At 25.7% G+C, this 288,358-nt stretch overlaps 16 protein-coding genes, 1 long non-coding RNA gene and 1 pseudogene across 26 annotated transcripts; 13 read left to right on the plus strand and 5 right to left on the minus strand.

The window, feature by feature from the left end:
• Positions 1-321: 321 nt before the first annotated feature.
• On the plus strand, positions 322-7,689 carry LOC132927392 (reticulocalbin-2-like). The gene is made up of 6 exons (XM_060991912.1): positions 322-701; positions 1,288-1,435; positions 2,663-2,786; positions 3,644-3,842; positions 3,937-4,060; positions 6,041-7,689. Exons 1-6 carry the CDS (start codon positions 518-520, stop codon positions 6,189-6,191), a joined length of 930 nt encoding a protein of 309 aa, XP_060847895.1. The 5' UTR covers positions 322-517; the 3' UTR covers positions 6,192-7,689.
• A 16,159-nt stretch (positions 7,690-23,848) lies between these two features.
• Positions 23,849-30,844, plus strand: LOC132926835 (putative defense protein Hdd11). The gene is made up of 4 exons (XM_060991242.1): positions 23,849-24,008; positions 25,531-25,916; positions 26,442-26,536; positions 30,559-30,844. Exons 2-4 carry the CDS (start codon positions 25,539-25,541, stop codon positions 30,656-30,658), a joined length of 573 nt encoding a protein of 190 aa, XP_060847225.1. The 5' UTR covers positions 23,849-24,008; positions 25,531-25,538; the 3' UTR covers positions 30,659-30,844.
• An 8,195-nt stretch (positions 30,845-39,039) lies between these two features.
• LOC132924305 (erbin-like) lies at positions 39,040-50,468 on the plus strand. Its single transcript, XM_060988536.1, has 11 exons — positions 39,040-39,146; positions 39,217-39,382; positions 41,278-41,413; positions 41,482-41,771; positions 42,855-42,929; positions 47,658-47,783; positions 47,850-48,069; positions 48,158-48,445; positions 48,517-48,683; positions 49,315-49,434; positions 49,515-50,468. Coding segments are annotated over exons 1-11 (1,701 nt in total). The 5' UTR covers positions 39,040-39,144; the 3' UTR covers positions 49,626-50,468.
• LOC132924306 (acidic fibroblast growth factor intracellular-binding protein) lies at positions 50,392-58,647 on the minus strand. The gene is made up of 9 exons (XM_060988537.1): positions 58,466-58,647; positions 54,423-54,523; positions 54,137-54,335; positions 53,739-53,858; positions 53,531-53,638; positions 53,219-53,446; positions 53,029-53,157; positions 52,822-52,947; positions 50,392-51,097 (listed from the first exon to the last, which is right to left on the minus strand). The coding sequence occupies exons 2-9, from the start codon at positions 54,514-54,516 to the stop codon at positions 51,025-51,027; spliced, it is 1,077 nt and encodes a 358-aa protein (XP_060844520.1). The 5' UTR covers positions 54,517-54,523; positions 58,466-58,647; the 3' UTR covers positions 50,392-51,024.
• Positions 58,648-58,718: 71 nt separating this feature from the next.
• On the plus strand, positions 58,719-63,961 carry LOC132924307 (E3 ubiquitin-protein ligase rnf8-B-like). Its single transcript, XM_060988538.1, has 5 exons — positions 58,719-59,291; positions 59,733-59,877; positions 59,952-60,192; positions 60,742-60,955; positions 61,029-63,961. The coding sequence occupies exons 1-5, from the start codon at positions 59,165-59,167 to the stop codon at positions 61,319-61,321; spliced, it is 1,020 nt and encodes a 339-aa protein (XP_060844521.1). The 5' UTR covers positions 58,719-59,164; the 3' UTR covers positions 61,322-63,961.
• Positions 63,962-64,619: 658 nt separating this feature from the next.
• LOC132923820 (AT-rich interactive domain-containing protein 4A-like) lies at positions 64,620-84,921 on the minus strand. Of its 5 annotated transcripts, none has more exons than XM_060987793.1 (22): positions 84,363-84,921; positions 83,144-83,232; positions 82,002-82,078; positions 80,929-81,042; positions 80,788-80,850; positions 80,613-80,706; positions 80,367-80,553; positions 80,072-80,266; positions 79,930-80,009; positions 79,743-79,864; positions 79,443-79,580; positions 77,132-77,250; positions 74,995-75,721; positions 74,220-74,449; positions 74,039-74,141; positions 73,374-73,550; positions 72,208-72,367; positions 68,163-70,704; positions 66,913-67,043; positions 66,738-66,845; positions 66,556-66,630; positions 64,620-66,428 (listed from the first exon to the last, which is right to left on the minus strand). In XM_060987793.1, the coding sequence occupies exons 3-22, from the start codon at positions 82,059-82,061 to the stop codon at positions 66,217-66,219; spliced, it is 5,637 nt and encodes a 1,878-aa protein (XP_060843776.1). In that variant the 5' UTR covers positions 82,062-82,078; positions 83,144-83,232; positions 84,363-84,921; the 3' UTR covers positions 64,620-66,216. The 5 variants fall into 5 exon arrangements, with proteins under 5 accessions (XP_060843776.1, XP_060843774.1, XP_060843779.1 ...); XM_060987791.1 differs by having other exon boundaries at positions 81,987-82,078; XM_060987796.1 differs by lacking the exon at positions 82,002-82,078.
• A 2,848-nt stretch (positions 84,922-87,769) lies between these two features.
• Positions 87,770-88,765, plus strand: LOC132924460 (uncharacterized). Its single transcript, XM_060988792.1, has 3 exons — positions 87,770-87,888; positions 88,333-88,430; positions 88,542-88,765. The coding sequence occupies exons 1-3, from the start codon at positions 87,770-87,772 to the stop codon at positions 88,763-88,765; spliced, it is 441 nt and encodes a 146-aa protein (XP_060844775.1).
• A 3,305-nt stretch (positions 88,766-92,070) lies between these two features.
• Positions 92,071-102,809, plus strand: LOC132926911 (protein FAN-like). The gene is made up of 18 exons (XM_060991329.1): positions 92,071-92,475; positions 93,042-93,236; positions 94,790-94,883; positions 94,942-95,055; positions 95,159-95,341; positions 95,662-95,733; positions 97,493-97,686; positions 97,890-98,052; positions 98,134-98,288; positions 100,046-100,224; positions 100,292-100,423; positions 100,535-100,708; positions 100,783-101,068; positions 101,143-101,373; positions 101,745-101,833; positions 101,903-102,044; positions 102,265-102,374; positions 102,566-102,809. Exons 1-18 carry the CDS (start codon positions 92,459-92,461, stop codon positions 102,664-102,666), a joined length of 2,631 nt encoding a protein of 876 aa, XP_060847312.1. The 5' UTR covers positions 92,071-92,458; the 3' UTR covers positions 102,667-102,809.
• A 1,372-nt stretch (positions 102,810-104,181) lies between these two features.
• Positions 104,182-126,839, plus strand: LOC132923797 (uncharacterized). 3 transcript variants are annotated; one of them, XR_009661259.1, is made up of 19 exons: positions 104,182-104,762; positions 106,295-108,682; positions 108,813-108,872; positions 109,476-109,592; positions 109,671-109,799; positions 110,951-111,146; positions 111,212-111,309; positions 111,371-111,593; positions 115,937-116,179; positions 116,259-116,380; positions 116,567-116,736; positions 118,951-119,005; positions 119,073-119,135; positions 119,214-119,312; positions 119,388-119,608; positions 120,091-122,258; positions 122,316-122,460; positions 123,781-123,896; positions 124,906-126,839. XR_009661259.1 is itself a non-coding variant. In XM_060987769.1 (18 exons), the coding sequence occupies exons 2-18, from the start codon at positions 106,317-106,319 to the stop codon at positions 124,944-124,946; spliced, it is 6,516 nt and encodes a 2,171-aa protein (XP_060843752.1). In that variant the 5' UTR covers positions 104,182-104,762; positions 106,295-106,316; the 3' UTR covers positions 124,947-126,839. The 3 variants fall into 3 exon arrangements, 1 of the variants encoding a protein (XP_060843752.1); XR_009661260.1 differs by having other exon boundaries at positions 122,316-122,454; XM_060987769.1 differs by lacking the exon at positions 123,781-123,896.
• Positions 126,840-130,072: 3,233 nt separating this feature from the next.
• LOC132926442 (ATP-dependent DNA helicase DDX11) lies at positions 130,073-137,349 on the plus strand. Its single transcript, XM_060990798.1, is given in 18 exon segments — positions 130,073-130,354; positions 130,458-130,632; positions 130,774-131,022; positions 131,329-131,381; positions 131,383-131,527; positions 132,204-132,367; positions 132,498-132,744; positions 132,804-132,956; positions 133,574-133,697; positions 133,764-133,918; positions 134,388-134,517; positions 134,636-134,840; positions 134,932-135,142; positions 135,220-135,369; positions 135,474-135,597; positions 135,693-135,823; positions 135,879-136,097; positions 136,971-137,349. Coding segments are annotated over 17 exon segments (2,664 nt in total). The 5' UTR covers positions 130,073-130,354; positions 130,458-130,461; the 3' UTR covers positions 137,004-137,349.
• A 748-nt stretch (positions 137,350-138,097) lies between these two features.
• LOC132926443 (cyclic nucleotide-gated cation channel beta-1) lies at positions 138,098-160,487 on the minus strand. 2 transcript variants are annotated; one of them, XM_060990799.1, is made up of 13 exons: positions 159,924-160,487; positions 152,796-152,950; positions 151,209-151,315; positions 148,811-148,960; positions 148,464-148,723; positions 146,867-146,965; positions 146,197-146,384; positions 145,437-145,578; positions 144,538-144,697; positions 143,136-143,317; positions 140,951-141,114; positions 139,204-139,305; positions 138,098-138,715 (listed from the first exon to the last, which is right to left on the minus strand). In XM_060990799.1, exons 2-13 carry the CDS (start codon positions 152,948-152,950, stop codon positions 138,610-138,612), a joined length of 1,815 nt encoding a protein of 604 aa, XP_060846782.1. In that variant the 5' UTR covers positions 159,924-160,487; the 3' UTR covers positions 138,098-138,609. The 2 variants fall into 2 exon arrangements, with proteins under 2 accessions (XP_060846782.1, XP_060846783.1); XM_060990800.1 differs by lacking the exons at positions 152,796-152,950; positions 159,924-160,487 and having other exon boundaries at positions 151,087-151,229.
• A 3,124-nt stretch (positions 160,488-163,611) lies between these two features.
• Positions 163,612-165,959, plus strand: LOC132926867 (uncharacterized). The gene is made up of 2 exons (XM_060991278.1): positions 163,612-163,729; positions 164,459-165,959. Exons 1-2 carry the CDS (start codon positions 163,709-163,711, stop codon positions 165,701-165,703), a joined length of 1,266 nt encoding a protein of 421 aa, XP_060847261.1. The 5' UTR covers positions 163,612-163,708; the 3' UTR covers positions 165,704-165,959.
• Positions 165,960-175,203: 9,244 nt separating this feature from the next.
• LOC132924813 (uncharacterized) lies at positions 175,204-178,882 on the plus strand (annotated as a pseudogene).
• A 2,495-nt stretch (positions 178,883-181,377) lies between these two features.
• LOC132926919 (insulin-like) lies at positions 181,378-200,138 on the plus strand. The gene is made up of 4 exons (XM_060991344.1): positions 181,378-181,444; positions 198,979-199,132; positions 199,286-199,472; positions 199,880-200,138. Exons 3-4 carry the CDS (start codon positions 199,292-199,294, stop codon positions 200,068-200,070), a joined length of 372 nt encoding a protein of 123 aa, XP_060847327.1. The 5' UTR covers positions 181,378-181,444; positions 198,979-199,132; positions 199,286-199,291; the 3' UTR covers positions 200,071-200,138.
• Positions 200,139-208,447: 8,309 nt separating this feature from the next.
• LOC132926946 (eIF-2-alpha kinase GCN2) lies at positions 208,448-217,499 on the plus strand. Its single transcript, XM_060991371.1, has 23 exons — positions 208,448-208,665; positions 208,765-208,931; positions 210,081-210,216; positions 210,313-210,432; positions 210,518-210,654; positions 210,955-211,012; positions 211,116-211,250; positions 211,501-211,695; positions 212,018-212,145; positions 212,252-212,407; positions 212,518-212,712; positions 212,777-212,909; positions 213,211-213,377; positions 213,469-213,643; positions 213,983-214,367; positions 214,425-214,612; positions 214,681-214,908; positions 214,978-215,135; positions 215,191-215,407; positions 216,546-216,649; positions 216,702-216,906; positions 217,022-217,176; positions 217,244-217,499. Exons 1-23 carry the CDS (start codon positions 208,615-208,617, stop codon positions 217,371-217,373), a joined length of 3,723 nt encoding a protein of 1,240 aa, XP_060847354.1. The 5' UTR covers positions 208,448-208,614; the 3' UTR covers positions 217,374-217,499.
• A 25,047-nt stretch (positions 217,500-242,546) lies between these two features.
• LOC132926327 (uncharacterized) lies at positions 242,547-253,831 on the plus strand. The gene is made up of 3 exons (XR_009661410.1): positions 242,547-242,961; positions 243,176-243,415; positions 252,944-253,831. It is a non-coding gene; the product is annotated as an uncharacterized LOC132926327 (long non-coding RNA).
• An 11,553-nt stretch (positions 253,832-265,384) lies between these two features.
• On the minus strand, positions 265,385-269,593 carry LOC132927100 (myotrophin-like). The gene is made up of 4 exons (XM_060991563.1): positions 269,460-269,593; positions 266,759-266,869; positions 266,127-266,210; positions 265,385-266,064 (listed from the first exon to the last, which is right to left on the minus strand). The coding sequence occupies exons 1-4, from the start codon at positions 269,583-269,585 to the stop codon at positions 265,963-265,965; spliced, it is 423 nt and encodes a 140-aa protein (XP_060847546.1). The 5' UTR covers positions 269,586-269,593; the 3' UTR covers positions 265,385-265,962.
• On the minus strand, positions 269,511-283,251 carry LOC132927099 (SET domain-containing protein SmydA-8-like). Of its 3 annotated transcripts, none has more exons than XM_060991561.1 (9): positions 280,815-283,251; positions 280,578-280,689; positions 279,008-279,564; positions 277,069-277,434; positions 276,700-276,994; positions 276,532-276,627; positions 275,002-275,084; positions 273,053-273,161; positions 269,511-269,599 (listed from the first exon to the last, which is right to left on the minus strand). In XM_060991561.1, the coding sequence occupies exons 3-8, from the start codon at positions 279,503-279,505 to the stop codon at positions 273,072-273,074; spliced, it is 1,428 nt and encodes a 475-aa protein (XP_060847544.1). In that variant the 5' UTR covers positions 279,506-279,564; positions 280,578-280,689; positions 280,815-283,251; the 3' UTR covers positions 269,511-269,599; positions 273,053-273,071. The 3 variants fall into 3 exon arrangements, with proteins under 3 accessions (XP_060847544.1, XP_060847543.1, XP_060847545.1); XM_060991560.1 differs by having other exon boundaries at positions 280,787-283,251; XM_060991562.1 differs by having other exon boundaries at positions 279,008-279,596; positions 280,787-283,251.
• Between the last annotated feature and the right edge of the window lie 5,107 nt (positions 283,252-288,358).

Below are 288,358 nucleotides of genomic sequence, written 5' to 3' on the forward strand. Positions count from 1 at the left end.
GTCTTTACGGTCATTCATTTTTGAATTATAACAAAATAAAGAAATCAATTTTGTCGACAACTGTGTAAAAATTTCCGTTTTTGCTTAATTGATTTTTTGTTTTCCCGGTTATTATGAAAAATACTAGAAATCGTTTACTTTTGTTTCCTCATCGTAGTACTGGTTACGTTCAATTTTCTACCAGAAAACACTCCCCAAATTTTACTATTTGACAATCAAAGGATGTTTAGTGCAGCAGTCTGCGTTGTCAGTTTGTCACTCGCTGCGTTATCATTCCCAGCGTTATCACCGCGAATTATTATCTGTCGTCTATTTACCGCCACCAGTAAGTTACGGACGACGACGGTCCATTGGCACAGTGTACCTGATAGCCGATAGTTACACATTAGGTACTTACCGCTTACTATTGTAGTTACTAGTTGCAACTGGTTGCTTCGCGCGGCGCTTGTTTCCTAGTCGGTGCTCGTTGTTGAACAGCTGTCATCAGGAACGATCGATTTTTTTTCCCGGCACAACGATGAATTACTTTCCCGTCACTTTCTTGTTGATGGTGGCTGCCGAGACACTGCTGGCAGCTGTTATGTCCGGCGTAAATCATCTGACCGACGGACAAGAAATCGAAGAAAACCTAATAATTTCAAGGCGCAGGGCGATCTCCGAACATGACCACCGCACAGATTCTGCTTACGCTGGCATCTTGAGTAAGTCGACTTGTTCTCTCCGATTCGTCAGTTGTATATTTTTTAAACATATTAATATAAAATATAAATTACAGCTAACAAACTAAAAACGAAAATCCTGATAGGCACTTACCTAAAATATTTGAACAAACACAGTAGTTTTATTATTCACTGACTTTATGATTCTGATCATGATTAACCATTTTAATAAGTAAAAAAACGTACATTGGGCATGTTTTTTCTTAAGATTTATGTTTAAAAATACTAGACTAGACCATGTTGTGCATAGAAACATGATATATTCTTCAAAATTCTAAACTTCCATAACCACCAGCCAAATAATTCAGACAGGACCTTAAATCCAGACACTATCTCCAGTGATGAATATAATCGTTGTAACTGTCAAATCACTATCAAATTCAATATCTTACTGACATTTTTCTTAACCATATATAATTATTTCAAATAACTATAATATGTAGTCTCAATATGGTCTTAAACTATCTCCAAAGATAATCTTAAATTAAATCAATAATTATTTTGATAACAGTATTATGTACATCAGTATTATGAAATTGAATTAATCTATTTTTGTATTTTCCTTTAGGTGATGAGGAAGATATAGAAGAAATGAAACATTTAGAACCATCTGAAATAAAACCACGTATGAACACTATACTTGAAAGTATGGATTTAAATAAGAATGGCTTTATCGAAAAAAAGGAACTGTTAGAAAAATTATTGGATTCTTATCGGTAATTATGAATGTACCTTACCTAATAAATTTTTTGTATAAAGATTAAAATTTGTTTGAATAAATATCATAAACACATCAATATTCATCGATAGTTATTTAGTTATAAATTAAAAGACGTGCTTTATTTTTTACTAAAATGTAATATAATACGAATGTAAGATTATATTATAAACTTTTTATGATACTTTAATTTAGCCTACCTAAACTATTAATAGTTTTGTATTTTTTTTTTTTTTAAGTAATTATTCACTAAATAATACTAAATGAATCTCAAAAAATTAATCAATTACTATTCAAAAATAATAGTTAAAATATTATTTTATTTGGAGTTTTTGACATTTTAATATGTTTATCTGATATTACCTATCTATTATGTTATTTACAAAGTTATGAGTTATACCAATTATTAGAGATATTTTACTAATTACTATTTGACACAAAAGTTTTTCAAACAATCATATATTAAAAATTTCCATATTATTTAAGCATATTAGGTTCCTTTTCATTAATATTTACGGGTATGAATGTTAAGTTTATAAATTATGTGTTGAATGCTGTTGTATTTTATTGTTCATGAATATATTTGTTATTTTACCAGAACTGGGTAATTTTCTAATTATATATAATTAAATAACATAAAAAGAGGAAAACAACATAGTTTATCTGTATGTTTTTTTTTACATGTTTTCACATTTATATGTTTGGGTTATTCATATTTTAATTTTATAATAAGTATTGAAAATATTCAACACTATGTCACAAATAATATTTTCATTTTTCAAATTGATTATATTTCAATGTTTGTATTACAAAACCAAAAAGTAATTGGCTATTATAGTATATGTATATAATTTATGATAGATGGGTAAAATAATTAAATCGTCACAACATTCTAAGTATAATATCCTCAATTATGAGATAATTATTAATATATTGATAAATATATTATTATTTATTTGTAATGCCTGTAAATACAAAGTTGAAGTGAAAAGATTTAATAAATGGTGAATAGATTAATTCTATTTTATTAATTTTTGTATAACATATATTATATTTCATAATTGTCTGTACATACATCTACTAAAATATTAATTTAAAGTAAAACATAAACAATTGACATCAATATTCTAGTTCCATTATACATTGTATTTAACGTAAATAGCAATATTCAAAACCAAAAGTAATAATAAAAAGTTAATTTCATCCAAAATATATTGCTTTTTAGAAAATTATCAGCTGAAGAATCTGATGCAGAATTTCTAACTAGTGATCTTGATGAAGACGGTTATGTTACATGGAATGAATATGTTGGTGACACTTATGGTTCAAGTGAACATTTTGATGATGAAGTAATTTTTTTACAAATTACTAAACTAAATTGACTATAAAAAACAAAAATTTTTCTAATTCTGAACAAAATTCAGAATTTATTAGCTCAATGTACATTATTACTTTAGCTAAGTAATAAAAACATAAAAATAAAATCAACTTTCTATTATGCAATTTCATACTTCAACTTTTATAAATATCTACAACTATAATATCAAAATTGATCAATTAATTTGAACCTTGCTCATTATTTATAAACCAAAGAATCAAATGTATAATAATTAAAACAAAAAATATAATATCACAATTTTTACATTTTTTTTTATAAAATAAATACTAGTATTTCTACTAGTACATGATTCTGTCTATACTTTATATTAAGAGGACATCTCACCCGCATGTGTTGTCTCCGTCTTACACACATACGACATAGTCCATTTTTGTTCACCAGTTTCAATAGTGTGCTTTTAGTTTTAATATTAGAGTGAATTAACCTATTATCAAACTTTTAGGTAAGAACATTATCTGTGTTCTCTCTTTGGCTTTTTATGATATTTTAATTTTTAAGTGAATTATGTTCATTTTAAAATATTTAATAATTTCATACTCATAACTCACCTAAAAATTCAAATATCGTAAAAAGCTAACGAGAGAACACAGGTTCTTACCTAAAAGTTTGATAATAGGTCAATTCACTCTAATATTAAAACTAAAAGCACACTATTGAAACTGATGAACGAAAATGTACTATGTTGTACATGTGTAAGACGGAGACAACACATGCAAATAAGACATCCTCTTAAACATGATTAAAAAACATAAACAATACTACTAGTATTACTTAAAAAAGCCTTATTTCTCCTGTGGATTTATTTAGATGACAGAAGATGAAAAACAATTATTTTTGGCCGCTGATGCCGATAAAGATAATCATTTAAATAAAGAAGAATTTCGCTATTTTTATACTCCTGAAGATTACCCACACATGCAAGCTATAGTATTGCTTGGTGTAATGAATCGATTTGACACTGATAAGGATGGGAAAATCACATTTGACGAGTTTATAGGGGATAGAAGTAAGAAACTTTATTTAACTTAATATTATTTATTTATTTTTTAATTGAATAATAATGAATATGTCTACCTTTCAATTATTTTAATACATTTTAGGAACAGAGCATACTGAAGAATGGCTTCAGGAAGAAAAAACAAAATTCATTGAAGAGCTTGATGCTAATAAAGATGGAGTTTTAGATGAAGACGAAGTGCATAGTTGGGCATCACCAAACAACAAGTAAGTTTTTTAATTAATATTATGGTTATTTATCTCAACCATACATATAGATATATGCTTTTATGTGCAACATTATTAGCAAATATTTTTGATTATTAATTATATATTTAATATAATATAAATTATCTAATTTTATACAGTATAATTGCGATAACTCAAAGTTGAAGGGAGATAAAAATTTGATTCAAGATATGTATTATTCGAGATATCTAACTCGAATTTATATTAATTTACATATAATTTATATTTATAGAAAAAAAAAAATAAGTGGTCAAGTTTTTCGAGTTATTGCGACTCGACTGATAATAATAACTTAATTGCATTTAAGAAAAACATTTTTTACATACATTATACAAATAAAAAATTATTTAAATGATTGTCTCCAAAAGTCTAGGCTTGTGGAGGAGACAACAGTTCTTATTTTAAGGCGTGTTTACAATTTTAAGACAACTACATTAATAATTCTTATCAAACTATTTAACTTAAGTTTATACAAATAAATAAGTAATAATTATACAATAAATTATAAGACAGGCACAATATTTAAGTACAGCACAAATGTATGGATGTGGGTTTTAATTTTATACTTAATATACTTTTTATAACATTCATAATCATTATCAAATAATAATTGTTTAATTAGTATATCGTACTTAATGCATAAAGAAATAAATTAAAAATGTACTTTAATGGATCTAAAATATAATCTACTATTTGTTTCAGTATATAGTTTGACAAATTACAACAATAAAAAGAGGTGCAGCTGAGAATATGTTTTTTAATTTCATCCTTAGTAATATATTGCTAAGGAAAATTAAATTTGTGTTAACTTTAATTTTGGATTTATGATTTAATAGCAGGGTTATGGGTTTTAAATTTCTCTGCAATATTTTCACCAACTGTAGCAAAAAATGTATTAAATTCATTAGCAATATCAGCATCATCAGTTATTATTTTATTTTTGGAATCAGTAACCGAAGAAATGTTTACATTTTTATTGTTGCTTGCTTTATTATACATAGCTTCACTTATTATATTTCAAAGTTGTATTACAAATTAAATTCAGAGCAGACTCATTACATACAATGTTAAAATTCAAAAAGCTACAGAAATTAATCTCACCAAAATGTATCGAATTAATTTTTATTGAGTTTTTAATGAATACTGTTATACCATCTGATTTATTCAATTTACTATAATAATTATAATTTTAAAAGCCATCAATGCGAAAGTATCTTTTTCCAACCATGTTTCAAACAAACATAATATTATATAAAATTTAATATCAGTAGTACTTAAAAAAATAATAAGTTCTTTTGAGTTTTTGACAATTTCATTTAAGCTATTTATATTCTAAATTACTATTTACATTAAAAAATGTAAAATCAAAATTTTGGAAATTAATCATACTATAAAAGATACAAATTACTATAAAAAATACCTTTGTTTATGTTAACTTATAAATTAAATTCCCATATTGCCATTATTTTTTTTTGACATCAATCTTCTGTAATGCTTCTAAATTTTGGATTTTAAAAATTTTTCCTCCATCTTGTTTTCTTACAAAATACTCCTGACATGTTAACCCATGTGTATTTATGATTATAATGTCTGCAACTTCTTTAGCCAGTCATAACAATTTTTTGTTGTTTTAAGTATGTTGATCGTTAATGAATACCTTAGAGTTACCGAAATTTATATGTACATCTTTTGCCATTAGCGGGTTTTTATATAACGATACAGAATACGATAACACACAAATCATAATATAATGATACACATCTCGGAATCTTGCTACGAGTGCTCAAATAGAACTATACATTTATATATATATATATATATCTTTGAAATAAAATATAATGTATAATTTTTAAATATTTAATTAGATTAGAACACCTTTTAAAATATGTAGTTATAAAATTGTAGTAATGTATGATAAATAAATCAAATGTAATACTTATTCTACTTTTGATTTTACAGTATGATTGCAGAAAGTGAAGCAGAAAATTTAATTTTGAAAGCAGACAAGAACCAAGATGGTGTATTAAGCTTTGATGAAATACTGGACAATTATTATACATTTATTTCTCCAGAAAGTGAAGGATATTACATATTTAGAGATGAGCTATAAAAATACCAATTTTTTAGGATTTTAGACATTTATTTTATGATGAAGTTCGTATTATTTGATTTGTGAAAGTGTGTTTAACAAATTTATTCTTATAATTTATATGTAAATTGATTAATTTACAATTATTAAATATAATCAAACAAAAACAAACTATTTAGTAACATCCAATATATGACTGTTGTTTTGAAACTCATCTTACAGGTCATTTGTATGGTACAAATATGTAATATATTATTTATACCACATATATTATATTATATACAAGGTAGTTTTCAAAAAAAGACATTCATATTTCAGTCAAATATTGTTTTTGTTGTATTGTAGGTAATCTCATTATTTAAATTAATTATTTTGTTTAAAAGTTGTTCGAATGTAACTTCTAAAAATTGATTATTGTTTATACTGTGTATTTTAAATAATAAAACATCATTTCTTTTTAATATCATTATTTAATATTTATAAACATAATGTTTAATAAAAATAATTTTGTTTACAATTAAAATATACATAATTTGACCAAGAATATGGATGTCTAAAATATTAAATTCAAATTATTTTTAATTAATTACAATAATTTACAAATAAATTATAAATTTCTAGATTAGATTTGTATAAATTGTATTAAATTATTTATACTATTCAGCCTGATATTATTATTGTATAAAAACCATAAAGTATTTTCTTCCTTATCTTTAATTTTTTTTTATGTGGTTCACTATTTATTTTGTATACTGATTTCCTAATTATCTGAATTATAAAATACATTTTGATGCCTTACTATTTATATCGTTCCTCTTAAAGAATTGAAAATGAGCATTTTAAAATGACTGATTAAATATTTTTAAATTAAAACAATTATTGATATTGGCTTATGGCAATTAACCAGTTAGCTTTGACTTTATAAGTTATGATATTATTTTTAGTAATATTTTGTTTAATGAAATTAATTGTAGTTATTCGTAAATTATATTTGTAAAATTAATGAATAGCTAAAATTATTAAATTCATAAATATAATATAACTTATATTTTATGTTCCTTATTTTGAAATTTAATTTAATCATTGCCTATTCTTAGTAATCAAGTCAAAATAGAGATAAGTTTATTGTTATTATTAATTTTTGTCTCTTAAACAATATAATATACCATATTAATAATCAAAATATTTTTAAATGTTATAACTTACAACCTTAGTAATGATTATTTATTTTTAATGGCTAATGACTAATTATCAAAACACTATTTAAGGCAGAAATTATTTTTTGTTGTGCTTAAAAAACTTTTAATCATTAGTCAGTATTATTAATTATTTGTTTTGCCTAAATGTTGCAATATTGTGTTCTGTTTTGCTTAAGACTATATGTTATTATTGTACTTTGAAAAATATACCAATTATTATACTTCTAATCTGTTAAAGTACACAAAACATGTATATAAATAAACAAAATGATTGTATTATTTTTTTTTTGTGTTTAAATATAAGTATTTTGTTCACTGTAGCTTGCGAATATTTTTAATTACCTACTAACTCGCTTTGAAGTTTGTTAAATGTAAAGTTTTATGTTATTTTTATTTTCAATAATTTTTAATTTAATTAATTACAATATTGTTTTCAATTAATAGCATAGCAACAATTATTTAACACAATTAATTATTATTTGATATATAACAAAATAACTAATAACTAACTAATGATTAAAGAAAAATCAAATTTGTGTCTAAAAAATCATTCATTTTTTCATCAAAGCGACTTTAACGTTTGACTAAAATGTAGGTTAAACTTATAAAGAAATATTCGATACAATAAATAAAATAATAATGTAGTTCCTATAACTAAGTGATTTGGTTTTACAATGTTATTTGAATTTATAAACCTATTAAACTTTGTATTAGACGTAGTATTATAAACTGCATTGAATATTTTGTTTATATTTTTACCAAAGTTAACCAATTTATAATGTTTCAAATATTAGTTTAAGATAAGTTTTTCAAATTAAAGATACTTAAAATTTAATCAATTTTTAAAATTTTAAGTGTACCAATTCATTCAAAGTATACTATTGCCAGTTTGCATAGACATCACTAAACATTTAATGAGTGAATTAATTATCCTTTTTAAAGATAATTTAGTGGCCCATGATTGTAGCTTTAAAATTTAATAACTATCAAATTAATACATTTTATGCATCAGATGGTATATGTTCATAAATTCAAACGTAATATTCACATTTTTTTAATTTAACCACTGCACTAGAGGAAGAAACTCTTCTTATCATACATCTGATGAGAATATAGATATTTTACATTTAAAAATGGATGTCAATATTTTATTATTTTAATATACTACTTTTTCTTTGTCTTTTGCTTCCAACAATAAGTGATCTAACACTTTGCTCATATTTAATAGTAATGAGTGAAATTTTGCTATATTTCATGCTCATTAAATTAATAAATACTAGTTGCTCTTTTTAGAAATATCAAATGTAGTATGAATAGAATCACTAAAAAATTGACTCACTTAACTGTCGATTTGCCGGATTTTACCAGTTGTACCGATAATGTTTAGAATTTTAGATAATCACTGTGACTGCTGTAACTATATATAATATAGGAATATGTATATATCGTAGCCACTTCGTGTTCGTGAAATCCATCTTTTCATGAAATGGTCACTCGTCACTCCAATTTAACATCGTGTAATTTTTTTCACAAAATAGTCGTTCACTTTGTATACTTACTGAAAACTGAAATACAACATTTAACGGAAACAATATTATAATTATTTTTTATAATAAATAGGTATATTATATTTACTATTTACTACTATTTATATTTATTACTTCTAAAACAAACACATATTTCGGTTTGACAAGCACTTTTACACGAACAACTTAGGAATCTCCGACCTCAACATACAACTTGGAATAAGCCCCAAAGGTGCAGGTCATTCGCTTTCGCTTTGTATACCTACTAAAATACGTTGTGGTGAATCAGTGATAGGTAATGCTGCAAAGGGTTCCTACACAAGAATAATACCAATAAAGTTTCAGATCATTTTTTAAATTTTAAGAGCATTTTTTAAAATTAATTGAGATCTAGGTAATATTTTCTTTTATTTCCATTTACACTCGTAACAGAAATGATATCGTAATTCAATATCGTCGTTTTTATGTATCATTATTTTTTTTTTGAATCTATGAAAAAAAAGACACAGAAAAAAATCCTCTAACAACATTCATCGGAAAAAAAAGCCCCGTACCAACTAAATACATTATTCGTTATTTTATTATGATTTACATAATTAAATATAATCATTAGTTATTACATTTATCTATATAACACTTCTTTATCATATCTATAAGCATATAGCTTCATTGCTGCAATTTGCATTTAACATTGTCGATAACATTGTCATTTGTACCTACATACCTAATTTTAAAAAAAAATTGAGGATAAAAATTTAAAATAATTGTTTATTATTTGTATTATAAAATTAAAAAATGATTATTAATAATAAATTATTTAAATTATATACAAATGACAATTATTTTGTATTTATTTTAATTTTTTATCCTTTAAAATTTTTAAATTATGTAGGTACAAATGACAAATGGTAATTATCGACAATGTTAAGTACCTACAGACTGCAGCTATACTATTAGATATGTTAAGGAAGTGTTACATAAATAAATTTAATAATTATAATTAATTATGTAAATCATAGTTAAATAATGAACAAAACCTAAAGTTCAAATGTTTACGAAATATGTCAAGATCGCGAAAATTTAAAAGGAAATTCAAACTTGAAAATTCATAACATTTTTGTAATTTATACCTCAAGTTATAAAACCCAACACAAGGGTTCTCCATAACTTTTTCTTCAAATAACTGTAAAAAAAATTCTAACGTCAATATAGAAAAAATTTATGAGCTACGAAATCGCGTAAAATAATGATATATTACAATTTAAATATAGGTAATAATATAATATATCCTACTAATTATCCTAGACTGACAAATCATCTCCGTTCAAATCGTTTTTCATATACAATGATACCTGTCATTGTATTCAAATTTAACACATTATAGTGATCTATATTCCCTATCTCTAATATATAGCAGAGCGATACCCACTTGCCCACCTTTTTTTTTTTTTTTATATGTATTATATTTTTTTATATTTTAGATTCAATTACAAATGCCCAGGTTTGTATAACAAGGCAGATTTTGTGATTTCTATTACGAACGCCGATAGTGAACAAATAATAAGAAATGTGTAAGTTATCTTTAACGGACAAACACACGGATCTCAATTATGATTTATTGAATGACCAAGTAAAATAATTATAATTTTATTGCGTTATAGTGATTATCGCATAAATTAAATTTACTCTTTTCTAGATACTGATAAACTATTGGAATATACATAACATTTACAAATGTATAATATATAGTTTGTATAAGCATAATTATTATTTGCTTTTTTTACATTAGGTATTTTTTTAATTTTTCATATCTCCATAAAACAATATAATATATAAAAAATATTCACTACAATCTCTAAATATACTTCATACTTCGTATAGTATAAATATTATTTTATGATCGTACACGTTGTAGTGTAGTGTGTTAATAGTGTGTACAATAAAAAGGAAAAAGAAGGAACTAATAAATTCACGAATATAGATACATATTATATAATAATAGAATTTATAGGGGATATTCTCATTCTGAAAAAACTAAAAATGTTTTTATATAGATACTCGAAAGGATGAAATAAATCTCTTGGTTTTTACAACTTACGATATACCTCACGTCTTCACCTTAAATAATATAATATTTAATTTATAATTTCCCATTAAGTAGGTATGCAACAAAATATGTAAATCAATTCAGTATTTATATTATCCATGGTGATTGGTGGCTATTGTACATACAAGTTTGTCTGTATTGCATGTATATAAGGAAAAACAAATCGATACACTTAACATAGGTAATTACCTAATAGATATGTTGTACTTAATTTCTTGGTGTCATATTGTCAACGCCATACATGGACCTGAAGTTTGATGCTAAAGCCGTACAAAATTGGCAAGGGTTTTGGTTCGGTCTCATCACGAATTCTATTTTTCAATATTGTTATATGTCTATTAGTTGAATTTCCAGTTGTCTATCCAGAAGTCAGCAAAAATATTTATGCATTGAGTGTATATTATATTTCTCAAATTGTCATAACGGTGTTTAATTTTAATTTTTTTGTTTTTACTCAAAAACGAATAACTAATTTTCGCTAAATATTTTTATTAGTATTTTTTATACATGACATAATTTTCAAAAAATGTCGAAACTCTTTGAGTCATATGTTGTGATTTAAAATTTTCATTTTTTGTTTTTAGATTTCCTTCTATAAACTTCGTTCAAAAATTGTTCGTTTGATAAAAAAGTTTTAGGTTTTAAGTTTCTTGTGAAGTTGTGAGTTTGTGACTTTATAAGTAGTTCTACTGAAATTCAAAAATCGTAAAAATGTATATAATCATTTTTTTTTTTATAGACATTTGAAATTCAAATTTGGATGAAATTAACTATAAATATTTAAACAAAAATAACAATTTTAGATATTTTGTTGTAATTAAAAATTATTATTTGTGGAAACTTGAAACTTTTGACGTATAAATATTATATTTTTTTTTCCATAAAAATCATACAATAACATTTTTAAATTTAATGTTTTCGTCAAAAATTAATCAACCTACCATATTAGTTACAAATAAAAATATAAATTTCTTTAATAGCAATATACTAATATACGTATATCATAAATATACTTAATATAGGCTAACTGATCGTATTCATTCTGAATAGTTTTTTGTATGCAATTATTTAATCAAATTTAGCACATATATCATATACCACAGCGATTTACTCATTGACAAATGACAATGTACATTCGGCACCTTCAGTAAAGCAGAGTGGATTACCACCTTTTTACATAATAAACAGTAAACATATCATAAATCAAATATTTCAGCATCCTTTAATACTATATATATTATAAGATTACATAAATACATAATATACTGTTTAGTAATTGCTTACGTGCAAAATAAATAATAATAATTATATTTTAAAATTGTTAGGATTTTAAAAAAATGATGGAAGAAAAAAACTTCAGTGGTTGGTTTTTCAAAGTGGCGTAACAAAACAGACATATTGAATACTTTTAAATGGATTGACGAACATATTGTGGGTATACATTTTGTAATCAACAACGTCGGAATAATAATGGATATCTAAAATGTTAGGTAAGATAATCATTACGACTTAACGAGAGAAAAAATTATTTTTTTGTTACATCCTAAATTCAATTATTTTTATTTCAAAATTTTTAATGAATCCACTGGATCAACGATCAGCTCTAAAAATGGTCATATTTACTTTATCCTTCGTTTAATAGCGTATTACCAATATTTCCTACATCCATCACAATTTATTTAAAATATAAAGCGTCAAGCAATGTTTTCATAAATTAATGTTTCTATATTTTAATTACACCATGAAAATTATTACTATATGTTTATATAAGTCCAAATTATAATATTTTTAGTAAATTTTCCACGCACAACTATATTTTATAGACGGTTTGACCAAACATTGGAAAGAATTAATCGACTGTAATGTAATAGCACCTACAATCTGTGCGAGGGAAGCTTATAATCATGGACATATTATAATACAAATCAACAGGTGGATAACATAAAATATACCTATTTTGAATACTTTATATTTACATGCTCTCTACGTGATAATTGTAAATTGATACCTATTGGCTATTGTTATTTTATATTAAATAATGTGTCCACGGACTCCGGCACGGAGTCTCAATGTAATTTGACACGTGGGTTGCAAAAGGAAATAATTCATTTGACTTCTACTTAATTATTGTCTTAACAAATCGTGTATCTAGTATCTTTAATCATAAATAGATACTAGATACAAGCAGTGGCGTAATAAAAAAATTTGGGCCCTCCCGCGAAAATAAAAAATGGGCCCCTAAAATATTGTTTAAGTAGGTGGTAGGTATATTAGCTTAAAATCATTGATCTGATATATCACATCAAAGTTTTCGTGAGTTTGTTCACTCGTGTGCAGTGGTATATACTTATAGATATAAACATTTGGATGAACTTGTAGAACTGGTCCAGCGCCCAGAGAGGGACTAGCCAGGGAGGCGAAGGGGCAATCACCTCGCGGGCCCTCAATCATGTTATATCAATAACTATTATATATAAAATATAGTAAAACACCATTAATTTACTTATAACTTATTAGATTATAAGAATGATAAGTAATTGACTATTGAGAATACAAGAATTATGTAATCATGTTGCCATAATTCTAAAAATTCTATAAATTGAATATTATGTGCAAGCAAATACACTCTAACCATAGACATAATATATATTTATATTATGTCCATGACTAACCAATAAGCAAACCGCTTGTAGTGCTCGTCATATACATTAATAGTAATTTTTATATTTTCATGAAATACGTTCGCGTAATCATGTTCTACATTACTACATGTCTACATAATACTTAAACTTACGTACATACAATTTAGTAGGTATCTAAACTTTACAGAATAATCTACTGTTCTCAAATTCTTAACTAAATATCTAAATCTAAGTATATTAATTATAATATGGTATTGGTATAATGTATAAAAATATAATGTAAAACTGTCAATATTAGTATTAGCCAATTTTAGTAATACATTACAATAATTATAATTTAAATAATTACACTTATGTTTTATTCTTGAAAATCCTATACATTATAACAGTAAGGCCAGTAAGGGTCAGTACCTATACATAATATATTAATTATTAACAAATAATTTACTTTTGTAAATAATTTAATTTTATATATTCATTATACTTAATTTGTAAAAAAAAATACAATAAAATTGCATTTGTTCCACTTATTGTATATATATTATGTGATATGTCAATCCGTATATTATTTAATATAACTTTGTGTGCATGGCGCTTTAAATTGATCATATTAATGTTTTACCAACCGGCAACCGGCGGGTAATCCCTATATTCCAACACCTCACAAGTCGCGGCCGATAATCGCCGTCCTCGTAAGAGCAGTCGCGGCACAACACGTACCTATACGATAATATAATTTTATGGAACAAATGCAGTTTAGTTCCTACACGATTTTTTCGATTCGATTTCTTCCCAAAATGTATATTTTAAACTTTTTAAAGCACTGAATACAAAAGTCAATAAGTTTCGTGAATAAATCCTTTATAATACCTATATATTATATTAATTTGTTTTATATATAAAACAAATTAATATAATATCACAACTCGATATCACAATATCCCAGTGGTAGTAACCCAACCTAACCTAACCGAAATATCAAGAAAATTTAAAAATTATTTTAATTTTTAATGGTCAATGAAAATAATCGCTACAAAAATCTTAAATTGTACTTTATAAAAATTAATCAGCCCTCCCCGAAAATATCCTGGCTACGCCACTGCAATATCCCTATAGGTATGTGACTACGCGTGTATCGGCGGCATCCGTCGCTACACTCCTCGGCGCCATCGCTCCGCTCCGCAAATCAAAAATAACCCTCGACTTGTTATGCAAAACCAACTCATGTAACTTACAGGGTAAAAAATAAAATATGTATTATTAATCATTAATATTAATACGAAAACGTTGGAAAGCAAAGTATACAGCATTTCGCGAATGCACGCGTAGGTAAATGCGTAAAATCGTAAATTTTGGAAAGAAAGAACTTCCAAAATAATGATTTGCGAGAATTTTTGAATAAGTTTTTTGTATTCAGTGTTTTAAAACGCACATCTTGGGAAGAAAAAAATCGAAAAAATCGATTGGGAACTAAACTGCATTTAATAGTAATAATTAAATAATGGGCGCCCGAAATATATAATAATAGTTAGCAAAAAATGATCCACCCGTAAGAGGGAGCTTATACAGTATAAAAAAGACAACTAAGACAAGACAAACGTTACCAATGACCACGACGACTGCGATTGTGACAAGACGACGGTATAGACGGTTTCGGGAGAATGCGGCTGAGCTGTTACCGCGGTCCTCCGCGCTGGTAATGCGACAGCGGCTCGAGACGACGCGCCTATAGTTATACCTACTAATCGCGTCTAGGGCGTAGGCGGACCGCGCGAATAAACGTCGTCGGTATCAGTGTCGTGCGCGAGTGAGGTAACATGCAGGTAACGCTGTTTTTCCTCACGACGACGGACCGCGAGCACTCGAAACCATGGTTAGGCTCGTACGACTTGTCGTCGGCGACAAACGTGTCGTTCGAACGGGGTGCCGAACTAGCAAAACAGCGATCACGGTGTACTGTCGCGAATGACGCGAAAAACGGTGAACCAAACGAAAACGTTCGTCGAGGCGCGACACTGGCACTCAAAACGGTCGCGTAAAAATGGCGCACTCACTGTGGCGCGACGACGGCGGACGAGCGAAAAAGGCTCCGCAAAGTCCGAACGCCGAAACTAACAAAACAGCGACGAGCAACCGCGGTCAGTTGTCGTGTCGGCTGCCACGGAGCGGCGGCGTTGACAACTTCGCGAAATTTCGTCTTATTACAGTGTCGCAACCCTTTAGAGTAACCGGTTGACCCGATAGCGCGAAGTGTATCCGCTTTCGAACAGTACACTCAAACTTAAAATACGTTTTCAAACGTAATAATAATAACTAATAGCTCGCTGCGTAATGTAATGAATAACGATGAATAGGACTTGTACGTATTCATAAATTTTGTATGGCGCTAAGAAAAATATTAATTTTGTAATTTGATTTTTAAATTAAGTTTGTGTCATAAATAGAGTATATATCGACTGTTTTTTTATATAATTGTATAAAGTGTAAAGGTGTAAAAAAATGATGAATTTATAATATTTATATAATTATTGTTTAAAAAGGTAAATAATCTCAAATATATAATATCAATATAGGTTCAATTCTAGACCCTATAATTACTGATTAACCACCACGATCCTTTAAAACCCAGCTCGCCCCTTAACTGACCAACATTCAACAAAAAAGCATTTCAGAAAAAAATACCAATACCAAAAGTTTTGTATACGTTAATTTATAATATGCATATGCAGTATACTAATGTGTAATATTTGTCATATAACTGTATTATAATTATTATATATACTATTATGTGGTGGTAGACGTAGTTCAGACGGTTCACTCATGATTAGGACAAAAAGAATAGTCAAATGTATCCGTCAACAACTCTATATCTATATAATTGTAATATGATTGACTAGAAAAAAGTTGGTATTCGATAGAAAATTAAATGGATTTATAACCAGGTTATACTGGTTATAGACATAACATATGAACTCCAAAAAAATGTCTGGTTATCAATTATAGGACTACTGGTGATATTTCAAATTTTGATAAATAACTATTATTATTTATTAAATACTTTCCTTTACTTCTGCAATAACATCTATAATAGATATGTTACCTATATTATCGTATTAATTTGCATAATCTTTAGGATTAATCGATGAAAACATGATAATTAATTGAATATGAATTTCTCGTCTATAATCTCGTATAAACGTATAATATTGCAGTAAATTGTAATAATGTTATGTTATATTACTCATATTATTATAGCCATATAAATCATATAATAGTCATATAGGCAACTGAAATAAATATTGTACCTGTGTCCTGTGAACTGCAATCGTGAAGTTAACAAATGAAGGTTACGTGTAGTAATAATAAACATACAAATACAGAAATAAAATACAGGTATATATTATGAATTCATTTGAACTGAAGATTAGAACGTTTTACTTCATCATAATAACTAAAAATATGTTTATATAGATACTCATATAAGTAATACACTAATAATAATATGTATTATTACTTATTAGTGTAATATTATATTTTTATTATTATTATTTACCAATATAATTATTTATATAAAATTATCTATACGTGATAAAATTGTATATTTTAATAGATATAGGTTATTGTTTACCATTAATAACTAATAAGTTTAATTTGTTTGAAAAATTAACTTGATTTAAAATTTTAAATGAATTATAAAATATCCTTGAAACTATAATAAATAATAATAATAAAAATAATAACTGTGGGACACTAAAATGTTAGCACCTATGTTGCGTCATAATATAATTAATAGCTAATACAATTTAAGAATTTAAAAACGTAAGTATAATATTCTCAACTAAAGTTATGTTGAAACCTACACGCCCTACGCCTAACATATAGGTAACTACATAAATTATTCTTTTTTGGCTTTTTATTTGATTATTTTATTTTATTAAAAACCGCTTTTAATCACTACAAATTGTCAACATTTATATTATTTATAATTATTTAATTTTGTGTATATACTTTATTATTTAAATAATTACTTGTTAAATAGTCATATATTCATTCAAATAAAAATAATGAACTAATTTCATGGAGTTTTTCAATAATAATATTACACAAATTACGGAAGATCTTATTACGAATGAGATATTATATTTATATTATTATAAATTAATAACCATAATTTATTTTCATCAATTAAAGTGATGATACTCCAATCAAGAAAAGGTTTATTTTGTTTAATATAATAATATGATAGTATATACTTATATAGTTATTATATGTATAGAGTTCAGAATTGATTGCATTGAAATTTCCTGAATTTGTATGCATGCAAATATGCATCTATACATTTTTTATTAGTATTAATTAATTCCGATCATTAAATTTGAAATTTTAACAATGCATAATTTTTATCAACAAGTTTTTACAACATAATTACTTGTATTTTGATTATATTACATTAAAAGTTTTTGGGTAGATATATTCTTAATGTGTAATTTATTGTTTTTGTTACTGTCACAATTTTATAAATATTTGTATACATATAAATTGGGACATTTAATTTAATATTAAACAGTCATAAAGCAAAACATTTTCATTAAATTCAAATAATAATAATAAAAAAAAACGAATATATTATGTCATATATAATTACTTGTAACTCCAACAATTTACATTTTTATTTAATTTGAACATGAACAAATATTTATTTTGAGCTATATTTCCTATATTTAATTATATCAGAATTGATAAAGTTAGAAAAATAAATAATTACATTTAACATTAGTTATTCTAATACCTATAGAATTAAGAATAATTATATACAACTATACCTACATTTAAAATTCGTGATCTGAGACGTTCGATAAAATTAAACGGTTTTTACATTTTTTCGTGGTTACGAAAATACAATGTTGTCCTTATCCTTAAGTATACTTTTATGTTGATCACTGAGTTTTTTCTAATACTATTATTATTTAGCAAATTTTGATGTGAAACATCTAATGGCGCGGTACGGTAGTGAGACCGTGTCATTAGATGTTTCACATCAATAATAATTATAATAATAATTTTCAACATTAGGTACCTATTACAAAAAGAAAATTGTTGATGTTTCACATTTGCCAGGCGTCCCGCGACGGCTCAGTTTTTTTTATTAGTGTACCTTCATACGCAGAATATAAAGATTAAGTTAAGCCAATTATTATATATTATCGAATTGTAAAATTATAGGTTATACTGATTAATTTGCATAACATGTTTATAAGTAGAGGTAATTCACGTATTAGATATTATGAAATCCTCAATGTTTTTATATAATAAATAAGTATAGATATAAAGTATTATATAGAAGGTATATTATAATATATTATAACATTTTTATAATACTAATATAATTATTTTAATATTTTGGTATTCATGTCGTACTTGTAATTTTAAATTTGCAATTAACATATTATAAAAAAAATCAGAATTTATTTTTATTAATAGTCTTATTTACAATATTATATTTGTGTATACTGTATAGTAGAGTTACTTATAAGTTTGTACATATTTTAAACGTACATATAGGTATAAATCGGTATAAATAAGCGTGTGTAATAATATGTTTGTGTATTTATAAATAGTGAAAAAATACTCTATCCAGAAATCTTTGTAAATAGGGTTAAAATCCTTCACTGCATATAGTAGCAGATATGCTACAACACATTTATGTGGATATTTAACATACATTTTATTAATTCTGCCAAAAGATTCCAAGTTACTATATTTTGTTTTCCGTGTTAAATGTATGATTAATATAGTTAATAATAATAATTAATAATATTATAATACACATACTGTTTGTATACATACAAATAATTATTTTTAAAAACATGATTTATAATATGAATATGATGAATAACTGAATATATTATATTAGTAGAAGGTACGTATTACTATATATACCACAGCGAAGCATTGATTAACTATATAGATACCTACTAGAATCTACTCGATATTTATATATTACAGTCGAGTCACGATAACTTGAAGTTATGTATAAGTATTCTATTTAAGTGATCATAATATATATATATATATAGAAATATATGTATTTAAAATATTTATAGAAAATCAAATAATTAAATTACTATAATATAGTAATGTAATAGATAATTGACGAAACTTCAAAGTTAATAATTACATGTTAGTTTAACAGTTTTAATTACTAAGTTTTTTATTAACAAGAATAATGTATTATTTTTATGAAATGTCTGCCATTTATTTTTTTTAATTGTATTTTTATAGTAAATTTTTGCAAATCAATATGAATATTAGTTTTTTGTAAACTAATTATTTATAAAAGTTAAGTTGACGGTGGGCAACATTTATGCTATATCTCAGAAAAAACGTTATCAGTGTTTATGTTTAAAGTGTAGAACATACATTAATTTTGATATGAATAAAAATAACTTATATTTTAATAAGTCTTAATTAGTTAATTTTATCTATATTTATTAAATACAATATTTGTCACGTACATAATATTATTTATACATTTTTATAAGTATATAGGTAGTTTATACTATATACATACTATATAGGTATATTAGGTACATCTACCTACTTAAGGTATATAATATAACATATTGACGTATAGTCGTGTAAATATAATTTAAAAATATTGTTTTATAGTTTTATACTATATTATTATTTTGAGTGTCAAACTCTAAATAACTATTTAATATAAATTAATAATGAAAGTTTTTTTCCTGGGAAATAAAAATTAATAAGATATAAATGTCATTCATTTAAATAATATATCATTTGTATACATTAAAATCTACTTAAATACAAAGACAATTATGACATTATAATTTATAATACCGTCTAACTAGCTATACGACGAGCATTATGCAGATTATATTAAGTAAAATTATTGTTGCTTACATTTAGTGAATTGTGATATTTAAATAATGGTTGTCTTAATTATTGCAATATATACTATAATAATATTATAATAAGAGCATAACGATTTTTTTCGTGTTTAAATTGGTAGATACTATAGGATATTAATGTAATCGTTTCCTATACTGAAAGTAAAAACAGTTAATATATAATTAAATAATACTATAATTGTATTTACGCGTTGAACAATAATTTTTACGTGTTAGTGGTTTGTTAAATCATTATTCGTTAAAATGTGATAAAATATAGTATAGTATATATCGTTTCTGTAATTCATTTCATATATTCTCGCGTAAGACATTTAAAAATCCAGTTTCTGTTAATAATTTTTTGGGTCACAATAGTGGATTTGTGTACATGACCTATTAAGAAATAAAATAATGATTACATTATTTAAGATTTATGTTTACAACTTACTGTCAGAAAATGCATTAAATTTAATTCGATATAAATTAATATACTAAATAATACAATTCTTAATTAATAGGTACAACGATTAAAAATAATCATGGAAAAAATATAGATATCTATAAAGAAATATATCTGAGATTGTTTTTACATATTTAACTATTTGCCATGAATCGAGCCTATTAGCCTAATAATTTGCAATACCAATGCATGTTTAATGGAAACAATCAAAATTGACACAAATCATGCGCTTTTTACTGTAAATTGTAATAGATGTTTTGAATTTGAATTTAATGATAGATAATTGCATAAAAAAAATAATTCTGAGAATCAAAGCCTGCATGTCAGTTTCCATTTCTAAAGAATACTCATAATTTAATACCATAACTATTAGAAAATTATTTTTCTAATAGTAGTATTATACTACCTAGTACGTTTATTTCAAATTTATAATATTTATAATTATTATACTAGTATATGTCATAATATATTATTATTGGTAATATAATAATATAAATATAACTTGAACTTAAAATTTCTAAAAAAAATGAATTGTGTCTGTTCGATACTTTTAAGTTGCTATAAGATTAACTTATGTACTTGTATTACATTTTTAAGATAAAAACTAGAAAAGACATTGATCAATATTTTTGTAAAAGTAAACAACTTCAAATATTTAAACCTAAATAGCTAAAAAAAAAAACAGCCAAGATATTTTAGAAATTATATTATAATTAGAAAATGTATGCTCTTATGATTATTATTTAATATTTTTTAAATTACAAAAAAAGAAAAATATAAGTTATGTCAAAAATTGATGTTTGTGTAAATATTTCTATCTTTCATAATATTATATTTCTAAACATTTTTCCGATTTTTTGAAAAGCACTGTGAATTTTTTATTTTTGACTTCCCAAAGTCTAGATTCAACCATCTATACCAGAAACCAATCTCAAAATTTAAAATCGAAGCATTTTTTTTGTACAAAAACGTTGATGACAAACAAAATAAAAACGTATAAATAAGTCATTATTATCACTCCGCTCAGAAACTAAAATTTAAAATTTAACAATACGACTTTTTTTTATTAGTGTTTTAGGTCTGAGTTAAAAAATTAATAAATAAAACACTTGAATATGAGGTACTTTATGAGGTTATTACTTATTATATATCATAATTGATAATAATAATATTATTATTTATAATTTGATTATTTTAAAAAATATAATAAATAATTTGAAAAATTCTTGGGCAATAGTAAAATGTACCTACAATATATGGATTAATATTATCAATTATGAATATTATTATTAAATAGGACATAGGTCTGCGTATATGTTAGATTATATAGGTACATGCGAGTTATGAAACTTGTGTATGTAATATGTTAATGTAAGTACCTATTAGGTTATTGTTTTTTTTTTATTACAAAGTTATTGACCCATACAGCTTGCTACCATACAAATAATATATTTATTATTATTATTATATTTGCATATAAACATTATTTAAAATAAATGTAGTTATTAAAAATGGAAAAATGTAGACAATTATATAAATTAATAATTACTTATGTATATTTACTTAGTAATTAATAGAAATCCTTCCAAATACCAACGCAATAATTATTCTAATAACTAAATATGATACATTGACATTGACATTAAAATAATGCAACTATTATACAATGTAAACTTACGTATAAGTACTTAATACCATTGAATTTAATTTGCTAGTAAATACTAAATTAGACTACATAAATTCCATTAGGTACCGTTTGTTCTAATCGCCAAAAAGACGAGTGTGTGAAACACGATAAATATGAATGTATAATAGTAATTATTGCAATCAAAAAATTGTTCTTAATTGTTAAATTCATTCAAAAATTATCATTTTTGTTAAAAATAAGGGTGTTTAAATGTTTAACAAATTTTTGACATTAATTTTCGATGAAAAACGCCTTTTATAAACCCTCGTGAAAATTAAATGGATCAATCTTAATTTCTAAATGGAATTCGTAAAAATGTAAACTAATTTTACTCCTTTAGAAAGCGTTTCATAAAAACTTATATAAAAATAAAATATTGAAATATCTTATATATCAATAATTTTCTCGAACCCATTATAATATTATTTACATGTACCTAGTACCTATATGATACGAGTACTATGATAATGAATTGTATAAAAAAATAGTAATTATTAAGTATCATATACAAATACTATGAATAAAATACAATTATAAATAGTATGATTATAATAAAAATAATTATTAAATATTTAAATTTAAAGTTGAATTTGTCCAATAGCCATATAATATGTAGTATGTACATCTATGTATATCTATATTATCGAAATGTATTGTTAGATGTGTGATATGTCATGTATATAAATGTGTAATTAGTAATTACACGTGAAACAACCTCTAGAATAAAGTAAGATTTTCTACAACGATCATAAGCTTTTCATATGTACCTACCTAGCTGCGTCCTATGACCTATACCAAATAATTACTAAATTATTTTAATTTGTTTACAAAATAAAAACGGTAGGTAATAATTATAAAATTTATAAAAATGTATCTATATAATAGTAGGTCACATATGCCATTGCAAATGATTTTTTTAAAAGTACAGCCGTTATTCATCCGAATCTGATATAATGACTAACAAAGGAGGTTAAAACGTAATATGAAGACGAATAATAATTTAGTGTCTGCACGAAGACCTTAGGTGGGAAACAGCAAAAAATAACGAGTTATTCTAGACATTCGTTTAAATATTACGTATAAGACAGGTATAAATCAATAATGTGTATATTATTATTAGACAATCTCCATGAAGGTTAAGTTCCCTTTCTTTCCGCAATTGTATCGTGTATTCTTTGTGTAGTAATAGTCTTTATATGTTGTACTGGACAAAGGTATCATCGACTACTGCAGTAATCAACTTGACATCGTGTGCTCTGCTCATACTTCCACATTTGACTCGTAATTCGATATATTCAACAAATAGGTAATACAATATATTAAATAATTAATTAAATTTAAATAGTTAAATTCAATTATTTACACAAATACTATATAAATTAAATTTTTATAATGTAATAAATTATTATATTGTTTATTTCTATGACATAGGTGATATGATATATAATATATATATGGTATATGATTTTTGTAAATTTGTTACGTTGTAATTGTCAGTAAGCTAAAAAAAAATCAGATTTAGCTATATGTACGGATTTATGTGAGATATTTCAATTTAAATAATTATATATTTAATAACTATAAAATATACATAATTTATATTTATATTCTTTTCTGAGTACCGTCGCTAGACGATAAAAAAATATTAGTAATTACTATATGAAATTGTGTGCTATATAACGTTTTTTTTAAATTTTAAGAGAACATTTTGAAATAAATAATGCTAATGCTAATGGAAGACCTTCTACTCTAACCACACAGCTATTAATTTCAGAAATCGATCTTTTAAACTTATTTTACTAAAAAATTACAGATTTTAGATTTACAAATTCCAATAAATATTTAAAAAAAATATTGTACATTATATATTATATTATTCATATTTTAGGATTATTCAACTATTTTCTATCAACAAATGTATTTAAGAAATTAAATAATGTATATGGTCATATTCGATGTATTTCGATCGATTTCACAAATAATTATTATTTTTTACAGTTTTACATTAGTATTGTTCTTTTTATTTATTAAATTACACGATATTAGCATTATTTATTTCAAAATGTTCTCTTAAAATTTAAAAAAAAACGTTATATAGCACACAATTTCATATAGTAATTACTAATATTTTTTTAGCGTCTTCATAATTTCTGTCAAAATTATGTGTAATATTATAGAAACAGTAATAAACTGTGGACATAATAATACGACTTTTAAAATAAATTAAAGTAAAATAATAAACAAATATAAACTATAAATTTTTTATCCATCTAAATACTGTCTGAAATATAGTATGTTTTAGGTCAAAATCGTCAATAAATAATGGCAAATAGTCAAAGAATTTAATTTTTATGAAATTTTACTATCCACCTACACATTTAGTTAAATGACATATTTTGTATTATTTAAAAAATTTAATCAGTCGGCGTTTTTATTTTAAAATATAATATCATTTTTATTATTTGCCTGACTTGAAACAACAGGTATTTATCTAAATGCTTAAGCAGATAGTAAAATTGCATACAATTTAAATTCTTTGACTATTCGCCAAGACATCTAGTAAAATGACTGATTTGACCATATGTCTATGACATATACACAATTTATTAAGAATTTGGTATATACCTACAACAGATGTATATATAATATTATTTATAATATGCGGAAGTCAGCAGATATTATACATGCTATCCGCACGTATTATTATTATTAGTATCTTAAGAATACACATTTTATACCTATCAAAACTATTTAATTAAATTTATTTATAGCTATGTGGATAGTTAAACATTAATTAGTACCCGGTGTTTTTTTCATTTCATAATCAGGATTCAAGATGATGGTAGTAAACGCAAAATTAGCTCTGCTGTTGGTGTCGGTAGCCGCATTTGGTTATCCGAAGACTGCCTTAGCTTATTCCCAAGGCGCACCTTTAGAAGTATGCAGTGACTTGATGCCCCAGCACGGAGCCCCCGGCCAAACCACAGACTCACCCTACACTTTAACACCCAACCGCAAGTCCGTGAAAGGTGGTGAATCCATAACGCTGACGCTCGCCTCCAAAGATTTTTCTAAATTCAAAGGCTTCATAGTCCAGGCTAGAGACGGTGATGACAAGCCCATCGGTTCGTTCACTCCCCTGCCCGCGTCCAAGAACAATACCGAGTTCAAGGGCAAATGGCAGCTTCTCAGTTGCCCCGACGGACCATCCAACGTGAGTGTACAACATAATATAAATTATGAAAAACGACATTAGAAATATTATAGGTATAGGTGTATATTTTTTTTATATATTCATGCTGCAGTTTTTACTAATTTAGCCCAACAAAGCTCGATGAAACCAATCATTTTGTAGTAAGAATATAACTATGTGTTTATATACGCTAAAAAATATGGTTTTCCAATAACTTTCGAACGTATTATTATTTTATAATTCAAACTTATATATCTTAGTGATAGGATAATTATATCATCTGGATTACCATTTATGTTGATGGATTATGTATTCAAATATTACCAAATTAGATTATGACGTACTACCTATAAACAGATGTTAATACTATATTTTTCATTTGTTTATATAAGGTATATAACAATATAATTTACAATAATAAACCAGTTGATTGATACAACTATTAAGTACATGTCATGACGTTATATAATTAATACAGCCATAGCCATTATACCTACTCATTCAATGAAACGTCTATAGCAAATTGTTTTTATAAATTTTTCATAGAATACTGCAACTCACGCAAACGCAGTCGAAAAATCAAGAGTAGTTCTTACATGGAACGCACCAAAAACAATTGACTTGCAGAGTTTCAAATTTAAGTAAGTATTATACATGTATACATTAAAGGATATTACAGTATAGTTCAAGTTTAATTGTTACATAATAAGCAATGGCTAATGTTTTTTTAGAATCAATAGTGACATAATATATTTATTAAAAGTAGTTGTAGTACAACGGGTTTTCGAAAAGAAATATATGACACACTGTAGGTATATAGAATTAAACCGGTATTTCTGAATAGTAAACTAGTCATAGGCACGATACATTATTATAATGTGACAAATGTCAAACATATTTGCTTTAATGCAGGTATGAAATATTTTTTCAAAAAGTATCGTTGACATACATTTTAATATCATTTGCATATAAATGTTATGTAATAGCTAGTACGTGTCCCTCACAGTAATCGTTTTAAGAGTTAAAACGTTTTTAATTAATTATACATAGCCATTGAAGTGATCAAACAAATAATTGAGTAAAATAAATTACGAAAGTGAATTCTTGAAGAGCTATTAATTTTAACTTATGTCAATGAAGTCATACGACATGTGCCTATAAGTAACATTATTTCAATGTTTATAAGAATTGTCATAATACAATTAATAATAAAAAATAAAGAGTATAATATTCTTAAAAAATCGTAAGAAAAATAAAAAATTACTCAGATAAAATATGGCTGAACTAATAATTAATGATACGACAATTATTTACAAACGCCACAATAAGGAAACGAAACAAATCTGTACATTGAACTTAATGAATGAAAACAATTGTCAACGATTTTATCCATTTAAGTGTCGTGTGGCAATTTTCAAGGCTGTCTAGATATTTTATCATTTTTTTTTTAACTTGTTAGATATTTAGAAAGTGCTTACATTAATTTAAGTTAGTTATTTTTATTTTTGGCTTACTAAAAACACTTGAGGCTTGAAATTAAATAATTTTATTAGTTTATATAAATTAAATTAAATTAATAAACAAGCTAATTATACACGCACAGAGGAGTGTGCACAAGTCACATATGACATATACGTAAATACATTGATTACATTTTAATTAATGATATAGATACTATTATGACATAATATCAGGATGTACATACATACCTATATTTTATTTCATTTAAAAAAATAATTTGTGATTATGTTTATATATTAGATTATAATAAGTTTATTATGTATTATTATAAATTATAATATGTTTATTTATCACAATAGTGCTCGACGAATAGTTAAATTATTAAAATAAAATAATATTTTTATTAGGCACAGATAAATAGTGTTTGGTAGTCAAATTAAAGAGACAGTTTTAATTAATAATATCTATAATCAATTTCATAAATCTTTATTATTTATTTTAAATGACTTTTATGTTGAGCAAAACAACGGGTACTAACCTAAATAGCTATATAACTTAAACAAATACCTATTTGAAGTTTTTGTAAACTTCGTAAATATAAACTTAATCCTGATTTCTAAATGCTAGAACACGTTACACATTAATAGTATATCAAATTATGTTCTATTAATTTTGATTTATTTTATTTCATTTTTATTTTGCATAAAGCATCGGCAAAAAATATCCTAACTTACAATACCAAGCAACAGATATAAAATATTAAATACATAAATAGGTAAATGAATAAATAGATAGCAGATATAAATATAAATATAAATAACTATAAACATTTTAACGATAAATAAATAAATAAATCAGGCTATACAAAATGTAAACCTTGCAATATCAAAATAACAACAATTATATCTAATGCCTTAAAAGGAATGATAGTCACTAAATGATGGGTTACTTAGATTATTATATAGAAGCGACTTCACAAACGTATCTCCAGGTTATTTATCCATGTTACTGCTTCTTCTCTGGTTATGTGCAGTCATGCTATGCCCCCGTTGAACTTAGAATTAGGACACACTTCATTGATGTGTTGTATGGCTTGTAAATAAAAAAAATGTACACAAGGATTTTCTTTATTGAAGAAAAAAATGTATAAAAAATATGCGCTTTACAAGCATTGACACTAAAAAGCTGTGAAGGGACATAGGCCAATCCGGCTCCCTCTTGCGGGTCCCCTTGTTATATATACCATAAATTTGTCTATTATATAATAGTTTATTTTTATTTGTAACAAACATGGCATAACATGGATATACATATCATACTTACTAATTAAAATGTAATTGAAATGAATAATTAGAAACACAATTTAAAACTCAGCACTGATATGTGGAAGGTTAAGACCGGTTTATTTCTCAACTTAATTTAAAAATACGTATCTCACTTGACTGGTTTAGAGATTTTTTAGAAATATAATTATAATATGCATTAATGCTGCACAAGTATTAATGTATTTATTAAATTTAAAAGTTAATATTAGTTAAAAGTATATTATATATAATATACCTTAAAGGGGAAAACGTAAAACGTATTTTGTAAAAATTTGCGGGATTTTCCAATTCAACTTAAATGCATATAAATTACTAAGGTACACTAACGTCACTAACAATCTACATAATATGCTAATTTGTTGTATACAACTATATTTCAAGGTTACTAATACACCTAAAGTACAATTTAAGAACCGATTTAGTAGTGAATGTAATGCAAGGAAGTTGAAAATACGTGTAAGCAAGTACCTACCTATATATACCTCTATCACCTACTACTATTGGCTACTTCCCCGTTCGAAACACCTTTCAGTCAACAACTAAATGCTGTAGATAAAATCAATTATATATTATTAAAATAATTTATAGTTAGATCGATACCTGGAATGTATAATATAAAAAAAAATACCTAGGATGAGGTACCTTATATTTATCTAATTTTAATAATATAATATGATATAGGAATAGGATTCTGTATCAATTCGTTCATCAAGGCCATTTTCTATTTAAGTGATACCTATAATAATTTTGACTGTTTGACTTATGGCATTGTGTTAGTATAATAATATTATAAAGTATAGACTGATGCTATACTATTGTCTAATCTTAAAATTTTTAATTCTTACATTTTTTTGCTGGAGTTGTAATTCATAGTATTGGTTTATATTTTACTAATTTGCTCAGTCGACACGCCACGTTTTCCGAATTTGTCACATCTCCGTAATAAAAATAAATTTGCCATTTATTGTTTACCTGATTTAATCTCAATATCTGAATATTGTGTATGAAATTTGTCAATTTGAATTAAAATTGCGTTTATGATTAAATCATCTATTTAACAAGTATCTATTATAAATGAAGCTAAATCTAAATTCTGTTTTCTCCGAGATTTAAATTCAAAATTCTAAACTATTAAATATTTATTAAAGTAATTGTCTATTGACGATTGCGATAATGTAAAATAATTTTTTCGTGTTAATAATATTTAATTAACATATTGCTATCAAATATTTTACCACTAATTAGTACTATACATACTTCACAAAATTTGTTAAAATATCATTAATATTTTTTAATGAATTTGATATGGGAAATTTTAATGACATTTTGAAAAAATGTTTAAAAATATATTTAAATATAAATTCAAAGCAGTTTAAATTAAAAATAATTAAAAGTGGTCTACTGATCTCATTTTAAAACCATTGTCAGTTATTACTTACAGCACATATTTATAATATCGTATAAAAAAACGGTTTTACGCAAAAAAGAAACGCTTCACCTAGTCATAATAATTAATAGATAAACAAAATTTATGCATGCTAATTATTTTATTTAAATTTATTATTTTTTATTATTAATAATAAAAATGTATTACTGTTTTAATAAAATCAGTTATTTTTATCTTTTTCAAATTTAAATAATTTTTTGTTTAATAATATAAAAAAATATAAAAACGCTAAAACAACAAATATTGTCTTTTACATTAAGTTTAAATTTGAATACTCAACAGTGAGTTATTATTAACTGTATAATATGTAAATATGTAATAACCTATTATATATTATTAAATACAATTTTCATGAATATATTTCTGAAATACAATTTGTTTTTATTATTGTATACAATAATTATAATTTATAATCTATATCATTTTCTAGGTACACAGTCGCCAAGAATGGTGGACAATACTGGGTTGGAAAGGAATCTGAAAATATTGCTGTGAGTCAATCAAATCCAGGTTCCACTAAGAGAAACTAATTTTATAAAAAAACCACTATACCTAAGTTATAAATAATCATAAAATGTATAATTTTTTAATGTTAGTACCAGTTCATTGTATTTTTTTTACGAGTAGTGAATATAGTGATGAAAATTGTCATATGGATCATACATTGTATTTATAATATTAGTTTTAAGGTATTTAAATAAATAAATTATAAACTATATTGACTTCAATGTTTACATGTGGCGATAGGTACATGAAAAATTATATATGTTTCCTTATCCTAAATTATTATTTTTAGGAGGGAGGCTATAATAATCCAATGTAAACTAACCCACAGGGGATTCATCCCCGCACCCCTTTCTATACACAAATATGCCATATTACCTTCGATTTTTAGGAGGGCTATGCCTCTAAGTCGTCGCCCCCCCCTCGATGACCATACACGAATTTCACGTCCGCGAGAACACGACGACCGGTCCGTCCGGCGAGCGACAACAGCCATCGCAATCTATCAGCTTTGACAGAGTCGCTTTTGCACAACGGACTGTTGTTCTTATTTTACAATAATAAAAGTGTTCGTCAGATTCCTATAACGAGCGATTTGTTATTTCAAACCATCCGAAACCTACACGTTTTAAAAAAATGCAATGTTTGAAAATTGTATTGACATAAAACTGTGTAATTTGATTCGGTGGTATTTGAAGTTGAACTACGAGCCACGAGCGATTTGATTAAAAAAATATCTAGTATCTTAGTATCTATAAAAATACCCGACGACAATTTATCCTATAATTATTATGTTAATAAACGTATGAATAATATGTCTCATATATTATATTATATGAATAATATATTAATATTATTATTGATTTTGACGTCCAAGTGAATATAGTAGGTATATAATGGTAAGCAGTCACTTTGTACGGGCCATTGTTTAAATTGCATAACGCGGACACTTTGTACTGTTATATACATAAAGTATATATTAATGTATATAGTTATATATAGGTACCTAAGACCTAAGTGTTATGTGTACATGGTGATTCTTTTATCATTTTACACACATTATTTCAAAAAGTATTCATGTTTTTGAAAACATTATTTTACATATAGTTTTAAGTTGTTAAAAACACAACGTCTGTATTAAAAAAATATATTTTTAAATATTTTTTTAAGTTTTTTACTTTTTTGAATGACAACATAGAGTTTTAATTTCATATTCCAAAGCAGAATAATTTTCTGAGTATTTTGATGCATAAAAATCGAATTTAGAACGTGTAGTTTATGAGTTATAACTTATTAGTATTTAAAGTTTAGACGCGCGGAGTGGAGTGGTTCGGGGTTACCCCGCAAAATGTTTGTCCACTACTCCGCTTGTCTAAACTTTAAATACGTGGATCTCAAGACTTAGTAGATGTGTAGATCGTAGATGGATTCGTGTTTATAGGTGCTTAGGAAGACGAAAGACTTTTAAAATATTCATTATTATTATATAATTAATGTATGTTAGTATTTTACCATATTTTAGTCTAATTATAATATAATGGATAAAAAACTATTTTGTACTTAATAGTTCACGTGGCTACGAATTAATTGCAAGTAGGTATATTTCAAGTAGGTATATACAGAATTTTTGTCAGGACTATTATAACTTTATAAGCTTAACTTATAAGCGAATTGTTTGTGATGAAGGTAACATAATTATTTAAATTATTTTACGCATTGTTATTGAGGATCCAAAATAATATACAATGCACTTCATTTCATGTTACCTACATAATTTGTGTGGCTATATTTATATTTTCTCACATTTTACCATATATGTGGTTAATTCTCGTTTCACCTCGTACGCATCTTTATCGTTAAGAAATATTCTCAAGCGTGGTAAAAATTATTCAAATTATTTCTATAACAATGATAATTAATTACGGTTTACTTACGTAATCACTTCAGTTTCATGCAATTCACTTTTTATTTTTCATATTTTCAAGGTAATTTTTGTTTCATGAATTTGATATTAGTATATTACCTATACGTAGGTACTTTTCTTATTGAAACAATCACTGTCGTCAGATAAGAGAAAATTTGTATTAATTTGTATTTTATTACTCTAAGTATTAAACATACCATTATTAGTAAATAATACAACATAGATGTACATAAATATAAAAAAAAGATTATTTTATTGAAGTATAATATTTGTATTACTAGAAAATAATAATAAATAATATATAATACTACGTATTATACTATATATTTTAGTACATATTAATTATATGATAAAAATATATTTGAATAGTTATAACTTATAACTTATAAGTATACTAATTGTATATTTTTTAAATGCATATTAATATACAATGTTTGGGTGCATTATAATATTTATAAATTATAATTTTATCACTTATTTAATTTAAATTATTAATTACCGATCTATCTTTCTCTTTACATATATATAAACATAAAATATACCTAGTCTTAACAGTTCGCACGAATTTTGAAGATTCAATGATTTTACATCATTTACTACATTACTATTACATTTATTTCTAAAATTTGAACATTTAGATACATTTAAATATTGAATGAAGATTGGATAGTAAACATATGCTTTAAATACTTCATAAACTACTGGTCCAAATTTCAATTTTTATATGTCGAAATACTGCAAAAAATATTCTGCTTTAAAATATGAAATTAAAAATATATGTTGTCATTTAAAAAAAGTATTAGAATTAAAAAAATATGTAACGATAAAAAAACATTAAGAAATTTATTAGTATTTTTTGAATCATGTAGAAAAATATTTTTAAAACCGTTAATAAATTGTGTATTAATAAGGCGTATTCAACGATAAAATATCAACCTATAGATATAATTTATAATATATTTTAATATATGTATATATAATTTACAGTGTATAGATAAAGACGTAATATGGGTATTTACCATAAATTATAATATATATCAAACTATTAATTTAATTAATTACTATTGTAAATATATTATAAATGTATAAAGGTACTTACGTCAATTAACTATTAAGTATATATAAATTTAACGAATAAATAAAAACATAATAAAAATAGTATACATTATATCCTAATTAGTATACCTAATTTCATTTAATTTCTTGTAAATCTTCGAGATTTTGATAAATTTTGTCAAAATTATAACTTTAAACATACTTATAAAAAAATCTTGTGACTATACATTTTTGATTTTTTTTAATCGTAAATTATCAACTTATGAGGAGCCTATTAAATTTTTAACAATTTTTACTCAGTGATAAATTGTTATAGTTATTTATAAAAAAAAAAAATAATGTGTCTAAATAGCTCAAAAAATATTCAAAATTGTTTGCATTCAATATACACACATACAAATTATTATTACTTACACACTTAATATATTTTATAAAATTCAAAATTATAACTGTTTTAATTACCTATATAACCTATATACGTAAATATAAAACATATTTGTAATATGTAAATATTATGACTTAAAAATATATTATTTATCAACGTACAAAATTATATTTTTAACTGTGTATTGTTTATTTTGTTAATCTATCTCACAAAAGATACTAAACTATAGTTTATGTATCTGTGCGGTATATTTATTCGACTCAATTTAAAATAAAATCATATGTTCGGTTTTAAAATATTTTAAGTTATAATTTATACTCGTAAGTACCTTGCTATTAAATAAAAATATTGAGCTAATTTATAAATAAGTGTCTATTATTTAACTTTAACTTAATACGTAAAGGAAAGGTACCCTATAAGATTTTTTTTTAATATTTATATAACAGTTGTACATGTACCTATTTATATAATTAACAACCTACTTGACCAACATTTAAAATTGTATACCTTATGATACCTTATGTATGTTTAGAAATTATTTTTAACTTCTATAATACATATAAACTTCCCTGATACCTATATAATCGGCGTAATATATAATAAAATAAAGATATTATATAAACTTGCTGAAATGATATCGTTTTTATCATCCTTAATCGCATATTGATTCATGGTCCAAATTTATTGAACTCCTTTTCCATTTTTATCAAATCTGTTTCTGAAGAAACTCGAAAAACATCTGATGTTGAATTTTGTCGTAGAAAAACATGTCCGTTAGAAGTCCAAGAATATCTAAAATTATATGACTTTTTGAAATCTCGTATTTTTTTAAATAAAACATTTAAATCTGCAGAAATATTTTCTTGAATATAAATAACATTATTTTCAGTAAATCCAATATCTTTTGCGAAAAACATTTTTCTACCTTTAACAGCATTTAATATTTTAATTTTATCAATTTTCCGTATAAATTTCACTACTATTTTCCCCGTTTTGTTGTTATCATGTATCGATTTAATTCGATAGCAATCATTAATTGTTGATTCGTTTAGAGGCACACCCAAGAAAATTGTTAAATTAATGACAATTTCCAAAATATTTTCATTGTCGGTGTTCGGAATACCATCGATAACAATATCGTTGTCAATAAGTTTGTGATTGGTTTCAAATAATTTTGATTCGAGAGACAACATATCATTCTTGAGCTTATCGTGTTCAATAAGTTTTTGTTCAGCAAAAAATAATTTAAATTCTAAGCATAATACTTTATCCTTCAATTTTTTGTTTTCTTTGACAAGTGATTCGCATTTTACTAAACGCGATTTTAGTTTTGAAAAATTCTGATTTACTATATATTTGTATAAATTGAAATTCTTCTTTAAGGAGTTCGTGGACTCATCCATTGTGGCTGGATTGCAAGACGTGTCGTTGGTCGATGAGATTATATCGTAATACGCTGCGAGATGAGTGAAGAAAGAATTCTTGTTTTTAAGAATTAATTGCACCACCAAGAGAAGTTGGTTGTTGATAAATATTCCTGGACATTTTTTATAACCCTAGCACATTTGATGTGCCAGACCATTTGTAAATGTCACACGTTATAGAGTTTTTAGGTCAAAAATAATAATCGAACAAAATACGCAATTATGAATTATGGATAAATAATAGTACGGATATAAAAAAAATAATTAGGTATATAATACACGTTGTATAATTATTATTAAATTATGATAAACTAATATTAAAATATATGTTAAATATGATGTTTGATGTTAGGTAGGTTCCTAATAAACTTGTAATCATTACATCCGTTCAACACAAATTCGAACACCAAACTGCAGTGTAGGTAGCATCTACTATAGCTATTGGAGAAAAAAACAAATATAAATACACTTAATATACAGATAATTTTCGACGACAATCATTTACCAATTAACAATACTTAAGAGTTGAGGAACCGAAAAAATATAGTTTTTATATTATCCAAGTCCATCATTATCTATATATAAGTATCTACACTATTACAATACCTAAGTATTGCCGTATTGGTATATAGAGATAAATGTACCTAATCGATTTGTATTTGTAATGAATTGCTATACAAAAATTAGACGTCCGACGTCCCTATAACTAAATTTCTTGAAAAAGAAATATAATTATATATTATTACCTCGTACATTATATACATATGTGTTATTTAAGTACAATTTAAAATTATGCATATTAAGTTTAATTAGGTCCAAAACTACAACTAAAGTAGACCCTTAAATTACAGGCTTAAGTTTATAATATAAGTACAAATAATAAATACGTCCTAAAAATATCCAAAAATTAAGTATAAATGTTTTCAGTGCTAATAAATTTAATGCAAATAAGGAATACGAATCAACAAATTACAATTTCCTTCAATTAAAAAAAAATCATTATTATTTCTTCAAATCGATATCTTTATAATAATGTATAACAGTTAATTTATTAACTTATGAAAATATGAAAATGCACTTTACTATTCCCCGATCATATATCTACCAAATTTTAATAGATTTATAATTTATTCATCTCCGGTATCGATGGTGTCTATAAATATTTCGATAAAATCACTATCATACAATAAAATAATTTATAAAGTTATAATACCTATTATTTCACTTTTACCGGCTTGTTAGCCAGTAACTATATTTAAATAATTTTTAAAATTTTTGATTTTAGTTAAATTATTCTTCACTTTATAACAATATATTATAAGTAGGTGTCATTGGTTTTGTATATCTAGTTGATTATTATATTATATTATTAAGTAGTAAGTACCTATTTTTAAGTTTAAATTCTTTCAAAATTAAAATTATCTGTTGTGTAAATACTAAAATACATACTTAGCTATCATTTATACTTTTTTCGAAATCTTCATGTCCTAGCTTTAGTGTTTCACTCAATTATAGATGTAGCCAATGTCTGAAATAAATAGATACCTACCTACAACCTACCAATAGATACAGGGCCAGATTTAGAGGAATGGATGCCTCGGGGCATCAAAGGAGTGGGGGCCCCTGGCCCCAAATTATTTTCCAAATAAAATGAACAATTTTTTTTCAAAGTAGATTCTTTTTCTTTTATTAGTATTTAACAAACATATATATAATTATAATCGGAAACAAGAAATTAAATTTAAGTGTTAACTTCCGAGCTTTTTTCGACGTAAAATCATTGATAAGTTCACTGAAATCTAGTTCCCGAAGTAAATCGCTTTCAATGCTCAGAAGAGAAAGTTTTGATAGACGGTTTTGTCCCATCGTGGTTCGAAGCCTATTTTTTATAATCTTCATTTTTGAAAATGACATAAAATTTCACGAAATTACCAATCGGCAATCAGTGTTAAATTAATTTTTATCCTATTGGCCACTTTCGACGGGACTGCGGAGTGACAGTGCATTTGTAATTTGAAAGATTTTTTTCCGAAGTCACTATAGTGGAGGCCCCTCTTTTGTGGAGGCCCCGATTGCCCTCCCCTAAATCGGACCCTGAATAGATAGGTTATAAACTTGCAAATAATAAATACAGTCACACACTCACACACATATATATATCTCCCATTGAAAGTTTAAGGTAATTTATTACTTTTTTATACAATTTACAACTAAATATAGGTATGATAAACTGATAAATTTTATATCATTGGTTATAAACTTATAAATACATAGTATATACTAATACTTATAATTATAATTAATGGTTACATGACTTACATGTTTTATATGTTACCTATAACTACTTATTGTGATGGTTTTACGTAGGATGGCGGTTGAGTATTTAAATATTTTAATAGTTTAATTTTGTATCTTATAGAAAATTACAGTTTAAATTTCTTCAATTAATAATTTTTGAATAGTAACAAAACAATCGTTATCGAGAAAAAATTGTTATTGCTTTTATAATATATTTGTAGATCCAATTTTAATAAAAACTGTAGGTACTTCAAACAGTTCAAATGTATGTAAATTATTGTTATACTTAAAATTATTTTTAAATTTTAATATTTATCATACTCATAATTTCCTTGTAAATTAAAATATGGTAAAAAAAAAAACAAACGTAAAAACACTAATTATGTTAATTGTTCTTGCCTGTAAATATGATAATAAATCAATTCAGTTAAATATTTAAGTTAAAAATACAAAATTGTTTCTGCTGAACGTAAGCTAAGTACCTATTATATGTTATGTATATTAGTACCACGGAGACAACACGGGTGGATACAACGTTCTGTCAAAACGTTAATAAAAAAAATTATGACTATCTACCCAATACCCATATATTTTTGATATTTTTTAATTGCTATATGAACATTGAACTTCTTTTGTTGAACCTTGAATTAAGTTTTCAAGTTTTTCGACTAGGTTAAAAAAATTACCTATTTGGTGAATATTTCAAGTAGATATCTGCGATTAATAATTGTTGAGTTCTAAAAACAGCATAATAAAATCGATATTTTCAAACTGTTATAATTGCGCAGGTACCTTGATAAATATTTTTAATTTTTAATTATTCCCGATTATTTTTAAAAGATGATTAAATTCTATTTTCTACCAAAAACCACCCTCAAAGTTAAGGTCGGGTATTGATGATTTTTTTTAATGTTCAAAAAGGAGATTACATAGGTAAGTGTAAGTACATAAACAAAATATTTTTCATACTCACACTATTATTTATTGTATAACCTGCAATACATTCATCAATCTTCTCGGAATCTAAAATTAGATAAGTGTTGCCTAGTGAATAGTACCTAAGAAATATGAATGCAAAATATGAATAACCATCACAAACCGAATTATTTAATAAATAATATAGCCATTGGCCAATACAGCACTAATATCCAACTAATCCAAGTGTAATTGTTATCACAACTGGAACATCTGGAGCCTCCTCCAATGCAGCTACTAGGTATGTAGATATATATTTTTATGGAGGCATGTGGTAATAGAACCAGACTAGAACGTTCGTAAACCAGTTTCCTCTTTTTTGTTTGTTTGCGTTCATATCATTTTCGGTTATCAAACATTCACATTTTTGAAACAGATTCCCACCAAGTTGTGTCCATCGAATTTTTTTGATTTCTCTAATTCTGTTTCGTGATCATGTTTAACCGATGAATGTAAGTATAAAACATCGCGTATAATATTGATTAACAATAACGTTAAAGATAATAATATTTTTATGTTCAGGAAAATCATGTCTCTTTTATCATGCTTTGGTCGAAAAAGTACTAACCACCAATATGAAGAATATATTGATTTTATTGATATGAACAACACGGATCTAGTTGATGTACCATTACATATATTTCTATATGAAAGAACCTTAGAAAAGTTATTGTTATCTTCCAATCATGTAAGAAAAATACAACATTTTTGTTAGTTTTAATAATAAATATAAATCTGCCTACCCAATTTCTGTTAAGTACTAAAAGAGTTAACTTTTTTAAATAATTTTTTTAAATTCTTTCATTGCTATAAACCTTTAGAAAACAGTCATATAGTGAGTACAATATTAAGGCATAATAAGAAGGTATATTTATATAATATTATGTTGTAAGAATTAGCTATTAGGTACCTACCTAAATACACAGTTAAGTTTTAAATATATACAATATGTATATACTTGGAAAATCAGTAACTGTAATTAAAAATATAATGTAGGTATTGTAGTGCAGTTTTTTTGCAATGTAATATCTGACTAATAGCCTATCATTTACAATAGTATAAAATAAAAAAAAGTTAATAACCATTTTTTTTTTTTTTTTTGAAAATTTGAAAATAGCTGTTTTTAGTTTGTTTTTTAAATAAATAATAATATTATAGTATAGATAAAAAAATAATTTTAAATTCAATTGAATTTTACCTAACCTCCATTTTGGTCTAAATTAAGTATAATTTTATTTGAAAAACGTTTAAATATGTTGTATTTAAATTATAATTGGCATAAAAATGTTTAAAAGCACCTAAATAACAATACTGATAATAATATTAATTATACTCTGGTGAGGTTGTTAATATAATGATATGTATCATTACTGTTACCTATTATGTTAAAATTCTATCAGTGCGACAGTGCATAATGCAGATGCGTTAATAACTTAATTTAACATTTGGTAAAATTAAATTTACTTTTCTTAAGTACGTAGAAATAGTATTTATATTTATTTATTATAAAAGTAAATAAAAAAAAATCTTACATAAAATATTAACGAGTTATATATTCTTTATAATTTATTGAATTCACAAATTAGTCCATCAAAGTGTGAAAACCATACAATTTTACCATAATATTATGTTGTATTTTTTACACTGTAATATCTGCATTAATTTTTGAATTACAGCTACTGACTTTCCAATTAATTTACGTAGTGTATATATATGAATTATGCATATTTACATACCTATACAGTTAAATAGTTAATATTATGAATGTATAATAGACTGTTTTCTGAAATATTATAAAGCATAATACAACTTACATATAATCTACTAATAGTATATCTTTATAAAATACAATGTTTTGGTATTTAAGATAACACTGCTAAAGTGCTAACTTTGTGTTGGAAAAAACTATGTATTTACTTTTTTATTTCTTAAACTTAATCTAATTATTATTCTTTATTTTTCTTCTATTCATCTGTTGTGATTGTATAAATTTAGAATGACGACCATTTTCATTTAAAGTAATATCAATAGATTTCTTAAAAGACTTGATGATGCTATAAATTTAAATTTGTCTCATAAAAATCTAATATTTATTTGTTCATTTAAATTATTGCCATTGGTTACTGATTATATTACTATTCTAATTTGCAGAAATATGGCATTTTAAAATATATTTAAAAAGATCATATATTTACTAACACAATTACAATAAGTACTTGTATGTTTGTAATTAGACTTGCTTTCTTAATTTTGGACATAGTTTTGATGTAAATGTATAAAGAAGAATATCACTCTTGAAAATATTGGATTTACGTTAACTTTTAAGCGTTCATTTAATCTGTATCCAGTTTTTTTGTATTAGTTAGTTAACATTAAAAATTAAAGTCAACATTATAAAATTATTCATAGTAATTGCAATATTTGTATTATTTATTTAAACTTGAAACAAAATGAAAAGCAATTGAGAAATAAATTGATTTCATTGTAATATAAAAATAATTAACTTATTTTGGTATCTGTTTAAATTTTTAAATTATTAAAAATGATTTTTATTGTATAGTTCATTATTATTATTATTTTTAGATCAAAGATTTACCTTCACCTTTATTTCATTGCTGTCAGCTAAAAGTATTACATATAAGTGACAATAGATTAGAACATCTTCCAAAAGCAATTGGATCATTGGTTAATCTTGTCGAGTTAGATGTGAGCAGAAATTGTAAGAGAAATGTATTAAAGTATTTTAAGCCTTTTTTTATAAATATTTTTGTAATTTGATATTTTTAGATTTATCAACAATTGACGAAAACATAAAGAATTGTAAAAAGCTTTCTATTTTAAACTTAAGTGCCAACCCTATTTCAATATTCCCAATACCTTTGACACAAGTATTGTCTTTAGAAGAACTCTGTTTAAATGACACACAATTAGAATTTATACCAGCAAACATTGGTAGACTAATTAATCTAAGAGTATTAGAATTAAGAGATAATAAAATAACTCAAATACCCAAGGCTGTTTCACGTTTGATGCAATTATATAGACTTGACATCGGACAAAATGACTTCATCGATTTTGTAAGTATAATTAAAAATACAGCGAAACCTCTAAATATCAAACACTCTAAGTTCCAAAATGTTGTCTGCTATTTAAAGGATAAGAGGTTCTACACATATTATGTGGATATGTATGTCCATTATCGTTTAGAAAAGCGTTTCTCAACCTTTTTAGTCTCGCGACACCCAAAAAAGGTATAAAATATGCACAATCACTTCGCAACCCTCCTCCTTATCTATAGTAAGTATAAATTTGTATCATATCGTTGGGAAAGCAAAATTTTGAACAAATGGTTTATTTTGTAAATCAGTGTTTTATTATTTTTAACCACCACGACCCCCAGCCAAGGCAATTGTGATCCCCAGGTTTAGACGGCGGCTAACTTCTGCACATGGGTGTGGTATTGTTATGTGTTTATATTACTGGTGGTTTATTAAATAAGGGAAACATGTGTGTGACCTGTATACCTCAGATAAAAACTGGTCGTTTCTAAACGTGAATGGAATGTATAATAATATGTATATTTGTAATTATATCCATGATTTGCGTTTTGCTATCACAAAACTTGTTTGCAAATGCACAAATATTCATATTTTGTTGGACTCTTGAACTTCAAAAATTTCAATTTATTTTTTTCAGTGTTTATAGTTTTCTTTTACTAATCATTCTGATTATAGCATACTACTATGTATATTTGTAAAACACACATTCACTTTCAAATAACTAACATAATTAAATTTGAATAGGACAACTTCATATAACATAAACAATATAAATATTTTGATAATATTTCAATGGATACACTTAATGTGACGACCATTGCCTACAATGGATAATATGAACTATAATAGTATTATAATGTGTAAAATGTACATTTTAATAAAATATACTTAAACAATTAAAATAAAAATTATCTAAATCTAGACATACAAAATTCTGTTATTTAGAGTGTCCTGTATTTAATGGTTTTCCTATAGATAAATACAGTAAAAATGTCTCCTTATACTTGAAAAAATTTCCTCTATTTAGAGGTACTAGTTAAGAGAAGTTTTACTGTATTTTCAAAATTTAAACTCGCTTGTTAATAAAATTATTTTTTTTAGCCTACTGCAATAAGTGATCTTTATGGATTACATGAGTTGTGGATTGACTCCAATGATATTGTGGACATTCCTTCTGTAAGTATAACAATTATTTGAAATTCTTGTTGTATGTGGTTTATTGTTCATAACACAGTATTGCATACGTTCTACTGCAGTGTGTGTATATTTATGTATTTACTGTTCGTGAATTGTAAATTTGTAACTAATAAAATTTATCAACATTTGATAAATTGAGTTCTACATATTTTGTTAGTTATCATGATAAATTATATTTGTGTCAAACTGTCTACCTCAAATTAAATATAGAAATTAAACAATTTTTTGGAACTTATGTTGCGATATTACAAAAACCACCTTAAAAAAAGAGAAAAAATGGGTGGTAAAAATATGATGTCCAAGTTTATTAAAATTAAATATATTATAAAAGAAAATATAATATTATGCTATTATGATAAATGATTGATTAAATGATAATGATTAATATTTGGATAAATGGCTTGTGTGTAAAATATTGAATATGATAAGAGATATTATGTATAAGTATTAAACATTTACAAAAAAATTTTGAATTTATCGAATGATATGTTATACGGTTATCAATAGAAAGGTGTTGGAATCACTTAGATCAGTGGTTTTCAACCTACTATCCACAAAGCTAATTAAAGTATTGAAAATAATTTATTAGTTTTTATTGCTTTTAATTTATTAATTTACTGCTAATCAATTTAAAAAAAATTGACTTGCGATGTCAAATCATATCTCAAATTTAGCTGCTGTAAAAAAGGTTTGAGAACCCTGAATTATATTATGATTCATAAAAAAAATGCATGGAACTTTATTTGGTTTACTACCATCACATCTTATAATACAGTAAATCCTCATTAATCGTCACATAATTTAACGTTATTTCGCTATTGCGTCATAGAAGTTTTAGTACTTATGTTTTGTTTAACACAGCAGCGGTTTATGTATAAGTAATTTAATTTCATCAACCTTTTTCAGATAATACAGTTATCGTTTTTATTGACATATCTATCATACGTAGATACTATTTTTATTTATCTTAAATACACATCTATAAATGTGTACTTCTTATTTGTTTTTTATTTTATTGCTAGTCAGTTGTTCAATGACACTTTTACTGTCTATTATATGCTGTTTGTACTATTACGTATTACTCTACTGTTACAAAGTATTTATTAGTTTTTTAATTAAAATGGCTACAAAATGCCCAGTTTCACTTAGGGTCAAAAATATTTAAAGAAATCGGAAAATTATGTATATAATACATACATTAGGGTGTCCCTTATTTTTTTTTTCGCAATTTTGTCAGTCTCACCCACTTAATTTGTGTAAATGCATAAAAAAATGAACTACAAAAAGTTTCAAGTCAATATATTAAGGTTAACCCGTGCCGACTTGAATTTGAAATTTGACTATTTTAATTCATTCATAATTTAATGATACATTTTACATTTTTATATATATCTCATTAACAATTAAGAAAATTAAAATTTGTTACATAATATGTTTTAAATATAACTATTTTATGTACTATTTTATCAAAATTATATTATGAATTTTTATAAATACACATTACACATTGCACACAATCACAGAAATCATCAGATTATTTGAACATTACAAACATCGTTATGTCAAATATTATCGTATTTTTTCTAGATAAGAATGATATGGATTACAATCCACGAGTCTAATAAATTTTTATTAATAATATTGTGCAGTCGTGTTCGTTACGGTGCGTGATTAGTTGAGTACCTCGTTTGTTGTTACGTTTTTTTTTTATTTTGCAAATATGTCAAGAAAATTACGAGCTGATGATCAAATATTTTTGATTGAGTCACCATCTACCCAAATATTAGGCTCAAAACTCCCGTAGATTGGACAAGTGCTTTCAGTATTTTTTTATAATGTGAGAACAGTAAAACTTAATACTAGAGAAAGTGCTTCGTTAGCCGTTCGTGAGTGCAATATTTTTTGGGAAAAAGCTCGAATTCCTGTCCGAGCAGTTCAACATTGCATTAATAAACATTTGAATGTGTACGAAGAATGGCGTGCTCTACAAAAAAATTCACAAAAAGTAGGTGATTCATTTAAATTAAAAGAAACAGAATTCATAAACAAACTGAACAATTTATTTGATATTGCACATGTTAATGCTTTAAATATAATAAAAATTGAAAATGACAAACAGTTTTTAATTAATCAAAGACTTCCTGGTCGAATTGGTTGTCTTGGTGGTATAGACAAAAAGTTACTTGAAAATGAAAACAAAGCAAAAAACCGTAAATGTAGTGAAATAGAAAAGCTAACAGATCGAAAACTTCAATTATTATCAAATTATAATGCAACTGAAATTCAAAATCAATTATCTGATATTATGTCTTTAAGTTCATCGTCGTCATAGTCAGATTCTGAATACACACAATGCACTAGTATACCGATGACACTATCAGAAAAAAAAAGGGGCCGCAAAAATTTTATTTCTCCAAAGCTTGTTGCTGCATTAGATCGATGTAAATTAAGTGTACGGGACTCAGTTTATATTATTCAAGCAACAGCTGAAGCATTGGGTAACAATGTTGATAATTTGGTTATAAATAAATCGTCTATACATCGATGCCGCGATGCTTTACGAGTTGAACGCGCCAATAAAATTAAAACCAATTTTCAAAGTTCTGTTCCTAGTTATATAACTGTACACTGGGATGGAAAAATACTACCGACGTTAAATGTTAGAGACTCGGGTATTGATAGATTACCAATTGTTTTAACCAGTAAGAATCAAGATTTGCTTATTGGTATCCCAAAGTTGGAAAAATCAACGGGAAAAGAACAAGCTAATGCTATATATTATGCATTAGAAAATTGGGGCGTAACAGATGTTGTTCAAGCTCTATGCTGTGATACCACCGCTTCAAATACAGGGCGTTTAAATGGTGCATGCGTTTTATTGGAGCAAAAATTAGGAAGAGACTTACTTTACCTACCATGTCGCCACCACATATACGAAATAATTTTACGTGGCGTTTTTGAAACTGTACTTCCTCATACAACGACAAGTCCTGATATCCCACTATTCAAAAAGTTTCGAAACAATTGGAATAAAATTGATATTACAAATATAACTTCTGGTATAAACGACCTTGAGTGTTGCACTGCTTTAGAAGATGTACGAAATGATATTCTCCACTTTTGTCGATCTATGTTGCAAAATAAATGTTACAGAGATGACTATAAAGAATTACTTGAGCTATCTATAATTTTTTTGAATGGTAATTTGGACAACAAATTTAAAATACGTCCACCTGGAGCAATGCATCAAGCTCGCTGGATGAGTAGAGCTATTTACTGTTTAAAAATATATATATTCCGAAATCAATACTCTTTATCATCTTCTGAAAAATACGCTATTCGTGATATTTGTGTTTTTATTGTTCGATTTTATTTGAAAGCTTGGTTCAGCTGTACCGCAGCAGCTAGAGCACCGGCAAACGATTTAAATTTTATAAAATGTTTAAAACTATATGAAAATGAACACGCCAAAATTTCAAAAGCCGCTATAGCAAAAATTAGTAATCATTTATGGTACTTAACAGAAGAGACAGCAGCATTAGCTTTCTTTGATGACACATTATCAAACGAAATCAAAAAATTAATGGTACAGTCACTTAACAATGATGGAATTCTCCAACCAACTAAGCGTCTTATTGTTTCATTTCAAGATCTTGGCGAAACTTTTTCAGGTATATTATACTATTTATATTATCGTTTTTGATATTTAATTACGTAAGTAATATTATTAATAGAAAAAAAATTATTTTTTTTTGTAGAAAAAACACTGGCCTCTTTTATATCAAAGAACAGTGTGCAATTTTTTTCTCGATTTAATATTAATACGGACTTTTTGAATGATGATCCGAGCACATGGGACACTCAAATTAGTTATTTACACGGGAAAGAAATTGCATGCTCACTAAATGTAGTAAATGATACAGCGGAAAGAGCAGTTAAACTTATGGAAGATTTTCATGGAAGTTTAACCAAAGATGATAAGAAGTCTGAGTTGCTATTACAATGTATACAAGAACACAGAAGACTATATCCTGATTGTAAAAAGGAAACATTGAAAAAACAATTTTAATTAATAAAAATTCATAATAATATTTTAAGAAAAAAAATACTTTCATACACAAAAGTCAATATAACTTGTAAATTATAATAAATAGAAGAAGTATGTAAGAACATAATTTATAGACAATTTTATTATATTTAAAACATATTATGTAATAAATTTTAATTTTCCTAATTGTAAATGAGTTATATATAGAAATATAAAATTTATCATTAAATTATGAATGAATTAATATACTCAAATTTAAAATTCAAGTCGGCACGGGTTAACCTTAATAGATTGACTCGAAACTTTTTGTAGTTCATTTTTATATGCATATACACAAATTAAGTGTGTGAGACTAACAAAAATGCAAAAAAAAAATTTTATAGTTAAATAAGGGACACCCTAACATACATACATACATACATACATTGTTATTTATTGACAGGAACCCATTATAAAAAAGTGTTTCACTTAACGTTTTTTCGTTTAACATCGTGTTTTCCCGAAACCTAACCTCGACATTAAATGAGGACTTACTGTAATAGGCAACTACCAAGAAAATTTATAATATGCATAAATTTAAATTTACTGGTTACACCATATACATCACCATAAAACTTTATTTAACAATTAATTTTTAATATTTACTTTTTTTTTTTTAGGAAGTTAGCAATTTACATGAATTATGGTATTTTGATGCTAGTTATAATAGAATATCTAAAATTGATCAAGATATTCAATATTGTTCAAAATTAAAAGACCTCCATTTATCATTTAACAATTTAAAAGTAAATTTACGTCCATTGTGTAAATTAGATACTATTTTTTAATATTTTATTGTAACTTTATTTCAGAGTTTACCAAATTCAATGAAGCATTTACATGATTTAGTCACATTAAAGGTAGATCATAATTGTTTGAAACAAATGAATGGTATTTTTGAAGGTTTACAATGTTTAGAAGAACTTGATGCTTCTTACAATTGTTTAGAAACTTTATCACCTACTGTTGGTTTAATGAGAAGATTAATTACTTTACGTTTGGATGCCAATCGATTAACCAGTTTACCAACTGGTAAATATTTTTACTGTACTTATTGTTAAAATATTACATATTTTTATAATAGAAATATAATAACATGTTTGCTTTTTTCTGGTTTTAGAAATTTGTAGTTGTAGAAGCTTAAGAGAACTTAGCCTACGATCTAATAATTTATCAAGTTTGCCTGACGGCATTGGAAGCTTACAAAATTTAGTTGTTTTAATGCTGACACAAAACAAGATTACAAATCTGCCCCTCTCAGTTCTTAAGTTAAAAAATCTAAATGCACTTTGGCTATCAGAAAATCAAAGCAAACCACTGACACCTTTACAAAACGACTTTGAAGATGAGACTGGAAAACATATTTTAACTTGTTATTTATTACCACAAAGGGAAGAGAGTTATATGGGTACATTTATATTTTTTAATTGTTATTTTTACACATAAATAAAATTTTATATATACTATATTTGTTTATAGAAATTAAAGATCGGAGTCATAAACCTCTTAAAACAAATACAAGAATCAGGTTTACTGAAGATTCTGGTTTAGAAGAACCAGGAAATTTAATGAGAGTTCCTACACCACATCCCAAAAAAATGAGAGCATTTGCAAAAATGTTATTGGAAAGGAAAAAGAAAAATAATGTAATATTATTTTAAATTATCTGTTTTTAAAAATGTTTTGATCTTAACAATAACAAATATAACAGTAGAATTAAAGTAGCCGCAAAGCACTAACACTATTCATAAGCTTTTCTTTTTGGCATTTAATTATATATTTTTAATTTAAAAGGTCACTACATGTATTGTCTTCATCATCTTACTACAAATGGCCAATATTCCAAATTTTCATTTGTGTCAATGTTTTCATTTTTCAATTGTGTATCATTTATTTAAAAAAATAATGAGTAAATTAACATATTATCAAACTTAAAGGTAAAAACTACCAATGTTAATCTCATTTGTTTTTCTATTTTTAAATATAAACGTTTTAAATACTTGCATATTATATAATAATTATAATAGTCTTAAAAATAAAAATATTGTAAAAGCCATGAGAATACACGTATAATTGTGATTATTTGATAATTTTTACCCTTAAATTAGATAACAATTGATTTAGATCAAGTTCACTCTACTATTTAAGCTATTTAACAAAAAATTGAAACTACTGAACTTACAATTTGTTATGTTATGTATTAATAAGTTGAAAACAACACATGCAGGTATCACATCTTCTTAAGAAATGAGAAAAAAATAATATATTCATTTTTAGGAACTATCAAATGAATTTGATAGACAACTTTCAACTGAAATTGATAATTGTACAATAATAGATCAAGAAGCGGAAAAAATGGAACAACTTTATCAAATGAAAAATTGTGTGATTGAACCAGTATGTACAAATATGATACTTAAATAGTTAAGACAAAATTAAATATTTTTTTTGTTATTATAATATGTTTTTCATTGTAGGAAAAAATATATGAACCAAAAGTAAACACACAAAGAGTTCCGCCACCTTACCATATTGCAGCAGCTTACTCAAAACAAGTATCATTTTTTAATAATGAAAATCTTAGCTGAGGTAAAAGTAGGTAATTAAATGAATAAATATGTTTGAGATAGACATAATTATTTTTATATGATCAAACTTTACTAAAACTTCCTAATCAAGAATGTGTTAATTGTAAAATATTTTTTTTTATAACTAATATTTGTTACATGATTTTTAACAAAACCTATTTTTAAATTGAGATTTATATTTGCTTTTATTTTATTTTATAATTTGAAAATGTACTAACCCAATTAAAGATAATTTTAACAGCCTAATTTTTATAAATCAAAAATACAGTTTTATTTGAAACCATTAATGTTAAAAGTAAGTGTAATTTAAAATAATTAATTTAACTGTAAAACATCTATCTTAGTGATGTTTAAATTTGTATGAATGGTTTCATGTATTTAATTTTTGGGCTTTAGTTATAAAGCTATAACTTAAAGATTAGAAATTAAAAATGTACCAGTACCACTATAGAATCAAATTTAGTTATAGTGTTTTCTCAGTAAATACTAACACAGTAATTTGTACTATTTATCTCATTTTTAAGTTCTATTGATGAATATGACATTTAGTGAGATTTTTGTATCTAGCTGTTAACAAAGTACAAATTAATACTTAACTCTTAGATTTTAATTTAAATATTTATTATACAACCCTATTGTAAACCAACAATTGTCAAAATGTATGTCAAAACTTACCAATGTAAAATTCTTTTATTTTCATTTTTTATTGTGATTTTTAATCATACTTTAACAATGTATGTGGCGTTGATTAAATTTTAACTCAATATTGTAATGTTTTGAATTGACTATGTATTTATTGAAATGACATAAAAATATATTTTATATACATTAAATATACATTAACTAAGTATAATGTTATTATGTTCAGATATAGATAAAATAATTAATAACTTCCTACCTAAAATCAAATAAATTGTTAACCATAACTCATTAGTACTTTTGATTTAAACATAATAATATATTGATTAAAAGTATAAGTCTTGAAACTAATTTATTACAAGTTTTAAAATTTACTATATAAAAACAATATCATACATATTTATAAATGTATTTAATTGAAGACTAGCACACAGGTTAATAGTTATAGTGAATCTATACAATAAAAGTATAACTACTAAATTTTATATAAAAGCTTTCAAAAAACAAAAGTTAAATCTCACTTCTAAGAATAACTGTAATACAATCAACATAAAACAAATATTTTGGCGTGTTGAGGCTTACATGCTTATAAAAATAGTTAACTTTTTCTAAAACATTATATAAAAAAATATAGTTACAACTGTTTATAAGGACACGTGTTACAAAACAACTGGCATAATATTAAAAATCACTACCTCAGCGGTCTATACTATAAAACAAACCATTTTTTAATTTTCTTAAAATGTATCACTCTTTCATTTTAGTAGAGTTGTTTGACACTGGTTGTTATTACATCCATATACCGTTCCCAAGCTTTCTTTACTTCTGCATCTCTATAAATGTTTAATTTTATTAATTATCATACTGTATCTAAACATGATTTAATTCATAGGTAAAAATAACCGTATTTAAATATCCCATTTAGTATCAAATAAATCTGTCAATAGTAGTATTTAAATAAACATATTGAATAATAAAATAAAAAAATTGACTACAAAAAAGATACCAACAAACAGGTTTAAACTGTATGAAAATAATAAGTATCTTATATGGAAATGTGTGGGTCAAAAGGTTGAAAACCTTAGATGAATATTCTTATCTTCAAGTTTGATAATGGATCAATTTTCTCTAATATTAAAGCTTATAACCAGGGCTCGGAAGTTATAGCACTAAAAAAATTAATTTTTAGCGCTTAAATATGCACATAAAAACATTAATATCAGCGCTATAAATAGCACTAAAAATTGGAAAATATGCAAAATAAAATGTTCAACAAATTTTTTTAAACATGAAATTTAAGATATATTTAATTTTACAGATTTTTAATGTTTTTCATAGAATATGTTGGTAGGTATCGACAGGAATACGACTGCAGCACGATAATACAACTAATCTAATGATAGTGCGATGTGACTGACACCATCTTAAAATATAACAATTTGTCTTCGTTCACATATTCGTAGGCAACTGTTTGGTAGGTTAAATAAATTTAGTTTTTAAAAATATGCCCATAAACAGCATTTATAACTCCAAATTAGCGAAATAGGTCCTATAATATGTATTTATATGAAAATATACCCAAAAATAGCACTAAAAACCTTAAATTAGCAAAAAAGCAGTAAAAACCGTAAATATGCAAAAAATAGCAAAATAAAATTTTGTGTATGACACCAGAGAAGTGTGAAACATATTTGTATCTTACTTTGGATGTTCTAGGACGAACCAAGAAAAATATGCATTTGCTAGAACTTCCGAGCCCTGCTTATAACATAAGTCTGATTTTACTTTAACCAAGGTTGCTAAGCCACATGTTAGTCAGAGATAAAGAATTGCATAATACAAATTCCCCCACCTCTTAAAGGAAAAAAGTTATTGAATAAGTATTTTCAAAACATTCACAACATAATTAATATTAAATTACAAATATTTTTTGTTTTGATATGTATAATTCTGTAAAAATCGAAATTGAATTTTGTTATTTTTTTATAAACTATAATAAATATAATTATGTTTGGAAATATTTTTAAAAGTTTTACTAGATACATTAAACACAAAAATCAAGAATAGAAAATACAATAAAATTATTACCTACTTTAATTGGTACTCCACCATAAAACATGCACGTATAAAATGTTTCGAATAATTGATAAGTTAAACAAGACATTAATCAACAATTAATAACATTTGAAGCTTTCACATTATCGTCAAAATATTAGGAAATTGTGTAAAGAAGATTAATTTATTAACTTTTATTATTTATTAATGCATAATTTTAATTTTAATATTTTTCACTATTTATTGAAATATTTTCAGTATTTTTTTGTTCCTGATGGTTTTTATTTCGATTACCGAAATAAAACTATTAATATGCTGACATCTTAACAAATATAAGATTCGATATTATATATTTTGGATAAAAAATATTAAAATATTGAAAAACATATCCCTTGCTAATAATTACATATATTAAAGCTACATTTTATATTTTAGTTGCAATTTCTTTTTCAGTACCTTTATAGACAAAATAATGAAGTAAAATTTACAGTATATTACTTACTGGAATATATCTAATTCTATGGCACAGTTAATGTATACTTTAAGGAAACTCATTACATCTGTTTTGTTCCAACCAAGTAATCTCCACGGATCAATAATTCGTTCTACTACTTCAAGGAAGAACCCTCTATAAAGTAAAATTAAAAAAATAATATGTAATAACTATTAGTAAATATTTAAGGTCAAAAAGTTTATAACTGAAAGTTACCTTAAGTCTCTATTGTGATGAAGATTATAGGCTATTCCTATTATTGCTCTACTCAACAAACGAAAATTAACTTCCAAACTATTATACGTTTTTTCTAGAAACTCTGGCTTTAATTTTTGACATACAATACTAAAAAAAAAGGTTAATAACTTAAATATATAACAAATTGTTTTTAGTAAATAATATTTACTGTTTGTGATCCTTTTCTTTATCCAATAATACTCTAACTTCTCTTAATTCGAGCAGAAATTCTCGATCCAAGTCAGTGTCTCCAAATTCTGGACTACTTTTAGGATAAGTCCACTTGTTCATAATACAAAGAGTTGGTTCATAAAAGTCAGGAAATGTTAACATTTGTAATTTACGTTTCGACGTTTCAAAACGCATACAAGCTATGAAAACAATTACTCCATACTTCCTGATAAAATATTAGCGTGGTTATTGATTACTCATTTGCAAAATGTTAAGTAGTAAGACATTAGCTTTTTATTTTTTTACATACTTTGCCAAATCTTCTGACAGTAGAAATATGCTGGAAATGTTTTGGATAACAGAACCTTGAAGTTCTTCAACAGCCTTGAATACTCTTTTGACATTATCAAATTGACGTCTACAATTATAATTTCTTATACATATTGTTGGTTTTTTTTTAATAAATATTTTTAGTTTTTATGCATTTATATTTTTGATAAATAATTAATAATACAAACCTGCAAGATTTTATAGCGATGCTTGTCTTTTCACTAACTTCATCTAAATCTTTACGATGTTTAGATGATAATTTTTTTCCAAGAAATTCTCGAATAACTATATCATCTATTTCATAATATCTAAATAAAATCATAATAAATTAATTTAAAGGTTCCAGTTACTAATTTTATATCTTAATTGTTAAAAAAAAACTATATTTATATATTATATTAACATTTGAGCATAGTTGTTTTAATTATTGTATTATGAAAAACTCAACTGGATATTTACTTATGTACTTAAAGAAACTAAAAATAACTAATTAAAATACAATTATCTGAGATAGCGAGAGACAAAAAGTATTCCTCGTATAACATTTTTTATCTAATATTTGCTACATAATTAAAATAATAATTACTTTTCTACTAATATGTGTTTTGTTTGTGGCTCAATTTGAAATGCCAGCTGTTGATCTAACTTTGTTGGATAATGTATTATTTTTTCCAGCAGACTATAAGTTCTATAATGGTCCAATATGTCGGATGCAACCAAGTCGAGTGTAGTGCCCATTTCTTCTAGAATACCATACTGTTTCAGAATGGACACTGCTTCCGATGCTTAAACAATTGCCGACAAAAACAATTCAATAATATTAAATCAATCATACATAATATTATAATATGTATCAAGTAGGCAATGTTTACCAGAATATCCATTCACCCATAGATGATATACGTCTGGATCGACGATCGTGTAGTTGCTAATAAATACGTCTACTTCCGGACTCGGTGCGTTCATTATGGACCTGTAATTTTTAACGACATGTTAAAGAATTAATTTCTTTCATATTTGCCAATGCAAAACGCTTTTAAGATATTTACAAGACTACAAAATATCACAAACAAAATATTATTATTATTATTTTTCGAGCTGGCTTATCAGTAATATCCGAGTTGTGATAATATTCCGATAACGGCGATTGGCGAGCCGCTTTGCCGCAATAATTTTAAAAAAGCATATTTATATTAATTTAGAAATAACTCCTATCACCTGTCGTTACAAATTATATGTAATAGAAAATTACGAAACCAAAATAAGGCATTGATAATAATCTTTCATTGAGTAGACGGGTATTTTATGTTAATAGAAGTACAACTCTTTCAAGCTGCAGTCCAGTAAACAATAGGTAACATGTTCACCTTATTACCCATATGATGTTGACATTGTAATATAAGCATACCCAAATTATTTTTGTCTCATATTATCTATAGATGTACCTTAGTTAACAATTGTTTCCAAATGAAAATTACTAGACTAAATTTTAAGATAATATTTATACACATTAGCGATCAGCCATCCATCTATATCGGACCGTGTATCCGGCTAGTCTGAATGCGATATTTTACCTTATAGGTATTGGTTATTATTATTTATTCGCTTAGGTCTATTACATATTATTATACATTTTATATTCATATTGAAATATTATATAAACTGTTTTTTGACACTGGCTGTCCGATGCGGGCCAATGATGTATCTATACACATATTAATATAATATATATAGCTGTAGAAGTGACGTAGCATCAAATTTAATGGTCTTAGAGCTCACCTATAGGAAATTAAAGGCTCTACAAACCACATGTATTCAATTTAATATTATTTACTTAAAATCAAACTTTTAAACCCTTCGTTTGATAAAAAAATAATTTCTCAGTGATTTTATTTAACACGCCATCACAAGCTGTAAATAATAAATAAACGAAAATGGCGTGACAACAATTTTGTACATTTTTATGCACCTACAGATTAATACTATTACTATAGTCTATAATCTGCATTCTACAGGCTCTCTTAACGACTTTTGATCGGTAATTTCTGTTTATGTCGATCTGTCAAAATATAACAATAATTGCCTATTTAAATAATGGTAATAATTAATAAACTGTTGTTCGGATATAATGTACCCTGTGTTTTAGTTTCCTACAAGATTTTATGGTTGCTCGTGGCAACTTTTGCGCAGCCGCACAGGCACAGCAACACCATAGTTAAATATTGAATATTGACGAGCTTTCTAAAATCAATAACTACGGCTATTCAGTTTAAATGCAATACAACAATTTAAACAAGTGTTACATGACTCAGATAGTCAGATATTTTGGTCTGTGTCTCAGTACATATTATATAATAAATACTGTGTAAAAGTGAAACAGTCCAATGGGGTAAATCAAGAAACCATATTTCGTAAATTAATATTACTGCATAGCTCTATACATATTAAGTATTTAGTTTCTGACGTTTCTGTTGTAATAGGTTATAAGAACTAAGTACTTACGCACATAATGAGCTGTAGAAACACTTTGTTGCTATTAAAAATAAAACATTTTAATCAAGTAGGTACCTACGACAGAAACATTGACTGTATGACTAGGTACTATTATCCTTATAATACCTATTTCGTCTTGGCGTTTTTAATAGATAAAAATAAAACACCATTACACCAATGATTTATGATTATGTTATTGTGACAATATTATTTTTAAGTACCCATGTTTATTGTTTATAGTCTTACTCGATATCTTAAATTTAAATACCTTGACATCAGTTTGATACCTATCAATTTGTATTACCTATATTGTCTTATTTTTGATTGTTTTCTTCTTCTTCTTCTTTTTTTATTCAATAATTGCAATTTGCACACATCTATATAGGTACATTATAAATTATAATTATATAATACATTAATCGCCTTAAAATTCAATCAGTTTTTAGTGTTTTTACCCTATTAATTAAAATACGTCAACACATGGCTTATTATCCTTAAAAATAAATTATGGTAGGTACCAGTTAAACCTTGTCCTGTGTATTCTGTGTAAATAACATAAAACATAAGAATTCAAAATGTATGGTCTAATTTACATATTAAACCTGAACGTTTTATGGTTAAGTGGACTAAGTGGTTAAGAGTAAAGCTCATATTTAATGGTATATTATTCCTATATTATGAAGTATTATACCTTGGACATATGTACTTAAATACCTAAACCTATAATGGCTTATAGTTACTTATTACTTATATTCGCCATTTTAATTTTAAAATATAGTTACTCAAAAATAACTTTCTCACGACTCAAAAATTATAATCATATATCGTATGTATTCAAAATTCTTTTTATAACTATATAAGTTAATACTTAGGTTTTTAATTCATATTACTTAATACCACGGTATTTTACAAGTTAGCATTTATTAGTTTGGAGGTATTCTAAAAATATTTTATCTTTAGTTGTGTTTAGAGGTATACGTAATATTATATACATATATTATGAATTTTTTTATAAATTTTGGTATGGGTTATATGTACACATTTTGTACAAATAGATACACTCCTGCATTCCTGCAGAATAATCGTTGGTATAGTCGTATAGTAGCTATAGTGTGAATCAACTATCTGTATTAATGACAATATAATACTATTTAACTAAACAATGTTAATCATATTTAATATTAGCCAGTAGGTATGATAAATTTCTTTATGTCCGTAGAAAATATTAAACCTAATACTGAATACGAATTTTAATTTTATTATTATTATTTTTTTTTATTGCTGAATATAAAATGTCTGGAGAAAAAAACATCACCTTTCGACTTTCGTTTTTAACTCAAACTGAAAGCGAGTGTAGTGTGAGTACCGTCATGCTGGTTATTGATCGAGGAAAAGAAAATATACTATACCTACACGTTATTTTGTTAACACCACCCACCGCCTACAACTGTATAGCTATACACAAAATTCGCTCGTCGTGTTACACATCCTAAATTCGGTATGCCGCAGAGTAGGTATCTATAGATATGTAATACAATTAATACAAGCTATAATATATCAAATAATGCTGTGTATTGTGTAACATGTAGGTATAGTATACCCAAATGTTTATTTTGAAGGAAATCCATCATGTAATATTGATGTAGGTAGTATTCGTGTCCCTTATTTAGTATAGTCATAAAATGTTGGATATTAATTATTTTTGTTTTTAGATTCAGAATAATTTAAGTGTACCTACCTATAATATAAATAACTAACATATGAAATTATGAACTATTTATGTTATGCACGCATTAATAATAATGGCCTGCAAGTGCCTATCATAATTTTTCACTCCTCCCTCTTATATTACAAGTAAAGTTTACAAAATTACACACACACACACACACAAATACACATACACACACACAAATTCTCTATAATATTGTTCAATACTATACTAACTATATATAATACATAGATATGTGTCTACAGTCTACACGATTACACGATTACCATTACAAATTTTATTCGTGTACGCGATAGACAGTACGCAACGACGAAACCCGGTTGGCAGACTTAAGTATTAGGTCGACCGGATGTATATAAATTGTTAAGTACCAAATCGCATATTACTTTAACAATTTTACACGAGGAAAATATCAGGTAGGCACGAGCTATGCGTACTATATATTGTTATAGGTAGGTACGCTGCACTTGCATGATTTCAATATCGAAAAGCACCGTACGAAACAGAACGTCGTACGACAGTTTCGCGTGCTCCGACATCGCTTCCGGTGTATGTACATTACATAATAAATCGCGGAAACTCGCGCAACGCGTCCAATACACCGATTGTTAAAATTTTTAATTTACAATAATATACACACTCGTGCAAATAGGTACTTATGTACCAACACGATATATATATATATATATATACCTATTGTATTAGTACAGCGGCGTCGACGATCACTTGAACGTTATTTTAAACGCACCTGTGGGTAGGTATACGTGCGTATTATAATATTATATATTATTACGGACTAAACGCGAATTCGTGCGATATTATGTAACGATGTATATGTTGCGGGGTGGTTCCGGATCCGGTGCCGATCGTTATGTCCGGCGCGCGTGCGCTTTTCGTCCGGCGCGAACGACGATCGATCGGCACGCCGCCTCCGCCGAACGGCATGACAGTCGCGACAACCCGTCGCACGCCGTCCCGTGTGCCGACAGCGCTGTCGCCCGTCGCCGGAAACTACCGAAAAGCGTCTGTGGGTTGACGACAGCGATGGTCGGAGGGGTAGTAGTGGCAATGGGTTTGAGAGTTTTAACGGCGGTAGAGAAGGGTTGCGCGGGAAAGACGGGGAGACGTCCCCTGTGTATCGGCGGCACTCGTCCGAACTCGGGACATTCATCAGGCGACGCCGGTAGAGCACAGGTACGCGCTTGAATATTCGCGCGCGCTCGTCGACATCATACTAAAAATATTATATAATATTGCAAGACGCATTACCGTACACAATCGACCATCGGCGACTCAGTCAGACTTCCGTATTTCGAATTACCGGACTATATATAGTATTATATAATTATCGTCTAAATACTATAATACTACTACATTACATCGACCGACATCATGTCTTCTGCAGGAGTCTGCATGTTTTACTTGCGCGGTGCTTGCCGGTTCGGCAACAAGTGTTGGAACTCACACGACGTGACGGGTTGTCGAACGCGCGAGTTTCAAGCTCTTGCGGCAGCTGCAAGTAAATATTATATATTATATTTTATTATTTATTTAGTTAATATTGAGCATTAGAAGACGTGATAAAAAAAACAAAGGTTAATACCCCTCATACGTGTGTGTGTGTACGCTATTGAGTGTAAACGGGTCAACAGCAGTGTCTACAATAAATTTATAATACATTTGGATATTTAGCCAATGAATTTATTTATTTTGAAAAACACACCATCCTAATAGACCTATATATATGATTATTATGTACTGTTATAAATGTTATAATGTAACATAATATAGTTTAGAGGAAACTTTGTTATGAGTAAAACTTTGTTAAGTAGCATACTATCAAGAATTATGTGTATGAAATAATTATTTTTATTAAAATTTTAATCTTATTTATTGAATAAATTTTGATACCAACTTATTAATAACGAGTATAAATTATTTTTAATTTGTTCCTCTTTAGCGGCAACTTATTACGAAGAACGTTATCCACAAACTACTCCAAGTACTAGTGCTACCGACATATCTACGCAGAAAGTGCAACCAGACATATCTACGCAAAAAGTACAACCACAAGGGCTTCAGCTTCTTCTTGAAGCATCAATGAAGTATGCTCTAAAAATCTTAGCTTATTTTTTGATTGATATTATTTTAATTATTCTTTAAATGTTATTAATTTTAGACCAAAATTAAAACAGCCTGACGAGTCTGACGTGGAATTGGAAAAGGCGGCTAATGAATTGTCTGTGGCAATGAAATCAGGGGATGGCAAAAGCGTAAAAGAGAGTGCAAGTAAATTACATACACTTCATCAACAAAAAATGAAAGACAATGAAAATAATCATTCAGCGTGGAGTGATTTTATACAGTGTGCCATTGACAGTGATCTACAGTGCAATATTTGTTTTGAACTCTTTATTAAGGTAGGTACCTACTGTACTACTGTTACAGAAATTATAGCTATCAGCAATCATATAATAAGTTTTATTTAATTTTACAATATTTATAACCAAAGAGATAGTGTAAGGTGTAAGCTGTATCAGCATTCAACAATGTACCTTAAGTTTAACTTTCTAAACACTATTTAAAATTGAACAATAAAAACAATGATATCATTAATAAGTAATAGCTTGGTTAGGTTTATGTATTTGGTATTTTGTTATTATGAAACTAAAAATAAAATAATATCTATAACATAGTAAATGCAAATAATAATTATTATTTGATAGGTACTTATAAACAAAAAGAAATATTTTCAAAATTTTGTATTTGAGATAGATATCTAATATAATTTAAAAATATGTATAAATGCTAAACATGTGTGTAGCGTATAGTGCTGCAGTTGAAGTTAGACAATATTTTTTATTTATAATATGAAGATACTTATGTCAATTATCAATATCACTAAATGACACTTTTCAATCTTAAAACTTTCCTTGGATCAATAATAATTTTTTTTTTTTTCATTTCAGCCGACAGTGCTTAACTGCTCACACACTTTTTGTGAAACATGTATACATGTTTGGACAAACCGATCAAGAAAATGTCCAATTTGTCGTGTGCAAATTAGATCAAAATCATATTGTTTGACTTTGGATAGCTTCATTGAGAAGATTGTTGAACATTTGCCAAAGGAATTTAAATACAAGCGCAGTTTAGCATTAAAAGAGCGCAGCAAGATAAAAAGTAAATACCTATCTAGCGGTATCTACCTAACTTGAGCATGTTTAATAATAAATGAATAATATTTATATTTCAGTCGATAAACCTCGAGTGAATCATAGATTACAAACTAGAGATCTTGCCACATTAATAAGTTTTGAAGAAATAATGGAGGCTGACACGCCTCTACAATACATCACGGTGGACCAACATGAAGATATCAGTCCAGATGTTATCATCGAAGAATCAGAAATGTTCAGAATGAATTTACACGATACAGTTGTAAGCACCGGAGGTATAAACCCTCTAATGAGTTATATTGTTGTTCCCGATGAACAACACTCAAATAGACCTATAACTCGGCCCAATAACTCTTCCATTCGTCACTAAATTCAACCACTTTGTAATTGTTTATTATTATTATTATTTAATCATAGAACATTATTACCTATCACTTTAATTTTTAAATTTATTATTATTTTTCTTAGTATTATAAAATGCTTATATAATTATGAAAAACTATTAAGTTACCTATACAGTTATATACTCTTCTATATACATGCATTTTTATAATATCTACCCAGTGGTGTACCCATATAAAACTTTTGTAGGAGAGAGTTCAGTGGTATAAATTTAAAAAGTATATTGTATTAACTATCCCGTAAAAAAGTTTAGTAGATATGTAGAAAAATTATTATATGTGAGATTCAAGCCACCCAAATTTAAAGTACACTTATGTTTATATGCATTTATATTATATAGTTAGATATATATAAACTATAAAGTATATTAAATCTCATATATAAATATATAATAAAATGTACTGGTAATTGGTACATATTTTAGACACCCACATGAAATAGGTATTCAGTAATATTATCATATACCTATAAACTAGTCTATGAATATTATCATTATATTGTTTTCATGGTGTTATTGTGATATTAACACATTTTTTTATTATAGTTCGGGCTGGTTTTAGTTGTACTTTATGTCTACTACATGATTTTAGCAAATTCGTACATTGCCATTTTAGACTTCTCTAAAAAATTAATTTCGTACAATTTGAAATCTCTGACTTCTATATCTCCTTGAATACGCCTCAGTTCTTAGTGTTCTTACATATAATGGTTATTGATTATATTACCTACTCATAGGTAGGTAATTTAAGAATAAAATAGATACCTCCTATCTATTTGTTGTTATTATTATTATTTTCTCATTGCTAATTGCTATTTGTGTTGTGTTTTTATACTGTCCCATTTTATTTATATTTATATGTTATACTGTTGAAGCACATTAATTGGGTTACACTTTAAAGATTATTGCATTTATATTGAGGAAACACAATATAATATCATTAGTTTGATGTCAAAGTGAATAAAACAAAATTGAAATTACTCTATAGGTACTAGGTAGTTAGTTAGAATAATAAATTTAAGTCATAAGCTGATTTCACAAGTACCTATTTGTTTTTTATCAAGTTATCAAAAACATTGGATGTTAATTTTATAATGTGTTTTTAACTTCTTTTTTTACACAAATTTAATTTGTTTCTATTTTATAACATACATACTAAAATAATAATAAATATAAACTGTAAGTCTTTAATTAAAATTGTAAGACAGCAATCTTGCAGTTATACTTAATATAGGAGTTTTTTTTTTAGAAAATCCATTTATTTCTTATTCTATTAACCTACTTAACATGCATATAATATGCAGTTATGTGTAAGTTCTGGTGTTATGGAAATGTTTCTGAAGAGTGAACAAGAAGATTTTGATTTTAATATATTTATGAGAGTAATTTTAAATTTTAGTATAATTTTGTGTTTTACTGTAATAATATGGTATTAGCTCTGTTAGCATTGGACATTTATCAAAATATATTTCATGATATTTAAAATCTAATAACCAGAAAAAATGTGTGATATTATAAAGTTGTTGTGTACCTATTGCAGTTTATTGTTGATAAATAAAAAAATAAAACAGTAATATATAAAAATTAATTTTACTTATATATTACTTATCTAAAATGCACAACAATTTAGGTGTAAAATTTGATTTGCTATTAATTATTATTTTATGAACATAATATTGCCAAATTAACAAATTTACGTATAGATTAAGTTAAAAAAAATTTTATTTTGTGTGTAAACCGCCTTTTCATAGTTCTTACTTCAGAAATCTGAGTTTATAGTTACTATTATGATTTATATATCAATAAATGTGAATTGTAAAACTATAAAAAATATAAAGAATAAAAGACTAATCAGTTCAAGATGTTTTTTAATAATCCATTTATTAATATTAAAATATTCAGATATTATAGGAAAGTTTTCAATTATACAAAATACTTAGCAATTGTATCAAATCAGTGAGTTAAAAATGAATTATAACAGTTGGTTTTGAAATAGGTACATTGTTAATTTATATTATATGTGTTTTCTTTAATAATGAGGATATATATTAATTACTTATTTATCATGTATTCCTTTCATTATATTATATATTGTATTATTAAGAAATATGTTAGCCAATTTTTATTTTTATTTTTTTCTATAAGATAAGTTTTAATTACTTATTGATTTAATTTTTATTAATTTATGATAGCACAAACTTAATAAATTGTTATTAACAAATTAAAATATTGGAGACATAAGTAAAAGTGGATTGTGGCATTTGAAGAACTAACAAATTAGCCATCTTAGCCCATTTGTTGTTTTAATCATAAATATAACAATAATGTTGTATCTATTATGCCTGCCAGTTGTCGAGACAAGCAGTATGTGTGATCAAAAAAAGAGTAGCTTATAACTAAAAGCAATGTCATTCTATACTTGATGTCTTCTGTGTGATAATTTTTCTAGCTAGTTAAAAATCTTTGGTTTGTTTCATTTAATTAATTATACAAGTTGTAATATTTATTTTATTTAATATGTTTAACGACTGGAAAATGTATTAGTTATTAAACTTATAATTATATACTTATTTACCTATATTTACTTTAATAATAAAAGTGTGTGTATTTTATCTTTTCATTGATTTACCATTTCAAAATTGTTCAAAATGATTATCCAATTACTTAAATTCAGTGTAAACATTCTTAATATTGATACCTAAATATTATTTCCTATATACCTAGTTAAATTATAAATTAAAGTTACCTATGCATGATCGATGCTTACTACTAACCTATAAAAAAAATAAAATAAAATATAACAAACTAATAATAATTAATAAATAATATTAGAGCATCTATTAAATTATTACAGTTTCAAACTTAATAATATCAAGTCTCTTTTTATACAGTGGGCAATTTCAAATACTAACTGGTCATTTAAATTTAAATTTCACTGACAAATCATTCGGAATATAAAGTATCTATTACTTATCAATAGCTCTGTTTACAATCTGTATGTAATTATCATAAGGTATACTTGTATAGTATTTTCAAAAATTGAACAGTACTTCTTACAACAGGTGCCAATGATAAATAATAAATTATGCATATCAAATATCGAAAATAATATTTGTATACCTATTTGGAAAAATGATTACATAGCGTTTTTGTGTTAATTCCATATTTTATCCACATATAAATATTTCAATAGTATTCACTAATTTTATTCTGATAATCACATAACTTAAAAATTGGGATAGGTTTAAAATATTAATCTCAACAATGATTGTATTTTGTATAATTATTATATTAGTTACATAAACAACATTTTAAGAACTATTGATATAAAAATAATACATTGAAGTTTAAATAACTTCATTATGTTCAGCAAATATAAAATTATGGAACATAATATAAAGTATATAATATACTTAATGATTTTCAAATAAATTAGGGTATAATGGCATACAAATATACATTTATACTACAACTAGAGTACAATCAAACATCTTATTGAATACAAAATAATTAATTAGTTTAATAATAGAGAAACACTTAATCTTAATAACAAAATAGGAAGTGTTTAAATACTATTTAGTATTTAGACACTGAATAAGATCTTCATAAGGCACGATTTTCCTTTGCACGCTCACAAATTATAAGCATAGTAAAAAAAAACACATTTGACTGCAAAAGAACTTTAATCGCATTTGAAAAACGTATTAAAACGAAAAATTGTATTTACTAAATGCTAAGTGCTAATGCACAAACCACTTAGTACTAAATACTAAATAGGTAACATTAAAATAGGGTCCATTGACTCCATTGCAAAAATTAGATAATTTGCAATATTTTCAAAAGAAACTATTTCATGGACAAAATATATTGGCTATAGAACTGATAGCTGATGAATTTGCTTACATTATGACGGAGGCCTGGCATGATGTTGTATGGAATACATAGGACATATAACATTATGTTCCATGCATTAGGGGCCCCATATCAAGAATCACCAATTGACATTTTTGGAGGGCTATTTAGGAACTCAGGAAGTTTTCGAGGTCCATCAAAATTTATCTAATATATATACATATTTATTAAAATAAAAGCAAAATGAAAACTTTCAGTTAAAATTGATGAAAACCTCATCATTTAATTCACCCTCAAAAGAAAATAATTTATAAATACACATTTGGTCTGTGGGGAGTTAAAATTAATCTACAGACCGCGTGAGCTGTTATTTGATAACTTCTTTTAGATATTGTGATGTTGTAACCATATTATTGAAAATCATACATAGATCAAGCATATAATGGAGAAAAGTGATAAAGAATAAATTTTCTTTTAAATATTTTCCCTTGAGCAAAGAAATTTAAATATTTCTTGGTTATATTCTGTTTTGATACAACTATTAAAAAATGCAATTGTTATTTTAGGAGTTGTAATAACAATTAGTTAACTTATCGACAGTCAATTTATTTAATGGTTCAATAAAATGTAACGACCAATCCATGTGCCATTATTTGCACATATACAATACCATTAATTCAGTATTGATTCATTACATGTTTAGCGATTGTTCATGAAACTCAGAAAAATAATTGTATTATGGTTGCCCGGAACAATTCTGAAAAGTGCAGTTATCTAGTTGTTGCAATGGACCCTTAAATTTAAAATTTAATATGTTATCATAAAAAACTTTTATTCTATAAAGTAAAAAATAAGTAACTAATAATAAGTTATCCTTCTGTGGAAGGTTTAAAAACAAATAAATATAATGAAGTATGTAATATTATTCGGTATCACATTTACAATGATATATTAAATAGTGAACATTTATATCAATATTAAAATTCTAATAGGTGGAATAAGTAAACTAAATTTTATTTAGACGTGCTAGCACCACCAGCTGCTTGTGCCTGTTTATTTTGATTTAAGGTAGTAGCTTTAGCCATTTCCCTTTTTCGTTTCTTAATTTTTTTCCTCCTTCGATCAACCACAGTTAAACGAGCTTTAACCATAGCATATTCTTTTCGCAGATCATTCATTCTGGCTATAATAACTGCTTGCCGTTGAGCTGAATCCATATCTGGAGCTAAAATGTTTTAAGTTTCATGTTAATGTAATGAAATTATTATTTAATATATATATTTAATAAATATCATTCAAAGTTTGTTCATTAATATAAATTATATAAAATGGAAAAACGTAATTCTACTCACTGAATACAACCAATGGTTTGCCATCTTTTAAAGGTATCTGTGTTTTTAGATCAGGTAGTTTTTCAACATGACTTACTAAAAAACATTTGTTTAAAAAAAAAAAAATTAGTTAATTAACACAGAAATGTTTTAATAAACTTAACTATAAATTATAATGAATAAATATTTTGAAAATTGACTACCTGAAGGTATAGGAGCAGTAGTAGTAGATGTTTTACTGCGTTTTGAAGATTGTTCATGACTGCTAATTCTACGCTTGGATTGTGGTTTTTCTAGTGGTTTTACAATTTCTGTGAGTACATTTAACAATAACATTATATAATTTTAAAAATACCTCGATATATATAAACTACTTACTCTCAACCACTGGTTCTGGTTCTATTTCAGGTGGTTCAGTGACTGAAGGTTCGTTAATATTTATACCAAGATTCCTACTAGAAATCTCAGCCAAAAACTGTAAATGTCTTTGATCTAGTATTGCTCCATCACTTTAATTTATAATAAAAATAAAATGTTAATAATGAAATAGCAATTAATTACAATTAATAAAATATGAAATAAAAGGAATAAAAATTATTTATTAATATTTTTTAACTGTTTAAATGTGTCTTAAATAATTAATTACTTAAAAAACAGTACCAAAATTTTCATTAAGCCGTTCCAATTTGGTGTTAGGTTAAACATTACACTGAATTGACCTGTTATTAAATTTGAAGAGTAACACTAACTGTGTTCTCATTAGTGTTTTTAAAATATTTTAATTTTCTAGGAAGTTTAGAGTATGTAAAGCCATAGTTTTGATGATGTGCTACAAGTGTTGGAACAGTTTAATTTTTTATAAATTTGGAAACAATTGAAAACTTTAATTTATGTGTTTAACTTTGAACAAGTATCATTATGCATCATGATTTAAATAAAATATTAATGATATAATAATGAATTGAATAAATTATTTAATATTTTATTTATCTATTTGTATTATAAAGCTTATTGGCAGTCTGTGATAAATTAATAAGGTAAAAATCTTATGTCTGTAATATAACTGAATGTCATACATCAATGAAACTTGGTGAGCTGTGATCATTTAAAAAAAGATAAAGATGTACTGCAAATTTTAGAAGGCTGAAAATGTAGTTATTAATATTTAAAAATGCTCATCACTAATAAATATAGGTAAACAAATCAATGAGAGAACACAAATAATTTTTATACTTCATTGTTAGATTAAAGCCAAATTTTGGATTACATAATTGGAACCATCAAATCTACTATTTGTTCATTTATGATATGAAACCAACATAATATGAGGTTGTGACAGTCCTATTTAAACTATAGTCTGTCTCACGAAAGAACGGTACCGTGTCTTGACGAAATTCAGTTTTTCTTGCGCATCCCCACTCCGCTAGTACCACAATCGTCGGCGTTTGGCAGCGGTCGTGGTAGGGAGTAAACACTTGACCAGATCGTGCCTCAGTCTACTTGCGTAAAACGGTACCGTTCTTTCGTGAGACAGACTATATATGATATTTTATTAACTAATAAATATTAAATCTAATTTTATCTAAAAAATATTATATATATTTTATTTATTAATAAAATAAAATTACTTTTGAAGAATATTAGTATATTCTTCCATTTCTTCTTCAGTAGCACCCATCAAAGTAATCATTGGTCTACGGAAAGATTGATTCATAGCGTACATGGCTGAAGCAGCTTCTCTTTCTTCATAGAGTGCTTGAAGAGCTTTTTTTCTTTCCTCTTGATCATATTGTTCTTCGGACGTACCAGTTGGACTGCCTGGTATAGTTTCTTCACAAAATAGTACACTATTTACATCAGATTCTGGGTTATAAAAACTTTTACTAGTACTAGGCAAAGAGTTTTCATAAAAACTGCTTTTGCTAGTACTTGGAATATTATGATCATAGAAATCTTTACTACTGCAACTCGGAATATTAGGATCAAATAAACTACTTTTGCTAGCGACGTTTGTATCAAAAGTAACACTTTTGACTGCTTGTCTAGCTTCAAAGAAATTATTTTTTGTGTCACTACTATTGTCAGTTTCATAGAAACAATCTTTACTAGTACTTGGTTGATGTATCGAATCAAAGAAACCTTTACTAGTACTAGGCTTATGAATGTCATATTCTGCCACTTTACGATTGTACTCTAAAGTATTATTAAGAGTATCTTCATCTACTATTTCTTCTCTACATTGTAATTCCGGTAGCACCGAAGTTTTTTCTTTTTCATACTTAACATTTTCGACATCAAAATCAAATTTTTTATGCTTATCATTATCCAAAGGTTCATTAATGGGAACCTTAGTTACAGATTCAATGATTTCTCTATTTTCAATTGTTGGTGATTTTGAATTTGAATCAAATTCAAAGCCAGATTTTGTATTGTCATCAATATTATCCATATAAAGTTGATTTTGACTTGAATGGTTTTCAAAATGAGAATATTTTTGAAAACTTTGAATTAGAGCATTCTGTATACATTCATTAAAGGATGTAGTACTTTCATCATCTGTATCTTTTGATATAGTGATATCTCTTTTTACTTGGTAAGAATTTTTGAACTCTAATTCAATATTAGGATGTATACTTGGCGGCAGTGGTGGCAAGGATTGTGCTTGTATATTGTCATTAATTTGTCCATTGGAAGAATTATGATCTTCACTAACAACTACCAAATCAGTATCCATTTGATAATCGTTTTCAATTTTATCATTTTCAGCTATCACTAATTTTGATTCATCGTCATCTTCATCATCATCTTCTTCTTCAACAATCATGTCATTTAGTTCATTTGGCTCTGGCATACTAAAAATATTATTAGGCGGTGATTCAGGTGGTTTCATGCATAGATCCAATACTTCGTCTTTTAAATCAGGTTCATTAACTTCAGGACATGTTTCATCCTGAGAATGTTCGATTTCTTTTACATATGAAGTATCTACTGTAACATCACTTATTATTAAATTTTGGGACTCATTAGATTCATTGTCAAGTTGATTATTAGAAATTGGATTTTCAATTTCATTTAAAACATTCAAATTTTCATTAACATTTATCTCGACATTATTTTCAAATGAATATGCGCTATTGCTGTTGGACACAAATGGTATCGTACATAGATTTTGTTCATTTACTTCTTCTTGTACTATAGATTCAATGACTTTCGGTAGTTCACTCGGTTTCTCTAAGTTAAATATTTTTGGTGAATCATGTCTAATAGGTCTACAAAATTTTTCTTCAGTGACTGAAGAAATAGTAGCAAAATTGCATGTTTCAGATTCTTTGAATTCGTAAACATCATCTGTGACTGATTCATTAATTTCTTCAATAGGTTCTTCAATTTCTATTTGTTTATCCAATATAAATGATTCTTTATTCTGAATTATATCATCATTATTACTATTAGATGAAGTTGGCACGAGTCCCTTCATTTCTGATCTTATTTTGTTAAGGTCAAAATCGGTGCCAGATATTTTAGATTCATCAGATTTATCATCTAATGAGGAAGAGATGATTTCGGTTACTTTTTTTAATTGATTTTGTTCTTCATCTTCAGAGGATGATGAATAATAGATTATGCTTGAAATTTCTGATTTTGTTGGGACGGTCAACGGCTCGGTTTTAATTTTGATTTCTTCATTTGCACTTTTTGAAGATTCAGATATATGTTCTAGATCATTTCTCTCAGATTTTTCTTTGGGTGATAAATAATGATTTGGAGCAACTTTTGGTTCAATTTTAATACTATCCTCAATTGTATTTTCATTTTGCATTTCTACATTTTCATTATCTTCATTTGGTTTTATTGTATCACCAGGTGGTGGCATTACAAAATTAAAATCAAACGGTGGTTTAAGAGTGACTTGTTCACAAACCTCAACTTCTTCAGACTTATTACTATGGACTTTGAACACACATGATTTTGGTTTTCTAGGTGCACTTCGCTGCATAAGCACTTCTTTACTAGGATATGTTTTTAGTAACGGAGTTTTTTTCTGATTTTCCGTGTCTAAAGGCTCTGTTTTTATAACAATACCGGGTTCAGTTTTGATGGCTTTTTTCTTGTTATATTGCTTGGATGTTCCTACACTTACTGTATATTCTCCTTCTGAATCTGAATTATCTATAATATAATTAAATAAATATAAATATTATACATTACATTACTGACTTATATTATTTATTATATATGACACACACACACGTCACATAGAAATGTAATTAAAGACTTGGGTGTTTTATTAGATTCAAAATTTTCATTAAATCATTATATTCATTATATTAGGAATAGAAATAAAGCATTTATAAAATTAGGATTTTAAAAACACACGTATAAAGATTTTAACGATGATTCAGCACTTAAAACTTTATACTTTCACTAGTACGGTCTCAATTTCACTATGCAGTCTTAATTTGGCACACTGATAATATTACACAGAAGTCTATCGTCTGTCAAAAACAATTTTCTAAAGGATTTATCATATAAATGCCATTTAGAAAGAGTTCCTAATTCAGGATATGATATTACCTATAGTTTTTTAGGATAATATACTTTGATAAAAGAATAAATTTGTTAAACTGTAAATTTCTTTATAAATTATTACATAATATTATCAACTGTCCTAAATTTCTTAAGCATTTGAATTTTAGAGTAATCCAATCATGTTTAAGAAATAAATCTTTATTTTATATTTTATCAATTAATAAAAAATATGTTATACATCCTGGCAAATGTTCTTATGACCACTGGAAATTCAATTCATAATGTAGATATATTTAATACTACTTTACTAAATTTGTTTAATACTTTATCTAGTTAAGTTTACTTTATCATAATCTATAATTCAATATATTAAGTCTTGCGTTCTTGTTTTTTTCCTTTTCTGTTTATATGATAATTTAAATGTTCAACGTAATTTAATACTTAATATTAATAGATTAATTCTCTCACCATGTTCACATAAGCTGTCACTTTACACTTTACACTATCAATTTATTATTTTGAAATTGGAAATTATTTTCCGTAAATAAAATTATTATTATGATTATCAGTTGACTGGAATTTGGTATTATAAAAAGTTTAGGTAAGTTTTAGGAGTGTGACTTCTAGTTAATGTTATGACTAGGATATAGATTTATTATTATTAATAATATGCACAACATTTTACTGAATATATTTAGATTTCTTAATTCTGGTTAAAAATGAGTATTTATTGGGTAAGACCATCGGGGATGGAGCTGTGAATATATGTTTAGTAATGTAAAGAAACAATTCAAGAAATTTATCCTACTAAAATATATTTATCAACATTATTTTGTAACGATAAATTATCATCAATTAAACCAATAATCCCTAATTTACATCATCTGCAAATTTAAGAAGATACCAGAGAGAATAGGCTTAGGTATATTAATATTATATATATGTATAGAATAACTGATAATAACTATTAACTTTATCTACATTAGGTACATAGTGCTAAACTACAAACTGATACAGGGCTGAATAAGGTGGGGTATAGACGAGGAGCTGTATAAGAATGTACAAGAATATCTAGATCATCAAGATGTATGTTACTTTTCTTTCAAGAAATGGACTATATGTGTTCTTATAAATATTCCTTACCAATATTAAATAATGGACGATCTGTTAAAGTACATGTTCTAGTAGGTCGAGCACTACTAAAAGGTGATTTTTTTATATTTGAATGTGATGTGAGTGGAGTAACTGATCTTCTAGTTCTACTTGTTGTTGAAGGTACCTTTTTTGGATCCACACTTTTTTGCTAAAAAAAAAATATTGATATTGTTAATTGTAGATAGGATTTATGCTATTTTTCTTACTAATATAAATAATATAACAATAACTAAGTGTAAAAATTCAAGTTTGAATTAGCCCGGTGTTAACTCAAAAAACTGAGTTAAAATTTTAAGCTAGTATGTCGCTCATATAGATATATTAGTAAAGTAATCATTATATATTTTTTTAAATTATTTATAAAATAAAAAAAACCATTGTACTTGGTTTAATTTTTATAATTATACTAGATTAAGAAATATTAATAACATTAATTATTTAACTCTGGAAAATTATTTTGAATACTTGACAAATAAGCAATATGTGCAAATTGTGCATACTATTTTATATATATATATATATAAAAAAAAAATTATAGCATTGGCAAATTGTTTGGTAGACAATTAATCAAAGAATATGGATTGTCTTGTAATAAAGTAATATGCATCAATAAAATAATATTTTTAAATGCATTTAATGACAATCATTTGTATTTATATAAATAAAAATTGTATAGTATTTTTTAATAATATCCATTGTATATATAATTAATTATAAATTATAATACAATGCTGATAGATTGTAATAAAAAGTATTATTCTATGACAGAATTCATATAGAATTTTTAACCAATTCTTCATTTGGACTTAATAGATTTGAATTATTTAAATATGGTATACATAACTTAAAAAAGCACAATAAAAATGCAGATACTTAAATAAAATATCATTTACATTAAATTATTTAATGGAAAATAATTTATAAATTTAACTACCATTTTGTTGTTCAATATAATTGTTCTAAAAAAAACATAATAAATCATACGTTTATGAATTTAAACATTTTATTCATAGTTACTTAATTGTTATTTTAAAAATAAAACCATCCTATAAAACTCTTAAATGTTAAAAACAAAATCTAAAAAACTTTAAGTAAAATAAAATTATTTTACATCAACCATTTTATATCCAATCTTTGACTACTATTATACATACTTCTGGAGGACTACTTTTTGTAGAGTCTGCATCATTATCAACACCAGGTTCTGGTTCCGGATCCTTAGTTTTATAAGCAATACGCATAACATCTATCCATTCATCATAACGTGAATTCCATCCTTTATAATGTACGTAATATTTCATTACTCCTTCAATATCACACACATTAATAACCTAAAAATGTATAGTAGTATGTATAGTATTATGTCATTTGATTATTTTAAATAATACAAACTTTAACATATTACATATCAAAATATTTATATAGTGAGATAATGAATACTAAAATTTAACATAAGGATAAAAAAAATTATTATTAAAGCTGGCGAGAGCATAAGACATAATATGATAAATTTAACAAAAATAGATAAATTTAAGATTATTAAAATGTATATTAGAAATTTATTTTTGATTAATTTTTTTTACAATAAGAACAATTTCAATCCATAAAATAATATACTCAAGAACTATTTTGTAATAATTGTTTAAAACATAAAAGCATTAATTTATTAATTCATAAATTATACGTTGATTTATTAAATAGTAACAAACAATTAATAGCTAATTAATTTAGTTACCTATGTAATTTTTTGCATAACACAGTATTATTATAATCAAACATATTTAAACTATATTTTTTTTTATATATTTTAATAACTTACTTTTGCATCATACGTTGTTGCATGTTTATCTCCATAATACACAACTAAATTATCTCCAACGATCACAGGCGAATCTTTATCAAATGGTACAATTTCAACATTACTAAATCAACAAATATATAAAACCAATATTTAATAATATTATTTACACAGATTTTAATTATATAGTTTATAAACATACACAGGTGCTGGAATTAAATCATTTGTCGCTTTCTCCTCTTTATCTTCCTTTTTCTTTCTAACAGTCTTTTTCTTTTCAGATCCATCCTCTTTTTTAATTTTAATTTGATTTTCTGCAAGAAGTCCGGTCTGAGGAAGTTGTACCACAGAAGCACTATCAGCAAGATCACTTAATACTGATACTCTCCTTGATTTAGTAGGTAAATCTTCTTTGGTTTTTGATCGCGTAAGCTTAAATAATAAAACGGAACATTAATTTTTGAAACACATTTCATAAATAATAATTAGCTATTTTTAATTCTCAATACTAAACTATATCAAAAATATCTATCAACTAATAAAATAAAATTAAATACATTTATACATTGAATATTATGTGACCGCCAGTGTCCGAACAGCATTAAAATATACATTATTTTTATGGATTTTAACGGCCACACCATATTATTATTTACACGCTACATAACTGCCAGCGACCATAAATGAATAAATTCAAATAATTTAAAATTGTTAACTTTTCAATGGCATTACAATAATATACCAAAAAAATAACAAGTTGTAAACAGTTTAATTTATATATAATGAGAAATGAGAAGATTTAACCTAATTCATTAAACATTTAATTTATTAATTAATAAAAGTCATCACCATTTAAAGTTAACCCAAATTTAAAATTTTACTGAATTTTCTTATTGCTGAAAACTTATTAGCCAATACAAATTTAAATTCCTGATTAATTTAAGTAATACAAAACATAAATATTAAACAAATTTTACCTTTGGAACTTCTTCATCAGATTTCCCTTTAGTTGGAGCATCTTGCTGGGTATTAGCTCCTCTCTTTGATTTTTTAAATGGAGTCATTACTTTAACAAAAGTTTTAATTTGTTCTTTAATAGCTCTCATTTTTCTCATACCCGGTAACCCAGTATCTGCAGATTTTACTTTTACAACTTTTTCTTTTTTAGTTGTTTTACGCACTGATTTTCCAAATAAATTTCTTGTATACTTTTTTTTTTCTACTTTTTTATCTTCGATGATTTGATCATCATCTAGTGTATCAGAATCTATCTCTTTTTTTATTTCTTTTTTTAATATTTCTTTCATTTCTTTTTTAGTTTTAGTAGAATTTTTAACAGGATCTTTTGTTTCTATTATATCTGGATCCCATTTAACTGATTGTTTAGTTCGTGATGTACTATTAGTATTATCATCTTTTTTTTTATCACCTTTTTTTGACATTTCTTCATTGTTCTTTAAAAGCTTTTCTTCGGCTTTAATAGTTTTGGCTGTTTTTTTGGTACCAGAAGAATCCTTACTTTTTTTATCATTTGATTCATTCTTTAAAGACTTATTTTTATCAGTTGTAGATGTGCTAGGTAGTGCTTTATCAACATCTCGTATGATACTACGACTAAATCTACTGCGTGATCTTACTCCTCTCGGATGACTCAACATTGTACATCCGAGTTTTCGATAAAAATCTTCAAAGCTATGTAAATATCTGTAATGCAATAGAATAAAATCATTAATTTTTTTGAAATAGCTAAACATATTAATTATTAATAAATAATTAGTTTCCATCCACAGTTCATAATTTGTTCAAACAAACTTTAAATGAAAACTATAATTTATTAAAATATATTATACTGTATTGCCTGTTATAGTTGTATTTATAAATATAATTTATAATACATTTCATGTATATAATAAGGATTAAAATGTATCATTTTATTTTCATTGTAAATAGAGTTTGGATGTCAATAACCAAAAATTAATTTAAATGAGCATTTGAAAATGGCAAAATATGCAATTAAATGATATCAATAAATTTAAGCAGGTACACAAATCCTTATTATTATATTATATTTTTAAATTTATTCTAGATATAAATATATATATATGTTACGGTTAATGTCATCATTCCCCGGTAAATAACATAATTTACATAAAAATTGATAAATATTGTAAATGTAGACATTCCCCAGTTATTGATGTCAATCCCCAGTTTAATTGGAGAATGATGTTCAATACATTTATGGAAAGAATTGTATGGAATTTTAAAAAATAGTTTTGACAAATAAATGTTGAGATTGACTAACGAAAAATTTTCAAAGCTCTAAGTCTTTACAACTGTTTGTGTCCCAATACCAGATGTTGATAGGGCTCGAGGTTCTCCGCGTAATTTACTTGCTGCTATTATTTTGTGTATGACATATATAAATTATGTAAGCCAATTTTAATTTGATAATATTTATTTAATTTTAAATAAAATAAGTACCCGGATGTTTGTACCAGGTACAGAATATGGTGTGTTGAAACATAAATATACAAGAGCTCAAATTTCCTTATGCAAAGAAAAATTTCTAGAACTAGATGAAGCTATGAAAAAAATTAAAGATAGGGAAATAACATTACGCGAGGCCACTGGACAATAAATAGCTGATCATCAAAAGGCTTCAATCAATGCAATTGCAAAACTGGTTGTGTTACTAAAAAATGCGCTTACAAGCAGCAGAAATGTTGTACAGTTCAAAATGTCATGGTAACCAAAACTGTACAAATAAATAATTTGTAATAATATGCACCTATTTTATTCATTTCAATTAACCTAACCTTTCATTAACTTCATTGAAATCAAAATTGATGAGATTCAAAAATGAATCACCCACTAATAATAAATCATTATTAAATAATATCTATATTAAAACAATTGGTGTATTATTTGTGATTTATCTTCATTTACTACAAGTTTCGGTAAATGACGTCAATGACCGGTAAAAGATGTATATTTGAGTTTAAAATATGTGTTTTTACAACATTGACCAGGGAATGACGACATTTACCAATTTTTGTCTTTCACCGTAACATATATATTATAATATGCTATAAACTAAATTTTAAATACACTTACTGTTGATAGCAATGTTTAACAGAAAAAAATGACTGTTGTTCATGACCAGCTTTATTTGCTACAAACTTCCATAGTTTACCTTTATTAACTTTGTTATATCCTCCACAATTATTAACAATCTAAAAAAAAAATTAAGTATTATAATTATTAATAGTTTTATAAGTGTTTAGAATTTTTTTGTTTGTTTTGCATAATTGTAAAATATAAAAATATGTAGTTCTTTTATAGTTATATTATAGTACATTTATAAATTATTTGTCAAAGAGATTATCAACAGTACAGTTTATAGTTACTAGGGCAATAACTAGTTAATATATGAAACAATTAGGTTTGAATAGATGTAAGATCTTAAATAGCTAATACAAGTATTGAATGAAAATGAAAATTTTTTAATAAACAAAAATAGTAAATTTTAACACCTAATTAATATGTTGTTGACAGAGCCGTAGAAACCATTGGTGCAGGTGGTGCATTGAACTGGGGTACTTGATCTTTAAAGGGCCCTATCGCCTGATAATGTAACCAAAAATATTTAATATATCAAAGAAAAAATAAAATAATGTGAATTATAATATTGTGAGATGATGAATAATATAGATCATCAATTGAATAATGTAGATGCGAAGACGGTAATAGTTACATATAGTGTCGTTAGCATGAGACGCGAGTTTGACCTAACCTAATACTATTAATATTAATACAGTGAAACCTCTCTTAACAGACACCTTAAAATAGTGAACACATTTATGGCATCTTAACTTTTGATTTTAATCATTTCTTTCGAAAATTTGTCGAATTAGAAAATGCATGAATATAAAACCAACATACGAAACTGATTTTTTTAACATGTTAGTTTTAATTTTTATATCAATTTTTTTTATCTTTTTACCTTCGCATTTTTAAAAAATACATAAAAATAAATTAAATTTATTATGTATCTAAGTATATGTATAAATAAATCAATTTTTTATTTCTCTAATAATATTATATTTCTTCCTCTAAATATCGGACACTAACAAATAGCTGACAAAATTTCAGCGACCAAGGGTGTCCGGTATTTGAAAGTTTCACTGTAATACTAATATCTGACTATAGACGTGTGCAGCAGGGATGCTGGGTATGCCATGGCATCCCCTGCAGGTCTGTGGAGCCAGCTTGTTTATAAACGTTTTTATTTATAAATAAACTATTGAAAGAAGATAAGAACTATAATAAAGTATTACATAAATTAAGTTCATATTAATATTAGTAATAAAATGCAAAGTTAAAATTATATTTGTACTTATATTGATTATTATTTTGAGGACTTTGTAGTTACATAATACATGTTTTAAAAAAAATTTCTGGTTTATGTATTTTGAAGGGAGATAAAAATTGAGTTATTTTCAAATATATTGGCATCCTCTGCGAAAAAAGTCTGAGCACGCCTATGTATCTGACTTATGACAAATACAAATTTGATAATTATTTATTATTATTTTTATTTTTTTTTTACAAAGCAAAATTTAAATTTGAGGTTTTTTTTATAAATATTATAGATATTTATTGATGTTATTTTTATATCAAATAGTATTAAAAATATATATTTGTAGTAGCCATCATACCTTCAATTATTAATAATGTGTATTTCAATTAAATTATTTTTTGAAATTTGTACAAAATAAAATTTAATTATATATTAGTTTACATAAGATAATAATATCATGTATTTTGCTTTAATTTTTTATGTGTGTATATGAATATAATATAATACAATCATTAATATTAGTGACTAGTAATTTTAAATAAAGAATACCTAATATAATCTTGTTATATTATTATAATGAACTTCATAAGGTTTTAAATGTTAACTTATTAAAATTCTTTGATAATACATTAAATTATATAAAACTTGTGTAAATTTGTTTGTCTCCATATATTTAATCTAATACATGTATTTGTAAATGATACACTATAAATGGCTATTTAACTAAGTAATTACAATTTACAGGTAAATTTTGATCATTTGATATCTACTTTTATACAAAATGGCATAAGTTTTATACCAAATACTAAAATTAACTAATACATTTTATGGGCAAAAGCGCAATTTTAAAAGCTAAAATTAAAATGTTTTTGGGAGCTTTGTATTGTCTAAGGAGCCTCGCTAATAGTGTTTAAATTTATAGGGCTCCTAGACCAATTTGCACCGGGGCACACAAATATCTAGCTACGGCACTGGTTGTTGAGTGTTACTACTAGCATTTATTCTCCCAATCATATTTCATAAAAAGCATATTATATTATTGTATCATATTAAATAATCATATACTTTGAATAGTTTGTATAAATCAACATCCTTTTCATTTATCACTGGACCTTGATTAAGAGGAGTTCCTCGATCATCCATAAATTTAAACAGCTGTGCAACAAAATGGTCTTTTTCTTCGATTGATTCTTCATCAGAATTCTTAAAAATAATTTAATAATTAAAATACATGAATAGAATACATTCTTAGAAAAACTATATTTTTCAAATAAATAATAATTTTTATTGTACTCTAAAAACTAGTAATAATAACCACATCAACATTAAATTTTAATCAATTTGTTCAATACAAAATATACTTACATCGCTATCAAATGCTTCACTATCTGTAGCAACACAAATTTTATCAACACCAAATAACAAATCTCGATCCCAGTGTGGTGGAAGTTCATCTTTGTCAAGAAAAAATAGGGCTTTTTCGACAGCTAAATAATAATAATAATAATAATAACTTAAATAAATAAGCCTATGTACAAAAACTAATATTTACCAGTTTTAAGTGTAGGATTTTCAACTCTAGCACCAATTTCTTTTGTAAATTCAGTTATTTCTTTTTTTGGTACTGTATAACTTTTTTTTAAAAACATGAAAGTTAATATTTATTCATACTGAAGAAACTCTAAATTGCTTACTATTTCCCATCCTTAAATGAACGAACTAGGTAGTCTTCTGAAACATTAGTTCTGACTGAGGATTGAGAAGTGGGTGCAACAATCAAACCAGGAAACCAATTGTCTCTTACTTTCTTTTTATCATTAGCTTCTACACAAACTACTTTTCCAATATCTTTTTCTTCCATTGTTGAAGTTTCTTCTTCTCCACTTTCCCTTTATTGTGGAAAAAAATGATTTAAAATTAAAATATGGAATTTAATAAAATAATAATTATCGAGTATACAATAAAATACTTTAATATGTATACAATTACCCAAAGCTTTTTTTATGCTTTCGACTTCTACGGCCTTGTACTATAGTGGTTCTTACAGGAGTAATACCGATATGTTCAGGGTGTGTTAGAGGAAGTTGATCAAGAGTAGCACTAGCAGCAAAGTGTTTTCCACTCTTCAGACATAATGCTGTTCTCTTTAAGCATGTTATATCTCCATCATCGAATACTAAAAAATATCATAAGTAAATAATATATAAATAAATAAAATTATAAAAAAATACATACCAACAGTGTATTGACTACAGTCTTGAATTTTTTGAATTGTTGCTTGAACTAATTCTTTTTTATCACTACATTTTACATCAACAGTAGCTCCCACCTTGATTTAATAAAAAGTATATTAATACATATACACAGTAAAGTATAATATTTTTATGTTATATAGATTATAATGTATAACCTTTAATTGTCCTTTCACTGCATCATCAGTGACAAATGCAGATATCCCATTAGAATATTGAACCTTAATAGAAAAATATACATTAATAAATAATTTCATTGTTTTAAAGAAAGAATATTTTATGACAGGGAATACACGCACTTTGCATTTTACAATTTTTGATATTTTTCTGATTTTTGCTTCACAAAATGCCCCTTTGTATTTGGCACTTACTTCTGTGCCAACAGCAAGAAAAGGTGGGTCATCCAAATTCACCTATATTTTACAGAAAAAAAAACATTATTCTTTTCTATTTATCAATAAAAATTCAGTTTTAAAGCACATTAATACAAGCACTCTAAGTAGGTAATGATAAAATTCAATAATTAAGTGCATGCATAGAACAATTATAAACTTATAAAACTAAAGAACCCATAAATTCCATGAAATATAAAATAGTAACTTTGTTGATACTATAACTAAATTATTTAACTTAAGTCAACTCCAATTACAAAATATTGTCCATACTATTTTATAATTATAATACAATTCATTTATTATTTGCATAAAGTTTAATTAATAATAAGACATAATTCGAAATATCCAAAATATCCTTGCAAGACATAAATAAATATTAATTAATTTAATGTTTACAGTTGAAATTTTATTAACCCTTTAACAAGAAGGCTGTTTCTTCAATCACCTTCAGTTAGTAGCGGAATTATATTCTATAAATTTCAAGCTCAATAATAACAAGAAAACATGTTTCATCCCGCTTGACCAACTGAAGTTCAAATTACATTTAACTAATATTAAATTACATAGTCAAAAATGTATAGCAATATGCATTATACATATTACCATGATATTGCACTTATAGTACCTAACTTATAAACTATACAATAAATCTTTAAATAGTTATTAAAATAAAATAAATGTTAAGTTTTTAAGAAAAGGTGCTATTCATTAAAATTAAGAACATAATTTAAGTACATATATCATATAGTATTTCTCAGAATTATTAATTCTAGTAATTTGAATATTATTACAAGGAATAATGATAAAGTAATATTAAATGTATGTTCTAAACCAATGGTTTTTAACACTTTTTAATAAATGTATTTTCAATTGAAACCATCCAGAACATATAATCCTGAGATCGCCTATATATTATAGGTAGATATATATCTAAGTAACATACATTTTAAGAATAAACATACGACCATACTACATACTGACTTCCATTTAAGTGTTAATGGAATAACAAGTAGGTACATGTAGTAGACCTCGTTCATATGTCATCTTTTTCATTCTGAAATCAACCCATGGATAAAAACAACTAGGTTCATTTGTTTACTTTAAAACAGTAAGTGCAATCATTACCAAGTTGAACAACCAACAACTGAATAGTTGCTACAGAATAAGTAAATATATTAAATATTAAACTAAAGTTGCCATAAATAAACCTTAAAATTCCTTCATTTAAAAATATTAAAATAATATTAACAATTGCCATATTAACCTACTTATCTCACTTAGTAATATAAAAATTGAAAGAAATGTATTGTTAATTTTGCTATATCATCTCAAAACATTGTAAGTAAAATTATAATGTTATGCTATAACAAATAATTAAATAATACATGATTCATATTAAAAACTCAATTTAATATATTTTATCTGTATAAAACATTTATTTAATTTACTATGCTAAATAAACAAATTTGTATTTTTAGTTTAATTGTTATTATAAAAAATATGATTTTAACAAAATTTTGAATGTAGAATAAAAATAAATATATTTAAGTATTAATAGAAAATACTTTTTCATATAATATATTAATAATCATTCAATAGCATTTAGCAGTATATACATTTAACATACATTTCTAAACAAGAGCATTATTAAATATTTATACATAAAAATAATCCTGCCTAAAATAGTTAACCTTTAAAAGTCAATGGCAACTCTAGCTCCTACAATACAATTCTAATTGGAAATTTAAGTCAAATGGACCAACATTAATTAAATATAACCTTTATGAATATAATGTGATATATTGCATATACTTATTTAGATATCTTTATCATATTAAACAAATTATTTTTAAATTAATAATTAAAAAGAGCTTTTAAATTATTTATCATTGTATTAAATGAGATGTATAAATAATAGTAAGAAAAATAAACTGCACAATTGTCTGAAACAAATGTTTTAAAATTACAAAAATCAATTTATGATTTATTACAATTAAATTTTTAATATTTACATTTAATGTAATTTTAGGATTTGACTTAAACTTCCAAAGTTCACTTTTTAAATCTTTTATGTCGTTTATAAATAAAAATTATGTATGCAAAATTAAATCATACGAACCATTGTAAATGCAGGATATTTTTCTTTTATATGTAAAAAATATTTGAATACTCCACTTAATTACATTATTTTATAATATAATTTTTTATCTAAAAAAAAAAACCAAATTAACATTAGTAGGTAGTAGATACATAATTCTAAACAAAAATATAGAAAACTGAAGATATTTGTAGTTTCTGTATCATATACTTAAACTTATAACAGGTATAAAGGTATAAGTAAGTCAGATCCAAAATCTAAATCATTAAAAAAAAATAAAAAATGTGTATCTTATGAAATTAATTATAAACTATTACTAACAATTTTATATTTTAGGTGTAGTTAAAAATGTATCGTAAGCTTTATTATATGACCTGTACGGTGCTAACATACAACTATTCATGTATAATAATAATGTAATATAATATCTATACGACCATACATCTTTAATAACCTATCTACCTTATACTCAAATAATAACAGAATTAAATATTGAGACAGAATTATTATTATTAAAATATAGTATTGGCATTGGGTACTGTTTAACGTACTTAAGTGTATAATCAACAAACCTACTTAATAAATTTGGTCATTTCGAATTTGTTTAAAGAAAAAACACCCCAAGCCAATGAACTATATCAATAATATGGTGCAAACTACAGCTTTGCTATTATTTTTACTCGAGTCTAGGTAAGTAAATTTTTTAATTATGTATTTATGACGAGGTATATGAATATATATTTTGAGTATATATTCATATACCTCGTCATATATGATGTTAAAACGGGACCTATTAAATCAATGGATATTTGTAATTTTACAAGTAAATAAAATCTACATGAACATAAACGGTATCACTATTCAATACAATTTACTCACAATTCTATACTTCAGCAAAAATGCATACAAAATGTTTGCTATTTTCATTAAATTTACAACAGAACTATGTATTTCGCAATTAATTTTTCTTACTACCACAATGCCGACAGTTACTTTGCTACTAAATGAAAACGGGATACCATAACTCCATTCAATCTATAAGCTGGTGTTTAGTGTGAGTAATACATTGAAATGTAAATTCTGGTTATACCTTATTATGATGTGGTTTATAAAACGTATTTTGAGAGGCCTAGGCGAGAACATAAACTGATCAGTCAAACAGATCTACGTTAATAACAACAATAATAATAATAGTAATAATAATAATGGACAAGCCAACTACTGCACTGTTTATAGTTACCGGCAATCTTTCTTTCATAGTGAAAGCGGATACGCAGAACGAGAATCCGTTGATCCGCGGCAAAACTCTCTGCTGTGCCGTTCGCAATCGACGATAGACGGGACAGACGAGCAGTGAACACTCGGAATTCGGATGCTCGAAAAGACGCCAAAGACGGGTGACTAGAACGCGCCAAGAACGTATGTTGTATCGAACGCTGAACGAACAGCGATCACTAGCGTTCTTTTCTAATACTAGTCAGACAGTTACTACCAAGCGTTAATGCGTTCATAAATTCGTATACAAGAAAATTACGATGATACTACAAAAATAACAATATTCTTCTGTTTATGATAAGAATATTTCAGTGGTTCCCAAAAGTCGCGTTGCTCACTTTCACAAGCCATGTCGATCAATGATTAACTACAACTGTATTATTACCGCGGCGCGCACATGATAATATAGAGCGAATATGTCCCGGGGAAGTCTTTTAATTATCGAGTGTATTGAAACAGAAATACGGAATGGCTAAACCGAACCGTCTGAACCTTACACTGTGGTCTGCGACTGTACTACTGTTGTAGTAGTTGCCTGTTGGAGTGTCCATTTTGTGCTTAGATCGTATACCCAGATGATAAATATGTAACAAGTAACTTTGCGCATGCGCGCATCGAGCACCTAATAAAGAGACCCGTCGCTCATATTGGCAAAAAAAAAAATACGCAGTGGCCTCCATCCACAGTATTATTATATATATATTATTATTATGAACTAAGATTTTATGACTTTATGGTGTTGAAAGTAAGACGAATTGCACAGTGGTACCGAAAAGAGAATAATATCAGTCGTCATCACAGAATACTGATTGTCATTTTTATTATCAGTTTTTTAAAATTTTACAAACACGATTTTAAATAATATAAATCAATATTACCAAATATATTGTAGGCAGTTTCAAAATAAAATACATTATAAAAAAAAATTGTATAATAGCTTATTATTTTTAATTGATATACCTATATTTGATAATAAATTATTAACAAATACAAGTACTACATTTGTAGTAATTAATTTACTTATATTAAATACAAACTTTTTTTGTTTATGGCAATTTACATTTACATAATAATGATGTTATCCATTTCCAAATGCATTAGATTTCTACTTGATGAAAAAATATGAATGAAAATGACCAGCGGTCATTAGTCATTACAATATTCCTAGTCAATTATGTAGTATTAATTTCACTGAAAACAACAGAATTCCTATTCAAAAATAATGTTATTATTGATGGTATTTTAATTATTTATTTTATAAGGAATGGCCATTATTTTTATCTGAATTTCTCTATTAGACTAAATTATTTTCTGACAATATTATGAATTCTGACCTACTAATGGAACAAATCAAGTCTCAAATTATTAATAATAAATCTACTCAAGATGTAGGATATAATCTAAAAGATTTAGTAGTTAATTTACACGTTGAAGGTGTGATTGATGAAGATTTAGAACTTTCAAACTTTGATTGGACATAATTTTTGCAGTATTATTCTTTAATAATTAATATGACTTTATGACATATTTTGGTGTTACACATTAGTAAGATTGAGATAACACAACAGTTATTGCATCCTCTTAATACTTAAAGAGTACAATTAAGTTTTTTGATTTATTTGTACGGGTGAATACTCTATATTATTTTTAAATATTTAATTTAAACAAGTAACAATTTTGAGATCAAATTGCTGTGTTAATAATGTAATAATATTGTCTTTTATTTTTCATAGTTGCTAATCGACATCAGAATGATGACTTATGAATACAATTTTGAAATCACTTGCGAACAATAGGTACTGCAATCTTTGTTAGTGATAAAAATGAATATAGTTTAACCATATAAAGTAACAAAAATCATGGCTAATATAAAAATTGGTTTAATGCAAATTCTTTGGGAATACATTTTAATAGAACACGCTATAATTCTTTTTCCTTTAAAAAAGTTAGAAGTTTTAATTTTCAAAAATCCATTGAAATGCATGATAAAAATATCAAGAAAAAAATTAACTTGTAACTGCATTTTATGTTAATGAGATGTAAACTCAGTTAGGTAACAATAGATAAATACTTAAAACATAATCATCATATTGGATTTAACTTAAAAAAAATGATGGGGCATGTTCTGTAAGTTTAAAACACTAAATAGTATTTTTAGCCCTAAGATAACACCCTTGGCAATTTAAATTTAGTATTTTAGTGTTAATATTAATTGTAGGTGGGTTGTATTCTGTATTTGGCCACTGATCATAAAGTAGTTCACCATGCCACTGTCATAACTTAAATTAGTTTTACTAATATTTACTGAATAAGGACTTGATTATAAATGTGGTTACATATTAGGTATATAATAATTTTCTTAACTTTGTTTTATATACATCTTCTAATGCATAATATCACTGTTTCCATTATAACAATACTTGACCTCATGTTTTAAAATTAAAACAAAGATTTTATATTGGTATATAAAATTGAATATTGATTTTATTGTATTATGTTACTGTTGTCTTTTAATATGAATGTTTAATCTTTTACCTTTTTTTTATTTGAAACTTAGTTCTCTTCAGTTAATTATTTTATAATAACATTCTTCAAGTTTTTTTTTTTTTAATTTAATGATAAATGCTCTCTAACTTGAACATATCATGGGGGTCCTAAGTACGCTACTGTCAGAATATATCTATTTTTTATTTCTTTCATTACTTTAACTTATCTATATTTTATTTCTACCCTTATACCTGGATCTTATTTCACTGATTGTTTTCAAAATTATTCATCCAAAATTTCATATAAGATCTTCAAAACTATGTTAATATTTTTAATTCAACACAATACAATTGTTTTTAAATTTTTAAATTAAATAGATGATGCAATTTATTTCAAAACTGTACACAGAGGAAGCTGTATAATTAAATTTGTTGTGTACATAATTTATTATCATAAAGATTAAAATATATTACATTTTTATTATTTTAAAAAAATGAGTAACTATAATAAAATAAATTATAATTTACATTTTTTTCCATATATACAATGTATTTGATTCTAATGACATTGCAATTTAAATTATAATTGTAAAATACATATTTTATTAGTTATTAAGTTATTTAGTTATACTATTATACATTATGTGGATCGATTAACAGTAATAACTTTTTTAGTTAATTCATGTACATAAATTTATAGAAAAAAGAATCAGCATATAACAATAGCAATCTGATAAGAAACAATGTAGAATATATAAAATGTTTAGTTGAATATTGTATTATGGCTTTAAGTAATTTATTTATTAACGTAACTAAGTTATTTAAGCTAATATTTATTATTTGTTAGATAATTAATTTTTATGTGAATGGTTATTGAAATATAAATATGAAAAATAAACTTTTTTTTGTAATAATGTTAATTCTGCCTTCTTTACACTACTCAATGGTTCGAATATTAAACCATGATCATTTATCAAATTTAAGATCTCAAACTTCTTCTATCATGTAAGTTCTAGAAAAATAAACACTAGTTAAGTTTTTCTATCAAAGTATGATTTTCTCCATAAATATAGGAATCAACTTTCTAAATCAAATACACCCATAAATAATAACTATTATTTACAAGCTGAATCACTCACAAAAGAAATGGGTAATTACATATTAATTAATATGGTGTTGAAAAATGTATAAACTAAATATTCATAAATGTAGTATGCCAATAATAAAATGTACTCAAAATATTTATCAATAACTTTACAGAAATGTTTAAAGATTATGTTGAAAACACTTTACTTAATATGACAGATAATAAAGAACAGAAATATTCAGGAGATTATATTTTGAATAATGATTTCGAATTTAAAAACAGCGATAAATCACAAGAACAGTAGACACAAAAAATTACTTTTAAAACATTATTCATAAATTATTTAAGCAATTTTTTTTCAGCAATGTAATGGTATTTTCTAGCACAAATTCTCCACTAAACCATAAAAATGAACCAAAACATGAATCTAAGTACAATGATTCCCAAACAGACAATTTAAGTAAATATGTTTATATTTGCTTTAATAAATGTAGATATTACAAATATGCCTCACACTTAATACTAAGAACTTAAATAACTTATTATTTTTCTGTAATATAAATGTATTTAGATAATATACTGGATTCAATAAAAAGAAGAATTACAAACATTACAAAAATAAAAAATAAAACAAGTACTATTTCACCAACTGAAAAACCCAAAGTAAAATTAAATAATCAATGTTTCCATCAAGGTGAGCTCTGTGCATATTGTAATTCTAATTATTGCAAATTCGACGAAGAAAACGCCAAACACTGGTGCTTTAAATATTGTAAAAGTTGTAAATGTTGTTAAATTATTTACAAACTTTGTAGTTAGGTCTGATTACTCTGATTTATATTGATTTTTTTTTTAAGTTGTTGTTTGTCTCTCATTTAAAGAATAAGAAAATACATTAAAAGGTTTTTTAAAACTTTAAAATCAATAATTAATTATTAAAATTTGGTCAATGTTACAATTATGAACAAAAATTATGCTAATTTTGTTATACCAATAAATAAATAGGTATCAAAAAAAGTTATAAATCATTAGAAACATTCTTATGATAGACATTTATCATATTTCAAAAGAGTATATTCAAATTATATAAAATATAACAATAACACCCATTTAAATATTTAAAAATCTACTTAAACATGATGAAAATTATTTTTGAAAAAAGGTTTAATAATAAAGAAACTGAAATAAAAAATAGAAAATAGGTGAAAATAGATTATACCAATGAAAGTTAATTTTGATTGTTATATTAAAATATATTTTTACATCTTTAAACAAAATGGCAAATATGCATAAAGTAAAAACCAATGTATTAATTTACCAAACCTATTTTCAATTTTCTTAAGTTCTTAAAGTCTTAGTAATGCCTACCTTTATCCATTTCTAAGTATCTGCGTGAACATTAAAATTTTATATAATTTATAACTTTGTTAGTACAGAGAGAAAATGTAAAATACATCTCTAATAATTTACCAGTTTGTGTTAAGTGAAACCATACTAAGCACATTAATTATCAATCTACTTAAATATTAAATAGTATATAACACGTATGTCTATACGTATAGTATTTTTTCATCTTGGTAGAATTATATCATTATTATTTTTTTTTTCGATCATTAACTCTTGTACAACTACATAGATAGGTATAATATATATCGTAGTATACCTATATTATCTATGTCCTATTTTACCTATATCTTATGACCTTATGTATTATTTTTATTCTTAGAATAAATGCAATTACCTAGCTTTTTAGTAGTTCTGTGAGTTTGTAGACAAATATATTATTTTAAGCTCACTAATAGACATATCTCCTATAATCATAGTTCAATTATTTCAAATTAGGTATTAATAAATTCAATTTTCAAACTTATTTTGTAAATTTTATTTATTAAGTGCATTTATGTCTCTTTTAGACTTTTTAAGTCATTATTTAATTTTTATTACTTATTATGCACATTTTGTCATTTTATAAACTATTTAATTTATTCAAATTTCGTTTAAAAAATATTCTGCACTCAAGTTTTACTAAATAATAATATCTTTAATTTAAAACATTTTACATTTAATAGATTTTTTATACTATATTTACATTATTTATAGTAAACTTGTTGAGACTAATATATTTTTTAACGTTTTTTAATACATAAAAATGCACAGCCCTAATTTTTATTTGTTACTATTTACTAACCAGTAACCACTGGTACAAATAATACTCAAGCTAAATGTGTAAGTCTATGTTAATGCTAGTAATGCTACTATGTCTACAAAACTTCAAAAATATTTCTATCGATATTAAAATATTCTAAATTTTTTTATAAAAAATATTTTAAAAGTTAAGTATCTTATCCTAAAATTATTCGACACAAAAATAATTTTATACGAAAATATTACATTAAAAAATGATGAAACTAAAAATAATGGTGCTATAAAAACTTTTATATTTTATCCGAAATACAAATATAATGTATTATTTATAATCGTTATTATTGCATAAAATATTTTTTTTTAACCTACCATACTTTCGGTGTATATATTATTCAGAAAAAAATACGGTTCAGCAAAAAACTTTTCTAACCTACAGGCTACAATGGTTTGGATGAAATATCTTTGAATTTTTTTCATTGGCGAGGAAACTGGACGGAAACGGTATGTTGTATGTATAATAATATTTTTTATTTTTTTCATAGTATTGTTAAAATCAAATTTCGTATTGAAAATATGTTTGTTTTAGTTATAAACTACATACTTTATTGACTCAAAAATGTTGTATAGCACTAAAGCAGCGTTGCGCCGTATTTGCTTCGTTAGTTCGTTAAACAATACGGCACCGCCGATATTGTTTCGAAACTTGTTGCAAGTTACTCGTTACGAGTTTACGACGCCACAATCGCGTGTGCTAGGCACCAGTGGAGGTACGATACCGATGAGCATGGAGGTCGTTTATTGTGTACAATTTGTTTACCAAATAAAGTGTACTAATAAACAAAAAATATACAGAACTACAGATTATTTTAATCTCATTTATATTAGATAGTACAAAAGTAAATCATTTTCAACACACTATAAAATTACGTACCAAATCGTGACAACTTTCATCGAATATTTTTATTTAAAATCTAAGTGTCTTAGGATTATTTTTATCACGTTATACCACATAATAATTTAACAGTAGGGTGTTCAAAGTACATTACCTACTTTTTTAAATATACTAAGACATAATTAATTATTTTAAAAGTATAATAAACTGTTAAATTATTATTTTTTAAATAAATTAAAGAATAATGGAAAAGTGGACAAATAATCTTCACTTCAATTGTTAGATCACTAAATGACCATATTATAGAATTAAATAGGTATGGGATAAGTAATTTCGATTTTAAATTAAATAAATAACTGTGTCGGTCTTACTTGTATTTTCTCATAAAAATAACAGTTTTTGAAGTTGTAAAAATTTGATTTTTCTATGGTTGTAGGGTGTAGGTTGTAGGTAAAAAATTGGATTCAATTGGTTCTTTGATCAGAAGTAAAAAAATTCCCAATAATTTTTAAAAGAATAAGAATACGAATAAACAACGAAAACGGGAATTTTTATTCTAAACCAGTTTTTGACCAAATACATATCGTGCATTGAGTGACATTTATGTTTTAAAAATGTCATCTATCCGGCGCTTTAATTCTACAATTTACACCAGTACAAAAATGAAAAACTTGTGTCTCGAGTTGATTCATCATTTTATACTCGAAGTAAAACCGTGCAGTAAACTGAAAAATACCTACAAAATGTAGGTAATTTAAAGTCGTTGCGCACTGAAATACTCGTGATTAAAATATAAACAACATTATTTAGTCACGAAAGTACCTTAAGTGCATAATGGTGGAAAACGCAATTATACACATTGCATATCAACAGTTAAAATTAATTTAAACATAAAGTTAATACATACATTTTTCTTAAATCACATACGCAGGTACAATGATTGTAATATAATGTTAATATGATTTTGTTTGTTATCCTTAGAGATAAGACATTGGAAAGTGATAAATATTATATTATCTTTTAAGAAAAAAACATTTTAATATATTTATGATGATCTTAGACCTTAGTTCGTAGTATTAAGTAATCGGCGTAACGGCATGACAAAATAGATATAATTTTTATTTATTTATTTTATCATGGTAATCGGTGTATACTATAATTAATATTAAATAATAATTATTAATATTAATTATTAGTATACTAGCATACATAATATGGTAGTGATTTTTGTGAATCGTGTTTCATAATGTCTGTGATAGATAGTTGAGGTACAATACTCATATTTGACTGAGAGTAAAAAATTATTTATAAGCAATTATTAACTTCCTAATTATGTTATAACTTATGTATCTCAAAATTACTAAAAAATAATAGTATACATTGTCAGATACTCAGATGTATATTATAATACATTAGAATACAACTTGTGTTTGGGTTTTCCACACTTTACCATGGAAAATAAGGAGAGGTAATTATTGAAAAATATGTATTACATAATTTAGAATAGCAAGGGAGGCAAGAATAATGGACAACGAACATTTAGATGTAAAAGATTCTAGGTTGCAGGAAAATAAACAATTAGTTGGAATTATATTAGTGGTTGATTTGTTTTAGGCTATAAAGGGCAGATAGTATTGTTCCAAACCCCATTAACTATTCTGTAACTTTTAATGACTTATCAGTTATAGAATTAAACGGTATTGAAACTTGTTCAATAAATTCTATACCGTGCCTTTAATCCCATTATAATGTCTCCTCTCATTCACCCACAGACCACAACTGTGTATTACTAAAATAAACAATCAAATTTTAATTAGAATTCATATAATGATTATAAATTTAAATTTAAGATTATAGATTTGTAAGTACTTTTAAGTACATTATATTCAATTAGCTAGATTATAAATTATTGATTCACATTACATTGTTAATATATCTTAAACACTTAATATTCATATTTTTTATATTAAAACCTGGAATAAATATATATTCTTTTTTTATCAAAATGAAATTAATTAATGAATATTTTAATAGATTTTCATTACTGCTATTGGAACCAGGAGAGTACTATTTTGAAGATTACATTGCTTCATTATCAATTACCAAGAATGATACATGGCTTAATGGACGACTTAAAGTGTGTTCATTATCATTAGTTTTTGATCCAAAAGATTATCATAAACCAATTTTAAAGATACCGTTTACACAATGTGGATCCATTACTAAGAGGTATGTGAGGGACTGATTACCTAGTTAAATAAATAATAAGTTTTATTAAAAATTATTTAGTATTTCGTACAACGTTAAAAGAGTGTGTTCATTCATAATTGTTTTAATAATACTAAAAGTAAAATAAATAATTGAACAAGCATAAATAAGTTATTGAGATTAAAACTGCTATCAAGAAAGTTAAAAATTACTTTGTACACAAGCTACCTTAGGCCAGTAGTAACCTACGGGTGTGAGACTTGATCTACGACAAAAGACAACAATAGCAAACTTGCTATATGGGAAAGAAAAATACTAAGAAATATAGGTACTTGTTTGTTATCGCCCCGCCAATTAAATAAAATAAACAAAATAATAAATAAATATAAAATATGTATGTATTTTTAATAATAAAAAATTTAAAAATAAATGAATAAATATATGTTTATAAATTTAAAAAATATGTATAAATGCATTAGTAAATAAATAATATAATTATAATTATAGTGGAGTCCAGAACTCGGATATATCTTTTAAAATGGTTTCAAATGCGTCTTGTTTTCCGAGACGTGTTCTCCACATAAATTATGCTAAATATGATTCCAAAAATTTTCTGTTTTCTATTTTTAACTATATTATTTTTTTGTAAAAATGTAATTGCAATATCATTGTTAAAAACAACTGTAAGTAATTCATTAAAATTCATTTTATTATATAAAATAAAAAAATTAAAAATTAATTTTTCGTATTGGTTTCAAACGAAGTCAAAGTTTAATAAAATAATGAAAGCCAGCAGCGTACTAATATGGTTTAATATAAAATGTACAATAGTTTTTCCATTTCCCAAAATAGATCATCCACCATGAGCTAAATACACTATATGGCGGGGCGATAACAAACAAGTACCGAAATATATTTAGACTGGCGTACAATGACAACCTAGGAATTTATGAAAAGAGATACAATGAAGAGCTATATATGATCTATATGAAAAACCAAATATGCTTACATATATAAGATGTAAACATCTAGAGTGGCTGGGTCATGTGTGGAGAGCTGATGGAGATTTATTAAACAATGTTCTGATAGGAAAAATAAATAAAAAACTTTCACTTGGAAGACCAAGAACAAAATGGAAAGACACCATAGTAAAGGATATGAAACATATCATATGAGATGAGAATGCAATGTTAGACTGGATTTTGGACAGAGAAAAATGATGAAGCTTACTAGTGGCTGTGCAGGTCCTTAATGGACCGTTAAGCTGTTAAAGAAGAAGAAGAAAATAAATAATTTATATTTAATATCATTAATCTCTAGGCGCGGATCCAGAATATATTTACGGGGGGGAGGGAGCAATACCAGGTGTGTATTATATTTTATTGGCTGCCAAAAATGGATACCCTAAAATTTACCTTTGTTAATGTCACTTTTAGAGTATTATTGTGTTAGATCTTAGATAAGTCATAAACTTATAAGGAAAACAACAATCCAAGTTAATTAATAATTATCTATTATAAATTTGTATATTTATATATGATATACATTTATAATTTTTTTTTTCATATAATTAGTTCAGATGAAGATTCAAATATATTAAATATTATATGCAAACAGTACATTGAAATGTTAGATCATAATGTGTTAGAACCTTACAAGTTTATTAACGTAAGTATTTATATGTTGGCATTGAGCATCTTTTATATTTAAACATTACATTTTCTAGGAATTATCATTATTCAGAATTGATTTAAAATATGCTCGAGTAGAGGATTGTTTATCCCTTATATTACAACTACACCGAGCTTCTTCTTTACAAACTGCAGAACATAGACATATGGTGAATAACCAATATTTAACAAATGATTAATGTTATTAAGTATTAAATTAATGAATTTATTATGTTATTTAATATTCAATTTGACTATATTGAATATTATTAGGCGGCGGCAATAGCATATGGTAGACAAACACTTATCAAGTTTGATCCAACATGGTTAGAATTGGGTGAAAATATAATAATGGAAGAAGTAGGTCAGAAAATAACACCTCTTAGTATAAATTCTGGAAGAATAGTATTGACTAGTTTACATGTGTATTTCCAACCTTTCAACAACAATGAAGTGGTAAGTTCAATTTTAAATGTTTTTTCTATTCATTATTTAAATGCATAGCTGGAGTTGCTTTATAGATTATGGAATATTTATTTTAGCATAATATTTATTAAAACTGATCTCTGATAAAATAATATTATTTTAGTGAATTATCTGCTTTATGTTTTAGTTTAGAGTACCGTATATTGAATACTATAAAAATATATAAAAATATTAAATACAATAAAAGTTAAATGTATTTTTTTTATATATAACTTTATACTTAAATTTAAACAAAATATTAATTTTATTATAATATATATATAAAATTATTAACATTTTTATGATTTTAGACTTTATATTTAAAAATTGAGTTGTCCGAAATAAAGCGAATCATTAAAAGAAGATTTCTGTTACAACAAGTTGTAAGTATCATTATATTTTAATTAATAAATAGTTATTTATAGTATAATAATAATATTTGTTTTTTTTGCAGCAGCTTGACTTAACATGGCATTATTTTATACTTACCAATCTAATTCTTAAGATAATACTTATGACTATAAGTCGTTTTACTATAAGACATTTTTTTTTATTAAGTCATTAACAATTATTTTGTTTAATTATAATAATTTTCTCTTTCTATTTATTTAATTTTATAACCAAGATATTTTATTGAAGGAAAATGTATTGCTGAAATCAAATCTTCACCATGAATCTTTTGATTAACAGCTGTATGTATCTTATGGTTTTCAGCCTAATCTTCATTGCATGGAAAATTTAATAATATATTAGTTAACTATTTCATGTATGTACACATATAAAACTTGAAAAAAATAAGTATCTTTATTCATATAATATATCCTAACTAACTAGGGATTAATTACATAATTATGAAGTATATTCTAATAAATAAAGTTTTTTTTAATAGTTAATAATAGTTCTATTTGCTAAATGTTTTATTTTATTGTAACTCATTTTCATCTATATTAATTTAAAATTTACTTAATCATTTTTAAATAATCTTAACTAAGTTGATTTTTAATTGTTTTATTATCCAAAAAAATATTTTTGTTTATTACAGTTTTTAGAAAAAGTTACTAGGAAAAAGCATTATACATTTTTATGAAGAATTTCATAAAAAAACTAATTTATCATAATAAATTACCATTAATGATATATAGAAATTTAAGTAAATCAAAGAACCCGTAGACATTAATAGATATGTACCTAAAAATTATAATAATAATATATTGAATTAGCTTTTAGTTATTAAAACAGTTATCATGGATTGTGGCCATTTCAATTTATGTTCATTCTAAAGGTACAATTTATTATATAGGTATATTATACATTTTAACAGTTTTTTAATTTCCAACTTATTTACACTGCTTCACTATGATTTAGTATTCAATACTTGGTATTCACTTTGATTGGTTAGTCTATGAATTATTTAGTTACTTTGATTAATTTAGTGATTGTTTGTTTCAGCATTAATTCTAGATTTAATATGTAAACTAACTGAATTGATAAAATATAATGTGATTATAATAATTATAAAAGAAACATTAACTTCATGTCATTAAGTTTATCATGCAAAATATATATTCGCTTAAAAGTAGTAAAAGTAGCATGTTTTTTTCTTATTATCTTTATTAATCATATTTATTTTAAAAATTATACATTTGCACTTAACTTTAAATTTAGATGGTCCCCAATTCTGAATTATGATAAAGTTTTGTTTACAGTGTAGATTTTAAAATACATATATAACATCTACATTAATTTTATAAAATAACTAATTATTAGTAATTATAAATAATTTAAAACAATTTTTTTTTTAAATTATGTTAAAACATTAATTTAAATTAAATTAAGTTGATGGTAATCGTTAGCTAAGTTGAAGTGTTCAAAATGTCTAAATTTGATTTTTAACATAATAAAAAAAAAAAAAAATTGTTTACCGAGTTAAAAAAAATTATTAACTTTCCCAGTCTTATTAATTACAAGAAAATGTATTATTTATTTATTATAGTTACAGTGTTACACAACTAATATTGTTTTATACATAGTGCTAATGTATATTTAATACAATTATAAATTCATAATTGCTTGTAGAATAACTATAATGGCATTAAGGTTTATATTGTCATGGAAATATTTACTTATAGCATTTTATTTCAGGGTCTAGAATTTGAATATGAACTCAATAAACAGCTGTACTTGACATTTAAAAATACTGAAATACGAGATAATCTTTATGATAATCTATTAAATCAGTCAAAAGTTAAAATGGAAAAGCGCGAAAGATGCATTATGACATTAAAATGGCAAAATGGTGCTTTGTCTAACTATGATTATTTACTATACTTAAACAGGTATTTATACATATATATTTTATAATTATGTATATATTATATTTATATTTTTACAAAATTATTGTATGAGTATATTAAAGTAAAATTTTGATTGCCTTATTTAACATTTTAAAATTATAATATTATGTACATTAAAAAAATATGTAATGTTAATAAACTTTATTTATGTTATGTACATTATACATAAATATGTTATATTTTAGTTTGGCTGATAGGACTGTTAATGATCTGACACAGTATCCTGTTTTTCCATGGGTTGTAGCAGATTATACATCATCTACCTTAGATTTAACTAACTCAAATACATTCCGTGATCTTACTAAACCCATTGGTGCCTTGAATCCAGAAAGATTATTAAAGCTCCAGGTCTTAAATAACAATTAACATAAAATTATATATATTATGATTTGTGCATTTATTTATTAACCAATGTACCTAATTTTATAGGATAGATACAATGAAATGAATGAACCAAAATTTTTGTATGGATCTCATTATTCAACTCCTGGATTTGTTTTGTTTTATTTAGTACGCAAATATCCTCAATATATGTTGTGTTTGCAAAACGGTAGATTTGATCATCCAGACCGAATGTTTAACAGGTATTTTACTTAATAGTTAATAATGAATAATTCTCTTTCTCTTAGTTAGGCATGTCAAACACGTGGCCCTCAGTTTATTTTTTTTGTGGCCCATAGCTACCAATATTAATGAACATAAAACAAATAATATTAAAATATTAATGTCGTATCACAACTATCTTAGATTCTCAGAGAACTGTTGAATGTTAATATTAATTTTTTTTAAAGCTTTTTTTAATTTAGCTATACCTGCTGAGTGCTGTGTTTGTAAAAGTAAAGAATAAAATTGAAAAATTTGTGTAAAATAATATTTTTTTTATTATTGAATTTTCATGTGGGTAGTAAACTATTCAATATTTTTAGCCCACTTGATGTTTTGAGTTTAACATACATGCTCTAAATACTTAATTGATTAAAAAATTAAAGTTATAAGTTAATGTTTATTATAATTAAACGGTAAATTTGTAAAATTTTTATTTATTGACACACAAATAATGGATAACAGATCCTTTAAAATCATATTCCTAGTAATTTAATTATTATTCTGCTTGCTAAAGTAAACTGTCATATAAATCAATGAATTAGTTTTGATAAAAATAGCATGTTCATAATTTTATTTTTCTAAAACCTTTATATCTGATATTCTATTTGATTAAGTATAAAATATATTAATTGTTTTTTCTCAAGAAAACCTATAGAATAATTTTTTTTTTATTGTTTATTATTGAAATAAAAGATGCTTTATATTATTACTTAAAAATGTAATCTATATATTTTTATATTCATCAATAACAAATTCCATAAGTAAATTTTACACGGCATTATTAATAAGTAATGATAATTTTTCTAAACTTTTATTAATTATTTGTTACATTAAAAACTGATTATATAATTTTATAACAAAATATAATAGGTAATTATAACTTTATTTATTGAAATTATGAGCATTAGAAATAATATTTTACAAATTATAAAAATTAAATTTATTACTTAGTTCAAACTTTTGTCACAATACTAACATCATTATATTTACTATTAAAATTAAAAAAATATGTTAAATATTTTAATACTCATGTATTTATCAACACTATTTCCTATTTTGTAGACGGACATGTCTTAATAGTTGTTTCGTTTTTCTACTATGTAAAAACAGGAATGTAACAAAGTTCATTCAATTTTTAAGGTGTAGTCATTATAAATATTTTTCATTAAATATCAAGCTGAATATTGCTCTTCAAAAATATATTTATCTCAAACAACTTTTATAGGTACAACATCTGTTAGTAAAACACAGTTTATTGATTTTCTAAGTTTTTATTGTTGTTTTAAATCGATACATTCATAAAAATAAAAATAATACCATTAATTATGCCTAAAATTGTCTATCTATTTTATTTTACTAGGAACTCATTACTATGTTGTAAATAGACTATTCTTGTGATTCCATATTCTTCAAGTTACAACTATAATGCATTCATGCTTGAAGTAGGGCAATATCAAAGTATCTTGGAATTATTTATTTTTAGCTATTTGTTTTTTTATATAATATAATACAAACATTATGAACAGTGGTGAAATATAACGTGTATCTAAAGCCGCATCCAAACTAATAATAAATGTTTCCGACATTGTCGCCAACCATGTTTTTGATTAAAATCAATGTTGGTGATATTTTTTGATAAATATCCTGGCCTGAACAGGGCTTAAAACAAACAATTTAATATAATCATAATTAGGAGATACAATTATATAACATATCATAAAATTTTTTCTTTAAGTATATCAGATGCTTGGAGAAATGTGTTAAACAATATGTCAGACTTTAAAGAGCTAGTTCCAGAATTTTATGACACTGATCAATGTGGTGATTTTTTAACTAATAAATTTGGTATTGATTTTGGAAGTAGACATGATGGTCGCAAAGTTGGCGATGTTGAACTTCCACAGTGGGCAAGTAGTAAGTTAAAGTTACATTTATATGCTTTTAATAATAATTAAAATAATGTATTTTTCATATCTATCAGGTCCTGTTGACTTTATTTCTAAATTAAGACAAGCTTTAGAAAGTGATTATGTATCCAATAATTTACATCATTGGATAGATCTTATTTTTGGTTATAAACAAAATGGAACAGAAGCAATCAAAGCAAATAATGGTAAAATTAATTTAAATTAAAAACATTAAATAATAACTTGTTCTAAACCGTTTAAGTGTCGCTTGAAATTAACATTAAATTATCAATCTTTTTTAATATTATTTTTTCTAGTTTTCTACTACTTATGTTATGAGGGAGCTATTGATTTAAACAATGTCCGAGACTGGAACCAAAGACATGCATTGGAGGTGCAAATTATGGAGTTTGGTCAAATACCAAAACAGATATTTGAAAAACCACATCCACCCAAAACATGTTTATTAATTAAAGATTTCCAACAGTTTGGTAATATTGTATTTTATTTGACTATTTCTTTTTATAACAATTTTTTCTATAATAGACGTACAATTTTTTATTAGGCTTATTACCAAATATAGAACAGTATTGGAATTGGAATAATTTGAGTATATCAAAATTATTTACTACAACTATACACAGAGATACAGCTACAAGTGTAAAAATTAGTGAAGATATGCAAACAGTTTGGTCAGTTGGACATGATGCTATGCTTAAAGTTCATTGTACATCAACTCAGAAACAAATTAGAAGTGTTGTTGTACAGGGCTTTCCAGTTAAATTTAATGATATTATTTTACCATCAATGTATACATCAACAGCACTAATTGCTACCATGCATGGATCTTTGTAATTATGATTATTTTTTATGGACAATTTTCTATGGTTTAATTAACTAATATATATATTTTTTTAATCAAAAGGATTGTTTATGATATTGACTGTTGTCGTATAACCGATGACTTTAGAGCTCATGAAGATTCTATATCTTGTTTAGCATGGTCTAAAAACGGATTTTTAATAACGGGTTCTTTAGATTGTACTGTGCGTATTTGGAAGACTCCACAAGTACCATGGACTAAAGTTGAGTTGATAACTTCTCTTAAAGCTGAATTGGAACATGAAAACAAAGTTACAAGCTTAGCTCTTTCTATGTGAGTGATAATCATCTTTAGATAAACAAAATTAGTAGATATTTAAGATTTTGTTTTGTGGAAAGTGGTTGTATTTAATCAGAATTCATTAATCTAAGAACTCTTGAATTTAATAAACTTAATAACATTATAAACACAAAATATGTTGTCAAGAATTATATGTAACCACTTGATAGGTTAAAATAATTATATTTTTATTAGAAAAAAAAATTTAATACCTATTACAAAACTGTGTAGCATTTTCATAATGTTACTTTATTATATTATTAATTTTACAAAATCATTGACATCTTTAACATGAAAACATGTTGCTCTATAGTTACAATAATTACATTTTTTATATTAAAATATTATTTAATAATATGTTACAGGGATAACAAATTGTTGACCACTGGAACTGATGTAGGTGAAATTTTTTTATGGTCTTTCCTTGACTATTCATTTATACAACAGATACCAGGTATAACTAAATTTCATCAATTATTAGTTATATTAGACTAATAAAAATCCACAATTAATTATATTTCAGGACATTCAGACAGTGTAAATAAATTGAGTTTTAGTCGTGATTGCTCAAAACTTATTTCATGTTCCGATGATTGCTGTTTCAAAGTGTTTGATTCTGATAGTGGGTTAGAACTTTATACCAATACTCTTCAATGCCCATTAAAGTAAGATTAGTTTTTTTGTAAACATACTAAAACTATACATTAGGGTTATTTAAAGTCTTAAAATATGTCAAATTAGTGATAAATATACATCATGTAAAACAATTATACATGTATGTACATTGTATATAAAATTTGATTTTTTCAAAATGTGCGTTTCTTTTAAAAATTCATAGATTTCAAAACTCGATTATAAAAATAAATCAAAAATTGTATTTTATAGAACATTAGCATGGGACGGATATCATGTTTTTGTTGGCGGTGAAGATGGAGTCATGTATTTGTGGGACTTGGAAAAATTTGAACTTATTAAAAAAGTCCCAACACATTCTGGTAAATAATTGTATATAAATTAAGAATAATTTAAGTAGTTGTGAAATAGGCTATAGCTAAAAAAAATAAGACAAATACATTTTATACTGCGTATAATTTAATTTATAACAATTATATTTATATTTAAATCATATTATAATCATATAAAAAAATATTTTAACTGTATTAATATATTATTTTTAATTTGTCAGGTGGATTGTTAAATATGGATGTTTCTGATGATGGGAGTATGATCGCTACTACTGGTAAAGATCGTTTGGTTTATGTGTGGAAAACATCTTTTAATATTTAGAAATTCTAATGTTAATATTATTACAAATTATAAACAATTAATATATATTTAATTTTTTTATATCTAGTTTGTATAGAAATACTTAAACCTGTTGATGTATGATTATATTTTTATATAAATAAATTAAAAATATTTTTAATAAAGATTGTTATAAATTATTAATACATTTGAAATATCGTTAAATAGATATTTACATTACATAAATCCAAAACAAAGAAACATTATTTCGATGTGTTCATAGTACTATATTTTTTAGTTTCTTATAATTACTAGCCTACTAAGAAAAACTGGTTTTTGCCAATACATTTATGCTAGTTTGTGCATAGTTAGATCCACTACATTATGGTAATATCAACTATAATATTTTTAACCATTACTGAAACAAAATTATTTTGTCACGGTGAAAGCCCCGTGAAACAATGTACCGCGGACGTTTCGCCCCGGAGCCCCCAAAACCTTACGCCGGCGCTTATTTATTTAAAATTCAACCAGCACGGTACATAATAATTAATATAATTACATAAATGATATTTCATCACCTGCAACGATAATATATCAATATAGTTAATTTAAGATGTCTATATTGATGTATGGAAAATATTTTTGTTTTGTACATACATCGACATGGACTTTGGCGCCACTACTAATAACTAATACAATACGAGTAATAGGTACGACACATGCATCGATGCATCATATGCAAATATAAAATGTGACATGTTTTTAAATTTTGCCTCCATCTCACCGGCACCTCTAGTCACCAGTACATATACATTATACAATATTAAATATTATGTTTATGATGAAAACTTTCAAGATGTTGTAATTACGCGTGATCGTATCGAATCGTATATTATGTTCGATATGGGTCGGCATCAAATACGAAGGTCTAAGATACACTATACACCCATAATATTACAGGTCTCGGACTCGGTTAGTATTTAGTATAATATTATTGTCTTAATTCATGGTCGGTACGTTTCGCCAATTCGCCAGTATACCGCACTGACAATAAATTCACGTTCAACTCCGATGACGACGCGTAGTCGTCACAGGACAATTACTTTTGTTCGTCATTTAAAATATCTGGCTGGTTGTGATCGATCATTTTACTTAGTATGATCGTTCAGTAATCGGTATAACTAATAGAACATTTAGAACAACAACAATAAACAGCTGGTTTCGATTTCCCGGCATTTTTATGCTTACAATTTGCCTGGTCTGTTCACGAGTGCAATATTATCAATATTTACGCGGCTGGTAGTGCGCCCCGACTTCTGAAATGTACGCGGACGTGAACGTGTTAAAGTTGGAATAAGAATTATTAGTGACGTTCGATAACGAACCGATGCGCGTCGATACACACCGATTTATTTGTTCCTCGAAAATCTAGAACATTATAATATTATATCGTAGTTGTTTGGTTACCAAGGCGGCGGCGGCGGCGGCGGTACGGCACTACGGCCGCGGGCCCTATGTAGACGATACGTCGATACGACATACCTCGGTACAGTTGTTGCAGCAGTCGTGTATTATGATGATGCGCTTACAGCGCGCATGCTCGCCGCGCACGCCAGCGCCACGATCGGTCCATTTCCTCACTACCGCCGTACGCATCTACCATTCAGGCATCGTTGCGATTGCATTAACCATTGCCCGTTGTACCGTCGGCGTCCGAGTGTTATCACTCCGTTAGCGTACGCACACACTCGGTCGTTTCGCTTCCGCGGCGCCAACACGGTGTAACGCGCAAAATATAACGTCGTCCCTTCTCAGTCCGCCACTGTCCCGCGTCTCTTCCTGTCGGTGCGTCGTCGTTGTTGTTGTTGTTTGGTTTATCCGGTCCCAACAACTCGACTGCCCCGGACACCGCCGGCACCACCACCGTTGCGTAGTGTCTCCCCGTGATCACCCGATCCCCGACCGCGCACTTTACACGACAGTCGGCGATTCCTCGATCACGCGCTTCACGGCGGGTCGGTGGCTCTTAGATCGCGGCGTCCCAACGTGACATTCGTGCGCCCACCGCGATGATCGTGACTTACGACCGGTGCACCGGCGGCGGTGCGTCATTCTCCGGACCCATCGGAATTCAGGTGATTATTAACTGTGCGATTAAGGTGTAGGTGTGTGGATCTCACTACTTGCGGTTACCCAGTAGCTGTCGCACTTGTGGCACATCGACGATCGTGTCATTATTTTGTTTACCGATCTGTTCTACTAACTGTTGTGTAGTCTGTGCTTGCCGTCAGCTTTGCTAGTTGGCCAATAAATGGTTACCGATGTCATGTGATGCACGGCGTTTGTCAAAGGCGAGACCGTTTTGAGGTGTCTATGGTAATGACTAATGTTGTTGTCTACTCATTAAACCTACTGCGTACTCCTCGATGTCGTTCTTGTCTTTGTCATCATCTACCTGTTTTACGATTTACCTATAGGGTGTATGACGTTATTGTTGGGTGTACGCAGATACTGTGCTGTTGCAACATATATTCCCTTACAAATTGCCATTATTTGGTCCTCCCGTAGTTTCTATTAGTTTGTCATTGTTGTGCAAATCTGTAGTCAGTTACCATTTGTAGAATAGCCTTTTACGTACCAAATATTTTCTAATATCTATAATAGTCTACTTAACAGACAAGATTTTGGCACTTCCGGTTCATCTTGACTACCCAAATATTTCCAAGACTACCTTGTATAATCATCCTGGTTATATCAACTACCTCGTACTAACCTCGTATAGGGAATCTGGTAACAAATAATAAAATTGTGAAACTATTTATAATTTTACATTCCCACCTTGTAATTTGTAACATCAATTTAATTTTTAATTCTTGCCATTAGATCATTAATCATTTATATCTGTATTTATTCCGATAGTCGTTTATTAGGTGCTGTTTGTCCATAGTAATTTTTTGCTATACCATTAAATAGTGCTTATATAACAAATATTTTTTTTGTGAACATGAATTATTTTAATTTTTTTGTCATCAGATAAGGAAGCTGTCTAACTTTTTCAAGAACACAAAGTGTTGCTAAGTGTATGAATTATAAATTATTTTTACTTGATTTTTTACTACCTAATACCCTAATACCTCTATAATAGCTTAATTGTAATTAAATGATAACAATATAATATGAATATCTATAAGTTTTTATTTAAATATTTCAGTAGTTAAGATAACTTGGTTATGCACCTAAGATAATCTTGGAAATATTTCGGTAGTCAAGATAACCCAGTTGTACACCTAAGGTAGTTGAGACAACCCGGAAGTACTTAGATTTTTAATAATTGTTAACATTTGATATTGTCAGCTCATTGTCAATGTTATAAAAATAGTTCTGTTTATAAACATAGATTTATCAATTTTTCCTTTTTTTTGAAGGAGGAGATGGGTGAGATGGTTGGGGCTATAGCCCCATTATAGATTTTTAGTGTGCATATTATATAACATTTCCTATCCTTTCCAGTCGTTGTCAACACTATATAGTAACAATTATTTAATTATCATTTTTTCGGTAACTTGTGTTTGTCATTGCTGCTAAGGATAAAAAAAACTAATTGTTGATTTATCAAATTATTACATGTTTAAGGATTACCTAAGTAATTTATTGTTATATGTTTTAGGACGATTTAAATATGAGCTAATATGGATGAATCTTGCACAGAAAATAATAGTTTAATGAGACAATTTAACAAACAAGTCGAAAAACCATCAAATAAAAGAAATTTATCTTCTGGTTTAGAATTAGTAGATGAAAATCATTCTAATATTGATTTAAAATCAAATCTACCAACTAGAAAACAAAGACTTAAAGAATATTTAACTACAACTCACATACCTGATAAAAACATTAATTCAACTTATAAATTACACAATTTTTCTACTGTTAATTTGATTAATTTTGTTCCAAAAATTGATGATTATAACAAACCAGTAAAAGTTAAATCACAATGGACTCGTACAAGTCAAATGGAATTAGCATTAGAAAATTCTGCATCCCTTCAAACTAATAATACTGAACCTGTAAATAATTTATCTAAGTATGAAAAACTAAATGAGGTATTTACAATGGCTGTTTCACCCACAAATGGTGTTATTAATCAAATTAATGAATTTCCTAATACAATTGACACTAGAAAAACCAATAAAAAAAGTGGTCCTATTATAGATTTTGAAAACAATTGTCGTGTTGTTGTACATAAATTTGATGATAATTTAGTACAAGTAAAAAGAAAAAGGGGTCGACCTAAGAAGTCTAGTAATAATATTAAAGATAACACATCAATCAATTCAAATATTGTTACTCAACAACCAATCATAACTAATTCAATTGCTGATATAGAACCTAAAACTACTAATGAACCAAAAGTTATTAAGAGAGGCCGCGGCAGGCCAAAAAAAAATGGAATCACATCAACCACTATTCAAATGCCACCAAGTGTATCAAATTCTATTGCAGTAAAAAAAAGAAAAACGCGAAGTTCCACTGCTGTAAAGAAGCGAACAAAATTGATAAGAAAAAGTGATCAATTTGAAAATGAAGACCCAAACGATTCAGAATTGCCTAAATTAGATCTAATACAGCCAACAGATTTGTATACTAGTGAAGCAATAAATTCTATAAATAATGAAAAGTCTTTAAGTTTAGATACACCAGAAATAAATGTTAATTCTTCAAGTTCAGATGAATCGGAAGTAAGTGAAAACACATCAATTCTAATATTTCCAGACGATGGTGTTGAATTGAAGTGTATAAGTTTATCACGAATTGATAAACCAGAAAGCACATCATTGATTACTTTGGGAAGTTGTGATAGATCATATTTACAAGAAAAAACGGAAAGTATGATTTTAAAAAATGTTAATGGGTTAAATACACAAGAAAAAACTACATATTGTGTTAATTTTTTAGAAGGATGTGATGATTCTAATGCACATGAAAACACAAAATGTACTCATTTTTTAGATGAATGTGATAATTTAAATGAACAAGAAAATACTACAAGTGTTCATTTTATAGAAGGATGTGATAATTTAAATGTACAAGAAAACACTACATGTGGTAATTTTCTAGAAATATGTGATACAAGAACAGTTAACATTGATGAATTTTCAGTTAAAAGTAAACAAGATGTGTTCTGTGAACTTAAAAATGTTGATTGGAATCCAGTACCTAAACGGGTTAGATCGAACAGTGTAAGTGAAGGAATTAAAATACCAAGTCGGAGAAATTCTCTTTCTTATAATTTTGTGTACAATTCCTCAAAAAAATCAAAAGTTGTTAATGAAGATATCATGTTACTGAGATCTTGGAAAAGTCTTTCTTACTTAGAAGGTGGACCAAATATACAGGTTGAACGAATCATACGAGATGAACTGGTTAAAAAATTTAGATCAAAATTGAAACGTAGCAGAAGTTTTCCAAACTGCTTGTTTTTAGATACAGTTATCTGGAGATTTCTAGTTTATCAACAAGAATATAATTCAGAAGAAGGTTATGAAGTGATACCAGGTTTAGATTCAAATTCGGATACGGATTCAGAATCAGATATGAGTTTAATAAATGAAATTCCAGCTGTTAGATGTGACCACCATTACCGTTCCAATAGTATGCCAAAAGACCAATATAAACCAAAAGAAAAAACTAGCCATATGTCTCGAAGTTTAGAAAATTTAAATATTTTGGGTTCTACTAATGATCCACCATTTTTCCAAACGCCCTCAAATTTAAGTGATTTGATAAACACTGAAAGTGATCCAGAGGAAACTGAAGGCAAGATAAGACGATCTAAGCGATTAAATACCAAAATGAAAAATAGTGATATGTTGGAGGAAGAATATTTATTATCGTCTGAAAATTCAAAAACTGACTCTTTATTATTGGCTGATGAAATTCGAAAAGAAAATGAAAGAAATTTAGCAGAAGCTAGAGCAATTGATTCAGAGTTGGATAAAAAATTAAAAAAATTGAACTTCATTTTAATAACTAATAATTTGTTCAGGCCTCATAGGTAAGAATTTTACATATTTTTTTAAACATTAATGGCCATATAATATTTTATTTAGTATCCATAATTTTAAATTAATTTTAAATATTCCATCAATATATATTTCAATATTAAGAATTAAATATTATTTTAGGAAAAAAATGAGTGAGTATACACCAGCAGAAGCACAAGAGTTACGGAGACTAAAACCAAGGTAATTAAAATATTAATAAAAAATTCTAATAGTAATTGGAATTTGGTTGTATATTAACATATTGTGCAGGATTATTATTAAGAGGATGCCACACACTCGTATGTGTTGTCTCTGTCTTACAAACGTATAACATGGCAAATTTTTGTTTAATCGTGGGATCAATTTTATGTGTTTAGCTTAAATATTAGAGTGAAATGATCTAACTTAAAAGTGAGAACATTATCTGTGTTCTATCTTCAGTTTTTACGATATTTTAATTTTCAAGTAAATTATGAGTATTTTTAAATATAAATATTTTATATACTTACAATTTGCTTAATAATTAAAATACTGTAAAAAGCGAGAATAGAATACAGATAATGTTCTCATCTTTAAGTTTGATAATAGATCATTTCACTCCGATATTTAAGCTACACACATGAAATTGATCCCATTGAACGACAATTTGCTATGTTATATGTTTGTAAGAGAGACAACACATGCGAGTGTGGGATCCTATTAACTAGTTTTGGAATTGCTTTTTATATTTACTTCAAGAAGGTTCTGAATTATCATTGTTTCTCAGTATAGTTAATAATAAGACTAATCATTTTTGTTTTATAGGAGAATTATCAATTCTGATACTTATAAATGCCATTGTAAATATACTAGAAAAGACTGGATTGAAAAAAAACCTGGATGTGCTACAGAATGTTTAAATCGTTTATTGAATATTGAATGGTAATTCAAGTTGAGACTATTTTTAAGTAATGAAATAATTAATATTTTAATTTAAAAAAAATAATTTTATTTTTAAAGTGGTAAAGCTTGTGTATTAAAGTCACTTTGTACAAACAAGCAATTTCAAAATAAACAATTCAAACGTACCAAAATTGTCAAAACTGCAGATAAAGGTTATGGTGTTTTTGCACTTGAAGATATACCTAGGTAATAAATTATAAATTGCTTAAGCTTCAATTTAAATGCAAACAATAAATATATTTAATAAATATTTTATTATGTTAAGATTACATACAATACCTGCATATATTATCTTCATATTACTATCGCATAACATATTAAATTTTACATTGAAAAGATTCTATTTTACTGTTATTTAGAGTGAAATGACTGATTATCAAATTTAAAAGTTAAAATATTTTTCAGAGCACCATGTAGATAACTAAAAAATTACAATTTTAAAATGCTCATAACTTCCTTTAAAATAAAAATATTCAAAACATAAGCCCACAAGAGATATAGTATAATATTTTACTAATAAGTTGATTCACTCTAATATTAAGAATAATTATAATAGAGTCCATTCTTCTGGATATAAAATTTGGTATATTAAGTATTATGTAGACAGTGATATCACATTCAAGTATGACTTTCTCTTAACACAATAACCGCCATATGACAGCCGGCGGTCATATTGCAATGTTCAAATTTTGTACTTTTATGTCCGCCGACACCCAAAGTTAATGATTATTACCACGTCACATGACCGCCAGCGACCATAAATTAATTTGGTTTTATATTATTAACTTATCAATGGTGCTACAATAATTCACTAAAATAAGGGCATGGTGTAGTGGAAATCATTACAATTTTTTTGAATATAACACATTTTGTTTTATTTTTAATTTTTTTTCAAATATATAGTATATATAAATTTGAAAGACATTGAACAATATGCTTAGCGCATAACTAAAACCTATTGTATGACCGCTGGCGGTCATATGGCAGTTAACGTGTTAATAAATATAAATTTGAATTTTATATATTTACATTGGTCGGTGATAATGGAGGTGTAGCGTAGTTTTTACCTCCTTTTCTTGGTATATTCTTTTTCTTAATAGAGCATACTATTATGTATAGATACTTTGATTTAAATACTGCTCAATATTCAACTGTACCTATTATTATTAATTAAATAGAAAATTAAGTTCTAATTAAAAATTATTTATAAAATGTTCACCTGTGTTTTATTCTAAGTTACATTTTTTTTTTAAATTTCTTTTAAAAGAAAATGTAGTTTGATTATTAATTATAAATTGGTATTATATAATATTAATTATAGTTAATATTTTGTTTAGTGGAACATTTGTTGATGAATATATGGGAGAAGTTATTGATCAAAATGAAATGATAAAAAGAATGAAACTAAAAGTGTATATGTTTAACAATTATATGGTGCAATTGAAACATGATGAAATAATCGATGCTACACGAAAAGGAAATATTACAAGATTTATAAACCACAGTTGTGAACCAAACTGTGTTGCAGAAAAAGTATACTCATACCATTATAATTACATACATACAGAAAAAAATTAATTTTTAAAATATAATTCCAGTGGAATGTGTTAGGTGAATCGCGAATGGGATTTTTTAGCAAACAATTTATACAAAAAGGAGAAGAAATCACTTTTGACTACAGTTTTGAAATATTTGGGTATTGCTTATTATTTTATTATCTTTAATTTATGTAAACTATTATTTTTATTATTATCTAGAGATGCTGCTCAGCAAAAGTGTTATTGTGGCACATCAAAATGTCGAGGATTTATAAGCAAAAAGTCGAGAACCGGTGATCAAAGCAGTTCTGATGAAAGCAGTTCCGATGAAAGTGATGAAAATGTAGATGACACGTTAGTGGTTAAATCAGATACATGTCTGGAAAAGAAAAAAAAACCAATAAACAAAATCACTAACAAAGATAAAAAACGTTTACGACAGGTTAGAATCATATATCTGTAACATTGAGATATATAAACTATACTGGTATAACATACTATATTGAAAAACAAAATTAATTTATTTTAAAAATATTAATAACATATACTATTACATACATTTACATGATATACTAAAATCTAGTATAAATATATACAAAATAATAATAATAATTAATAGTTTGTTATAATTTGTACACTCAATGAGGAGCAGTATTATAGTTTACCTAAACATTGTTAAATAAAATTAGTTTTGTTAATTTTTGCCTTAATGATGATTTATTTTTAAAAACTTGTGTAGCATTTATTTCTTTGGCATAATAGCGCATTCTTATGTTTACAAAACCTTGACTAAGTGCAGTGAATATACTATATCCATGACTTGGGGCACCAATATCGACATTAATGGGGTGTGAATTGGGAAAAAATAATGGAGTACTTTATTTAATGTATTATGGTATTATATTTGGTTATTGCACATATCCTAATGTTTTGTTTCAAATTTTTATGCAATTTTTTATTTATAACAACACCTTCAAAAAATTTTTTAAGCTTATGAATAATATTTGATACAGCTAATAAAACAATTTTCAATTTTTCTCGATTTACAAAAAATGTAAAATTTGTACCTTTTACATAGCTATGATCTGTTCGATCGTCCTAGATGATACCTCTTCTTGAATGAATACAACAAAAAAAGAGTTCAAGATAATCTAGAGAGATATTTTGTAAGTTAGAATATATTTTAGAGGACTTACCAAGGACCTTATAAACAATTTCCAAAATATTCGTCATGGTTAAAATGAACCCTATAACAAACATTTTTCTACCATTTAATATTAATGGAATTCCATTAAATTATAGAGTTTTTAAATAGTTGGTATTGTTACTGAATACAGATTTTATTGTATTTTCCAGGATGGATGGGTCTTTTATATCCTTTAGAAAAAGGTATTCTACACTGTTTCTTCACTATTTTGAAAAGAATCTTCACCTTTTTGACACAAGTATTATATTGCATCAGTCACTCCATTACTTAATATTTGTGCCGCCAACTTAACTTTCATCATTGAATTCCTGTAATTTTTATGTTGGGCTGTTAGTTTGTTAGCAAATTTTAATCCTAAATCATTTTGAAATGTATTTAATGAGCATATATAAGACCACTTTTTATCATCATTATCTGATTAAAATAAGCGTTTATCTGCTAAAGCATATGACAAGCATCAAATGTAGCATAAACTTCTAAAGAATTCTGAACAGTAAATTTTGTGTTCAAGGAGTTAATGTCAAAATTGTAGCCAATTTTCTAAAACATTGTACATTAGCAGATGCACAATAAGTTACATTCCACACCTTTATACTTATTTCATGCAACTTTATAATTGCAGTTGATAACAAAGTACTTAGGTAGTGTACTACTGTCGTCAATCTTATTTATATTGAAAAACCTACTGAACATTTTAACTGTTTTGACAAATTAACAATCATAATCACTAAAATCTCAGTAGCTAGCTCTGAATTTTCTCCAAAGCCAATTTCTACATTTCCAGCATATTTACTCTTACACAATTTCTAAATCAATTGGTTTTTTATGGACATAGAATCATAAACTAGAAAACAATCTTATAACCAAGTAGTAAACTTCTTGTTTTAAAAATATGAAAACTCCCTCCAAAAACCCAGGTTTACATTTCATAGTGCTTACTGTTTATCTAACTTTGGATAGTAGAATGATGAAGAAACAAAAAAAACATATTTATAAGCTCTAGGAGAATAAAAATAAAGTATTTTATCAAATTCTTTCATTTGTAGTTTTGTAGTGTTTACCTATTTTTAGTTGTCTAAGCTTTGCGTTAATGCATAAATAAAGCCAATAGTAACCCACCAAATTATTCCTCAAGCATCATGGTCACTTTATCTGAAGATGGAACAGGCGTTGAAAGCGGGTAGTTTTTTTGTCGTTTTTCGTGCATTTAGACCAATAAGCGGAAGAAAAATTTACTCAGTAACAAAAGTCCTATATTAATTTTGAAAACATATTTCAATTTCCTATTCTCTTTTCTAGGTTATGTAGGAAATGGATTTAAAATTTTTTTTTTTAAGTAACACTAAAGTAAAGTGAATTTTGAAAAAAAAATTTTATGGAGATATAATTCATTTATTGCTATACTAATTAAACAATACAAAAAAATCGAAAATCCATTTCCTACATAACCTAGAAAAGAGAATAAGGAATTCAAATATGATTTAAAAATTAAAATCGAACTATTGTACTGGGTGAATTTTTCTTCCTCTTTTTGGGATTTTCATGTAAAAACTTTTTTATCGCAAAATTTAGTGACGTGTGACTGCGCGTATGTGCGTTATTGATTTCCAAGAATCTTAGCCGTTGTTTATCATTAATTACATAAAGCGTTCGGGGAACTCACACACACTAATAATCAGTCACAACACACACAGTTACACATAACTCACGATGGATATCGAATGTTGCCTAAATAAAACCGTTCAAAAATGGTTCGCTTTCAACAGCCTTAGGGCCAGTTGTACCGTCTCCGATTAAACTCTGATTACGCTTAATCACTGATAACAGATTTTTTAACCGTCCTTTTTTAACCTAACCATGGTTGCTTGATATATGACCAATAGTCGACCGTACGTATTTTTAACGTGGTGACGCGGGCTCTGGGCGGGGACTATACCAACGTGTTAAATCAGTATTTAAACATAGTATTATCAAAAACTGTTTTCTGTATAGTTGTTTACTATATTTATAATGAGTATAAATAATAATGAGCTAAAATAGATAGGTATACCGTATACCATATACGATATAAAAAAACATAAAATATAATAAAATACGCAAATTATTAATTATTTTTCGTAAATATAAAGTAATTAATTTCTTTGGATATAAGTATTTTTATATTAAGTGTTTCATAAAAGAATAGTAAAATATATCTAAATTTACAAATGTTTAATTAAGTAAATTAATTTGTTCAAAATGTAATAATACTTAACAATTTTTTTTATTAAACAATAAATTATACTAAATTACCAGGGCTTGGATTTTATAGCATTAAAAATAAAGGAAATATGCCCTATAATATGCCCTAAAAACATGAAAAATAGCAAAAATAAAAATGTATTCTGTTCATAATTAAAAAAAACCTATATTAATTAACTAAAGATTATTTATGAATTAATAAGTATATTTATAATTAATTAAAAATTAATGTTTGTTTACATTTTTCAATTACTAAAATTACTTGAAATAAGCATGGTGACTATTAAAAATTGTCTGGAAAAAAGAATAAAATAAAATAAATTATTATTTATTAATTAAATAATTTTACCTGAGTTACACTGTATGATTGAATGTTTTACCAAATTTGAAAATTTTTATTAGTATAAGTTATATTATGAAAATTAGTAAAAAATAGCATTATAAAATTTCATATTGGTAGTCCCTGGTGCATAAAATAAATGTATAGCTCACTGTGCTATTTTTATCTGTATCCTATAATAATTAGCAAATGTTATAAAATCTGAGCCCTGCTAATTACTAATTCATTGTTTTTGACCAACTAGCGACGACACATTTTTTTTTTTTTTTGATGACTTGGAAAAAACCTTTAAATATTGATGGAACAACATACTTTAATAGTAATTTTGTATCTGTTTCTGGTCGAATTTGATAGTCACTAAGATTAAAGTGATCACTACATAAATAACTGTATTTAGTGGGTGTAAAGTTTTTTATGTTCCATTGCATGAACCCATTTCTTTAAAATATTTGTTTGGTCTATTTAGAGGAAATCTTTAATAATATGGTTTTTATTGAATGTTATTTATAATTTATGTTATGGTTGTTCGTTATTAGCAAAAATGTTATTCATATTTTATACAATACTGATAGAATTGTATTCTACATCCTTTTTGTCATCTATTTGTGCAACCATATGAAGAACACAAAATAACCATTTTCGTTCACAAATATCACAATAGTTTGATGAATTGTAATTGAAATAGTAATGTACAACAAAGAATAAATTATTAAAATATCCTAAATTACTAACAATTTAAATTAGGTACCTATAGACATTATAGTAGACAAAAAACATGTGGATTAAAATATAAACGATGAGGAATTATATGCAGTTAGTAGGCACACAGCAGCTGGTGTGCGGCATTTCAGTATTTGGTTTACCCTGCAGTAGGGGGGGAATCGATTGCACGTGTCAGCTCGTGTTTTGATTAAAAGTGTGCGCTCCAGTAAAGTTTATATATTTTGATGATTTATATTAATATTGTGAAAATTGATTAAATTTTTATTTTTTATAGCTTGACAAACAGTTAACAGATATCAGTAAATTAAGAAATAAAAACCGTTCTGACATGGAGAGTTCAACATTAAATTTAAATAAGTTAATGGTTCATATCACAGATTCAATGAGTAGATCACATATTTTGAAATTTATTCGAGATAATGATTTAAACTGTAAAAGGTTATTTATGAATTTTAACGGGTTAAATATAATACATAGCTGGATGACTTCAAATAACAACGAAAACTTAAAATTAGAAGTAAATAGTTTTATAAACAATAAACAATAATGAAGGATAAAATTAAATATTCCAAAAATTTTATTGTTTTTTATTTCAGATTGTTCAAACACTTTCAGATCTTCCAATTTCTAACAGAAATACAATAACTAAATCAAAAGTTTTAGATATTGTTGCTCAATGGGCTAATATTCCATTAAATATAAAAGAAGCTATTGAAAAGTAATTATAATTCATATTATATGTAATGGCTATAATCATTCTAAAAAAGTATTTGCATTATATAAGTAAATAATATTTATTTTTAAATATTGTTTGGATATTATTAGCCCTTGTTAAATACTTAAGAGACTAACTTTTTGATTGAGTTCATATATCTTATTTATTTATATATTTTTTTATTTTTAGTTTAAATTATCCGATATCACAAATTAAGGAACACGAGGATGAAGTTGATAAATTATTACCAGATGTAAACAATACATCAGCATTAGTTCAAGCAGCTAGAGTGTTGTGGAAAAAATGGATAGTTCTGAAAATTGTTTTTAAAATTCCAAAATTAGATCGTCCCAAAGAAGGTATACCATATAAACATTATGTTATAATACTCTATACATGATTAACTAACTTAGTTAATCATGACTCAATATTCTATATAACTACTCTTACATATAAAAAAAAATGTGGGCAAGTGAATATCGCTCTTCTGTATAGTAGAGATGGAGAGTAGGTCACTATAATGGATGCGTTAAATTTTAATGCAATGACAGGTATCATTGTTTACAAAAAATGATTCTAAACGAAGATTATTTGTCAGTCTAGGATAATTAGTATATTATATTATTACCTATAGGCTATATTTAAATTGTAATATATCGTTATTTTAATAGATTTCATAAAAAAATTAATTTCTTTCGCTAATAAATTTTTTTCTATCTTAACGCTAGAACTTTTTCTTAGTTACTTGAAGGAAAACTTATGGATAACCTTGTATTGGGTTTTATAACCTTAGGTATCACAAACATTTTATGAATTTTCAACTTCAAAATTCCTTGCAAATTTTGACGATTTGGATATATTTTGTAAACATTTGAACTTTAAATGCTTATAAACAAAAATTTTGACTAAGGATTTTTGATTTATTTTTACTACGAGAAGTACAACTTATAATAAACCTTGTATTTTATTTTAAAGATATTTTTTTTTCAATATTTTTTTAGTCATTTTAAAAAAAAAAACTTAGAAAAATCGAAAATTTAAATTGTCTATAAACAGCTTTAGAAAGGTCAAAATATTTTGAAAATTTAATCGTAAATAGATAACGCTAATATAAACATTTAGTGAAAATTTCAAGTATTTAGAATAATTCGTTTTTGAGTCACAGCAAAATAAAAAAATCAATTTTGTCAAAAACTGATTATGCGTAAAAATTCCCGTTTTTTCGTTATTTTTTTCAGTTTTTCCTGACGCATTTGAAAACTACTAAAAATTTTTTTTTGACCTCCCAAAGTACCAACTAGATGAATTTTCCTTTTCAAAGAGGGGCTAAAGTCAAAAATCAATACATTCCTACATTCCCCACTCCAAACTTTATCTTGTATAAAAAATAATTGATACAACTATGTAGTTTTATAATTAATATAATTTTTGTTATTTTAGAGGTTAAATAGTTGTTTCACAATTTACTATTCAATACTAAATTAATTTTTATAAAAATTATTGCACACATTACTAATGATAGCTTTAATATTTAAATTATATTTTACTATCTTATAGCATTGGAATCTAATTTTACAATAATTTAATTTAATAGTAAAAAAAAAAGTTATTATTACTATGATTATTTTTTATTGTCATTGTTTGATATGATTTATATTATCTGATTTTAATAACATGTCAGTTTTAGCAATATGGGTAGAATATTCAGATAAATTAACTTTAACACAAAATATACTTAAAAAAATATCTAACACATGGTTTCCCTAAAATTGTGATATGGGACAATGTAATATTGAAGGTAATCAATAAGAATTACAATAATTTTAGGCATTTTCAAAATATAACTATGTAGGAAAGAACATGTACAAAATATCTTTTAAGGATTATTTGCGCATTTTTAATAAATGTTTCACACGTAAGGTACATAGTTAAGTTTCACTTTTGTCTATTCTTTATTTTGAAAAAATAAAACTGTATTATTTACTTTTAGCTATTGTTTTTCTCAAATTTATAAGTACTTTTTAATTGAAAAGTTTAAATTTTGTTACTAATGTTCCTAAGTATACTGCAATTTTAATAGCTGATAATTATTTACTGTGAGGAAAATAAGTTTAAGAAACACTTGTAGTATTAACAATATTATAATTTAAGTATAGAGTTATACCAGAAATAGCAAACCTGTGACACACACACATTCTTTTAATGAGACGTGCAACTACCAAAATTGATCATCTGTAGAAATATTTAAGTATAACAAGATAAAAAAGGTCATCAAATTAGTTGACATGCTGGGGAAATAAAATGCAATCAATTTTTTTCATTTGACATGCAGTTATAGAAAGGTTTACCATCCCTGGTATATATTCTATTCAACTAAATAAGATAACTCAGCAGCAGCAAGTTTTTATCTGGTGGTGGTCAGATAATACCTATTTTTCACCCCTCTAAGTTAACCATTTGTATGCCCCTGCTATGTTATTAAGCCATGCCCATTCACACAAGATGGCTACCAAGTTATCTTTTTAACTTGAATGGAGTATAAAGAGATTGTTATATAATTTTGTTGATTTTAGTGAACATTGCTGATGATATTAGCCAACCACCAATACATTTTTTGCAACCTAAACCGTAAGATTTTCAATAACAATTATTTTTTTTTAAATTTTTCTATTAATTTTATTAACATTTGTTTTAGAAATTCTGTTCCATGTCATATTGAAAATTCTACTGTTGAATCTAGTCAACCTTCTAAAATAAGGTATTTTATAATTAATTTGTTTAATGTTGCTTTTTAAAACACTTTTTATGTTGTATTAAATGTATAAATTGATTTTAGTTCTATGCAAAGTCAGAGTACTGGACATGGTCAGACCAATTCCATGGATACATTAAATAAAATAATTAATCATCACAATCAGTTAAACAATCGAGACAGGTAAGAATAATTATTTCAGTATTTAAAATTTGTATAAATATTATTATTAATACGTATATTAACTTAAATAAATAGAAACAAATCTGTTTTCGAATGGAATAAAAAACACTGGGCTCTTCCTTTTAAAACAAATAAGGATATTAGTTCTTCTGTGGTAAATTATTCAAGCAATTCAATTTTAAATCCAAAACAAAGCTCAACATCTACATTTAAATCAAGAATTATGCACATTGATATTCCAACCATTGAGAACAGTACACCTACTAAAAATATGAAATGGAGCGGCATCGCTGAAAGTAAGTATCGAACACTTATTTGATTTAAAATGTATACAAAAGTATTTACTAGTATATTATTTAAACCTACTGTATAGTAGAACGGTTTCTATTTATCCAATTTTTCTATTTGTAATGCGGCAGATTAAACTAATTTCTGCCTAAAACATTACTTTATATTCAAGTATATAAATAGGATAAAGGTAAAATTAAGTAAAATTATTTGGTAAAAATATCAATTATTTATGATTATTTATTTTTAATTAAAAAAAAAAAAAAAAAAAATGTTTTTCATATATTTCTTTTTCCTTGTCATTTGTTAGTTTTTCTGGATTATTAAGCAATTGATGTTTTTATTTTGAGTGATATAATGGATATACAATTTTGTTTTTTTTTTTTCGTTTCTTTATTATAAAAATTATGTAATAATATGTGTTTCATTTATAATTAAATTAGTATTATTTTATAAATATTTTAATTTTAAATTAAATTGATTTTTACAGCCAGCTCAACAGTTTATGATGTTTCTACTGATTCTTCTGAAAAAATTAATTCTAAAAATACACAAAATAATAGACTTTTTGAAACTGAACCAACTATATATTACCCTATTGAAGAAATTATTACCACAAATCAAACATGGAATTTACCGCCTCCAACAATTGCTGATCTTTGTAATGGATCTACTCTGCATTCTATGCTAAAAACAGTACCTCCATGTTTACCAAATGACTTTATTTCAAATACGTCTAATGCAACTAGTCTATGTTTATTATCTAATGATACTAATTGGTGTGTAATGCAACCGGAAAATGTGATGTATGATGCTCAACATCCAAGTATTCAAGAACAATTGGCTTTCTTACCAATAGACATAACGGCCAACAAATCAACAAATCAAAAAACTCAATTAAATATTAATGATGAAAATACAGATTTTGTTAAAAACTACAAAGTAGTACAGCCACTAGATTATGATACGCGTAAAAAATTATTTAAACAATGTGAAAAAAATGTGCAACAACTAATTGATAAAAGAATATTGAATATGAGCAAATCTGCTAAGCTAAATTACCTCGATCAGTCTCCAATCAAAATACTTCAATCATTTTTCAATAAAAATCTCGTGAAATCAACAAACATGACACCTGAAAACAATCAAAATCAATATGTTTTGCCCAACTTAATCAAACGTATAAAAGTAATTAGTAATGGTTATCGAAAACAACCATCCAAAATAATTGAAATAAATAATAAAGTAAAATCAAATTCTCAGAAAAGTAAAAATGATATATTTAGAATTAAAGAAGACCAAAAGACTGAAATAACTGATACAACTTCAATAGCTTTAATATTACATAATGAACAACTAAGTACTGTTCCTGAAGCACTTAACTTAAATAAAGTGTTCGGTAAGCAATCGTTTAAAGCAAATACAAAAAATAGATTAGCATTAAAAATTTTAAATGGTTTAATAAAACATAATTCAGCCATGCCCAGAAATTTTATTCTCCAATTCCCATTAAATACCAAGATAATTACTTATGACCCTTTAAATGAATTAGATATTCACTGCAAATTAATTCCATCAGTACAAAATATTTTGTGTGCTAAATTAAATAGGGGAGATGGTAAAGATACCATAAATGTATTCAAACAAAAAATAGTTATGAAATATGATGAAAAAAAGGTCCTAGAACCTTTTAGTTTAGGATCATTATTAAAAGAAAATATTGTTTTATCATCTAACAGTGTAGAAATAACTCAAGTTAAAAAACAATTAAAAAGAAAAATGCCTTTACCACCATTGCATAATGCAAAAAATAGAAAAATTATTGATTCATCATTAAAAAATAAATCCAAAAATCAAGCTGCAATAATAAATAAAACTGATGATAATGCAGTTTTCAAAATACCAATGCTCCCTGTTACTAATAAAAGCAACCCTCCCCGTATTAATACTACGGTTACCATCCAAATGCAAGAACATAAAACATTAAGTACTGCACAACTCAATTCAAAAGTAAATGATTTTAGATTGGTACCTAGTACATCAAGTCATATAATATCAGATATTGATCTATTAAAAGTAAATATAAATGAATTAAATGAAGAACCTAATATATCTGATCCATTAATCATAAATATTACGTCGTTAAATACAAATGCAAATGAAATTAGACAAAAACCTCTAATGAAGTGTTCGCCATTCAACAAAGTAGACAACATTTTAATAACTGAATTGGAGCAAAATGCTAAATTTTTAGCTTCAAGTATAAGTATAGATTCCACAGATGTTTTACCTTCAGTAGAAGCTAATAGTGAGCTAATTGATCCGATTGTGAAGAATTTCAAAAATTCTATTAGCCAAAATAAATCTATGGTACGAGGAACCCTTGTTGACGATCCTATTGTGAGGGATTATATACAACGTACTCAATTTAAAACAATTGAAACAAAACGTAAATTTAAACTGCCAGAAAGTATGATGTCTTTACCTGATGAGGTTCTTGACCTTGTACCAGATAATCAAAGAGAAATCAAGTATGTTATTGACTTTTATCATGCTATGGCTACAGTTATTGTCAAAGTACTAGACTTGTATGTGAAAAAGAGTTGCAAACAAGGGCGTATAAAAAATGATGATGATTTCAAATATTTAGCTAAAAAGGTAATATTTGTGGTTATATTTTTAATGTTTAAATTTTAATTTGGTTGATATTTACAGCTCAATTCAAATATTTTATTCAAAGAACTTCAAGTTAAGAAGGTAGAAGATTTAAGGATTAGTGATAGCGTTAAACAGAAAGTCGAACAGTATATTAAAAAATATATGCTGAAGTATGGAAAATTGTACAGAAGAAAAAGTACTGGTATATTAATATATTATAATTTATTAATGAATTATTAATTATGTAATATGTAGATATTATAGGTATTCATGATAATTTTATGTTATTAACTATTAATCTTTTTATTCAAATGATTTTCTCAAAAGAAAAATATATAAATATCACATACATAGTGAGTTGTACTCACAAATATCTAAACATTCTAGATGGCTGAAATAATATAGCTAAAATAATGTTTCCAATAAAACGGCTACTACTTGTTATCTAAAAAGATTTTTACCAATACTTATATAAACATTCACCTTTTAAATAACGAATTGTGGTCATTTTGTTGGTAACAATTTTCAATAAAAATCGGCTGTCTAAGTAATATGTTATGTATCTGTGGTCATACTAAAAATTTTAAACAATGATCCTAACTTACAGATAATTATTTATTGAAAGCATCTAAAAAAAAACTTTGGATATTCCTCATTTGTTCAATATAGTAATAGTTATTTATTTTGTTTATTTTTCAATAAATCTTTGCACGAAGAGTCATTTTTGTGAATTATCTAAAAAGAAAAATATTTTTTTATGTTATTACTCTATGTTCAGTTGAATAATTCCCACCTGACCGCCAAAAACTAATTGCGTTCACGTATGTCAGTCATTACTCATTACGGGGATCGCTGATGTCTGCAGTCGTGTTGCTGTTGCCGACATGCAAAAGATGTATACTTAGTGAACTACAGTAAATTCCCGTTAAAACGTATACCAATACAATGAAAAATCCTGTTGTAACGAAAGTCATAGAAGTTCCCTGCCAAAAAGCAAGAGTTTATTTGAATTTTCGTTGCAGCAAAATTTCTGTTATAACAAAAAAAAAATTCGGTCCCCTGGAGTTTGTTGTAACAGGATTTTACTGTGTATAAATATTATATACATCTTTTTCACTGTATTGAAATTTATTTATGAATTCAATGAATCCAATAATAAATATAAAAGTATTATTGTATCCGTGCACTAGTCAATAATATGACGTATTATATAAATATGGTGTTTTTATTATCATATGTAAATATAGCGAAGGTTGTCGATCGTGACGAGTAACAGCAGCGATTGACAACTTATAACCAATCACCTGATCTCGCCTAGTAGGGGCTTGACTGGTGAAACTCAGTGTGTAAGCGCGAAAGTGGGCATTTTTTAACTGAATGGAGTATGTTAAATTAATATTTATGTAATTTATTTTAAATTTCTTAAATATTAAATATATAGGAAAATGCAATAATTTAATTTTTAATGTGTCATGTATATAAGATAACTGTAAATAATTAATTAATATTTAATAATTTTTAGATCAATGATCCTGTCAAACATTTTCAACCAAATATAAGTTCATTATGGATACTATTTATTAAAATAAGAAATATCCCATTTTTTTTTTTACAAATTTTACTTTTAAACTTTCCAAGGTAAATTATAATCATTTTTATATTTTTAAAGCATTTATTGTGTGTTTCTAGATTTTTGATTTTAAGACAGAAAAAGTAACTTTTTTTATTAGTAAAGTTGGATATTTTTAAAAAGATAAACATTTATTATACATAACTTACTATTAATAATAAATGTATAACTTAAAAGTTATATTCTGTATCAGTGGTTTCCATATGGTGGTCCGTGTTGATGTTAGGGGTTGTGTATTTTTTTTTTTATATTGGTCCATTGAAACAACCTTATAGGTCTTTTATCAATGTATTTTCACTGGGGAAGGGGTAAAGTTTGTCTGGTACCCTGCTACCTCCTTTTCTAAGAAGATAATTTTTTTTTTTTGTGGAGTGGGTCTGGTGAGGCAGAGTGAAGCAATCGGAACAAAGACACAGTGCCAGGTTCATGTTATACTGAAGTGATATTTTAGTGGAATTAATACATTTGTAGTGGTTTGAAATTCCAGGTATTTTGAACTATCACTATTGAAACTCGATTATTGTTAAAAAGGTCGACAATTAATTTATTATAAATATATTATATCATTTTCATTGTTAAACAAAATTGAAAAGTAAGTATTCACATATAAGCAGTCCCCATGCCAATTAAGGTTTTAGGTAGGGGTCTGTGGCTTCACACTAAATTGGAACCACTGTTATATATACTCTTGGTAGATTAATTATTTATGATTTTTTTTTTGTAGTTAACTATTAAATTTGAATGTTAAACTTTTAAATTTAAAGAAAAGCCAAGGATGAATTGTTTTAAATTATTAATTTTTTACACATGTTAACCTATGTTTGTAAATTTAAATTTTAAAAAGTTTTTTAACAATTAAGTTTAATATTAACTAGTATGAAATATCCAATATTTTTCCCATTTTGTTTGATATTATTGGTATTTTTTAAAATATTATGTTAGTTAAGTATACATTTTACATGAACCAAATATCAATTTTAAATATCTTTTTAATAAATATTTTTTCTTTTTTTTTAGTCAATTTTACACTGCCATTTATGAATAATCAAGAGAAATAAATTATGTTGGCAAAATTTCAGACTCTGCTGAGACAAAAATATGTTAATTATATATTTACATGTTTAAAACTTAATTGATACCAATCATGTTTATAATGTTATCAATATAAAAATTGATATTCACGTGTGAAAACTCAAGTAGGCTATTTTTAATTTATTAAGTATTATTTTTTTTTTGTAAATACATTTTAATTGAGTACCTTTTATTATATTTACAAATGGGAAAAGCTTCTGTTTCTATTTCATAATATATAAATATATATATTACGATTTAAGTTTGATGAAACAACCCGCTGATCTCTAACTACATGTATATTTTCATATTAATATTTGTTTATGTGTATTCTATGTGTTTATTTGTACAAATATTTATTTAACTGTATATTCTTTTTCTAAATATGTGTTTACATGAATATAATCTATTTTGTAATTTTGACCTCATAGCTCAATAATCATTCATTTTGTACTCCAAAGCTTTTGATTCAGTTTTTAATTATTGTTGTATATGTTCTAATTGTGCATACATTTTTTCTCTAAGTTGTATTATTGTGTACCAGAATTTTTTTTGTTAAGTGAGAGTAAAAATCTTATGTATCTTTATTTTGTAAAAATATAAATACATTTTAAACTATAATTTGCATATTCTAATATCTATTCATTCAACATTTATTTTATTATATTGACACAGCCAAATATTATGAAGTAGATAATAAAAATACAAAAAATGGTAGTACTAAGAAATAGAAAAAATTTGTTAACATGTGTCCTGTTTTGTTTTAGTCACTTTGTTATATATTTCTTAAATAAAATATTTATATTATACAATACATAATAAATTACTTAAAAACTTGTTTAATTTACTAAATGTAATTAAATTGAAAGAATTAAGTTACTTAAAAATACACTATGATATCATTATTTATTATTTTAATGTGGATTTTGGAGTTATTTTATGTATATTATTATTTGCAATTCCATAAATTTATAATTTGTAAAAATAAAAATCTGTTGACTCCATTACTGTATTTTATCTTTCTAGATAAATTTTATTAAATATATTATAACATGTGTTTCATATAAAATAGTGATTTGAAGTTGAATATAGGTATATTTCAGTAGTTAGTAGCGTACATTTTGAAATAGTTTTTATCAATTTTTAATTTCCCAAAGTATTAATTACAATTTTTACTAATTTAAAGGTAATCATAAATAGGTTTTTAACACAAGTATTTATTTGAAATAATGTTTTAGATCACAAAGACTAAAAATCCCTAAAACTAAAATTAATATTAAACTTTTTTATACCATTATAATAAAGTTAATGGATCAATAGGGTATTTTTTATGATTAAATATGAACATATTTTAAATGCTAATTAAGTTATACATGAATACATTATTCACTGAGAAAACTAAGAATAATTTTATAAACTTCTAAATACATTTAAGTTTGATATTAATAGTAAAAATTATGTATAAGATATTATTAACTATAAATTAGGGGTTATGATTTTAAATGTTAAATTGAAAACAAAATTATTATGGATATATAATATTGTAGTTAATTTTTAATAGGTATGTTGGATACTGTATAATTTTAAACCTATTTTGTTTATAATTTTTTAGTATTATTTAGTCAATTAAATGATAAAAAATATATATTAGGTACTCAATATGTAAATTATTGTTTAAAATTTTGTTAATTTTTTTTTATCGATTTTTATTGTTTGTTTATTTATCATTATTTAATAATGAATTATTTTTTTACCCTATTATTTATTTTGTCCTATTATATTATAGTTTTTTAAACCTGATTTAAAAATGTCTACACTATTATTAATCAAATAATATACATTCTTGTACCTAACAAAATTAAAAATTGTAATTTTTATGATTTGGTAGTTATTTCTAAATTATGGTAACCTTTTATATTTATTTGCATTAAAAAGATGCCACACCCTCATGTGTTGTCTCTGTCTTAATAAAGTACATCATAATAAATTAGTGATTAACAGAATACATTTTGTGATGTTAGCTTTAATATAAGAATAAATTTGCCTATTATCAAATTTAAAGGTAAGAATATCTTCTAGAAAATTAAATATGCTTTTATTGATATTATCATTTTAAAGTGAGTTATGAACATTTTAAAGTTGTTATATTTCATATAGCTGTAACTCACTTTAAAATAATAATATCATTAAAAGCATAAGTCATTGTCTAGATAATATTTTTACATTTAAATTTGATAATAGGTAAAGTTACTCTAATATTAAAACTAACATCACAAAATGTATTCTGCTAAATGAAAACAGTATGGAGTCCTCTTAAGTATTGAACTTTAAAGCGCTAAAAAACAATTGTATGAAAAAAAACAACATTTCTTTGAAATAAAAAATATTTATAATTTTCTGCTACAAAATTATATGAAACTTATAATTACTTATAATGTTACATTTTAAAGGTAATAATTATTGAGAGAATAAAAGATTAATTTATTTTCAAATTTTCTGCTGGGCTTAATATGCAATTAGGGATAATCTTGAAAGCTGCCCCAAGTTAAGTCACATTGATTTTACAAAATAATCATTGTCAATTTTATTTTTTTTCATCAAAAACATTCAAATTTTTTAAAATTTTGTTTTATGTACAGTCGTTTTTAAACATACAGATCTGATCAGTTGAAACATGTTTATTATAAAATTATACTACTACTATAATTATATTATGTTCTTTTAAGAGAATAATATAGTAAGTATTTATTTAATGTTAAAACCAAAATAAATAAGAAGTGTAGTAATTGTAAGTATTTCTGTTTGTATTATAATATCTTTCCAAATAAATACAAGTCAAAGATTTTTGGCTAAACAAGAAGTAAAAAAATTGGCTTAAAACAAAACATATGTCAGTATTAGTGGCATATATTCAATTGTATTATGTGGATTATAGGGTCGAGGAGATTAAATGGCTGACAACTATTAACTATTGTATAATAATCTAAAATTCAATAATAGCATTTATAGTTTGGTACACTATCTTATTTTTGTATATATATTATATATATATATAAATAAAAAAAAAGATGAAAAAAATAATGATATTTAACATTTAAAAACAAAGTCTTTTTAAAAATTCCAAACATTGATTTATATTGAATGACTTTATAAGAACTTAGTGTGTTGACATTGTCTATACATTGATATGTGGACAGCATAGGCACAGGGGCACAGCTAATTTTAAAGCTATTCACTCTTTTCTTCAGAAAAAAATTTTTTTATTGCATATAACAGAGACAACACTTTTTTTTATCATTATAATTTTTAAAATGTATATAACTTGTTTCTTTGAATTTCTTATAACAGTTATAAACAGCATAATTTTTTTATTCGATGTGAGAAAAGAAAATTTTAAGATACATGTATGGGCTGATGTATAATAACAACCTAAAAATATACGAAAGATACATAATGAATAACTGCATTCTCTTTATGGGAAAACTAATACTCATCAAAACAAGATGTAAATAGCTAGAATAGCTAGAACATGTATGAAGGGAAAATTAGGATTAATTAGAAAATGTCATATTAGGAATAATAAACAAAGAAAGACAGCTTGATAGACTAACAATCACATACAAAGATTCTGTAAAGATAAATTACGGAATAAGAATTGGTAAATACTAAATAGATATGCAAAAAATAAAGTGAACTTTGGATAGAGTAGAATAGAGAGACTCATTAGTGGCAGCGTAAGTCTTCAGTGAATCGTTAACCTGTTGATGAAGACAACTTGATATAAAAATATATAATACCCCACATAATATTGACAATTATTTATTTTTGGCTAAAATACATTATATATATTTATAAAATTAATGTTGATTAATACTAATTTACTTATTATTAAAATTATAATATATTATTATTTGTTATAAATTATAACAAATTCCATTTGAAGGTTTATGTAAGGACAGAAATTAACACGTTGACTGCCACATGGCCGCCGGCGGTCATTCAATTGGTATTTGTTTTACACCAAGAATATTTTTCAATGTATTCTAAATTTGTACCCAAATATTTGAAAAAATAGAAAAATAGAAAAAAAATTGTAATAATTCCCGCTACGCCACGGTCCTTATTTTAGTGCATTATTGTAGCGCCATAGAAAAGTTAATAATATAAAACCAAATGCATTTATGATCGCCGACGGTCATATGGCGTGGTAGTAATGATGAACTATGGGCGCCGGCGGTCACAAATGCATAAAATTTGAGAATTACAGATGACCGCTGGCGGCCATGTGGCAGTCAACGTGTTAAAGAAATATTATCTGACACCAGATAGTAAAGAGTATTTATTAAATGAAAATGTCTATGTTGTGTATACTAATACATTGTGTAACACAGTACAGTAGTATTACACTTGTGTAATAATAATATTAGATACTACACATAAGGTGCTATACATAATGCATAAACAAAAAATTTATAAAAAAAAAAAACAATTGTAAAGATACGCAATTATAATTTAATTTAGTTAATTATTTTTCAAATACAAGAATTATTTAGACTGTCGGTTTTAGATTGTGTTATAACTGTTATAAGTATAAAATAATCCATAAAACAAGTTTTCAAAAAGTAGTTTAGCGATTAATTCTTATGTCATCGTGCCAGTTATTTGGATTAAAAACTAAAAACTAAATTTACTTCATTGAACAAATTATTTTCAGCAATCTTAGGTAGGATATAGATTTGTATAGGTCTTTAAAATTTATTGTAAATTGAAATTATCTTTCATTTGAAATATTATTTTGTTTATGTATTTAATACCTTACCTATTAGTTGGTTTTATAAATATCGTCGATGTGGAGCAAGTAGAAATATTATGTACTTATTATTCTTTTTGTCAAAATTTTTTTAAAACGGACTTTTTGACCGATTACTTTAATAGCCCACGAGGCCGGAGGCATGACGCACGAACACTGTCGTCGAACAAAACGTGAACATTATCTAATTGTTTTCAACAGTGTATGAATTGTCGTTTCGTTTTTGCGGCGCACCTTTCACTGCTGATAGTGCCGACTGGCATCTGTGGTTTCGCGCCAAAAATCGTGATTGACTATTCGAGATAACTCGACGAAAATACGAAATCTGTTGTGAATTTGTAAATGAATTGTGAGTTCTAACACTTCGTACGGTCATCGCTCAGGCGTTCGGCGAGTACTATTGAACCACCGAACCAAAGAATTGAGACCGTTACGAGATTTGTTAACCGTGTTCAGTATTTTCATTGTCGTTGGTTTTTCAATCGCGGTCAAAGAATCGATCGGCCAAACCAAAATTGGTACAAGTGCCTACGACGTGCACAATAGTACTCTGCACAACAAGTTACCTACTTGTAACTGATGAAAGTAAGTTCCTCAACTGTTTCCGTCAAAACCCCGTTGATGGTCATTGCTACACACGACATTTTGCGAACCGAAATCAAATCATTGTTTTTGTTTTGTAATTCAGCAACATGCCTGACGGTGACGATTTAAAATGCTTGATTGCCGAAGAAAAACTCGAAACTCCTTCAACATTTTCATTCCCATTTACTCCATACGGGATCCAACATGATTTCATGTCAGAACTTTATTCAGCTATAGAAGGCAAGAAACTAGGAATTTTTGAAAGTCCTACTGGAACTGTAAGTCACGAATAGTTTTTCCTTATATAAGTCCCACCGTGTTTTGTTTCTAAACATAAAATATTTATTTTTATTCTTAATTTACCAGAATATGAATAAATGTGATTGCTTTTGAAATATTTTAATTGAATATTTTATTAGGGTAAAACTTTAAGTATTATTTGTGGGGCTGTACGTTGGTTACTTGATCATGAAAATAGAGAATGGACACAACTCAAGCTGGCACTCGAGTCACTTACTATGAAAAACGAAGAAACTAATAATGATGATGATGATGATTGGATCACTGGACAAGCTAAATTAGCAGAACAACAACATAAAGTATATGAAATAAATAAAATGCTTAAATCATTGGAAGAATTCAATAATAATATTGAAAAAATTAAAAAGGTAGGTATTTTAAATTATTGAATTTTTTGTTAATTTATTATTCAACATATTAACATGTTCACCGCCACTGCTGATCACTGGTCGGTGTTGGTAGTAGGGGCCGTCAGACCACCGACAATCCTTGTCATTGTTTGTATTTAGAATATTGCATATTAGTATTAAATGTAAATTATACATTGTATTAACATTTTTCATACAATATATATGATATAATATACTTTATTGTAAATATTTATTATACAATATAAGATATATATTTTGTATTTAATTAATAACTAAATAATGTTTTTTTTATCATATATTCAGGAACAAGAGGTTAAAAAAAATAAAGTCAAGTCATTGGCAACTAAAACATTAAACCAAAAAAAATTCCATTGAAATAGAAAAAGACAAAGATTTTTTTGATGAAGAAAGTGAATATTTACTCGAAGATTATGATCAATTGTCTTCTGTGGATGATTTTGAAGAAATATCCGATGAAAAAGTCCAGTATGAAGGAGTCAAAGTAAAGTTCGACAATTTATATTATATTTCATGAATTAATTGAGATGTAATATCCTATAGGTATTATTATCATTATAAATCTTTTCTATAATTTGAATGACTTTTTACATATATTTTATACTTCTAAAATCTTGTTGGTTTTATTTTAAACTGAAAAAAATTTAATTTTATATAATATTATAAAAACTACATTTTAGAATATTACTAAATATTAAATATACATATATATATATATTTAAAGTAGTAAATTACCTATTAATTTTGTGATTAATAAAAAAAAAACCCTAAGTACTCATTATGGTATAGTATAGTATAGTAAACCTTTCAATAAATTGCATTTTATTACCCAACTATTGATAAATATGTTGACAGGTTTGAGAAAAGTATTTTTATTAATAGTTTAATTGGTAACCTACATTATTTTACTTTTATCACTTGTATAGATTAAAAAATTAAAGATACATTTAGTATAAAAATCTTAATTCGTTAGACAATTTGTCAAATTTTCTTAAACTAAAACAATGTAAACTAATTACGAACACAAAAATAATTATATAAGTACTATTTTTCTTGTGTAAATTTATTTTTATGGGTTTTTCTATTGTATTTACGGTTAATATTCATTAATTTATGGATAATTATATTATGTTTAATTTATTTAATTTTCCAATTTATAGATTTATTTTTGTAGTCGTACTCATTCTCAATTATCACAGTTTGTGGCTGAACTGAAGAAAAGTCCATTTTCCACTTCTCGTATTATACCATTAGCGTCTCGTCAAAATTATTGCATAAATAAAACAGTGAAAACATTAAAAAATGTTACTTTAATGAATGAAAGGTAATTTTTAATATTTGAATATCCTCAAAAATATATTTAGCTTTTGTAACAATTATTGAATAAATAATTTATTTTTGCAATAGATTTTTTTATTTTACTTTCTTTAAGTTTTATATGATTTTGCATACAGATGTTTAGAAATGGGAAAAAAAAAGACTTCTGAAAAACCTACCAAAGTGTCTTCAGCTGGTTCAGTAGTTAAGAAAAAAAAATCTGAAACTTTATGCAAATGTGTATATAACGATAAAGATAAAATTCAATCATTAGCCGAGGAAGTAACTACAGAATTAAGAGATATGGAAGAATTAGTAAATAGAGGAGATCAAATATCTGCTTGTCCATATTATGCTAGTAGAGAATCTATAAAGTATGCCCAGGTAATGTAAAATAAAATAATATTAATGTTATATATTGTTTATTTATTTTGCATTTATAGATTATAACTTTACCATATAATACATTATTACATAAAAGTACCAGAGAGGCAAGTGGCATCCATCTTGAGGGTAATGTATTCATTATTGATGAAGCTCATAATTTATTAGATACTATTGGTCATATACACAGCTCACAAATAAATGGTCAACAGGTACATCTATAATAAATAATATTTAATAATATAATTATTTGCAATTATTTACTTAGATTATAGCTATATACGATATACCATTAAATTAATTTTTGTTCTCAAGTTTGTTTACTAAAAATATTTCTAGTTACAATCAGTTTCAGATTCTGTATTTGTGCATGTTATATATAAATAATAGTCTTCTAGTTGTTGCACATAATTAGCAGAATTATTGTTTTTATGTCTTCTTCTTCTTCGGTTTTTTTTAAAGGCCATTAAGGTCCATTACCGCAACACAAACTTGCTTCCATCTGTCTTTATCCTGTGCTATTGTTTCACCATCTGAGATTCCAATCTCTGCTAAATACTTCTCCACTTTATCAATCCCCCTTTGTTTCGATCTGCCTAGTGGTCTTTTCCATTTTAAAACTGTTTTCATAAGACTATTTGACCTCCATACAGGACCAGCCCATACTATTCTCCTATATTTTAATACTGCTACTATGTCTGGTTCTTTATATAACTGTTGTATTTCTATATTGCTTCTCTTTTCATATTGTTAAGTGATATTTTTAAGTCTTACTTTTACTAATTTGATATATGATTTATCTAATCATTTTTAAATTATTACATTTTAGTTGACCCATAGTTATAGCCAGTTAATACAGTACAAGAACAAGTTTGAGTTAAGGTTTAGTGCCAATAATTTGCTGCATTTGAATCAGTTAATTTATGTTATTGGAAAGCTCATTAACATGCTTGGTAATGTAGCTATTAATATATTATCACATTATTTTAATAATATCTAATCATTTTCATGTATTAAAGGTGGTACTCCGGGTGTTAGTTATACGGAAAATAGTCGAATAAAAGTTGAGTCAAAAGTTTACACGCTTGAAAATTTTGTACATCAAGCCGAAATTGATCATCTAAACATGTTCACTCTTGTTGACTTTTTTAAAAGAAGCAAGATAGGTCAAAAAGTAATTTTTATAATATTTATAAGTTTTTACTTTTTTGAATGACAACATACATTTTTAAATTCATATTCTGAAGCAGAATATCTTTTGAAGTATTTCAATACATACAAATCTAAATTCGGATGAGTAGCTTACCTAATACCTAATTAAAATTTTGGTTAGCGAAATTGAGTGACATGGAAAACCCCATAGAATGATGGTTTACTACTTTGTTCACCTAAAATTTAAACTTGCAATACTTAAAACTCATAAACTACTCAATTGAATTTAGAATTTTGTGTATCAAAATACTCCGAAAAATATTCTGCTTTAGAATATGAATAAAAAAGTATGTTGTCATTCAAAAAAGTAAAAAATATTAAAATAACTAGTAATTATGAAAAAAAAATATTTTCAAAAACGTTAATAGATTTTGAAATAATGAATGTTGTTCTATAAAAGAATCACCCAATATATATTTTTTAATTTTCAGATTAGAGGTTATTCTGAAAAATATATGCCTTCAGTATCATTGCAACCAATTAAACCTAAACTAAGCAGTTTACAAACTTTTCTCAAAGAAATTGAAGCTAAAAAAAATAAAGGCAAAGAACTAAAAAAAGGTTGGAAAACAGAAATTATAAACATTTAAATAATTATGTATTTAATTTGTAAATTTAACACAAATACATCTACAATTAAATTTTCATTTTATATAATATATTTATATTTGTATTTAAGATAACAAACATACTGAGCCACAAGTCACAGATATAATTAGCAACAACCCTCTTACACCAGTAATGGCATTTATAGAGTCATTAACAAATTGCTGCGAAGATGGTCGTATTATTAGTACTACACAGCCATTAGTTGGCAAAGGAGTATTTAAATTTTTACTTCTGAACCCTGCAGTTCATTTTAAAGAAATTGTTGATAAAGCTAGGTAAATATTTCTATTCTTTTTATTTTAATAATTTTATAATAGTATTTTATTTATGTTTTTAAGTATAGTAATTTAAATATTCTAACATTAGGTCAGTGATTGTTTCGGGTGGAACAATGGAACCTATATCCGAGTTTAAGGATCAGTTGTTCAATTTCAATGGTGATAATTCTGATAGAATTGTGCATTTCAGCTGTGGTCATGTCGTACCACCAGATCACATCTTACCATTGATTGTATGTTCTGGGCCAACTGGTAAACAATTAGATTTTTCTTATCAAGAGAGAACTTCAATTAAAATGGTATGATTGTATTTTTTTATTATTATAAACGTTAAAATGTTTAACTAGTATACTTTTCAAGTCACAATATGTTATAGCTTAATGAAATTGGTTCATTACTAGAAAACATTTGTCGAACAGTTCCTGCTGGAATTGTGTGTTTTTTTCCTTCTTATGACTATGAACAGCTTGTTTATCAGCATTTAGAGAAAAACAAGGTTATTAATAGACTTTCAGAAAGAAAAAAAGTAATTATATCTGTTTATTTTTTACCATCCTTAATGATTTAATGTAAAAATAATTCCCAAATTTAAAATTGTACGAAATATAACTTAATTTATTGTAACTGAAGGTGTTTAGAGAACCAAAGTTAACTAATCAAGTTGACGAAGTTTTGAAGAATTATTCGCAAGCCATTACAAAAACATCGCCTACTAATCCTAAAGTAACGGGTGCATTATTATTTAGTGTTATTGGTAATTATATTTTTAGATTTTACACTAATTAAATAAATATTATACATTTTACAATAGGTTGGTATATAATTTGTATTATATTTATATTATTACAGGTGGAAAGTTAAGTGAAGGTTTGAATTTTAGTGATGATCTGGGACGTTGTGTTATTGTCATTGGTCTTCCATATCCAAATATTAAGTCACTTGAATTACAACAGAAAATGAACTATCTTAATAGCCATATGGTATAATATATTGAATTTTAAAAGTGAACTTAAAAATATAGTTATTATTATTTAGGGTCAAGGTACTGGGCAACAGCATTATGAAAATTTATGTATGAAAGCTGTAAATCAATCAATTGGTCGTTCTGTACGTCATCAACGAGATTATGCGGCAGTATTACTTTTAGATCATCGTTACCAAAGAGATAATGTTTGCAATGCTCTTCCTAAATGGTTGCAACCTTCTTTACAAGTACATTCCAAATTTGGATCAGCATTTGCTCAGTTAAATAAGGTATTCTTTTGTTATACATTTAAAAATAAAATCGATAATTTTTATATTGAAATCCAAGTAGCCAGTAGGAATAATATATTGTAATCTATAAAATGCTTTTGCTGCATGCACTGCAATAATCAAAATTAGTTAAAATTTGAACAATATGACTACTCGTATACATATTAAAATTATTTTACAATTATTTTTATGCATGTTGAATGAATAGGTTTTAATAATTAATTAACTAAGTAATATTTTTAAACAAAATAGTGATTGTTTTATTTATTATTTAATTAAATAATTTTAGATATGTTGCTTTATCCTATTATTGACTTTATTAGGTTTAAATTTTACATTATTATTTATTTACTTTTTTATTCACAATTTTATGCTAAAAATAAAGATACTTTAAAGCAAAAATTAATTGTTATTTTCAGTCATATAATTTATCTTTCTTAGTGTATAAATATAATCTTTTTAAATATTTAGATAATTTATTGTCAACTAAGTTTTATAATCATATTCACTTTTTAATGACCGTCATATGGGGATAACCGGATAAATATTAGTTCATTACTTTTTTTCTTAAAATTAAATACCTTAAAGTAGTTTATTATATATTACATAAGTAATAATTTAATAATAAGAATGAGGAATTAAAAATTAAAATTAAATGTGTTGAGTACATGTTTATAAATATTAAATTATAAATAATATAGTATTTTTAAATTAATTATTTATATAGTTATATTTATAACTAGTTATGTTTATATGTTACAAGTATTAAGTGTTAAATAAATAATATTTTAGTGTTAAATATAACTCATAACATGTGCATATAATAACTGCTACATACAGTAAATTTCAATGACAGCTATTATTTATTTTCAGTTTTTTACAGCAAAAAAGAAATTACAACAATGATCATTTGATTTTATAAATAAATTTCAAGATGCTACAATTAGTAAATATTTTAAAATTTATTTTTTAATCAAGATTTTCATTTCTTAGTTATTTTTTACTTTTCATACTTTGTTTTAAAAAATTAACTGTTTACTTTTTATTTTACTTTTAATGTTTTGTTTTATGAACTATTCCTATATGATGAAACTATGAGTTACGTTTTTAAATTCAATGAATAATGTATGAATATGACTCACAGTCTTAGAATTAAATATTTGTAATAAAGAATATTTTTAGAAAAATAAATGTATAATAATATCATAAAATGTATTTTGCCAAAATTGTATTAAACTAGTAACTCAGTTTTATTAATGTTCAATGTACAAAAATTTATGAAAATTTATTTTTATTTGCATTAATTATATCATATAGTTTTTTTTATGAAAATGTTTTGTTTTATTTAACTTTTGTATGAATACATTTTGGTATGGTTGGTATGGAATAACACTGACTTTTGTGGGATGTTTACAAACTATTGTTTTATTTCCCTATTTATTACATATATATATTATGTACATTTACCTAACAGTAGGTTTATATTTTTTATTATCTTGGACATCGAGACAAATTTTCCCTTCGTGGTATTTTATTATGATTTATGACCAACAATTATGCGGACACGTGTGGCTCTGCAGTGCAGGATTATGTCGAGGTTTTTTTTTCATAACTTGTATCACAATCACGTCTGTCCGTGTGCACTATGCCACTATGTCGTAATGGCATCACAGTGCTGCGAATTATTAGTTGCTCCAAACATAATACACGACCTTGACGGCACGCTGAAACAAAACGAACATTATTGGTATGTGTGTTATGCGCGTATGTCTATTGTCCCAACGCCTTATTACCGTATTGTGCCATCTTCGAGCCTCGAGGAAACGACAAGCGGTCGAAAGAACAACGTTCTCGAATTTCTTTGAGACGGCCGAGTGTCAAGACCTCGGATGTTGAGTGGGTTCGTAAAAGATATAGATGGGTTTAGCCAGTTTTGGTGTATATAACCAATAGCCATTAGGTATATTACCGTAGTATTATGTGTTGGTTTTTTGAAACAATTAGCTTGGAAATTCCGTATTTCACTCGGAATTTCATATTTATTCGGATGTAAATATTAAAATATATTGTAACATATCATTATATTAATAAATTGACTAAAGTGTTAGATTTATATTATTCTGAACGTAAAATTTGCCACGTTTTATGCGTTAGTAACCACGCGAATACAACACACGTGTGTAATTAAAACAGCCTTTAAAACATATTTACTTATATAAAAATAAATATATATTATTTTACAATAAGCAATTTAAAACTATAACATGCTAAGACCTATCTTATTTAGTTTTCATATGCCCTAAAAATGGGTCTAGGAACGTCACTGGTACATTTAGATATAAATATTGACATTTTTTGTATTCTTATACAGTATTACCTATGTGTAGATATATTATAATTATGGAAATAATTTTTTACAGATTATTATTATTATATTTTATACAATTATATGTAGGTATATAAAATTAAAAATAGTTAAGTGTGGTGTCGATGTTTAAATATACGAGTAGATTTATAAAACTCGCATTAAATTTTCCGTGCTGTTTCCGTATTGGTCGTCCAATAATTCATTAGGTATTTGCCTGTGTTCTCTTGCTGCATTTTGCTGAATCAGCTCCCTAGAACGAAGAAAACAGAAATCTTTAAATTAAGCTGAATAACTACTTAACTATCAGAAAAGGTCGAGTTATTTCAGTAAATTTCAAATCGACATATATATATATATACATATATAAGTAAATAAATGATTTAAATCAAGAATTAAGAACGTAAAAATATCATGCAGTTATTGCAGTTATAATATTTTGCACTCATTAAGCTGGTTTTAACTTGTTTAAATCGTTTAATAACTTACTGTTAAATGTTAATCAAAACACATACAATTTGATACTTTGACACTTAACACACTAAACATGTCAGAGCAACTTTTATACCTAATAATTAATATTATATTATACAATCCGCAATATATAGTACCTATCTCATTTACCTATTGTTCTAGTACTCGCCTAATTATTATTTATTTAATGTATGAATTATGCTATACGCTATTATACCTCTAAAAGGATAATCATTATAATTAAAACGTGACACTCGTGGTACTCACCTTGCTTTACGTTTCAGTATTTCTTGGGCGTTCGGGTAAAACTTGATGGCTTCGTTAAGATCTTCTTTGCTCAGAACAAAAATATTGGAAAATCCGTGAGACCTGTAGTGTATGTTAGAAAAATTAGTTATTTTTAGAGCCAAAAATTAAATATCCTAGGCGAACTATCAAAATATAGCCAAATAAGCATTTTGGCCGCATAAATGTTTTTAAACAATTAGAGGTACCTTATTATTTTTTTTTTCAAAACATCTATTTAATTAGCATCATATTTAAATAATCAACATTTAAATACCTAATTTTTGATAAAAATTAAAAATATATATTAATCAATAATAAATTATATCACTGAATTGTATCTGTTATATAAATCAAATTATTTATCGGAATGCATTTTTTTTTTGAACAAACACTCTCCTCCTTCCTCAAAATGCACTTTTCATTAAAATTTTTATTTTAGTTATTAATTATTTTAACATGACTATGAACACACACGAAACGATAATATAATATACAGTAAAGCGTCGATTATCCGTAAACAATGTATTTTTAAATTTTAAATTTAAATTAATTATACTACCTACGTAATTTTAACAATATATTTATTTTACCATTTCACCTGCACTTTAAAATTTAATGTTATATATAAATTAATATATTAGTTTTATTTTTAATTATATAAAACATTTAAATTCATGTTCATTGAGTAAGTATTTCAGATTCTGAGTGGAAGCAATGAATGTATTGATTTTACAATGATGTGGATTTTTGTAGATGAGTATAGCCAATATTATAAGTATGTCATGTTAGGTTATAGATAAAATGCGTCGATTTTCAAAAATAAGGGTAGTTTTAAATATAAAATTGTATTTAGCTTGTACTATAGCAAAGACAAACATAAATATTTCCACTATTTATTTTTATAATTGGGAAAAGCAATAATAATTTACTACGCAAATCAAATTTTTGATAAAATCGATTTGTTTTTTTTTTTATGTAACTTGAAAACGAATAGCTATATAGATCATTGATATTTTTGATATTATAATTTTCTATTTACAATAAAATTTTCAAAATATTTATACATTTTGAGCTATTTATAGGCATAAGAAATTTTTTTTTTATAAATGTCGATTAGAAAATTTTTGTTTGGTAAAAATGCTTAAAAATTTAATAAAAAGCTCCTCATAAGTTCTTAATAAAGAAATATCGAAAATCTATAGATTTTAGAAAATTAATAAAAATCGTGTACATTATTAAATTATTCTATAGTTAGAAATTCATAAAAAATGTTGTATTTATATCTACGATTTAAAATTTGTCAGCCTACTGTAATACTAAAAGTAAAATAAATAACTCCAATAGCTATATAAAAAAAAATAATTTCACGAAATAGGTTATTCATGACAAAAGCTACTTCTAACTTTATTACTCTTTAACCCCATACACGCATCACCGCTCGTACATAATAAAATACATGTATTTACCACGATGAAGAAAAAGTGGTCTGATATCAAAAAACTCAATCAGTTATTTTATGCCACAAAAATCTGTCTAATTTTTTGTAAATTTTTTGGTCATGCAAAGAGATTGGCGATCAAAATATTGTAAAAGAGGTTATGAAAGGCTATCATGAAAGTCTTTATGAATACGCCATATCGCCACATCGGATCGAACCACCATCAAATTATAGATGCTTAATCAAACAGTTTAAGTATACCTGTATTGGCTATTATCACAGTATTACCTGACGTCCGCCGTCCTCCGATTAGTACCGCACAGGCTCAATAAGCTGATTTCACCAAACACCGAACCTTCTGTGAGCGTGGCTAATACTTCGTCGTCGTGTTCACCACCGACTACTTGGACTTGTCCGGTTTTTACAATGTACATCTCTTTGCCGACCTCGCCCTAAGGAATATGTATAGTATAGGTATTATGTTAACTTTTTGATTCCTATAAATTATTTAAATTGTCGTGATATAGTAGTTTCTGTTGGCCTGCACGATTATTATAGTATGCAGTGTGCACTATAATAACGTGTTGAGAGTACCTATGTGGCATCCTCATCATGGTAGACTTATACCTACTTATTATTATAAATAATTGCACTTGTAGCAGGAAGAGAATGCAGTGGCGTGTCCAGAACTTTTATTGTGGATGGGCCACAAAAGTTAAGTTCAGAATGGTTTTACTCCCTCATCATATTATAATTTGATCTATTTAAGTTTTAGTATTTTTATAACAAATGGTAGCTTACCTTTTATTAAAACATAAACTATATGATAAAATTTACTTTGGTTCTTACTTTCTTAGATATTTCATTCCTAGATTAACTATAAACAAAAAATAATTATAATGGAAAAAATTATGGAAACAAAATCAATATTTAGAATACTGCAATATCCTGTATAATACAAAAAAAATCCACAATTTCTCTTTAAATATTCAAATCTTAAATTTTTATTGAAATACTTAACCTAAATAAAACAATTTTTTTCTAACTACCTATAAATCATATTTTTATTTTTAATTGAGTATCGGACTTATACTAGTATATAGTACTTATAAAAAAATGTTGGTGGGCGCTTGCCTATCGGGTCCATTCCGGTATTAGTGGTAGTAATAGTATAACATTATAACATACGATTATTCTGCGATTCTGCCCGTCTATACCTATTGATTATTACCCATCATATTATATATATTATGCGTGGGTATTGACATGTTTGTTTCTGACTAAGCTGACACTTCAAAACTTTCAGTACGGCGTGGGTGACATATGCACACTCTATATTATATTAACATAATGTCTATGACACATTCACATAATATTGACATATTATGTCGTCTTCATCTTACAAACGTATATTAATATAGAAAATTTGTGTTATTAGCTTTGACATTACTAGGATTGACCGATTATCAAACTTAAAGGTAAGAATATTATCTAGGTCATCTCATAGATTAGATTCTTATTTATAATTTGTTTTTGAAGCGATTTTCAAAATTGCAATATTTCAATTATTTTTTTTTTTTTATGTTAAAAGAGATACTATTTTTATCTCGACGATTATGGTAATTTTACATTATTATGTTGCTCACTTTAAAATTATAAAATATCATTAAAACCTTACGAGATGCTCTATACTTCATAGGCGTGCGCAGACTTTTTCCGCAGAGGATGCCAATATATTTAAAAATAATTTAATTTTTATCTCCCTTCAAAAAAACATAAATCAGAATTTTTTTTAAAACATGTATTACATAACTACAAAGTTCTCAAAATAATAGTCAATATATAAGTAAAAATATAATTTTATCTTTGCATATTATTACTAATATTAATATGAATTTAATTTATATAATACTTTATTATATTCTAATCTTTTGTCCAAAGTTTTTTTATAAAATAATAAAAACGTTTATAAACAATCTGGCTCCGCAGACCCGGCATTTCCCCGCGCACGCCTATGCTATACTTCTATAGTTATTAATCTTATTTTAATGTTTGATAATAGGTAAATTATTCACTATAACATATTAACATTAAAGTTTACAGGCTACAGATTACTATTATTTCTGTGGAACCCGAATTCGATTAGTATAATAATTATGTTATACATTTGTGAGACGAAAATATTACACAAGTATTACGACGTTTTTTTTAATACTTAACGTGTGTTATACGAAAAAAAGAAAATTAATTCGTGCACTTTGAATTTAATATATTATGTAATATGCATTTTGCAAGTATATAGGTTATGTATGCTGTGTACTACCCAAGCCGACTAAAAAAAAAAAATATAATAAATATATTGAGTAAGTTATACGGTATACTTGTATGTGCTATATGGTTGCAGCATCAAAATTATTTAAACCAAAAGTCTACAATACTTAACACGTATATAGAAATAACTATATATATTCACCTTGCGGCATATATAATCGCCTGGCAAGTACAATATCGGACGCAATTTTAACACCAGCTCACGCAATAGTGCTTTGTCGCAATCTTTGAACAACTGCACCTTGTTCAACGTCTTCATGTGCACGTTGATGGCTACATCAGTTTTCATTTTATGCGGCAGAGAGTCCAAAATACGATTCTCATCTGTTTATAAGAATATAAAAAATATTAAAGGAATATATTAAAATAGAAATGTATACGAAAAAGCATATTTATGTTGACTGGTGAGTATGTATGTAGTATCTTCATTTGTTGGTCCGCCTGCGCCTATAATTCAAGCCATACTATGAAATATTAAGAGGTTCAAACCTTATATAACAATATTATCCATTTATTAAAAAATAATTTTGATAGATATTATTATAAAATTTTTGGAAAATGTCGTACCTAAAGCTCTTTTACCCTCTCCTACATTGCGTTTATGGTAACTTGAAAGTATTGTTAAAAAATAAAATTGAAAAAATAAATTGTCGCAGTCGAAAATGTTTTCCCAGGCGGTACTTGTAGAACGTGCGTACTGCCCTGCTACTGCGAAAAGCAGTAACTACAAAAATCAAATTTTCGGGAAATTGAACTTTTGTGTTTTTGTAATTTTTTTAATTAATTGAAAACTTTAAGTACAATTTTAGACTGAAATAGATGGAAATTTATGCTGAAAATTCAAAAATGCTATTAGTTTTGTGATTAATAAATTATTTTTGACAATTTTCACATAATATTACAGTTACTGCGTTTCTCTTTAGCATTACTCACATTATATCATATATTGGTACGATGTATAAAACGCAGTATTATCAATATCATAAAACACTGCTAGTAGAAAATACAGTAAGCCAGTAACTACAACAATAATCAATTTACACAAATAAAAAAGATATTTTTGAATTACTTTCGTAATATTATGCCAGGTTATCATTAGATAGACAAAACAAGTTACGACAGTTGCGCGGCAAATGACGATAATAAAGTTGTTGTATTACTAGAAGAAAACGCAGTAAAAACATTTAATATTTTAATCCTAACGGTAGACGCAGTAATTACAATGCACACACTGCTTTTAATTTTAGGAAAAGTACAATTTTAGTAAATGTATTGTAGTTACGACTTTTTTTAGTTGCATTTTAAGCCACTAGATGTCAAGTTTTGTGTGTTTAACTTTAATAAAATTATACGCAGAATAATCTCATTAACAATATGACATCAAAACCTCATTTTTGATATTTTTGAAGTTACTGCTTTTCGCAGTAGCAGGGCAGCGCAGGTACTAACTATTGACTATTAATATAATATTTATGTAGTTATGTAGATAGTTACCTACACGTTTTACAGAATTTTTATATTTATTAATAGTATAAAATATCCACCTAAGGTTCTTTGTTGTTCCCAGGTGAACGAAAACCACTGTTCAACTCGTTCTCGTATCCGTGGAGGTATGTTCAATTTCCTCAAGTATTCTAACGTCTCGTCTTGCAGTTTCCTATATTCAGTTTGAGATCTGGTGGCCGTTGCTATTATGTCACGAATCTACAAGAAAGCATATAAGAATATCAGAAAAAATTACAATTTAACAAATTTCACATAAATGATATGTTAATGCAAATTACAATACATATTCATATATTATAATATTACGTACCTACGTCAAGTTATTACACAAATAAGAACTATAATAGTATTCATTATAAATTTGTATTTAATATCCTTCTCATATTATTTAGACTTATGACTGAAATAGTGAAATGTATGAACAATTTACAATTGTATAATGGGATTAATGCGTATAATTAGTTTGAAAATTAAAATATTATATAACTTTACGAGATTCATTTTAGAAACTTTCTAGTTTCTACTTTTTACTTATAATTAATTTTATACAAATTGATGGATTGAATTCAAAATCCTGGATAAACGGTAATTATAAATTCGGTTTATTGCTCAACACTAGATGATTATACGATCAATAACAAGAATTCACCTCTAAATTAGCAATCATGAAAGTATTGATGGTAAAACACATTTTTTTTTAAAAATTATTCGACTGACTGATTTCTGAAAAGCGTAACGAGTGGTAATTTTTGAAATTTCCGGGCCAAGAACTATTCAGACCGTCCTTATACATAGTTAATATTATATTATTTATATTAGTAGGTATATGTACGAGTATATAAAAAAAACTATATTATATAGGTACAAAAATTCAATTTCTAAAATATTATCCATACTATAGTGCTTTATGCTGCTATAATAAATTATTTATACATACCTGTCCAATTAAAATTGCAAATACGAAAACGCCCATCAGCCAGCTAGCAGTCATGAACAAGTATTCAGCTTCGTTTTCCGGGTGTGGATTTTTCCCAATGGACGTTGCTGTCTTTGTGGCGAAGAAAAAACAGCGTATGTACCTGCAATATTATATATACTCAAGTATTATGTGAATTGTGTTAACATTTGAATTTTGAAAAGAGAAATATTAATTTTAGTTTTTGAAATTAATTTTTTTATTTGCATCTATGGTTAAAAAAATATAAGAAAAATCGTAGATGATAACTTAAAATATAATACAATTAAATTTGTTCCTGTAGTGTACTACGATGAGATTCATTTGAGCTAACCAATATAAAATTGAAGATTAGGATTATTTATATAATTTAAAATATACCTATTTTTATGACATTAGGACATAAGGTTACAAAGTTATAACCACAGTACACAAGGAACTTTTTTAGAAGAATAGGCTAGGGTACAACATTAAAGGCGTGGTATATAATGGTAACAGGTTCTCCTCAATCCTCGTGGTATACGGTGAAATATTTTTAAAAATCGGTCCGCGGGTAGTCGAGGTTCTAAGAGATAATGACCTAATATATGTATAGGTACTTGTAGATTTGTTAAGTTGGGCGAAAATCTTAGCTTGAGTTCGCGAGATTGACACCATTGACTGTTGCGCTATTGTGGTACTATGTATATGTTTATAATTATTGATTTTTTTATGTAAATTGTTGTGTTAAAGTTATACTCACGCGTTTCCTTGACCGTTGAACACCCAATTGTTCGTAGCAAGTCCTTCCTTAACCGAAACATAGTAATATGCACACGCGTTCAAATGCACTAAGTAGACCATATATGTCAATGTTCTTGTTACTCGAACTACATACGGCGACGACAAAACACTGTCAAAATGATCAAAGAATTCCCAAAACGTCTGAATCTTTATAGAAATCAACAAACAAAGAGGCCGTTATTTTATTTGCATTGTTGTATGGGTAGGCAGATCAATTTTTATAATATTATAGTTAAATGAGTATTTATTTAATCATTTGTACTTCAAATTAGATATGTAGATATACGATATTATATTAGTATAAAAAGATATACAATTATTTTCTTCCCAATGAATAATATATAATAATTAAAATATTAAAATTATAGTAAGACGGGAGTAATGAACATTTAAATATATTACTGGTATGTATAAGACGTAGGTACTTAAGTTATATTTGAAACAAGTTCCCCGCCTTCCCGGTTAGTTAAGCTTAAATTTAAATTATTCCATCAATGTTTTATTTAGACTAACTCTTTAAAAATATTTTCCGTTTTACTCCTAAAACGTAGGTATTTAAAAATTCTAAAACATCAATGAAAGTCAAAAATTATAATTATAAATTATATTATGATACTTTATTGTTATACCTTAATAATTCTGTTTAGTCTCATCAAAGGTAACATTTCTGAAGTAAATCCTGGTGTTAGACATATCAAGTCACCCGGCAAAAGAGAAATGATGTCCAACTAAAAATAAAATAATAATATTAGATAGGTATTTTAAAAATATGATAATAAATTAACAATAAACTTTTATCATTAAAAATATTATAAGTTATGGCATTTTATTCCTTTAATTTGAGTATTATGCACATAAATAACTGTCAATTTGGTTTAAAACAAAAATGAATAGATGACATTAAATTAATTATTATAAACAATGTTGTAACTTGAATACAGCTAAAATTGCGAAATAACAGTATAAATATTACGATACAATTTAATTAAAATATTAATAGGTATTTTTAAATTAATATAATATTATGCAGACAACCGTTCTTAATCGTGTTACTAAAAAAATAAAACGTTCCCAATCGTATAACTGTTTATTATATAGGTATTTTATGAACGGTATTTTTCATTTTTGGGTACTTAAATGTTACAAAAGTGTTATTGTATTTTAAATTAACTTTTATTTAACGTTATTCAAAAAGAAAAAACATTCCTAAAAATATAATTTTCTTAATTATTTATAATGGTGTTTGACTTCATAGAACTTTGTTCATTGAATATTTTAAGTTAAAATGTATATAATTTATAAAATTTAATACATATAAAACATTAATAAACTGTAATTGAATATTTTGAAATTGAAATGAATATTATTTAATTTAATATTAAAACTAAATTATGCTATTACAAGTAAGTTAGAATTACTTAAATTGATATTAATAATTTAATATTTGAATATATTTATTACTTACTAGATTTATTTTATTTCAACTTGTTTATATCTAATAATAAAATTGTATTCCAGAACAAATCTATCAAGCTTTAGGATCGAGCCCTTAAGACACTAAGAACATAATTTTATTTAAAAAAAAAAATCGATTTATTGTATAATTTAATTGAAAAAAAAAATGTAAACAACTGCAAAACATGCATAAACTAATGATCAAGTTGTCAATGTATTTTAAGACCAATAATAATAATAAAAAAAATTGTATTAATAAAATAATAGTATTTATAAATTGTTTATCAATTATAATTTTTAATTTTTCTTGTAATATGTATACCTACGTTTATTGTTATAACTTAAAATAATAGATATCTTCAGATTTAAATTAAGTTAAATAATATGTTTTGTTCAATCGTATTGAATCCGCTCCATTTTTAGTCTGATGAAATTACTTAAAAATATGTTTAATGTATAATGTATATCTATATCTTAAACTAATGGCTATAAATACATATTATAATACACTTCTGTCCTTACATTCACATTGGTAATTAATGTCTATAATCAAACGGCTTATTGATATATATAATATTGTTTTATAGTTCAAAACATATTATGAATATTGAGTATATTATGTAGTATAATTCTAATTTTGTATGTTTTAAGTAGGTGCCTACCTCCTAATCATAATGCACTGATTAATGACGTTATGTTTTCTTAGAAATTCTTGTTATGAACAGAATTTATTAAATTTACGTACGCTAATTTAATGACATGTCTATTTACTTTCGATTGAAGTTTTTCCAAATAGTTGACTTCAATGAGTTTCAGGTCACGCACCCAAAACCCGTCCTTAAGGTACATAATACGCGGTTTAATCACAAACGTGTCCAGCAAATTGATCGCGTCCGTGCAATAGTCTAGCAACATCCACTTCCATAGGTTTTCCGGTGTCTGATAAGGAAATGTTATACGCAACGGTATTACCCAACAGTTGTACAGGTAGCACATGGTAACGAGGCTTAACCATGCCACGTAACACAAGCCTAAATAATAGAACACGTCGAGATTACAACAATGTCAAAACTATTTGCGGCGATCGGCGTGCACTGTGTGAGCTGCAGTGTGCGTACTCTGAGGTTCGATGATGAAGTCCAGACTAGTGACCCAAGCCAAAAAGAACCACGAGCGTTTTTTCAATGACTTTTCCGGCTGTAGTTCTATTGGCATGTCGGATAATTGGAACCTTGAATGAGCCGACAACGGGTGTAAGCTATCCGCGTCTAAAATCAATTAACAACAATAATTATAATAATAATATCTGCAGCATCACATTTGAACGGATAGATAGGTACGCGGTAGCCACTTTGTGAAATCGAACTTTTCATATGAAAAGTTGTATACATTTCATGAAGTGATAACTGATTATTCATACTCAGTGAATTACGAAAATATTTCGTATTTAATACATTATTATTATAAAGTATCTATTCCACATTAACATATTATGTATTTGATATACCAATAAGTACTCTGCAGTTCTGGAAATATGCCATTACAATTTTTATTTCAGCTGAACAATTGACAAACAAAAGTATAATCAATAACTTTGCGTGACACTGTTCTGGGTTGTATTAGAAAGTCAGGACCGTAGGGCTCAAGTTGTTCGTGTAAAAGTGCATGTTAATCTAAACGATGTGTTTCTATTAAAAGAAGGTAGTTGTAGTATGAAATGTAACAACCGTTATTGTCACTATCTTCACGGTATTTGAGTATTTTACTTTTTTTTTAAATTTAATATAAATATAAATTCGATATTTATATATCATTATAAAATATGACTGCGATACTGCGTATTAATTTACTTCATATTAATATTATATATTAACTATGACTTATTAAATAAGTCAAAATTACGAATGAAAATCTTATATTTTATGGTATAGATATGGCATAAATAAATAATAATATTAACTTTGTCCGGTAAATGTTTTTTTTTTCATAAAGTAACTGATCACATTGCGAAAAAAAATCACATTATGTCAAATGTTCAAATGTTGGGGTGGTCATTTCGTGAAATATTTTTTTATTTTACGTAGTGTGTAAAAGATGTTTCCATATTATGAAATTGGTTACTTTTCATAAATAGATAGAATTTACGATGTATAATGTATATATATATATATTATAAACACAATAAAATCTAAATCGAATTGGTGCCAAAACCTATTGGTGTACCTAGTCATTCTGAAGAAAAATATTTTTTTTAAATTAAAAATGTACGCTTTTTCAGGCCTTAGCTAAGGGACTGGACTTGGCTCAACATTTTTTCTTTTTAATTGTTTTTCGTATGTTGTTTTCTAATATTTAAATTTTAATACAAAGTTTTGCTTAAAATAAAGTTGTTTGATTAAAATTTTGCAGATGTTAAATTTTATTTTCAGGTATCTGATTAATCATTAGTAGGGAACGGACTTTAATGCCATAAAAAATAAGAAAAATGTCCCAAAAAAATACGACTTAATGCCTTAAAAAATGCTTTAATATCAAAAAATGCACTAAAAACAACTTTAAAAATGTATTTAAATTCAATAAAAACACAATTTTGAACTTTTAGATAAATTTAGATAAATAGCTTATCTAGTTTAGTAGCTTATCTTTACCTAATTGCGTGTAATAATATGTTGTAAGTTGTATGTAGGTATGTATAATGTATAATATACGCGCGTGTCTACACGTGTCAACAATAATTTCGTCTGGGTTTATCTGATCGGTAAAAACATAATAAATATTAATTTTTATTTGTTTAGAATGAATTTTCATACATTTTTATCGAATTTTATCCATTTCTGTATAAAAATGACTTCAAAACATCTAAAATGCACTAAAAATGTAAAAAAATGCAAAATAAAAATTATATTCTTTAATTTCTTGATGTATGAAATAAACTTTGTGCTTGGTAAGCAATGTTTTCGGATATTCAGAAAAAAATTCAAATTGCATTCAAATCCGTTCCCTAATCATTAGTTAATTATTATAAAATTAAATAATAATTAAGGTAATTAAACTTAAAATATTTATAAAAAAACGAAAATGTTGTCCTATCCCTGTGTAATTATTTGATTAGCATTTTTGTAATGTTTGCGGACTGAGTTTTTTTTTTAAATTTGTCATTTACTTTAATACTGCGGATATACATAAATCTATTATAGAAATATATTATCAAGTGTTGACTAATAAACAATAATCAACATCCTAGTAGCCGGTGGGCACATGTTTTCTATTACCTACTCATTAATTTTATACATATAATATAATATTATCTTTATAATAATATTATAGCATGTAACTAAAATAATAATATAAAATGTTTGTAACCATGAAAATTTCGGGATAATGGACCACTCACCATTACGAGGCCGAGAGATTTATTCAGACATGGCCCACCCTTGGCGCCAACACTGCAGTAATAGTTATCGCTGTGGGCTTATAACTACTGTTTTGGAGTACTATACTATATAATACACATACCGGTGAAACTCATACTCGACGAAGATGGCAAAACATAGTTCTCGCACTTGTTTCGTTCTTTGGAGCATTGTTCATTTAATTTGTCCATTAATTTAATCGCATTCAAACTGCAACATGAAATTAATACATACGTACAAACGGTAGCAAAATAGTTCACTGTGTTTATTCGATAATAATTTTTTTTAATTATTATTTTTAAAAGCTATTATTGTATTAAACAGTTATATGTATTTATTTTCAAGTATTTTTAATGTACTCTAATGATTAATTATAAATAATTAATTTCCTAGTTCTTAAAATTTGAATTTCACATTTGCTAATATTTTGAAAATTGAATTATTAATTTCCATTATAAGTTTATATTAAGAAGATATATGTTTTAAGGTATTATTATAGAAGGTGTTGGATTGACTGGTTAAATAGTAGTAGGTTTTAAATAATTCGAAAATAAACACGGTTAAATTTCTTGAAATATACTTTAAAAATTTTAAAAATATATTCAAATATTATAAAATAAAATTTTACGATGATCAAATAAATTTGTTCAACGTAAGTGGAAAAAGAGGGTACTTTAGTTAAATAAAAATATATGTATATTATGTGTCACCCTCACCGATGTATTCCATATTTCAACATTTTATTTCAGATAATTAAAATTATACTCTTTTCATACTTACTAATCGGTAATTAGTAATTAATTATTTTACCTTTAAAATTGAAATATTTCGAATATTTACAGTAACTAAAATGTATTAGATGATGTCGACTGTAATGTATTTTTTTTTTTTTTTTTTACATAAATAGAAAACTTATACCAATCATACTGACTATCCTGTTCATCGTATAAAGCTTCTAAAAATATACTTGAATTCGTTGTAATGTTAAGTTGATAGTGATTTTTCCAGTTTTTGAAATTTAACTCCGAAACTCTTTAAGATTAAATTTTTAAATTTTTAATACTAAGAATATTAAAATGATAATAATATTGAAGTGAACAAATTAATTTAAAAATTTAGAAAGTCATTTTCGAGTAAATTTCATGACGAATTCAAATAAATTTTTAGAAAATGTATCAGATAAATAGTTTGTTGTGTAAAGTACGTTATTAACATGTGCGTGTATGTGTGGAAGCGTTCCGTTGTTTCTTTTACACACAATGATCACTCGCAAGTATTCCTATGTACTCATTTAGAAAATTGCCTATATTGAACTCCTAAAATCTCCTTAAGTTTTGAGAAAGCTTCATATGCATGTACATTGTACATTTTATTATAAGGTGTGTGCCAGTCTATATTTATAAATGGTTAAATTTGAACATACGAGAAGATGGAATACTTCAGCTTGGAACCCCGCCCCGAATTCACAATTTTTACTTTAATCTATATAGGTATATGTAGTATGGCTATAAACACAAACAAATTTATTAATAAATTTAACATCAGCCCAACACATAATTTAACACAAAAATCTGAAGCAAAATATAAATGTAAAAATTTTAAACATAGATAATAGATATTATACAATATTTATGAAATATATATTTTCTTAAATCAGTATAAATAGGTAGTGAATTATTAATTAAAATACCTCGTAGATTGTTCAATTGGAGAAACCGGTGTAGTAAATGTGGAATACAATTCCTCAGAACCCGAAGAACTTTCATTTGTAATCGGCATATTATCAGACAACCATGGTTCATCAGTTGTGTTATAGTAATCATATTGTGGTGGTATTCTATCCATCTATAATTCATAAATACAAATTTAAATAATTTATTAATAATAGTAGTAATAGTACCAACAAAAGTAATTCACTAATAACAATATTAATATTGTAATATTTTATTATATTTTTGAACATATTATGTTGATATTCACATTAATTTAAATACATTTAAATTTTAAGCATGCGGAATTGCGGAAGGGATAACAATTAATCTTAAATCTCTTTTATATAACTTATTCTAACTATTATATAAATATATTTTATTAATTTTGAATATATTTACTGAACATTTTATTGAATAACATTAAAATAAAAACTAACAAAGGTGTTATTGTCATTAGAATAAAATAAATGTTGTCAAGAATTATTTTCTTTCAAATTATTAACAATCAAATAGTCGTGATATTAATAGGAATAATTTTTTCAATTAGGATATTATAATATGATACGTAGGCCTCCAACGACTATGCCTACTCATTATAATTCAATACAAACAGAATATCCATGTTAATTAAATGATTCAACAATATTGTTATTGAAAACAAATCCTACTTATTGTATCGTCCTTCAGAAGGTCAGTCAAATTATTACAGTAATTCAATTAATCTTTCTATGTACGTATTTTGTAAATTTTGGTTTTAAATGCTAAGCTATCGGTAAGTATATTAATTTACAATTTTACATTCGAGGCAGTTGAATGTGTCTTAAAATTAGCGAATTCCTATCAGTGTAAAATCTAATAGTAGTATATATAAACTTATATATTTATTTATTTTTCAAGTTGGAATCGTAACCATTGCTGCAATGCTGTCTCCCCAGGCAGCAGGTATATATTATTACGAGTATATTATATACCTATGTAATAGATTAATTCAATTTTATTAATAAATACTTATTGAATATGAACTACATACAACTATATACAACTATGTGGATAAATTGAGTCGTTCAAAAATTTGATATTCAGAAAAAGTGATTAAAAAAATAAACCAGAAAAGTCACCGCGTGACAGCTTTGATTTTTAAGGATATTTTAAAATTAATTTATCTTAAAGTAATATTGGTAATTTTTTTTTCCGTAGTAAGAATGATTATATGTTGAACTAATTTTTTTAAAAATATCGCATATACCTATATTAATTCTGTATTATTAATTGTTATAATGATTAATAATACATATCATACAATATTGCTATTGAGGTGATTGTAGAAGTAGTGATTTTCTGTCATTGTTTGACAAACGTGCTACATATTAATTTAGACGTGTCCAGGTGTCCTATTTCCAACGTACTGATTGTTCTAATGAAGCAATAAGAATTCTAAAAACAGCTTTTAATTGATGTGAAGTCTGTTTGAGAACGACTTTCCCACATTTTTGATTTTAATTTCTTTAAAAATTAAAACATGATCATTTTTAATTTCTATTTTTTTAATATAACTTTTTAAGATTTTATGGAAATAGAATTAAAAATGTAGAAAAGTAAATCTCAATTAGATAAAACGAAAAGTTTAAATATTTTCTTTCGGAATTTTTATCGCTTCACTAGATCGTATATAGGTTCATTGGAATGGAGTACACCTAAGTTCCTATGTTGCGCTTCCATTTGTCTTAACTTATAAGTCCATAACAATAATATAGCGTTCCCTATACTTACAATTTAAATTTATGTACTTGTATATTAAAGCATAATTAGCATTAGTACCTATTATAAAACTTAAAGTTAAGAACATTATCTGTTATCTGTCATCGGATTTTACGATATTTTAATTTTTAAATAAGTTATGAGCATTTTTATATTTTAGTATTTTTATACTTACTCATTTTTGGCTTAAAAATCAAATTATCAAAGTATCGTAATAAACTGAGAACAAGAGATAACAGGTAATGTTTTTACCTTTAAACTTGATAGTAGGTCAATTCGTTCTAATATTAAAACTTATAACACAAAATCGGTTCTACTGGGAGAAAATGTACTAGTGCTATCATGTTGTACACTTGTACTTGTACGTTTATAATAAGATAGAGACAACAGATGCAGGTATAGTATCCTCATCAATGCTCATAATAAAGTATATGTAAGCTATAAGCTCCCACGAAGCTTTCATAGTCTTATATGAACAGGGCTCGGGACTTGAAACATTTTCTTATTTTTATGGATTGACTTAAAATATAGCAGAGTGCTATGGAAGTGTATGTCGTGTTAAAACACGTTCAATTATGAAATTTGAAAGTGCTTTTTTTCAATAATTTTTTAAAAATATGCTTATTTCCAGTTTTTCTGATTATTTTTGTTTTTTTGACTAGTTTTTCTACTTTTTATGGTTTTTTTCGAAAAATCTATAAATAATAAGGCAAAATGTCTCGAAAGTAAAGTTTGATTTTTTTATAATATAAAGATTTTTTTGATTTTTTAGTTAGAAACTTTTCCTAATCATTTTGTTTCAATAATTTTGTAGTCTTTAATTATATTATTTTTAGCACGGTTACAATTACAAATTATGTCTATTACATACTTTATCATGTAAAAAGAAAGTTTTTTTTTTTTGATTAAATATTTTTGCTCAAAATTATGTTTTTTAAATGCTTATTTGAGTACTTATAATGATGTTTTTAAGCTCTTATTTTAAAGATTTTAAGTGTTATAAGTCCCGAGCCCTATGAGGATTCTTATATTAAATTTTAAATTTTTGTAACATACAAACTAAAATTGTATTTTACATAAATAATGCAAAATTAAGAGAATAGGTAACTAAATTTCAAATTATGTTTATGAATAACACAGAACAAGTCAAAATATTTTGAAAATTATAGCATGTCTATTAAATATTCATTAAAATATTTGGAAAGAATGTAAAATCTGCACGGTTATTCATTTTTGAATTACAAAAGTATATCATTATTGTTTTTAATTTATATATAGGTTTCATCACAAATCAACGTACAAACTTTGTACAGATTTTAATTGAATTTTTAATAATAAAAAAAATCAATTGAATTGATATTATCGTTTTTCCAATTTATTTTGAAAATTATTGAGAATATCTTATTTTTAATTTTCTCGCCTCAAGTACCAATTAGATTGCTACCAGAAACAACTCAAAGTTTAAGATTGAAATATATATATATTTTTTTTTGATCTAAAAGGTGATAACATAAAAAAAAATCGTACATCGTAGTAAAATCAATAAATGTAACACTCGAAATCTAAAAAATCTAGTGAATGGTAGAGACATAATGTACGCATAAGCTTTCAAAAGGTTAAAACAGTTACGCAAGTATAATATATACATACATGCATACATAATATAATTCAAAACGCATCATTAGAATTTATTGTAAAATTAAATTAGCAAACGTAAACAATCTCTAGTCTGTTATCAAATTCTCAAGGTAGATATAGAGTGTTAATGATGCAAAGAAGGCTTTGGATATTATGCCTCGAGAAAATTCTAGTGTGAAATTTCCTTATTTCTTTTATCGGTATTATATTATTTTATTAATTTAGAATGTTTTTGACATCCGGCAATAATTGTGTTTTTACTAAAGTATATAGAAACAAAAAAAAAAATAAAAATAATTGTTTACGTAACTCGCACTAGGAACGGAACTACATAGGTACCTGCCGAATTTGCTCCAAGGAATCGCGCGTATTATACCTATATAAATGTACCTATAATATAAAACATAGGACCTTAAGTGATGAAAGCGATATTGCGGGACAAAAGAAAGTTTTTTTCGTTTCGTTATTGTTTGCCGTTGTGTATACTTTATGTATTTAATTTATACTCGGAGAACACCGTCTGGTCCGCCGTATAGTGTGGATAAGACAATATAGAATATTAGCCGACCATAATGTTATAGACGAGAGGGTTATGCAAAAGTAGCTGGGACACCCGCAGTGTCACAGTAGTCCCGAGGCAATAGAATTCAATGAAAAGATGATCACGGACAACTCCGTACAGTACTGCAGGGCTCAGTTGCCACCGATCAGGAGACAACGGCGACACTAACGATCACACTGCGTAACCTACTTACGGGACGCCACTACTGGATTACAGTGCATATATTATCGGCAAATAATCTATCTTTTTTAATGATTAATTATTGTTGTCTGACTGGTAGGATTTTTTTTTTCAATCATATATACCTATAGCAGACACAGTTGCCGAAATTTTTGTAGGCATTTTTCAAATTTATTAAGTAGGTATAAGCGCTTTTAAATTTTAGTACACAATATCATTTTTATAATATATTATAATTTATAACCATAGTGGGTACATATTTCTAATTTCAAATATTAGAAATGTAATATTATTAAGATATAAAAAAAAAGTTTGATTGGACCGTGGTTTATTTTGAAGTTTAGACTTTTACAAACGAGATTTGATTAAAAATCCAAAATTTTTCTATCAAACGTAAATACTAATTTTTGTTATGTCACTTTATATTATTACCTTCGCGTATATAATTACAATATTATACGTTAATTTAAAAAAATTAAATGCATTATTCAATTATGTTAGGTAAAACATTAGCTAATAGCTATACCATTCATTAGGTTAAGTAGGTACACATGTCATGTTAATTTTTATTATTATTATGTTATGATAAGAAATTTATTTGATTATTAAACTTAATATATCATTGCAAAAATAGAAATTATTATATTCAGCCAGTGAATATTTATTTCGACTTTAATATAAATCGTGATAAAGGTAAATAACCTTGACACGTGTACCTATACTCAAATGATCGATTAATTAGCCAAAAAAATATCTGTTATGTGATTAAAAATTGTTCACATTTAACAGTTACCTAACACTTCGTTGTAAACACTATTTAGTTTATGATATCGTACAGGTTTAAAAGTAGATCAATATCCAGTTCTATTTGAAAATGCTATTATTAAGCTCAATTATTTATTTTTTTTTTTTGTACGTATTACCGAAACAAACCTTTAGAAACAGTTTACTATATATAGGGACCAGATATAGACATTTAAAAAAAGTACATTTTAAAACTTAACTCCTTATCTATCGTAATTGCCCAATGCGTATACTATTCTACCCGTTTTACCCATATTTCCATAGGTCATTTCTTCTATAAAAATTGTTTTTTTTTTCATCTGATTACTCTTTTTATTTTATTATTATTATCAACTATAAAAACCAATTATTTGAAATTATAATGTCAACTCATTTAGTGTGTGTCTTTATGATGAAAATACTTTTATATTGAAGAATTTAAAGTAAACTTAAACTAAAGTATAAATTATTTTTTAAAGGTAAAAATATCGAGTGTTAAATTTTAAATATATACGATTTAGTAAATCGTGCTACCAACCAATAAGAATGCTTTAGGTCGAACCATAAAATATAATAATTTAATAATCAAATTATGAAAAACAGTAAAAACACATAAACACGTATTAGCCCATAACAATTTTAAAAAAAGAGTACAATATCATGTACTTAACACTATTGTTAAGGACACTATAGGACAAACGTCAAAAAAGAGTACTGTCCTACGAAAAAGAGTACGTCTGGTCACCATAAGTCTATGTACGAAGAAAATATTTTAGAATCGACAATATTATTCTAGATAATGAAGTATCGGTATCTCAATTAGTAAGGCGTGACTGTTTGAAAACAAATGTACAACAGATCATCGATGTAATTATGTAAATGCTAATCCAAAATTATTGTGAACTCGAGATGTCACAGAGTAGCCTCATACACATATATATGAATAATAAAAATATACCTAAATATTATAATAATAATTGAGATCGTTATAGTAATATAATATAATATAATAATAATACAAAGTCGTGTGATAATATAATACGATAATAGTATAAATTTATATATAGGTACTTAGTATAACAGTAGGTAGAGTAGCTAATGCAATTTATATTTTCTAGTTACTACACTACTTACCTATATTTACTTTTATTATTTATTTTTTATTATTAACTTAATATTATATTGAGTTAATTAATGTTGATTTACTACAGTAAGGCACACCATTTTGATTAATCGTATTTTGATAAAATAATTACCTATGATGAATATTGGCTATCTATATTTTTATATAGATGTTGTATTTTTTTTTTTTATTAATTCGACAATATTTCTAATATCATAAGGACACAATACAATAGTTATACAACTACACTTAACTAATAACTACCTATACAAAGATCTTAATTAATTAGGTATACATAGGAAGCAGGCGTGGATCCAGAGTATATTTACGGGTGGGGGGGAGGCAATACCGTGTGCGTATCGTATTTTATCGGTTGCCAAAAACAGATATCTTAGAATTTACTTGTGTGGCTGAGTCTACGAGGGGGGCTATCGCCCCTTAGCCCTGCCTTGGATCCGCGCCTGAAAAGCAGTAGGTCCAGGTGTACTATATACAGTTTTCTACGTACTATTGGTATTTCAATGTTTAGTTCTTATACCTAATTCAAATGATATTAAATAAGTATAGGTAAGGCATCTATTACACAAAAACCAAAATTCGATTTTAAACATCAGTTCGTCTACAAAATTGTTTAAAAACGATTTTCAATTTATTTCTCTGCGTGCAGGAAGTGTGCGAAACGTATTCAAACCATACGTACACCGTGTTGTTTATTAATTTTTTTTACTAAAACAATAATGTCGTAATAATAATATGCTCAAAACATATAAAGTGTTTGCACACGCTTCGCGCACAAGTCAGGTATTGTGTTACTTATATTATACATATACATAATGTTTGATAAGTCGTGTGACACGTGACTAAAATATAATATTACACAACGCTTTATCATTATTGTAAAATATATTCGACATGACGAGTGGTTGGGTGAGGGGAAGGGGGTTTCGAGCAGGTAAATCGCATCTACGGTACGATCGGCGGAAGCTGCGCGTTGTATATATATATACAGATCGGCGCGTCGGACATTATAACTAGGTATTAAAATGTATAGTGTTTACTCACTTAATTCAATCGTCGGTAATATTCGAATACCCGCGATGCACCTATACCGACGACAACGGTATGTACGGTGACGAACGTATGGTGTATTTACGTGTAATGTCGCGGGGATGAACTAGCGCGGACAGAGCGTGCCGGCGGAAAGATGGGAAAAGCGCGAGAGGAAATGTTCTCCCGGGCAAATCAATAAATTGGGCCCACATTTACGTTGTTCGCGTTGTATACATGCGTAGCTGCAAACGGTAAACAAACACGCGACGAAAATCAGTCGCACAGAACCAATATTATTATTATTACCGTATATTAAATACGACGATCTCGGGGCGGTGTCTATTTCGGTTTTGATCGCACGCAGTCCGATTAAAGGCAGTGTTTTAGCGATAAATCGCGTTTTGCGCAGAAAAACCAATATAATAATACAGTAGGCGGGATATTATTGTTGGTCTTTGTCGAATGAAGCCGACGTGGACGCTGTTAATATTATGATGTGATATTATGCGCTGTCGATCGTTCTATATACTATTTGTTTAGACTTAAAAACATATATCTGAACGACCTGGACAGAGAGCAAACTACATATTTTAGTGACCGGGCGTTGTACAGCAAGCCACTCGTCTCGCATCGGCGCACACCGCACTACGAGTGGCTGTGTATAGTGTTGTTTATTACTATAATATATACATTTTAATCATATACACTTGAAAAGCTCTCGTGAACGGAGCAAAATTATCTGATGTGTTCACTTTATTAATAATACGTAATGACGTGTGCGTAGAAATGGTGTATACTTACAAAAATGATTAAGAAAAAAAATGATTAAACTCTTTTATATCCTTTGTATCCTTTGTACATAATATTATCTACTAACATTTGTGAACATTTAGAATATTAAGTTATTGCTAAATACCTGCTATATTATGATCTATAGTGACTAAGCAGGAGGGTGAATGATTTCGGATTCGATCCGGGACAAATGGACGTAGCCGTTTGGATGTGGGGAAAATGTATTGAAAAAAATTAAAATTGATTAATCAATAAAAATATTAGTAGTATAATTTAAAGAACATAATTATAATACGCCAAATAGATCAATATTATAATTAAATTATATTAATAAAAAAATGTTAGAATTTAATGATGAAATATTAATTAGTGATATATATTTTTTGAGATTGTATTTTAATTGTTGCTGTACCTACCTATTATAATAAAAAACTATTTTATATATGTTTTTAAAAGTATTATAATAATTAATAATATATAACGTATAAAATCTATTTTTGATATTGCATTTTAAACTTTAAATTTTTACTAGGTACTAAAATTTTTATTGATTATTAATTTTTTTTGTCGTCTAATTTTCTTTATGTCCAAACAGCTACGTTCGTTTGTAGCTATTAGCTTAAGATTATGAAACAAGAAAACTGTTCGATTTTTTCAGATATATTTATAGTCGTATAATATGTTATATGTTACATTTTAGTGGAAATAAATAAACGATAAATTTATTATTAAAAAACACTGGGTTGAAATTGTAAAGAATTTTTTTTATTTTTATAAATATATTTTATAATGTACATTTTTTTTCATAAAATATCTGTACAATTATTTGTTTCCTCATTCTATTCGGATTATAAAAATTATTACTATATATATGGCTATGGCGCTATACCTATAAAATATTATGTGCAATATTCGTATTACATTCTATTGAATCTTCAATTCCAATTTATTCTATTATTCTTTTTTGAATGTCAATAATTATTGTTTAGTCATTAAGGTTTAATTTATTATAATGCCATTTTACTAATAAAACATAACTCTCTATTATTTACCGGAAAAAAAAAATTGAAATATAACCAATAATATCCATATTTACTATAAAGTAATTTCTATTTCCTCTGTTAATGATAAAATGTTTAATTTTAATTTAGTTTTAAATATAAAATAGGTAGTGTAAACCGCTTTTTTATACTTAAATAGTTAAATTATTTGATAAATGAAACTTTTTTATTACAATGCTGACTTCGTCATTAATGAGCAACATTTATTTTATCAAAATAGGAATAATTTTAATGTGGTTTTTCATTTTATATATCATTTTAATAATATAATATAAGGTTTACTAACCATGATTATTTTGGTTAGCATATTTTTTTCAATTTGTCCATTTCAGTAATTCAGTACTTAGTTTAAATTGAAGTGTTGATACTTGATGTAGATACTCTAAAATCGACATTAAAATAATTAAATTTCGTAGGTAGTTGATATAAATACATGTTTAATAAAATCCATTCATTTATGCACGAATTTGCTCAACAGAATTAAATAATTAACTATTTTGGTATAATATTAATGAATAACTAACAACAACAATTTACATTTAACACGAACAAAATGAATTATTGGAATAATATATGATATTATATATGTACTTATAATTATTAGTAACATATACTCACCTAGACGTCCTCAACTGAAATTAATTAATTTAAATGCTTATTCTACGTTAGTAATATTAAAAGTTTCTTTTTTTTTTTTTAATTTTTATCTATTTATAAAACGTATAGTATGCATCCTATATTGATAAATACATTTTATATGCAAATTGTAGGAATCAATAATTATTACTTTGTTGATTTAATATTAGTAACGATGATGTTTAAACTTGAATTTTCTGTAATTATAAGAAAATGTATTTGATAAAAAATTACTTTATTGAGAGATCAAATAACATCACTACTTACTCACGACTCGGGTCGCAAGATAATATAGCCATTGTTGCGCATAATAATTTTGATAGTTTATTGGAAAATATTGGCACAATTTAAAAAACAACTTTGAGCGGACTTCGGAGTACGATAAAATAAAGCTTGAGGATTTATACATTTTAACTAATAAAATCTGATAAAATAAAATATATTGTACATACCTACTGTAGAATAAAATGTATTGAATAAGTTATACAGCATATCTGAAAATGTAACAAAATATTATTATACCATGAATCTAAATACACTTGAACGTTTTAGATTTTAAATGGATGGTACATATTATTATTATAATTACTAGAAACGACTACTATCATATAATATAAGCATTAATAAGAATTTTCACGGTAAATAATTATTGTTTGGCATGATTTTCAAATACCTATTTTCATATGAGTATACTATTTTTTAGTAAACGCAATTAATCATTTAGGATGGTTAATAATTTATAATGCACAATGTATACATGTATTTTTTTATTTAGTTAGCTAAGTTAAATTTAAGTAAATATATTATCGATTTATATTATTTATTGTATTTTTAATAAAATGTAAAATATTTTAATTTTAAGGAAGTACAATTCAAAATCATCTTCTTAAGATAATTTAGTGTTATTAAATATTAATTTTTAATGTAGCTCGTTTTTGTACAAAAATGACAATTAATACATCGTTTTTTTGGTATAACAGAAGAGTTATGAGTTAATGACATACAGTTTATTGTATAAATAAATAATTTAAAAATAAGATTATATATTCCAACTCAATTATTAATAACTCTATTTGAAGTAATGCGGACAAAGACAAAATACATTTTGATACGTTATTATTATTATTATTATCTATGTGTTAATAATACAATCGTAAAAACAAATTCGGTCAAATAGATTCGGGGTTACCTATATTGTTTATGATGTATGAGTAGGGTATCCCCGTTTCACGCAGATTTAGGTAGGTATTGGAATCGGAGTATATAAACCACTGAACCTATCAACAGAGGTACATTCTACAATCTATCATGGCTTTCTACGCATCATTGGTAAGTACCTACTGTTATTTAATATAAGTTTTATATCTCATACGATCGAAATATTTTTTAAAGAATCATTTAACACTTGTACCTATTTATAAAATTTAACTTTTATTGTGCATTAATTCTCTTAGAATTTTTCGTTATAACTTAACGGTTTTGTATGAAAAAAAATAAAAAACCAAATCTTTGAGTTTAAAAATTAAAATAAAACTTATAAGTTATACCCATTCTTATACTCGTAAAAGACATAATTATTTTAGAACGAGTAATCAATTTTTATTGCAATGGATATAATATACATTATAGGTTAATAAATATTATTTTATTTATTAATATCAAACTACATGTTTCAATGTTATAATGTTTCTATACCATATACGTTTAAGAAAATGTCTTTGTTGTAGTTACATTTTAATAGTGTTTTTCTATATATTCCATAATTATTTAATATCTAATATTTTATGCACGTAGTTTTTTATTTTATTACTTAACTTAAATTAACACAGTTACAAACATATATTAATTATCATCAATTTTGGATAATCATATAGACAAATAGTTATAAATAGTTAGGTTTTTATGTATGCTATAATTCTAAAACTAGGTAGATATATTATACATATTATGATCATGATATTGATCTGCAGATTGATCTGTATTTAAATAAAACTGAAATAAACTGTACGTATCAACTACCTAACTAAGAAAAATATTTTTCACTTTGTATTTTTGTAGGTGCTAGTCTCCGCTGCGTGCCTCATAAGCTTTTCTGTGACGGGAGAAGAAATATCTAAAGTCACAGAAGAGAAAACAGAGACGAAATCAGAAAATGATGATGAAGTAACTGCCAAAAGAGTGGTTTTCGGTTCGTTACACCCGATCAACCATAATGTTGGCATTGGCGGCGGTTATGGCTCAGGTTCTGGTCACGGTGCAGGTGCCTCAGGGGTGGGATTAGGCGTTGGTTTCGGTTTGGGCGGTGGCGGTGGCGGCGGTGCAGAAGGAGGCGGTGCAGGAGGAGGAGGAGCCGGAGCAGGTTATGGCGTCGGTGGTGGATCAACCAGCAGTAACTACGGAACCGGTGCCGGTTATGGGCAAGGAGGCGGTTCCGGCGGAGCTGGTTATGGGCAAGGAGGCGGTTCCGGTGGTGCCGGTTATGGACAAGGAAGCGGTTCCGGTGGTGCTGGTTATGGACAAGGAAGCGGTTCCGGTGGTGCTGGTTATGGACAAGGAAGCGGTTCCGGCGGTGCTGGTTATGGACACGGCAGCGGTTCTGGCGGTGTTGGTTTTGGCCAAGGAAGTGGTTCCGGTGGTGCTGGTTATGGGCAAGGAAGTGCCTCTGCCGGCAGTTCCAGCTATGGTCAAGGAAGTGCCTCTGCTGGTAGTTCCAGCTATGGTCAAGGAAGCGGTTCCGGTGGTTCTGGTTATGGACAGGGAAGTGGTTCTGGCGGTTTCGGTTATGGACAAGGAAGCGGTTCTGGTGGCTCTGGATATGGACATGGAAGCGGTTTCGGTGGTTCTGGTTACGGACAAGGAAGCGGTTCCGGTAGTTTCGGACACGGAAGCGGTTATGGCTCAGGAAGTGGTACAGGCGGTAGCACTGGCGGATATGGTGTCGGGTCTGGAGGAAGCTACGCAAACGGTCTTGGAGCCGGTCAAGGTAGTGGTTTTGGCGGCGGATCTGGAGGAGGTTACGGAGGTGGATCCGGCCAAGGAGTCGGATTTGGTAACGGTGTCGGTCACGGCCACGGACACGGCGGTGGTTTTGGACACGGCGGAGGATTTGGTCACGGCGGTGGATTCGGTCACGGTGCTGGATTTGGTCATGGCGGCGGTTATGGTGTCGGTGGTGGATTTGGTGGTGCTCATAGTATCTTCGGTCTACACCACAAACCTCAACTCATCGGAGCCCTCGCACACGGTGGTGGCATCGGATTTGGCGGTGGTGCCGGCGGCGGCGCAGCAGCTACATATGGCTAACGGTACGGGCCATACGTATATTCCAACTCAACATGATAATTTATCATTATAATAATATAACAACCGTATAATATATAAAATTATTTATTCGTATATAACTTATTTTGGTGCACGTCCATTGACTAAATCATTCGGAAAAAACTTTTGTTTTAATATATTATTGTATTTATTTAATTTCTCTATTGTAATATTCTATTTTATTTAAATATGTATATTTTTATTTATGTTAAACATTAAAAATCTTGTTTTCAATGAATACATGCGTATTATTTCTATTAGAGATGAAATAAATTCGTTCAGATATATTGATAAATATTATCTTAACTTATTTATGATCATATTATGGTAGGTATAAAATAAAATATAAACAAAATAAACAATACTACCATTAGTGTAATAAATTATGGTTCAAAATTTAATTATTAAACTTAATTAAACTAGTACAATAGTTACAAACAATATAAAATATTTTTTTAATTTTTGATCAATGGCATAACTTATAATGTTGTACACCATGGTACACTGCAGTAATACAATCATAAATATTTTTTGTAGTTTTTAATACTCCGTAAAAAAAGGTTTCTTTTTAGTTTAAATTCTTAATATTATATAAAAACAAAGACTTGTTAAGATTGAAAAAAAAAAAGAAATGCATAATTGAAATGAAAATGAAAATAAAATTTTTTAGTTATTATTTATAAACTTTTTATTTATCAACATATTTATTGAACAAATGATAAAAAAAAATTGAGAAATGAGTGTCGAGTGTATCTTGTCACCGAGAAGTAATATTCATTGTAATGTATGTGTTAAATATTAATTCAATGATAAATTATTGTACACGACAAACAATTTTGAGCGAAGACGATCTGTCAGCGGCCTATATCACTATAAAATTAATTTATTTTACTATAAGTGTATAAATGTTATTGTGTGTATAAAATACAATAATAGACATTGAAAGTATCAAGAACCCGTAAGGCATGAATAATATTTTCAAATTACAATAAAATATCTAAAAACGTTATTCTTTGTTCAAATATGTAATTTAATCCAAAATTTAACTTAAAATGTTTATAAAGATTTGAAACGAACACTACGCCCATCATAGGGCTGCCAAATTACCCTAATTATCAAACACTGCCCTCGCAATCCTTATATTTTCATATCAAGATGTTAAAAGAATCATATAGCCAAAGAATAACTCACTACCAGTAGGAAAAAAAACTGCTAAAATTGTGAACCAAATTACACGAGATCAAAAGAACCATACTCTCTTGGCCTTTCTCTGAAAATATCACGAGAAAACAGGAGACATGTATCACCCACCTCAGAGTATAGGACACACACACATCACTCACCAACACTTCACGAAGAGAGAAAAACCCCCAGTTTGCACCAGCTGTGGCATCCCACTAACCAACAAAGACATTTTCACTATATGCCTGAACTTCGAAAGAGAAATAAGAAAATCGTGCCTGCTATATCATATTATATTCAAAACACTCAACCTAACCTGACCCGAGCCACATCAGATCTACGCTGAAATTTCCACACATCTCAAAACTTTTCGACAAAATCAAAACAATATGCATATTAACTAGCACATTATAGTTTAATAGTTTAATATACACCTACTGTATCTAATAATGTATAATATAATCATAGTGTAACAACCTTGTTAATCTATTAATAATCGTAGCCGATTCGATATACTAATAAGTAGGGCTGGGATTTGTATGTAAATACATATTTTTACTAAAACGCGATAAATCAAGTATTGTAATTAATGTAAAATTGATTTCACGTGATTTGCAATAAAATATAATATTTTATTTTACATGTTTTTACATATTTCGTCAAAAATACGTATTTTAACATTATTTGTAAGATTTGACAATTTCGGTGGTTTAGTAGTATTTAGTATTATACATTATTATACTTCGATAATAGTACTCGTAAAAATTGTAAGTGTATGGGAAATAAGTATTAGTTAAATATTAATAACTTGAGTATAGTTTATCTTATTTTTTTCTGTTCGATAACCATACATTAATAATCTTAGATTATATATATTTATATTCAAAAATTATTAGGCAAAATATATTTACGAATTTTCAACAGTGTCAGTACTTGCGTTCGCATGGTTGTGAAAATATATTTATATTTTATATTTTTTAAATTCAATTTATTAGAATTTAAAAACAATTAATTGTATATTATTCAAAATTATTTAGAATTTAATTTTAATTTTACACGTTAACATTTCAATTTTTCTTATTACATATTTTTTATTTTATACTATATATTTTGGCCATTTTAACTACAAATTTATGTACCTACATATTTTTGGTTTTTTATTACATATTAATCCCAGCCCTACTAATAAATAATAATAGTTCATCCAATGATCACTGACAATTTTATTTGTTTAAAAATACTGAAAAAATAAAATTATACTATAATTATAAAATAAAAACTACATTGTGATCTAATTGTTATCAGAAAATTAGTATTACATTTCGATCCTTAGCTATAAAAATTAAATATTTTTACGATTTTTACTAATTTTTTAAAAATTCTAACTAAATTATTAAAATAAAATGTGAAAATGCGTTTTCGATATTTTTTAAATGGTAAATAAACAATTTGGAGCGTTGTTTCAATTTTAAAGTTTTTTGATAGAGCAAAATTTTTTGTCTACATTAAATTTTAAGAATTAAATGAGAACAATTCAAATGTCTTTAAATAACTAAAGAACGTCAAAATATCTTGAAAATGGTATTATGTATAAAAAATACTAACTTAAATATTTGATGAATATTTCAAGTATATATTGAATTATTTGTTTTTAAGTTACACCAAAAGGATATAACTTAATTTTTTCCCAAAGTGCCAATTATATTGAATTTCAAGAAGCTTGTTTATTTGCTGTAGGTATAATAATTAATATTATAGGTAGTTTTCGAGTGAAACCTCATAATTGTAAAATATAATAGACATTTTTAGTAGGTATAGCACTGTAATATATATTTAATTTTAATTTTAAATCAATAATAAATTATTAATGTACCTATAAGTAAATACAATTCTGACATAAAGATACTAACGGACAAGCATCTATTCCTTTTTTTAACTTTTAAGTATAATTTATGTTATATTAGGTATATACTTTATATTAACATTAGATATATCGTAATTCAATAGCTTAAAGTTGTTTAATTACGTTTAACTGTAACAATGGGTGTCGGATTCATGATAAACATAAACATTTTAGGATCCTACGAAAAATGTTTTTGAATTATAACAAAAAAATTAACATCATTATTCGTCGTTAACATTATGTAATTTTGTTCAAATTTGGACTTCAAATATCTACCTATATATATAAAGAAAAAAAAAATTGTGTTTTAGATTTTTAGATTTTTAGTTTCAAAGTTCAAGTATTAACTTCTTATGAGTTACAAAAAATGGTACAATGTATTACATTTTCAAACCTTGCTCACGATAATGGAAGATTTAATACATTTTTTACTAAAAACAATTATAGTTTTTAAATTTTTATGAATTTGACGAATCTGTAATTATTACTATATAGGCTATCATAGTATATTAAATAAAGAATATATATTATCATTATGTATTACTAAAAAATTGAAATTATTGTATACTCGTATGCGGCAAGTGAAATTTTACTACAACTTTGGGATTTTTTATTTCAACTTTAATATAAATTATGATTAAAAAGTCAACCTTGGCACGTGGGTACTTATTCATACAATCGATCAATTAGCTCAAAAACGTCTATGTCATAAAAGGTTATAAGCAGAGCTCGGGACTTATAGCACTTATAATCTTTAAAATAAGCGCTTAAAAACATCATAATAAGCACTCAAATAAGTATTTAAAAAAATTAAATTTGTGCAAAAATATTTAATCAAAAAAAAAAAAACTTTCTTATTAAACGATAAAGTAGGTTCTAGACATAATTTGTAACTGTGCTAAAAATAATATAATTAAAGATTATAAAAAATATTGAAACAAAATGATTAAGAAAAGTTTCTTACTAAAAAATCAAAAAAATAAATAAATCTTTATATATTATAAAAAAATCAAACTTCACTTTTGAGACATTTTGCCTTATTGTTTATAGATTTTCCGAAAAAACCATAAAAAGTAGAAAAACTAGTCAAAAAGCAAAAATAATCAGAACAACTGGAAATAAGCATCTTTTTAAAAAATTGTTGAAAAAAGCAAAAAAAAGGCACTTTTAAATTTCATAATTAAACGTGTTTTACGACATACATTTCCATAGCACTCTTATCGCATATTGCATATTTTATCTATATTAAAATCTAAAGCATTGTATATTTTTTCAGAGAACTATCATGCTCTTTAAATACCAATTCACCATTGAAATTAAATATTCAGCAAAAAGTAATGTAACTTGTGCATTAAGATCCCTTTAATATAGCCAATATTATAGGTATACATTTATGCATGAAGTACGATATACCTATTAAACAATTATTATTTTATAACGATTATGAACGTTATAAAAAGTATATTAAGTATAAAATGAAAATTTGTTTATAAAACACACATCCATACATTTGTGTTGTACCTAAATATTGTGCCTGTCTTATAATTTATTGTTTAATTGTTACTTATTTATTTGTACAAACTTAAGTTGAAAAGTTTGATAAGAATTATTAATGTAGTTGTCTTGAATTGTAAACACGCCTTAAAATAAGAACTGTTGTCTCCTCCACAAGCCTAGGCATTTGGAGACAATCATTAAAATAATTTTTATTTGATTAATATACGTAAATTTATTTACATTTAATAGTATATTGTATTCAATATGTCTCTCTAAAGTACGAACTTTTAAATGGTGTCGTCGAAGTGAAAAATGATACTTGTTTACCGATATTTGTAAAAATATATAATAACAAAATCCCAAAAACAATGGATCTATAACAACAATTGATGGTCTATTCCTGAAGTGTTAGAAAAAAACTCATACCTATATAAAATTATAAGTCAGTAGTGTTTGTCATTAACTTATTATCCTATGACCTATATTAAGAAATTAACAATTAACTTTCCATTCGTAGACTATAAAATTATACGTTTATGAAGTTATTAGATATTTATAAAAAAAGAGTAACTTTAAGTTTTAACATTTAACTTAACTAACTAAATTTTTATTTTTCTAAATATTTTTAACTTAACTTAGTTACCTATAGGTACACAAATTTATTTATTTTTTAAAATTAACTTTAATTTACCTTAGTTTATTTTTCTTTTTATTACCATAGTTAAGCAAAAAATGAAAAAAAATCGAATATTTTCGTTAGCAAAAAAAAGAAAACTAAAAACGTATAAAAATAATAAAAAAAAGTGGGCAAGTGGGTATCGCTCTGCTGTATAGTAGAGATGGTCACTGGTCGTGTGGATGTGTTAAATTCGAATGCAATAACGGGTATCATTGTATACGAAAAACGATTCTGAACGGAGATGATTTGTCAGTCAATGATAATTAGTTGGATATATTATATTATTATTACTTATATTTAAATTGTAATATATCGTTATTTTACGCGATTTCGTAAAAAATTAAATTTCATACGCGCATAAAATGTTTTCTATATTGACGCCAGAATTTCTTTTTACAATTACTTAAAGGAAAACTTATGGATACCTTATATTAGATTTTTGAACCTTAAGTATAAATCACAAAAATTTTATGAATTTTCAACTTCAAAATTCCTTGCGAATTTTCGCGATTTTGATATATTTCGTAAATATTTGAACTTTAAATGCTTATAAACAAAAATTGTGACTAACGGTTTTTGATTTTTTTTTACAACGATTAGTACAGTTTATAATAAATCTTGTATTAAATTGTAATGATTTTTTGGATAGCCAAATTTTTTTATCAACATTTTAAGAAAAAAAAATTAGAAAAGTCGAAAAAATTGTCTATAAGTAGCTTAAAAAAGTCAAAATATTTTGAAAATTTAATCGTAAATAGATAACCATAATATAAACATTTGGTGAAAATTTCAAGTATTTACAATGATTCGTTTTTGAATTACAGCAAAATCAAAAATTCGATTTTGTCAAAAAGTGGTTATGCGTAAAAATTCCCGTTTTTCCGTAATTTTTTCAGGGTTTTTCCCGATGATTTTGAAAACTATTGGAAATTTTTTACTTTTGACACACCAAAGTACCAACTAGATGAATTTTCCTTTTAAAAGAGGGGCTGAAGTCAAAAATCGAAGCATTATTACTGCTCCAAAAAGTGATGACAGACACAAAAATAAAAAATTAAATAAATAAAAAACACACATCATTGTAAAATCAATACATTCATCACTCCGTTCAGAATCTATAAAACATAAAATAAATTGAAGTATAACGACATTTTACAAATAAACTCTATAACTAAATTATCTAAAAAAATTAAAATAAAGGTGAGGCAGTTAACTTCAAAATCTTATAAATATGTAAAATAAAAATAGCATATGTTTTATCTCCAATAATTGGACGGTTTTCTATCTCACTTAGTTATATTTTGAGCTTACCAAATAATTTTTAAAATGCTAATACACTTTCTAACTTATATCAATTAAAGCAATTGAATAGAGGTGCATAAAAAATGTATAGCCAATAGTCACTTATTATAATATATTATTTGTAAATACCGAGGTATTACCTATTAGTTATCTAAGTATTCATATATTAAACGATTTAAATATTACTACTTATTATTTAAAGCCAATTCTTTAAGTATTTATACATTTTTATGATAAATAAGTATAATGAATTTAAATAAAACTAGGAAAGTTACTTTACTATTTTTTTTGTTTTCAAGTTTGCCGACTTAGTTATTGGGTAGATGATTGTACATTTGTATTTAATGATTGTGTCAAATTTGAATTCAATGATAAACGATTTTTAGCAGAAACCGTGTGTCAATTTCTATTCCTACGTTACTTTCTAATTCATTTATGTTACTAAAAGTAATTTATGTTTCTATTACCTAGTAATACGTCTATAATAGTACTATTCAGTAATTTGAACTTACATTTTTGCCAAAACCCACGCATACATATATGAAATGATCGATATTATAGCATATACATTATTTTTAATAACTTACCTAACCTTATAGTGTTATAAAAATGACTTTGTTATAAAAAATAATGATAGATATTTTACACATATGATTAATACATATTGAATTACAACAGAATAATTACATTAGTAAGAGGAATTTAGTGATTATATAGGTACACTGGTACACATTATATATAGTTAAATATTAAATAGTAATTATATACCTACAACTATTTAAATCGTTACGTATGATTTTTTTTAAGTTATTAATTTATTATATAAATACAATAATATTTTAAAGATATTATTTAAATTATTAAAAAAAATTATCAAGACAAAACATAAAAAATACAAACAAAATTAGTCTTTCGAAAAAATGTTATTTCTATGAAATTAATTCTTTTTGTTAGAGTAATCATTAAATTACCAACATTTAGTTGTATATATTAAAAAAAAAATTTAATTTATTAGGTAATTACACAATTATAATTGAGTAAAATTATTATTGTATTTACTTATTTACTGATTACAGTGTTATACTTGTATAATTTTGATAACAATATGCCATTGCTTGGTTGAAATTTAAATCACATAATATTTATTAAAAAATATAATATTAAATTTAAACTTACCTTATGTTTATCCCAAACTTAACAATTTTATAATTTATAACTAGCGGAAAACGGAAAGTTAATTTTTGGCGGTAACCGATGACACCCTTTTTGATATTTTCAAAATTTGTGGAAAATGTTCGACAAATTTTGTATTCAATTTTTAATTTTTCAATACTTCAAACTTGAACTATTTAACTTATAATTTTATCCATTTTTAATTCCAAAACAATTATTCAAATTTTCGTGATTTTGATAAATTTGAATTTAAATTCACATATATATATATATGAATTAAAAAATGTGCTAATGTATATTCAATACTTTTAAATTTTAATAAGTACAATTCATATTTTTTATTGTGATGGTGTATTTTCGATATTTTTCAATCATGGAAAGAAAACTTTTAAAGAACCTTGTTTTAAATTTTCAATCTCTTTTATCACAATCAAATATTTTATCAAATATAAATCGAAAAAAAATCAAGCTATCAGTTGTTTATAAATCAACTAAAAAGAACCAAAATATCGTAAAAATAATATAATTTGTTGAAAGTACTAATATAAAATATATTTTTTGAAAATTTCAGATTCATACGAGTGGTATTTTATTTTTTATTTACTTAAAATTAAAAAGACAACATTTTTTTATCAACTTCTAGTTTTATATAAATGTTTCCATTTTTTTTGCTGATTTTGTTAATGTTTCCTATTAATTAAGTTAAAGGGATTATTTTATACCGCTTTTGTGTCCTATTATTATCAGCTACCACTCTCAAAGTAGAAAATTTATTGATGTATTTTTAATGTTCCAAAAGAGATGGCCAATGAAAAACACAAAAAAAAACAACTCACACATTGTAAAACTTATACATTCATCTCTCTATTCAGAAGTAGATTACTCAGAATAAATCGGTATAATATACTATTATAAATTATAATTTATAAAAAATATTATCTAATCTTCATATTAATACATTGAAATTGTATTTTGCTGTACTGAACGGTTATATAACATATTAAATAAATAAGTAATAAATAAGTTTGTGTTTTTTTTTTTTAATTCGAATGAACGACTATAATGATCATTACGCTTTAATAAAACATTTAAGAACGGTTATTTTTCTTGCAGCTGTAATCATTAATTAATATATCTTTCAAAAGAATAGAATATTCTAAATTATTATTATTGTGATGATTTATATCCACAATGAATATTAATACGCCATGTAGTAAATACGTAATTATACGTTTATGTTGTATTTCTATCAAAATATTTTTTTTAAGTTGATGCATTACAATAATATGTTGAGATATATGCGTAAGGAACACTATATGTGTTTTATATATTTAAATATTATTTACAATTAATTAATTATTGTTATAATATCTTAAATGTGCTGTATAAATAAAATGTGTCAATTAATTTTAGATTTAAATTACACGTTACATTATTATGTTTAATACTTAGATGATATTTTACATTTTAATACAAAAATATAGCTTACAATATTGTTGTTTCAAATCATTGATAGACACTTGTGTTTTATTAAGGTCATACATTTTAACTATTCATGTAATGTGTGGTGAAATTTTACATTCATTTTTGATTAATTTTTCTAATAGAATGTCTTCTCAAATAAGGAAATAAAACAAACTATAGATAGCTATATATTATTAATATGATTAAATAAAGTTTCAATGGATTCCGTTGGCTTATATAATTAGACAGATGCTATTGTATGGATAATACATTCGGGGTGTTATTACATAAGTGAGTAGGGGGTCGCGTGTCCTCCGTTTCTTTCAAATAAATAACAATCTCGCACTATAAAAACCAATAATCTATTCTGTAGAGATACATTCAACGATTAATCATGGCTTCTTACACTTCAATGGTAAGCGTTTATTATTTTGTATATATTTGGCTAAGTTCTAATTTAAAATATTTAAATATGTAGGTAGCTATTATATTTATAATAATCTAACTTATATTATAATAAGTGATTTATTACACAGTAATATTGGACATGCAGTGTTTATTATTTAAAAAATTAAATATGTGAAAAATATTTCCTAAATTATTTAAAAAACAACTATAAATTAAACCGTTTAAATTATTCAAAATTTATTAAGTATAATCACCGGGTTATTATTTTTCTTTAAAATTTATACCTGCAAATAATATTTGTTATCAAATTATGTACCATAAACTAAAATTCATTATAATTATTATTTACATATTATTATTAGGGATGAATTAATGAACAAATTATATATGCTTAGTGTATCAACCAAAATATTATTTTTTTTTTTTTTTTTTTTTTTTTTTTTTTGTAATATCCATTGTCATCAAAATCAAAACACCTTACACTTATACAAAATATATATACCTATATGTCTAAACTTTTTTTTTTAATTTCCCTAAGAACAACTAATGAAGTATAAGTTTATTCAGTTTATTGAATTAAATTTTAAAGCATTAAAAGTATTAGAATTATTTAATTTTTTAATTTGCTTAAACTACAAAAAAAAGTTTTATATGGTTTTTTTTATGAGCAATTGAAAATCAGGTTTTAACGATAACGGATGTTCAAACGCATTATACTGATTAATCCTCTAAATCACAATTTTATTATTTTGAGATTATTCAAACTTAAAATAAATTAAACAATTTCACTAAAAATCATTTACTAAACATAATAACATTTTTAAAATATTTAGTAGCTTAAAATTTTCAAACTTACTAAAGTGTTTATAACTATTTTTGGTTTGTTAAATCTTCGAAAATGTAATAAAAACATGTAAATAAGTCGTTGAATCAGTTCTACTAGTTTAAAAATATTAAAAATACTTAATAATTTTTTTTATGAGCGTTGAAAATAGAATTATGATAAAATAATGAACTTTGTAAGTACTTCGTATTTTGTATTTAATAATATAAACTATTTGAGTATGTAATTAAGGATTCCTCATAAGTGGTTTTTGCTAAAAAACTAAAAATTTAAGTAATATAATTAATACATTTTTTTTGACTAGTTTTAAATTGTGACAGAAATAATAGTTTTAGTTATTTATTTTGTTGTAATTTAAAAATATTATTTGTGGAACATGAAACATTTATGTATATTATTATATTTCTCTAAACACAATGCAATCTTCCAAATATTTAGAATAATTTTAAGCTATTGCCTATTTTAACCACGAACCTATTAACACCGTTCTATGGTAAATTGGTATTGGGTTAAAAGTTAATAATAATAATATATGGTAAAAATATTATATATTATACAACATAGTAATTATTTTATCATGACGCGTATTTATTATTTTAAAAACTGTTAATATTTTGGAAAATATTTCATTTATATAATTTTGAATTTTAATTATATATATTTAGTTGAAATAAAACAACATTATTTAATATTTTTTATCGTACTAATCTTTTTAATTGTTTAATGTCAACGTACAGTTAAATTCATATTCTGAAGCAAAATATTTTTTTGGAATAATTTGATACATAAAAATTGAAATTTGAAAGAGTGTTTTTTGAGTTATAAGTATTTAAAGTATATGTTGGTGGAGTGGTGTAATTTTGGAATACCCTGTATAATGTTGTTCTTCTGCTTCACTCGTATAAATTCTTTTAACTCGAAAACTGCTTGTTCGATTTTTCGATGTTTTTATTAAACTTAGGACTTCTGAAAATATTAATCCAGACATGATTGTCATACCTAAACATAAAATTACACATGTATATAATTAATAATAAACTATCTTTTGTCCTTTCATTATTTAGAAAATACAATTAATTTAATTAGTTATACTTAATATTCAAAATATAAACATTTTTATGTATTTATAAATATTATTAATTTAAGACTCGTAAATCTTAAATGCCTTGATAATACAATCAAGTATGACCTGAAATTCTAATTAGTTACCTCTGTGGACTATTACTTGTACCTATATTATGATTAATTTTTACAAATAACTTAGGTACTACTATTTTACTATTTAATATTAATTATGATGTCAATTCATTTTTGTTAAAGTGCTTGGTCTTTTTGACAATTTTAATAAGTCATCCAATCGTCGGCGTTGAAGTATATGAACAATCAGAATTCACATCATCTGTTCCAGCTGAATCAGATAATAGCGCACCAACAAAAAGTACTATTTTAGTCAGACAATTTATTTCGGGCGGTGGTGCTCAGATTTCTGGTTCTGCCAATGGTTTTGGTAATGGACAAGGTGGAGCTTCAGGAATTGGTAGTGGTTCATCTCAAGGATTTGGCCAAGGACAAGGTTTCAATGGTGCATCTAATAATGGTGCCGGGACTTTAGGAGCAAGCAACTTGAATAACAATAATGGAGGATTTGGCAATGGTGCATTTGGAGGTGGATCTGGTAACGGAAATGGCTTTGGTGGGGGAAGTGGAGAAGGAATTACTGGTTGGGGTGGTGGTATTGGGGAAGGTAATGGTTTTGGAGGTCCTTCTGGTAGCGGAGGAGAAGGTTTTGGAAATGGTTTTGGAGGAGGAAATGGTGGAGCATCCGGGGGTAATATTGCAAATGGATTTGGAGTCGGTAGTGGAACATCTGAGAATGGCTTTGGTAATGGTAATGGAGCTGCAACCGGCAATGGTTTTGGGGCAGGTAATGGTGGATCAGGAGCAGCGTTTGGAAATGGCTTTGGAGCAGGGAATAGTGGTAATTCTGGAGCTGCAGCAGGAAATGGATTCGGGGCTGGTAATGGTGGAACATCAGGAGCAGCGTTTGGAAATGGTTTCGGGGCAGGTAACGGTGGAACATCAGGAGCAACATATAATGGAAATGGCTTCGGTTCAGGTAATAGTGGACCTTCTGGAGCTGCAACCGGCAATGGTTTTGGGGCAGGTAATGGTGGATCAGGAGCAGCGTTTGGAAATGGATTTGGGGCGGGAAATGGTGGAGCATCCGGAGCAGGGTTTGGAAATGGTTTTGGAGCAGGGAATAGTGGTAATTCTGGAGCTGTAGCCGGAAATGGATTTGGGGCTGGTAATGGTGGAACATCAGGAGCAGCGTTTGGAAATGGCTTTGGAGCAGGGAATAGTGGTAATACTGGAGCTGCATCCGGAAATGGATTTGGGGCAGGTAATGGTGGAGTTTCCGGAGGGGGATTTGGAGGTGGACAAAGTAATGGTTTTGGAAATGGTCAAGCAACAGGATTTGGGGGAGGTTTTGGATCAGGGACAGAGGAAGGTTATGGAGAGGGTGAAGGATTTGGTTCAGGAGCTGCATTAAATGGCGGTTTTGGAAACATACAAGCTCAAAACCAAATATCTCAATTGGGAGGTGGTGTAGGTGGTCAAGGTGGTCAAGGTGGTGGGCAATTAGGAGGTGGTATTGGATATGGTTTTGGTGGAACTGGAGACGGGGAATTCGATTAAAAAAAGAAATAAAACATACTTTTGTTATTATATTTTATATATAATATAATATTTATTATATTTATTTAAATTATAAACTTTCTATGTATTCAATAAACCATATTTAATAAATTATATTTATATACATTAAGTTAATTCTATTGTAATTGTTAAATATTAAGTTTGTGAACTCACATAAATAATCTTTCAGTTAATTTTTATGTAAACATATATTTATAAACTCATAATTAAATATTTAAAAAAGTAATTCTTTGTTTTATTTCTTTGGAAATCCATAAACCATATTATTTAATATACTCATGTATTAAATATCTAATGAAATAATACTTTTTGTGTACCTATAAATTATAATAGAACTTTAAAATACTTAAATAATTTAGTAATGTAATAACAGTAACGTAAATTATATAATATATTAACATTAGGTTTAGATGATAGGTATCTAATTAACATGATATGACCCCAACAACGATGTGCACCAAATTGGTATAGGTAGTACAATGTGCTTATTTTTGGAAAATTGAAACCATGTTTTTATGATAATAGTATGAAACTTACTACCAAATAATAAGTATTATTGTATTGATTCAAATTATTGGCATAGTAATTAACTAACTATTATTTAATTAAATTAATAATATTATTGTGCAAATAAAAGTAACTGTAGTCTATAGATGTAGGTAATGAATAACCATCTTTTATTATAAATTACATAAAAAATATAAAAGTTACAAGTTACAAATTTAACTATGTTCCATCATTTTGATTTATGTAAGTGATTACATTTCAATCCTGCATAAGTACATGTGACCCACTGTACCTAGAATACTATTCTAGCAATTGAAATACATTCTCAGGTTATAGCTAACCTAAAAGGCGAAGCCCTATTCAAAAATAATTTCTTCAAAATGTCTGTTTTTAACGATTTTTTTTTATAAAATTACATTTATATTGGATTTTATCTAAAATATCTTTTTATTTATTGAAAATATATTTCAGAGATAAAAAATGCATTTTTAATATCATTTTGATTAGAAAAAAATTAACTTCTTTTTTTAAACTACTAAGACACAGGCACGTATAGCCTAATTGCATTACTTTATACATTATCTTACAATTAATGCTTACAAAATAATAACAGCTATATTAGGATATACATACTATTTATTAGTTATAGATTACGCAAAAATAAAAGAAGAATTCAAATTACATTAAAAAAAAATTTCGAAATTGGAATTTGCACCCTTATAATTTTTAACATTCAATTCTTTTTAAATAAAGAAGTAATCATTTCGCTTTTATGTTTTAACCTAAACAGTTGAATAATTCTTTTGTTTCTTTATGTTATAAATGATATTATATTGGTAGTTTATAAATTGACTTTCAAATGAGTAATTTTAGTTCTTTCAAACGCATACATTATTGATCGAGTACAAAAACAGCAACATTCACGAGGATAGTATTTGCCATTTGGGCTTTTGATTGAGTCGAATTAAAAATCACAAAGAGAATAGTTCGGGATAATTTTGATAAAGGTAATGAGTCTGACGGAAAAGTACAAGAACTTTCATTCGGTTGTGTAGATATTGATTCTATTAATGAAACTATAAAAATACAATGAGTTAACATAAGTTGACTGTGATATCTATCACTCTGAATTCAGATGCATAGTTTATTGTATCTAGTGCATTAGATGATAAATTCCGAATTTTTAAACGTATTTTAATATAAAGCAATAAGCTACAAATCAATTTATAAACCATAAAACAATTAATATTAGGGATTGAAATCTTTATGTTTTTATTGATTTTGGTATTTCAAAAAGCAATTTTTGAGGTTTCAGTGTTAACTAAATTTAAATAATACGAAGTCGATGGTAGTGATTAAAGTTGCAGTTAATAGGTATGAGGTTTAACCGCATTTAAAAACAAATATTTTTTTAATTTAAATTTTAAGTGACCGTAGTTACTGTATTCTCTATATTATGTTATTCTTATTCTTTTGAAATTAATGATTAAACCTATTTTTTCTTTCATGCAGAGTCAAACCAAAAAATTATGTCTTTTATAATAAATCTTGTGGTTTCATCTAGGCGTAAACAGCTCTCCAACAATCAAGAATCATTTCGTAACATATTCCAATATCCAATTCAAAATTCCAATTAATAACCTAACGATTTCATTCATAACAATATTATAATCGTTATCTATGATCTACTCCATTATTAATTAATAAGTTACAAATGCCAATTAAAATTATCAGTCAAATATTAAACATCTATTTTAAACCATTTATTTATAAATTATTTTCGACATCGTGTATAAAATAAATACAATATATTATCAATTTATAGCTGGTAATAATATATCTAGTTTCTAGGTACACGTATCTAAAATTATTATATATATTTTAATAATATTATAGAGAAAGGTGTACGTTATAATCGTTATATTAAAAAATGATAATAACGCAGTTAACTCGTTCAGTTTATCCGTGACGGTCGTACATTTAAAAGTCTCTCTTCCGATAACGCAAGTACAAATAAATAATAACAATAATCAACATAATTTGAAGGTACGTAAAATTTAAAATTATGTATGCAGTTTTAAATAAGCCATAAATTATAAGTGTCCTAATAAAACCACATATTAGGAAAGAGATGCTTGTGGCACTAACAAAATCAAACCTCATAAATCAAATGTAATAAACGAACAAAACAGGGCCACGGCCTAAGACTCCCACGACACGACACTTCGAAAAACATATACCTATTATAAATCAAAACAATTATATCAAACCCAACCTAACGCTAAACCATAATGAAAAACTCGGTAGGTATAACAGCCAACCCAAAAAATCAAACAAAATCAAACCAATACATTCATCAAAATAAAATCCAAAATAACCTATCCAAATAAAGATCGAATTATTATTATTGAAATTATTGACAACATTTTACATATATAACCAGAAAATAATATCCATTTTATCATTTTATCTAAAAATTATTTATTTATCTTTTTGTTTGATTAATTGAAAAAGTACTAAATCAACCTAATCAAATGTAAATAAACAACACACCAAAAAAAAAATTAAACTTTTAATCCCATCATAATGATGATAATATCAAACATAGAACCACAATCCCTCACTATATAACTCAGAACGAACTTACAAGTACTTATCTGTGTCTTTCCAACCAGCCAAATCATTTACCTCAGAGTAAGTATTCAGAAAGAAAGATTTATATTCACGTAATTACTAAGTTTTCAACGCTAAAGATGTAAACAAAGTTCCAAGTTCATTAATTATAACAACGAGAATATCAATCACGAAAGATTCTTTAACATGTTACAGGTACAAATACAAGTTAAACCTCACCAAAAACTTTACAGAAAATATAGAAAAATTGAAACTTCCTTATAAAAGCAAAATCACCATAAGTAAATGAAAAACAAAATATAAAAACCCTCTACTTTAATTAGAAAAGACCGAAATACATTATACACAATAAGTAAAAAGCTAAAGCGATAAAAGAAATCATAAATACAGAAGTTAAAAAAAGAATCCCCCTCTTCATGTCTTCATTTGATTCGAATTAATTAATGACTATTAAATAACTATGATGATAACGAATAAACAACAAAATAATCACACGGAAACAGTGTAATCAAAAAGTCGGTCTAAAATTAATTACAATGAAAATACAGATAAAGTACTAGAAACTACAAAAGTAGACTATACCGAAAATAACAATTTATCGATAATACACGAGGCATTCAAAGAGGTAGTTGAAAACACAGAAAGAAAAACAGACATAAAAATTGTTCATTCAATATAACATTAAACCGAGCATTCTAGAAAATATTATAGGACTCTGTCCCCCTACTAAAAAATATTTTCTCATTCAATAGAACCATACTCAAAAAATTATTAAACGCCTTATAATTGTAATAGAAAACAAAAACAATAGATCATTGCATAGGTGTAATAAAAATTAAATAAATTCTAATCCAACGTTCAAATTATCAAATGAAATTTAAATGCGTTTTACAAAAAAACAAAAAAAATCTTGAAAATGATAATAACTAACAAACACCAAAGACAATTGCTCTTCAAAAAGTCTTTAAGATAATTTCAAATCAAACTAAACAATTACACAGGATACTAATTAAATAGAAAAAAAATAATACTAATCGTGCAAGCAGTGGAGTCGCTGCAGCATGTTACGGCAGATGTATGTTAAATTACATACTTCTAGTAAAGAAATAATTATAAATTCCGACATCGAAGCGATAGCAATAATTACAGTTAAAGATAAAGAAAAAACAACCTATTGAAACATTTACCTACTTCATTAAAAACATTTTCATGCTAATGACCTAATTAAAATGATAAATAAATTACCAACACTTTTTATAATAATAGGTGATTTTAAATTTTTTAATAGCCACAATTTTCTATAAAACAAATATTAAAAAATAACAATTTAATATATCTAAATAGCAATAAAATTACATGTTCAAATCCATCAAACAGAGAATGGTCAACAATAATTGGTCTCACTATATTAAACTTTACATTAGTACAAAATATTAGTATGGGAAGTCTTACCATTCATAAACAACAGCAATAATAATATATGTACCAATATGTATCAAAATTGTAAATAAAAATAAATACATTTGCACTCATAGTAGAACTACGAAATTAGCAAATTAAAACATTGAATTGATACAAAAGAAAACCAAATCCAAAACAGATTTTAAACATCTAAAAAATAGCTAAGAACAAAAACCAAATACCTAATAAAAATGTTAAATATATTTAATTTTTAATTATTGAAAAGATGCACATCTACTCTAATAATAAACATAAACTCATAATTAATTTGGAATACAATTAAAATACTAAAAAGTTAATATATTTCAGTATTATTATTTTTTTTTTTTTTTTGGGGGGGGGGGGGCGCTTTGTATCCACTAAGCGGGTGATATAATAGTCAGGTAAGTACTGGTTTTCCTTTTTTACTTTATAGTAGAATAAGAGGTGTTGAAATAATGGCTGTGGCCTGTGGGTGAGTTGACTTGCGGCCCAATATGTCGCTAACGATATTGAGGACCAGTGAATTCGGTCAGACAATATTTTAGCTGTTGATGAATTGCGGCCCAAGACCCAAGTAATGACCATTACCTTTATGGCTTTATACAATGTACCTATGTCTCTAAATATATCTGTGTATTGTTCTATATTAGCCATCACAATATATATAACTTTGTTGATGTGTTACTAGAAGTTCAATTTGAAACATACATAAAATATAGAAGTAAAGGTGTAAAAACAAAGAAAATGTGTGAACAAGAAGCATTATAGGACAGATGACAAAGCTCGAGTTAAAAAAATAGAGAATTTTGATTTAGTTAAAACATTGAGTTTTATGTGTTTCCAAATTGAATGGTTGTCCGATATGTCAACGATTTGGCTTATTCTCTACTAAATAGAAAAATTTTAAGCATTTTAAAGCATATTTTTGCATAATTTTAACATAATGCATATAATTGCATATATATACATTTTTAAGAGGCATCCTTTATTAGTTGATTCCCGGGTCATTAAGAAGTATGTGCGAGTTGATTCCCTATTGTTATATATCAATAGACTGAGCTGTTGAAAAGCAGTCGGAAACATATTATATTAAATGCAGGAGCAATGGGATTAGAAGATCCACGAATAACCGAGAAAAACAAATTTTTTGAGAGAAGTGATATACTGTAGTAATCGCATTACCAGATACCAGTTTTTAAAAGCAATGCGTATTAAATTTTTACCTAACTACTAAATTTTTTTACTACTAATTTTTTTAATAAATTATAATATAATATAATAAATAATTAATTTATAAAAATTTAATGATTTTCAAAAAACTAAAATGAACAACATTTTTGAGAAACTCGTCAGCCAACCTCCTCGTCTTGGTGTCTTTTGGATTACGCTAATAGGCTGAATATTTGACTAAATGTTAAAAAAAATTATATAATGACCCGAGAATCAATAAAACGGTGTCGGTGTAGGTAAACAGGTACCTGGGAATCAACTCCTATGTACCGCTCATAAATCCCGGCCTGAATTCATACATCCCTCTAAAAAGTCTTAGCCATAAGTCGTACTTTATTTAGGGATTGGGCCGCAATTCACCAACAACATAATCTTACCTAATTTTTGAGCTTCATGATGAACTATCATGTTACTTTATTGTGGTATCTTGTATATATATATAAAATCAAAATATTAGGAAATGTTTGAGTATAAAATACTAGAATTTGTTCTTGCATTACATGAAATATCATAAAAGCATTGAGAATTATAAAAAGAAAAATATAGTAGAAATAGTAATAAGAATGATGTGTTTATTATTTATTGACGATAAGGTCGTGGGAAAATCACATTTTCAAAGTGACATAGCAACAAATATGTATATGTACGTATATCGTAAATACCTATTATATTTATCAAGTTAGATGAAATATTTGAGTAAATCATCAGTCTCTTTTTTCTTTTATTTTAGTTATAATAATATTAGTGTTTTTTGCTTCGGCCCCACTTATGGGTGTCACAGGTTACATAACCTTTCGATAATACTTATAAAAAATATAAAAAAAGTCGACGTATAGGTAGTCGAATCTATGTGTCTATAATGACTTCAGAGATAAAGAGAGAGTTATTAGCCAAATCCCTCCCCCCTCCATCGTAGTGCATAGTCACGTGCCGAATGCACACGCCGTGGTTCTAGTCCATTATCTCTAATTTAAAACGTAAAAAAACTTGAAACATCGTTGATGACACCAAATTCAAAGTGGGCCCAGGTGACAGACATGCACTACAGATGTCGGAAATTTATCAACGATAGTGGAACATGATTACCATTGCAATATTACCTAACAGGAAAGGGAGACAGAGAAATATTATATACTGTCGTCTGTCACTATATGTTATTGTTGTATTTAATATTAAATTTTATGGTGTACGTGTATAAATAAATACCTAAATATTCAAATACTTAAAGAAGACAGCAAATCACTATAGAAACTAGAAACAGTAGAAACAGTCGAAAAGATCAGATTTTATTTTTAAACAAAAATAGGATCTAAACTTTCTAATAATAATATAATAACTAACTAAACCATAAACCCATCACTAGAAGACTAATCACACTTTTAAATACAGAAATAATTTATTCCCTAACAAAGTGTAAAAACAAAAGCCCAGGACCGGGTGAAATCCGCTATTAATATTTAATTTATATTAATCACAGTCTAACTGAAATGGAATATGAATATTACATAATAAAATATAGAAGTCCGACAAATGATTAAAGAATGGTAAACACTGCAATAGTAAGTAGTAACCTGGACACCTAGAATAGGAAAAAATAACTAAGCCCTGAAAGCAGGGTATCGCCTAATATAACACTAGATAAAACTATAAACTATCGACTAGTCTGATTTATCGAAAAAAATCAAATACATAACAAAAAAAATAAAGTAGTTTCCGCAAATACGTATTATGCTATTTGACTTTCAATAATCTCAACAAGAATCCCACAACGTAATAAACAAAAAATAGGTAAAGGGTTATAAGATTGAATTTAAAAAAAACTTACGATGCTACATCAAAATAATACGAAAACTAAAAAAAATACTAAATAACTAATACGTACATGTTAATTTTCATCAATATTTTAAAGCAAAAGTATATTCTATACAAAAATAGAAAAAAATAAACACTTTTAAAGATTTTTTATATGAAAATCAGCATAGGTACCACAATGCTCAAACATATCTACCTTAATATTGCTTATAATAATTAGAGACGGGATTTATAAGCACCTAAAATTTTAAAAATAAGATGTTTTCATGTTTTATAATTTCATTAAAATATCATTTATATGCATAACTATTCTTTTTTAGAAAATATACTTTTCATAAAAATGTATTAAAATACTATAAAAATAAAAAAAAGTATCCGTTTATAAACATTTTAAGTTAATTAAATTAATACTAATCTTAATAAAAATTCTTCAAACAGACTAAACAGTCATATTTAATTTATACTATGGTTATGTATATATATTTTTTTTTACCTACCTCCTGTAAGCTAAAAGCTTGTGTTGGAGGTAGGGAGTTATAACATGTATAGATATAATAATTTAATTAAGTAATTTCTTATTATAGGTTAGGTACATTAATTATTTATTAGCCTAGTTAAAGTAAATATATATATATACCTATAACAATAACAAACAAAGAACGAAAAAAATGAAATAAAGTTTTAACATAAATTAATTAATAATAGATTATACAACGTTTACGCAATCGAATACACTGTTATAAATATAAATAGTAGTTCAATAATTTACAATAAAGATTTAATATTTACATTAAGACACATTATTATTCAAATCTAAAAATATATATTTATATAGTAATCCTCTAATGTTATTTTTTTAAATGTAATAATAGTTCTTTTAATATCCAGACTCCAGAGGCATGGAGTTATAATAAGTCGGGCCTAGATAATCTACAAATGCATGACCAATAGATTTATTAGTATATTTAACTGCACAATCATATTTTCTAACTTCTCTTTTATGTATACTATCATTATGTAACTGATAAATATTAAGTTGTTTTTAAAAATTAACATAATTGTTATTTTTTTTATATAATTGTCTTACTGGCAAGACCCCTAATTCTTTATAATTTTCAATTGTAGATCCTCATAGTGAAAGCTTGAATAAGCATATTCTAACAATGTTATTTATATACAAGTGCATATTGTTTAATTATATTTTATTAAATAAAATTCAGATTTAAGAATTCACAAAACAATAATAACAGGTTTAAAATAATAAAAATAAAAACAAATTTTATATTAAGAGTAGAAACAAAATTTTTTGAACTTTTTTTCAACTATAATATTTTTTTTTAAATATTTAAATTAATTAAATTTTATAAGGCAATATAGAGGAATAAGGCAAATATATTCCTAAAACGTTTAGGTCAAACAAATGAATCAACTTCATTTTTTCAAACGAAAAATCTCAGTCAATTTTTTTTATAAAAAAAAAAATATGTATATCAACAACACAACCAAACTAAAATTATTTGAAAATCAAATTGAATAAAAATGAATGCTTGGTGTAATCTCTGACTCAAAAATAAAATGAACATTTTAATTAAAAAATTCAAGAATTTAAATTACAAATAGACTAAATATACTTACTTAAAACCCTATCCCACTTCACGAGAAGAGCAGATATATATGAGTAGGTACAATTAAAATATTAATAAAATATCAAAAATTAATCTGAACAACAGAGTAAGCGTGTAGTTGAACTTTACAGAAAACCAACTCGAGCATTAAAATTAAAACTAATATTTTTAAGTAGTAAACTAAAAAAGAAACAAACGAACCAACATACAAAAATAATAATAAATACAAAAAATATGTGCAAATAACGTATTCATATCCAACATTATAGTTGTAGTTTTCCATCACCTCAAAAATAACTTCAGTGTTAATATACAAAAATAAATAAATGACCAATGTTCTGTCTACACCGTCGAAGCCACAACCATCCTACAGATAAGTAGTTCAATATATCTCCAACCGTGATAGGATACAATTAGCTAATCCTTGGTGACTCAAAAAGTGCACTAACAAGTCTCCAAAATCGATTTAACTTTAGTAAAATATTGGTCAAAATTAAAAAATCAATATATAATATGCTAAATAAAAAAATCGCTCTAACATGTACAGCAAACAAAGCATCCAAAGCAATTATACAAACAAACTAGGAAAAATTACAAATACACACAGACACCAAAACATAAATTAAAAATATCTGTTCTTTAGAATATAACAAAATATGGAAAACAGAATTAAAATCTAAAAGAAATTAGAATGACAATAGACAACTAGACAAGTAGGCAAGTAGCCAACAAATAACAATAATATAAAAGACTAGTTAATAGTTAGTATTATATAGATTAATAATTAGCAATACAAAGTTAACAAACGTATTCTTATTAGCTATAAAAAATGATACTCAACGAGCTTAAAATCACTCGTAAGAAAATAAAATAATTTACCAAATCTTCATGAAATTCTATAAGACCTGGAATAGAAGCATCTAAAAATATATTAAACATTTTTAAAATAATCAAAATTATACAATTATATTATATACTAATGAATACTAAAATATATAGTAGACTTTAAAATAAAAATGGTGGACAAGTGGATATCGCTCTGTTGTATAGTAGAGATGGAGAGTAAGTCACTTTAATGGATGTGTTAAATTTGTATGCAATGACAGGTATCATTGATTACGAAAAATGATTCTGAACGGAGATAATTTATTAGTCTAGGATAATTAGTAGAATATATAATATTATTACCTATATTTAAATTGTAATATATTATAATTTTACTCGATTTCGTAAAAAAATTAATTTCATATGCTCATTAAACTTTTTCTATATTGACGCCAGAATTTTTTTTTTCGGTTACTTGAAAGAAAACTTATGGATAACTTTGTATTGGGTTTTTTAACCTTAGATATAAATTATAAACATTTTATGAATTTTCAACTTCAAAATTCCTTGCAAATTTTCACGATTTTGACATATTTCGTAAACATTTGAACTTTAAATGCTTATAAACAAAAATTGTGACTAACGATTTTTAATTTTTGTACTACGATAATTATAACTTATTATAAACCTTTTATTAAAATTTAAAGATTTTTTGGATAGCCAATTTTTTTTTTATAGTAATTTAAAAAAAAAAAAACTCAGAAAAATCAAAAATTTCAATTGTCCATAAATAGCTTAAAAAAATTCAAAATATTTGGAAAATTTAATGGTAAATAGATAACGCTAATATAAATATTTGGTGAAAATTTCAAGTATTTACAATGATACGTTTTCGAGTTACAGTAAAATAAAAAAATCAATTTTGTCAAAAACTGATTATGCGTAAAAATTCGTACATACATCATTGTAAAATCAATACATTCTTCACTTCGTTCAGAATCTAAAATGTAAACTCTGTGCATAAAATAAATAATTAAGTTTCATCTCCCATGCAGCTAAACATAAACGATCTTTTAAGATCGTAATTATTGGCTCTTTATAATTTTACTAAACATGATAGGTACATAAACTCACCAGAAGTGATATAAATAATTTAATAAGTATTATTTTATTTTTTAAATACAAAATGGAACTTAACTAACGAAAAAAAAACACAAAATAATAATAATGTAGTTTCATACAAAAATAAATAACAAAGATATTATAATTGTTATGTTTATTTAATCAGTTAATCAGATTTTCAAAGTTCCCCACCTGACTGTAAACAAACTTAAACTATAAATGAAACACTTTTTGTACCTAGTCCTTTGTTTTAACGACCGATATTCGATTCTAAAAAAATTAGGTAAGTAACCATTAACAACGTTTAACTCTGCAATTATGGAAGATATGAAAACCAAACTTATAAGGTATTCTAGGTATTATTCAGTAAAATAATACATAAATAAAAAAACCCATAATAAATATTGAATTATTTGGAGTAACACGAGATTTATTTTTAAAAATTCTAACTTTTAATAAAAAAGGTTTACTTTTTCAAGTTAATAATAATAATTTGCATAATTTCTGGTTTAATTGTGTATGTTGATTGATAGTATAACTAAATAGCTTTAAAATAAAAAAAAAATTAAGTATGTTAAAATGTTGAAAAGTTTTAGAGAAACATAAAAAAATGCGTGGTAGGTTTGGTTTTATTTAAAAAAAGTTGATTAGCCCATAACTTAAAAAATAAAAATGTTAGACCCCCTCTTTAAAGGGCATTTCTTCATAATTTTAAGTATACTTTTATATGACGTCGGTCGGTCACTTCCCCCCCTCCCCGGAACACATTGTGTACTGACTACTGAGTATATTATACTCTGTTTTTGTGCAAACAATATTATTATTATTATTTTATACTTGCTATTTTGCAAGCTTATCTTTAAATTATTTGTAATATTAAATATTATCTGTTAGTACTTAATTGTCGAGCTGTATAATAGTTAATACAGGAAGCTAAATAAAAAAAAAAGTTTCATCTCCGAAAAAAAAGTTACGATAAAATAAAGCAACGATAACTGTTAGCCAAGAATACACTCTACTGTCTACACGACATTTGATTGCCAATAACAATCCAAATTCCACATTGTTTACATTATAAATAATTGTGTACATTTTACAATTTATTTAATAGATAGGTATATCATATTTAAATATAAAATTTCACATTATAAATATCTAAAAAGTGTTGTGGAAATAGGAATAGATATTTTGTACACAAAGGTGATATGTTTTATCGGAAAAAATTTCGAGAATCAAAAATATATGGGGTATGAGTTTTCTACAAAAACTATTTCTGCCATGACTGAGTCCATTACTGCGTCCATGTTGAGAATATCAAAGTTGTGAAAAGTGTTGAACACTTGAACATAATCATGTTGAAAATAAAACATGATGTACGAAGTTCTACAATTATTACAAGGGAGCGTGGGCTATAGAAAACTTAGCAAGCTATATAATAACTAATAAAAATAAAAATTATGAATAGCAGGTATTCATAAATAAGACCTAAAAATTGAATACACTAGAAACTCATATACAGGGCTCAGGACTTAAGCATTTGCTTATTTTTATGGATTAACTCAAAATGTAGCAGAGTGCTGTGAAAGTGTATGTCATGTTACAACACGTTCAATTATGAAATTTGAAAGTGCTTTTTTTTGCTTTTTTCAACAATTTTTTAAAATGATACTTATTTCCAGTTTTTCTCATTATTTTTGATTTTTCGACCAGTTTTTCTACTTTATATGGCTTTTTCAGAAAATCCCTTAGAAAATCTATAAACAATAAGACAAAATGTCTTAAAAGTGAAGTTTAATTTTTTTATGATATAAAGATTTATTGATTTTTTAGTTAGAAACTTATCCTTATCATTTTATTTCAATATTTTTTGTAATTTTTAATTATATTTTTTTTAGCACAGTTACAAATTATGTCTAGTACCTACTTTATCATGTAATAGGAAAGTTTTTTTTTTTTGATTAAATATTTTTGCACAAATTTAAGTTTTTTAAATGCTTATTTGAGTGCTTATAATGATGTTTTTAAGCATTTTTTTAAGTGCCTATTTTAATAATTTTAAGTGCTATAAATACCGAGCCATGCTCATCATATGCATGTTTGCAGCAATACAAGTAAAATATGCGGTTAAATATAAGTAATAAATATATTATAATTATTAAAATGTCCATAAAATTATGTTTTTCTTTATTTATACAAAAATATAAACACAATATGAATAATACACGTAATTAGGTAGTAAAATAAAAAACATAATTATTAAGAAACTGTGATCGATAGCTACACGTTCTCGATGTACGAAATAATGATTGTCATGTAGGCGCCTACTATTCGTAGGTAATATAAAACAAAACTAGACGTAATAAATAATTTGATATATTTTGTATTTTCGTGTTGCATTTTATTGTAGGTAATCTAAACTACCCTACTGGCCATTAAGATAAAATGTTTTTTTCACTATCGTAATTTTAATAAATTCATAATTTATTTAAAATCATTTGGAGATAATGAAACGGATAAGAGATTTCAACACAAAACGTATGTGTTTTTTTTTTGTAAAATTTAAAATATATTTTTTCGTTAAAACATAAATAAAGATATTATCATTCAATATAATATTAAAAACGTTTAAATTTATTTTTATTTTAGGGATCTAACTCGCTTACATATTGGTTAATTATTTAGTCTAGAGATTTTTAAAAAAAGAGTACATACAACGCATTTGCCAAATAGAATTAAGGGCTCCGACAAATACTTCATATTTTATTTTATTTTCACGAGAAGCTTATTAATTGAAACAAATTTTATATGTCCACATACCTACTCAATTCAAAAAATAAAATACTATTCATAAGCAGGACTATGAATTTATAGAAAAGTGTATTTTTTATTGGTAGTTGTTAAACGTAGCTTTGAAAGTATAAAATTTGAATTATGTAATAAAAATCCATTAACGAAATTTTTATTTTACATTTTTTGCAATTTTTGACGTTTTTCATTTTTCATCTTTTTAGGTCATATTTTCCAGTTTTAGTTCATTTTTTTGGTATTTTTAATTAAATTCCATTAATTAACATCTTTGAAAATCATTTAAAAATTTTTAAAAAATGTTTCGGGCAAATTAATAGCATTATTAAAGAATCAATAAAATTCAAATTAAATCAACTTTTTATTAAATAAATACATTTTTATCCCTATAATATACTAATACCAATATAAATATAAAAATTAAATTAAAAACCATTTTAGGTGCATTTTGTACTATAATTTTTGACATTTTAAATGCTTTTTTTTGCATTTTATATTGCATTTTTTAAACATTTTAAATGCATTTCTTTAAGGTATTTTTAGTACATTAAATTCACAGCCCTATTCATAAGTATAGGATCTATATTTCTATGAATAGTGTATTAGAGTGTATACCTATAACCTATAGGTACCACAGGTACTGTTCTTACTATTCAAATTATGTCATTTACCTCATAAAAAGAAGATTTAAATAGAGAAATTGTGATGGCTTTAAAATCATTAAATCAAAATTTAAATTTCACTTCTTTATGCTGGATATCAAAAAAATCTGAATAAACGCATTTAAATTTAACTTTCCGAATGCGTTAATGAATGGTGATTTTTCATCCATCATAACGTGTGTGGACTGTGGACGAGTGGTACCATATATAAAGGCTGGTAATAAGAGAGATTCTGAATTTGTCATACATTTTATTCACATGTTGCTGTGGCTTATGTACTAAAAAATAAAGTTATTAAAAAATTTGAAAATCTTTTGGATACCGATTTTTTTTTTAAAAAAACAAAGTTTTGTAAAGGTATTTTTTAAAATAATTTAAGGAGGTAAGATATAAATGCTTATTTATTTTGAAAAATATTCAAAACACATTTGAATATTCAGTAAAAAAAAATTATTTGAATACAAATACTTTTGAATATTTTCAAATTACTTACATAACATTTTGTTTTAATTTATAAATTGACATACCATAATTGTCTATTTTGCATTTCTGTTTTACATTTAAATTATTATACATCGTATCATTTGATTTCTCTGAAAACTACTCATCTATTTTCTCTATCAAGTCATTTTAATTAATAGTTGGGTATAAGTCATCTTAATGAATATATTACAATAAATATATGCGCATTACTCACTACTCAGTGGTCTGGAAATTCATTAATAATATTAAATATACTATTCCATGTTATGAATAAAATTATCTTTCTTATTAATTTTGTTTCTTATACATCACCTACATTGTCCTGTGAAAGTCTTGTACACGATACTAAACAGGCACTGTAAAATCTGTAAAAAATGTACAGATAAAAAAACTGCTGAGAAATTTTAAATATTTTATTTTTACATACAATATTATTACTCGGGTACCTACTTTAATAGGCAGCAAACAAAAACAATTTAATACCAATAACATATTACTTTGAGAGTAATTGGATATATAATTTCAACCGCATAGATAACAAAAAAAGAGATCTAGTAGACTCCTATACATTTATGAAATTGTTACGATTTGGTAATAGAGTACTAATAATTTATTGAGAGGTTAACACAATTGAATTTGTTAATAAAAAATTAACTCAACTTAACATTGGTCATTTTGGAAGTTTATTTATACACACCAAAAAAGAAGAAAATATTTATTACTAAAAAAAACCTCCAACTAAATAATATACAGATACAGAAGTAAAATATTGAAAATAACATACACACATTACAACTAGTAACCATATAATAATCATCATGGAATGTACATTGTACCTATATAAATATACAATTTCCAAACTTAATATTAACCTATAATTTAATGTACATTTTTTTTTAAATATTTGTAAAATTAATTATTTTATTTAGCTTAAAAACTCATCTTAATTCACAAAAAAAAAAAAATAGGTAATTTTTTAAGACAAAAGTATGTAATATTCTTATTTGAATATGTATGCTTATTTTTAAATATTTAAAACAATTATATTATTTAGTTTAACAAATACTTAATAGGCAATAACGATTAAAAAAAAATTGTTGGCAATAAGCTTACACGTAAACAATATTAATGTTAATGTCCATTAACAAATTTCGGGTAAACTATTTTGTTTAACATTTAACTTGATACCATAGTATTCTATAACGTGTCAATTAATATATTATAGGTATATTCATTGTTTTAATAATATAACTTTTAATGTAGATATAATACCTTATAATATGTAAATATATAAGTTTAATATACGTTCTTGAAAATATTTGCTTATGCATCTAAATATACAAAATACTAAAGATACCGTTAATAATTTAATATTATTGAAAACTTCTGCTAGACTCACCAAGTACTATAGACGTAAGTTAACAAATATTATGTTAGTTTACAATATTTTGAACATTCTCGTCGACTGTTCTGAGTTATTATGTGAAATTGGTTTCCATGAACCACGCAGACAGAAAAAAATAATTAAGTATTTTCGTAATTCCTAATTATTATAAAAATAACAGTGAAAATAATACATTTTTTCCAAAAGCTTTTGTTTTGCAGATCAAGAAGATTTTTGTCTGATAAGATTTTTTTACTTCTATTTAGGTGTAAAGCCTTAGAATTAATACAATGATTAATATAATGTCTTAATTGTGATAAAAAAAAAATGTTATTATAAATTTATAAATATATCAAAAATATTTCATAGGTTATTTTAATCTTGCAAAAAGGGCATTTGCCGTGAATATGCCGCATCCAAATAGTGAAATCACTCATTTCATGAACTGGATATCCAGATAGTGAAATTCGTCCAGATCGTGAATTTTGACGAAAATACATTATATGGACATCCATTTTATGAAACGGACATCCATTTCATGAAATGGATAATACTTATATTGTGCACTTTGTGTAATTATTATAAAACCAGATATCATAGTATTATAACTATACTTTTCTATATTGTTCTATGAACAAAAATATAACAACAATTATAGTCAATAGTCATAATAAATTATATCATATTACATTATATTTTTATTTTATTTTTTATAAACCATACTCGTACGTATATTATTTTTAATAAACAACAGTGTTACCTATGAAGTATTATGAAATATTCATGAAATTAAGTATACTTATATTACTTAACTACCTATATTTCTTATATTTTTTTATTAACAAAATAATTAATTTAATCAATTATACCTGTATACATTTTTCTTCCTTATTATTTATTTTTACATGACAATTGATTATGATAATATAGACTGTTACATTTATTATTTTTAAAACAAACACACCTACTTGATTGGCAAGGAGTTTTTGCCTTACACGAACAAGACAAAAATCCTAACCCTCCTGAAATTTTTTAATCATTTCTCGCACCGAAAATTCAACATTTTTATCAACTTGATCAGTAGTGAAAAATTGAGTTGTTAATTTTTTCAAACATTCACTACTGAACCATCCTTTAAGTAAACCGTATTTTGTTCCCAGTTTATGCAATCCTTTTTTTTGTTCCGTGATCACACAAATAATGTTTGGAGTTTACTATGTGAGTATTGTCTATTTCATGAAATGAATGTCCATATAATGTATTTTCGTCAAAATTCACGATCTGGACGAATTTCATTATCTGGATATCCAGTTCATGAAATGAATGATTTCATTGTGTGGATGTGAAAAATATAAAATTAAAAATTAAAATACTGAATAATCTTTTATGCAGATATTGATGTTTATATAATTAATAATAAATACCCGTTTCAAATTTTGCCAGTGTAAAATTCTAATTTAATTTAGTTTTATTTAAATAATAAACATGAGTAATTCGTTAATTATTTTAATTATTATCCGTAAAAAGTGTACAACTGTTTAAAACAAAATGTTAACAAATTTCGTTAGTAAAATCGCGAATATTAACATATTTTTTATAGTTCAAAATTCATATAATTCTAATATTCATATTATATATTATTATTTTCAAATTAGATATAAAGTTTTTTTGTGTGTTTTCTGACCTATAAGAAACTTTACTACTGAAAAATTAAATTAATTTTATGTGAAAGTTTGAAGTTCAAATTCTTACATTAAATTACATATTCATTCTTAAAAATTATTTCTCATCTAATATTTTTTTTACAAGATTCATGGAAAGATAATTAATAATTATTAATCATATTTAATTACATTTATGTAATTATATGACATTTTGATATTTTTATGAATTTATGATCATTCGAACATATCCAACTAATATCAAAAAAACATATCATGAAATGTAGTTACTTACAATCATTTACTTGATAATTGAATACAATAATACAAATTTAACAAATACATTATAGTAAACTCTCAACATTTAATGTACAGCAGAGTAGTACCCACTCAGCACTCATCCACTTTTTTTATAATACAAATTTGTTTAAATATTTTGAAAGTAGTATTGGTATTATGTAGGTACATCAAATTATAATTTGAGTATTATAGGTGGAATATTTAAAGTTTTTACAATTAATATCTTTTAAATTATCTATAATAATTAATAATATAAATTGCTTAGGGATATTATCAAAAATAATACTTACGAATATATTCAATATCATGGATATTTTAACTTCAACTGTTCATATAAAATGTGTATGGCTTATCGCTAATCTTTTTTTAATTCCAATAAGAACAACTTATGAGGTATTTTGTATTATATTTTAAGCATTAGTTATGATTTTTGTGAAGATTTTAACTTCAATTACTTATGAAAAAAATTACGCCCGTGTATATTTGTATTTTTTAAAACAGTTTAAATAAAAATTATAAGGAATTATATATATTAAATTTGCGAACTTTTTGATCCAGCATAAAATTGTATTAAACATACTGTATACTTTATAGAAAAAAAAATAAAAACATTTGGAAATTTAAAATACCTTTAAATAACTTAAAAATAACTTAAACATTATGAAAATTGTATTGTTTATAGAAAAATATAATTTAAATAATAATTAAATGTTTCAAGATTCAAACTTCTGCGATTAATATTTTATAAATAGGTAATAAATTAACAATTGTTGTTTGAGAATAATTTGTTATTAAGGTAATACGTTTAAATATCCAGTATATCGTTTAAATTTAAATTTCAAAACTAATAAAAAATTAACGTAATTTTATATTACAATGTTTTTAAAATTCTATTAAGGACAACAGCTTAGATTGAATCTTGTAGATGTTTGGTATCTATAAAATTAAATAAAAATTTCATTTTTAACGACAACATTTTGGTAAATTTGCAAACGTTTGTCAAAAATTCAAAAATTGATACAGATTAAATATGAACTTAAAAGATCCAATTTATTAATAAAAAAATATAACCAAAATGAATTCAGTTAAAAATATTTTTAAACCTTTTAGAATCTGGGTAAAATTCTAGTGTAATTATAGTATGATTACCAATTTATTTAGTTATTTTTTAAATTTAAGATGCCTACTGCGATATAAAATAAATTATTTACTAAATACAAATAAATCAATTTAAATTACCTGGGAATACAAATATTTATGTGCCTATAACCAATAAATATATTTTAAATTAAAAATATTAAAATATATTGCACATGGATAAATATATTTTTTAGGTAATTGAAATATATTGGTTATTCAACTAAAACTCAATTGTTTTGACACAAGACATGTGACATTTTGACAAGTCATTAATGTTATTTAATTTACATTTAGAAATTGTAGGTAATTGAGTAATGGGAAAATAAATAACAAACATTAACAATTAATGTATGTCAATCAAAAATCAAATTAATTTTCCCTTTATAAATTAATCATCTTGACCCTTGTTCAATCATCACCTTAACGTTACTTGATGTGTTTTAATTATTTACAGTTATTGGATCTGTACTAAGAATTCCTACCTACGTAATATTAAAGCAGGGGCGAAATCACTATAAATAAGACCAACAACGGTTAACACTCACCAGTTCACTAGATACCTTTTAGCGAACCATATCTACTCTTGTTTAAATTTTCATTCAAGCAAGGTATGTATAGTTTGTTAAATATTTAGTCTGAGTATTATAAAGATAGTACTTTTAATTTGATATTTAAAAACTGTACTTGATTTTGTTACCTATTGATAATTTATATAGATTAACAAAACCTTTTTTAATATATATATTTTTTTATCATTTTAGATTACAATGAAGATAAGTCTGTACTTGAGTGTACTTCTCTTGGCATTAGTCATCAAAATCGTAACAGCCAATGTTAGACTGCAGCGCTCACCTCAACAATACTGTGGCTCTAAATTGGCTGACATCATGAAAATTCTATGTAAAAACAAGTACAATGGGCCAAATGGACAAAAAAGAAACCCAATTGGTAAGTCTATGATATATACATATATGAACATACTTTGAACGTAACTAAGAATAATAATAAATAATTAAATTAAAAATAAAATTCTGAGAAAGGTTTAGTTAACTTATGTCATTGTTGTTGATTCAAATTTAAAGTGTAATTTAATTATAATAACAAAATGTTTTATTTTTAAATTATTTCTTTAGTGTAGGATTTTAACACTTATGTCTTAGTACTTAGTAGTAATTTTAAAAATCCTTTACTGTTCACTTTATGTTTACTGGAGACTATTAGTTTTATATGAAATATTAAGATTATGTTTCGCCTTAACACCCTTAAAGTTGTTATAAAGAAAAATTGTACTTATTCACTCCGTTAAAAATCTAAACATCATTAGAATAATAATTATTTTAATATTTTTTTAATAGAATCAGATGTATGGGATTACAAAGACTTAGAAGACTACAATGCAATTGACTACCCATACCCGCCTAAGAAAGAAGCGATGCCATTCATGCCACCACGTTTCCAACGCGCTATTAAAAGAAGTATCATCGACGAATGTTGTCACAGACCTTGCTATTTATCTGAGCTAAGAACTTATTGTGCAACTCAATAATAATACATTTTAGTTATACATAAGTGTTTTTAGACGCTGAATAAAGTTGTAACTATTATTATATAAAATTATATATTTTTTTTTTTATTAAAATCCATACCTACTTCATTGGGTTCCATAGAAAATGACTACACATAAGACGTCGTTAAGAGGGCGTCACACCCACATGTCTTGTGTCCGTTTTACAAGTACGTAACATATTAAATTTACGCCCAAGATCACGTTTAGCTTTGTTAGTTTAAAAATAGAGTGAATTGACCTATTATGAAACTTGACGGTGAGAACATTATCTGTGTTTGTGTGGTAGTTTTTTCCGATTATTCAGTTTTTAAGTGAGTTATGATCATTTTTAATTTACGCTTTATTATACAGTCAACTCGCGATATAACGAAGCTCGTTATAACGAAAATCTCGATATAACAAACTTTCGATATACCGAACTTTTTCCTCGGTCCCTATAAATTCGTTATATCGCGAGTTGACTGTATACGCATAGCTTGCTAAAAAATTAAACTATCTATCGTAAAAAACCAACATATAAACACGGATAATGTCGTTACCATCAAGTTTCATAATAGATCGATTCACTCTGATTTTTAAACTAACAGAGCTAAACGTGATCTGCTGAATGTAAATTTGCTATGTTACGTATTTGTAAGACGGAGACAACACAAAAGGATGTGACGCCCTCTTAAGCCTAACCTCTTAAGGGATATAGATATTTAAAATATAAAAAATAAATAGCAAAAGAATAATTAGAAATACTTTAGGTTTATCTGTTAGTAATTGATACATATTCCTTCTAGATCAAGCTCAATGCGGTCACAACATAATTTGGCTTTAGCAGCAGCTTTTAAATTTTGTGATCATATTAGAAGGTAAATATCTAGTTTTAAACATAAATGCTTAAAATATTCTCGTTTATAGAGTGTTACACCAAAAATGAACTTTCCGCTAGCTATAAATAATAGGATTTTAAAGTGTATAGGTACCCTTACATAAAGATTTAATAATATTATATTTTTTAGTAACTTTATTATGTGTATAACCGTATAGGCTATAAAAGTATAGTGATTAGTGACTATAGGTATACACTATATATAGTTAAATAATAATATTGTACACCTACAACTATTTAAATCATACGCACGATTTTTTTAAAGTTATTATATAAGTACAAAAAAATTATAAAGATATTTTTTAAATTATTAAAAAAAATTAAAACAAAATTTATGAAGAAATACCAACAAAATTAGTCTTTCGAAAAAACATTTTATTCCTATGAAATTAATTAATTTTGTTAGAGTAATCACTAATTTAAATCTAATTATTCAAAAGTAATAAATCACTTACATTTAGTTGTAGTTACCTATATAAATAAAAATAAAAATAATATAAAAATATTGTGTAAAATTATTATTGTATTTACTTATTTATTGAATACAGTGTTATATTTGCATAATTTTGATAACAATGTATCAAAGCTTGATTAATTATTGGTTGAAATTGAAATCACATAATAGTAACTAAAAAATATAATATTATTAAATCTTTACGTAAGAGTTCCTAAACTTAAAAGGACGCCATACCGGCCGCATGTATTGTCTCTGCAGTCTTACTAACGTACATCTTAACAAATTTTCGTTCAGCAGAATACATTTTGTGATGTTAGCTTTAATATTAGAGCAAATTTACCTATTATCAAATTTAAAGGTAAGAATATTGTCTAGACAATGACATATGATTTTATTGATAATATCATTTTAAAGTGAGTTATTAACATTTTAAAGTTGTTATATTTCATATAGCTGTAACTCGATCACTTTAAAATAATAATATCATTAAAAGCATAAGTCATTGTCTAGATAATATTTTTACATTTAAATTTGATAATAGGTAAAGTTACTCTAATATTAAAACTAACATCACAAAATGTATTCTGCTAAATGAAAATTTGTTATGATGTGCGTTAATAAGACAAAGACAACACATTCGGGTATGGCGTCTTCTTAAAGATTCTATAATTTATTAATTTATAACTGGGGGAAAAGGAATGACGTTTTTTCTAATTTGGCGAAAAATGGAAAGTTCATTTTTAGCGGTAACCGGCAACACCCCGCTTATAATATCATATATTATTGAATCTAAATCAATTTTATTTATTATAGTAACTATTAATATACCTACAATAGTTTTGAAAATTAATTAAAAATATGCAAAACATTATACAGTCAGATAATAATAAGAATATTTTATAATTATTTAAATTATTTCTTATCGAAAAAATCAATTTATTTATTGATACACTCCAACCTAGAAACTTTTAAATATACTTTATTTAATATACAACAAAATAGAGTTCAGTAAAATTTTAAATATCTTAATCTTGAACTCAAATAAACACATTTTTAAATATTTTAAACTTCAAGACATATAAAGGGATGAACTTATGTTACAAGGGGACGCTTCCAGAGAGGTCAGCATGAGCTTAGCGGGTAGGTGATGAGCAACTGAGCAAGTGTATGCCGCATAGTCAAATCGCATCTTTTACCAAAATTAAATAAACGATTTTAATTTGTGTGAAAACTAAAAAGATAATGGTTGAACTGCACTCGGATCAAACAAGAATGTATCAACAAAAATCTTCGAAAAATAAACTTAATTTAAATATTTTTTAAACACTTATTTCCCTTCAACGTACTTACAGACATAGGACCGACAATGATTATAATCATTGGTATTGTTAAAAATGAGTTTATTATATAGGTAGGTACAGTATCGGCCTGGCTAGGCTTTTTTTTTAGTTAATAATTAGGGGAACTTAAAATATGCTGAGCCTCCGTACAAGCGACCGAGCGTACAATAGGTTTGATCAATATTTTATTTAATTATTAACATAACTACTATATCGAAATTAAGTAGTAAAGTAAGAACTACATTATAATATATATGTATATATAAACTATAGGTTATAAGTCAGTGGCGTGCTCAGCTTTTTTGAAAGGAGGAGATATTCATTTTTGACTTGTCACAGACCCTAAATTTTTTTTTCTTGTAGATAATATATCATTACAAAAAACTCCAAAAGGGGATATGACACCCTGATCCACCCGTACCACGCCACTGTTATAGGTACGTGTTGACTAAGGACTTCTCAAAGATTGTCATTGGTTGGGCCCTAATACTTTTTCATCAATTAATTCGATTAATATATTTCCTAAAGGCGATTTAGAAACCATTTGCGAGTTGGCAGGAGTACAACGGAAAGTATTTTGTTAGGTACTGAAGCAGTTTTCTAGTCAGTTTGAAAGTTTTCAACCAAGTATGGCTTCAGATAGTGTATTAAATGAATATAGTATCAATGTTAGCGAATATGAAGAAAAAATTGAATTAGTAGACTGTGATAAATGTAACATAATAACAAATGCATTGCCTGTGCCCATATTATAATTAAAAAACTTTCATTTCATTCAAATTTATTTCATAATTTCAAAAACAATCAGTGTAGGTATTATTTGAGATTTATCAAAATTTACCACCAGTTTTGGTAAATGACATCAATGGCCGGTGAAAGATGTACATTTGAGTTTAAAATGTCATTTTTTACATAATTTACCTATATAATCGAATCATTTTGGTAAATTATGTCATGCCATATACATATTTATATATAAATTTTAATTCGTTAAATTTCAATTTTCAATGTTTTAAACCATGTAAACATCAAAGTATTAATATTAATTATTATTGTTACAAAAATAGTTCATTAAATAAATTATGTTAATAATTAACTTTTTTCGAAAAACGTAGAATTTTCTATTAATAGGTCGGGTGAACTGATGTTAATTGTTTAATCAAAGACTAAAAATACATGAAGTTCATAATAATGCATTTATGATGAAAACATGATGACGGATTCGAAAACGATGAGTAACAACAATAATTATAAAATTAATGAATATAAATTATTACATTTTAATTATAATATTACTACACCATATAATTTTATATGGCGCACAGCACCCACCTACAATATAATAGAAATAGAAAATACTTAGAATATATTTACCGTAATTACTTTAGAGTTTGCGGGTCTTTCCACCAGTTTCAGTCACTTGTAAGTTCAGTTTTCATTATAGCAGTAGACAACAATGACGTTCACAGGTTTTCCATGAACCAGTGAAACTATAATTTTAGTGGCTCCGTCATCCCAAAATTAATTATAGATGCTTGACACCGTCAATCACGATGTTTCATCAAATTTTGATTGCTCGATATTAAAGCTAAACAATTTGATACAACGCCCCTTAGTCCTCCCCCTTATTCTCTTATACATCTTAATACGAAAGTAGGTACCTCAATAATAAAAATAAAATGTTGTGATGAGTTGTGCATAAATTGTCCACTTTGAGGGTGATTTCTGATAGAAAATTAAATCTAATCGGTACTTTGAAGGGTCAGAAGTAAACGATTTCCAGTACTTTTCAAAATACATGTAAAAACTATTAAAAAAAAGAGAGGAATACGTTAAGCCGCATTTGCCTAAAACAGAACACTTCAGGACGTAAATTCATAAAACTTTTAGACATAATATTTCCCTTCATAATAGCACGTTTGGGCCATATATTTTCTTGCATATATTATTACTTATTACTTATTAGTATATTATACTAAATCTGAGCCTATTAAACACCGCGAAGAAGTTGGCTCAACAGTCCTCCAAAAATATTTAAAGATTTATTTATATTTTTATTTAATTTTGTATATTACTAGTTTATTATTTATTATTAATATTAATGTATATTATGATATTTTCCATGGATTGATTAATTTTTTTTTATCTAATTTAATATATTTTTTTCAACTTAATAAATTTCCCAACAAACATTTGTTTTTTTTCAGTTTCTATTTTTAATTCATTAGTTATTTTTTTTTTAATGACTATCAATTACTAGTTACAATATTATCAATATCCAATGTTGTGCCCAAAGATGTTTTCATAAATGCACCAAACGGGCCAAACGTGTTAACAATTTTCAGGTAATCTTTTAAACTGCGCCCAAATGAGTTATGCTCACCAAAAAATGTGGGCATATGAGACGGTAGCGCTTTACTATATAATATAGGTGTCGAATGGACCACTGACCACATCACGGTGTTAAAAGTAAACAATACATTCAATCTAATCAATTACATAAGATTTCATACACTGTAATTTAAGTATAGTTTTATGTTTATAAGGTAGCATAAAATATGCGGAGATGACATTACAACCACGGGACACGGGTGTGGTAGATCCGCAGATCATAATATCATACGTATTAATTATAGTTATACTAGTATTATGAATTATGATTATAAGTATTTATAAGACAGTCGAAAAAAGCGATCCATGGCCTCTATACGTAGTGCATTTTAGTACATAATTATTCGAAAACTCGAAGTATTAAAATTAGTTCATTAATTTAACATCGTGTCTGGATTAGGTACTTCATTAATCTATTTCACTCAACACATGGTATATCGTTGTATACGATAAACGATTTTGAGCAGAGATAGTCTATACCTATCAGTATCACTAAGTATTATATTTCATGGTAGATTAGTCTTTGTATTAATTATTCAAATCTTATAGTTATAACAATTGATTATTTTAAGTTGATCACAAAAGTTTACAAATTTTTGTGATATTGAAGAATTTTTTGAAGATTTTAACTTCTGCAAATGTTTAATAGAAAAATTGTGTGCATGTGTGTCTTTAATGTTTTAAAATAACTACAATAATAATTTATAAAGAACTTAAGAGGATGTCAGCGTAATATTTGTTATCTCTTTCTAATCCACGAGCAAATTAGCAAATATTACGATCATAATAATGACTATAACCATATTAATTTCTCAAATTAGAGTGAAATAACCTATTATAAAATTCAGAGTTAAGAACATTACCTAAAGCATCTCATAAGCGTTTTATTTTTATTATATTTTAAATTTAAATTTTAAAGCGAGTTATGAGATTTTTAGGATATATAAACAATTTACAGTTTTAAAATACGCATAACTTGTTTTAAAATTAAAATATAATAAAACGCTCATGAGATGCCTAAGATAATGTTCTTAACTTTGAATTTTATAAGAGGTCATTTTACTCTAACTTGAGAAATTAATATGGTTATAGTTATTATTGTGAATGTAAAGTGTACCATGTTGCGTGTGGGTCAGAGAGTGAAAACAAATAGTGCGCTGACGGCTGACCATCCTCTTAATATTACATTTTTAAGCTTTTCACACAGCGGAAAATATTTTGTTAACGCCTAAAGAAATAAAAAATAAAATTTTCAGTTGTTTATAAATACCTCAAAAACTATAAAAATATTTGGAATATTTTATAAAACAATATTAGTAATATTATTATATGTATGAATTGATAGTATAAATATTTGTTGAAATTTTTAATTATCAACGTTTATTTGTTTTTAAATTACAACAAAATAACAAAAATCATAAAAGGAAAAATATAAAAATTTGAGCTTCGAACGCTCATAAACAATTTATATTACTTTCCAGCTAACTTTTTTTTATTATAGGAAATAAAACTTACGAGGAATCTTTTATTCAATTTTAAAAACTAAGAAATACATTTTTTTTACGAATTTTCAACAATAAAATAATTTTAAATTTTCACGGTTTTGAGAACATTTATCAAGTCTTAACATGAAATGCCTATAGATAAAACATACTTTGACAATGTAATATATATCCTAGACAGGGCAGTGCTTGACTCTGGAGCATATATTTGGGGACAGAACCCCCTTTCTTTTTAAAAATTGTTTTAGTATAACCCTTCTAATTTGGTACTCATTAAAGGTCTAATATGAACATCAATACAATTTGTAATTTTTTATTTAATGGCATCCTTAAGCATTGAATTTAGAGCATTTTGATCAATTTTTTAAGCATAAATGCATGTTTATTAGTTTTTTAATAATATAATCATACAGCCCTATTTATTACACACTGAATTATATGCTTTGGATAATTGTTAATTATTTATTGTTTTATGTTTATCATTAATCAATTAATAATTAAATATGATTTTAATTATAGTTAAAATACTTAAATTTTAATGATAAAAATAAAATTTTGCTTTTTAATATTAGGATAAAAACGTTTGCATCCAAATTCCAAAATGCTTTGCATGTTTGCTTATTTCTATTGTTATTACTTTTTAGATTAAAAACATGGTTAAGATCACGAATGGGTGAAAGTAGACTGACTGGCTTGGCATTATTGCACACACATAAAGATATTATTGTAAATATAGAAGACGTTATTAATAGATTTGCAAATGAAAAAAAAAGAAATGTTAAATTATTATTGTAATAAATATTTATGAATAATAAATTTTTATATAGGTAGTAGGTACTTATAATTATAAGTAAAGATAAACCTTCAGTGAGTATAAGCGTTGTACTTCTTTTTCATTAAATTTCTGAAATTACGGTTAAGTATTCATTGTGTTTTATATAATTATTTATCACTCATAAATATTCCTATTCGCCACCCCCTAAACCAAGCTTCAGATCCGCCCCTGCGTGGATTTAATAATATATAATTGAATTAAAATAACAGGTTCATTATTAGCTACTGTGATCTATACCAGGGGTCTTCAACCGATGGATCGCGACTCATTTTTGGGTCACGTAAGCTTCAAAATTGGGTCCCGATAAGTCTTGTTTATAAAATAAAAATTAAATTTATAAAATTATATAAGGTAAAAAAATATTTTTTTAATTATTAAGCTTAGAAAATGTATAAATAAAAATACAGTTTAAAAATGTTTGTATTGTATTCAGTTTTAATAGTACTACTGCAAAACATTAAGCAATTTTAGCTTTTTTACAAAGCTTACATGGGTCGCGAGTCCAAAAAGGTTGAAGACCACTGATCTATACAATGACGTGGTACACTGTAATGTGTCCACCTCCACCGTAGAAACAGATCTAATTGCTTAATTTTTTACTGAGTAATTAGGTAGGTACCTACTGTAAGTATCAAATGCTTAAAATTGTCCACTTCTTTTAATAATTTTTCTTGGAGAGAACTTTTATTCTTCGTACTATCTATAATCGTGGTCCATACAGTTAGTGGTAGTTCCATTTTTTCACTGATGTTTAGACATTACCTGTTATTAGAGATTACTGATTAGACTATATTGTCTATATTAGCCAATATAATTATTAATTATGCACGAATTACGAAATATAAATAAAATAATAATAATATATTCATATTATATTCGTATATTATCTTATCGTGGTGCTGATACCGGCGTAAGGCACAATACGCAACTGATAACTGATAAACCATATGATAACAGGATTGCACGTGTTAGATATTAGATGATTGTTTACTTACTGTAGCCCGTAGGTACTAGCCTCTAGGTACGCTTCGATGTGACGTTCAAACGAACGAACTTTTCCAAGTCCATTCCCCCCAAAATTCATATTCAAACTACAAAGTTTCGATGAGCTGGTCGATTCAATGGGAGAGACTTTGCAAGAACGACAAACGAACGAATTAGAAGCGTTAAAAGTAAGTTTTACTTTTGTGATGTTGTCATAATCTGCATTTAAAAACAATACACATTAATGAACAATGATCAATGTTTAAAATAATTTTCATCACCTCTAGTCGATCTTCAATGATCAATTAACGGACAACAATGAATGTATAGCTACTGATATTTGGAAACCATTAGATGTTACTATTACTGTTTTGCCTGAAGGATTCACAAACTTACAACAAAACAACATTCTAGTTGAACTGCATGTCAAGGCATTAGACAATTATCCTAATGAGTAAGTTGAGATATCTTATGCAAATTAAACCTTTCCACTTCCTGTAACATATTAATATTGTGCATTCAATTCAAGAAATTTATAAAACAAATATTTTTCATAATATTAAATGTTTAGTTAAATATGAAAGTATATATAAGCTTAAAAAATATATTAAAATTATTCACTAATAATACTTCTGTAAAACCAGTTATACGTGATTTGTGTATTTGGCAAACATTTGCCAATTGTTATGCTTTGCGGGTCATATTGGAGGTATTTAATTATAAAGCATTAGATAAAAGATCACTTTAGTTTTTTAATTATTTAGCGATAAGCAGCAGTACTATTAAATAATAATAACTGACTGTCAAAAGATGTTAGATTTTGTGGAGATTTAAATTTATAATTCAATTTATAACTATTTAACTAACGCATCATTGCTATTAAACATAATATCTTACGGTGGTAAATGAGTGTATGTGATGTTACTAATACATAAACAAAATTATATCATATTATTATCTATATTGTTATCTACAATCTTATGATATTATTTCTACTTTTTTAAAAAATTATATATGATTTATTTTATAAATATGGCCATGATTTAGATAAGTATAAGTTTATCTCAATGAGGCCTAGTAATCTCAAAATGATTTTAAATAAAAATAAATAAATAATAACTATCAATCCCATATATTCAACGATCATCTGCAATTACAAAGTACATGAATCACGTGTTTAATTAAAATGTAAACATTTTTACTTTTTGAAATCTGTATTTATGAACAGTATTGTTATAATTTTATTAGGATAGATTAATGTTAGTAGTATAACTAACATCTAATAATGCTAACAATACAAGCAGTTTTTGAATCAATATTTTAATTTTTACTATAAACTTTTATCTCTGAATTTCTTTACGAGCAAAGCAGAATGGCCAATTGGTAGAAACAGACCCACTGTGGTTTTAAAAAATATTTTAGAATAAATTTTGAAATGAAAAAGTTAATATTAGTACTAAATTAAATTTTATTCTTTATATGTTACACCTGAGAATTTATTTTTTAAAGGTGTCCTTGTACAAAAGTACAATCTATAAAAATAATTAAGAAGATTTTAAATATAAAACATATTTTATAATTAATATATTGATTTTTATTGTAGAATACCATTGATAGAACTTAAAAATGCTAAAGGTTTACCGGCGAACTATCTTATTTATTTAGAAAAACAATTAAATGAATTAGCTTCTAAAATAATTGGCGAAGTAATGATATTTGAACTCGTCCAACAAGTTCAGGTAACTGAAATAAGATAATTCATAAAATATCAGTGCTTGTACTAAATTATTTTAACTCACTAAAATATTAGTTAAAACATGTATTTGTTTATTTAGAATTTTCTCTCTCTTTACAATAAACCTCAATATGCTTCATTCTATGAAGAAATGATGTCAAGGAAACAACAAAAAGAGTTTGAAGAAAGAGAAACTAAAAAGCAAGAAGTTGAATTAACTGTAATTACATTTGTTATTTTTGGCTATAATTTTTATGATTTGTCATTTAACTATTAATTCAAAATTTAATAAATATTATTTTTAGAAACAATTGATTCACAATGAAATGTCAAAAAAGAGAGAAGCTCTCAAAGAAGAACTACGAATGCATAAAAATAAAACAAGACATAACACTATTGAAACTATAGATGACGAAGATGAAGAAGATGAGTTAAGTTTGAAGTAAGTAAAATAGGCACTAATGCTACTAAATGTACGTATATAATGAATATAATATTTTTTAAAACATTATTATTGATATTATTGATTTAATCAATATTATTATACATAATTTAAAGATAGAAATTATTGTAGTTGAATTATTTTTAATGTACATAAAAGAACAACTAACTTTTAAACAATGTTAAAAAAAAAAAAAATACTGATAGTTTCTGTTGTATATTATTGATAATAATAAAGTAACAAGCATATTATTGTATATTTTATGTATATTAAAATCTAAAGCATTGCATATTTTTTCAGAGAACTCTCATGTTCATTAAATACCAATTCACCATTGAAATTAAATATTCAGCAAAAAGTAATGTAACTTTTTAACAATATATTTATTTTATTTGTATTTTTTATAGTAATGAGTTTTAAATAAACCATGATAATTACAACAACATTTGTTTATTTTTTAGGATCAAATAGATGATAGCAATTGGAATGATAACCATATTTTTGAATATAATTTTACTTCATCCAGATCTCGGCTTGATAAGGAATTTGTTATTTTGGATTGGCTTGGTAAAGGAGCATTTGGAGATGTTCTTAAGGTTTGATAATGTTACTAATTAAATTCATAATTTTCACTTAATTAATCTTAGTTACATATTCTCATAATTTGTGTATGAAAAATTGTATAAAATATGAACAATTTAAACCTATTTAACCTAAATTATGTATTTAAAACTGAAATTTAATAAAAATTAAGTTTATACAACTATGATAAACAGTTCAAAACTTTTTAGTTAAATATATTTATTTGTTATATAATGTTAATTAATTAATTAATTATATAAATAGGTAAAAAATAAACTTGATGACTGTCTATATGCTATAAAATGTATTGAATTAAATGAGAAGAATAAAAACCTCAATAAAAAAATCACTAGAGAAGTTAAACTTTTATCACGTCTGAACCATGAAAACGTTGTCAGATATTTCAATTCTTGGATAGAAGCAGCTAAAGTCAGTCAAGAAGGTACACCTCAAAAAAATGTTAGTAAATAAGTATATCTTTATCTAATATATTACTAATATATTTTACATCTAAATTGTAAACTTTAACTTTAATTTATGTCATGTGAAAAAAAACATTAAAAATATTGTTTTTTTTTTACTGTCAAGTGATTTAAATTGTGATTTTTTTAATAATATTTAGCATTTATGGTACTGAAAATGATTATTATTTTGTTTAATATTTAAAAAAAAGAGAGAAAATGGGAATTAATTTTATTGTTAAATTTTAATTATTTTTAGTTTTATAAATTATTTTTAATGAGTTTATTTAATTAATTTTACAAAATGTTGTTTTTACTAGAAAAAAAATAAAACTGCTGAAATTTGGCCTTTAAAAGACATCAGCTGTGGTTGGAGATTATCAAATTTAATTGAAGAAAATAATAGCGAGAGTAGTTCAGATGAAGACGACGATTGGATAGCATTTATGTAAATAAAAATAAATGTCATTATTTTTAAAAATAAAACACATTTTTCTTAAGTTAATTTAAACTGTTTATTATTCATTATTTATAATTATATTATTGTTATTCAGTCCGTCTGATTCTGGAAAAGTTAATTTGAATTCCACTGAAAGTACAATTTATGATAGCTCAAGTCAAGGGATTAATAATGAAAATGAAGATTCAATAGATAAGGTTGATCAGTTTATGTATATTCAAATGGAGTTCTGTGAAAAAAGTACACTTCGGTATTTAATATAAATAATTACACTTATGTATTTAAAACCAATTTTTAAATTTAATGATTCTATGATGATTGTCTAATTATTTAAAAATTGTAATATTTTATTTTATTTAGTAATGCAGTTGACAATGGTCTATATAAAGAGCCTAAAAGAGTATGGCGTCTATTAAGAGAAATTGTTGAGGGACTTTCATACATTCATCAACAAGGAATAATTCATAGAGACTTAAAACCTGTTAATATATTCATTGACTCTGACGATCATGTTAAAATCGGAGATTTTGGTTTAGCTACAACTATAATTCAAAGGTATCATCATTATTATAAATCTAACAATAAAGTCTTAATAATAGTATTTAAATGGATTTAAAAGACATATACCTGAAGTGGATTCAACAAATATTCAAGATATCTTTGTTGATACATCTCAAACTGGCAATATTGGTACAGCTTTGTATGTTGCGCCTGAACTTAATATTTTAGGTCCTAAAGCTATATACAATGAAGTAAGTTACTAATATTAAATTTATTCTCATAAATAATATGGTTATAGATGAAGGTTTTTATGTAACTTTTTTTTTTACAAATATTTTGCTTGATAAATTATTATTGTTTTAAATTGTCTTTAAAGTTACATTTTATTGTATGATTTTACTTCCAATAAAACTTATTTAGTAATTATCTTATAATTATTTATTAATTTTTATATTTTATTAAAATTACTATTCAAAATTATTATTTATGATTCATAATTTAATAATATAATTTTAAACATAAAATTTAATATATTTCTTATTTATTTTTCAGAAAGTTGATATTTATAGTCTGGGCATAATTTTTTTTGAAATGTGTCACAAACAATTTTCAACAGACATGGAAAGGATAAAAGTATTGACTGATTTGAGAATGAATGAATGTATTTTACCTACAGAATTTTTAAAAATTGGAGATCCTGCTCAAAAACATATTATTAAGTATAATAAATTGTTATAATCTATAGATAGTAATCAATGTATATCATATTGTAAAGGACATATATTCATTTTTTATAATTAAAATGGATAGGTGGTTATTAAATCATGATCCGTGCAAACGACCAAATTCAACAGACATATTACAAAGCCAATATATACCACCTCCTAAATTGAAAGATACAGAATTACATGAAATGGTCAGAAATACTCTTTCCAACTCAAAAAGTAAAAACTATAAACACCTTATTGCTTCGTGTTTTAACCAAGTAAATATACAATTTTTATTATTATTTTCAGTAATAATTTACTATAATTTGTAACAATAACTCAAATTAAAAAAAAAAAAAATGTTTTATTGATGTATGTAAAGAATATAAATTAAAATTGACAACAATTGAGAATGTTTCATTATTGAAGTGATATTTAGAAACATTAATAGGTATCACAATATTTTAAGTTTATGGTAAATTTTTATTAACAAAAAATATTGTACAGATTATGAATAAAAGAAATCTATTTGTTTTAATTATTTTTTTTTTAATAATGCTGAAGTCTATAAATATAAAATCTTTGTTTTTAATATTGAATTCTGTATTATTTTGCAGAAAGTGACTACTGTAGAGGATATAACATTTACTATGACAGCTGGAAAAAATGTACTTCATCATGGCCGATTAGATAAAATTATTGACATAGTAAAAGAAATATTTCAGCTTCATGGAGGTGTTTGGTTGTGCACTCCATTGTTAATGCCAGCATTGAATTCCATGATCAATGAAAATACTGTAACTATGATGGCAAGGTGGGGTGGATTAACATGTATACCTCACAGTCTTAGAATCCCCTTTGCTAGATTCTTAGCACACAATCCTACAATTTCTAATTTGAAACGATACTCAATTGACAGAGTTTACCGTCAAAGAAGGGTTTATGGAGTTCATCCTCGTGAACTCTATGAGGCGGCCTTTGATATTATAAGTACATCACAAGGTTTGTTACCAAAAAATAATTTTATAAACAGTTTAATTGTTTGTTAATTTGTTCAAGGTGATCTAATAGCTGAAGCAGAATTATTATCAATTGCAGCAGAAATATTTAGTAAACTAAAAGATTTTAATCCTAATAACTGTGTAATTCGTCTAAATCATATGTCATTGGTTCAAGGAATATTGATGTATTCTGGAATAGAAAGGGCTCGGCATTTAGAAATTTGTAGTTATTTTTCAAGATTCAAAGTAAACATTGTTTATATTATATTTTTATTGAAATGTGATAATGGTTTTATTCATATAATAATGTACAGCAAAATAGTTTGGCCCCAGAACAAATTGAAGAGTTAGAACTTTTGGGATTTGCTAATCATCAAATTAATATAGCAATGAACTTTTTTTCAATGGAACACACGCTGACTGACATGATTGAAGTATGTCGTAAGATAACAGTACGCAAATCAAAATGTGGAATTTTTTCGCGAGAAGCACTGCATCATTTGGAAACTGTCATTAAACATATTGAATCATTAAATATCAAAGTAAATAAATAAATAAAATAACTACTTATGTATATTTAATTAAGTTAATTAATTGAAGCCGTATTTTAGTTTTCAGTTGTTATTGTCCCTGGATTGATGAACATTATGCAATTTTATTCAGGATTAATATTTGAAATTGTCTATTATAATAAAAGTAAGAAGAATATTACAGAATATGATGTACTAGCAGCTGGCGGTTGCTATGATAAGCTAATATCTTCATTTAGGTAATTTTTACTTAGTATTTTTAAATAATTATTATTAATTTTTATATAAATTTAGGAGGAATTTAGATATGTCAAATGATATAAAGCAAACAGCAATAGGTATTAGTTTTTCATTGGATAAACTGGCTGCATTGTTTCAAACAGAATCATCAGGAATAGATGTAATATTATGTTCATCAAATAGCAGTAAAACTATGACTGAAGAAAAATTAAATATTGCCAAGGACTTATGGTCAATAGGAATTAAAACACTTGTTTTTGATGTAGTACAGGTATACCTAACATAATTAAAAATTGTATTTAATGAACTAGGCTTTCATAATTTTTCTATACATATAGATATGATCAGAGCTCTTATTCAGGCATGTTTAAAACATAAAGAGAAGTATTTATTTCAATTAATGATTTAATCAAATGATTCTAAAAATCATAAATATAGATTTATAAAACATTGAAAATCTATTATTTTTTATAAATCTGAGACTTGAGCAAATCATTGTATTTGTTTTCCATTTAGCGCTAAAGAAGAATTATTCTAAAGTATTTTTTAACCTTGTCAATGAATACATTCTCAATGCTTGCTTTTATATTTCTTGGTGATTTTAATCTATCTTCTGAAAATTTTAATTTTTACATGTTTAATTAATTACTTCTATTCGGATTTTTCAGAAACTATTATTTATATTATTATATTTATATTTATAAATAATATATTTATTAACTATTATATATAGAACCATATTATTTTATTTTGAAGTATTAGTTCTATTATTTTGATCAATTCTAAAATTACTTCAAATATATTATTTAGAAAAACAAAATTGTTCTATTTATATAATATCTCTTACAATTTTATTAAATATTTACTTACTAAATATTCTTATGAACGTAGAAGACTTTTTTTGATAAACTTATTTATTTAAACCTGCCTCTTGGGCAGTTGTATATAAATTATGTTAAACTATTATTGTTATTATTACTAGTTATTTTTTATAAAATTATACGTTATATTATTTCCCACTTAAAATTAGTAGATAAATGTAATTGCTGTAAAACAGGTGTTATATAACAAATTTTCTTCTGTGGTACATTTATGTTAAATTGTTATAGTTGTTTTTTTAACTTATTCTGTGTAAAAGTATAACATAATACACATATAATATAATTTATCATTATTATTATAATCTTATAAATATATTATATTATTATTATTATGTTTTGATCATATACCATTGAATAAATAAAATTAAAATAAAAAGTGTCAGATAATATAGTTGACTCTCTAACGTAAATGTTGAACGATAAGATTTTTTTATTTTTATTAAATATGTAAATTTACCTTAAATTAACTATTGTGTTTTATTAAAATATAACATATTAAATAAAATACTTTATTAATAATTTTTGCAGACTTTGGAACAAATTCAAGATTATTGCTCTGATTTGTATGTGAAAAATATTGTCATGTTAAAAGAGTCCAAGTCAGTAATATTAAGACGGTTAATGGAAGATAAGTTAGTAAAATAAACTAAAGTTTTAACATTTATACTGTATTATATATTATAGATTTCAGGATAAAACAATGACTGTAACTGAATTTATAGAATCTATGCGGCGTAAAAATAGACAAAATAGTTTAACTACAACCATACCTCAGACTAATATTGTCAAAAATGAATCACGATCTATTAATGAAAACCAATTTATAAATATAATTTTTTTGACTGAAGAAAAATTGGTCACATCTGTCAAACGTCGTTATGAGAGTCAGGTACCTATTATTATTAACATTGATTATAAATAATATTACCAATATCAGGTATCTAATTTCTAATGTGTTTCTATATATCTACTAGAAAATTATTTATATCATTTAATTTATATAGATTTCAAATGCTGTTTCAAAAATTTTACAAAAGTTGTCTCCAAAAATGCGTGTTGAAATACTCGTACTTAATGTTGATGCAGAGCTAGTAAAAGCATTAGGCTCTTTGATGGACTTGGAAACTTTAGAAAGTGATATTTCTGTTTTAATTAAAAGGTACAAAATTATTTTTTTAAATATGTTTAAATTTCTCATGCAATTATTATGAATTGTTGTTTTTCAGATTTTCACATCATAAAAAAGATTTGAATAAAGTATTTAATTATATAGTTAATACAAAACATAAAAGTACTGATACTGTTTTTATATTTTATACATTAAGAGGAAACATATTTAAGTTACTGATCTGTTAATTATTTACTAAAACAAATCTACGAATTATTTGTTTAATAAGTTTTGTATAAAATAAAAACCTGTATATACATGTTGAAAACAATTTTTACTTTTTAAATTAATAATAGTTGGAAACCGTTTTTAAATATTATATTTCTTATTTTGTTTCATATTATCATTTATCTCTAATAGATATCAATCTAAGATCTTGTGGCTGATTGTAAGGTTTTTTCCTAGAACAATTATAATACTATTCAGGGAAAATCTTTGCCAACTTTTTAAAATTTTAGATGATCAGGAAGTGTCTTACCAACAATGTGTGATTGTGCCACTCGACTCCGCTTATATATATTTTAAATACATTTAAGTTATAATTTATAACTTACTGGTAAATAAAAACTGTAATATACCGAAATTTTTAGAAAAATTCCAAACAAGGTTAAAGAATGTATACCAATCATAAAAAATGCATAATAACTTGCAAAAATAATAACGATAAGAATTGTAATGGAATAGATTTAATGACTTTAAATTATGTAAAAAAGAAAAAATTAGTACTTTCCAAAATACAAGAAGTATTTGCCGTTAAAAGAAACACCATCAAGATTAAATATGTATAAATTATTAGTTTATTAAATTACTTCATAATGTAATTAAATATATATTCCTGATAATCAACTAGTATGAGCAGTCCATGTTTCTTATCATTTTTACTGTGACTAAATAATTAGTAAATCAACATTATTTTTCTTGTCTATACATATTTTATTTTTATTAATTTACTATCATAATTCAAATAATTTTTTCATAGACCATAAAAATATTATTATACAATAAGACCTGTCAATGGTCCATCATACCAAAATATTATTTATTAATATAAAAGACAAAGTTGAAATTATTGAATATATTGAATGTTGTATATATTGGTCAAGGGACAAGCATATTTTCACAACATGATTATAAATTGTATCTTCACTATAATTAAAATAAGTACAAATACATAAATATGTATAAAGACAATAAAGTGGGTAGGTTATATGTATTATTAATAAGAAATTATAAGTACATATATGTCCCTATATTTACAAGAAAATCATATTTTAATTATTAGAAAGTTAGAATTAAGTTACAGAATCCTGATTCCTATACCTATTCTGCCGTGCTAAGCGAAAAAGCAAACTCCATCTAAGCAAAATGTTGGGAAATTGACTAAACAGATTTAGACACATTACTGATCCGTGCACCAAGTATAATTAATATACAATCCTAAAATAAACGTTTATATACTAATTGTATAGGTATCATAGAATTGATTTTATGAGTTTTTAAATAGTTTAGTTTATTTCTTGACCATCAAAATGGACTTCTTATTTGATAAGTACTATCAGAAACAAATTTACAGTATATCCATTTCTAGGGAGATACTGTTTTTTTCTTTAAAATTAATTATTATATTATTATTATAACTTTATAAGGAAAATTAAAGGAAAAATCTAAAAAGTAATTATTAACACACAGTAAATAGTAATAACCAATAACTTATTAATACATTTGGTATAATATACATATTATTATGTAAATAAATAAGTTGCAAACACTTTTGAGCAAGTAAGTACTTTTTACTTTAAACTAACAATTTATAAAATATTTTTTAAAATAATTAAAAATAATTTAATCAGACTGATATTTTTAAAATAATATTTATCATTATATTACATTTTTAATTTTCGTTGTCATTGTATAAATCTGCTGCTTCCATATCACAAAGAAAATCTAGCCAGAATTGTTCAAAGTCCATAAAATCATATACTTTACCGGTTTTTTTCAATGATAACTCAATTTTATGATGAAAACTGTCGGCAGACATGAATGAGTGTCCAGGCTCAAAGTAGAACAAATTAATTTCAGTTGTTTCGATTTCATTTGAATTAATAACATAAATTAAGAATGTCAGTTATTATAGTGAGGTTTTTCAAAGAGATGAAAGATTTAAAGTTGAAACAATACAACAAAAACAATGGTACATACTTACTTATTTTTATAATTCAAATGTATACATTGATTATATATTTTTAATACTTTTAGAAGTTTGTAAAAGTAAAGATAAATAACCTGAGTACTTTTAATCACAAACTTATTAATTCATTTATCTTCAAACAAACAAGAAAAAAATTAAGTTTTCTGTTCAAGTCTAACTTTATACAAATTGAAATTTTGTAGTTGATATAGGTAGGCACAATTAAGACCAATTTCTTTTTCTTTTGGATGGTGGTGGATTTAGGTCTATAGTCCTCATATTCAAAGCCTCAAAGGCGCAACTAGAGCTCTATTTCTGGTAGGTTAAATTGACATCAGTAACCCGTGGAGGCTTTGCCCCTATACCACTAGTATTGATAATATATAAAACTGGGTGGGCCAACCAAACCCACCCAAGTCCCCCCACCCCACTAGTTGTGCCTATGCTCATATTATTTGTTTATTAATCTATGTGGACATTTTCTCTTCAAATTTAGCATGCGCACCTTTATTTTTCCTTAAAAATGTTTTAAAGGTTGGTTTTCATTTGAACATTTTGAACAAGTTATAATATTGCCGGAGGACATTCCTTAAATATATTTTCTTGACGTTTCTAGTATCTACAACAAATCTAACCATATTTGTCAAATTTGAGAAACGATCCTGTAGATAGTACAGTATACTCGTTCTATGTCAATTGTATACCTTATCGAAGAAAACATTTTTCGTGATTTATTATTCAATATAATATATTTGAATGCTATAGCATCCGCTTGCGCCAATGGTACCAAGTTGTTACTTATTATTCCATTTCTTAAAAGCTTCATACAATCCAGTTCACGAATTAATTCGTGATCCAGCTTAATTCAATGCAAATTTCGATGTTTGTTAAGTAATAAAGTTGCAAATCTTTAAAATTTTAAAAGTGTGATGATTGCTATATACTTAGGTATGTACTTATACCATGTTACACATGTTCATCTAGATTTAGTATATTCAATTATTTATAATATAAGTCAATTTGTATGAATTTAAGTCTTAAGTTACATTTTTCGAGTTAAACATTCAAACTGTTCAAGTAATACAAAAAATATTTAATAGTTTAATGATCTCAATTCATATAAGGCATAAAAGCTACTTATACTTAGTTAGTACTTATACAGTTATACTCATATAGTTATACATAGGGAGGTACATACATTATGCACGTTGTCATCTCGACTTAGATACTATAAGTGCTATTTTTGTTTTATAAGTAATATATGAATGACATATTAATATAAATACAAATAATATACTCTATCATGTTTCAATAATTTTAAATTTTTATCATGTACTATCTATATTTTTAAATATGACTCATAAAAATTTACTATAAAAATACAATAATACAAATAACAAAAATGCGTGACATTTAACACAATTTTTTTGAAACAAATATCTTATATCTGTCGCATCCACTTAGTGTAATCGTATTTTTCGTGAAATGGATATCCATTTCATGAACTACAATCATATCGTGTAAGTCAAATTTCAATTCACAAAATGGACATATATTTTATCCATTTCATGAAATGGAAACTCTTATTTTACACTTTGTGTAGGTAATATTTTAAATTAATTACATCAATAACTTTGATAGCTTTGGTAACTTTTCGTGTTATGAAAAAATACAATCAGTATTAAGTTTAATTTTTAATCTATTACATTTATTTATGATTATTATAATTATTTATAATAATAAATTATGTAAATATAAATAATTATAATAATCACTATAATAATATTATTTATACAAATAATAAATTATTACTTATTTTTACAAATATTAGAGTTATAGCAACGACTATTACACTTTACAAAAGCTTTAAAACAAGCGCATCGTTTTGATTCACATTGGCGTTTACAAATACAATTTAAAAAACCTTGTCCCCCAGAAATATGAAATATTTTAAAAATTACTTACGTTTTTATTTTGGCTGCTAAAATGTTTTCAATTATTAATTGAACCTCATTTTTAGAAGGTGGCTTTTTCCCAGATTTGTCTACGTAATAAGCATTTAATTTTTCAGAAAATTCAGAAAATGAACCAAATTCCATTTTATATAAAATAATTATTTTGTAATAAACGGTAATATACGGCTCGCATCAAGTCAAAAACGTACTGACATCATATAAAAATGATATAATATAAAACTTTTCCAAAATGCCTTAGTCGTATTACACTCATACAATTGATACGAATGATACGATTATTTATCGATAACATATTAGTAGTACAGTAAGTTCTGCAATACCTATTTAGTATCTTAATGGCTACAATTTAAAGATACTAGATTCGTGCGTTATCGTATCAATGTTATTATTTCGATCTCACAAAAAGTTACCTATTGATGTAATTAATTTAAAATATTACACAAAGTGTAAAATAAGAGTTTCGATTTCATGAAATGGATAAATGAACTAAAATTTGACGTATACGATATGATCGTAATTCATGAAATGGATAGCCATTTCATAAAAAATACGATTACACTAAGTGGATGCGACATATCCATTCACATTTTTTTGGACGTGGAGAATTTAACATGGAAATATTTAGTATATCTACGTTTTTGCTTGTTTGCAACCTAATTACAGACGTATATATTTTTACATTGAACTATATATTGTAATTTATATTAAAAACAAATATAATTTAGTAGCTACCTACTGTGATTTGAATTATAAGACTAATAGTATACTATGAATGTCAAATGATTAAATTATGGGTGATTCATGGAGGTGTTGACCTAACTTAATGCAGAAGTAATAAGGTGTAAAACAAAGAAAATGCATGAAAAAGAAGAGTTAATTATAGTCGTTCTCTGAATTAGAGAAGAGATTACAAAGCTCGAGCTAAAAACCAACAATTAAAACGGTGGATTGAATAAATGTTTACCGAATATATAATTGCATATTTTAATATTATAAATTATGATAATAGTAATATAATGTAATTAACTTTTAAGTTAGTAATGTAATGTAATTGACTTTTGACTTCTTAGTTCTTACCGTAGAATGGTGTGAATATGTTTGTGGTATGTAATAAACAGTACCCAGCTTAAAATTTATCTACATATTTTGGGAAATTTCATTGAATAAGAATTTAACATTCCATAGAAAAAAAAATATACAGTTGTATCCCTAAGATTCTTTATTTTATGAAAGAAAAATTACGAGGAATCTTGTAATAAATTGTAAAGGTTTTTAATCGCAAATAAAAATTAATCACACAAAAAATTCAAAAAACAAAATATTTATAAATAATACAAAATAACCTGCTAGATCTAATTTACAGAAACCATCAAAGTTGATAATCAAAGTATTTTTTTTTCTATTATAAATCGTCTAAACATACATGCACACATTAAACAAATCCAAAATCGGCAAAATCAATACATGATATTGTTCCGGTCAAGATCTAAAAGTTCTGGGAAAATAAGAATAACAGTTTTTAATAAAATCTTCCACCAAAAATATGGTTTTATATTCTGAACGAAGTGAGGAATATATTGATTTTACAATGATGTATGTGTTTTTTTTATTTTTGTGTCATCACGATTTGGAGTAGAAATAATGGTTTGATTTTTGACTTCAGCCCCTCTTTGAAAAAGAAAATTCATATAGTTGGTACTTTTGCGGGGTCAAAAGTAAAAAACATCTAGTAATTTTCCAAAGCGTTAGGAAAAACCCTAAAAAAGTGACGGAAAAACGGGAATTTTTACGCACACACGTAATCAGTTTTCGACAAAATCGATTTTTTTATTTTGCTGTTACTCAAAAACGAATCATTATAAATACTTGAAATTTTCACCAAATGTTTATATTATGGTTATCTATTTGCGATTAAATTTTCAAAATATTTTGACCTTTTTTAAGCTACTTAGCTACTTATAGACAATTGAAATTTTCGACTTTTCTAAGTTTTTTTCTTGAAATGCCGATAAAAAAAATTTGGCTTTCCAAAAAATCTTTAAAATTTAATACAAGGTTTATTATAAGTTGTACTTGTCGTAGTAAAAAATATAAAAATCGTTAGTTACAATTTTTGTTTATAAGAATTTAAAGTTCAAATGTTTACGAAATGTATCAAAATTGTAAAAATTTACAAGGAATTTTGAGGTTGAAAATTCATAAAATTTTCGTGATTTATACTTAAGGTTCAAAAATCCAATACTAGTTTATCCATAAGTTTTCCTTCAAGTAACCGTAAAAAAAATTCCATTGTCTATATAGAAAAATTTTATGAGCGTATGAAATTAATTTTTTTACGAAATCGCGTAAAATAACGATATATTACAATTTAAATCATAGACTGACAAATCATCTCCGTTTAGAATCGTTTTTCGTATACAATGATACCTGTCATTGCATTCAAATTTAACGCATCCATTATAGTGACCTACTCTCCATCTCTACTATACAGCAGAGCGATACCCACTTGCATACCTTTTATTAATTTTAATTTGAAAAAGAAATAAATATAACGTACCTTGGTAGGTACTTAGATAATAGACATTTTTTCCAAATATTTATTTTAGCATTCTCTAGTTTTGATATAAATTTAAAAATATTTTAACACTTTTGAGCAATTTCTATAGACTATATAGACACAATTAGAATTTTTAATCAATTAGAAAAAAAATTATATTTTAGGTTTCTCATAATTTATTTTTACAATTAAAATTTAAAAAAATCTGTGATTGAATTTTTATTTGTTTAAACTGTTTTAAGCGTTTGAATTAAAAAGTTGATAAAATTGTATAGTTACTTAATAATACTAACAATAATTATTAATTATTTTGTTTAAATTTAAAAAATTTTGCAGAAACCAAACTTTTCGTCAATACACTGATATTATTTACTACCTACCAAAATGTCTAAAATATTTATTCTAATTAGGCTATTATTAATTATACAAATTTTCACACATAAACTTTGATAAAATAACAAAATATGCAAAACTATGATTCAATTTCAAAATTCCACAAAATAAATTTATATTTTATCTAGAATAATCAATGTAAAAGATAAAATATAAAATGGGCTGATTTTAATAAAAATTAGTTTTACATAGGTACCTTATAATAATTAACAGAAAGATAAATTACCTAATATATAATATAATAAATTATAAAATATGTATACCTTCAATGACATATCATTTCTACCCAGAATCGTTTTTTATATGCAATGATATGATTTATCATTACATTTAAATTGTGTTTGAGTAAGTACCTATCAACCGTTTGAAAAATTTGATAATTTTACCTTGAGTCAGACATTCAAATTTCTATTTCTGAATTAATGATATAGTATGCAACATTGATTTCAAACCATAAATTTCTTATATTAACATATAATACTTAAAATTTATGAAATCTTTAATACCGCATCATGTGAAAAATGTATTAGGTAATAATATTATGGTTCAATAAAAAATAATGGACCAATCACGAACAACTAAATCACTTTTAAAAGACTATTATAACTTATCGTTTTATTAAATGTTTAGTGATTTTTCAAGCATATTACCTATATTTATTTAATTTTACAAATGATTTAAAATATTTTAATCATAAGCCACATTATACAGCATATATTTATATCATAACTCATAAGACTGAAAACACAATGACCGGAGTAAAGAGTGATTTATTTTACTAATGTGACCTAATATTTTTTTTTAATTTAACGTAATTTTTTAAAGCCATCTCAATGGGTAATATTATTAGTCATTCGTGAAGGAGAATGGTTATTTATTTTGAAGAAGTTCTTGCCGATGTAGTGTCTCGAAAATTATGACAAAGTGATATGTTTTTATAAATTACAAATTTACAATTACATTTTATGGCATGGACACATGGTAAAAATAAATAATAATATTTATTAAGGTTTATTGTACATATTATACATACCTGTAATTTTGTTATTATGAAAGGGCTTTGTGGGAAACTTTGCAATATATTTTTATATTCACCTCCATCAACTCCGTTAGAAATTCTTAGACCACTACTGGATTGAATAAAAGTAATATTATAAAATATTGTATTCCTTTGGGAGATTTATTTAAATGGTTGATGGTATTCACTATTCACTATTTACAATGTATACATCTAACATGGATATTGGATATATTATACAATTATATTAAATAATGTATGTACATTGTACATAAATATTAATTTATACTTATTCTATATTTTTCATGGGTTTTTTTATTTTCTATTATACTACCTGTATAGACATATTTTTTTGCTGAATACTTGTTGTATACGTTTGTATAATTATAAAAATACATTTTTAACTATAATATGTTAGCCAAGTTTTTGATGTGATATTGAAGAAATAGAATTTCTAGGTTATTGAGTATATTTAAGTTTCTTAAAAACCAAGGAGCATTTATTGTTATCGTTCTTGATGTTTTGTTTTTTATAGTTGTTACTGCATAGATAGGTATATGCATATTCCGCTTAATGGTTTATAAACTATAGGTACACTATAGTGTAGGTATACTGTAATATTTATTAACAATTGATAATTTCAATAGAATTACTTTGTATAATTTATATATTAAATTTAATTAAGTCATATTGTATAGAGCGTAGAGGTCATAATCATAAACTTAACTTGGTTAAGCACCGGTTCAATTTTCCGCGTTTTATATTAATTTTCAGTAAATGTATATAGACTTTAATTTATTTAAATTGAACTTTTTTTTTATGTAACTTAATATAAATTATTTTAATTTTATACCGCTATTTTTTTAATTTTAATTTTTTTGATATATATCTGCACCAAATAAATTAAACCAATTTAATTCGGAGATTGTGGGTTGTATAGTAACATATGTGACTAATAAATTATAACCGTATATTGGTACACCTAAAAATTCACCTATGTAGCAATGTATATACACAAAATAATAATTGGTATATATGAGACAAGGTATATGATATATTTTAATGATATTAAATTGGTGACATAATTTTGTTTGGTGACAGTTTTCCAACTTATAAATATCCATTTTTAACAAATTATTTGTTGACCGTTGACGTGGCGTTGACATTTATGCGTTTTTAAAATGTTTTGATCTTTGATTTATACCTATCTATTTTGTAAACATTTTTCGAAATAAAATTGGAGTTATTCCTTTTAATATTGTTAATGGTTGGACATTTTACAATTTTCAAATTAGATTTGAGATATAGAAATATTTATAGATTGTTATAGACTCTATAGTATACTATGTTCTCTTCAATGTGTGTTTGATTTATAGTGAATGTGGATAATGTGGATTTGCTGAATTCGATATTTCAATGTATTTGGGGCAGTTGATTATAACCATATATATTCTATTGTTACTTGTTAGTAGTACATTGTATTGGTACCTATATCACAGATGCACAGCATCATAGACAATGATTCTTTTTGTTGAGATAGGTGTGAGTTACGTGAGTGTGACCTATTCTTGTTCGAGTGATGATTATTATTCCTTTCTTCATTGAATTTCAGGGGTGTAGGTATTTAAATTTCTTTTATATTATATATTTTTATAGTTTTTTTTATTTATTAGAAAGAAGTTAATTAAACCAATAATTCTATTTTCTTGTATACTTTTTATTGAATAATACCGAGTGTCTCAGACATAGTTGTGCTCAATAATAATGATGTTGTTATCCGAGTTTGAATATGAGATGAAATTTAATGTTTTGTAAGTTTCTGCTATTATATAATAGGTATAAATAATATATAAGCTATTAATTATTATAATATGGTATTTATAATTTAGGACGATAACCTAAAAATATGATAATATTTTTAGTCTAGTCTATGATTACTGAAAAATCCATACCATTTATTTTTGAGGTATTAGTTTATAATTGGATATATTTCGAGTATTATTGATTGGTAAATATTATTTACATACACTTCAGTATGTTTACTCTTTTACCCTAGCACTGCACACTAGTAATCAAATATCAATATTCAACTAATCATGTATTACAAACATAATACAAAACACTAAATACTATATAACCATTTCGTCGAAGAAAAATGTATTCATAATATATTCCAAAATAGGTATCTGATATTATTGACTATAGATTAGGCAATTAGAGTATGTTTATTCTATAATCAATATTCAATACTAATATCAATGTTATATAATATAATATTTAATTATTTTGATAATGTTTAACACGATTTTTCAAATTTGTATTTCTCAATTTAATGAAATTTAATTTTTTAATTTATAATTTCTTCACTTCGTATTATAAACAATATAAACTAGTATTTAATGTTTATAAAATATAAAACATTACTATATCAAAGTTTTAGTTATCTAATTTTTTTTCACCTTGTTTATTTGGCAAGTAAGTTAGTTTTTAATTATAATCTATGTACCATGATAAGTCTTTGACTTTAGAATTATAGATAATTATTTTTATTTCAATTAGGTACATAACAATATTATAAACCTGTAGACACTGATAAACTGATCTGAAATACCGATATTAAAAATAAATAAAGCACCTCGTATACTCAATGCTCATAAATCATTAATTTTGCTATGCAATTAATACAAAAACACGAGTTTAATAGAGTCCGAAAATGAGTTTTTTATAAATTAACAAAAACTTTTAGATTATTCAAATAAAATATTATGTGTTCTATGAATATTTAGAAATTTAAATTTTACTTTAAACTTTATATCTTGACATCTTATTTCAATGTTATATAAAAATAAATGAAATATATACCTTATAATTAATTTGGGTATAACTAATGATAAATCGAATAATTAACTGAACTATTTAATTCCATACAACCATTATGTCTTATAAGCAATGGCGAGTATCAGAGTAGGCTATCTTTAAATAATTTACTTGAGACCAAAATGGATGGATGGGTAGGTTAGTAATCGAGCAATGGATTTAGTACGATAAAGAGTTGTTTGTTACTGTAGATTAAAAAGTGTGGATGCATGGGTAGTGATAGTTTGCCTCAGGCCTGAAAATTATTGAATTTATAATAAGAACAGTTTAATTTAAATAATATTATTTACAATATTTCAAAACATGATATTTTAGATAATCAAAACAAGCAAAATATGCGTATTATATATACTACCTATGTATTATGGTAAATAATTATAAATAATCTGCTTCTTGAATTAAATATTAAATTGCAAACAAATATAATTAGTAAGAAATATTATATGAGATTACGACTATTGAATATCGATAAAATATAAATATAATTACCTAGATAAACATATTTTATTTACGATCACTTTTACATGAAAAATTATGAGATAAAAATAGTTTTTAGTTGAAGTAAGTAAATTTTACACCTACACTTTAAATAAACTAAGATGCATTTTAGTACTTATGAAACAACAATATTTTTATTAATAATTATAATAAGTACTAGCAGTATTATCCGGCGTTAACCAAGCAATCCATGAGTGAATAAGAATTATGCCCCTATCATATCTGTTATGTAACGGTATTTTATCCAATACAAAAGTATTCCAAACCGTCCAATTTTTTTATTAGCAAACCTATAACAACATATTGTTTCTCATTGCATTGTTTCGGAATAATATTCATAATTTTATATACCAACATCATTTGTATTACTTTTATTTAATATTTGTAATTATAAAATATTTATTTTTTTGTAATTTTTAATACTAATAGATACATTTTTCCAATATTTACATATTTTGGATCTTTTATTCCATATTTTAAGAAAAATTGATACTTTTTGATTGATTTTTTTTATTACAATAAAATCCGTTCCCTAGTAATAAGTAATAACTTAAAGTTACTTTTTTTTCTTACGTGTAATCAATTGCAAGTAAAAATAAATGTATCCATGGTTTAAATATTATTAAAAGCGAATAAGCCTAAATGATAAAAAAAAATATAAAATTTAGACATTAGATCCAAAATCTACTTTATAATAACTATAACTATTTAATTAACTATAACTAATGGCAACGATAAAAATAAACAAAAAATTATTTGATTTTCGTGAACCGAAACAAAATTAATCTGAGAGCCACTCTATAATGACCAATTTTGGGGTGAAAAACAGAGCTACAAAAAACTTTCTTTGAGTTTCAAGGGGTCTATTGATATAACTTTCATTGAAAAGTTAATTCAATAATTTTTCAGTCTAAAAAGAACAAATAGGAAATATTTTATTTTTTATAAAATATATAATTATGTAAATGGATAAATTTAGTTTGTAAATCTTAAAATTTTGTTGGCTGAAATTAAAAAAATACACTGACTGGCTTGTGAACTATAGGTATAGTTAAAGTATTAATCTACTGTTAAATTAAATTCTTATTAAATTAATAATATATTAATTAATATAAAATAATTTAAACAATTTAATACATATAATTTCTTGCCTAGCAATCAGTAAATTTTATTTCGGGTAAATGGGTATTATGGATATAATGGTTATTATGCAATTGCGCTGGTCTATCTTTTTACGTGAAAAAAACGCAAAACTTTTTACTTGCAAAAAATACAACACAATTGCGCTCCATAAAATATAGATGTTGTTGTTTTTTAAAATTTTCCATTACAGTATACACTATTAAGAATATTAATAAATAATAAACATTTTTTGTTTTTTTCCGATGTGTATTAAAATAAAGACATAACATTTCTAAGATCGATATCCTATAAGCTATATAATAACCGAATATTTAATAGGTACAACGTCGGTATATACTATATAGCCATAAAGGCATTCAAGTCTTAAGTAATCGAGATGATATTTAATTATTAATTTATCTTATCTGTAAATATCAGTATGCGAACTGGCATACTGTTGTGGTCGGAATTTACATTTGAGTCAGCTGCAGTTGACAGGTTATTGTGATGCTGTTGACATTTTCATACAAAATATTAATTAGTACCCACTCATCGTGCTTCGTAAAGTGTGCCTTTGTGAAAATGACAAGTATTAAAAAATGGATCCAAAAATTCAAATACAATTTGAGACTGAAAAAGGTATATAATTTATATTAGTAGATGGTCATTAATATAGAAAATACAAATAAATAAGTACTTAAAAACTACAATTCTTATCTTATGGAAGAAATTTCAAATTTAGTAGTAAGTTATAAATTATAAACTTGCACAACTTATCTTGAGGTATTCGACGTCAAACTTACGGACGTACTCCTCGCCAAAATATTATAATCAACTTTGTACTATACATACGCTATAAAAAGGTTATATATATTCCTTTGATATATTGTTGTTCTACGTCAAAATCGATTTAAGTTTATGTAGATATGTGGCGAACGGTTACACAATTATATTTAAAGTTGATGGCTGACATCCATAAATTATTATTAATATCATTGGCTAATTATAGTTGTCACTTCGATTTTCAAATAAGTGCACCCAATGCTATTAAAGAATTTTTTTTCAAAAAAGCAAATTTATAGTCTGTAAATTTTATTTAAGCCAAAATTATTGATTAAAACCAAAGAAGTAATAATAATTTACTAAAAGAATACAATATTCAAAGTTAGAAATAGCCAATAAGTAATTTGTTTAAAATGTATTTTAACTCTTGATTTCTTACCCAAAAATTTATTTTTACATTACATAATTCTATGTATGAATTAATCAATATATAATTAAACATCCAGAGTCAAACTTCTTTAAAAATTAAAAGTATTAAAAAAATAATATAAAAAAAACTCTAAAAGAACAAAACAACAAATTTAAATTTGGAATTACCATTTTGTGATACAACATTTTTATTTTTATTTTTTATTTATAAATATTAATTAATTTTTATATAAAGATTATTTGTTGAGTTATTTTATATTTTTATGTACTAAGAAAAACATTATATTGAAAAACCTACAACAAAAATGTAATTTGTAGTTTTTATTTATTAATATTTTTAAATAGTATATAATATTGTATACTAATGCCATAATATGAAGAATTTTTAACTAAGCCAACAAATTTTTGTCAGTACTAAGCCTGTAAAATTGGAATGAAAAATTGTTGGATCGACCTTTTATGGACAACGTCCATATTTCTTTCGGCGTAACGTGTTGCGTTTTTGCATGTAAAAAGGTAAAACAAGTGCAATCGCATTGCAGTGAATGCATTTATATAATATTTTTTACTTAGCTTGTCTACCCATCACATTGGTACTTAATATTATTTTATCACTGATAATATTATAATCAAGTTGAGACTTGTTTTGTACAATGAATTTAAAATTATCTTTTACGAGAATAGAAACTCTTACTTAAACCGATTCTTCATCAGCCACTTCAGCTTTCGTTTTCTCTGCAAGGAAATCGTCAACATTTTTAACGAGTGATAATAATTTCTACAATTGCGAATTTACCAAAGAAATTATTTTAGTTAGTGAAAGTTTATTAATTTCGTTTATATCATTAACTAAAACATCATTGCATTTTTCGCCCATAATTAAATGTATTTAAAAATATATACTATACATAAGAACAATTTTGGTATAGAAACTTCCACACATTATTTATTTATTTTTTTTAATATAAGATAATAAATAAAATAACATAATATATAAATTCTAGGTTATAAATGAGTAAAATATCTTTTATGTTTGACTAATGGCTAGGGCTCGCCGCTCGCGGAAGTTGATGCATTTTCCTTTTTTTTTTTTCGGAACTTTTTAGACGATGCCTCCTGGCCACAAATGTGTTTCATTAGTATGCAAATCTAAACAACTAATTTTTATTTTGCATTTTTTTGCATTTTTTGTGTTTATTATTATTTAAATCATTTTTTGACATTTTTAGTTAATTTCCCACATTTTTAGTCATTTTTACTAATTTCACATTAGTTCACTTCTTATCGTTTCTTGTCGACCATTATGCCGATAACTTACTTAAAACGTCTACTATATTTGTAATTTTTTTATTTTATTTTTAAGGACATTTTTCGTAATTTTTATGTCATATTTTAAGTAATTTGTAAGCTTTGATAAAGGTATATAGAATTTTATAGTAAAATAGAATACAATTTAAAAAAAATATATTTTTATCAATTTAAAACAAATATTTATAATTTTTTTAGGTTATTTTTAAAGGACATTTTTTGTCATTTTTATGTCATATTTGTATTAATTTTTTTAATAGCAAATTAGTAGCAATTTTTCCAAAGAGGTTTGGAGTTCCTGGGTTAAAGTGGGGGGGCTACCGTGAAGTTGCCCCCCAAGTAAAAAAAAATTTTCTAGAAGCAAATTTTAGCAAATATATAGCAATTTTTCTAAAAAGGTTTGAAGTTCCTGTGTTAAAGTGGGGGGGGGAAACTTCACGGACGTCTACTAGCTACAACAATATTTTTCAATTTTCATGTAAGCATTTAAATATCAATATTTTTATTTTAAATTTAACATTTATTACATAAATTTACCAAAAATGGGTCGCACTCAATATTTTTTTCCCCCAATATTCATAAGTTGAAAATTTTTTTTTTATATATGTTTTATCAGTTTTGTGGGGAACTGAAGAGTCTTTGAAGAGGGAATGAAACGTAAAATATGAAAATATTTATCAAGGAATTCACATGAGTTAGTTCAGCACATTTCAAAAGTTGAATAACACTCATTTCCCTTACAAAGTCGAAAATACACTGTAAAAAAGCTTGAAAGTTTAATAATATAAGGTTTTTCATAAGTAGTTAATATAGGAATTATGAAAATAAACCTAAGTGTAAGACTATAATGATTTTTGTATAGTTTTATAAGATTAAGTCTCTAAAATTTTTAAATCAATTTTGTAGTTAAAAACGAATTACATGTTTAATATTATTTATACATAAGATTTAATATTTTAAAATACTTTCTACATAACTTTTTCTTTCGTGAATATAAAATAAAGTTGAGCGTAATTCCAAAAAAAAATGTTATCGGCATTTGACATTTAAATATTTATGAAATTGATTATTTAATAAAATTATTTATTATGATATTTATTCATAATAAAGTGTTATTATGTATCCTAGTCCAAACCTTGGCATTGTTAATTATCAGCTACCTATAACCTATTTATCTACCAACATGATTTAATTTTAGATTCCGAGTGAAGTTGTTTTTGTGTCTAAATAGTTTTAAGACGCTTTTATAAAAGAAAATATGTTATATGAAAATACTTTCAATCTTCAACTACAATACATATCTGATATACCAAAGTAGATATAGACATATAGTTAGAACTTTAAAGAGGTGAAAGAGTTATATGCTATAAATAATTTATAGTGAAAAAGGTGATGGGCAAGTGGGTATCGCTCTGCTGTATAGTAGAGATGGAGAGTAGGTCACTGGTCACTATACTCACTATAATGAATGTGTTAAATTTGAATGCAATGACAGGTATCATTGTATACGAAAAACGATCCTGAATGGAGATGATTTGTCAGTCAATGAATTATAATATATAATATTATTATATTATTACCTATATTTAAATTGTAATATATCGCTATTTACGTGATTTCATAAAATATTAAATTTCATACGCTCATACAATTTTTTCTATATTGACGCTGGAATTTTTTTTTACAGTTACTTGAAGGAAAACTTATGGATAACCTTGTATTGGGTTTTTTAACCTTAGGTATAAATCACAAAGTTTTTATGAATTTTCAACTTTAAAATTCCTTGCAAATTTTCGTGATTTTGATAAATTTCGTAAACATTTAAATTTTAAAAACAAAAATTGTGACTAACGATTTTTTATTTTTTTTCTACGACAAGTACAACTTATAATAAACTTTGTATTAAATTTTAAAGATTTTTTGGAAAGCCAAATTTTTTTTATCGTCATTTCAAGAAAAAAAATTTAGAAAAATCGAAAATTTTAATGGTTTATAAATAGTTTAAAAAAATTCTAAATATTTTGAAAATTTAATCGTAAATAGACAACGCTAATATAAACATTTGGTGAAAATTTCAAGTATTTACAATGATTCGTTTTTGAGTTACAGCAAAATCAAAAAATTAATTTTGTCGAAAAGTGGTTATGCGTAAAAATTCCCGTTTTTCCGTTATTTTTTCAGGGTTTTTCCTGACGTTTTTGAAAACTTCTGGAAATTTTTTACTTTTGACCCCCCCCCCGCAAAAGTACCAACTAGATGAATTTTCTTTTTCAGAGAGGCGCTGAAGTCAAAAATCAAAGTATTATTTCTACTCCAAAATGTTATGACAGACGCAAAAAAAAAACATACAGCATCATTGTAAAATCAATACATTCCTCAATTCGTTCAGAATCTAAAAGAATATTGTCATTTGAAAAACAGTAATTTAATTAGCCGTTGAAGGTTGTATAGAAGCTAAATCTATGGCAGCACCGAATTACCACGCCACCGAATATTGGTGATCGTGTAAACCGTGAATAACCAATAGTTATAACTTATAATTATATCAAAATGCGTATCATACGCAATCGTGATATTTATTTACTTTTGATAACCACTTAAATAGTATTTCCTACCTATTATGTACGAGCCGCAATCCGGATTGGTGAAAAGATAAAAAGGTTACTTTGAGCCGCAATCGGGCAACGCCCAATGATTTCTATACATTTAATGGGAAATTTGACCCAGGCGGAGATTTCGTGTCACCCCGGCTGAAAACCACTACCTTAAGGATAAATAATGTTAAAATTAATATAACATACAATTTTAAGAATTTTTATGAATAAAATAATTTTATATAATACGATTTAGACAAAATTTGTTAAAACTTCAAACGCATAACATTTGTTGAGGATTACGCTCAACATTTTTTTATACTTATATATATTAATAAAAACTGATGAAAACCATTTATTATTTTACGAAAATGTTAATGACAATAATTATTATGTGATTTTTATAATGAGAAAAAAGATAAAATATTGATAATCTAAGCTTATTTCTACTATCCACCACAAAAATATAATACACATCATTGTTCTGCTCAGAATCTAAAAACATAATATGAAATATACTAATTACTAATTAGTATATATTATCACGTAAGTGATATTATAGGCTGCGTTAGATCGTCTTCGCTCAAAATTGTTCTTCCTATATACAATAATAGTCAATAATATATCATTAAATTTAAATTTAAAACATCCCTTACAGTGATTTACTCAATACTTACTGCATGTATGCATACTAGCGATACTCTGCACTTACTAAATATTTAATACAAGATCTCAATATCTCATATATTATGTAATTTGTTTTTTATAAAAGAATAAAATGGTTCAAAAATATTGAAAATATATAACCGTTTATTTTATAAGCGTTATTAGAATTTAAATTTTTGACAAAGTTCGTCGAAATATGAAATTTGCAAACTTTTTGTAGGCAGTTAAATATATATAATATTTTAAATTTTTATTTAAAAACTTTAAAAAAATATTAGGTTAAAAAATGAAATGTTTAAACGAAGAATCGATGATAGTAATTTCACTAGTTTATAAAAATAAATAATAATGATAATTTTTATGGACATCTTAACTCTAAATCTTAAATTTTGACTAAATTAAAAATTCACGCGCAAAATAACAAATATTAAATAAATATGTGTAGGTATAAATTTTTTTTTTTATTAGCATTTTATGTTCAATTTTTAAATAAATTTGATATTTAGACGAAAAATTACGATTTTAATTAATTTTTTGCATGAATTCAAAAATATTATTCGTTGATATTTGATACTTTTAATGTTTACTACTATATTTTATACATAAAATGCCATTTTCTTATGCATATGTTTTTAGCAAAATTAATTCATCTTTTTATATTAATAATAAGTAGTAAAACAAATAATTTTAATAGTAAAACTTGTTTAAATATATCATAAAACATCCTTAGTAATATAATAGGTATTTGATAGATCGTCTCGGTCAAAAACCACAATTTGTATGAAACGATTTAAAATGTAATTCAATTCAAATTTAACACAATATTCATTACAGTAATCTATTCAAGGACGAAATAACTTGACACCTACTATAATATACAGTATACACAATAGACCATGCTTTTTTTATTCATTTTCATGAATATTTAGCATGCGTTTGCCAATATGCATGATTTTGAAAGACTATATGATATATAGTCTAAAAGTTTTTATTATTATCTCGTGCTTTTTTACTCTGCGCATATAAAAATTTAATTTTACAGAAATTGAAAATATTTTGAAATTTTCGATAATAACTTTATAATTTATTACACAAAAAATATATAATATATAATATGTTGGAAATAATATCATTTCTATTAAGTACTCAATAGAAATGTTTTGTAAAAATTGTATAATGTCTCTACTGCGGTTACTCATTTTTTAAATGCAACAAAAAACAAAATCGATTTTACTTAAAACTGTTTTAATTCTGTTTTCGCTTTTTTTTAAAAATATTTTGTAGAAAACAGAAAATTAAAAATTATTTATCTGTCTTTAATAATGGTTAAAAGTTAGGAGATGAAAATATATCATTTTAGTGATACCTACAGACTATTTTCATTAATTATACTACCTATTATTTTTACTAACAAAATCAAATAATTAATGAATATATCATATAATTATTTAAAAAAAAATACAATCAACAGTAGGTATCTTATAAGTATAGTAAAAAAAAAACCTAATAAAATTAGTCTACGATTTTATTTCATACAAAATATTCTTATTTAAAAAAAATACTTATGAAGAAGAATACAGATATCGGCATTCGATTTTTCATCTCTCCGGAGCTCCTATAATTTAAATACTAAATAATATTACAGTTTGTTATGTTCAAAGCATCTATATTATATGCTTATATATAATGTTGACCAATGAATACCGCCTACCAGCTGCTTTAATTTATGTGCACCATGTATAGATGTTTAAATTGAGAACGGAAATTTACAATTAAAAACTATGTAGCATGTACCTATGTACAGTATTATGTAAATAATAAATAGTTTTATTTGTATATGAATATGTATGTATATGTATATACGTATGTATAATAATATGTGCAGATATATGATGAATAAACGTTAAATATAGTATTATTTAGTTAGTTTATAAAATTGTAAATGAACAAAAACCATGCCAAAACTGAACAATATAACAATTTAACAGTGTAAGAACGCATCCAATTTAATCAATACTCGGCAATGACATAGTCAACCATTTTAATTTAGCAAATGACAATTAAACTTGATGAAAAGCAATTTAAAGTGATTGCAAAAATAATTTAACTTAAAATAATTTTGTTAGGTAGAACTTACAATAGTATATTTTAATAAATTATATGAAAACAATTAATACAAATTACGAGATATCATTAATTAATACATCTAAATATTATTAAAAATATTGATATCTAATCACTTATTAAGTGGAAAAATAATTAATTTATACAAATATATGTACTTTCATAAATAAATAAATTTATATTCACAATTAAATGTGTCATATAAAATAATAATAATTTTCTTGGTTTAAAGTAAAATATTGAAGCAAGAATATCCATTTACGTATAATATTTACAATTATAACAATTAACAATACAGACTGCGTGTTATTTACATAATATGTGAAGAATAATATGTAAGTGTGATTTTTTAATATAATAATATAGAAAACTATTTTGTTTTAATGCGGAAAAAACTAGACAAACTTTTAGTTACCTATCTGTAATATTATGTGAAAACCACGTGATAATAATACAGTATAGGTAATAGATAAAACAAATCAGTAGAAACTTTCTGTATGTTGAATATACGCGATAGAATAAAAACGAATAAGCCATATAATAATATAATAATATCCGATAACGAATAGAAAAAAATTAGTGACACATTAAAATATTACCCAGTTATAAAATGTGGCGTATAAATTGTATATTATATATTAATAATAATAATTCAATAATTTTGAATCGGTGCTAAGCATCGCACACTGCAGCAATAAGGTACATAAGGTAATAGCTGAACAAACAATAGGTATGTGCAATATAATAAATTATAAATTGTATTTTATGGTTGCGCCGAATAACAAGGTTGGTTTTAAGTACTTCGGAAGAGCGGCTCTTGAGTCTTGACAAAACAAAAAAAAAAAAACGAAACGCGTCGTTGTCCTTGAAAACGAAACAAAAAAAATATCTCGATCGATCGGTCGCGAAACGTTGTCGAACTTTAATGATAAAAACCACTTACATAATAATATTACATTATAATATTTTTTCACAATTCATATTTTTATTGGTCTATTATCCAATATTATAGTTGGATCGTCTTACTATAGAGCCTAGACAATATATTATAATATTATAATATCGTTGTCTATAGGGCCCTCTCTCTGGTCTGCACCTAATTATATCAATAATTGATTTAATAAGGGTACTCCACGACTATATTATTATTATATTGACCGAAATCATTCTCGAATGCCGAATTTTACATTATTTTCGTGTTTTTAATAATAATCAGATGATAATATACGCGCGTTCCAATACAATAATAATATAATATTATCACGATAGCCGCCGTATACAAAGACATCCGCCTCGCCACAGGACTCATTCGATTTCTATAAAAATAATTCAATAATAATAATAATATCAATATCGTGCCGTTGCGCGTAGCATTTAGCCAATATATAATTATTGTTGTATTGCAAAATAATAATAATAATATATAGTTGAAAATAATGTTATATCGTCGCGGTCGCCGCCGCCGCCGCCGTAGTCGTCGTCGTTATATTGTCGTGGTCGTGGTCGTTCCGAGCGAACTGCGAAATAATAAACCGACTTTACGGACAAGGCACAATAAGGTGTGGTTCGTCGGGTCGGAGAAAAGGAAATAAAAATAATAATAATAATAAAAAATAAAAATAAAAAATGGATGGCATTTTGTAACGCGCAAAATGGCAAAATGGCCGGTCGGTCTCGTACGCGTTTTATTACATAACGCTGTGCGCAAAATATAAAACGAGAATACCGAAGGCTGCAGCGGCGGCGGCGGCGCTGCCCGACGAGTTCGAGTCAACGACCTTTCGACACTTTTTGACGGTCGATTCCCACTCGTCGCGTGATGGCAGCCGCCGCGCTCGTTTCGCAGAGTGCGCGCCGCATACACCGCGGGCCGACCGCACGGACGAACCGTGTGCGCCGACTCCGCCGCAAAACCGTATAGTGTGTATAATATTATTATTATTATTATTATTATTATTAATATTATCGTCATCACACGTGAAGATAATAATATCATACTATAATATATATATATATAATAATTATTGATTATACTTACTGCGATGTACCTTAATATATACGCAAATGCGACGGCGGCGATATACGAAAATATACAATACACGAGTACCTCTATAATATACCATACGTATATAATATTATATTCCGTCGTCGTCTAAAATAAAATTTTGCATCACTAGGAGGTAGGTAGGTATATCCGATAAACCTTATATGTATTCTATTTACGCGATTTACCTATAGCCGACTCGAGAGAGGATGATGTCGGTGTCGCAACGATACATTTTATTGTTTTCTCTCTCTGGCCCGCGCGCAACACGGCAAATTTTTGTGCCGTTCTGTACCTATATACCATATTTTAATATATAAAACCAATCTTGTGATGTCGGTTAATGGCTCGAATATTATTACAGAGCGAATTATTGACCTATTACACCGAACATCGAGTGAAAAACATATTATTATCTACCTATGTGTTCTTGCGACGGATTTTTTTTTTTTATAATATTTCAATTTCAAAGCGACCATTTTTTAATAGTAACACTTTAATATGCGTATATATTCGTAACTTGTTTAAAAATGTTAATATCGTAAAAAAGCCAACGTAGGCAATAAGAAACACAGATAATGTTGTAACTTTAATTTTGATAATAGGTCAATTCACTTTAACACTAAACTGTCTACACAAGGTTGGTTCTGCTGAACGCAAATCAGATGTGATGGGGGTCATAATATACAGAGAAGACAGATTGTTCGCTAACATCCTCTTGAGGCTATAACATATAAGTACCTACTGTTAAAACAAAGGTGGGCTATTTATACGTCCACACTAACGCCTATATACGAGGGGAGCTTTTATCACTTTCAAAATTATATATATATACATAATATATATATATAGGTGGTATACAGTGATGCGCTCTGATCATTTAAATGATATTATAATGATATTATAATATGTATTTTTTATATTTTCAAATAATAAATATTATATATCCTATGCGTCGTATAACCTACACGTAAATAAATGGTATTTATAATCAATGTTATAGCTGAGGACAAATCTATCGTAACATTCATAATTTATTAAGGATAAAAGCAAATTAATTAAATTTGGATATATTAATGTTGCAATATACTATAAAATATTTATTTAATATATTATTGTTGTCTGTAATTTGATTTATTTATTATGATTGCGGCATCCTCCTTTTTTGATATTATAAAATCGTAAAAATTAATTTAAATTTTATTGATGCAATGGACAACCTAAAATGACAATATGGGTAGCTGGGTTGGTAATTGGTATACAATCGAATAACTTAAAATTGTATTATAATAAAAACAAGTATTGTTTTTTTTTAATTTTAAAAACGTTACTATTAGTTATATTTTATATATTACATATAAGTATTTATTTTTAATTTTTAGACAAATTTTCCTCGGACTGTTGTAGGTATAATCGCCAATGTTTCCATCCCTTTAATCTGGCCTTGAGTTTTCAATATTTTAATAATGATACGCCAGTAAATATAGTGTAGGTACGAGCAACTCGAGTATATAATAATATATTGAATCGACCGGGACGCCGGGTTCGTTGTTCTCACCGGGCGAACGCAATTTGCGACGTAGCTACAACTGCAGGGAAGGGCGGTAGTCGTAGCCGTAGCCAAGAATTTTTTTGTGTTCGTGGTATGTATGTGTGTGTAGGGGGGGCATTGGTTTTGTAGAAATATCGTTTTCGGAAACGCTAAAATTTGTCGAGGCCATCGCCTCATAATTTTGCTTCCTACTTCTAGTTGCAATTATAATATTATTATGTATAATACAAAACTAATAAATGTGTTTTAACAAAATTCTATAGTAATACTTATACTATAATAACTTAATCTGATATGGTTTAATATGGTTTTTTTAATTTTTTTTTCATTATTACTGCAATAAAATAACTTAATGATTGAGTGTTTTACCTATACTGGTAACAAATAATGTAATATTTTTTTTTTCATTATAGTTCAGCAACTGATTGGTTTTATATATTATTATTTATATTTTTTATAAAATAATCAATCTGTATGATTGTCAAATCCCGTAAACACTACCTATAATATTATTATTATTTCATGCATTTAGTGAATAATTCATTAGTCATTACTCATTATACAGTAGATACCTATATGGCTATATACACTATACACTTATGCTCGAGTCGTCTATAAGAAAAAATACATCCATCACATCTCATTGGTTTAAACTATGAAGCCATTATTATGTATGATGATCTATATATAATCTATGTATAATCTCTGTATGTATATATTATTATATGAAAACAAATGTATAATATACAGGTGTTATTATGTATTATTACAATGTATCTGACGCTATATACAGTCGCTACATAAATCTGTCTATAGTCCTATATACGTATCTGTTATTAATTTATTAGACATAATAATTATTATAACTATATTATCTCGTGTACCCACATAATACTCGATATTATATAATAATAATAGAGGGCAGAGGCACGTATATACATTATTATATAGTAATAATAATGATAAATGTATTTATACACATTACGCATTACGCTATAGCCTATAGTCCGCAAATTGTGCGATAAGTTATTGTATATTATTGTGATACATGCACAGTAGTATAGGTTATGTTAGGTACATGGCATATTGGCGTGCTAAAACGTAAAGTTACACCAGTCGGGCGGGCGGCCGCCAGACGGACCAGACCGTAATAATATTGTTGCGCCGTGTGTAGCTGGGCGGGGGAGCGCATGCGCGGCTAACGCATTCTACCGTCTGGCCTTAACTCGGTCCCGATTGAGGCAGGTCAGTGTCAATGCACTTTAATGACGTTCGCAACTCATCCTCCGTTGCGCCAACAAGCAAGCAGCTCTCTACCGCAATAATATTTCTCAGCTTCGACCGACCGGAAGATCGTGTATGCGATGATGATTTTTCTTTTTCCGTATTTTCTCATCGCGTAGATACGATATTTTCTACGAAACTCATTTATACCGTCGTCATCCGTCCGGTATTCGGAGAGCGGAAAAAAAAATTCAAACTTTTTCCGTTTTTTTTCCCCCGTCCCCGTTCACTGCCGACCACCACGACGACGACGACAGACACGGCTGCCGGAAAGCTACGCAGAACGACGACGAAAGACACGGTCGGAAATCATGACAATTTCAACGTGGCGGCGATCGACTATACCTAATGCGAAATAATCTGGTAAGACTGTTTTTTCGCATTGCTATACATGTAATTTACATCACGTTTAACATATCTATTTAATTGTATTTCGGTTTCATTTGTATACATATTACATATGTAAGTGTGTGGTGTGTGTGTGTGTGTATGTGTATTTTTGTCAGAAAAAAAAACCGTCCGGCCGGTTAATTTTAATCGCCCCCTGTGGTTAACGTTTTGGTTTTTTGAGCTTTAGCGAACGCGGCGGTGGCCTCGGAGCCGGCAGTAGTAGCGGTGGCGGCGACGGTGGAAGCGGCGGTGGCGGTGGTGGCGACGGCGGCGGCGGCGGCGGCGTTGTCTAGGTTATGGCTGGCGCGCACTTGCAGGGGTGAGAGTTCAACGTCCCCGGGCCGGTCATCCACCGCAAAAGCGCCTTCCCCTCATTTGGGCGCGGTGTCGAAGGGGTGAACGACTCGCCGACCACGGGTTGGGGTAGGTACGTTGGTTTTATTTCATATATTTTTTTATTATGTTATACATTGCGCATTCGCGTTGAGGTGGGTCAAGACGCGCGAATTTCGCAATCCGTTCTAACCATCTGCGCCGCTCAACACATTATTATAAATTTAACGACGTGTATTTATACCGCTGCGATGTGCGTTCTTTGTTTCGCACGCCACATTTGTCACGGAGAATCGCCGCGGCAGCACGATAATATTATATAAACGATTTAATAATAAAATCGCGTATTTCAGGCGCAGACGATTCGGTAAGTCTTTACACAGAGAATATTAATATAATATATCGCAATGACCGTAACCATTCGAGTAGCCATTGTACAATATTGTCCACACATACTCGTGCGCGTAACGCTATACAAGACATCGTCGTATGCAACGACATTATATTTATGGTGACCAGACCAACGGTCTATTATACGTATACGGTCCAGACGTACTATTTTTCGTAGGGCAGTATACTCTTTTTTGGCGCATGCCTTAGTGTCCTGTGTTGAGTATATAAAATTGTACTCTCTTTTTTTTTTGAAAAAAATATGGGCTAATACATGTTTACGACTTTTATAATTTGGTATTAATTTATATCTTATGGTTCGAGCTAATGCAATATAATTGGTCGGTAGCATATAATTAATTTAATAATTTATTTGTTAATATTATGTTTCCTATACATATATTAACAAAGTTTTGTATTTATTTATTCAAATTTTACACGTGGTATTTTTCCCCAAAAAAATGTACTTTTTTAAATTTTTTTGTCTGGTCACCATAAACCATATATTATATTATATTATATTACTCGTATATATATATATATATACCGGTGCACTGTAGTGTGTACGACACGTGTGTTATTATAACGATATTTTTTAATTGCTATACATATATAATAATATTATTACACACACACACACGAGTGTGCCCGCGTCGCGTGCGTGTGCGTGGCGTGGCGTGTGTGCTGAGTATCGCAACAACGATAATGACGTAGACGTAGGTCAGTAACTCTCGAGAAAGACCTGTGCGGTGCGCGCTAAAACATACATTGTCATTGGGCGACGATGCAACCTTGTCGAGACAACTAATGTACGTAGGTAGGTATATATATATATGTATATGATATTATGTATCTAAAATGCATTCAAGGTTAACCACCTATACAGTATACACACACACACACACACACACACACATATATATATTATAATATTATGTATGCGCACACCATCGAAGTCCCCCCCACACACACACACTCACACGCGCGCGCATACACACCAACGACGTCGTCGCGAAATAAATGATAAAAAACGCACACACACACACACGTTAATATTAGGTATACCTATTTTCTTGTAATATATTAATACTGTAGGTACTGCAGAGTCGTACGACAAAGCGAAAAGTTACAGTTTTTTCGTTTTTTTTTTCGTCAGACGCGTCTATTTTATATACACTCGCGGCGGCGAAAACTTTTCACGGTTTTCGTCCTCGTGTAGCTTTTCGACGACTTGAAAAACCAAACGTATCGTGACAGATCGCTCGCGTTTTTTACGAAAAACGTCTCGTGTCGACACGCCTCTTATAATTTTACGTATACATATAGCCGACGATATCGATATATGTCACACACACCCACCAGTCGCGGAAAAACGTCGCGCGTACCGCCGCGAAGAGTTTGCCGTTTCCACGATATTTAAATACCCACATGGAATGGGTACGACGCGTTATATCATATTATTATACACGTCATGTATAAAGAGCGTTATCGATCGCGCGCACACCCACACGCGCGTGCCACCCACACGTACCACTCCAACGCCGACCGCCCGCCCGCACGCACGAACGCGCCCCGGCCGGTGCCAGACGAGACGCGTCGATTCGTTCGCTTTTCATCGCGTTCCGTCCGAATACAATATATACCTACGTATTTGCGTGCGCCAAACGATCGACACCGAACAAAACGTAGACCTAGGTCAGTAACGCCCGACGTTACTGCGCGTACAATATCGTGTGTACTTACGTATATAATATTTAATAATATTTTGTACTACGTACGAACACAATAATATTAATATTATAATTTATAATATTATAGGCTGCGCTTATTAGGTTGTACGTATCGAAGAACTGCAGCGCGAACCGGACGCGTGCGAGTGTGGTGCGGCTTATCGTCGCCGGCCACGTCGATATTAAATAATATTATATATAAATAGGACGTGCTATTGCTAATTATTGCAATGACGTTTTTTTTTTTTTATTGAGGCGTAATAAAAAACAAAAAAAAAATTTACAATAAGATAATATGATAATATATATATATATAATATATGTAGCTATACTAAAAAATATAAACGATCGGACGAAATGATATTGTGTAGTTTCGTTTGGTTAGTTCCGTTTCGTAATAATAATGTTTGTATATATTAATTATTCATAATAATAATACAATATAGGCGGACTATACGCGATGGCGGTCCGCGAACAAAAGATTAAAAACAAAGCGCCATAAAGGCACGTATGCCTATATGGTTGTATAATATAAATGATATAATACAGTACAGTACTTGCGTACAATACATTATAATATATATTATACGGAATGGTTTGCACGCGAAAACGTGTATTATATGATTTGTTTGAAGGCGATTATGCAATAATGCAATATGCATTATTATTATTGTTTTTTTTCCCCGTGCGATTTCTTCCCCTTTCGCGTTAGGATTTTCCCCTTCGGAGAAAAAAAATTGGATCTCATTGTGTTCGCGAGATTTACCCACGCTTTCGATCGTCGTTTATAACGTTCGAAATTAGCAAGCATTTCTCGTTGGAGATGAATTCAAAGCGGATGTTTAGAAAGCTTAAATTAGTGGTATGTACTTAACTGACAACGAGAAAATTATTTATTTTTTTTTTAAACTACTTTATACCACTACACTAGCAGAATAATTTCTAATCTTTATTCATTATACGCGTAATCTCTGAAAAAAATGTAAACACTATATCATAGATATTTATTGAATTATTTATAAATATTATTTATTAAAATTAACCATAATATTATGTAGGTGCATCAAATAAAACATTTTAGTTGCTAATAATTGCTACCTATATTAAATTATTTTACAAAATTTATATGTTTAAACAGATAATTTAATTATGAGGTAACAGCGGTATTATACATCTACATTATTTTAACGATTAAAATTTATAAATTGATTGTACCGTCCAGAATCTAAAAACATAAATAAATAATTTTAAATTACGACTTTTATAAATATTGTCATTAATAACTTTTATTAATTATAAAAAAAAAAAAACTAAAATCTTAAATAATAGGTTAACATTATTTTTTTTATTACGTGATGTGTAAATATAATTAATAATTATATTGTGAAAGAACTCGCAAAGAACTGTTTAGAGTTGATCATTTTAAATTCCATTTTACTGAATAATATGCATTAAAGACTGGCTTACAAAAATAGAATATTGTGATTCTAATGCCAGATGATGTTTATAGATCTGTTGCGTTTTTTAACTGCAATGGTTCAATGGCATAAAACCTATGTATTATTACGTTGCCCTTTTAAATCTACATTTATAATAAGCTATTGAAAATATTTTTTAACATTCCGTATAAATTACTTTCTCTAGAAAATGTTTTATTCAAAAGCCTAAAGTTTCAATTAAAATTACAGTTTTTTTTTTAATACATTAAACAATAAATAAATAAAATAAATTAACTGTGCATAGAGTACAGACGTATAGTATATATATATTATATACTTCATTTAAAAATTATTATTTTGAATATATTTACTATATACACATCAAATAACTTGATCTAAAATTGAGCTAAGAGTATGCAAGCGTAGAACCCCTTTTTATCCATTAACTATAAATTGACTGACTTTATTACTACTTAAATTATAGACACAGTACAAGCCAAGGACAGCAAATTTTGAGAAACGGAATATTAATACTTTTTTTTACATCTAACAAGCATTAGTAATACTTTTATTAAGTCTATATTTTGAGTGACAACAGTGGCATAGTCAGGATTTTAAAACGGGGAGGGAGACAAACCCAAAATATTAAAAAAACATAATCAACATTAACAATTATACATTATTAAAAATCATTATTTACACGGGAGGGTGGCATAGCAACAATAGTAGTTCTGCTTAAAAATATGTATACTCTATGGTACACTTTAAAGTTATTATAGATGTACAAAACAGACTAAAATATCTAAATTTATCGTGTTTATAATATTTTTTCGGAAGAATTAGTAATAAGAGTACTGAAATTAATATATATTTTTTTTTATTTGTTTAAATACTATAATCTTATATATAGTTAGATTAACTCATTTTTTATATTACATATATGATATATAAATATAATTAATGCAATTATAAATTTCGCCAAAAAAATTCAACCTTGAATAATCCTTGGATATTTGCCAAATAACTCTCTAAAACAACTCAAGTTTAACCACTTATAATAAAGACTTTTCTGACTTGAATTACATTTTATTTTACGTTTATTTATAATGATTATTTTGGATTTAAAAAATGAGAAATATGTGAAAACTGAGTTGCTACGACCCGTAGATCCGAACTTGTGTCGCAAAGTTTAGTATCACAAGTTCGTTTCTAGAGGATACAGCCACTCAGTGCACTCATCAATTATAAATAGTGCATGGCTCAAACAAAGAATTTACCATAAATTTACTAAAACTTAGTCACAAATACTAAATTAAAACGGGTTTATTTACTAAATTATTAATATTTTAAATTTAAAAAAAAAATTATGATTATAATAATAGTTATTAAATACATTAAATATTGAATATTCTAGTATCGTATTATATACATAACCATACAATCAATAGTCCACAATAATCATATGCGATTCTATAGAACTACAACTATCTATTCAACAGCTTTTGCATAATATTATTTTATCTGTACATTAAAAACTAGAACTTTAATACAAAATAGATATTGTGTATATTTTGACATGTTTAAAGAAAGTATTCAAGTCAAGTATAACTACCTACATAATGCCCATAGATAACATTGAACAATTTTCATAAATTTAATAACATAATATTAACATTACAATTTAGTTGTCAAATATAAGTATATAATATAACACTTCATACTATCAGTGTTTTTTAAGAGGATGCCAGCGTCACATATTATATTATCAGATAATAGTTATCACTGTCTATCGCGTGCATATAATAGATTGCAACATCGCAATTCGCAATTCGCATTTCACATTTTGCAGCGAAATTAGGTTAACACAAATTACGTAGTATCCTACGTAAGCATAATATTTTCATCTTTTTAAAGTTTTAAGTTATACATTACAATACATTTTTATTAACATAAATATCAATCAAATTATTAAACATAGTTTCTTAAAGTTTTTAAACACAAAACAATAAATTAACAATTTGTGTAAGTAATTAGGTTAAAAATTGAGAAACGTAAATTCGCTATAACACATCACTTTTTACTAAAACGACGCATGTGGTAGAGAAAATTGACATCTACTTAAAAATTTAATTTTGTTTCCAAGGTTATATAAGTATCTACACTATCGTTATTTCAAATAAATGTAAAATTTAATGTTGATTTATGAAAAGTACAGACACATATGTCTTTTTTGAGGGAACTTAATAAATGTTGAATAGTTTTATGTAAGACGTTCATGGTACTTATATTATTCATATCGAATACCTAATATTTTAATTTATAAAATCCAAATTTTAAAAAAGAAAGTTATTAAAATAAATATAGAAATATTTACCTTACTATACAGCCATACAAGTACTACTTGTATTTGAATATTTGATATAATATTATTACTAACAATTAAACCACAAAAAAATATTTATTCAAATTGTTATGTAAGTAGAATTTTTAATTTACTATTGGATAATATTATAGAACCAATTGATTGATGAAAAGGTTGAAATAAATCTACGAAAATTTATATCTTAGTAAATATCATAGTTTATTTATTAATATTTATCAGTATCTATAAGCAATTTTTGTCTCAAACGATTTATTTAAATAAAACTTATCTTAAAAATAATCCTAAATTATCATTTTCAGATTTTATTTTGAATAAATAATTACATATCTACGCTGACAAGAGTGAGGTAGTTGGTTGTATAGTAGTTTATTATTTGACTTTACTATACAATCGGCTAACTTTACTTCTGTCTTGCTAAAGTGTCTTCATACCAGAACAAATATGATCGATTCAATCAGTGGAACGGAGAAAATATGTCAATATTTATAATAATGTGCACAATATATTGTTTAAAATGTATATATGTGTGCCAGGTATAAAGTACATATTATTATTATTGTAATTTTCATAATATTATATAATGCTATATAGTTTATAAAATTGTATTCTAAATAAACATGTTTAAACTTTATAAGTAAGGCTATAGCCTATAGGCTATAGTACGATACCTACATAATATATAGGACAACGGCCTAGGCGCTTAGCCCACCGTGTTACCGAAGGACTCCTGGTGGGTGTTTGGCCTATTGAATTACCACTGGACAACTATCGCTAATAATAAATTGTTTTGCGAACAGTATTCGGTACCTATTCATTTTAGTAATTATCTGGATTCAATGTTTTTGCAGGTCCAACTCTGATCACATATATAATATATTTTACATTATATTATTAGGCACTTTAATGCGAATTTTTAAGTAGATACTAAATAATAATACACAAAACTGTATTTTTCGTTACTAATTGTTAGGTTTGCAGAATTATAAGCAAGTTATGTATTTATAAAACACTATATTAACCCACGAATATCACTTGTTTATATAAGGTATAACGTGTAATACACTTTAATATATTACGATACTACCTATACTAATGAAATGAGTGGATATTAAATACTCGTACTAATTAGTGGGCAGATAATTGTATTTATTTAGTATTATTATTTATTAGTATTTATATTTTGAGCTATATAAGCCAATAATAAGACTGAAGATTTTATTGAATATAATAGAGTGTATCTATCGTATTATAATATAATATATATTTTCCTTGTACTGCAGCAGCACAAACATCAAACATTCACCAAGTATATTATTGTCTAGTTTCTAGTTTTTGTAGTGTGTGGGATATTGTAACATATAATATTTGTATTACCGGACAGCATGGTAATTAATATACTATTCCTAAAGTATACGCATAGAATCAATATTTTTAACGAAATATTGTGATTATTTATTTGCGATTAGCAAACGATAGTAAATTACTGTAATACGATTGATATTATACATTGATGTGATGATTAATAAGGATGTGTTATTGTATATTATGTAATAGGTACATGTTACTCGTTATTTTTATTACTTATAATTTTATTAAAGTAAACCTATTCTATATTTAAAATGTTATTAATATTTTTATCAATTTATTTCACGTTCACATATACGTAAATAATTTAATAATAATAATTTATTATAAACGATATTATCTAAATAATATATCAATTTTAATTATATTTTTTCTATTGAAAGACTGTAAAAATTGCATTAGTGGCTACTGTTTTTTTTTACATTTTAATTATTATTATTACAATAAATAAAGACTTATTTATATGTTATATAATACGTGTGTACCTTGTATTGGTATACCTACTGTATACATTTTATATTTTTATAATAAAAAATTAAAAGTACTGTAACGATCAAAAATCATTTTCGTTAATTACATTTTTATGTTCGTTTTCTAGTTATTCAAAATATATTTAACGCAAAGATTAAAAATATTAAACATTTAAACGCAGATACTACCTTGCAATCTTATCATAAGCACACTTCAGTAGAAATTCCTCTTGAGCTTATGGATTGACTTGTCTAGTCGTCTAGACTAATGTTATATAACTTTTAAATTAGTAATTAAGTTTTTTCTATTATTTTATAATTATTATAAGTACTAAACTTTTTTTATTTAGAATTGCAGTTTATACCCATTTCCTATATAATAATAAATCATTACTGTATGGTGTTTATTACTTACATGATATTCTTCAATCTGTATTAGGTATACAATAAACATCTAGTTATTAATTTAAAACAATTAATAATAAAGCTACCATATAGCATTAGTATCCATATCGAATGTATTCGATATAATAAAAATCTGTAAATTGAATTCTCCTAACTTTTTAACTTTTTAAAATTTTTAGTACAGAAAGATTTTTAGCTCAATTCCAATATTGTTAATAACAAATAGATGATAAACAGTTTTAGTTTTTTTCAAAAATTCATCAACATTTTTTTAAAATTAAAACACAATGATAGGCGTTTGTTAAGTGTATACTGCTATGTATGTATATTGTATATCGTATATATTTATATTGTGTGTAATATATATTATTATGCAATATTTATATGGATTTGGCATAATATGCACATTGTACCTATATGTAAAGGTAATTTTTGATTTTTAATTAATCAGTTAAATGATAATTATTATTTAAAATACGGTAGATTTGTTTTGTGTTTTAGTACTTAACAAGTAGGTAGGTATTCTATATATAATAATTAACTATCTAATTATCAACGTTTTATAAATTTTCATTAATTTGAATATTAAATTATAAATAAATTAAAATAAATATCTGAAGGATATGATTTTATTGTTAGTCTTTTAGTCAAAATTATATAAGAAAATTGAAGTTTCAGGTTAGTGAGTTTTAGAATTCGATTTTTTCCTTATCAAACGAATCCATTCAAAAATTGTGAATATCATATTCTGGTCACAATTTTGTTAACCAACTTATCTCATTAAAAAATAAGTATATATAAATAACAATTCAATAGTTTTATTACCTTACCTAAATATTAAATAATTAATATTTGATGGTAGGTAGGCAAAATAACTGATTACTTACGAGTTGCGAGCAATAATAATAATAATTATAATCAGTATTAGTATAAAAATGAAATAAATGAAATGAATTAATGAATTAATTTCTATAACTATTTGTATATAATAATTTTTAAGACAATTAAATTAAAAATATAGAAACATTGGTATTTATATTCTTAAATATTTAAACTGTACCTATTTAACTTTTACATGATTAACTTAAATTGTATTTTCGTATCCTTGCAATTGAGATTGTATTACCGTCATGTCTATATATAGTTATACGAGTCTGTAATTAATTACGTATAAATCAAAAATCAGTATTTATACAAGTGTTTTTTCAAATAATTCAAAAAAATTATACTTGATGTCTATAATTACAGATTTAATTTTAGCATTTACCGATGATTTTTTTTAACTATCTATAAATTTAAATTTTTTAATATGTTGGCTAAAAAAAATTTTGAATTTTGTTATTCGAGATGAAAAGTATACCTACCTAACTTTTTAACAAAAATTGTAGATAATAAGCAATATATGTTTTGTGTAAGTTTAAATTGTATTTTAATTTTCAGTTAAACAAGGATATGAAAACTATCACAACCACACCATCACAGCACCACGCAGAATTCAGAATTGCAGTAGGCTACCTATACTACGTATCAAAACTTCTAATTGTTAGGAAATCTATACAATAATATTTTTTTTTGTGAAACATTGTACCCTAAAAATGTTAAAATAATTTTATTAATAGTAACTAATGTTAATAGAAAATATATTAAACTGGTAAATGTAATATTGCATCCGCCATCCAATAACATCCAACGTGTCAGTTAATAGAGTGAGGGAGATAGTTACTTTAGACGTTAACTAATCCTTTGAATTTTTTTTTAACTGGAATATTATTTATTATATGATTTATATGTATTTAATACTTTTAATAATAATGTTGTTATTATAGCTACAATTTTAAATGTTTAATACATAATTATTTCAAAATAAATCCCCTAAATATAATGGGGCCGGGAGTATATAATAACTATTACTTCCACCCGTTAAATACAACGCGTCGACGCTGGTAGTTATATTATATTTAATTATATATTAATATAATATTGTATACTATTACTTTTATTATAAGTATATATTCATAAGTTGATAAAATATGTTGTTATTATTGTTATTATGTAACAATAGCTATATGCCTATAATATGTTGTTAATTGTTATTAATACGTTAAAATCTAAATCAAAGATCGTAGGCTTCGCTATCATAAATAAGAACACATATTAAGACAAACTCAAATGCATTTATGAAAAAAGTGACAGGTCTTTTTTGTACCAATTAAGTTTTTTGTTATAACTTGCAAGTGTATTGTAATTTATAATTAATTAAATTATTTATTTTTTTAAACATATTCTGTAATATTTTATTGTAATTATTAGTTATTTATTTATATTTATAGCCAATTGTATAATAGTTCAATAAAGATTAAATCGTGTACTTTAAATAATAGGCATGTTGATAATAATAATTGAAACAAATCTAAAATTTCTCTTGTCTAGATTTAGCTAAAAAAAAGTTGAAATATTTTTAAAAATATATCACGAATGAAAAATTATCATATAAATACTATGTAGAAATTTCATGTAACTATATATATAGTTAGGTTGGTATTCATTTATTAATAAAAAAAAATAACGAAATTGTAAAATTATATATAAATCTATAAATATTAGTATTATTAATTTTAATACTTGTCTTATTAGTAACCTTACATAAAATTTTCAAATCTTAGATATAAAAAAATTGTATGAATTTCTAAGTACAAAACAATTTTCAAATGATTTATCATTAAGAGGACGCCATACCCGCATGTGTTGCCTCTGTCTTACTAACGTACATCATAACAAATTTTCGTTCAGTAGAATACATTTGTGACGTTAGCTTTAATATTAGAGTAAATTTATCTATAATAAAATTTAAAGGTAAGAATATTAAATAGAAAATGACATATGTTTTTATTGATATTATCATTTTAAAGTGAGCTATGAACATTTTAAAATTGTAATATTTTACATAGCTATAACTCACTTTAAAATGATAATATCATTAAAAGCATATGTCATTGTCTAGATAATATTCTTACCTTTAAATTTTTTAATAGGTAAATTTACTCTAATATTAAAGCTATAACGTCACAAAATGTATTCTACTGAACGAAAATTTGTTATGATGTACGTTAGTAAGACAGAGACAACACATGCGGGTATGGCGTCTTCTTAAGTCAGAACCCAATTCAGGAAATATGAGCCCGGGGGGCCGGGGCAATATAATTTTAGGGGCCTTTAATGTTTGTTAAATTTAATTTAAAAAAGACAGTGAACATTAAAATAACGTAATTGCATTAGTAAACAACATTTTTATTTACAGAACATAAATTAGTTTTTAATACTTGTATAATATTTAAGTATAATTAATGTCAGTACAGATGAAAAATATCAACTAATGTTTACTGATATACATAATGTAAATTTTAACGAAAGCAATAATATCATAAAATTTCACAACGCCACTTTAATATTTATAATCATCAATAAGGGCCCGGACCTTAAATATAATATCGAGGTCCGGAGCTACAGCACCACTAGCCCTCTATAAGTTGGGTTCTGAAGGCTAGTATAATTTATAACATTTGCATTTAGCTTAACATTAGCTTTTATATTTAGTTTTTGTTAATTATATGCATATTTGACATTTTTAGAATAATATTTACGTACATATTTATCAATTTAAAGTAAAAATACTTAGTGAAATTTTATTAACTTTTCGATGAATTTCGTCAAAACTGCAGCAAATATTTGATAATTATTTTGTTGTTAGAAATTCATAACATTTTTTTTTAATTTAGGATTTTAAAATTTAATATAAAATTCTTCGTTAGTTTTTTTGCCTATGGACTATGATAAAAAAAAGTATACTGGAAAGTCACAATAATTTTTACGATATTGGATACATTCACCCTTAAATAACGATTTCTCGTCAAACGGTTTTCTTATTGTTGTGTAACTCAAAAAGTACTCAAATGTCTCAAACAAATAATTGTAGATACTTGAAATGTTCACTCAATGTTTATATTATTGTCATTATCTACACAATTACACGCATAATACAGTTTTCAAAATATTTTAACTCTTTTTAATTTATTTATAGGAATGAGAAATTTTTGATTTTTTTTAGTTTTATTTTAATTAATGTCAAAAAATCTTTTTGCTTGTTCAAAAAGCTTAAAATTGAACTCAGAGTTCAATTATAACTATAATTTAATGTAATAGTTGTTTAAACATACAGTGTCCCGTGAAGATTTACCCATTGCGATATCTCCTGAAATAATGGAGATATCATAATTTTGATTTTTTAATAAGTTTCACAGAGACAAGAACTACAAATAGTTCATGTTTTAATTCATTTTAATGTTTTGGTAAAAAAGTTAAAAAATATATTTTTTTTAATTAATTATTTTCAAAAAAATTGAAGATATAGCCATTTTGTAGAGTTCATTTTTCTGAAGATATTGACCAACATTTTAATTTCATTAATCTCCAGATTTTTAATATTTTTTCTAATTTTGAAATAAACTACGAATTATTTATTACGATAGTAGACAATGTATCAAACATATTGCTCGCAAATTCGTACGGCCACCGAACGCTTTCAGTGTAATTCACAGTTTTTCTCGAAACTAGAAAAAATTTAAAAATCAGGAGATTAATGAAATTAAAATGTTAACACGTCAATATTTTCAGAAAAATGAACTCTACAAAATGGCTATCTTCAATTTTTTTGAAAATAATTAAATAAAAAAATATATTTTTTAACTTTTTTACCAAAACATTAAAATAAATTAAAACATGAAATATTTGTAGTTCTTGTACCTGTGAAACTTATTATAAAGAAATCAAAATTATGATATGTCCATTATTTCAGGAGATATCGCAATGAGTAAATATCTTCACGGGACACCTTGTATAAAAAATACAAAGGCATAATTTTTTTATAAGTAGGCTATACAAGAAGAAATTTTAACAAAATTTCAAAAATTTGTAAATTATTTTGTAGATAAAAATTGTAGTAAGCCGGCGCTGACGCTTTACTATGCATACAATATTACACTATTATTTATCAGTTTATCACCTATATATGTTGTTGTCGAACTTGAACGTTGCTCTATACTATCATTATAATATTATACTTTTTATTATTTAGAGATACAAACATAAGCAAACATCATAAACGTTACCCGAAAATGCGCAACGATTTCGAGAAGTAAACGAGCAAAGTCGTGAGATAAGGCATCTAGAATAAAACCTCTATGTAGTGGATTTAGTCATGGAGAATAAGAAATGTCTACTATAGGGAGGCTCTATCAGAAAAAAATTACAATTACAAAGTACATACAAAAAGAATATTGGTTATATAAACACATTAAAATTTGTATTATTTATTATATACATGTACCTATTTATTATAATTTATTATTATTTACTGTACCTACTGTAATACATTAATTGTTTATTATAGTATGATTCAAATGTACCACATTTATCTACAAGATCTTTTCGAAAATGCTCAGTGTAATATTTTTTTAAATTACGCGCATTTTTAAAAATGTTATTCACCTGTATTTTTTGATAAATGAAATGATTTTAAGATTTATTAAATACAAAAAAATCAAAATTAAATGTTTATATTTTGATTTAATTATGCAAAACCGTTCTACTAATATTCGTACACTAAGATTTTCCGATTCCTTAGTCTTAATAATATTAATTTTTTCTTCTAAGTTCAATATTTTTCGTTTAATGTTAATTTTAAATTCTTAAATAATTTTATGTAGGTAAGTACATGTTCACACAATGAGCAGTACACAACTGATTTAACCGAACCATTTTTCATTTATATCGAATAGGAAAACCAATAAGATAAGATAAAATATGAACGAAATTAACTTATAAAAGATAAATATAGATAGTATTTTTATTACTTGAACATTTTCGTTATGTATAATTGTATATGTATTGTGACATTTATGATTCACCGTCAAAACCACCAATCCAAAAAAGCGAATGTCAAAATAGCGACGGAAAAATAGCTAACATACATAATAGCGAATAATAATGTACAAAATAGCTAAAGTATATTATTTTAAAATTATTTTCTTATTATTTATCTGTTATAATAATATCAGGTACTTACAAGTTATAAAGATGCAGAGAATCACAATCAGTTGTATAGCTAGGTTATCTAATATATAATATAATATTATATATATATTATTATTATTATAGTGGTTTTAATCATTTACTTGGATCGTGAAATTCAATACTTTGGAAACTTATAGAAGGGTTTAAACAAGAACAGACTTACACAGAAATGAAAGTAGAGCAATAGGTACATAAGCGGTTAAAACCCAATAAAAAAAAAAAGAAACATATCAAAATACTGCATTGAGAATTTTCAAAAATCAAAAACAATGTTCTAAAAGAAATATATTGTAAATTATTTAATAGGCACAGCATATAATTTATCACTGCAAGTATAAATTATTTTATTTGATGTATCACTAAACACGTATAAATCGTATAATAATAATAATTCTAAAACAATAGACTTTAGCTGTTTCGAACATTCACTATTATGTCTTTTAGCTGTTTTATGCTTAGTTATTTTGCCGTTGCTATTTTGACATTCGCTTTTTTGGATTCTCGCGGTTTTATCGTGATATACCCATTTATGAGAGCTAATTTTTAATTTTGATACAAGTTTTTGTGTTCACGTCCACTATTAGGAATGTCCACTACCACTATATATAGTGATTAGTGATAGATTATAATCTCTATATTATATAGGCACTGGTACATACACTTTGTCGGGGAATTTGTCCATTATTGAGAATTGTCTACTATTGAGAGGTGTCCATTAATAGAGGTTTCACTGTACATTGGTTCATAATATTATTTGCCATAAATAATATAGATACTGTAGGACATCAAACAGGCAACAACAACACATTTACGTGTATCATATACAGCTGAGACTTGATTTATATAGGTCCCGATACGTCGTATGATTATAGTTGAGTAAGTCCCGATCCTCAGTCTTTGTTAAACTAATTTCTCGGACATAGATGCGTAGTTATTAATTATTACTTATTACACTCTGTCCACAAATTATAATTATTAGGTACTTTTAATTAATAAATAACTATAATCATACAATCAGCTGTTCTCTTCTTCCTCCTTTGCAGTTTGCAGGTATCCTCTTATGTTCAAACTTGAGACCGGCCAGCGTTTTTAGACATTTTATAAACGTAGTGAGTATCCGAAATCACTACACAATTTATAAAATGTTATTATAACCTTTTTTAGAGCGAACACTTTTAACATTTAATAAAATAATATACAAAGTTGCCTATAAAGTCATAAGTAATTCTAAAATAATCTAAAGTTTAGACAGTTTAGTTCGATTTTTTTTAAATATTAGAATAAGTTTAATTTTGAGCAAAATTACATATTTTTAAGAAGAATAACGCGCGATGTTAATTATATTTTCTTACAACTCAAAAATATTATTCATGGGACTTAAAATCGTTAATACGTCTATTATAAATATTACTATATGCGATGCAATTTTCAAAATATTTAAACTAATACATTTTAAGCTATTATTTATTTCACCATTAATTTATTCATACTGTTTTGCAGTAAGGTGATATTTAATCAAAAGTTAACAATAATATAAAAGTATGTTATCAATAAGGCTGGGATTTGTATGTAAATACATATTTTTACTAAAACATGATAAATTAAGTATTGCAAATGATAAATTTATTTCACGTAATTTGCAATAAAATAACATATATTTTTTTAATATATTTTATTTTGTACATGTTTTACATATTTAGTCATAAATACATAATTTTAACATTATTTGTAAAATGTCTGCATTTTTTTAAAAAAATATTTCGTACATTTTGACAATTTTGGTGGTTTAGTAGTATTATACATTTGTACTTCGAATTTCGATAATACTATAATAGTACTCGTAAAAATTGTAAGTGTATAATGTAAATAAGAAATAAGTATATATGAAAGTATTAGTTAAATATTAATAACTTGATTGTAGTTTATCTATAAACTATCTAATATTTTATCTTTATAGATTATCTTATTTCAATCTGTTCGATAACTATACATTAATGATCTTATAGATTATACTTTATATTCAACAATTATTAGACAAAATTGAAAATATATTTACGAATTTTCAACAGTGTAAGTACTTTCGTTTACGTGGTTTTGAAAATATCTTTATATATTTTACACATTTTTTAAATTAAATTGATTAGAAATTAAAAACAATTAATTTTATATTATTCAAAAATTATTTAAAATTTTATTTTAATTTTACACGTTAACATAATTTTAGATTTTTTTTATTACATATTTTTTATTTTATACTACATATTTTGGCCATTACGCAATATATAAAACATATTATTATTACGATGAAATAAACTCACTTGCCTATTTTCCGTTGTTATTTTTCCCAATATATTTTGATAAGAACTAAGAATTACCTCTCAGACTTAATATTATCAACTAAATCTGATTTGCTAACAGAACCTACACTCAAACTTTAATATTGAAACATTTTTACTACTCCAAAAAGCGTCAGCACTAAAATCAATCATACCTACATCATTGTAAAATAAATAAATACACTAATCGTAGGTTAGGTTTCAAAAATTTTAAAGTTTTAAAAATTATATTACTTTTATAGCATTTAAATTTTTGTAGTTTAGACGTTTAAAGAAATAACGAAGTAGATAGGTACAGTGTAAAATATTGAAATATTCAAAATAAATATCATAATATTATCATAATTGCAACATGTCAGTCGATGCAGGTAATGACTATCTATCGACTTTTTCGTCGAATTGATATTACTTAATAGCTAAAATTTGAATAAAGAATATAATCATTACGTCTTTATTAGTAATAGTTACCTATTACTTCTTAGAAATTAGTTAAAAATATGTTGATAATAATTCTTGACAAAATAATATTTCATAATTTAATATTTAAACGTCATATTGATAATAATATTTATTGAGAAAATAGTTGGTGAACCTATTTTATAAGTAATAGCCTATTACATATTAAAGTAATAAATCCAGTAGTTTTTATAGTATGTTTCTGTTTCTTATTGCCTCTTAGTCTGTCACAAAAGTATTATAATAATTCACCAATATCGCGATAAATATCAAAAATTTAAAAATGGTACTGAAAACGATAATTTATAATTACTAAAGAACAATCAAGATGACTATCAAAAAATTCTTTATTAAAATTAAAAAAAAAAAAACTAAAATGAGTTTATGTGTGATTTCTTCTAGATTCAGAACGGAGCTATGAATGTATTGATTTTACAACGATGTATTTTATTTTTGTATCTGTCATCACGTTTGATACTTTGGGGAGTCAAAAATAGAAATGTCCAATAGTTTTCATAAGCGTCAGGAAAAACTTTAAAAAGTAACGGGAAAACGGAAATTTTTACGTATAACCATTTTTCGAACAAATCGATTTTTTATTTTGCTGTAACTCATAAACGAATCATTATAAATACTTGAAGTTTTCACCAAATGTTTATATTAGCATTATTTATTTACGATTAAATTTTTAAAATGTTTTGACTTTTTTAAAGCTATTTATAGACAATTGAAATTCTCGATTTTTCCAAAATTTTTTTTTTAAATGCCGATAAAAAAATTTGATACAACAAAAATATCTTTAAAATTTAATATAAGGTTTATTATAAGTTGTACTTATCGTAGTAAAAAAAAAAATCAAAAATCGTTAGTCAACATTTTTGTTTATAAGCATTTAAAGATCAAACATTTTCAAAATATGTCATTTGAAGTTGAAAATTCATAAAATTTTTGTAATTTATACTTTAGGTTAAAAAACCCAATACAAGATTCTCCATAAGATTTCCTTCAATTCACTGTAAAAAAACACCAGCTTCAATATAGAAAAAAATTTATGAATGTATGAGATTTAAATTTTTACGAAATCACGTAAAATAATGATATATCCTAAAACGATTTAAAATATTTATTGTTATTCAAAAAGTATAAGTCGTAGAAACTTGAAACTTAACATACTGAAACATTTTACTAGTTTTTATGGTAGGTTAGGGGTTATACTATAGCCGTTATAGACATTTGAAATATTCGATTTTTAACCTTGCTGTATGCAACCCATCCTAAATCCTTCTTGAAAAATAAATTACTATTTAAATATTATAGCTAGGTAATATAATATATCTTATTATAGTCTTCGACTCTATTCTATTTATTTATTTCTATTTCTATCTCTGTTTAGAATCATTTTTCGTAAACAACGATACCTCTATCATTCCATTAAAATTTAACATATCCATAACAGTGACCCACTCGACACCTAATGCGCACAGCAGAGTGGTTATCCACTTGCCTATCTTTTTGTTTTTTGATGTAACTATAGCAATAACCGTAAATAGTTGAAATTTTTACCAAATATTTATAAGTATTATTATTTACTATTTATAATTCATTTTTAAAAATGTTTGGACTAGGTATTTTTTTTAACTATTATTATAGCCTTATAGGTACCTATACTTATAAGACATTTTCAATTTTTTTTAGTTTTTAATAAGTGTCGATTAAAATCTATTTGCTGGGTAAAATATTTTGCTTGAAAATTTAATACACGATGACTCCTCATACGTTGTTAATTTCACACTTAAATAATATTAAAAATCCGTTGTAATAATATTTTTTTATAATTATTTAAAGTTAGAATTTTGATAAGTAGAAATACTTGAAATTTTAATACAAGATCCCACAAAAGGTATTCTTATATCATTCTGTATAACGTATAAAAATACAAAAATATAAAGGCACAATTTTTTTTTATATGTACATTTGAATTTTGAAGTTATAATTTTGATAAAGTTCGTCAAAATCACAAAAAAAATAACTACCTAATATAATTGATAATTAATATTTGAATTCAAATTTAACAAACCTATACGACTATAATATAATAACCCAATCGACACCCATAACTTATGTACAGCAAAGTGGTACTCACTTTTCTACCTGTTTTGGTATTATATTTTTTAATTAGTTTAAAATGTTTTTGTCATCCTCAAATAATGTGTTATTACTTATAATGTAGTAGGTACTAATGTAATAAGTATAAAGAATCAAACAAATTAATTGTTTATGTATAACTCGCACAGAATCTATTATTTGTTACGATATTTTATTGTAAATATAAAACAAATAACCTAAGTACTTAAAATTTGCACCAAATTATTATAACAGAATTTTATACACACGATAAAATTTTCAAAATATTACGACTCTTTTGAGCTATTTATAATCCATGGGAATTTTCATTTTTTTTATTTATCAATAATTTAATATGGTATAATAAAATACATAATATTACTTATTATAACAACTAAATATTAACATATATACTTTTGAAAAAATATAATCAACCTATCGTGATAGAAATATCAGGTATTATTAATATATACTTACCAACTACTAAGTATTACTGAATGATACTATATTAGGCTGATATAGACATATAGGTACCGTCTCCGCGCAGTCCGCTCACTGTCGTTTTTCGTACGTAAGTATCACGTACCTAGGTATGTTATGTTATATCTTTTTTTCATATATTCACCTATCACTGAATTCAAATTTGATACCATTAGAGTGATCTACTTGACACCTAAAACAGTACAAATGTATGACTTGCCTACCTTTTTGAACACCCACACGGCCAAATACATATATATTTATAAATTACAAGATTATTAAACATGTATAACGAACTAATGAATTGTTAAAACTTGGAAAAGCTGATACCTAGTAGGTACCAAATACCAATAGAAACTTGTTCACCACTCTTTAAATGACACCTTAACCCGTTCGACCACCACTAGCTACTGTTAGAATTATGGGAGCGTAATAAGGTTGTTAAGCCCATGTAGTATAAACCCACGTTAAAATCATTTTCTTCATGTTGATCAATTTTTTGTGTTGGCCGGGGGCCCCATTTTAACGATTAATTATGTCATATGGACAATTTTATAAGCTAAAGCTTGCTGTAACTTTTTCAATTCGAAAAAACATTCCTGAACTCAAAAAATCAAATCAATCATTAAAAAAATTTTTAAAAAAAAATGTTAAAAAAGGGTTTTTTAAAAATGTTTTTCGTAAAAACCTTCTCCTGGTAATTACGAACAATTAAAAAAAAATTGAGCCAAATTGGCCCAGCCGTTCTCAATTGATGAGTTGTTATACATTTTTGGCTCCATTTATATATATATTATATATATATATGGTCTATATAACTATAAAGATTTATAGCAACACTATAAAAAATTATAGTTAGGTTACACTGCCTGATATTCGTACCAAACAATAATAAAACCAATACTTACTCACTAGGGGAAGAACACGATTCCGCACGTTAATAAATTGTTCAGTATTACGTTTTTTTCGACCTTTATTTCCACCCAATTCTGTATTGTATTAGAATGCGACGTTGACATGTTAAGAATACGATACCACACGTTTTTTTCTATATTTATGCAATGGAATTATTGCATATTATATTATTACTATGTAGGTATCTAAACATTTCCACCTCTTTACCACGACATCTCAAGTTCAAATTAATTTAAAACAAGCTAAGATAATAGTTGGGTCGTTTGATAAAGATAGCTGCAATATTATATAGAAGGCGAAAATATAATAATTTAGACTTTAGGTATATCTAGTACGTTCAATATTCTATTGGAAATACTAGGAAAACACAACCATACATTGGAAAATCCAATGACAAATTTTGCGAGAAAACTGTAAAATTAGAGCAAATGACACGATTTTAGTAAGACTACCAAAAATTATAAGAACTGAGCTTTTAAAAGCTGATTTTGAAATACCTCATGATTTATGAAATTTGTAAGGTAATAATTTCATTTTTATTCGATAATTTTCCAGATGCTTATGTAAATGTTACTTACTTATACCTAAAAATCCTCAGTTACATTAATTAAGTAATATTTCAGTATATAAATATTTTTTCTGAATGGTCTTTATTTAAAATTGAAAATATAATAGCTGCTAATGTTATTGCAATAGTTATGTCATTATGTGTGAATTCAAGTATAATAAAAATGCTTTTATATTTCTATAAGGAATGATTTAAAACGTATAACTAAAAATTAGTTAATTGAAATGGAGCTACATTGCTATGATTAACAGTACATTAGCTATATAAATTAAATAAATGTGTAAAAAAAATAGTAATAACACACATTCAGAAATCAAAGTAAATAAAAAATATTTCAATAAAATAAATAGATAATAGATATTATATTGAAAAATTAAATAGTGTAGTATGAAGTAATGATGCTAATAGACAATAGTAATGATAATAATAAAAAAAAAATACAGTAGGATAAATGTATTATATAAGTGCTTCTAAAGACTAATATTAAACAATACTCATCTGAATTGTAGTAATAATAATAATAATTATTATAATGTTTATAATAAATTAATAAATAATACAGAAATATAACGTACAATTCCAACAATAATTTTTAATTCGTTAATTTTAAGTGTCAATCACAAATTTAATTTATATAAAGAATATTATACTATTATGTATTTCAAATTAGGCTAAAAACTTTTATGTTTGTTTTTATAAATGTATTTAATATTATATCATCAAAACATTAACATGCAAAGAATAATAATTTGTGTAAACAAGCATAATATCTTATATAGATTATTAAGTATTCTTTATAACAAAATAGACTGCTGAAAAAAATTAAAATTTGATTTAAACTTAAACATAAATAAAATAAAATAAAGCAATTGATTATAACAATAATAATTTGATTATATTATTTTATTACTTCAAAATGATTAACATAGTTATTAATATAAAAGTGTATGTAACCATGTCTAAACATGCTAAAAATTGAATTTTAATATTAATATACTTATAAAACTGTCTCAAACTTCACAAAATGTATTAGTTGTATTAATTGTATTGATCATTCATTACTTTATTGATAAACAATAATAATTATAATAATAACAATGAAAACTTAATCACTTATTGTCAAATTATTCCACCAACAATTTACTATAGGAACAAGTGTTTATAAATATATATATTTCCAGTCATTACTTTATAATTTTTCACTCATGAATCTAGAATATTAATTTATAAGGCTAGTGATAAATAAATGTGAAATGTTATATAAAACTAAAAAATAATAACAATGAATTATCCTTAAAAAAATTATTTTAAATAAAAGGAATTTTTGAATGAAATTAGTTATTATATTGTTTAATTATCTCAAATAATATGTAAATAACATTAAAAAGGTACATTTAGATTTTGATAGATTATTCAATTAATACATTTTTGAATCAAAGCGATAAAATTAACTATTGAGTTTCTAGTCGTTTTAATAAGTTTATCATCTCAGAATCTTCAATGCATTCATAATATTTCAATCCTTGCGGTGTTAATAAATTTGTAATTGCTCCCTAAAAAAAAAATGTAATTTATAAATTGAAAACTATTCAGATATTATTTTACTAAAACTTACTTTATCAATTAAATACTTAGCAACTTTGAAATGATTTTCCCACAGAGCACACAGCAATGGAGTAATGCCAAAGTTGTCCTTCATCTAAAAAATAAACACAAATTAATAATTAATTTATAATAATATATTTTATTTTTGTCAGATTTTTTATTTAAATATTATGATCAGTAATATCAAATATTCATAATTTATACTTTTAAATGTTTAATTCAATTAAGTATTTTCTTGGATAAAATATTTAAAGAAATTTTTTTATTAACAAATGTATCTCAAATTTTAATGATATCAACTAATTTAACATGAGACCTACAACAACATTTTCATTTTAGTAAGTGATCTACATAGTTATCAGTCATGACAAAAGACTTAGTAGATCACACACTAAATTAATGCCATATAATATATATATTAATTACAATATTTAACCAAATTATTTTTAAATTTAGCTGTTTAAAATCTTTAAATAAAAATTTAATTTAATTTAATATTTCCATTAAATGTGAGAAATATATACTTGGTGAATGGTATATAGCATTTTTGGTTTTTTAAATAAAATGAATGTAAAATCAGAAGTTTTACATTAAAAAATAGTTACAGTATGGTCAGATTTCACTAAATTACCAACAACTTACATTTATATCAGCACCGTTTTGAATTAAATACTCAACAATATCCAAATGACCGTAATCACAAGCTTTATGTAACATAGTTCTTCCATTTGACACATTGTTTATATTCCAGTCCTAAAATATACAAATATAAATTTAAAATATTTATTAACTTGTGAAATTAGAGTCATATAATAATTAATATTTGTAATAGATATAATAACCTAGTGCAGGGGGAGGGTCTCAAACCTAATTAAGCTTTTTTAACCAAGTTATCAAGCTGACTGTTATTTAAATATGTATAATAATAATTATAATATAATATAATATTCCAAATGTATTAATAACATATAATTGTATACACGTTTGTACTTAATTTTTCAAAAAATCTAAAATAATAAAACAAAGAATGTTTATTTAGGTGTTATCCTTAACAATTAATAATACATAATGTCAAAACACTCGATGAATCTTCATTTGTTCGATAATATTTACGTGAGTTACAACATCAATATTAAATTTATTATCTTAACAATTGATTTTTGTCATTATTATAACATTTGAGAAAAAAATATAATGTATCAGTATTATTCCTTATCAAGTTTTATACTGTTTTTCAAGTTCAAATATGAAACTAAATAAAATATGAAAAATTAATAAAGATGGCTATGTTTTTAACAAAAAGCAGAATCATTATTTTGTATGTTATTTATTTATCTATAATGAAACCATTTCTGTTTTGAAAGATATAAATAAATAATACTTCTAGACATTTTTAAACCAAGTATGCATCTACATATGGCTGGCTGGTAATCTGTGACCTGATAAGTGTAAGTTTTAAACTTTTACTGAGGTTAAATTGTAAAATGTATTTTGAAAACTGTTGAAGAGATCTGATAACATGTATTTTATTCACCACTTTTAGCTTGTCAATAAAAACCATCTCACAGTATACCAACGACCACATGAGACATTTTGAAAAATCTTTATAGAAAAGAAACATTACTAATGGAGCTTGTTACCAAAGGCTTAAAATTGTTTAGATTACTTTTAATAATCAAGCAAGATTCTTCAAGGAGACCAGATTATAACAGTATAACAATTGTATACCTGGTAACAAGAGAAGTCTTTTTTAAAATTAAAAACAACTTGCTCATGAGATGATTTCAAAATTTAGTTTTAAGTCAGTACCTTTCCAAGAGAGCAGATTTTTTTTTAATGGAATACGAGTATATCCAAATAGTTCTATCCAAGTATAGAAACAAATTATATGATAAAAATGTATAAGCAAAACTGCTGAATTAAACAATCAAGTTAGATGAAAAATTTTAAAACATTTTATCACAAAAGCTGTTTCAAATTTATCATTAGTTAGTATACTTAAGTATAACTTTACTTTTAAGTACTACTGTCACTTAGTAACATATAATTAAATTAATTTTCCTTGTAAAAATAAGGTGAAGCTAAATAATAAAAAGTGAATAAAATAGATTCTTCCCTCTCTTAGAAGAAGAGAGGTTGACTCAGTACTTCTTTTTAGCCTGCTGTAAAAATAGGCTATAATTTAGGCTATAGTGCTATACCCTTAAATTGGTGCACATTCTGATTACATAAATTATTATAAAATACAACTTCAAATTTTTTAAATTAGGTAAGTAACTATGTTTTAAAAACAATATTATGATTCTGAACTTCACAATAACTTATGTAGTTATGTATTAAACTATTTAATTATATTGTCTTTTACTATAGATATTTTTCTAACCTATAATCTACACGGTATATATGAAAAGATTCTATTATATTAAATTTAAATAATAGATTTTAAAAGATAATTAATAACTTATACATTTTTAATATATTAAATATTATAGATACTAAATTGATTAATGTATCAAAATAAAATACAGATTTAAATAATATTATACAATCAATTTTAATTTTTAAATACTGTTCTACACAGAGATTGTTAAATTAAAAATAGTATTTTATGTAAATTACTATAGTAGGTATATTATTAATAAGAACATTACAGTTTGAATTTTAGGTGATTGTTTGCATATTAATTTAAAATGTTACTTATTGATGACATTTAACATAGCTTTAAAATAATTCAGATTTACTTTATTTAAAAGGTAATATATAAAATAATAAAATAAGATATCCTAATTACATTATAATATTGCATAAATCAATCATTCACTTTGAAAGTTGAACATTATTTACATTATATTAGTCTTCAACTATACAATAGGTGCATACTTAATAATTAAATATCAATTTTTATAAACCAACTAATAGTTTATAAACATTTTGAGAATTTCTTCACAAAATAAGTACGCAAAACATCAACAATATGACTTAATAAAAACCTCATATTAACTATCGTCTATCAACCAAACAGTTGAGATGCATACTTGAACATTTTATGTAGTGTTCATAAACTTCTAAACTATGTATTAAAAACAGAGAAAATATAATATAATACTTTTGATTGAAGTATACCTATTTCAGAGACAAAGTACCTACAAAGTTAAAAATTAAAAAAATTAAATATAAGCTCTCAGATAATAAGAATTAAAAAGTATGTATGTCTTTAATCATCACAGGAATATCATCAATGGTGATGCACCAGATGCACTGTACATCAATATATACAACATAATTAGATTTAAGTTTGTCAAGAAATAAATCCAAACTCTGAACAAAAACTAAAAATAATTACCCCGTTTTCTTTAGCAAGTCTCTGCAACTGTTCTTTGACTGTGTCAAGATCGCCAATTTGTAACGCCCACGATAAATCTTCACTTGCAACCGCACAGTTTCCGTTCTCGTTGGTGCAGACTTCCATCGTTTGGTAGGTACCTATACAATAGGTAAGTGTATGATATATATTATCCGTTTAGACTTCACACGAATTATTTATGAGTGATAAATCAAAGACAATTTAAAACCTTTTACAAGGCTGCAAAGTTCAACGTCGAAAACGAGTACCGTACACGTAATTTAATAGAACGGACATAAATTATTCAGTTAATGCTAAATAGTTAGATGGCATATTTCACGATTCACCTATTCCACTTATCATGTTATCATAGTTATTATTTTTCTACCTTATCGCGTGAAATAAAATCACATATTTTTATCAGCTTTATTCCGTATTCGTTGTTTCATTTTTTTTTCGAAAGTACTATAGCCAAAGAGGTTATAATATGTAAGTAGGTATCGTTATAACTATGGAGGTAATATTATAATATCATTAATAATATCTACCTACCGACTAGGCAGCGTGCAATTTTATTATACAGAAAAACATAGAACTCTCAAACGCTATAATAATATCTCAGAGTAATAATATACTCACCTTACTAGTTTCTAGTGTTTCAACTACACAATTATTAGTTATATAATTACTGTATAGAGGTACATTAGTTTTTTTTACAATAGTTTTCAATCTGTTATAGATTCGGTAGGAGAAGCGATAAATGATTAACAAGCAATTCATCAGGTCTATTGATTTTACAATTATGAAAAAAATAGTTCATTTTTCAAATTCAATTTGTGATTTGTGGTATAGGTAGCATATTTGATCTAGTTTATACTTAGGTAATTAGTAAATTAGTTAATAGTAATAAATTCGAGTAGGTATATTAAAAAATAATCGGGAATAACTAAAAAAAATAAATTACTGAAATTGAAAATTTTTAGACGAAACTAGTATTTAATAAAAGTTTCTTATGAGTAGTTAATTAATCAATTAAAAAGTATCGAAAGTTTTTAGTCACAATATTTTGATATACCTAGGTGTTTAAAGTTAAAATTTCGACGAAATTCGTAAAATCTTGAGTAACCCAATTTTCAAATAATTTTTATTTTATCAAAATTTAATTATCCAAAGTAGAGAAAAATATATAATACAAACGTTTTTTTTTTATTTAGAAAAGTCTAAAATTATTAGTACATTTTTTATTTCTTTATATTATTTAAGGATTATATAATATTATGTATGTCTATAATATGGTTTATGTCCATTACAGTACAATAAAACATGTTTAGGTATATATTTTACGGATTATAGTAGTTATATTACTTATATTTAAACTAATATAAAGATATTCCAATTTCTTTCTTCGTTTAACTTTTATAGTGATGTGCTCACATATATAAATGAATAACGGTCAAGTTATCGACCACAGATATAATACTGACCATTATAATGGTTACTGTCAATATATATCTTCATCATTAATGAAAGAGACGATTCGTATTGTAAGGTCACGTAGAAACTGAACGTATTTGTAGCAATAAAGCGCGTCTAGTGTGAGTCAAGACTCGAGAGATGGCCAAATAAGGGTCTACGCCGCCAAGAAAAATGCTAGTTTCTTGGATATACAATATGCAAAGGCCTTTGATAAAGCTACCAGCCACTATGATCACGGCGTGACCGTGTCGTCTTTTTCTCTAGAACATGCGCATCAGTCACATCAGCAACACCTCTCAACGCTGGATACTGCGAGTGACAACTGGATCTCTATTTTTACGAACTAAATTAGTGATTTTTTTAGTTGGATTTACACGTTCAGACTTTTTTTTTTGTGTCATCTTACTACAACTACACTATTATATTAAAGCTCAAAAAATATATCTACAGCTGCGAGACAGGTAAGATGCCTGATATAACTATAATATACCTACTTCATATTAATATCATAATTAACATAATTTATGTACAAATTTTATAATTTTATTTAAGTTCCGAGTATAATATTTATTATATGATCAAGAGCAATTATACGATTTGTGTTTATTTTTTTCTGGATTTCTACGGTTCGAGATTATACGGTCTACTTTTTTTTAGTTTCTGTAGGACAATACAATCTAGCCAATCTAGGACTATACGGTTAGTTACCTCCCGGATTTCTGTGATCCGTGACAAATGATATACTTATTACCTAATACCTAACTACATTATGATAATACTAATTATTAATGTTCAGTAAGGTGCCCGTTATTTGCGAAGTCTTAAAATTCAAGGTGAGCCGCCTGTGAATTTTTTCTGTGGTCTAAAAATAAGATCTACAAAATTTGAGCTTTATATAACATAATTAACAGGGCGCGCTCTAAGCCCAAAGTTTAGAGAAAATATAAAAATATGTAGTTTTTTAGATATTATCGCACAAGTTTTGGTTTTTTTTTCAAAAAGTCATAAGGTACTTTTTTATAAAATTTGTTATTTAAAAAAGTCTTCTTATAAATTTATCGCACAGTCAATATTTATTAATTATTTTTTTTTTTATTAAAAAACTAAAATAACTAGATGAAAGTAACATTTTATGAATAAAATTGCCCGTTTTTGTGTTTTTTGAAATTATCTCTCTAAATATTATAAAAATCATAAACTACTAAAATTGATCCAATTTATTTTTACTAAAATATATGTAACTATAAAATTCTGCGTTAAGTTAACTAATTTTGATTTAATTGAGAAAACATAAAAATAACTAATTTTTCTAAAAAAACAAATTTAATAATATGAAAAAAAGTAGGAGTAGGTATACTTATAGTTTTATTACCCGGAAAATTGCATTTATTTAAGTTAACAAATATTACATTAGAAGACTGGAATTTAATATAGAAAATATTCAATCTTTTGGTTTTGACACAACAGCGTCAACACTGGCAGATTGAAAGGAGATTTAAAATATCTATGTATAGCTTAGAAGTGGTATTCAAAATATAAGCAAGGTTGGCAAGGGGGTGTGGGAGGGGCAAAGCCCCCACGGGTCTGTGTTAAGTAATAGTGCACTTGGAACGCAGTTTTTTAATCGTTGGATTGAGCTCCTCTAGTTAATTTTTCCCAATTCGAGCACTGAATACTGATGTTATGTGATATATATATATATATATAGGATTTATGCTGTTGACCATTGAGGCCACATCTACCACATTAAACGATATAAAGTACCTACCTGCTATAATAAGTGTATTAAGACATCTGTATAGGCATATTGCTATAATTATAAATAATACATAGGACATAGATACCTACAATCTATATATGGCTATTAAATATTAATAATTAATATCTCTAGTCTACGTAAATATTAAATATATTATAGTAGATGCTGACAAAATGCCATATACGATTGCTGACAGATGACAGTTAAAACAAAACATTGATGCTTAACTAATAATATTGTATTACAAATTTAAAACAACTTTAATTATTAATTTAAGATGTATAACAATATATGTATTATTATTAAAATACAAAACTCTACATAAGACTTTTAGATTCATTACCTGTAGTGGCAATACCTTTATTTGAATAGAAAAGTTATTGGATATTATTGATGTTTAAGTTTGCATCTTCATCTAGAATACTAGAATATATTTCTTTAAGTTTACTTATTTGTTCTTCGAAGACCTAAAAAGAATTTTCTTATATCAATACCGGATTCAAACATGTTGACATGTTATGTCATAGAACAGGTATTTTTCTTTCTTTATAAATATACCTAAATTAAAATTTATTTACAATAAACATGCATAGGTAAGTGTATACTGTAACATTTTATTCGTTTTTAAAAAACGTGCACCCGGGGTTAAGTGTTGGCTTTATGCTTTATGCTTCCCTTTATAATCCGGTCCTGATTATATTTTATTCAATAATTTATTATTTAAGTTTAGTATAAGATTAATAGAGTAGGACCCTGCGTAAAATCATGAATTAATAAAAATTATTTCTGAAATATTGAAATATATAAGTATGTTCTATATAAATATTTTATAAATTATAATAATATAATACAGTAAATTCCCGTTACAACGAAAAATCCCGTTATAACGAAAGTCATAGAAGTCCCCTGCCGAAAAGCAGAGCTTATAAAGAGCTTATTCGAATTTTCGTTATAACGAAAAAAAAAATTCGGTCCCCTGGAGTTCGCTGTAACGAGATTTTACTGTATATATATATTTATACTATGTCCAGCGAGAAAACATGACATGGTCAAACGTAAATCAGTTTTGTCTATCTCCATGGCCCCATGCGATATTCTGCTATACTGAAACCTGTCACGATGACAGCCAGGGTGTTGGTGGGTATGACCAGAATTTACATGTTCTCTTCTTTTGTTGGGCAAATTATTCAAGTATGTATCTATATTAAATATTTATTATATACTATAATGGGTGTTGTCTGTTTCAATCAAAAATTAATTTTCCGTTTTCCGCCAAATTATAAAAAACGTCATTCCTTTTTCTGCCAATTATAAATTATAGAATTTTAAAGTTTGGGAACCCTTATGTAAAGATTTAATAATATCATATGTTTTATTATTAACTATAATGTGTGTATAAACTAAAGAGTATAGTGACTGTATACTGTATAGTTAAATAATAATTGTACACCTACAATTAGTTTAATCATTAGGTATTTTATAATATTATTATAAAGAAAGTATTTAAATTATTTTAAAAAAATGACCACAATAAAACATATGAAAAATATCAACAAAGTTTGTCTTTCAAAAAAACATTTTATTCCTATGAAATAAATTCTTTTATTAAAATAATCACTAATTTAAATCGAATTATTCAAAAGTAATAAATTACCGCAACATTAAGTTGTGCATAAAAAAAATAAAAATAATAAATGTATTAGGTACATATGTATATTATTGTGTAAAACTACTATTGTTTTTACTTATTTACTGAGTATACAGTGTTTTTATATTTGCATATAGTTTTGACAATAATATATCATAGCTCGATTAATTATTGATTGAGACTGAAATCACATTATAGTTACTAAAAAAATATAATAATATTAAATCTTTTACTTAAGGATTCCTAAATTTAAAAATTTTATAATTCATAATTGGCGGAAAGGGAATAATGTTTTTCTAATTTAGCGGAAACAGGTGACACCCTTGGATATAAAGTACTATACAAGTAGCCAAATACTTCGATCTTAATTCGTTCAATGCCTTAGTGAGAATTAAATCCTTCCCCTATAATGATTAATTTTTATATTTTTTATAATAGTTAAATTTAATCTAATGTTAAAGCTGATAACATAAAGTTGAAAATTGGTTTTGCCAAATCAATTTGGCCAAAAGGCAAATTCTCTTTGTTATACGAATTTGTTAGACGGAGCACGGAGATAATATATGCGACTATGTGGGTGTAACGTCATCTGGTTCTCTTATAGTTAAATGCATAAATAAAATAAATGTAATAAAAACATGAAAATATTGTGTACTTACATTCAATGTTATTGTGTTCCACTTCTTTCTGAAACGATCGACTTTTTCTTTAATAACTTTCTGAAGTTCTAGAGATATTAAACCTTTTAAAATATAATATTGTATAATAATTTATATTGTGAATATAAAATAAAATAGATTGGTTTTTAAATTAATCATCATTATTTTAGGTATTTAAAAATATTTTAATAGGTAATATCTATAAAAGTACTTATAGGTATAATTAGAATTTACAAGTTTATTATTCAAACAAATATAGTATTGTATTATACATGTAGGTATATTATAATTTATATTAATATCCATATTATAGGTATTAAACAAAGGCTGACGATAATACTTTTAATTACATTTTTGTATATAAATACTATAAATAGAATCTTATATATTATCACAATCAGAGCCGGCCTTAGGATAGAGCGAGGTTTGGGGTAAATTTTTTTAGGCGAGGCCTAAAGTAAATTTTTTTTCTTATTTATAAGTCAGCTAGGCCCAAAATGTCATACCAAAGCGAGAAGCTCGGAACAGGGGCCGCACTGGCTTCTGCCCGAGACCAGCACTAATTATTAAAATAACATAATATACTTTTAATTGTCGACCGTCACAAGACATTATAGCCAAGGTTACCTATGTGACACTTTAAATTATTTTGACATCATTGTCGTAATCGTATTTATTAAAGGGATTTGAGATTATTAATTTTATCATTTATTTGAGTTTAGAGTAATAATTTATAAATACAATTAATAAGTGCTAACTTTTAAAATGTCAAACGCGAATAATAATTTTATTTATGTGAAAGGGAAAGATTGAAATTAAATAATACCTAGTTTATAGTTATAGGTACCATACTAGTATTTATAATCAATGCTACCACGTACTAATTGGAAAGATATCTATGATTTATCTTTATGTAATGTAGCTAAATTAAAAAGAATAAAACAATATTAATTAAGATTCAAATATTTTTTTTTATATATATACTTACAATAATCGATGAACTTGATAGTTTACCAAAAGGAGAAAAATAAAATGATTTTAGGTTTATTGATTTTATTTTATTATTTAAATAAAAAAATAAAATGAGTATATGCATAAAAAAATAAATTATAAAATGTTTGGTCACTTTGTCAGGTTATTATTGCAACTTAAAATTTGTTTTGATTTTTAATTCTAACTTTATTTTATTAATTGTGCAAATATGCACTTTCATTTAAATTATTGTTTTTAAAAGTAATAATATCTTAAACATTAAAAAAAGTACCTTTATCTTTAAAAAGGTTGTAAAAAAAGAAATAATCTCTTGTTTATTTAAGTTATATGATTAAAATAATATTCGATCTTTAAATAAAATAATCTATTAAGAAAATATTATAAAAAACAAAACAGGTAAAATATTATAGTCTTTTATTAAGACACACAAAAAATTTAAATAGATTTATATTAATAAATAGTGGATTAATTTTTTTTTTAATGTTCGAGGTATGTAAATATATATTTATATATTATATTATTCAATTTCGTATTTACCTAATAATCGACATTGGCCTAATCTTAGTTTTTGAACTAAGTCCAATATTTCTATACACAATTTTTCTTTGTAGAGCAATTGTTCAAGATTTAAACCTATATTAACACAAATTATACTTCATTAAACTTTAAAGTATCTACATATAACTTCTATATATTAAAAATTACTATTGTTTTTCGATTTCCATATAAATTTTAATCTTAAATCAACTACAAATGGACTATCTTTATGAATATTCATTGACTTCAAAATTGCTTCAAAGCTTTTTGGACAAAACACATTTATGCTCTTCATAAAAATCTCGATATCTTTGTAGAAACATGTCATTTCAGTGCTTGTTACTAATTTTGTGCAAATCTTGCATTGCCAAATCGACATTTTGTTTAATGGATTTATTGGTAAAATGCGCCCATCACAATTTTTAACTATGCAATTCAGCGATGCTAAGTCAGCTCCAAATTCCTACAATAAAATAAATATAATTGAAATTAGGATGTACAACATAAAAATGGTGAAAATATATTATGATAACTAACTTCTGTGTCACAACATCGACTACAAGTGCAAATAAATTGTTTTGAAGTTAACAAATGATGATGTCGTAATGAAGTTGGCCAAATTAAATTTGTGTAACTTGTAGTAATTTCCTGTCCTTTATATATCGGTAAGGAAGCTTTTACAATCATTTGAAGTTTTTCATCAAAATTGTGCATTGTGTTAGGAACACAGCAATGGTTCATAAATGATGCTACAGGATACAGGCCTTTTAAACTTATTAATTTATTTTCACGATTTAAAATTGTTTCAAAACAATTAGCATCCATTATTTTACAAGTAGTTATCATTATTTGTTCATCCTCCTTGTGTAATTCCATACTTATGTTTCTTTTCAATTCTTCTACCTAGTTATAATATGTAATATAAAATATAAAACTTTAATTTAAAATGACAAAGTACAGTACACACATGAGCCACCATCTTAACCACGATTTAACATTTAGAAAATAGCACCAATTTAAAAGTTTAAAACTAGTAGATTAGTGCAAAATTAATAACGTATGTATATAACATTACATATTTGTATTTAATTTGTATTGATTTTAAATATAGTTATTTTAGATTTGAATAATTTGTCTAAATCTTTTAGACAATTAATTAAACGTATTGTGGTTTTATAACTATATAAGTTGTTTTTGTGTGTGTTTAACTTAACAGTTAACGTACATTATTTTATTTTATATTATACTGGATAATTGTATTTTAAAAATAATAAGATTTATTTTAAGATATGTGTTTATTTACACCCATTTATACCAAACGAAAATTCATGCCGTTCTAACGCGTTCTATCTAAGGCGGTACTGAGTTAAATATTTATAATAACAATTATTTTTTTTTAATTTCAATAAATTTAGGAATTTAATACAAGATTCTTCATAAGTTTTCATTATAATAGTTATAAAAAATATCAAAAATACATAGGCATGATTTTGTTTATATAAGCGTTTGATGTACACATTTTTACAAATTCTCAAAATAACAAAAATTTGGAAATTATTTTTAAATTGTTCAATTTTTATAGCCATTAAAATATAATATTGAAACTTATAATAACGACTGTATTTATTTTCTTCTATTGTAAAAATATTTTTCATCGAAATTTTAGTGCTATATGTTTTATTACATTTTATAATATATGCAATGTCAAAATGACTGTTTCATGTAGACATGTAGATTAATTTTGAAATATTACCTATAATACATTAACATGAAACTATTCACATTGTATTACGGTAAGTAAGGTGGTATTGACTCAAAAGTAAATAATATAAAGCCAGAAGATTTCTCTAGGGTCCCTTAAAAATATTGATGTGATCCTTCCAGCCTCCAGCCATGAAAGTCTAAACAGCACGCTTATACCAATTTTAATATGCGTAATATTGTTGTATGTCACCCCTGCACTTAAAGTTAGATTTTTGGTGCCGTTAAGTAAGGTTAGGTTAGCATTTGAAACGACCTTTTTTCATCCAGCGGACTTTAAATAACGTTTTTTCCGCTTTCAAAAAATTACTTTCTAAATCAGATTAATATGCATGCACGTTTATCGATATTCGATATACGTATTGTCTAATATTATATCAACTATCAAGTACTATATAGCTAGTTAGGTTATGTTGGATCATTCCTGAGCAGTTCCACGAAATTGAAGTTTAGTGAATCTAGATACAGCTAAAGAACGGTAAGAACAGCAGTATATAGTGGGTTGTACGTTTGATAATAAATCTATTAATTACCTAGGTCCTAGGTACATGTTAGTATTTTATATAATATTATAGTAGATACAGCATGCTTAGTATAACCAAAAAAATGGCCAGATTTAGAAATAAAAATAAATCGGTGAGGAGCGGTCAGCAGTGGAATTTTGAAAATTTAAAAGATTATAGTTAAAGGACTCTGCAGAATCATTAAAAAATACCTCAAACGTGAGTTTTTCTGTCAATTTCTTTTGCAATGCGTCCAGGAAGTACTCATACTCGCCGTGTTTGATCGACAAGCCCCGGACGGCTGTTATTGCATTGTAAATGCCCACCGACCACGTCTGTCCATCGCTCTTGGTTTTCGGGCGCAGCTGGCAAACGTACCGGCATTCGTCTCGGTGTTCGGGTCGGTTGGCACACTTACTACCACACACCGGCCACTGGCAACCACCCGGACATCCTGTCGGCTTCGTTACTACCGCATAACACACTGGACACACCGGACTTCCTGCGCCATCCGGGCTCATCGTTCTTGGCGAAACGATCAGCGGCACGTCCACGAATATCACGTCACCCGCGTTGTAGTCGCGGGTAGCCACGATACCGCGACCGGCCACTGTTGCGGACCCAGCGCAGATCGTCCATCCACCATAGCTTTTTGCGCCTCTTTGGGACAGATAATTCTTTACACAATCGTTGATAGCGTCCATATCCATACCTATTATACCGTGTGGGCGGCGCTGAAGTGTGTGTTGTTTGTTTACTAATCGCAGCGCTATAAAAACAATCCAATTTGTTACTTTATAACTAAAAAAATAAAAATAAATAATACTTATTATTTTTTCTTATTGCATGTTAACTGTTATACTATTTTTGATAATTAGGTTAATACAGGTTAGCAGAATAATTAGTGTTAAATTATTCATTCAAAAAATAAATTATGTATTTGTTTATTTAATTAAAATAATAATAATTTTATAAAAGCAAAAAAAAAAAAAATTACTCATTAATTAGTTTTAACTACATATTTTATAGTCTCGAAGATAGGTAAGTATGTAGGTATCAACTAGCTTGATTCCATTTTGTTGAGTACTGACTGTACGGTAATCTTGAGATTTGTGTTCGGCGCAAGTTATATAGGTTCCGGATGTACCAGTGAGTCGATGTATTACATTCTACGCAATAGATATATGTACCTATCCACTAACGCAGTGTATAGCATTAAATTCGTAAATTAACAGATCCTTTATTTATTATTATAAGCAAAGTTTGGTGAATTAATGAAAAGAAATAACTGAAGTTAACTGAACTCGAGATTCGTTAATTGTAATAAGAAGTTAATAGTTAATAAATAATACATTAACTAGCTAAGTTAATATAGAAATAACAATACAATTAACCAAATTCAGTTTAAAATATTAATCTACTTTTGTTAATCATAAGTAGTATGATAATTATATAAAAAGTATTTTGTGTTTATCTATCTCGTATGTATTATACTATTTTATCAAAACATTTCAGCATTAGTTTATTTTTTATTTAAAACCAACTGTGTTTACTGTATACAGTAGTTACTAGTTAGTAATTATTAATGTATAAAACAATAACAAAACCAACGATTTTATAAATAAAATTAATATAACTTAATAGATTATTTTTGAATTAGATAACTGAAAAAAAAACTGAGTTATATCAACAGTCGATTAAACCAGATATAAGATCTTAAATTAATTAGAAAATTAACTTTAAGTATAATTAACTTTTTAACTATACTTATTTAATGCGCACCTTTGAATACTGGTAAACGTTACGTTGCACTATACATGGACGATATACCAATAAATAAAACAAGATATCTCTGCCGCAGTCGTATTCAAGTAAGTATATCTATAGTCTACACCTAAATAACAATGTATACAATATTAAATCTATTATAAACAATATACTTTCTATGTAAAATGTGATTACAATCATAAATTCTTGTAGTTGTAGTATACCTTATAGTGACTTAGAACGTAGGTATACCTGTCTATTAACGGCATGAACGGATACTGAAATTGCTCGTTGATTATATATCCCGAGTAATAAATTGTCACACGAAATGGCAAAGTCTCAGTTTTGTGTAATGTATTTAAAGCCATACGAATCATCAGGACTATCGATATCAAAATAGATCGTCGCCTGTGATTATATTGTACGATGAAATAAATGGACGATGGCCAAGCACGATTCTTCACGTAGATAGGTATACGTATTATACATCTACCGGCGGCTAAAATTAACTAAATTAACCGACCAATATTGTTTTTTTAAAGTATTATTATACACACATACGGAAAAGAAAAAAAATACTCATAAAGAACGTCTTCTGTTTTATTTCTAAATTTATGGTGGGGCTATATAGACTGATGCTTCTCGCCGAACAGACAATAATGTTCCATTGATATTATTTTTAAACTAGGTGTAGTTTTAATTATCCACTATTCCTCTAAATTTAGTTGAATGTTTTTATCAAATCTAATTATTTATTCTGTTCCAGTGGCGTACACGGGATTTTAGTACAATGGGACAGACCAAATTATAAGAGGTCAACTGTGTAGGAAACCAACTATTAAATCCAAACAGCTCGACGTTTATGATTTAGTTTATACTTCGTGGGATCGACAAATTAGGTAGAAAATAGAAATACGATTGAGAACGGTCATTATTAGGGCTAGGATTTCTATGCATTTGCAATGTTTTTTTCCTTAAGTCCAAATTGATTGTCAGATATGTCCACAATTTGGCTTATTTTTGATTAAATAGTAAAATTTTTTTTTTGTATATTTTGAACATAATGCATATTATTGCATATATATAAATTGTTGACAATCTTGATAATTTTAAATTGTATTTATTTAATAAATGTCTATAATTATTGGTTTATTTGTCGAATTGTTGTAAATATACTACCTATTTAAATTTTAAACTAAAATTAACTTAATACTAAAGAAGAATAGGGGATTCAAAATATTTCAAAAATGTTTAACATTATAAACGGTGATTCTAAAACGGAATAAAAAGATGTAAATATTACTTTAAATCCAGGACAAATTATGTAATTTAAATATGCTCCAAAAACATTGTGTGGTGTGGAAAATAGTTTCAGCCAATATAAATCTTCGATTTAATCGCCGGTCGTTCCCTTTTTAAAATTTAAAAATAGCATGTAATAATATTAACTAAAATTTAAAAAAAAATGTTTTTGCATATTTTTGTAAATAAAATGCATATTTTACAATTTTTTACTGCATAGAAATCCTAGCCCTAGTCATTATCGCCGATAACTTTTTTTTACACCCTTTTGACTATTACGATTGAGGGCGTATACCAATTGCCCTCAAAAGTACTTTTTTAGACAAATCCCCCCCCCCCCCAACTAACCTAGAACGAAATATACCAGTTGCCCTCAACGGCCTCAACCAAATGTACCAAAATTGCCCAAAATTGTGTAAAATATTTATTTTATTTTTATATGTAATATATTTACATAATTTTTTATTTGTTTTACCGTTTCAACATTTCAAACGGTGTATTTGGAGTTTGTGTTTATTTATTTTTAGTAAAGTAATATTTTTATTTTTTTCCAGTAACTTGTCGATGACGACGACGATTGTATTTTATAATAGTTTATTGCTTATCAAATTTATTATAAATTATAGATACAATTATACAATACACTATACATTTTTTTTTATAGGTATTTTGTATACTATTATTGAAATTACACTTCGAATATTTGTTTAACACCAGTTAAAGTTACTAAGTACTAACTGTACCGCCGAATGTACATTTTCTGTTTTATAAATAATGAACAATTATTTACAATCAACTATGTAGCAAGAAAGATTAAATTCCTTAGCCATAATAACTATAGAAAGTAATTTAACATTAGGTATCTAATATCTAGAGTATGAAGATAGCATTGATGACCTTTTTAATTATAATAACGTGAAAATATAAAGAAAAGAAATTTAATATTTTAAGTTATTAGGTTAAAAGTAATAGGTAATTATGTATTATAAAATAAATGTGTCACAAGCCTTTGGGTGATGCCGGCGATGGATCCAGATCTGGAGGATTCTTCTCTACGCTTATAAGTGCTGGAGAATAAAACCACCTATTAGATATTAATCTCAGATTTACACTATTACTTTCCTGCTGCTTGTCTGAGGCTTTCGAGGTCTGATATTCGAGAATATGATCAAGTACATCGTATATAGAATATATGTATAAATTTTAATAGTAATAGAATATACTATGTATATTATTATTATGGACCTTATATGACTCACAGTTGTGTAATACCTATGTTATTATATGCAGTGATATAGTAAGGTTTATCTTTTTGGAAAATAACACTGTATGTCGCTTATAATTATTGTATTTATTCTTTTGTTATAAATATTATTATTATTTACATATTTACCTCCCCTATTCCATGGATTGGTATTATAATCATATACATAATAATATGTGAGAGCACCTGGTTTTGAGAATTGTGTGTTTTATAAACGGTTAAAAAAAATTGAAATTTTATTATTCGTTAAAATTATCATATAAAATCATGTATTATAGTGTTTATGAAGAATCAGCTTACATAATATCTATAGAAGTTAATAATAGTAAATTAGAATCATTTACTTAATCTAATGGTCTGGATTTCATGACACTAACTTAAGAATTGAGTGTTTTATAAGCAGATAATAATATGAATTTTTAATATTCGTAAAGATTATCATATAAAATTGCATGTTTTATAGTGTTATTAAAGTATCAGCTTAAATGAAATGTATGCAAGTTAATAATGGTAAATTAGAATCAATTTCTTAATATAGTGGTCCTGGTTTCAAGAGATTAACATGAGAATTGTGTGTTTTATAAACAGTTAAAAAAATGAATTTTTAATAATCGTCAAAATTATCATATAAAATCATGTATTATAGTGTTTATGAAGAATCAGCTTACATAATATCTATAGAAGTTAATAATAGTAAATTAGAATCATTTACTTAATCTAATGGTCTGGATTTCATGACACTAACTTAAGAATTGAATGTTTTATAAGCAGATAATAATATGAATTTTTAATATTCGTAAAGATTATCATATAAAAATGCATGTTTTATAGTATTTATGAAGAATCAGCTAACATAATATCTATAGAAGTTAATAATAGTAAATTAGAATCATTTTCTTAATATAGTGGTCAAGGTTTCAAGAGATTAACTTGAGAATTGAGTGTTTTATAAACAGTTAAAAAAATGAATTTTTAATATTCGTAAAAATTATCATACAAAATCATGTTTTATAGTGTTTATGAAGAATCAGCTTACATATATCTATAGAAGTTAATAATGGTAAATTAGAATCATTTTCTTAATATAGTGGTCCAGGTTTCAAGAGATTAACTTGAGAAATGTGTGTTTTATAAACAGTTAAAAAATTGAATTTTTAATATTCGTCAAAATTATCATACAAAATCATGTTTTATAGTGATTATGAAGAATCAGCTAACATAATATCTATAGACGTTAATAATAGTAAAAAAGAATCATTTACTTAATATAAAGGTCTGGATTTCAAGACACTAACTTAAGAATTGAGTGTTTTATAAGCAGATAATAATTTGAATTTTTAATATTCGTAAAGATTATCATATAAAATAATGTTTTATAGTGTTTATGAAGATTCAGCATACATAATATCTATAGAAGGTAATAATAGTAAATAAGAATCATTTTCTTAATATAGTGGTCCAGGTTTCAAGAGATTAACTTGAGAATTGTGTGTTTTATAAACAGTTAAAAAAATGAATTTTTAATATTCGTAAAAATTATCATACAAAATCATGTTTTTTAGTGTTTATGAAGAATCAGCTTACATATATCTATAGAAGTTAATAATGGTAAATTAGAATCATTTTTTTAATATAGTGGTCCAGGTTTCAAGAGATTAACTTGAGAAATGTGTGTTTTATAAGCAGATAATAATATGAATTTAAAATTCGAGTCAAAATAATCATATAAAAACATGTCTTATAGTGTTTATGAAGCATCAGCTCAAATGAAATGTATGCAAGTTAATAATGGTAACTCTTATGAATGAAAATTACAAGTCAAAGGTGTTAACTAAAATTTTATTCAGATTATTAACGAATCTCAATTGTTTCACTGCCATTAATTTACTATCAATTATATTCAATAACCCTTACACGCACATTACATAAACCCAATATTATTAGCAGTATCTTCTAGTCCATTTTCAGCATAGGATGTTGATACTTTCTTAAGTGGTAGAAATGTGAATTCATGTTTCTGCATGCCTTGAGTGATCTGACATACGTCAATCTGAAAAATTGTATTAAGTTAATAATGTATAATTGTTAAAGAATAACTTGAGAATTTAGTATTTTATAGGCAGTTAAAAATATGAATATAAAATACGAGTCAAAATAATCATATTAAAACATGTCTTATAGTGTTTATGAAGCATCAGCTTAAATGAAATGTATGCAAATTAATAATGGTAAATTAGAATCATTTTCTTAATATAGTGGTCCAGGTTTCAAGAGATTAACTTGAGAATTGAGTGTTTTATAAACAGTTAAAAAAATGAATTTTTAATATTCGTCAAAATTATCATTTAAAATCATGTTTTATAGTGTTTATAAAGCATCAGCTTAAATGAAATGTATGCAAATTATTAATTTTAAATTAGAATCATTTTCTTAATATAGTGGTCCAGGTTTCAAGATATTAACATGAGAATTGTGTGTTTTATAAACAGTTAAAGAAATGAATTTTTAATATTCGTCAAAATTATCATATAAAATCATGTTTTATAGCATTATTGAAGTATCAGCTTGAATGAAATGTATGCTAGTTTTTAATGGTAAATTAGAATCATTTTCTTAATAAAGTGGTCCAGGTTTCAAGAGATTAACATGAGAATTGTGTGTTTTATAAACAGTTAAAAAAATGAATTTTTAATATTCGTCAAAATAATCATATAAAAACATGTTTTATAGTGTTTATAAAGCATCAGCTTAAATGAAATGTATGCAAATTATTAATTTTAAATTAGAATCATTTTCTTAATATAGTGGTCCAGGTTTCAAGAGATTAACTTGAGAATTGTTTGTTTTATAAACAGTTAAAAAAATGAATTTTTAATATTCGTCAAAATTATAATATAAAATCATGTTTTATAGCATTATTGAAGTATCAGCTTAAATGAAATGTATGCTAGTTTTTAATGGTAAATTAGAATCATTTTCTTAATATAGTGGTCCAGGTTTCAAGATATTAACATGAGAATTGTGTGTTTTATAAACAGTTAAAGAAATGAATTTTTAATATTCGTCAAAATTATAATATAAAATCATGTTTTATAGCATTATTGAAGTATCAGCTTAAATGAAATGTATGCTAGTTTTTAATGGTAAATTAGAATCATTTTCTTAATATAGTGGTCCAGGTTTCAAGATATTAACTTGAGAATTCACTGTTTTATAAGCAGTTAAAAATATGAATTTAAAATACGAGTCAAAATTATCATATAAAAACATGTTTTATAGTGTTTATGAAGTATCAGCTTATATGATATATATGGAAATTGGTAATGTTAAATAAGAATCATATACTTAATCTAATGGTCTGGATTTCAAGACACTAACTTAAGAATTGAGTGTTTTATAAGCAGATAATAATTTGAATTTTTAATATTCGTAAAGATTATCATATAAAATAATGTTTTATAGTGTTTATGAAGATTCAGCATACATAATATCTATAGAAGGTAATAATAGTAAATTAGAATCATTTTCTTAATATAGTGGTCCAGGTTTCAAGAGATTAACTTGAGAATTGTGTGTTTTATAAACAGTTAAAAAAATGAATTTTTAATATTCGTAAAAATTATCATACAAAATCATGTTTTTTAGTGTTTATGAAGAATCAGCTTACATATATCTATAGAAGTTAATAATGGTAAATTAGAATCATTTTTTTAATATAGTGGTCCAGGTTTCAAGAGATTAACTTGAGAAATGTGTGTTTTATAAACAGTTAAAAAATTGAATTTTTAATATTCGTCAAAATTATCATACAAAATCATGTTTTATAGTGATTATGAAGAATCAGCTAACATAATATCTATAGACGTTAATAATGGTAAATTAGAATCATTTTTTTAATATAGTGGTCCAGGTTTCAAGAGATTAACTTGAGAAATGTGTGTTTTATAAGCAGATAATAATATGAATTTAAAATTCGAGTCAAAATAATCATATAAAAACATGTCTTATAGTGTTTATGAAGCATCAGCTCAAATGAAATGTATGCAAGTTAATAATGGTAACTCTTATGAATGAAAATTACAAGTCAAAGGTGTTAACTAAAATTTTATTCAGATTATTAACGAATCTCAATTGTTTCACTGCCATTAATTTACTATCAATTATATTCAATAACCCTTACACGCACATTACATAAACCCAATATTATTAGCAGTATCTTCTAGTCCATTTTCAGCATAGGATGTTGATACTTTCTTAAGTGGTAGAAATGTGAATTCATGTTTCTGCATGCCTTGAGTGATCTGACATACGTCAATCTGAAAAATTGTATTAAGTTAATAATGTATAATTGTTAAAGAATAACTTGAGAATTTAGTATTTTATAGGCAGTTAAAAATATGAATATAAAATACGAGTCAAAATAATCATATTAAAACATGTCTTATAGTGTTTATGAAGCATCAGCTTAAATGAAATGTATGCAAATTAATAATGGTAAATTAGAATCATTTTCTTAATATAGTGGTCCAGGTTTCAAGAGATTAACTTGAGAATTGAGTGTTTTATAAACAGTTAAAAAAATGAATTTTTAATATTCGTCAAAATTATCATTTAAAATCATGTTTTATAGTGTTTATAAAGCATCAGCTTAAATGAAATGTATGCAAATTATTAATTTTAAATTAGAATCATTTTCTTAATATAGTGGTCCAGGTTTCAAGATATTAACATGAGAATTGTGTGTTTTATAAACAGTTAAAGAAATGAATTTTTAATATTCGTCAAAATTATCATATAAAATCATGTTTTATAGCATTATTGAAGTATCAGCTTGAATGAAATGTATGCTAGTTTTTAATGGTAAATTAGAATCATTTTCTTAATAAAGTGGTCCAGGTTTCAAGAGATTAACATGAGAATTGTGTGTTTTATAAACAGTTAAAAAAATGAATTTTTAATATTCGTCAAAATAATCATATAAAAACATGTTTTATAGTGTTTATAAAGCATCAGCTTAAATGAAATGTATGCAAATTATTAATTTTAAATTAGAATCATTTTCTTAATATAGTGGTCCAGGTTTCAAGAGATTAACTTGAGAATTGTGTGTTTTATAAACAGTTAAAGAAATGAATTTTTAATATTCGTCAAAATTATCATATAAAATCATGTTTTATAGCATTATTGAAGTATCAGCTTGAATGAAATGTATGCTAGTTTTTAATGGTAA

The sequence above is a fragment of the Rhopalosiphum padi genome, chromosome 3 (assembly GCF_020882245.1).
Source record: "Rhopalosiphum padi isolate XX-2018 chromosome 3, ASM2088224v1, whole genome shotgun sequence".
In the NCBI taxonomy this organism is placed as follows: domain Eukaryota; kingdom Metazoa; phylum Arthropoda; class Insecta; order Hemiptera; family Aphididae; genus Rhopalosiphum; species Rhopalosiphum padi.

Coding starts and splice junctions, on each gene's coding strand:
- LOC132926946 (XM_060991371.1), top strand. CDS start 208,615: ATGGGAGAGACTTTGCAAGAACGACAAACGAACGAATTAGAAGCGTTA. Junction 212,713..212,776: donor GCTACAACTATAATTCAAAG/GTATCATCATTA, acceptor TGGATTTAAAAG/ACATATACCTGAAGTGGATT. Junction 214,368..214,424: donor TATTATAAGTACATCACAAG/GTTTGTTACCAA, acceptor AATTTGTTCAAG/GTGATCTAATAGCTGAAGCA.
- LOC132926835 (XM_060991242.1), top strand. CDS start 25,539: ATGATGGTAGTAAACGCAAAATTAGCTCTGCTGTTGGTGTCGGTAGCC. Junction 25,917..26,441: donor GCCCCGACGGACCATCCAAC/GTGAGTGTACAA, acceptor AATTTTTCATAG/AATACTGCAACTCACGCAAA. Junction 26,537..30,558: donor TTGCAGAGTTTCAAATTTAA/GTAAGTATTATA, acceptor ATCATTTTCTAG/GTACACAGTCGCCAAGAATG.
- LOC132927099 (XM_060991561.1), bottom strand. CDS start 279,505: ATGGATATGGACGCTATCAACGATTGTGTAAAGAATTATCTGTCCCAA. Junction 276,995..277,068: donor GTCGATGTTGTGACACAGAA/GTTAGTTATCAT, acceptor ATTTTATTGTAG/GAATTTGGAGCTGACTTAGC. Junction 275,085..276,531: donor AGGCCAATGTCGATTATTAG/GTAAATACGAAA, acceptor ATATTTTAAAAG/GTTTAATATCTCTAGAACTT.
- LOC132924305 (XM_060988536.1), top strand. Junction 48,070..48,157: donor ATTAACCAGTTTACCAACTG/GTAAATATTTTT, acceptor TTCTGGTTTTAG/AAATTTGTAGTTGTAGAAGC. Junction 48,684..49,314: donor AAAGGAAAAAGAAAAATAAT/GTAATATTATTT, acceptor ATTCATTTTTAG/GAACTATCAAATGAATTTGA.
- LOC132927392 (XM_060991912.1), top strand. CDS start 518: ATGAATTACTTTCCCGTCACTTTCTTGTTGATGGTGGCTGCCGAGACA. Junction 702..1,287: donor TGCTTACGCTGGCATCTTGA/GTAAGTCGACTT, acceptor ATTTTCCTTTAG/GTGATGAGGAAGATATAGAA. Junction 1,436..2,662: donor AAATTATTGGATTCTTATCG/GTAATTATGAAT, acceptor ATTGCTTTTTAG/AAAATTATCAGCTGAAGAAT.
- LOC132926911 (XM_060991329.1), top strand. Junction 95,734..97,492: donor GATTTCTGTTACAACAAGTT/GTAAGTATCATT, acceptor ATTTTATTTCAG/GGTCTAGAATTTGAATATGA. Junction 100,709..100,782: donor TAAAGATTTCCAACAGTTTG/GTAATATTGTAT, acceptor ATTTTTTATTAG/GCTTATTACCAAATATAGAA.
- LOC132924306 (XM_060988537.1), bottom strand. CDS start 54,516: ATGAACGCACCGAGTCCGGAAGTAGACGTATTTATTAGCAACTACACG. Junction 53,859..54,136: donor AAACACATATTAGTAGAAAA/GTAATTATTATT, acceptor GATTTTATTTAG/ATATTATGAAATAGATGATA. Junction 53,447..53,530: donor CTGTCAGAAGATTTGGCAAA/GTATGTAAAAAA, acceptor ATATTTTATCAG/GAAGTATGGAGTAATTGTTT.
- LOC132924460 (XM_060988792.1), top strand. CDS start 87,770: ATGAAAAATAAACTTTTTTTTGTAATAATGTTAATTCTGCCTTCTTTA. Junction 87,889..88,332: donor TCTCAAACTTCTTCTATCAT/GTAAGTTCTAGA, acceptor ATTTTTTTTCAG/CAATGTAATGGTATTTTCTA. Junction 88,431..88,541: donor TTCCCAAACAGACAATTTAA/GTAAATATGTTT, acceptor AAATGTATTTAG/ATAATATACTGGATTCAATA.
- LOC132923820 (XM_060987791.1), bottom strand. CDS start 82,061: ATGAACGAGGTCTACTACATGTACCTACTTGTTATTCCATTAACACTT. Junction 80,267..80,366: donor AAGCATAAAAAAAGCTTTGG/GTAATTGTATAC, acceptor TCCACAATAAAG/GGAAAGTGGAGAAGAAGAAA. Junction 66,429..66,555: donor CAAACCATTGGTTGTATTCA/GTGAGTAGAATT, acceptor AAAACATTTTAG/CTCCAGATATGGATTCAGCT.
- LOC132923797 (XM_060987769.1), top strand. CDS start 106,317: ATGGATGAATCTTGCACAGAAAATAATAGTTTAATGAGACAATTTAAC. Junction 116,180..116,258: donor ACGAAAACTTAAAATTAGAA/GTAAATAGTTTT, acceptor TTTTTATTTCAG/ATTGTTCAAACACTTTCAGA. Junction 119,006..119,072: donor CATTTTTTGCAACCTAAACC/GTAAGATTTTCA, acceptor CATTTGTTTTAG/AAATTCTGTTCCATGTCATA.
- LOC132927100 (XM_060991563.1), bottom strand. CDS start 269,585: ATGGAAGTCTGCACCAACGAGAACGGAAACTGTGCGGTTGCAAGTGAA. Junction 266,211..266,758: donor AAAACGGTGCTGATATAAAT/GTAAGTTGTTGG, acceptor TTTATTTTTTAG/ATGAAGGACAACTTTGGCAT. Junction 266,065..266,126: donor CTAAGTATTTAATTGATAAA/GTAAGTTTTAGT, acceptor TTTTTTTTTTAG/GGAGCAATTACAAATTTATT.
- LOC132926867 (XM_060991278.1), top strand. CDS start 163,709: ATGGCTTTCTACGCATCATTG. Junction 163,730..164,458: donor TGGCTTTCTACGCATCATTG/GTAAGTACCTAC, acceptor GTATTTTTGTAG/GTGCTAGTCTCCGCTGCGTG.
- LOC132926919 (XM_060991344.1), top strand. CDS start 199,292: ATGAAGATAAGTCTGTACTTGAGTGTACTTCTCTTGGCATTAGTCATC. Junction 199,473..199,879: donor ACAAAAAAGAAACCCAATTG/GTAAGTCTATGA, acceptor TTTTTTTAATAG/AATCAGATGTATGGGATTAC.
- LOC132926443 (XM_060990799.1), bottom strand. CDS start 152,950: ATGGATAGAATACCACCACAATATGATTACTATAACACAACTGATGAA. Junction 148,724..148,810: donor CTTCATCATCGAACCTCAGA/GTACGCACACTG, acceptor TCTATTATTTAG/GCTTGTGTTACGTGGCATGG. Junction 144,698..145,436: donor TTGCAATTTTAATTGGACAG/GTATGTATAAAT, acceptor GCTTTCTTGTAG/ATTCGTGACATAATAGCAAC.
- LOC132924307 (XM_060988538.1), top strand. CDS start 59,165: ATGTCTTCTGCAGGAGTCTGCATGTTTTACTTGCGCGGTGCTTGCCGG. Junction 59,292..59,732: donor AGCTCTTGCGGCAGCTGCAA/GTAAATATTATA, acceptor GTTCCTCTTTAG/CGGCAACTTATTACGAAGAA. Junction 60,956..61,028: donor AGAGCGCAGCAAGATAAAAA/GTAAATACCTAT, acceptor TTTATATTTCAG/TCGATAAACCTCGAGTGAAT.